The 288,358-nt window shown below is 39.0% G+C and overlaps 7 protein-coding genes across 16 annotated transcripts in view; 2 read left to right on the top strand and 5 right to left on the bottom strand.

Moving 5' to 3' along the window:
* Positions 1–22,595, bottom strand: part of LOC134507557 (cytosolic phospholipase A2 zeta-like) — a 30,672-nt gene extending 8,077 nt beyond the window's left edge. Inside the window, exons 1-16 of the mRNA XM_063318311.1 lie at positions 22,428–22,595; positions 21,043–21,115; positions 18,188–18,324; positions 17,071–17,208; positions 14,462–14,505; positions 13,863–13,905; positions 13,635–13,701; positions 12,428–12,600; positions 11,664–11,777; positions 8,763–8,800; positions 8,190–8,331; positions 7,532–7,668; positions 5,879–6,101; positions 4,665–4,779; positions 4,198–4,335; positions 1,427–1,534 (exon numbers count right to left, since the gene is read on the bottom strand). Of these exons, the coding sequence (XP_063174381.1) occupies positions 1,427–1,534; positions 4,198–4,335; positions 4,665–4,779; positions 5,879–6,101; positions 7,532–7,668; positions 8,190–8,331; positions 8,763–8,800; positions 11,664–11,777; positions 12,428–12,600; positions 13,635–13,701; positions 13,863–13,905; positions 14,462–14,505; positions 17,071–17,208; positions 18,188–18,324; positions 21,043–21,115; positions 22,428–22,595 (1,858 nt within the window). The remainder of the gene's footprint in view (positions 1–1,426; positions 1,535–4,197; positions 4,336–4,664; positions 4,780–5,878; positions 6,102–7,531; positions 7,669–8,189; positions 8,332–8,762; positions 8,801–11,663; positions 11,778–12,427; positions 12,601–13,634; positions 13,702–13,862; positions 13,906–14,461; positions 14,506–17,070; positions 17,209–18,187; positions 18,325–21,042; positions 21,116–22,427) is intronic.
* A 6,751-nt stretch (positions 22,596–29,346) lies between these two features.
* On the bottom strand, positions 29,347–58,258 carry PLA2G4F (phospholipase A2 group IVF). The gene is made up of 20 exons (XM_063289901.1): positions 58,142–58,258; positions 56,030–56,102; positions 55,248–55,384; positions 49,309–49,434; positions 48,683–48,723; positions 47,623–47,665; positions 46,741–46,811; positions 45,032–45,197; positions 44,665–44,778; positions 44,262–44,299; positions 42,620–42,755; positions 42,326–42,462; positions 38,795–39,017; positions 35,612–35,726; positions 35,234–35,371; positions 33,759–33,866; positions 33,041–33,235; positions 32,560–32,726; positions 31,193–31,379; positions 29,347–30,248 (listed from the first exon to the last, which is right to left on the bottom strand). Exons 1-20 carry the CDS (start codon positions 58,250–58,252, stop codon positions 30,022–30,024), a joined length of 2,553 nt encoding a protein of 850 aa, XP_063145971.1. The 5' UTR covers positions 58,253–58,258; the 3' UTR covers positions 29,347–30,021.
* A 14,689-nt stretch (positions 58,259–72,947) lies between these two features.
* VPS39 (VPS39 subunit of HOPS complex) lies at positions 72,948–116,617 on the bottom strand. 2 transcript variants are annotated; one of them, XM_063289899.1, is made up of 25 exons: positions 116,333–116,617; positions 112,777–112,842; positions 111,070–111,134; positions 110,154–110,196; positions 109,558–109,652; positions 108,265–108,363; positions 107,035–107,127; positions 106,482–106,665; positions 104,399–104,519; positions 104,110–104,230; positions 102,635–102,764; positions 100,587–100,729; positions 99,592–99,735; positions 98,660–98,801; positions 97,109–97,195; positions 95,456–95,529; positions 93,968–94,066; positions 93,595–93,712; positions 93,167–93,295; positions 90,998–91,100; positions 90,227–90,272; positions 77,327–77,476; positions 76,631–76,765; positions 76,339–76,430; positions 72,948–74,937 (listed from the first exon to the last, which is right to left on the bottom strand). In XM_063289899.1, the coding sequence occupies exons 1-25, from the start codon at positions 116,403–116,405 to the stop codon at positions 74,862–74,864; spliced, it is 2,628 nt and encodes an 875-aa protein (XP_063145969.1). In that variant the 5' UTR covers positions 116,406–116,617; the 3' UTR covers positions 72,948–74,861. The 2 variants fall into 2 exon arrangements, with proteins under 2 accessions (XP_063145969.1, XP_063145970.1); XM_063289900.1 differs by lacking the exon at positions 107,035–107,127 and having other exon boundaries at positions 116,333–116,565.
* Positions 116,618–119,710: 3,093 nt separating this feature from the next.
* TMEM87A (transmembrane protein 87A) lies at positions 119,711–152,580 on the bottom strand. Of its 4 annotated transcripts, none has more exons than XM_063289897.1 (20): positions 152,368–152,576; positions 149,163–149,223; positions 147,553–147,650; positions 145,276–145,392; positions 143,722–143,769; positions 143,585–143,632; positions 143,097–143,256; positions 141,788–141,849; positions 137,302–137,485; positions 136,683–136,782; positions 135,407–135,500; positions 134,078–134,149; positions 128,601–128,709; positions 128,000–128,058; positions 127,562–127,665; positions 127,274–127,347; positions 126,150–126,208; positions 124,826–124,881; positions 123,662–123,692; positions 119,711–121,831 (listed from the first exon to the last, which is right to left on the bottom strand). In XM_063289897.1, exons 1-20 carry the CDS (start codon positions 152,518–152,520, stop codon positions 121,790–121,792), a joined length of 1,731 nt encoding a protein of 576 aa, XP_063145967.1. In that variant the 5' UTR covers positions 152,521–152,576; the 3' UTR covers positions 119,711–121,789. The 4 variants fall into 4 exon arrangements, with proteins under 4 accessions (XP_063145967.1, XP_063145965.1, XP_063145966.1 ...); XM_063289895.1 differs by having other exon boundaries at positions 126,150–126,211; positions 152,368–152,573; XM_063289896.1 differs by lacking the exon at positions 134,078–134,149 and adding an exon at positions 130,157–130,225 and having other exon boundaries at positions 126,150–126,211; positions 152,368–152,572.
* Positions 152,581–155,182: 2,602 nt separating this feature from the next.
* Positions 155,183–187,308, top strand: GANC (glucosidase alpha, neutral C). 3 transcript variants are annotated; one of them, XM_063289892.1, is made up of 24 exons: positions 155,183–155,238; positions 156,575–156,637; positions 160,167–160,275; positions 163,710–163,837; positions 165,594–165,776; positions 166,012–166,060; positions 166,402–166,468; positions 167,591–167,687; positions 170,111–170,291; positions 170,545–170,689; positions 171,630–171,868; positions 172,287–172,413; positions 172,774–172,853; positions 173,389–173,532; positions 174,688–174,784; positions 176,643–176,744; positions 177,420–177,663; positions 178,940–179,004; positions 179,446–179,522; positions 181,003–181,077; positions 182,416–182,529; positions 182,902–183,014; positions 183,627–183,730; positions 186,937–187,308. In XM_063289892.1, exons 1-24 carry the CDS (start codon positions 155,213–155,215, stop codon positions 187,047–187,049), a joined length of 2,742 nt encoding a protein of 913 aa, XP_063145962.1. In that variant the 5' UTR covers positions 155,183–155,212; the 3' UTR covers positions 187,050–187,308. The 3 variants fall into 3 exon arrangements, 2 of the variants coding, with proteins under 2 accessions (XP_063145962.1, XP_063145964.1); XM_063289894.1 differs by lacking the exons at positions 160,167–160,275; positions 163,710–163,837; XR_010066894.1 differs by lacking the exons at positions 174,688–174,784; positions 177,420–177,663; positions 178,940–179,004; ... (4 more) ...; positions 183,627–183,730; positions 186,937–187,308 and adding an exon at positions 174,842–175,101 and having other exon boundaries at positions 176,643–176,699.
* Positions 187,309–194,070: 6,762 nt separating this feature from the next.
* On the top strand, positions 194,071–229,229 carry CAPN3 (calpain 3). Of its 2 annotated transcripts, XM_063289891.1 has the most exons (23): positions 194,071–194,653; positions 195,606–195,675; positions 195,897–196,015; positions 197,221–197,354; positions 198,302–198,470; positions 202,020–202,151; positions 203,911–203,994; positions 204,355–204,440; positions 208,818–208,895; positions 209,079–209,239; positions 210,850–211,019; positions 212,087–212,098; positions 213,270–213,478; positions 214,185–214,221; positions 214,886–214,999; positions 219,346–219,417; positions 221,101–221,158; positions 222,553–222,617; positions 224,126–224,194; positions 224,678–224,756; positions 224,926–225,042; positions 226,530–226,588; positions 228,791–229,229. In XM_063289891.1, the coding sequence occupies exons 1-23, from the start codon at positions 194,363–194,365 to the stop codon at positions 228,815–228,817; spliced, it is 2,412 nt and encodes an 803-aa protein (XP_063145961.1). In that variant the 5' UTR covers positions 194,071–194,362; the 3' UTR covers positions 228,818–229,229. The 2 variants fall into 2 exon arrangements, with proteins under 2 accessions (XP_063145961.1, XP_063145960.1); XM_063289890.1 differs by lacking the exons at positions 194,071–194,653; positions 195,606–195,675; positions 195,897–196,015; ... (8 more) ...; positions 212,087–212,098; positions 214,886–214,999.
* Positions 229,230–231,128: 1,899 nt separating this feature from the next.
* Positions 231,129–287,981, bottom strand: ZNF106 (zinc finger protein 106). Of its 3 annotated transcripts, none has more exons than XM_063289888.1 (22): positions 287,867–287,981; positions 282,584–282,669; positions 280,107–280,168; positions 275,191–275,385; positions 268,469–270,544; positions 266,257–266,890; positions 265,512–265,581; positions 265,014–265,168; positions 264,860–264,920; positions 261,560–261,922; positions 259,265–260,051; positions 258,804–258,859; positions 257,675–257,820; positions 256,719–256,853; positions 255,388–255,504; positions 254,455–254,646; positions 249,913–249,975; positions 247,075–247,194; positions 246,419–246,490; positions 244,899–244,970; positions 237,717–237,863; positions 231,129–234,183 (listed from the first exon to the last, which is right to left on the bottom strand). In XM_063289888.1, exons 2-22 carry the CDS (start codon positions 282,635–282,637, stop codon positions 234,127–234,129), a joined length of 5,634 nt encoding a protein of 1,877 aa, XP_063145958.1. In that variant the 5' UTR covers positions 282,638–282,669; positions 287,867–287,981; the 3' UTR covers positions 231,129–234,126. The 3 variants fall into 3 exon arrangements, 2 of the variants coding, with proteins under 2 accessions (XP_063145958.1, XP_063145959.1); XM_063289889.1 differs by having other exon boundaries at positions 257,675–257,817; XR_010066893.1 differs by lacking the exons at positions 231,129–234,183; positions 237,717–237,863; positions 244,899–244,970; ... (3 more) ...; positions 254,455–254,646; positions 255,388–255,504 and having other exon boundaries at positions 256,748–256,853; positions 257,675–257,817; positions 258,800–258,859.
* Between the last annotated feature and the right edge of the window lie 377 nt (positions 287,982–288,358).

The raw sequence follows: 288,358 nt of genomic DNA, 5'->3' as shown, positions 1-288,358 counted from the left end.
AAATCTAATTGTAAAAATAAATTGTTCCAAGCAAACAATTAGTTTTCCAAACCAAATAGTTTTCAAAGCTGGCAACAAAGATTCCAGTTGACTTATCTACAACATATCCTTGGCAAACATACAATTGAAATGTGTACTGAATAAACAGTGTGGCCCAGATACTCTAACAGCCTCCAGGGTTCCTGCAATTTTAGCTTCCTTAAGATAGGCAGCACTTGAATGGAAGCCAACAATTTAATTTTGTAAGATATTAAGAAGTTAAATGAAAATCAGTTTTAGTACATATCTGTATTGGGGAATGAAGAATTGGAATATACAGTTTTGGAGAACCAGTGGGTCTTGGTGTTTAAAATGTAAAAATACACTTCTTATATAAAAATTAAATTAATTCATCAGAAAATATTATTTTGTGTTTATTGGAGTCCTCAAAGAATAAAAGGGGATGAACATCAAATTTTTTAATATCTGCAGTATAAGAAATGTGAAGGTTCTTTAACTCATATGATTTTGTCTTGTGCTGTTATACCCTTGCTCTGGTTTCAGATTACTACATATGTTAATTTTGGGAGAAAATATTAGTTAAGGATCTTAATGTGATGTTGAACCTTATTCCTAAAACCTGGAATTTTTTATTTCATGACAAGCTTTGGCTCCGTCAAGCCTGGGATACAGAAAAGAGGATAATTCTACCTAATTGGAAGGAAACATATTCCCCTGACTGAAGGAATGGATCCAGGATATGAATTGGTTGTCTACTTTAGAAAAGCCTCTGTATTCTAAAAATGAGATGAAAAATTATGTTGCTGTAGGATCTATGTTTAATGATAAGCTTAATGATTTAATTAACTTTATATGGCTATTTATAGTTAACATTTCCTTCACTAATCACTATCTTTTTTTGTTGGTGGTGGTGGTGATGTAGACTTTGTTATTATTATTTCATTATTTTATTTCTTTTTAAAATAAAAATTACTAATTCCTTAATTGCTGACTTATAACTGGTGATGCTCTTATCTATCTAGCTCAGTACTCCTTACCCTGGCTGGTAACATCTATCAACACTACAAGCTGAAGTGTTTCACAACACCCATGTCTATTATGTGATCCTTGCAACTGGAGAACAAGTTTGATACCTTTTGCATGCAAAGCACACACCCTCTCTCTGCACTAAGATTCCTGAGGTTATCCTGTAACAGGTAATAGCTGTAAAGAATTTTAAGGAGAAACATTCAAATTTGTCTCTAATGTAACTAATTTAATACAGATAACAAAAATAATACATGTAAACACAGGGGGGTGGAAAGCTTGTAATAGCAAATAATTGCAACAAACAATATCTGTTTGGTCAATAAAAAGAGAGAAATCCTAATTAGGAAAATGCTTCTCACACATTTTTTTTTTAAATGCTGAAAATAATATCCTTTACCTACAATTCTGATGGCCTCTTTCATAGATTCTGTGAATTTCAGATGAGAAATTTCTGCATCTTCCCACATGTCATCTATATTGCCAGCAAAGGCACTGGCCCAAATTCCTGTAATAGAAGTGAAACAAAGTGGTTTTTCAGATCAACTGAAAACAACTGAACATCATTTATGGATCTTTGTTATCACCAATTTGTGCATTTTCCCATCTCTGCTCACTGCCTTCAGTGAAGTCAAAAGGCAGCAAATAGTAATGATATCAAGACTTCTCACGCTAATATAGTAGTTGTAAGGGCACTCTCTTGGTAGGTTCAGAGTTTATAAAAACTTTAAGGAACAGGATGAGGCAAAATGATAAGATTTCCCTTGATTAGTTAATATCTTGCTGTAAGTTTTCACATTGTGGGAATATTTAATATAAGTGGCAGGTTCAAAAACATTAATACAGACTAAGAGGTAAGGCCATGCTACCAATACTCTCAACAAGATAGATCTATTATCAGATAACTGACTTCTGAACTCACAGTTAAAAGCAAAACAAACACTATTATTTGACATAAAGAGATGGATCAAGTATATGTTGACTGCACAAATTCACTGCACTTAATAACTGTGCATTGAATAACACTTTGCATCAGAGCCTTGGCTATAATAAATTTGTGTCGATCATAGACTTTTGACACTTCAGACTGTGGAGTATGGATTGGACACCTCCACTTTGCACCAATTTAAACTCAGCTCCAGACTCTTCTGATCAGACAACACTGTCTTATTTCAAGAGTTGAGTCAACTTTCTTCTGGCTTTGTGCTTGTTTGAAACCAGGGCAAAACCAGATTGCTTGTGGGCAGTCTGTCTTCCCACTTGTGAAAACTCTTGCCTCTTCTTACTTCCCAGGTCAAGCAGGCCATTCCATTTAAAGGCAGTAGCTTGAAAATGGACCTTGAACACCTGCTGGTTCTCTCCTGAAGATAAGGGGGAAACAGACCGAATTTCTGTCAATTTCCCTGCTAACTTTTCTTGGGCATGGGAAGAGATGTAAGGATTTGCAAGCAGTCAGAACAGCCCAGATCATCCTAGCAGTGTTTTAACGTGCAGTTCTTGGGACTCATCTGCACTGTGAAGACTTCTCTCTCCTTCTACCCCAGTCTGGATACTAAAAGCAGCATGCAGCCATGGCTAGAAAAGCAGATGGCTGGAAAATGCTAATATGCATCATTATATCTTTAAATGCTTTTATGTGCTTTAAATGGTTTCATGCTAGTAATGGTAGCAAGGCAGCTTGGATGTTTCATTTTTTTGCAAATCACCATTCCTTTTATAGCCTCCCATGTGGCAATATGAGTCATTTCACTTGTGCCCCTGTTACTTCATGGCTAGAGAATAGCATGGGGCTCTTCAGGGGTCTGCCCTTGAAGACCATATGGAAGCTTCAGCTGGTGCAGCAGGTGACAGTTTGAGTAGTTATGAGTACCTCTATGTTCTCCAACATAATACCACTACTACAGGAACTGCTTTGGCTTAGCTTCCAAAAGCAGTTCAAAGTGCTGGTTATCATGTTTAAAGCCCTAAACATATATATGACTACCTTTAAAGCTACCTTCTTTGCATTGAGTCTGTCTGGTAAGAGTAGGGAAAGGAAGCTTGTTGATAGTTTCTCCTCCTAAGGAATTCCAGTAGACTCCAGAGTTGAGCCTTCTAAATGACAGCCCCTTTTCTGTGGAATATCTTGCCCTTGGATATCCACATCATCTCCTCCCTATGTGGTCTTCATTCTGAAGACCTGTAAAGACATGACTCTTCAGAAAAGTGTTGTGGGACAATGAGGATTAACCTATCCCCCATTGGGTGGTGCAGCTAGTGGGTTGTTGTTGTTATATTGTAATGACTGCTGTTTTTAATCTTGTTATTGCTTGACTTAGGCCTTCAGGAATTAAGCAACAAAGAAGCTGAAATAAATAAATAAGTATGGAGATTGCAATTTATCTTATACTCTTTTTTTCAAGCAATAGTAGAAAGGAGATTTCTACTTCCCCATGACTCCCAGTGGTTCAGAAGGCAGTGTGCTGACTGAACAGTGTTATTTGAACCCACCTGTTGGATATGGTAATCATAACAGGTGCCCTGGGTTTCTAGATCAGCAGTGATGAAGACCATTGCTGGTCAGTTTCATTTAGGAGAAGACTGGGGAATTAAAGGATTATGGAATTCGTGTCCTTTCATACAGGGCTTTATCCAAAAATCATTTCATTTATTCATTCATTTATAAAATTTCTAACCCATTTTTCATTAATAAAAGAACCTCAAAGTGGAGATGTAGCAAACTAAAATAGTTTACAATAAATTTAAACAATTTACAATAAATACAATCCATATAGGGGACGCGGTGGCGCTGCGGGTTAAACCGCTGAGCTGTCGATCGGAAGGTCGGCGGTTCGAAACCGCGCGGCGGGGTGAGCTCCCGTTGCTCGTCCCAGCTTCTGCACACCAAGCAGTTCGAAAACATGCAAATGTGAGTAGATTAATTGGTACCGCTTCGGCGGGAAGGTAACGGCGTTCCGTGAGTCATACTGGCCACATGACCCGGAAGTGTCTATGACAACGCCGGCTCCAAGGCTTTGAAACGGAGATGAGCACCGCCCCCTAGAGTCGGACACGACTGGACTTTACGTCAAGGGAAACCTTTACCTTTACCTTTTACAATCCATATAAACAAGATGTTATGGGGGTAGTAAAAATACCTATCCCATAACCAGGTTATACATCTGATCTTACCTTGGAGGAAACAGATTCTGGGCTCCTCATGTTTCTCAAGCAATAATCCCATGAAAAATTTACTTCCATAGTCTTCCATGCGTATAAAAGCCCCATATTTGTGAATACCAAATTCATATGGTGTAAATTCAACCCATTCTAAGGAAAAGAATGAAAGAACATGCTCCCATTTAAATATATGATTATTTTCTTCCCCAAGTTTGTATATTTCTTTCTTAGATTTATATCCCACTTTTTGTTCAGGAGCTCAAGGTGGTGTACTTGGTACTCCTCATTTTCCCCACAGCAATAACTTAGAGAATATATTTTTGCCTCTGATTTCATTTCCACCTCTGGTTTGTCCAATTGGAGAAAACTGACCTTTTCACCCACCATTGATTATTCATTGTTCACCAGTAAAAGTTCTGATTTCAGCGTACATTTGACTTTAGCTACCTTGCAACCCAACTTCAGTCCTGTCCTCATACCTGTAAATTCGCTGGTTTTAATATTCACCCTCACATTTTGAGCTGCATAAATAGGATAGGGGTTTTGTCCCTTTATGACTGCTTCCTGTTGGTCAGATAGCTTCATTGGGTCCTTCTGGGTATAGTAAAGAAATAAATCACAGTCAGTTGATGTACACTTAAGTTTCCCAAGTGACATTCTTAATGACTTAATACTCTGCTATATCTTCCTCAATCTGGCTCTCTTCTGATAATTATGGAAGTTTCAGTCCAACACATTAGAGCAGTGTTTTTCAACCTTGGCAATTTTAAGATGTGTGGACTTGCTGGCTGGGGAATTCTAAGAGTCAAAGTCCACTCATCTTAAAGTTGCCAAGGTTGAGAAATACTGCATTAGAGGATGCTAAAAATGAATAATAACACCTAGTTAGAAATTAATAAATAAGTACCAATTAAACAAACCCTAGTTACTACTAAGTATTAAGAATCACATTACTACACTAAAAGTTACTCAGTGGCCCTGCCCATTTAAATGACCTATATTAAAGTCTTCTTCATCTTTAATAGCAACTCCCACTAGTGTCTCAGATGTACCATCCCCATAGAAAATGGTAATTGTTAATATTTCATATTTTAGTCACATGGTTTATTGGAAAGCTAATGTGTTCTCAGCTATCATAACTTTCAAATGTCACAGAAATAGTCCATCAATCCCATTAAGGATTAACCACTATAAAATTAAACTTTAAACACTATTAGCAATACACAATGACAAATTTTCCATTTGTCTTTCTCTGCAATTGGGGGCATATTCAAAAATCAAGACATTATAATCCATTATAATTATTCCATTTATAAGAATATTTAATAATTATTTTTTTCTATAGTGTCTTTGAGTCATTGTTGATACCTGCCAACTACCTAGACTAGTCCCTGCACTTTTCTTGGCAAGATTTTCAGAAGTGGTTTGACATTGCCTTCTTCCTAGGGCTGAGAAAGTGTGACTGGCCCAAGGTTACCCAGCTGGCTTTGTGACTAAGGTGGGTCTAGAACTCATGGTTTCCCTTTTTCTGCCCTGCTGCCTTAAGCACTACATCAAACTAGCTCTCTCTTAGTAATAATACATTTTAGTTATTACTGGAGTATTTCACTTGTTTCTAGTCTTAAAACTAGAAACAAGCTACCCCATAATATCATAACTCTTCTTTCACAAATTTTAGGGTGCTCATTTTTACCTTGTTGTTTAGGATGTACTCTATAATAAGGCCCCATAAATCCACGAGAGTGGATTTCCTTCCTGCTTTCTCCAAGGCAATTAACTCCTGAAAATAATATGCCAGTTGTTCAGCAGAAAATGCCCCAACTTTTCCACTTGTCACAATTTTCTGAGCATTGTCAATTGCATTCTGGAGATTTCTTTGGGACCAGTAAGCATCTTTGTAGAGCATAGACATACACCTACCAAAATCATAATTGTGGATTTTAGTAAATAAACATTAAAATAAGAGATGGAATATCTACAACTAACTCCAATACTTAATAGGCACTAAGTGAATTGCCTGAATATCAGGCATAGTTTCTCTTGCACAACATATTCCATTAACACTGGATTAAGGTCACAATACCACATCTCTGATGTTGGTGCTCTACTGCAAAAAATAGAAATGTAGTAGGGAAAGATTTGGGTCAGGATAAATTCTAAACTCATTTAGGCCAGTACAAAAGTAAGGAGTGGAGTTTAAATCTGCTATATCATCTGCTATGATAAAAAATTCTTTTAAATCAAAATGTTCTCACTAAATTCTGGAGAAGATCAAAATAATTCTGTTTCCTCCATATTCTTTATACCTTAACTTCCTTTTTCCAATACTAAGCAAACCATAAGTGAAGCTTATCACATGGTCAAACACTAGTGCTGTATTGTAGAATGCCAAGTACATGCTCCAGTTGGACTATTTATTATGGCTTGACCGACTGTCATATATATTAGTGAACTTATATCCGATGTACCATTGGATGAGTTAAATGACATGCACTGCCCTGTCTGTCATGTACCTCAAAGGCAGAGGCAGATTTAGGCATAAGCTAAGCATGCTGGCTGGGGAATTCTGGGAGTTGAAGTCCATATATCTTAAAGTTGCCAAGGTTGAGAAACACTGCCTTAGGACCTCACAATCTAAAGAGACCTCCCAGAATTTCAGATTTATTTTCCATTTGTAACAGTTTTATTATAATTTTATATATAAAAGTCTTCATAAATTAAGCCCTCCTGCATGGCTCACATGACTCTCATTAACTGATTAAGATAGGATTTGTTCCTGCATGCATTTATACCTTCTGTTTAAAGAGGGCCCTTCCCAACCCTATCATTATTTATTTATTTATTTTCTATCCTGCCTTTTATTATTTTTACAAATAACTCAAGGCGGGGAACATACCTAATACTCCTCCTCTTTTCCCACAACAACAACCCTGTGAGGTGGGTAGGGCTGAGAGAGAGAGAAACTGGCCCAAGGTCACCCAGCCGGCTTTCATGCCTCAGGCGGGACTAGAACTCTCGGTCTCCTGGTTTCTAGCCCAACACCTTAACCACTAGACCAGACTTAAACATCTTGGCAGCATTCTTGCCAAGTTTCAGTTGTTGCGCAGCCTTAGTCTGTTAGGCCTTGCCAAATACAGTCTCTATAGTTTCCGGTAGCTTAGGGCCTCACCATGTCTAACAGGCTAAGTAATAACAGCTACGCTGATTACTAACCAAACAAGAGAAATCAAGGTCATCTTTCCTTATTGTAACCATGATGATATCAATAACAAACTATGACAGCAAATTTTATCTAAACAGACGTTTAACTCAGGTTGGAAGGGACAAAGTTTTTTTGGTTACATACCATGTAGACCCTGAGATGCCACAAAAATATGTGAGGATATCTAAGAGGCCCAGCTGTTGTAGCCCAGACAAGTTGCCATAGCAACTGGTCATTGCTCTCATCCCTCCTCCAGAAGCTAATACAGCCACTATAGGGAGCTAGAGAAACAGAGAGATGATAACTCTTAAGACAGGTAGAACTGATCTTTTTCTTTAGTTGATACATGTATGTATCTTTTCTAATGTTATCTAATGTTACAAAGCAGGAACAATGAAATGAGAACAAGAAGAAAGCATTTGCTCCATGGCATTTTCTCCCCTAAAAATGAATTTCGCATTGTTAAAATATTTGTGAATTTAGCTAGTCTTTCTTAGGCTCAGCTAATTTAACCAACCAAGGAGGGAGTTCAGTTTCTCTGCCTTTATTTGCTGGGGTATTCTGGGAGTTGAAGTCCAGACATCTTAAAGTTGCCAAGTTTGAAAAACACTGCCTGAGGGCATCAACTCCGGCTAATCAAGGAAAAGGATCTGGCTTTTTTTTTCAAAATTGACCATCAGTTCCTCAAGATTAAGCTGTACTCCTAAAGAAGAAAAAAGGAAATATTTGCTGGCCCCAGAACAGAAGCTGCATCTGAGGGAGAAAACTAAACAAGTATATTGATTAAAAAGGAGTTTTGTACCTCATCTTTCCAGGGTGCCACCTTCAGCTTTAGTACCTTCTTTAAAGCACGAGAAATGATGTTTTTTCTCCTTGCCAAAAAGTCTCGCTCTCCCTTAGAAAGTTTAAAGCCAAGACGTACATCCATATCAATGGGGTGGTTCCTAGGAAGGAGAAAGAAAAAGGAAGAACAAAAATATCCAGATTTTACCCTTCCATTTAATTGGCTTCAGTGTATAGAACAATCAACTGCATTTCTTTATTCTTTGTTTTATGTGGCAGAAGCATATTTTTCCTTAAATCCATAACACTGAAAGCCAGTTTTTCCCATTATTTAGACACAATGTAAGTTAAGATAAAGTCTCCTTCAGGTCAAATACTCCTGGTGTCTTCACGGACACATCCCTGTGGCTTTCCTGGAAATATTTTGTCACAGCCGCCTTCTGGGATATTTTTTCAATTTCCCACTCTAGCCCACAGCCCTGGTATCCCTCTCTTCAACATAGACAGACTTTTTAAATTGTACTTGATCTCATGTGTAATAGTGGTGCTGAATCTTGATTTTCACAGATAAATTATTTTCTGGTGTACATACCTTTCTTCAATTTTCACGGTCAGATCCATAGCTTGATCCTGAAAAAGTAGAATCCTGCTAAATTTACTAATACAAAATGCAATGCTTAACTTTATTTTTGTATTAAGAAAACAGTAAGTCTTCTCTCTTGCTCTTTTTCTATCTCTGCCATGATCCAAACCTTCATGGTAATATGTTTGTTAAAACAGGAAGCATTAAGTAAAGACATTTCATTTCTTCATAGGGTATGCCACATAGTTTGCTAAAAGAGTCTCTATTATTTATGAGACTTCTTCATGGGCACCATTTTGACTCTCCAACCTCTCATAAAACAATAATCAGTGAACATCAGTTGTCCTCATTTACCACTGTTCCTGAGCCAAGAGCTGGCCAATACAGTAGAGGAACATAGAATAAGCAGCTAGAAATTGTTCCATCACCATCATCATCCTGAGCTCAGGGTTTAGAGTTTTTGAGTCCTGCTCACTTTAAACCAATAAGTAAAAGGGTGCTACGCCATGATGTCATATCCTCAGCAAAGAAAAAGGAATGCTAAGGAGCCAGGAGGTGATATGAAACAATATATATGAATTGTAGAATAAGGAATTAGAAAACCCAATCTTGGAAAATCAATGGGTTCAAGTTTAAAAAATGCTAAAAATGATTCTTAAGATTAGTCATGAAGATAATTCATCAGAAAATTTTGCTTCGTGTTTACTGGACTACTAGATTTGTGTATGTGTGTCTGCTCACATTGTAAAGAAATTTGAGGGCTCTTTGACTCATGATTTGTTAGTGTTCTTTACTGGCTCCTTTTTAGTCATTATATGTGCTAACACAACTTAGCAGAAAATATGATGCTGAGCTACAGTCCAAAAATGTAAATATGACATTTTATAAATAATCTGCTCTATCAAGCCTGAGGATTAACTAAAAGAACAATTCTACACAAATGGAAAGAAAATAACAGTCTAGATGTCAAAAAGTGAATTAAAGAGATGGCTTCCAAGGGAGATAAGGTGGACTGAAGATGTGTCTGCAAAAGCAGAGCCATTGACCATGGCGAAGAATGAAGAACAGGTGAGTACACCAGCTCTTTGGAACCTCTTCAGACAAGGAGAGGATGGGAGATTGCCCGTATGTGCTCCAGACAGCTGCTTCTTGCAAGGAGACTGCAGACAGTAGTCCCCCACAGATGTGAGCACTGGCAGACAATGGGAATAGCCACCTTGCTTGCAACCACAGTCAGCACCTTTTAAAGGACAATAAGTTCGCTAATCTCGCTTTCTAATCACTTTTAGAAATTGCTTATAAACTACTTTTAAGCTATTAGAGACCTTCAGAATGACAGGTTTGAAAATGCCAGGTGAGTTTTCCTTCAATCCTGAATGAAATAAATTTTTAATCATAAGCTTAAAAATTTAAAGAGTTTGAAATAAACAGCAAAAAGCTAAATAAGATTTTGATCTTAGAAAGTTATAAATGGACTAAGGGTCCAGATAAATTAGAACTATAGAAACTATTTTACAATAAGATTTTGGAATTAATTATAAAGAACAAATCGCTTCTCATGGGAAATAGATGTTTTGGTTTTTGCAAGACATAACAAAGATAAGTAATTTTATGATTTTAAAAACTGGACACTTGAGAGGACTAAAGATTCTGAGCAGAGGAAAAAAACACAACCCTACCTTTTGTGTTAATTAACTGGGACTTATAAAATGATGCAAAACATTTTAACATTGAAAATACTAAAGGAGACTTTTGACGAATGGAGCCAGAAATTAGTAGCCACAATATCAACAGTGTCAGTCATGATGTCTGCCTCTGCAGATAGACTAAGTCCAAAAGGTTTTCCCAGTTATAACATATGGCTGTGAAAGCCAGACCATCAAAAAGGCTGAATGAAGAAAACTGTATGCCTTTGAACTGTGGTGCTGGAGAAAATTGTTGAGAATAACTAGGAATGAAAGAAGAACAAATCATTCAGTACTAGATAAAATAAAACCAGACTTCTCATTGGAATCATGAACAATGAAGCCAAAACTGAAATATATTGGAGACATAATGCAAAGGTAAAGTCACTGGAGAAGACTCTGCTGCTTGGAAAAATTGGAAGTGATTGAAAAAAGCAAACACAAGGCAAGATAGATACTATCACTGATGCCACAAGCATGAGTTTATGCTTAATTTATGCTTAATTATCTCCATGTGTAGACTACAAACTTAAATATCTTGTCACAGCAGCTTCCATACTCCTGGAGAAATATTTTTCCATGCTAGCATTACAAAAGATATTGCAAAGAAAATCACACATCACCATAATAGAGAGCCAGTTTGGTGTAGTAGTTAAAGTGCTAGCCTAGAACCCAGGAGACTGTGAATTCTAGGCCTCCCTTAGGCATGAAAGCCATCTGGGTGACCTTGGGCCAGTCACTCTCTCTCAGCCCAGCCCACTGCACAGGGGTGTTGTGGGGAAAACAGGAGGCAGGAGTATGAGGTTATGTTTGCTGCGTTGAGTTGGCCAAAATATAAAAGGCATGGAACCCTATGCTATTGAGACAGAGAAAAAATTGAAATAGAACAAAAATAGAAGTTAAAGTTTGATATCAATTAATAAAGTAAGAAAAGCAGAAAATTATGCAATAATAAGAGAAAATATATACAGAACTCTTGAATAAAAGTTTGATTGCACAGATTATGAAAATATCAATATAAAATGAATGCGGTGCTAGGTAAAAGAGCCAAAGGTTGTTTACTGGAATCAGAGGAGATATAATGGAGGAATGTCCTCTCTCTGAGATGCTGAGGTCTGGGAACATGAGTAAAGAGTACTTTTGCCAGCAACATTGTACAGTACAGCGTCAGCACCCGCTGAATTGACTTTTCATATCATTTTGACACAAGGACTTAAACACTTACCTTTCCTAGAGGTACAGTCAGTTCAACTTCCTTTCCAAGAGGGAGTTCTGAGATTGGAATAATTCCATTCCCAACCACCGAGGTCTTCACTTGTAAATCCTCACTCCATCCCTCCTAGGAACCAAACAAAGTTGCTGTAAATCAGATTATACAAAGCAAAGCTACATACATGCCTGAGAGAAGTCCATCGAGAAAGAGGAAAATGGGACCACAAACTTTGGTAAAAGGCCAATGTCAGCAGCAAAATGCCTACACTACTCAGGGCTGTAAAGCCCAGGAGAACAGAAGCATTGGGTCTTCTCAGGGGCTAACTGCTACTACTGCCTTTCCTGCCCATCCCAAATTTTACAGGTGCAGTGTTTTTTGTTTTTTGTGTTTTTTTTAATTATTCTGGGTGGATAAATTATTCTCTGGGGTCCACAGAGAAGCAGTAGTAACTAGCACTCAGCAATGGGGCTACACTGCTTAACCACATTATTCTGGGTTCATTTAAAAATATTGTTCAGAACTCAGTGAAATGAAATTGCATGCTTAAAACAGAGTTGATGGATATATTTTAAAAAGTCGCTGCTTCATACATAGCAGAAGAGATACTACTCAGAATTTACTTAGGTTCATCTTATGAACCTGCATCAAATTTGTGTTTAATGTTTACACATAGAACACATATGCACAGCCCTTATATATACCTAACTATCTATTAAAATGGTGACATTTGTTCTGAGTAATAATTGAGGCCCTAGCAAGCAAAGGCACTGTCTTACCTCTAGCATTGCTGTGGTTTGTAACAATTCCAGGTTCAGGTGAGAAGACACTTCTTTGTTCACATGAAAGATAAATGGGATCTTCTCATGGTTCTCTTCTAAATTTATTCCACAGAACATTGTTAACTGATTTTCAAAGGACCCTGGTACTGATAAGTTAATTTGGCAATTGTCTGAAAGTGAAAAGAAACTTTAAAACCAACTGGTGTTTAGGAAGGCCATAAAAAGATGGCTTTTCCACAGAGCCCTGGGGACAGGATGGTTATAAGTCAACCCTCTTGTCTAGTGGGGGGGGGGGGTGTCTGTATGTTATTGTTTTGAGTATTCCTCAGAAGCCAGAGTTATTGTGCTTGTAACTTAATACAAGTTTAATAAATTGTTGTTGTTGTTGTTGTTATGTTGCTTTGATTAATTATAAAGAGGGTCTGTATGGTACTCAGAAATTTTTAGGGATTGGAGAGGCATTTAAGTCCTAGCAAATAAATAAATAAATTTTATGGTGAAGAAATAATTCCTTATTGAAGTAACCCAAACACAAAAATCGAATGATACTAAGCAAAAGAAGGGAATTCAGAAAACTCAGACTATGCCCAAACATGGGTATATCTGAACATCTTTTTCTTTCTTTATTTTGAATCTCTCTCTCCTGAAAAATTCTACTGTATTACCAGAAACAACTCTAAGCAAATTGTACCCTGATACAGTAAGCAAGTACTTTCCCTTTCAAAAAGGTAAGGCAGCAAAGACTTCAGCTGACTGGTATAATATGTTACAAGTCACAACATCAGAAGTCAGAGAACTGGAAAAAAAGAACAGCAGCCATCAAGCACAACTGGTAAAATCTCTTTATAAGAAACAAAGTTCCAAGCTAAAGACATTCTTTGAGAATTTAAGTTAGAATTCTGGGAATTTTAGGCCAGCACATCTAAGGATGCCAGATTGGGAAACATCACTGTAGCAAAAACAACGAAGTAAGGCATCCAGCAAAAATCCCAATGACATAACAGCAAAGAGGCAGATTTTTGCCATCCAGATCTGGGAGCCCTAAAACAAGAACCCTAACCCAATCTAAGCTATGCAGGTTTGATTCCCATTGGCTATGGGGCCTGAGGCAAAGACAGAGCTTAATGGTTAATTCTCTCCAGATAAATAAAAGCTCCAGATAAATAAAATAAAAGTAAAAGGATTGTGGTTACAAAGGACCTACCCTTTATTATCCATGGAGCCATCTTACTTTTATTGATAGTTCCTTTAATACACAGACAAGGTTGTGCCTACAAGGGAAAAAAAACAGCAACATTCCAATGGGGGGTGGAAATGGATATGCAAATTTGTTATTCTTTTTTTTCTAGGATTAAAAAATATTGTTAAGATTTATATATAAATCATCTATTTATTAACAGTCTTAATAACAATTATTGTTCCCTTTACTCACCACAAGAACTCCATTAGTAATGACCTTAGCTGGAGGATGCTTGCTGTGGAAATAAAAGTATTTGCTTATTTTTATGCTTATTGGTTGTTTTATATTATGCTTCTAATACACCCAATAAGCCAGTTTCTTTGAGTGGACTGCAAAGGTATTTACAACATTAAAAGATTTCTAAAAACATTTTCAAATCAAAATAACAGTAAAACAATGAAAATGATAATGTTCAATTGATACATAAATAACCCAGAAAAGCTGTACAATTTGCAATTCCAGTGTAGGAATCAAACTTGAATCCAAAACTATAGAAACAGAGAGAAAAATGGGAAATAGCTGGAAAACCTAAGTATACCAGGCATGTCACCCTCAGGAGGGCATTACATTAGAAAGGTTTTGGACCAGCTTTCAAAATTTGGCTAATATGCCCTACAAAAATAAAGGAGCATTCCTGGAATTCCTGTGATGTCTGTGTCTTGACATGACCTGCCATGAAAAGATGACAAATAGTTGCAATGCCCCAATAATACTTAAAGTTTAAATGAAACATCAATTAAAGAATAAGTCTGCATATTATTACATCATGATGGAGGAAAGGGACACTTTACCTTTTTTCCAATGAAAACTCAACATCCAGTTCTGCTCTTTTCTCCTTGAAGAGTGAGACAAAAGGTAAGTTAAAACAGTGTAAGGTCTAGCCCCAATTTAATTCATTGCTGCACACAGATGCTCACACATACCTCTATTTTCATAAATAATTGTTAATATAGCTCTGTCTATATCAGTATTAACTAAAGCATATAAAATTGTACCAATGTAGCTGTTCACAGCTTAGTTCCTTGTGTTATCATAGACCATATTACTGAATTAACTTCTTGTGACTGATTCAAACCACCCAGTTCATTTTAAAACAAAAAAACAAAAATCACATCATCTCCTACTGAAAATATTGAGCACTTTTCCAGGTACCAGTAAGTAAATAATGTGATCCAACACTTCTGGAGAGCACCAGGTTGAACCTGGTTATATTACAAATTAAACTTGTCTGACTCACAAACAAGAGTTCAACTATTTAGAATGATGTTTCATTATATTGATCCAGGTGTAAAACAGGTTACCATGTTGTGATCTATAAAAATATATTGTAAATCCTGGGAATCTGAAAAATGTAGTGTCACTACCTTCATCTATTTAACTTCTCACTCTCACTCAGAAGGAGGTTCTAACCTCTAACTGACATGCTAAAGGATGCCAATGGACAAATCTTAACTGATTCCAAGAAGATCAAGCAAATATGGAAGGAGTATATGAAAATTCTATACAGGAGAAATGTCAATATCCAAGATTCTTTAGAAGATATCCCCTAGTTACCAGAATCTCTAATATTTTAATATCATTTTAGAACAAGACTCCAGTCATTACCAAGTGGGAAGGCTAAATACCTATATCAAAGAAAGAAGACTTCATAGAGTGCCCAAACTATCTCAAAATATCCTTAATTTCACATGCTAACAAAATAATGCCTAGGATCGTCCAATGCAGATTAAATGAAAAGGAAGATGCCAGATGTTCAAGCTGCTTTTTAAAAAGCCTGAAGAATGAGACATATTAATGCTGATGCAAACCAGATAACTGAAAAAGCCAAAGAATACCCAAAGGAAATCAATTAGTGCTTCATTGATTATAGAAAGTCCTTCGTTGTGTCCACCATGTCAAGTGTGGAATGTCCTCATGAAAATGGGAATCCCAGAACATCACATGGTCCACATGCAAAATATATTCATGGGTCAGGAAGCCACAATCCAGGTAGAACAGCAAAACAGATTGGCTCCAGGTTAGCAAAAGAGTGAGACAAGGCAATATACTTTTCCCTTATTTATTCAAACTATATGCTGAATATATCTTGCGGGAACCTGGATTGGGAGATGAGCATGGTTTTAATCGAAGAGAATATTTGTAGCTCAGGACTGAACTGTGGAGTCCTTGGTGCTCTCTGAGCCTTGTTGTTTTCTTGCAGACACTTCATTGCCAGACTAGGCAGCATCATCAGTGCGAAAAGGGAGTGGGCCTTGCTCTCTGTTTATATACAGTGTATATAACTGTTGTTTACCTCTATGTGCCTGGTGTTAATCTTTGCATATCTGGGTGTTGACTGCTGGTGAGAAGATGTTCTGGGGTTTTAGCTTTTCTGTTGTCTCTTTTGAATGGTATGTAAATGTTGTTTACCTCTATGTGCCTGTTGACAAGTCAGACAAGTCAGCCATCAACAGGCACATAGAGGTAAACAACATTTACATACCATTCAAAAGAGACAACAGAAAAGCTAAAGCCCCAGAACACCTCCTTGCCAGCAATCAACACCCAGATATGCAGAAATTAACACCAGGATTAACACCAGATGAACAATCAAACAGTACACAATATCCTAATCAAGGAACTATTAACCCAGTCAATCAACCAAGCAGCAAACAACAGCCTAATCAAGGAACTACCAAGAAGCCTCTGGAGAAGGCTCTAATGCTGGGAAATGTGGAAAGAAAGAGATGAGGAGGACCAGCAGAAAGGTGGATGTACTTAGTTACAGCAACAATGCATGCACCACTGGAATATCTGAAGGACCAGGTTGGGGACAAATTATCCTAGAGAAAATCTGCCTATGTGATCACTATGAGTTGACACTAACTGGATGCCCAGCATCCATCAAGCAACCTCTCTCCTGATGTCAAATCAGTATTACGGCCAAATTGCCTTCTGTGGCTATAGTACAATTAGAAAGCTAAAGCTTTCTGAGAGTTTGAAACGAACATTGTCCTTTTTCTAAAAACTATCTCTGCCTCAAGAATCAATGTGTAGCAAGTACATACTATGTTTAACTTCTAGCCATTATATAATCCTGCAAATATTTCCAGGTGTCACATTTAAGAAGAAATACCTTCTCCATGCACAGATGTGTCAAGGCACATCTCAAACATTTCTCATAGATGAGAATGGAAAGTTCAAAACCTTTGACCTCAGCACACAAAAGTTTCTACATGATAAATAACTCAGATATTGCCATAGTGGCAATAAACTGGTCATATACTCAGTTTTAGAGCAATTTCCCTTAGATCAATAATTGTAGAACACTAGAATTATATGGATCTAAGTAATATTGAATAATTCTTGCACAGTTCAAACTCCAACATATGCCTTATTTACATTACAAAGCGAGTCTCACCTCAGAATTAAGCACAAATGTATGTGTCAGATTCTGCCCCACGGCAATATTACTTAGGTCAAAAGCAACGGAAGTATCGTAACTGTTCAGACTGCTCAGCAAAATGCCTCTGTTGTAGAATGATAACTCCAGAATATTCTGCAAAGGGCAAATGAGAGCCAATTTTAACAAGTAACAAATATTTTCCCATTTACTTATGCTTAAACTGTTCTCCATTGTACTTCTTTCCTGTCCTTGCTCAATGCTCTGTTAGTGTTATTGTTACCACACTTCAAACACACGCAAGCTATCTTTTTCTACACATCACACTTTTCCACTCTTTTTAAAGCCTTTCTTTCACAATACAGTATCTATTTGCCACTCCAGAAAAGAGTCAATTTGCTTAAAAGTGAAAGAGTGACAAAGCCAAATCATATGCTATGAAATATTTCATGAGTTTAGGCACCTGCTAACAATTATTCATAGCTGTTTCATCATACGTTGAACTTTTTCAGCCCAGCAGTTAGTCCTTTTTTGACACTGATAGACAAAGCTGGTGGTCAATCAGTTCATTAGTCTTTCTGATGCTATATCTTTTTCACTCACACATGCACCTAAATGCACCAAAATTCTTCCCCAACAGAAGGAACAATGACTTTAAGTTCCCCTTGTATTAATAAGTTACCCAAACTTGTCCTTATTGCTGGTGAAAGGAACATGAGCATGGTTACAACATAGCAATCAACTACTAGTGCACATAACTGATAGCCTGATATGGAATTATTCAAAATATACATCCAGCTGGGTTAGTGAACATGGGCAAATTTGATGGCCTGAGCAGTGAAAGGTTGTCATTTCCCTAAATACTGGTGAACAAATCAGTCATTAAAGCAAAGGTGTTTGTGAATTACTACTAATCCAAACATTGTCTAATCTGTCATTATTATATTTTCTGTATTTTAATACAGAATGTTATGCAGAAGTGAAAATCTCAGCAGGTTACATTGTTCACCATAGCTTTGTAGTCCTGTCAAGAATGTGACATACTGTACATGACATAGATGAGTAGACCTTGTGTGACAAAACTTTGCTTCTCTGGGATAATAACAGTGATAGGAATGATAAAGAACAAGCTCACCTTTACAGCACTATGGATTCGATATTGGAAAGTTTCATTCCATTCAGGATCACTGCTGTTATAGATAACTGGAGTTCTTTTTATCAATGGAGATGCCGTTGGAAGTTTCAAGGCCACATAACAATCTGATTTAGACACTAATCATGAAAAAAACAATGCAAGGATAAGAAAAGCCTAGAAAAGCTATTTTTCCTCATATATTCAGTAATAGCATTTTGCAGTCTCTCCCAGCTAAGTAGGTATGAAGAGAGACCAAAGCTGAAATCCTAAACCCAAACAGAAACTACAGTACAATCAGTAGTATTTATTTCTGAGTAAATACTGTTAACACAATGGAGAAACTTCCTACCACCTGTTGAAAATAAGTGATTCTGCTGTTTAAATAAGGGTTGAAATTTTCATGCCATACTTGGTTTGCACAATACTTTGTATGCAGGGGAGGTGTTGGACAGTCTAAATGATGGATTTCCATATGTATTTATTCTATTTTTTCTCACCACTTCCCTTCAGACTTTCTCCTTTCCATGTAATTGATTAAGTGCTTTTTTTAATGTCCAGAGTCCTTTGTTTAGAAGCATGCCATGTGCTTGTACAGATGCCTAATGGACCATTTTTTTCTCCAAGAACTCAACTACTATCCTTTATACTTCTGTATTTCATTGGCAAAAATTGCATTTCCTAAAAATTGGACATACATGTTTTCTAACACTAACTGGGTTTGCTAGGCTGAGACCCTTCTCAGCAGAAGTGTGTACAGAGGCAGATGAAGAGGGGAATAGATTATTTAAGCAGTGCCAAGCTGATGTGATGTAAGCTTCTTTACTTTAGTATGTATGTCATGACATCACAGACATGTATGAAAGGGTGGAGCTCAGATCATGATGGCAGAATGGAATCAGAATGATGAAAGCATCAGATCTTGTGGATGCCTCTGCCCTCTGGTGAACCTAAAGAGGAACAAGGGGAAGCAAAGGACAAGACATCCCGTACATAACAATATCTTATGAATGCCATAACTTGCCTACTTGCAACAGGCATTTGGATGCAAAGATATAAGAGTGGTATTTGAGTGATGATATTATTCTGCATATGATATTATTTTGGCATAGTAGCAGTTTGCTGCAGACACTGCTGCTCTTATTTGTTTTATATGAGTTTTTAAATCATACTAGAACACTATTCAGTTCTGTCTGGAGTGGAATCAGTGGGCTTAAGTATGCAACTCTCTAATGGACCACAGTGACTTAAAAAAAAATAGAATCAGTATGCCTTAATCAAATTGGCTCTCCAAATGTATTCATGTGTATAATTTCCAGAATTCCCAACTAGCAGATGGAATTAGGAGGGTTGTATGTCAAAATATCAGGAAGCTACAAGTTGGGAAAAGTTTTTCTAGTATGGCATATGAATTCTAGTTACATTTTGGAAGGGGGAAAGCAAACATCTAACTCTACAGATCTTTCTCTCTAGGTCCTAATTTAAATATGAATCCATTGCTTGTCAGGGAAATCCCTTTTTTCCTTTTTCCTTCCTACTTGATTAAGAGTAATTTTAAAATAATCAGGTGAAAAAAGCAGACAAAGCTTTTGTTGTTGTTTATTCATTCAGTCGCTTCCGACTCTTCGTGACTTCATGGACCAGCCCACGCCAGAGCTTCCTGTCGGTCGTCAACACCCCCAGCTCCCCCAGGGACGAGTCCGTCACCTCTAGAATATCATCCATCCACCTTGCCCTTGGTCGGCCCCTCTTCCTTTTGCCTTCCACTCTCCCTAGCATCAGCATCTTCTCCAGGGTGTCCTGTCTTCTCATGATGTGGCCAAAGTATTTCAGTTTGGCCTTTAATATCATTCCCTCAAGTGAGCAGTCTGGCTTTATTTCCTGGAGTATGGACTGGTTTGATCTTCTTGCAGTCCAAGGCACTCTCAGAATTTTCCTCCAACGCCACAGTTCCAAAGCATCGATCTTCCTTCTCTCAGCCTTCCTTATGGTCCAGCTCTCGCAGCCATATGTTACTACGGGGAACACCATTGCTTTAACTATGCGGGCCTTTGTTGTCAGTGTGATGTCTCTGCTCTTAACTATTTTATTGAGATTTGTCATTGCTCTTCTCCCAAGGATTAAGCGTCTTCTGATTTCCTGACTGCAGTCAGCATCTGCAGTAATCTTCGCACCTAGAAATACAAAGTCTTTCACTGCTTCTACATTTTCTCCCTCTATTTGCCAGTTATCGATCAAGCTGGTTGCCATAATCTTGGTTTTTTTGAGGTTTAGTTGCAAGCCAGCTTTTGCACTTTCTTCTTTCACCTTCATCATAAGGCTGCTCAGTTCCTCTTCGCTTTCAGCCATCAAAGTGGTATCATCTGCAGACAAAGCTTTAATTTCCATTAATCAAATAATAACTGCATATTGTTGAGATGCTGAAGCAAACAAATGGATCATCACGCAAATCAACTCAGAATTCTCACTTGAGGCACAAATGACCAGGCTCAAATACTACACTTTAGATTATGGCAGATTATGGCAGATGGTGTGAAGACCTAGCTCTCTAGAGAAATCTATAATATTGGGGAAAGTAGAAGGAAAGAGAAGACTAAGATGGCCAGTAGCAAGGTGGATGAATTTAGTTGCAGTGGCGATGGATGCACCATTGCAAGACCTGAAAGACCAGCTGGGGACAGATTGTCCTACAGAAAATCTATCTATGTGGTTGGTAAGGGTTGATACCAACTTGATGATCCATAATTAATTGACATGCTGTGAGGAGCAAGCACATTAATTTCTATATCTTCAACAACAGAATCCATTGGAGTTGGGTGGCCTATAAATTTAAATAAATAAATAAATACATAACTTACATAGATCTAGGCCATGGATGTTTCTGGCTCTGAGGATTTTTACTGTGAGATTATAGTAAGGGTGCACCTCAAACTGAAACAATAAGGAAGATAATTCATTTTAATTTAAGCAAAACAAGAAATATGTTTGAACAAGCCTGGCTCCTTCTAGACTCCTAGAATTCTCAGCCTCTGAGGTCAATATGTACTGTGCTAATTGTGAATTCTGGGAGTTGCATTCCCACAATTTCTAGAAGGCTCCAGGTTGGAGAATGTAAGAGACAACATGTAAACATGAAGACATAAGTATTACTAGCAAATGTATATTTTAATTTAATGGCCAATTTAAATAATTACTGGTTATTGCGTAAAAAAGGTATAGGTAACCTGATATCCTCCAGATAATTCTGACCTGCTCCCACCATCATAGCAATGGCAAAGAACTGTGGGAGTGATAGTTCAAACAATACGGAACACACCTGAGTGCTATCCCTGGGTACTTTAAATTAATAAAATAGCTTCTTTTATAATGTTAAAAATAATGGAATAAACCAATGAAGATCATCAATTTAATTAGGTATGACTATCTCAATATAGTACAGTAGATTTGGTCAGAGAAATTTCAGAGCTTTCTAGGGTTGACAACAATTCAGAAATGGTTTATCATTGTTTTTTCTCACTGTATCCTTGGGATTTTCTATCCAAGCACTAACCAGACCCAGCCATTCTAAGTTTCTTAGATCAGCTAAGATCAGCTGAGTGCTGCCCCCTGCTATAAATAGTGCAGTTAACTGGTAAACAAAAGCAGTTAAGAGTAACCTGGCAGTGGAATCAACAGCTCAGGGAAGTAGTGAGCTCCACTTCATTGGCTGTGTTCAAGAAGAGGCGGATAGCCGTCATGGGAGACTTAATTGGGATTCTTGCACAGAACAAGGAGTTGGATGTGAGGAGCCATATGGCCCCTTTCAACTCTGGATTCTGTAGGTGGATTTAGTTACGTTCTTATTATAATAAGAACAGAAGTTATTTCCTCTAACCCAGGGTTTCTCAACCAGGGTTCCATGGAACCCTAGGGTTCTCCAAGAGGTCACTAGGGGTTCCCTGGGAGATCATGATTTCTTTAAAAATTTATTTCAAATTCGGGCAACTTCACATTAAAGAGGTGTCATTCTTTATTCTTAGTTTAAGAACGCTGTTAATGCATATATACAGGCCTACACATGAAACGAATATAATAATTTTGTAACTTGTGGCCTATATTTGAGCCTGAATGTGCAGGGCTTCCCCAGGAGGCCTGAAAAATATTTCAAGGGTTCCTCCAGGGTCAAAAAGTTGAGAAAGGCTGCTCTAACTCAACACTTGCCTGAGAATTTACTAAGAATATAGCTACATTGATATTCACATACTTCCATGTCCTTTTTCTTGATAACATTAACAGCCAGAAGTGGCAGCATTCGAGTTGATAGTCGGCCAAGCATCGCTGAATGCAGTATCAGAAACCAGGCTGAAGAACATGCTGAGCCTGTATTAAACACAGTGAAAGTGGAAAAGCTTTTGGTGTCACTGAGTAGCATTATGTCCTATCCTATCATTTAAGTTACCTTCTGCAGCTTACTCTTACTTCTGCCTCTCTAAAAATAAAAAATAACAAAAATGGTCTACAGAGAGCTGTAGCGTTTGCTCTAAGACTTCAGTGAAATATGTGTTCTCAACCAGGAAATGCCAGCTGTATCTAGCATTCTTTACTCAGAGACTATCTTTTAATTAGGGCACAATTTACTCCATAGAAGTTATTTTTTATACCAACTTCTTACTAACTTCTTACTAACTAGTAATAACTAGTTAACTTGTAAGAACTTATTGTTAAACTGGTTCTTACTAGCTTTTTTACTAGTTCTTATTAACCAACTAACCAACTTACTTACCAACTAGAAAATAACTTTTATAGAGAAGTTATTTTCTATACTAAGTTTATTTTCTATACCAATAGGTATAGTTAAATGTATAAAAGTTATTCTCTATACCAACAGGAAATAATTTTTGTAATTCCTAGGGAAGGAAAAATTCAATTTGAAACAGTAGCAGCAGACTTAAAGTACAAAGTACATGGCAAAATATGTCACAATGCATGCATATTATTTCTGGTAAGTTCTTCTCCATTCTAAATATACTGCTACAGAGAAATCCTAGAATTATCTATATTTCTGTTACAGATTTTGAGCATCACCTGTCTCAAAACATTCCACCCATCATTTCTTGCTATAATTAATAACTATGGGTGTCAAGAGTGGAGGAAAGCCTATGAATTTCCAGCATGGTATGAATTATGATATTTGAACTATGTGTGCATGTCATGTTGCTATTCATCCTTCAAGAATTAAAAATGGAACTGATTCATAGGTTAGAAAAATACACTTATTTTCAAGAGAGCTTGGGGAGCAGGTCCTGTTTCTCACATGTAAACAAACCACAGTCATTCTACACATGTGCAAGCAATTTAAAGATTTGAAGTTGTTTGATCTACTAGTCCAATTTAAGGGGAATAGGAGGAAACCAGAGAGTAAGACATAATGGCCATGTTCACATGACATTGCTGATTGAGTCATTCCTTTCCCAAGCCAGATGGCCATCCTCCAAATGCTGCTATCATGTGAACCAAGATGACTCAATCAGTAATCCATCAGCCCCCTTTTTCAACCCATTTGGTCATATAGTGGAGGGGAACTGAAATGATCACAGACAGCAGTTGGAGAGTGCCAACATCTGCAAAAAGAGAAGGAATCAGTGGCATTCTGCTCATAAGAGATGTGTCTGTGTGTGATTATTGAACAAATAGTCTGAAATATGTCTAATTAACCAAATCTGTTTACATACCTTTATATTCACCATAAATAAGCTCACTAATAGAAATATATAAATTGCAGGTATATTAAGATCAAACTCTTACTGGCTATGCATTTTGTAACAAAGGTATTTTTTGTATATATAAATGAGATAAATAAGAAGATAAAATTATAGTATGTATTCCTCACCAAATAAATAATCAAAATCGAGCTAAGTTTCAACATACAGTTATATACTGCAAAAGACCAATCCACAGGGCCACATTAATATCTATTTCTGATAGGTTGAACCAGACTTTGATATCCAGATGGACTAGTTTTGTGTGGAATCTTTTAACTATAATTCTGAAATTAAAAAGAGGATTCAGTACAGACTGAATTAAAATTTGAAAACCACTAGTTTGAAATTCTGTCGAACTCTCAGATATTTGAGAGCTGTACCAGCTGGTTTCAAGTATTTTGTTCAAAGAGTCCTCTTCTTTAAGATGAACTAAATCCTACAGTGGCTTGACAACTCACAAATATTTCTAATGGAACCCACTACAGGCAGTGTTTAAAATGAGGAGTCTTACATCTGAATGTACTTCTGCAGTAATGGAAAACAATTCTACTTTTACACTGGGAGGTTCCTAATTCTCTTAGTGCTGTTCCCACTACAGCACTGTAGTGGGATTTGGAGTGACATTGCAGAAGATCATTGTATTTCAAGGAGTGTAGCAACATCTTTTAACTTCTCCTTCATATTAAGAAGATTCTACAAGCTTAGCATTCATTCTGGGCCATGATGATGTTTAACTTGCTTGTTTTTCACACCTTGTAACAGATAAGGTGTGATCTCCCGTGTGGGGGAGATGGGTGGTGATAAAAATTTGATAAATAAATAAAGATAAGGGAGGAATCTTAGCACAGCTATAGTGTATCAGGGAGGACACCAGGTTACTTAAGTTGGCACTTGCTCATCTGTACAGTTGTGGGGGTATGATGGCTCAGCAGTTAAGACGGCAGGTCTGTTGACTAGAAAGTTGCAAGTTTGGCAGTTTGAGACCCTAGCCCCACATGATGGAGTGAGCTCCCGCACTCGCCCCAGCTCTTGCCAACCTAGCAGTTCAAAAGCATGCAAATGCGAGTAGATAAATAGGTACCACTTCGGTGGGATGGTAACAGCGTTCCATGCCTGTCATGCTGGCCACATGACTGCGGAAGTGTCTTTGGACAACGTGGGCTCTTCAGCCATGAGACGGAGATGAGCACCACCCCCTAGTGTCGGACATGACTGTGCAGGGGAACCTTTACCTTTACCTAGCTGTACAGTTACCAGACTCTACATCCCAGGTGCTGTCAGTTTGCAAGACGAACAGGAGTACCATCTAGCTGTTCGTTGTCTGGTGCAAAATAGGAATAAAAACCCTGGTTTTGTTCCTTGAGTGGGGAACTTTGACACATACTCGGTACTGAGTGCTGTGTGAATTGGCCATCTTGTGGTCTCTCTGCTGTTGTTCTACTGGGGCTCCCAACAGCTGAAGGGAGATTTGTTATCATCTTGTTTGGTATGTTATGCTTTTGTGTTTCTGTTTAAACTGCCTGATAAAGTTAACAATAAAGCTTAAAATCTCCTTATATACTGGTGTGTTTATTGTCTCTAGATCCTAAAAGAACCAATTGCCTGGCACTTGGCAATACAGGATTTGCCATGGAGGTTCACAGAAAAGTGGGACACGGGCCTCAGCAAAAATCAAGGGTCCTGGTTATCTGAGGAGAGAAAATACTTTGCACTCACAAAAAAAATGAGTTTAATAAAAACCACTATTTGAAGCATTTATCATAAATAGTTTCCAATCTAGTCATTGTTAATACTCATCTTATTGGGGAAAACCTATCTTAGACCACAAAGCAAAACAACAGACCTCAGGGGAGAAGTGCCTGGGATTGGGCTGGTTCAGAGCTCCTTAACTGAAACTAAGTGACTCTTAGTAGGTGGTTCTAACAGAATGCTACCTTTGCTAGAAATTCTAACTGTCATCATTCAAATGTCTGAGGTGGGGAATTGGCTATGGTCATGGAAAGCTTGAATAATAAATATATCCTGATATTAATCATCTGGGTGGGCTTCAAAGGACCACATACGCAGGGTCAGCCAAACCACTAGATGTAATGAAGTAGCCAACTCATTGGCCAAGCTCCCAATCTCTAGCCTGTAACAGCATCCGTAACAAACTGCAGTGCCACCTAAAGGACTTTATGAGGGATATCATCATCATGCAAATACAATTGTATATTTGTTTCATGATGTCTGATCCAAGCATGTTGGCCATTGCATTTGTGTGATGAAATCATCAAGTACATGTGGTCATTTGCCCCACCTTGCCTGCCCTGTGGATGTCCATGTTACTCTCTTAATTTGCTGCTTCCTAGAGCAACTTGCCATTCCACTGGTAGCACTACATGTGTCACTCTGAGGTGGTCTTCAAAGTGATTCATTATAAAGTGGTTGAGCTGTTTGTATGCTCAGTTAACTCTATGGCCTCTTCGGTAGTTTTTCTTGGGTTGGCCTGTGTATAGAGCAAATGTTGTCCAGTTTTTGATCAGTACCAGTAAATTCCTTAGTCTACATGCTCAACTGAAAAGGCCTTACTACTATGATAGCTTGTTGTTGTTATTATGCCAATTGGACAAATGCAGACCAATCAGGGAGTTTTAAAGCTTGGTCATAGATATAGAACAATTTCTACAATGCAGTAGGAGGGAGAATTTAAATCTTTCTTCCCCAATCATGATCCTAATTAAAAAACAAAAAGACTTTGCAGATTAATGTAATTCCCAGGATACTTTATATTTTGTGTGGAAGTCAGAGAAAAAGAGAGAAAGAGAATATTTTCAAAAACTCAATACACTTTTTCATAAATTTCTATGGGATTCTTCAGTTCTAAAGATACCTTTGAAAAATATGTACTTGTCAGTTAAAGATGGGGATTTCAGTTTCTGAATCTTGAATTATACCATTATGCATACCTTTTGACTAGTACCAAATTTTGGGTATCTTCATATATTACAAATTTTCCTTTCTGGCCTATTCAGAATAATAGTTACATGCAACAACTTTAATTAATTTGGAATTCAAAATATAATTGATTTATTGTATCTCCTGTTACTATTACATAGACTTGAAAACTGTGGTATGTTATTTCTGCATACTTGCATTTTGCTCGTTTTTTCTGCTAAATTGATGCTATAGGATAATCCAGATGTCAAAATCGATTAAAAATGATTTTATGAACTTTTTTTTATGGATGCAGGGATCTTTTCACTAAATCAACTAGTGGATTGTAACAATGATTTTTAAAATCATTTTCTGTATTAGAAAATAAATACCATTTGTCAGTTGCCACCCACTGGCCGTATTTGTTATTACCATATTTATTGACATCTCATTGTGGATCAATGGCATTTTCAGCCTCTGAGAAACCTAATTATTAGAATGGATCCATAAATCCTACAAGACTAAAAAGCCAGTAATCAAATCTTTTTAGTCAAAGGACAGTCATGATAGAATCTAGAAACATAAACCGAGATCAGGTAACAAGCAAAGGATAATGAGGCTTCTGTGGACATTATTCCTGTCCCAAATTAGCTTTCATGTTCCAGCTTTAAGCATCCATCCCAATTTAACTGCAGCTAAGTACAATCCACATCACAGATCTAGACTGGAATTGCGGCATGGATGACTCTGTTTAAAATCTTTCCTTCTGCACTGTAATGGCAATGAAGGAGCCTGACACTGCTCTGTTCCTGGAAGGCAAGTGCAGCGTTATTGGCCTTCTCTGTAAAACTACCTTCCACAGGAAATTGCTTGGCTCCCACTGTCATCCATTACCACTACCATTAAGTAGTCCTCACTTAATAACCATTTGTTTAGTGATGGTTCAGATTTACGATGGTGCTGAAAAACCAACTTATGACCAGTCCTCACACTTATGGCCGTCACAGCATCCCCATGGTCACATGATCACAATTTGGGCACTTGGCAACTGGTTCACATTTATGACCATCACAGCATCCTGTGGTCACGTTATCACCATTTTCAACCTTCCCAGCCAGCCTCCAGCAAGCAAAATCAATGGGGACTTGCCGATTCAGTTAACAACCATGTGGTTCGCTTACCACCTGTGGTAATTCACTTAACAACCACAGCAACAAAGGTCATAAAATCAGGTCTGATTCACTTAATGACCACTTAGCTTAGCAACCAAAATTCTGGTCCTAGTTGTGGTCGTTAAGTGAGGTCTACCTGTAACTGTCAAAGTTATCTTATGATGGGAATGTTTTATGAGGTTAGTGTTTAATACTGTATTTTCCTTTGTAATTTTAGAATGAATGTTTATTGTTAAATGGTTTACGGGGCTTAATTAAATGCCTTAAGGGGCCCCTTAAGACATTATTAGACCTCTTGGTGGCTTTCAATGCCACCCACAATGGTATCCTTCTAGACCACCCGCAAGAGGTGGAGTTTGAGGCACTGCATTGCAGCACTTCCATTCCTTCTTAAGTGGCACTTCTAGTTGATATAGTGACTTCAATCAGAGGTTCATATGTTTATGATAGCCAGGCGTATATATTCACACCAGCGCTGGACTGGGGATGTTGTGGAAGTCCTGGCCCAGTTCCCTGAACTGGGAGAACCTGGATGGGTTGAAACAAGTTCACATTAAATCTCAACAAGACAGACCTATCCTTTGTCAGTAATCAATCTGGCTTGATCCTGGTTCCAGATTGTTTCTGGATGGGGTCCCACGCTCACTGAAGCCCTTATAGCAACAGCATGTGGAAGCTGTGACCAAGGGGCCTTTACCAGCTGATGCAAATAATTACAGGCTTTTTTGGCTGGGGGAATTCTGGGTGTTGAAGTCCCTCCATCTTAAAGTTCCTGAGGTTGAGAAACATTACTCCAGGTCTTTGAGATTTGAATATTCTCTCTTACTTTCACCAAGTCAAACCACTGATCTCAGTAATTACTCTAGAAAGGCAGTTGCTCATGGCCTCAGCTGCCCAACATCTCACAGGGTCTCAGACCAGCTAAATCTGAACAGTAATGTCTGTTTTTGAAAAATGTGAATACAACCATTAAAAGCTACAGCTCGAATAGTTTTCCACAAACATCAAGGACGTTCAGCTTTTTCTGGGGGAAAAAATGTTGATTTGGCCTTTGATTGCTATACTGGGAGCCATACTCCAAAATGTTGTGGGTGGAACCCAGGCAAAAACAAAATCTGATTTATATTTACATTTAATTAAAATTAAATATAATTAGCATAATTGCCCTCCAGATTATTTAACACATTGCCGTCAACAATTTGCAGGACTAAGGCTTTCAATTATGCATCTCTGATGTAAATCCACTGAATGAAAATACAAGTTTACCAAATGTTCACAATTACAGTTGGCACTTATAAAAATAATTTTATTATGTAGAAAAAGTACTCTTGCATTTTTAATAAAATAAACAAAACTTTGTGGAAAACATGAAATATGGCTTCTTATGAAAAGCAAAGTGTCATTTCCTGGAACTTTCAAGAAGAGTGTCAAGATTTCTCTCCCAATTGCTCAAGAATCAAAAATGGCTGAAAATAACAATCTGCTACACGTTACTTTTGATAGTATGAATGTTTCTTCAAAGGTTTCAACCTTCTAAGAGTAGTAGTTGTATTCCATAATCCAACATAAATAGCATCTCCACAAATCATAACCATAATACGTTTGTTCATAGTTACACTGAATTTCTTATTCATGAAAACCGCCTTAATCAAATTTTCTTCGCATTTTGATCATGGGAAGCTCAGGAAACAAGAAAGTGTCAGTTTTCATTATATTTTAACTATCAGTCCAGTAGAAAACAAGGCTTTATAGATCACATGAGAAGAGAAATATTATCTTAATTGAGCTGCTAGGGGAAAAAAACTATGGATAAATAATACTTTAATGTATCCAATAATTAGCTGCAGCTGACATAATAATATGTCTCTGGATTTTCTTCAATATATAAAAGGAACCTTTATTCCAGTGGAATAAATACATGTGCCATATCCATTCACATAAAAGGATACTTTGTAAGTTTATTAGGCCTTCTTAAATCTTCTGTAAAGAACTGCAATTCAACGTGTTTTCAAGGAAGCACTTGGGTCCTGCTTTTTAGCTTTCGTTTGCTTAAACCCAGACTTAATGCTTTCAAAATAGCATCTATGTTATTCAGTACATTATAGCAATTCAATTGTACTAGTCTGTCAAATTCATCAGATGTGTAGGTAAAGTTCAGTGTCCTGTATGGTGAATCTTTTCCTTCAATTTGAAAATCAGCAAAGGACTTTTCCTCTTCCGATTCACGTTCTATTCCTGTAAATAGTGGAGGGAATAACATACAGTCTGTGAGTATTAAATGTTAGTTTTGTTCTGAGAGGTAGATTTCATCAGTGTCTAGACCAGTGTTTCTCAACCTTGGCCACTCGAAGATGTCTGGACTTCTACTCCCAGAATTCCCCACGGCTGGCTGGGGAATTCTGGGAGTTGAAGTCCACACATCTTCAAGTGGCCAAGGTTGAGAAACACTAGTCTAGATCTATGACTCAATGCACAACCATATTTACTCCAAGTGGAGCAAGTGTCATCCTTACTCCAGTTTCCCAAGACAACAACGTGCCTAAATAAAGCACATTATAAGTATCCGTCATTCATAAAACAACACTCTGAAAAATTTCATCATTTCATTCTTTGCATGGAAGCAATTTCCCTGTGTCCCACATTTGGTTCTGCTTTATAAAACAAACCTGTTCATAATGTTAAAAGGTATATGGTATAGATTCTTTATAATGTGCAAATACTAGTGCTTTTAGAACAGCCTTGCATCACCTCAATTCCCCAAATATTGAACTACAATTTTTATTCCCAGTCAGCACAGGGAACATGGGATCATGGGAGCTGTGGTCCAATGTCAGTTTGAACACCAAAGATGGGAAAATGTTGCTTTGGAACATCTCATTAGTTAATTATAACCGCTGAAAAATTAAATCCATAATAAGCATGTGTGGTGGAACTGTTTCTGAGCTTTAAGAGCCTTATTCACATGAGATTTAGGAATCTTCTATTTGGATTTGTGAATTTCCAACTTTGTAAAAGAATGCTGCAATGACACCCAGTTTACCTCCTCATCCAAACAGAAAGCCCTACAACGAATTCATGACAACATCAAAGTCTAAGTAAAATATTCAAGCAATCCAACATTCTGCTAGAATTGATAGCAAGATCCATAAAAAATGGGGAATTAATTAAAGATTTCATACCTGGCTCTTTGTATTTACGAAATGTATCATTCACCAGAGGGAAGTGAAGGACTATGGGAGCCTTTGGGTTCTCAGCATCCATAAACATGTAACATTCCTTAGGACTTTCTTCATCTTCTTTATGAAAAGTTATTGGTGGGAAAGGAATGTCACGTTCTCTGCAGTATCTTTGAGTTAACTTCAAGACCTGTAGTCACACAGTTTTTAAGCAACTATTAGGGTCTTTCCCCATATCTGACCACAATACTAAGCTAATCCCCACAAAAGGAAGTATTGGAACTGAATTTTTAAAAAGGATTTTAATTCACCTATTGATACGATGTGTCTTTTAACAGTCACCTACCTTCCAAAGTGATTTTCACAGTAAAGACTGTTTATAGAGAGGACTCAACCAATATTATTCTCCTGAACTAGATGATAAATTATTCCCTGAATACCTCCAATGAGCCTAAACTAGAAAAGGAGCTGTAAAGCACAAAGGAGCTGTACACAAAGCTCAACAGTTCTGGAGAATAATTCATACTAGAATGAAACAAATCTTAAAAGTTGAATTTACTTTTCAAACTGCAATGTTCTTAATAAGTTTCATTAAACCATATATTCCTACAAAGTATACTGAACTGGCTTTGTATAAGTGAGGTGTTGCAAAGATACTTTATGCCTTTTATTGGAAAGGAAGAATGGCTAACTAAATTGTGGGAGTAGACTTCAATGTCTAGAATAACTCTGTATCTTAAAAGAAAATCTAACACTGAATTTCATTTAATTTGAAAGCCATTTTTAGACAACCATTTAATATATGGATTTGTACCACATCCAAAATTTGGGTTCCTCTTTAGAAAAGTCTTAATATTTCAGTTTTATAGGACTCCTTAAATTAGAAAAGACTTCTAGTAGCATGGACATAATTTATCATCCACTGTTCCTGATATTTGTATTCTGCTTAAAGTTTAGTAGTGATTTTCACGTTTTTAAAACAATATAATATACTCCTCCCCCCCCAATATAATATATTCAGTTACCTGTAACTACTTAATTAAATATTGAAAAATTATAACTTTTATGATACCATACATCCCTTGTTTACTCACCTGATTCTACTCTTTTATCCTATAAAGAGAAGTTTTTCTATTTATATATTTTTCTTTAAATGTTCAATTTTATTTTTTTTAAAGTAAACCACAACTCAAAATGTTTAATAGATGTGCTTACTGACTTTAACCCAATTTGAATATACATATAAAATAAAATTAACATCTTGAAGGATGATGAATCTTGAGATGAACTATCTTGGGATGGATGGACATTGGAAACTTCACACAGGGACTGGAGCAAAGAGCAATTCCCTTTGTACTTATGTATCTTACCTCAAATGGTGCTTCCCAAGAATAATTAAATGATAAAATCACATCAACATCTCTTTCTGGCTGAATTACCAATGGAAAAGGAGAATTGATAGAAAAGCCACCATCTACTAGATAAAGATTCTCTTCCATTGGAGTCAACATGTTAGGAAAAGCATCTATATGAGTTTCTGAAAAAAAGCAACATAATGGAACGTTTTCATACTTCAGTCTTACCAGTAAAATGGAGCAAAAACTACAACCTTCTAGGTAATCTAAAATATTTTAGAACTGAATAAAAGTTATTTCTTTTGGGGGGGAGTAACGGGCTAAATTTTAGATCTATCTCATTAATAAGATGATTTGCCTACTGTGCATGTATTTCATATTTAATTTGAAAACCTTGGATTATTCAGATTTTTCTCTTCCCCCACTCTACACCCCCGCCCCCCAAAACATAATTTTTACACCACAAACCTATGGAGACTTTCTAATCCAAAATTACCTTTTGAGATGACAAACTTCTTGAGACTGATATAATCTCTGTGGAGGTATAAACCTTGCATGAAATTAAACGTTTCACCAGCAGTTACACGAGACTTGAAGAAGTCCTGAAAAATTTGTAGTAAGGGTCCACCTGGTATAACCAGACGAGTCTTCAACCTCATTGGATCACGGAAATGGAATCGTCGACAGTCATCTGCAATCACGGACAATACTAAAAATGGTAAAACTGTACAAGTCTATTCATTGAGTCTACCCTGTGAGATGTTAATAGCTTTGGAGTAATCAGGTATTTCAATTAGTATGAAAACTATTTAAATTTTGTGATCCCTTATAATGATTTTTGTGAGCAAATCATTTTCTGATCTCATCTGGATTTGGAAGCTTAGCAGACCCATCCCAGCTTTGGATGGGATTTCAACACAGAATCCCAGGGCTGAAGGTTCCCTGGGATGTAAAATCCATCCTGGAAGACACTTCCATATCACTGCCAAGAAAACTACGTGGCTGTGTCTATATAGTCACCAGGAGTCAAACTTGACTTGAGGACATTTTTACCTTTTTACATTATTTGTTTTAGGTTTTTAAAATTATTATTTATTCCTTGCCTTTTTACGCTGCAGGGTTGGGGGAGTTATAGTTATGAAAAAGTTCATGTATCTAAAAATAAAATCTAGCATAACAGTATTAATTGGCATGCAAATTAGCTTCTTACTTACCAATTATTTTGACAACATCACCCAATGATTCTAGAAAGCTGAATCCTGAGCCAACTACCTTCAGAAAGACATCATCCAGACTGGCAGCAAAGGCACTGCCCCACATCCCTGTAGAGTACCCAAAACAGGGTTTGAACCTAGGCATGCTGTAAGTGGCACTTAGTAGTAGACCTTTAATTTAATCTATGTATGTCCTCCTGTAGCCTCAAGAATTAGCATGCAAGATTATTTCAAAAGAGCAGAGATAAATTAACACAAAGATTATAACAAATTTGTGTTTTCAGCAAATGGCTTTGAAGATACTGCTAATTTCTGGCATTGGATATAACTAGCTGCTTGATTAATTTAAACGATTATGTAAACTACCATGTTTACACATCAGAAAATAAATGCAGGTTATACTTTATATCTAAAATACGCAGTATTATTTATCAGTTAAGGGATAGCAAAAAGTCTACCAGTAGCTATTATTATGAAAAGTGAAACACTCAAGCTTTAAAAAGTGACATACAGAATTAGATTCAATCTGAGTTTTATCCCTGACAGCTGTAGAATTTTAATACTCTTTCTCAACTTCACTATCCAAATGTTAGAATTATAATTCTCATCATCTTCACATATTGGATTTTGTTTTGTTTAATAAAGGACATTTTTAAAAACAAGTATTACTGAGAAATAATTTGCGTGAGCTTCACTGGTAACTTGAAGTGGGACTTCTACATCAAATAAATCGTTTTTATTCTCAAACACAGTATCTATTTACCATGTACCATTCAGGCCATTAGAATCATGTTGCTGTTGTTGTGTTGTTATAAAACAATGTGAAATGTGAAAAGTGCTGAAAACGATAGGTGGAATGAGGTTCAGCCTTCAGGTTTTAATATCTGGCTAGTTTCCACACATTCTGCTAACCCATGGCTTATTTTAACTATGGTTTAAGATGAAATCAAATAAATTGCATCGTGGCTTAATGCAATGTATGAACCTAGCTCAGGACTAAAAAATATCATTTGGGGGTAAATGAAAAAGGGACACAGAATGTCAATTAGCCAAGGATATGCTATATGTACTGGCAAGTATTTCTAAGGCTAAGCCTTGGAGAAAGCTAATCTTTAAATTATAGAGCTAAAAGTGACACCCCTACCAACTCTGAAAAAGAGTTATGAATTCACCCATCCATAACAAATCAACATACAGTATTCATAGTATCATGTGTGCTGATAAGACTATGTTGTCAGAGGACTCTTTGTTGCAATGCCCATAATAAAATAGATTATACTAGCAAGTAAATCCATATCACCGCCAATATGATCTGCAAAGATATTTCTTCTCAATTTGAAATATCCAATCCTGAAAAAAATCCATTCAATAAAATTCCTCTGTGCCAGAAGTAAAGCTTTAGAAGAGAATCACAAAATAGGCTTTATGAATGTATTTGCCTTTGGATTATCTACAGTAAATTCTGAAATACATACCCTGCAAGTAGCAGATCCGGGGCTCAGGATGCTTCTTAATCAGTCGCCCCATGAAAAACTCACTATCAAAGTCTTCTGTTCGAACAAAAGCACCATATTTGCGGAATCCAACCTCATATGGTGTGAACTCACACCACTCTAAAAAGAAAAACACCATCAGCTTAAATGAAAACATTTAAGCAAAACCACTATGTTCTCATTTAAGCAAAAAGTCTAATTGCGATACATCTTCAGCATTCACATGTTCATTAGAATAAAGACTATACAGTAAGGCCATTATGCAATATTGTGCAACTGCTATGAAACTGCTAATACTAAAGACATCCTAGAAGAATAAAGCAGCCCTAGGCTTTATAAGAATGAAATACCTTATTATACCTGCAAAGTCATCACCACGAACATTGGGTCTCACATTAACAGCTGCATAGATTGGGTAGGGATTCTGCCCATATTTCACAGCTTCCTGCTGGTCAGACAATTTTGACTGGTCTTCCTAAAAAGAAGAATAGAATCACAGGATATTTCACAGGATATATATTGCAGTGAAATCAGACTTCATACCTTATGTATATATACTGTATATTAGAAACCTACATTCTCAACAAGATAACAAGGAATGACCAGTATGTTCCTACTGATTAGATGGCTATAATTTGACAACATTTATCTTGTGTGTTTGTTTGTTTGTTTATGTTATTCATTCTATGTTATGAGCTATTGTAGAGGAACCTGACTAAGCATATAGAATGGTACCCCGAAGGTCCTACTCCCTTGCTCAGAAGCCCTGCTGCCACATATCTGGAAGATATCAGGTGTCCTCTGCCTAACCCCAGAGTGTGAGGGAGAGTTTTCATAACTTATGTTATCTTTCTGTCTATAAAAAGATCAAAAAGCAAAATAATTGTTTTGAGTTTTAGTAGTTATTTAAAAAGTACCAAAAGAACCAAACAGATAGTTAAAAAGAGGAGCAGGAAAAAGAAAAACCAAAAAAAAAAAAAAATAGGGATTTACAAGCAATAGAAGATCAAATAAAAATTTGAAGCAACATTAGATTAGTGCTGCATATTAAAATATCTTGTATCAATTTAAGACTTCAGAACACTATTAAATATACATTCAATAATTTAAAATAGTACCCAGTATAATATGAACCATAAATCAAAATTAAAAATTAACTAAGATTCCTGTCTAGTCTAGAAATTCTATCCTTATTTAATGAATCAAAGAAAAACTAATTTATTAAGGTGCTATGTTAGAAGATACCCAAATTTCAGATGTGTACAAATCTGTAAAACTAGAATACATAAATAGTTTCCAACTTGAATTAAATTCTATAAAACACTTGGTTTTCAAATACAAAGTTATTTTAGACATTGATGGATGCTCCCACAGTTAGTTTGCCCTTCATCTATAGGTGGAATTATACATGCTTTCCAATGAAAGGCATACAGTGTCCTAGCAGTTATTAGCATATACAAAGCCAACTTGGTATATGTGGGACTATAAGGTTTGGTTATTACAGAATTACAGAACCTTTACAAAAATTAAACAGAACCTTCAATCTTTAAAATTTATTTCATTCTATAATAACTCATCTTCCATAATTGTTGGACTTAACAATACAGTACCCAAATGTGAAAAAAATTGTCTTGATTATTGCACTTCCAACAATTTTTTGGAAATGTGCTATTTATTTTGGAAATCAATACTGGAGTATCCCAATAATAAAACATCTTGTACCAGTTTTCTCTAACTGCAATATGTACCCATTTAATCATACATCTTCAACATGTTTGGGTTTTGAGCCATGTTTCACTAACAACTTGTAAATATGTCCCAATTATACATCTCTGCCTGGCAAATTAAGTGATGCTATCAACACCTTATCCTGGTGCCTGGAGGCTGTGAGGGTCTAGATGGGGAACAACAGGCTTCAGCTGAATCCTGGCAAGACTGAGTGGCTTTGGATTTGGGGGACTCCTGGTTCTAGGACTACGCCATCTTTGGTGCTAGATGAGAGGCACTGCCCAGACAGACCCAGTGTGTAATCTGGGGGTCCTCCTGGACTCACGACTCCTGCTCAAAGAGCAGGTGGCAGTCGTGGCTAAGAGGGCCTTTGCACAGCTTTGTGTTGTGTGCCAGTTGCACCTGTTCCTGGATCGGGGGGCTCTGCTCACTGTCACTCATGCCCTAGTCACCTCCCAATTGGACTTCTGTAATGCCCTGTACATGGGGCTGCCTTTCAAAAGTATCTGGAAGCTTCAGCTGGTGAAAATGCAGCGGCACAGGCAGTTATGTGTTCCCCTAGAATGGCACCTGTTACACCTCTGCTCCACAAGCTGCACTGGTTGCCAGTTTGCTTCCAGGTCCAAATCAAGGTGCTAGTTTTGATCTTTAAAGCCCTTCATGGCATGGGGCTGGGTTATCTGAGGGACCACCTCTCCCCGATTATATCTTCCTGTCCCACCAGATCTGGCAGGAGGCATGCTGTGGGTCCCATCTGTCAGGGAACTACACTTGGCGAGTCCCAGGAGGTGGGCCTTCTCTGCCATGGCACCCGCCTTATGGAATCTTCTCAAACTGGAAATGAGGTTAGCTCCATCCCTCTTAACATTCCACAGGTCCCTCAAAACCTGGCTATGCCTTCAGGCCTGGGGGTCCCAGGGGATCAGGGAGGTCTTGCAATGGCTCCCTTACTGCGGCTAACATCATCCTCTCCTGCTTTTGTGTTTTTTATACTGTTTAATAATAAATGTTTTTATTAGTTTTTTAATTAAGCATTGTATGCCACCCAGAGTCACTTTTCTGTGAGATGGGCGGCTGTACAAATGCGATAAACAAATAAATGATGTTCTGAGTTTTATGTTACAGGTTTTTCAGGTGGAAGTATTCCACATTGCTTTTGTAATTTGTTTTGGACTGTCCTGCTTATTTGAAGATATTGAAACAAGCAATGTGACTCTGACCATTCCAAAGAAAAGAATCTTGAAGCATTTTATCTTTCTCTTGTTAATAAGTTCTACCGTCTGTATTAATTATTATTCCTCCACTGGTCAAATATTTTTGTGCATTCACCTTCATGAGAATAAATATCCTTCCCACCCATTTTTAGTTTTCTTCATCTTAAAATGTCTGCCATTATGTTTTTCCAGGTCTGTGAATAATTAGACTTAAATAATTTTTTTGTTGTTGATTATGTTATTGTTAAAATCATAGGGTTGGAAGAAACCGTGGAGTTTTTTTAGTCCAAGACTTCTTTGGGCATGTAGAGACAGAGACAAGTCTTGCCTCAAGGAGAAGGAACACGATCCAAGGCAAAAGCTGTTTTCCTCTTGTTCATGCTTGTCTCCTGCCTCCAGTCGTTTAAATGCTCAACTCAGGATTGGGCTGCTGTTTGAGGTTAGTATTTTTTAAATAAGTAATTAATGGAATCTCTGTTTTAGGATTTCAAGGAGAAAAGATTATTAGTATGGCTCAGGCAGGAATAAATCTGAAGGAATTTAAAACACTAAGTCTTCTAAAAAGGTAAATAATAAAGATTCCAAATTTAGAAAGCCTCACCTTCTGTTGCAGGAAGTACTCAACAATAAGGCCCCACAGATCAGTGAAAGATACTTTCCGTCCAGCATTTTCCATAGTGTTCAGTTCCTGGAAGTAGTACTTCATGTGCTCTGAGGAGAAAGCTGCTACTTTACTGCTGGATATTTTATCCTGGGCATTGCTGATTGGACCCTTGAGGTCTTTCTGTGACCATTCATGGTCTTGATACAACACTGATAAACACCTGCAAAAAATTTGGTGACAAATTCAGTACAACAGCATAGAGCTGTGGCTATTTAATAAATAAAGGTGCTGGAGAGATACAAATACCTTCCCTGAAACCTCCTGAAGAATAATGTCCAAGCAGAGAGACTAGTCCTAAGATTCTCAGAGGAAGTAAAATGAATGCAGACAACTATTTTAACTTTTTGTTAGTATACCTATACTTGATTTGCTTACTTTTGAGCTTCTGAAAAACAACTGTGACTAAATTTTTGCTATTCATTAAGAAGGTTTTTGCCAGGTCTTGTGTACATTTGGTATTAAGGGTTTTTTACTTTGATTCAGGACTTTAGTATTAGATGGGCACACTTTGCAACAGTGCAGGAAAAGGATTTAAGTGTTGGATGAAAACCTGTTCCCCAAATCCAAAACTTCTCATAAGAGAAAAACCCGTATCATATTGTGGCAGTGGGACTCTAAAAAGGGGTATTGTCACAAAAGTTATGTATCTTTGGTTTGGTTTTGAGTTGTTTATACAAGAAGCAGGTTTTCTGAATGATGTCAACAACCATGTTTTCCCATTCAGTAGTAAACTGATAGGGCTACAAGACCAAAGATCAACATGTGAGCCTTATTTTGGACTGGTGCATGGCATGCAGCATTCCAAAGCATGGTGGTCATTAAACAATTTGATGGGTCTTCCCATCAAGCTCTAATGAATTGCTAAGCAGTCACATTCTACAGTTGCATTAAGAAGAATTTAGGCTAGGAAAGGCTAGAATGAGGTTGACAGCATAATTTATTTGTTTATTTATGAGATTTATCGGCTGTCCCAATCTGTTGCAATCTGGGCATGATATATATCAGCACTATATTATCTGCCATACCATTGGCCACCAAAACGAGAAAGTAAAAGTAAAAATGGCAGAATCATTGGAGGATAACCAAATTTTGAAGAATCTCTGTTTCTTCAAAAGATCTCATAAGGTTACAGATAGATAATGCATAGGTTTGATTAGATTGTGTGGATGCTGGGTTTAAATATGTATTCATTCATTCATTTGGCAAATGTGACTTTTGGTTTATTATGTTTGTTTAGCAAATGTGACATTACTGTTTGAAAAAGGTGCTGACTCCTGGGCTAAAAGTACTGAGCCTGTCTGCCTGAAGATAGTATCAGAAAATGACTAAAAAGAATCCAACCAATAAGGAAGATTTCTAGATTATATAGCTTCAAGAAAGCTATTAATAGAACAGGAGAAAGTGCATACTACATAAATACACACACAAAGAAATATAATTTCAAATTCTGTTCTAAGTATATCCAGAATTTGTAAACATTCATCATGTTTACAAAAAAGAAAGAAAAAAGTGGCAGAGAATTCAATTGATAATCCTATTTTAAAATAATTACTGAAAGAGCTCAATTTTACTTTAGGAAATACAGAAATGTTCTGCTTCCAGAGAAGAAATGGCAAACTGCAGATGGATCCACTAAAAAACAGAGCTGATGACCGTGACAGAACAAAGAGCGAGTGAGTAGACTAACTCTTCATAATTCTTCTCCAGAGAAGGAGAGGACCTGAGATCGCCCACAAGTGTTCCATACAGTTGGTCCTCGTGAGGAGACTGCAAGACGTTGGTTTCTGGCAGGTTTAGAGCTCTGAGAAACAAGGGAATAACTATCTTGCTCTGGGTTCACATACTTCCTTTTCTAACCACTTTCAGAAATTGCTTCTTAACTGCTTTTCAGCTATTAGGAACTTTTGGATCAACAACTTTTACAGCACCCAATGGGTTTCCTTCAATCCTTAACGAAAGAAGTTTTAAATACTAATTTAACGACTTAATTTTTTTTTCTGGAATAAACAGCACAAGGGTGATTAAAACTTTGATTTTAGAAAGTTACAGATGGATAAGGGTCCAGATAAATTTGAAATAAGATTTTGGAATTAATTATAAGAATACTTCCCATGGGAAAATACAATTGTTTTGAATGCTTTAAAAAAACATGATAGGATGGGACTTTGAAGGTTGGACAGTAGAGGGAACAAAAGGAATGAAAGATTACAATTAAAGGAGAACACTTAAATTTGACTAATACAAAATGGAGCAAAATATTTTAACATTCTATGTATTGAAGGATATTTTTGAACAATGGACCAGAAGTTAATTTTAAGAGTGTCTGCCTCTATAGATAGACTGGGTTTAAAAGATGTTATGGAAGAGGAACAAGCTTTACTGGACAAGGCTGAGACTGCTCTGAAAGTGGATTTAAAAATGACAAGCCTCAAGAACGGTATGGAAAAAGATGCTACACTGGACATACAAAAGAAACCGGCTGATGTCTTAATAATTAAAAGGGATATACAAATAACAAACCAAGAGAGTGACCTGGATAATCTTCCTATATTGGATTTACAAAAGAGGCTTGTTAAAGCTTTGAAGAATTTTGTGAGAAGGGACAAGGGAAAAATGAAAAGAAATCAAGTTCTAGGACATTATTTGAAGGGACTAAAGACCAAGATTGTTAAAAGTAAAAGGGAGGAATATAAAGTTGGTCTATTTGATCAAGGTTAAAATAGATATGCTGTTATCTCTGGTAACCCTTAATGGACTTTTGCTGATCAGGATTGAAATGATGAGGTTTTTAAAGGATTTGTTTATAGATAAGAGATGGAATATGGGAAGAAGAGATCATTTGTTGTATTTTAAGAGAAGGTGATAAGTTACTAAAATTGTTTATACTTGTGATGAAGGGGGAAGTCATTTCTTTATATATTTCTTTTCTTTTCATTTACTATATTCATATTTTTTCTTTCTTTTCTTTCTTTTCTATTTCTTTTCTGCACCTTCTATTTCCTTTAGTTTGTATTAGTTTTTTATTGTTGTAGTTTGTATTAGTTTTTTATTGTAGTTTTTTTTAATAAAATTACTATTTAAAAAAAGGAGATACTGAAATGTTCTTATTATCAAGTCAAATATTAACTACAGCCATAAGGCCAGCAGTCAAGAAACAATACAACAGGTAAAAATAGAGAAATATAAAACTAAAAGGAAAGAAAATTAATAATTATTCCAAACCCAATGAGAGGCAGACAGTGCATATAGAGGCACAGAACTGTGCAACCCAAAAGGGCATACTATATCTGAACAATGGTCAGACAAGAAAAAGGAACATTATTATTATATGAATCTAAGTTTTTGTGGCTAATTATCTATTTGTTCAAATAGTAGAGTGAAACATGATTTTAGCAAATAGTCCAAAGAGCAAAACAGTATCTTGTTACTTGATTTTCAATGTAAGAAATACCTACCATAGATACATACCATGTAGAGCCAGAAATCCCAGAAAGATACGTAATACAATCCAGAAGATTTAGCTGCTGAAGACCAAGCAAACTTCCATAAAATGATGACAGTGCTCTTATCCCTCCCCCAGATCCTAGGACTGCCACAACAGGCACCTTAAATAAATAAGAATGAGGAGAAAGCTCAAACTGTTATGTAAAAGACACCTCTTATTAATATACTAACTATGACAGATATTTAAAGAATGTTTACAGAACCCTTTATCTAATTATAAATTATACATATTTCACTAAATTCTAATAAGTCACATACCTTATCTTTATTGGGGTCTTCTCTCAATTTGAGTGTGTTCTTTAGTGCCTGAGATACAATTTTCTTCCTTTTTTCCAAAAATTCTCGCTCTTCTTTACAAAGGTCAAAACCAAGACGTACATCAAGATCCTTTGTCCTAGTTTATACAATAGGGTTAAAGCGGGGGGGGGGGGGATGAGCATGTGTGTTTCAAAAGCTTCATACTCCATTCAACACACTGGAGAAAGATCTCTCAATTATTTCTCCATTCAGAAAAGGGGAATAGTTGTAAATAAAGATCCCTGTCCTAAATCCAGCTGATTGACAACATAGAACTGAATCAAGAAATAATCTGATTTATACAATGCAATTTACTATTGTCTCAGACCAATTGCAATTATATAAACATTTTTAGTTTACTAATAAAAAGAATATCAGTAACAACTATTCCAGACAACAGCAACATACCTATCTTTCCAGTATGTTTACAAAATATCACTCTAACTTCAAATACTTGGGACTGAATCATGGACAAAACTAAGAAATAAGATTCCATTTTGGTAAGATTCTTAAGCAGTAAAAACAGATATAAGTGAAAAAGGGGAATAGACTTTGTGGATATATATGTTGCAAACATTTTACAAGTTGGATCTCCAAATTATTAACGGCACCATCATTACCGACTATCCTGCAGAGTTTTCACATTGGGCTGGTACAAGGCCCTCTTTGATTGATTAGAGTGCCATATCAAGAAATCTATGTTCCTCAGTCCTTCAATTGCAGATTGACAACCTCCCCGAGAGTGATCACTGTCCCAACGTACTGTTTTTGAAGCCCTTTGGTGTTCCCTTTTTGGAAATATATCCTATTCCATCTGAAGATACCCCCATGGGTCAAATATGAATGAAATGGACAGCTCACATGAATGATAAATTAACCCAAATGCTCTCTACTGATAAGGCACTCCAACTTTGTACAGCTATTCTTGATGACAGGTCCTCTGACCAAATTTTGCCATCTTATACTCAACTAGTTCAGCTTCTTCAGCCAATTCTCTCCACTCACCCAGCTGGTGTAAACAGGAATCAGCACTCTTTCAATCAACCTTGGTTTGATAGTGAATGTCACGCAGCTAAGAAACAACTGATTTCCTGCTTTAAGGAATATAAAAATCTGTTGCTCCTCAAGAGGAAATATAAACAGCTGCCAAAGGTCTTGTTTAAAAATCCTAAAACTAAATCATGGCCATGTTCAAAAAGGGAAAAATTACCCAAAGTGAAAAGCATATACACAGGACATTAGAATGTGTGTGTGTGTGTGTGTGTGTGTGTGTGTGTGAGAGAGAGAGAGAGAGAGAGAAAGAAAGATGATAATCTATCAGAAGATCTATCTATCTATCTATCTGACAAGCAAAGAAGTGACATTGGGAGATTTTGTTGCAAAAACCTCAGTGTTCAGCTTCAGCCGAAATGCACATACTGTATATAGCACATATAATAATTAATAATAATAGTAATTTATATGCCACCCAACTCCCAGTGACTTTTCTTTGACTTACAACCATAAATCCAAAAAAACAAATAAAAATGAAGTCCCAGAACAATCTCTGAGGAAAGTTTGTAAGCACAAGTCAGCCCCCATCTGCAAAGAAGAATTCACTCACATTTCTTCAGCTTTCACCTTTAGATCCACACTTAGTCCCTAAGATGAAACACAAAAGATTCTGAAAGAGGTTACAAGAAAAAAAAACCTGATTCAGTAATTAATTAAATAATTGATTGATTTTCCAGAAGGCCTTGTAGACCTGGCGCTGGGACTAGAATGTTAGTAGAGCCCAGCATGTGTGTGCTTTATGCTGTTAAAGATAGTTTTAAGGGTCCCTCAACTAAACTTTTCATTGTTTTTTATCTGTTCACTGTGTTTTTACGTTCATTCCTGTTCACCATCCAGAATACATTGGTTAAGATAGGCAGCCATGTAAATTTGTTAAATGAATAAATATATAAATTGCTGACTGGGTGGTGCAATCTATGAAAAATACAATAATAGAAAACAATAAACGTTACCTTTCCAAGTGGTACAGTTATGTCCACTTCCTTTCCCAGAGATAGTGAATGAAATGGAACAGTCCCTGATCCAAGAACAGTACTGTGTTTTTCAAAGTCAGGACTCACTCCATCCTGAAAAAGATACAGCATATTTCATACGGAAAGTATATTTGTAAGCGTCCTAAACAGGGCCGCAACTAGGGGGGGCAAGCGGGGCGTGTGCTCCGGGCGCCATGCTGGGGAGGTGCCAAAATGAGCACTGGGGAGCGCCAAAATGAGCACTGGGGGAGCGCCAAAATGGGCACGGAATCCATGTTTGCCCCAGGTGACAGAGACCCCAGTTGCAGGCCTGATCCTAAACATGGAATGTGTATCCATTTCTCACCTGAAGAACTGTAATAGTTCTTTCCAGCTCCACACTCAGTTCTGAGCACATCTCTTTCCCTATGTGAAAGACAAATGGGATCCCACAGGTCTGATTGGAGTCTGGCTTGCATGGCTTGCTTAACTGCTTCTCATAAGATCCCGGAAGTGAAAGCCTGAATTGACTGCTTTCTAAAATGACAGTAAGAATTTAGAATATATATGATTCAGAAAAAATAAGATAAACCAGTGTTTCTCAGCCTTGGCCACTTGAAGATGTGTGGACTTCAGCTCCCAGAACTTCCCAGCCAGCATGTCTGGCTGGGGAATTCTGGGAGTTGAAGTCCACACATCTTCAAGTGGCCAAGGTTGAGAACACTAGGGTAGACTATAAACAGGAGGGAATCCAAAGAAGGAAGAGCAAAATGCCACACTCTTATATTATAGATCTGATCTTAACCTCATAGAATCATAGATGTAAAGGTGGGAAGGGACCTTGGAGATCACCCTGCCCAGTCCCAACATCAATTACTACAGCATCCCTGACACATGGTCATTCAGTCTCTGTTTAAACATTTCCACTGAAAGAGAATGTGCCATCTCCTGAGGAAGCCTTTCTCAAGTAGAGTTTAATAAGAGGTTGCTAGGGGTTCCAAGAAAGATTGTAATTAGAAAAAAACCCCTCATTTTTTGAACTTCACACACTGTGCAATGCTAGCACTCACAGCACTGGGAATTTTTACACACCACAACTCAGCTGCTGGCCTGCCACTTTGCTGTTCTTGTAAATATAAAACATGGATTGTGTAGGTCAGAAGTGAACTGTATTATGAAGTTTTCATATTTTTTGCGATTTTTATGCAGGAGTTCCATGACACCTGAAAATTATTTCAAGTGTTCCTTCAGGGTAAAAAGATTAAGAAAGGCTTCCTGAAGCATTCTGTTACAATTATACAGAACATTAATTTATAAAATATATAACTGGCATATTATGAATTGAAATGTTCACTGTGTTTGAAATAAACAACATTTAAATTTGATTAAAGCTGGAAGCTAATTCTGCTAACATTACTTTCTAAGAGTGTTATATTCAAGAAAAACGTATTCAAGTATCAAGCTTATACACTTGGAGATTTTCTCTAAAACAGATGGGTTATCATCTATCTTCCATGTTTATACAGCCTTTTGTTAATTCCTAAATGGGGGGGGGAATACATCACCTGGAAAGGGAAGAAGAATCCTAAAGAAAATCACACATTTATTCAAAATAAAATAACAAAATAAGATCATCTCTATCTTATAGTTTGGGGGAGGAGTGACATGATGAAAATTTTACAGAAGCAATTCATCCAGACTCACCCAGTAACCTGATAGCCGTAAAGGGAAGAAGCTCATTAAAACAAACATAACTGATTCAAAACCAAATTTCACATATCCACAAAAATAACTAAGCACAAGTTGCCTTCTCTTTCTCACACATACTTCAAATTTTTATTCACTTACTCCTCTGCTTTCTAGATCAGTCTGAGAAAACTCCATGTAACCTATAAAACTATACCTCATTTGATCTGATTCTACTATTGCTTTTTAGAATCACTTGAATTCAGACTTGAATTTCATTTAACTTAAAGTTTTGCGCCTCTACTAAATCACTGAATCCCAGATACAGGCATAGTAATGATTTTATCTATCATAAAATTATGATGAAAGAGGAAACATAACAAAACACACCTACCTTGTTCTCTCACCTTTGTATTCTGATCTTTGTTAATTGTCCCTTGCAGGTAAAGGCAAGGACAAGCCTATGTGGAAAGAAGTAATCAGAAATAAATATTGGGTTTGGAAATTGTGTCTCCATTTGGTTAAGTTCTAGAACAGTTAATGCAGAATAAAATGGTTTGAATTGTCATGTTTTATAATTCAAAGTAATTGTGTTTTTTCACTGGCTAGCTAATTAATTGTATTTAAAAATCACTGAAAATAATGTTTACTCTTCTCAGGTTTTTTTGCACTTCAAAAAAAAGATAGGTACCAGGCACAGGCAACAATATGTAATAGGAAATTTAATAGGAAAAAGTCTCCTAAAATAACATTCAATTAAGAGAAAGGAATGTTTACCTCTGTGCCTGTATGAAATATAATTCAATTTCTGGGAAAATTCATTTATGGTTTTCATCTTGTGTTCTGTGGAAGCTTGGTTTGTTGAGAAGCTTAATAGGGATGCCATTCTAACTGAACTGACTATTCAAATAAATCATGTCCCAGAATTTGTTATTAGTACACAAGTTTTCTAGAGCTGACAAATCAATGTAGAAAACGTTGCATGAAGGTAGAAAAGACCTAGAGAGGATTTTAGTAATCAATTTACTATTCTGTGATGCTTTATTAATATTACAAGCTTTCCATTGTTGAGCTGACAATAAATATTCTAATTTTACTATGAATTTTATACATTTCAGAGTCCTTGACAAAATATTTTAATATCTCCAGCAGATGAAAAATGACTTGAATTTGAGAAATATTCTCTTGTCAAGACTGCAAACCCTAACTTTACAATTCCACAATAAATGGTAGTTATAAAGCAGGTACTTTTCCAATTCATTAAATACTCACCACAAGGACTCCATTTGTGATAACTTCACCAGGAGCATCAGAACTATAAACATAAAAGTATTGCCATGAACAGCAACAAAAATATTTTACATATATTATTATGTTCCTTTTTGGGCTCTTTAATTTATAACTTAAGGTTGGGGTAGTTGTTTCCCAGGAAAGATAACCCCTTTGAGTCCTAGCCAGCATGGAAAATAGTGAGGGATGACAGACATTGTAGTCCAAAATTCCAAGTTTCTATTCTTGACATCAGAGAAACTCCATTTGCAAAAACTGGCTAAGCAGTCTTTAATGTCCTACAACTGTTTTGCCATTAACAATTTTAAAAACTTGCAGATACTGTATATTGAGGAACTGCGCAAATCAAATCTTAAGACTGTTTTCTATGAAAGGATCTATCATCTACTTACCTCTTCCTCCAGAAAAACTGGAGATACAGTAAGATATGTCAAGTTCTAATAGCAATCCTCAGCCATCTGCAAGCAGTTAAGATACCCCTTACTTTAACCTCAGAAGAAGATGGAACTGTAACATTTTCTCCATTCTTCCCACAGACAAAGGCTTATCTGCACATGCAACACCAAGGTTTTGTTAATAAGCATGTGTGTCCTATTATTTTTCTTTGGCAAACACTGCTTTTTAACTAAGCCTGTACAGATCAGTCAGGATTTGCTTCAGCAAACTGTTTTGACAAAGATCAAAACAAAGCCAATTTGTTTCAACAAAGTACTTTGCTTTGATACCAGGAGCTTCTTCTGCACAGAAGCCATCATTATCCAATGAAGCAACACATCTGTGTCCTTCTGTTTACAAGTGGGGCATCACTTCACAATTTTGTTTCATAAATTTATTTATTACATAATAAATAAATAAATAATTGGTTAATTGGTTAAAAACCTTTTTAGAGAAACCACACAAGACTTGAAAAACCTCAAAATTACTTTAAAAATTAATCTAATCCTATTAATCTTTTAGGTGCAAGGTATAATTTAATTTATTATGGCATTTCCCAGCCCACATTTAGAACTCTAGATTGTATGACTGGATTGTGTGTTCTTACCTTTTCTCCATAAAAAATTCTACATCCAGTTCTTCCTTATCCTGGAGATAAATGAGTATTATATTAATATATTATATGTGAGTATAATAATTATATTAATACATTTCACTTAAGGACTATGACATAATTCAGAACATATTTGTATAGTTTTCAGAGGCTAGTCCAATCCAAAAGATAATATGTTTCAGTAAAAAAAAAAAAAAGCAGAAGTTTCATTTCTCTGCCAAATGTATTATGCAACATCAAATGCAAAATTTAATAAAAGGTGCAAATAAACAAAACAGTAAAATGTAGGTGTCGTTCTCAGTTTCATATTCCTTGAAAATTAAATCAACCCAAGAGCTGCCAACGTGGAGACATTAGGAATAAGCTGTAGGGCTCCACAATTTCCAAATAGTATAAATGAACATCCAGATTTAGGAATCCCATATGGTTCTCCCAGCATCATAACTCATCAAAAATTACAGGATCTTCTTATTCAGTTATAGATTGCTCCCTGCAACAGGAGGAATACAGCTAATGTAACTGATTAAAATATTCATTAGTCACTGCCAACGTAAGTATTCAGAAGCAAAACCAAGTTTAACCTTGATTTTTTTAATGCACCAAGCAGCAAAAAACCTAACCTCTTTTAGCTTGAAAGTGTTTTTCAGCAAATGGCCTTCCTCAATCCCTGTAACATCAAACACGACGGAAGTAAGTTCATCGCTTATAAGAACATCTTCATCAAACAGAGTCAGTTCAAGTGTGTTCTAAAAAAACAGGAGAAAGAGAAAAGCCAAAACAACAGAGAAAGAATGGTGTGCACTAAATATGATGTTCAAGGAAAAAAGTAAAATGTTTTGAGTTTTAAAAAATTCATTGCTAATATACTGAGCTGCCAATTTTACATACTCCATTATAGATTTGGGCTTTTTAATAAAACAGTTTTTCATTAAAAGCCAATATAGTATATATTAATTAAACTTGGAAGAACCAAGTATCTGTTCTTCTAATCAAATATAAGCCCTGAGTAGATAATTTAGATGCCAACCTGTTACATAAGGCACAATATCCACCAAATACAAGCAAGCAAGTTATATGGCTTTCTACAAGAGTGTCTTTCTTACTACTTCTTCTGTTAAAGAAGATGCAGAGTGACTTTTTTTTCTTACCATACATTCTAATATGTGAGAAATTCTGAAGACTTTTCAAGACTTCCCCAAATCATTACTTGATATTTTGATTCTCAGCAGGTGGCTAGTACTGGCCCAGGACATTTTACTACTGCCTAAAGCCCAAATGAATGTTCTGTTCTACAAGAACCAATACTTAAAAAGCTTTGTTGTACAGCAAAAACTCTAGTTTCTGCCCTTCATTTCTCATCCTCTTAGAATGCTGTTGGATCTTTTTGAATGAGTTGAGTCAATTCAGTTCAATTCAGCACTCAAATCAATGAGGCAATTCAACAGTATATAAATACAAAAAATAATTTTGCTATAGGGTAGGCCATTTGTACACATGACTATAAATAAGATAAATTGTTTTTTTTTAATAAATATTTTCCCCTGTTTCTGGTTTTGGTTTTATTTCTGAAATATTATCAAATATATAATTTTAAAAATTATTTGTAATTTTCTGAGGAAATAACTTAATTTAAATTAAATTTCTTTAAAAGCTCACATGTGATTTTTCTGCCTTAAATTCTGGCTAAAATTGTTTTTTACTGAAAATTTCCTTATGTTTCTGATTCTTACAGAACGCTTTTAATTATCAAAAGAATACTATTGAATTGGTTATCAGATTCTGTGGTGTCTAATCACTTTATTTCTCAAAAAGCCATAATAGATTGTAAGCAATGTGTCTGTTGAATTGCTCTCAAGAAAGGCTGGAACATAAACTCCTCCTAACTTGTGTTGGTGACCTAATTAGTAATGCTTCAACTCCAGCTAATTATCTGACAAATATTTTATGCTTGTTTCACAGGAGAACCTTCTCTTTGGCCAGATTAAATGCTTTGCCTTCCACATTAATGGAAGGAAGACTTAATAGCATACCATGGCAAGGAACGTTATGCCTGTCTGGCAGAGGAAACTGAGACAGTGCTACAAGTACTAAGAAATTGTCCAAGCTTTTCAAAGTTGATATTCAGTTTGAGTGGCATTCAAGCCTAGAAAGCAAATTAATTACATGTTCACAAAGGTTCTTGGATTTAATCATGCCTCCCTTAGCCACTAATCCTGGCAAGCTGGATGAAAAAAAATTATATCTTTTTACTTGTCGATTTGTCTCTGATACCTCCAGAAAGGTTCCAAAGTACTGTTCTGTAGTTATTGCAGTTCAGAGTTTTTTTATATAAACTTGATTTTGATCTAAACATTTATGGTTAATTCTAAACCATGTTAAAGATAATTTAATGTATTGCTTGAGAATTGTATCTTTTGTCTCTTACTGTTTCTTTTGAACATTTGCATTATCTGACTGGCAGCTAGTCTTCGACCCTAAGCAAAGTCCTGCTAAAACCTCTTCCCTATGAAAACAAACCAGAACATTCACAAATGACTGCAGTAACACACAAGGGATTAGGTTCCTACTCCATAGCTATGGAATTTGGTAAGTAGGATGGGACAACAATAAGAAAATAATTCAATCACAATTGTAATATAGTACTGCACTTTTGCATTACAGGGCACACTTAGAAGCAGGCAAACTTTCCCATATTAGCTACAAGGCGAGCTGCTCATCTGTAATAGGGCACAGTATCTTTTTTTTGTTTGTTTATTCGTTTAGTCGCTTCCGACTCTTCGTGACTTCATGGACCAGCCCACGCCTGAGCTTCCTGTCGGTCGTCAACATCCCCAGCTCCCCCAGGGACGAATCCGTCACCTCTAGAATATCATCCATCCACCTTGCCCTTGGTCGGCCCTCTTCCTTTTGCCCTCCACTCTCCCTAGCATCAGCATCTTCTCCAGGGTGTCCTGTCTTCTCATTATGTGACCAAAGTATTTCAGTTTTGCCTTTAATATCGTTCCCTCAAGTGAGCAGTCTGGCTTTATTTCCTGGAGGATGGACTGGTTTGATCTTCTTGCAGTCCAAGGCACTCTCAGAATTTTCCTCCAACGCCACAGTTCAAAAGCATCAATCTTCCTTCTCTCAGCCTTCCTTATGGTCCAGCTCTCACAGCCATATGTTACTACGGGGAACACCATTGCTTTAACTATGCGGACCTTTGTTGTCAGTGTGATGTCTCTGCTCTTCACTATTTTATCGAGATTTGTCATTGCTCTTCTCCCAAGGATTAAGCGTCTTCTGATTTCCTGACTGCAGTCAGCATCTGCAGTAATCTTTGCACCTAGAAATACAAAGTCTTTCACTGCTTCTACATTTTCTCCGTTTGCCAGTTATCAATCAAGCTGGTTGCCATAATCTTGGTTTTTTTGAGGTTTAGCTGCAAGCCAGCTTTTGCACTTTCTTCTTTCACCTTCATCATAAGGCTCCTCAGTTCCTCTTCGCTTTCAGCCATCAAAGTGGTATCATCTGCATATCTGAGATTGTTAATGTTTCTTCCAGCGATTTTAACTCCAGCCTTGGATTCCTCAAGCCCAGCATGTCGCATGATGTGTTCTGCGTACAAGTTGAATAGGTAGGGTGAGAGTATACAGCCCTGCCGTACTCCTTTCCCAATCTTAAACCAGTCCGTCGTTCCCTGGTCTGTTCTTACTGTTGCTACTTGGTCGTTATACAGATTCTTCAGGAGGCAGACAAGATGACTTGGTATCCCCATACCACTAAGAACTTGCCACAATTTGTTATGGTCCACACAGTCAAAGGCTTTAGAATAGTCGATAAAACAGAAATAGATGTTTTTCTGAAACTCCCTGGCTTTTTCCATTATCCAGCGGATATTGGCAATTTGGTCCCTAGTTCCTCTGCCTTTTCTAAACCCAGCTTGTACAACTGGCAATTCTTGCTCCATGAATTGAAGTCTACCTTGCAGGATCTTGAGCATTACCTTACTGGCATGTGAAATGAGTGCCACTGTTCGATAGTTTGAACATTCTTGAGTGTTTCCCTTTTTTGGTATGGGGATATAAGTTGATTTTTTCCAGTCTGATGGCCATTCCTGTGTTTTCCAAATTTGCTGGCATATAGCATGCATTACCTTGACAGCATCATCTTGCAAGATTTTGAACAGTTCAGCTGGGATGCCGTCGTCTCCTACTGCCTTATTAGCAATGCTTCTTAAGGCCCATTCAACCTCACTCTTCAGGATGTCTGGCTCTAGCTCACTGACCACACCGTCAAAGCTATCCCCGATATTGTTATCCTTCCTATACAGGTCTTCTGTATATTCTTGCCACCTTTTCTTGATCTCTTCTTCTTCTGTTAGGTCCTTGCCATCTTTGTTTTTGATCATACCCATTTTGGCCTGGAATTTACCTCCAATGTTTCTAATTTTCTGGAAGAGGTCTCTTGTCCTTCCTATTCTATTGTCTTCTTCCACTTCCGCGCATTGCTTGTTTAAAAATAATTCCTTATCTCTTCTGGCTAACCTCTGGAATTTTGCATTTAATTGGGCATATCTCCCCCTATCACTGTTGCCTTTTGCTTTCCTTCTTTCTTGGGCTACTTCTAGTGTCTCAGCAGACAGCCATGTTGCCTTCTTGGTTTTCTCTTTCTTTGGGATGTATTTTGTTGCCGCCTCCTGAACAATGCTGCGAACTTCTGTCCAGAGTTCTTCCGGGACCCTATCTACTAAGTCCAGTCCCTTAAATCTATTCTTCACCTCCACTGCATATTCCTTAGCAATATTAGTGAGCTCATATCTAGCTGATCTGTGGGTCTTCCCTAATCTCTTGAGTCTGATCCTAAATTGTGCAAGAAGAAGTTCGTGATCTGAACTACAGTCAGCTCCAGGCCTTGTTTTTACCGACTGTACAGATGTCCGCCACCTTTGGCTGCAAAGGATGTAATCAATCTGATTTCGGTGTTGTCCATCTGGTGAAGTCCATGTATAAAGCCGTCTCTTAGGTTGTTGGAAGAGAGTGTTTGTTATGCAGAGTGAATTGTCTTGGCAAAATTCTATCAGCCTATGTCCTGCTTCATTTTGTTCTCCCAGGCCATACTTACCTGTAATTCTAGGTGTCATTTGACTGCCCACCTTAGCATTCCAGTCTCCCGTGATGAAAATAACATCTCTTTTAGGCGTGTTGTCCAGTAGGTGCTGCAGATCCTCATAGAACTGCTCTACTTCAGCTTCTTCAGCATTTGTGGTTGGGGCGTATATTTGGATCACTGTGATGTTAGATGGGTTGCCCTGAATTCGAATTGAAATCATTCTGTCGTTTTTTGGGTTGTATCCAAGCACTGCTTTAGCCACTTTACTATTAATTATGAAGGCTACTCCCTTTCTTCTGTGGTTCTCTTGTCCACAGTAGTAGATCTGGTGGTCATTTGATGTGAAGTGGCCCATTCCAGTCCATTGCAGTTCACTGACGCCCAGAATGTCTATCTTTAATCTTGACATCTCACCAATAACCACATCCAATTTGCCCTGGCTCATAGATCTTACATTCCAGGTTCCAATGGTGTGTTGATCCTTAGAACATCGGATTCGCCGTTCACCACCAGCACCGTCGGCCGCTAGCCATCCTTTTGGCTTTGAGCTAGCTGCGTCATCACGTCTGGGGCTAGTTGACCTCATCCTCTGTTCCTCCCCAGTAGCATTTTGACCATCTTCCGACCTGGGGGTCTCATCTTCCGATGGTATACCGACATATCTCTGGTTGTACTGATCCATTTAGTTTTCACGGCAAGAATACTGGGGTGGGTTGCCATTACCTTCCCCAGGGATCGCATTCAGTCTGACCTCTCTGTCATGACCTTCCCGTCTTGGGTGGCCCTTCACGGTTTAGTTCATGGCATCATTGAGGTGCTCAAGCTCCAGCACCACGACAAGGTAACGATCCTTTGCTGAAGACAGTATCTTTAGATGGATGAATTAGGCAAATCATACTTTGGAAAGCTTTTTCTTTTTCCTGGTTTGTAGCAAAAATTAAAGTCTTTGTTAGTTTATTCCATCATGACATGTGAACCTAAATGTGTGTTAAGTAAGATGCAAGTCTTTTGTTAACTCTTTTTCCAAAACACACAATATATAATTTTTCTCCCTTGTTTAACTCTAGATGGTTTTGCACATATGTAAACTTTGGACTTATGTGGAAGATGAAATCACTAGGCAAATAAGAGATGGCAAAACAATGTGTGCAATGTAAGATTAGTTTTGCCTGCTACTCATCTGGGTTAAACAGCTAGTTTGGACCTATCGTACCTGCTGTTTCGTCTTCTTAAAAGAACAGCCCTGACTTATCAAGACTGTCTGACTTAGTTTTAATGGCTCATGACATGTGCCAAGAGTAACTTTGCAGTAGCAAAATGAAGCTGAGAAACAGTGACAAGTGAGCAAAGCCAGAGGAGTGGATTGGTGGCTACTGAATTGTGATTTCCTATCAGGACTTTTTGATTTCCAAAAATATAAGTTTTTTCCTCCTACTTATTGTTCTATTTCAAAAGTGGAATCCTTTACTTTGATTGCATCATGTATCCTGTACTGAAAAGTTTCATTCCATTCCGGATCACTGGAGTTGTCAATAACTCGAGTTCGGTAAATAACAGGTGATGCAGTTGGTAGACGCAATTCCACGTAACAGTCAGCTTTGGATACTAAATGGGAAAGAACAGATATGGACAGGATTGTTAAAATAGGAAAGTCATCCACTTTTACACTTGATCCTTCCTAACTTGTACAGACAATCAAAAGCAGAAAAATAGTTGTGTAAGGAAAACTGTTAACTCTTCAAATCCCATTCTAAATAACCTGTGGATGACCTTAAGCAGGTGGTGATTCAATTCTCATTAATTTCTATATAGTGGTTAAGGCATCGGGCTGGAAACTGGGAGACCGTGAGTTCTAGTCCCATCTGAGGCACGAAGCCAACTGGGTGACCTTGGGCCAGTCACTCTCTCAGCCCTAGGAAGGCAGCAATGGCAAACCACTTCTGAAAAACCTTGCCAAGAAAACTGCAGGGACTGGTCCAGGCAGTCACCAGGAGTCAAAAACTGATTCAAAGGTGCACATACACATGGGCAAACATGGTACACCTGTTGGACCTTCTTAAAAAAGCGTTGCCTTTTCTTGGGGTCAAACAATAGTTATGCAATCCCAGGAAAATACTTATCCCTCACTATTGGCGATGACTGGGACTACTGGTTTAAAGAATCATTCCCCACTGATAACAGTTGGTGTTCTACTAAATGCATTATAAAGGCTGCATCCAAATGAGAAACTAATCATCTCCAGATACTTACATAAATCTGTTCCTTTAATATTCCTGGCTCTGAGGATTTTTACGGTAAGATTGTAGTAAGGGTGCTTCTCACACTGCAAAAATAATTAGTCCAAATATTAACATGTAAGGGCTGTCATTTCTGTTGACCTTAATTATCTTTCAGACCTGCAGCCTCTCAGTAGAAAATAACACACAAACACACACACACACACACGGATATATATGCAATATCAACCCCTATTTTTTCCTAACTTCCAACCATCAGAAATTTAAACACATGCAGAGCAAGAACAGACCAAGTATGTACACATCTTTCAAAGATTTCCAAGATCCACTTATTTATATTCCAAGGCAGGGAAATCTATACTGTACATTGCAACAGTCATGAACAATCCTTGGATTTATTCATGACCATGCATTCATAATTTACTTTCCCGTCACTAATTCTATTTATATTTTACTGTACCTATTTTACTTGTCTCCTTTCAAGAGTTTGCTGCAGCAGGTAGCAGCATCTTGCCAGATTTAAGTAATCCCTCTCCCAAATAAAGATAAGAATACTTGGACCACACTGATATCAGGATGGGAGACCATGAAGCTAGACAGGAAAGTTGAAAAAAAAAATCCCTGAAAAAGACAGTGGCAAACCACTTCTGTATTGTTGTTAAGAAAACTACAAGGATATGTCCATACAGTCACCAAAGTCAACCTTAACCTAAGGTTGTCTTTACCATTTATATACTGTTTAGTCATTATGAAAGTTATGATTAGTCAACCGTTTTACTTAAACAAACCTGAAAGCTCCCAGATACATGGAAATCCTATCGTTTTTGTAAATTAGTACATTTACTTATATTAGTTTATGAACCATAGAAAGGACTGAAAAAAGGTAGGCTTCCCTACCTCCATTTCATGTCTCAATTTCATTCCCTGAGTTGGGAATAGCAAATACACCAGCACCCTATTTTGGTGCCCAGCCAACCACTGGGAAGATGGTGGCGACACTGGCCAAAATGCAATTCCACCATAAATCAGCAATTCCTGGTGGAGTCTGCCTTAACAGATATTGGCTACTAGTAACTTTCATTAAATTTAGCATTAAAAAGGGCATCTGTACCAAAGATTATGAATTATGAAGGATTATGAAGCTGCCCAGTTTATGAAACAAAAACTGTTCGGCACATAAGAAAGTCTTTTTAAAAGTGCACTGGTTGTAAAGTATGAACCAGTGGAGGCTGTATGAAGACTCAAAGTCAGGTTTTGACATGCTGACTGCCAACAGCAGACATCATGCAACTTGTATCAGATGTAATCTTTGTAAATTCTTGCAAATGAAAATCCCAACAGACTAAAGATGGCAATCTCTTACAGGTGAAAAGTCTGTGGCTTTCCCAAACAAACCCTAGTGGAAAGGCAAATTTTCCCACTGAATCAGAAAAAACAGTAATATGCAGAGGCAACACTCCCCCCACCCCACCCTGGAAAATATGTTTCTGAAAGGAAAAAAAAGCAAAGCAGTGGGAGAGCAGGGAAGGTTACAGAAAGAGGGTTCTGCCTGTTGCCTGGCTGGACCATATCCCTATCCTAGTGAATGAGGCAGCTGATACATGTTATATTGACAGTAAATAAAATAACTAACTAACTAACTAACTAACACAATCCCGGTTGACTAGAGGCAAAAGAGGGCCAGGCCCTTCAAGAGCAGGTGCAGTTTCTGGCTTGTCAAGTCAATCCCACAAGTTAAAAGTGAAGGAGCCTCTAGTCACCTAGAAACACGAAAGGCTGCCTTCGCACAACTTGCTCACCCAAGATGGGGAGTGGGATTGACCTAATTCTTTCAATGCGCACCATTAGCTCAACCCCCAGCTAAAATGGTGAGTTCGCGCAAGGCGCGAGGCCAAACGAGAGTGGTTGCTTCTGGTCCAACCTGCCGTATAAAAAAAAGGCTTTGCTTGCCCCTAAACCTATTGCTCAGGCTGCCTCAGTTTTATTCGCTTCCTTCAACTCAAAAGAGCGAAGACTTTCGGCGAAAAAAACGAGGAGGAGGAAGACCGACGCGGCGGCCAACTTCTTACGCCCGTGAGGACTTTTGCTTGGGAAAAGCCGCCTGTTGCAACACAGCCCACCTTACCCGCCAGCGACAGAGGCCAGTTTCTTTCCTTTCCTTCCCTTCGAGGAGGGCTACGGCCACGAGCGGCAACATGCGGGGCGGCAGGCGGCCCAGCAGCGCTCGGCGGAACATGACGGGACTTTGGTTGCCTCCGTCTTGACGCCCTGCGTTTCTCGCTCCCCTTCGCGGCGGCGGCCGGACTCCACGGAGGGGGAGGCGTGGTTTCAAGCAGAGCAGGTGTGGGCCTGCTCTTGCCGGCGCGCTTGGCTTCCGTGGGGAAGCGCGAGTGAGGGACGGAGAAGGGAATGCTGGATCTCCCTTTCACCTTCTTTCCTCTTCGCAAAGCTTGTCCTGCCAGAGTTTGGGCAACTTTAGGGTTTCACCTTTCCTGTAAAACAGCCACCTCCCCGGAAGTTTTGATTCATGAGCGCCATGAGAATAATAATTCAAGATGACAGGAGCGTTGCGATGTTTGTAAGATGTCATCATACACACACACACGTAGACATATAAACATTTATTTATTTATTTAACAACATTTCTAGGCTGCCTGGATCTGGCAGAATACAATGCACCATCAATAAATCACAGCATTAATCTCCATTCCCTAACCCTCATCAAAAAAAGCTAAATAGAATTAATATAACTAAAGGTTATTATTCATTGTTAGGGACCCAAAGACCAACTAAAGAAAATACTATTTTCAGTACCTTCCAGAAGACCAGAAATGAACTGCATAAGTGTATCTGGGGAGAGAGCAACAGTATTTCATAATATGGGAGTGAGCCACCCCAGAGAAGTCCTGCCATCTGGCCCAAATGCTCTTACCTTTCACCGAATGGGACCTGAGGCTGTCAAATAGGACAGACATTACCTTGTCGCTTACCTTGATATTTCAAAAACCACATTGTATAGGCCAGACTGCTCACTTGAGGGAATGGTGTTAAAGGCAAAACTGAAATACTTTGGCCACATAATGAGAAGACAGGACACCCTGGAGAAGATGCTGATACTAGGGAGAGTGGAAGGCAAAAGGAAGAGGGGCCGACCAAGGGCAAGATGGATAGATGATATTCTAGAGGTGACGGACTCGTCCCTGGGGGAGCTGGGGGTGTTGATGACCGACAGGAAGCTCTGGTGTGGGCTGGTCCATGAAGTCATGAAGAGTCGGAAGCAACTGAACGAATAAACAACAACACATTGTATAGGGCATTGCTGGTGATAACTAGCTCTCTGAATTGGGCTGGAAGCCTCCTGGAAACCAGTATGACGACCACAAAATAGGTGTTATTCTGTAGCTGCAGATTTCCCCTGGTCAGAGGTCTGGCTGCTGCACTCAATACCAGTTGATACTTTCAAGTCATCTTCAAAGGCAACCACCCACAGAATGTGTTGCAATAGTCCAGTCATAGTGATCTGAGCTTGAATTACCGTTGCTGATCCTTCCTGATCTACTTATGGTCTAACTCATGTGGCAGCCATAGCTGGACAAAAAAACCTCTGGACACGGCTTCTACCTGCTGTTCAAGCAGAAGTGAGTACAGAAAGACCCCCAAGTTACCTAGCTGTAGTGACTAATAACCTTATCATCGTGTGATAAATTATTGCAGTGCATTCTACATGGGGCTGATCTTAAAGACCTCTCTGAATCTGGGATTGGTTCAAAATACAGCAGTTGCTTGTTGACTTGACACTAGACTCTGTGATTATAGTACATGGCTCTTGCATTGCAGGTCCTGCATTGGCTATCAGTAAGTTTCCAAAAGCAATTAAAAGAGTTAGTTTTTACTTATAAAGTCCACCTCTTCCAACAGGATTTAACTGATCCAAGAAAGTCCTCCCAGGAAAAGCTGCTCATGGTATCCCACTTTCTTGAAGCGGGGAATGGCTAATGACTCGGGTGGCTGATGCCTTTCAGTCATGGCATTTATATTATGAACCCACCTCCTTCTAGATATTAAACTGGTCCCCCTCGGTGATGACCTTCCAGAAGTTTTTAAGGACCAGTCTCCAGTGGGCCTTTAAGGAGTGATTGTTTACCATCCTTACTCAGACCTTATTTAATAAATACTAACCATACTTACTAGTATTATTGGTTGTTCTTATGAGTATTGTGTTGTATGATTTTCGTTTATTGCAGATATTTTCATTGTATTTTTAATATGTCATTATAATCCAATGATGAGTCTTGAAGATTTGGCAGCACAGATTTGAGAACTGAAACAGTGACCCAAGCCTACTCCTTCTGGGGGAGTGTGACCTTTTCTTAAACAATGACCAGATCTGATATTTATGGATGAACAGAACTTGCATCTCACTTAGACTTCCTGTGAACTTGTTCCTTCCCATCCAACCTCTTACCAATTCAGTCCCCAGAGCATCTCCAGTCCAGCATGGTGATATGTAATTGAATATCATCAGACACTGCTGTTACCTCACCCCAAACCAACAGATAAACTTTCTTAATGGTTTCATAAAGATATTAAACAACACAAGGAAAAGATCTGAGCCCTGAAGTATTCTACAGTGTAGCATCCATGGGCTCAATCACTCTTCCCCTATCAGCTAGAATCCCATGCAGATAAGAGCAGAACCTGGACCAGCTGACAACCTCGCTAATGCCTTGGACTCCTGGATTTGCCTGACCATTCTTGTGCCTGCTCCCTGGACTTCGAACTCTTTATTTAGGTAAGTTTGCTGGACTTGTGAGAACTTGGTTGCTTTTACATGCCTGTGTTTACACATAACTTTTTGTTGCTGCTTGCTATAAGTAAAAGTTTGCAACTACTGCTTGTGTATGTGTGTGTGCCTGGTCGGAGACAGGACAGAACCTCAGTGAGATGGAGTGGCTGTGGGTTGGGGGCTCCTGTGTATCCTGGAATTTACCATCTTTGGTTCTGGATGGGGTCGCACTGCTCCAGGCAGACCCAGTGCGGAATCTGGGGGGTCCTCCCAGACTCACAACTCCTATTCCAAGAGCAGGTGGCAGTCGTGGCCAGGGGAGCCTTTGCTCAACTTCCTGTTATGCACCAGTTACACCCAGTCCTGGATCAGGAAATCCTTCAAATGGTCACTCATGCCGTGGTCATCTCCCATATAGACTACTGTAATGCTCTCTACATGGGGCTACCCTTGAAGAATATCCAGAAGCAACAACTTGTCCAGAATGCAGCCACGTGGGCAATTTTAGATGCCCCAAGGGGGACACATGTAACACCATTGCTACACGAGCTGCACTGGCTCCCAGTTTGCTTCCAGGTCCAATTCAAGGTGTTGGTTATCACCTTTAGAGTCCTACATGGCATGGGGCCAGGTTACTTGAGGGACCGTCTCATCCCCATTACATCAACCCGTCCCACCCGATCGTGCAGAGTGGGCATGTTATGGACCCCGTCCATGAGAGACTGTCAATTGGCAGGGTCCAGGAAGAGAGCCTTCTCTGCCATGGCCCCCGCCCTTTGGAACACTCTTCCTCCAGGGGTGAAGTAGGCCCCCACTCTCCTGGCCTTCTGGAAAGTGGTGAAGACCTGGCTCTGCCATCTCTCCTGGGGCAGGAGGAGGGATAATCAATCCTGGGACTGGTTAGAGCCTTGAAGACGCCCCCATGAATTACATGAATTTGATTAAGAACTTTTTAACATTCCCATCTTGGATTTTATATTTGTATTTATGTTGTTATTAAAGAATACTGCTTTTACTGTATTTTAACCTGTATTTATTTTAGTTTTATTGTAAACCACCCAGAGTCACTCAAGTGAGATGGACGGTGACATAATTTGAAATATAAAATATATAAATATAAATTAATGTTTTTCACCGTACTGACCTTGTGTTAGGTCTATATGTAACTTTAAAAAAAGAAAGGTCAGGCTCTGTTTTTAGAGACGGGGGGTACGTGGAAAGAAAGTAAAAGAACAACCAGCCATTACAGTGCTGTCAGGAAATACAAAGTGGACCCAGTCTGTTCATATCTTGTAATGAAATGAACAAGCTGAAACTTCTTTTCACTTGAAAAGTGAGATCTCATTTTATTGATTATTTTGGCACAGGGTCACTCTATTTTGTTTCTGGTGGGGGGGGGGGGTTCCCATGGGAATATGAGAAGCCTCTCAGTTTCTATTTACAACTGTGTTTTAAAAAACCAACTACTAAGTCTGATTCATGTTCCCCAGTCACTTCCCTATGCTTGGGATATGCTGACTAAGAGATGCAATATAACTGCAAGCTGTGTAGCACTTCAAGTTCAGAGAGGTGGAAAAAGTGGAGTACGAGGGGTGCTGGTGTGGCACCTGTTGACAACACCTTAAAGCAGCTGCTGCTTTGTAACCCTGGGAGCAGATGTACTTGGTTTAAGGAGCTTTGACGGGTGCTTTTTTCGTGTCCATGTCGGCTCCGAAGAACATTTTTCCCTTGGAATTTTCAGCACTACACAGCCTTATATGTCTCATTCGCTAACCTATCTTTTCTTGCCCTGATATTCTGGGTCATGAGAAGCATGAATGTAAAAATGGCAACTGAAGACTTCCGGTGGGAATACAGCTGACTGAGCAGCTGTGTCCGCGGGCTCCGTGGACAGAACTGGCATCGTGGCAGTTTTATTTTCAGTCTCAGTCTGGTTTCTCCTGAAGCCCAGGAGCGTTTTTTCCGGAGTAAGGAAAATGCTCGGAATCAACCCATTTGTTCTCTGCACGGCAACTTGCAGCCTGAGAATTGCAAACAGTGTTTGCACCGATTGGGTAAGAGCCACCGGGAGGCTGGGATGTCATCATTTCCAAGCCGTGCTGTAGCCTTAAAGAGACACTGAGTCGAGCCACCCCATTTCTAAATCATCCAATTTATATTTTTTTAAGTTTATGTACCCCCAAAGAGGCTTACTACAGCAACGAGAAGTGATCTCTCTTGGTGCCTATCGTTGTTTCTGGATTAATTTTTAATTTTTTTAAAGTTTTGGCTTTTTTCCCATTTAAATACTAAGGAGTACTGAGAATAAATCATTGCCTCCCTGCTATTATTTTTGTATTGAATTTGAAGGGTTTACTATTGTCGTACAAGTTGAATCTGCTGTTTTGTATTTTCAGCTTGCTTTTCTCACTTTCCCTGAGAACTGCTTGTTAGCATACTTTCCCTTTCGTCAACAACTTTTGGAAATCTTCTATTAACTCATTAACTCCTATTCTCGCTAGGCAAGTATCCAGGGGGCGCCATAATCTACTGCCTGAACCATGGAAGATCCCAAGGAGACTTTCTCAGTGTTTCATTCTGAGCGTAAGCTGATTTTCTCTGATTCCTATCAAGATATTTTGCAAGATATTTGGGATATTGTGGAAAATAACAGCTTTAAAATGTGTCATCTGGCTAAAGATGTGGAAGAAATTGAAGATTTTACCACTGACAGCAAGATTGAAGCCTTTGATGAAATGTCAGGTGAAGATTATATTCTGATGGTGGAGGGGTTAAAGGGACAGTCTGAGTTGCAAATTGCAAATGGCGTTTTTCTGATGGAATGTTATGGGAAAGAAGAGGCTCTATGGACGGTTTTTCGCTGAGTTCCTAGGGGGGGCGCAGTTGGGCTGTTTGATTTCTGTATGAAAAATGCCTTGTGTATATTATGGAGATATATAAATGCTTCGGTATATTTTGAAACAGGGTAAAGAATTAAGAATGTTTATCTGGAATGATTTTAAGGCGTGTATGATTCCATTTTTTTCATGATTTGCATTAAGATTTACTGGATTGCCTTTAAGGTTTGTTTGATTTTTAAGATTTATAAGGTACAATAATAATTGTTTGGTTTTAGGTTTAATAAGGTTAGGATTGTTATAGTATTATTAAGTATAAAAGTAGATAATTTATGTTTTATAGTCTGATTTTTATTATAGTGGACAGAAATATATAGAATAGTGGTAGGAATGAAATAATTAATTTGGGGGGGGAGTTGATTTGGATGTTTATATATTTCTTTTTCTTTCAGTATAAGGGGAAGGAACAATTGTATTTAGTGATTTTTATAATGTGCTAATGGAAGGATTTATAGAAATAATGTGAACTTGGTTTGATATAGAGTAAGGGATTGGTTATGGAAATTGCTGTATATTCTTGGTGTTGAAAGTAGGAAGTCACTTCTTTGTGTAATCTTCAAAATATTTTCTTCTTGCGTTTCACACTTTTTTTTGTTTTCTTTCTTTTTGTAGTTTTTTATCTTTGCTTTAAACTTAATAAAATTCTTATAGAGAGAACTGCAAGCCAAAAAAAAATGTAAAAATGGCAACTGAAGAATGATAATTTCTGGCACAAATGGGCGGGTCAATTCTAGGTGCACCCCAGTTTCCAAAGTAGACACACTGCAGTTGTTATGTGACACTAACATGTACAGTATTAGTGGTTCAGCTGCTCCAGTTTTTTCTCTCCAGCAGAGAAATAGATTAGATGCTTTGAAAGTAGTGCCACAGAATAAATAGCTTCAGAATAAACGATAAAGAATAACTTAATGAATCTGATAAGCAGAAGCCTAAGTTATAAATCTCTAGTCTCACTGTATTCTGAAGAGATGGGTGCATCTTTGCAGTTGATATTCTTGCTGAAACTATTTCACAGTCAAGGCAAACTACTGAGCGGCTATATTCATACCAAAATAACTTAGTGACTTCAGAAGCTACAGGCACCAGTGAAGAGTATCATAACAAAATCTTTTCTTTGACTAGAAGAAATGGTATGCTTATAAATGACTTTTTTTCTCCCAGTCTAACAGCTAGTTGAAAACTGAAATATGTTGTGCATTATATATTTTTATGGTTTACAAAAGCAATGTTAATGTTTTCACATTACACACTATTAGGTTTATACAGTACATCACACAATGCCAAAATGGTTTTGGTTTACTTTTGACTGCCTTGTGTGCACTCAGCCACTGTGGTTTAGATAAGGCTTTATGAGTTATTGTATTATATTAACCCAGCCAATTGTTTTGTTCAGTAAACTAGTTAGCAAATTATGACTTAATGTACTGTGTGAATCCAGGCACTATTGGCTTATCCAGTCTCTAAAATTGATTGCCACCATAGCTTAAATATAAATGTGGGATACAGAGTTCTACAAGTATATAGTGAGTTATAAGCAACATTTCCATTATTTAAATGTAATTCATAATTACTGAGGTAGTAATTGCTCAAGGTAAATGTTAATTTTAAGCACCTAAGCACAAGCCAGTTTGGTCTAGTGGTTAAGGCACCAGGCTAGAAACCAGGAGACTGTGAGTTCTAGTCCTGCCTTGGGCATGAAAGCCGGCTGGGTGGCCTTGGGACAGTCACTCTCTCTCAGCCCAACTCACCTCACAGGGTTGTTGTTGTGGGAAAAATAGGAGGAGGAAGGAGTGCTAGGTATGTTCGCCGCCTTGAGTTATTTATAAAAATAATAAAGGCAGGAAAAAAAATAAATGACGTGAAATGAAATTGACTAACTTGGACAACCTTGTAATCCATTTGTTGTAACTTCAAAGTTTATCCAATGTTTAGCAATGCCATCACTGGACTTCTCCAATGAAGTCAATGCTCCCTAAAAGATGCTGACTCATATATTGCACTGAGATGGTGCAAGAATTATCATGCACTTCTAGCCTTTGTCCCATGAGAAATTCTTGAGTGAGGTAACAGCACTGCCTTTTGCTTTGCTTTACTTTGTGTGTTATTTTTGCATCACCTTTTATAGGTTTTAGTTCTGAAGTTGTATGACTGCCTAAGTGGTACAAATGTTTATACAGATACAGGACATGGTAATGTTATTACTCGATTTAAGTTGGCAGCAGAGCACCAAGGTCAGGTTTCAAAACAAATACAGTACATTGATCAGTTTGATAAGGAAGGTAAAGACTGGCCTCTGTTAATACAAGAACAGTAAAGTTTCTATAGCTTTATTTATCAGGTTCCCTTTGTAAGAAACAAGTATGTTTTGTTTTGTTTTGTTTTGTTTTGTTTTATTATTTTCTATCCCGCCTTTATTATTTTTATAAATAACTCAAGGCGATGAACATACCTAATACTCCTTCCTCCTCCTATTTTCCCCACAACAACAACCCTGTCAGGTGAGTTGGGCTGAGAGAGAGCGACTGGCCCAAGGCCACCCAGCTGGCTTTTCCTATTACAGCAATGGTGTAAAAATGAAAATGAAAATACTTAAGAAAAATTAAAGTAACTTTCAGCAGTCTCTAGATTTTTATATAAAGTCAGATTATTGCTGTTATTTTAAAACATAATCTGCTCCCCACCCTTGTACCGGAACCTTCTGATTAATCTTATTTCTGATGTTTTGGTTTTTGATGACCAAATTTAATCACTAACTTGTTTTATTCTGCATATTACATATTTTACATTTTATGGCTATACTTTATATTGCTGTTGCTAGTTTGGAATTTGTTTAACTACTATTTTGTTTTAAATGCTTTGTAAGCCATCTTGGGGAAAAATCTTAAGGAAAATAATATTTTTGAAGAGAAGAAAATGTGAAGATAAAAAGTGTTCTGGATTCAGAATAAATGAATTTATTTACTACACAATAGTAAATGGTGTCTGAATGCAATATCCTGCCATGGGGTAATTGGGTTTAGTAGCTGGGAATAACCATGATTATGGCAACCAGCTTGATTTTTAACTGGCAAATAGAGGGAGAAAATGTAGAGGCAGTGAAAGACTTTGTATTTCTAGGTGCGAAGATTACTGCAGATGCTGACTTCAGTCAGGAAATCAGAAGACGCTTAATCCTTGGGAGAAGAGCAACGACAAATCTCGATAAAAGAGTCAAGAGCAGAGACATCACGCTGACAACAAAGGTCCACATAGTTAAAGCAATGGTATTCCCAGTAGTAAGATATGGCTGCGAGAGCTGGACCATAAGGAAGGCTGAGAGAAGGAAGATCGATGCTTTGGAACTGTGGTGTTGGAGGAAAATTCTGAGAGTGCCTTGGACTGCAAGAAGATCAAACCAGTCCATCCTCCAGGAAATAAAGCCAGACTGCTCACTTGAGGGAATAATATTAAAGGCAAAACTGAAATACTTTGGCCACATAATGAGAAGACAGGACACCCTGGAGAAGATGCTGATGCTAGGGAGAGTGGAGCGCAAAAGGAAGAGGGGTCAACCAAGGGCAAGATGGATAGATGATATTCTAGAGGTGATGGACTTGACCCTGGGGGAGCTGGGGGTGTTGACGACCGACAGGAAGCTCTGCCGTGGGCTGATCCATGAAGTCACGAAGAGTCAGAAGCGACTGAACGAATAAACAACAACAAGCTGGGAATAGATACGTGTAGTTTAGAGCCTGTTATACAGTGGCACAGTAGCACAGGGGAGAGAATTGCCAGCATTCCAGCAGAGTCATTAAGAATTGTTTAGGCGAAGTTTCGTATCAAGGTCAGGCAGTTGGCATCATCTGGGAACTGCTGTAAGCTTAAAGCAGAGGGAGTGGGGATGCAGTAAAAAAGGAAAAGTACTGAGCCATTTATTTTAGCAGAAGGGGGGTTGGCTGAAAAGGGGGAATGGAATGTCTTAATTGAACTTTTTGCGCAGGAATCTTCATTCAAGGCTTTGACCTGGTACTAGTCACTTATTCTTAATAAAGAACTTCTTACATATCCTACATGGCTTGTTGCAAGAGTTACTGATTTTAAGATTAAAGTACCATGAACCTCACATATGTGTAATTTATTAGAATGTTTCTATTTTTTTATACAGAACATCCACAAGTTGGGTACTGTATTACAATTTGAATTCACAGATATAAAAAGAGCAAATACCAAGTAATATGGGAGATACAACTAATGGCTATAGCACCCCAATATTTCCAAGCATCCTCAAAGTATTTAAATTATTTATTTTAGCAGAATAGGGGCTGGCTATTTTGAGCCAGAAAATCAGGAAAGAATGGGGCAAAATTTTCTGGGGAGAAAGCTATCAGCTTTGGACCTTCCACTGAGAAGACCTAACCAACTAATCACTGAGAATTTGATGGCAACGGATCAGTGAAATCCTCTGGGCAAAATCTTCCTCTCCAATTATTATTTTTTTTTTTTTAATGGAAAAGGTGTTTTATCAGATATCCTAAAATTCAGATCATTTAAGGCTGTGAAGGTTTATACTGGCATTTGGGGTCCAGTCTGCATTTTTATAAGATCAGCGTTACATATTCCAAGCTATCTATGAAGTCATAAACACTTCACAAGCAGTCCCATTAGTGCCAGGGTCATTTTTCTCAGTTCTGACTTGGCATGATTGATCTCAATTTACTGCATAGAACATAATTAATTGGGTTCATGTACTTTAACCTACGGATGCCTATTGGATCTCTTGTGTTTGATAATGGAATATGGCAAATCTGACTTTGGAATAAAGAATTGCTTGACCCATTCCAGACAGCTTTGTTGAGACCTACCACATAGGCAATAGCCTGCTTTTTTCTACTCAAGATAGCTAAAAATAAAAGTAATTATAATCTGATGAAAAGTATCTTGGAGAGCACATTCAAATAAGCATGGGTAATTTACCAGGTTTAAGTGAGTAAAGCTCTCTTAAACATTATCAGGCAAAGCCACTTCTTGCCATTACCATGACCTGAGAATCTAGAGACTGCTAGGGGCAAAGCAGCACCCCCAGGCTATAGACATGCTCCTGCAATCACACCCAGAACAGGCTGAACTCCAATCCTGAAGTCCACTTTCTTACAGCACCTCCATCTTTCTGGATTTAATTCTGATGGCTCACCTTCATTCAGCTCATTATGAGCTGAAACACCAGTGGAGGGAATCGCCTCCTTCCGAGCTGTATGGCTAGGAGTAGTAGATACATGGAGCATCTGAACTCCAGTACATTTGGACTTGAATCCTTGGTGTTTGTATAATATCCAGTTATGAACACCTTTTCTGGAGAAGTTCCTTGGCACTGTTACTGTAACGTTTAGAAAAGACGGATTTTCAAGGACTTGGCTATGATCACTGAAGAAAGTGCATTAAAAAAAGCACAACAACAGAAAAAGAGCTTTGAAAATGACTGTGACTCACAGTGTATAATATTCTGTTTCACAAGAATAATGTAAAACTCTGTGCCCTTTCAAGATTTCCTGGAAAATCAGGGCAGTGAGTTCACTAAAGCAGTCATCACCAATCCCTTCCCTTCCATGAGTCTGTGGTATCTAACATTCATGTGAGATCATTTCCTAAGACCTTGAGTTAATTTTAGATATTAGCTATTTATAAACTGATTAATAAATTGTTGGCCCCAGGAGCCAACATAATAAGTAATATATAAGTAATATTATTATATTTTATAAGTAATAAAGTATATAAGTAATATTATTATATTTTATAAGTAATAAAGTATATAAGTAATAAAGTAAATTATAAGTAATAACATAGATTCTCATCATTACTACAAGTGCACATCATTCCAGGAAGTCAAGACTTTTAAACTTACTTTTGGACAATATTGTTCTTGAAGGAACTTATACAGGGGTGATTTGCTTGGCCTCAATTTAATTTGGATTAAAAACAAAAATTCTCAACGATAAGCTATTTGCCAAGTATCTTTTTAACTCCCTGGCTGTGGTGTTCATAACAGAGACAAATTTCCAGTTAATAAGCAGTTTTTTGTGTGTGTGTCCAATTCTTGGAGACTGCCTGGACAAGTCCCTGCCGTTTTCTTGGCAAGATTTTTCAGAAATGGTTTGCCATTGCCGCCTTCCTAGGGCTGAGAGAGACCAACTGGCCCAAGGTCACCCAGCTGGCTTTGTGCCTAAGGTGGGACTAGAACTCACGGTCTCCCGGTTTCTAGCCTGGTGCCTTATCCACTACACCAAACTGACTCAGTGATAGGCTATCTGCCAAGTATGTTTTTAACTCCCTGGCTGTGGTGTTCACAACAGAGACAAATTTCCAGTTAATGAACAGGTACAAGGCCTATTTTCCTCACTTACTGTGTGCAGTTCTTAATTTAAGTCCTACTGGCAAGGCTTGTTGTATTTAACAGTTTGTGGTTTTGGTAAACCAAAAAGCGATCAGTCTGGATTTAGATAATACAGTAAATCCAGTTTATAATCAAAGACCTCTATGTGGTGGAAAAGGAAGATAGCAACGAGTACACGTTTGTTGGGCATTGTGTAAACTTAGCCTTGATCAATAAATGAGAAGCTTTTTGTACCCTCTTCTTCAAGAACCCTTCCTCTTGCTCTATTCCCTCTTCCTTCTTTTCAGGTCTAAACGTTTTACCCTGCAGCTTCCATTTTTTACCAACATCTGAGCTGCCACTTGTTTTTCTAGTAACCCAGTCCTGCTGTATCTCAAACGTTTCCTTATTCACTCTAGTTGATTAGGCACTTCTTCCCCCTCTCCCATCTTTTCTGTTTTTAAAATGGCAATACAGGTAATTATTATGCTGCATCATGCACTAGATATTCCAAACAACCCCCTTTCCCTCTTCTGTAATGTGTTCTCCATGTGTTTCTGTGTTCCACATGAATAAAATAAACTTGTAAGTCTGTTTAATGTTAATACTTGCCTCGCTCATTCTTTCTCATTGTTTGGGAAGGTGACTTCTTTTCAAGCTACTGATCCATTTATTTACAAGCTGCAGTGTGAATTTGAGCTAGTATTTTCCTAAAGTAGGCGACAAAAGCAGCTATTCCTTGAATTGCATTTGCCTAAAAAAATCAGCTGGTAAAGCAATACCTCTTTGAAAATATCCCTCACCCTGTTTTTGGATTTCAGACTTTACCCATGTTCTCATATGCATTTGTGTGTGTTTATGAATGGAGGAAAGAACAATAAATGTCCTGACTCTAGAATAAGAGATTTCTTCTCTTCATCTTCATTGTAGCAGATTTTCAGTGGACTTGCCATCAGCAGTTTGTACTCCAGGTATTGTGGCATTCTTTCACTCATAGCCTTCGGATAGTTAACATTTTGCATTGATTTCGATTTTGTTTCCTTTTAAGTCCTACATTTCCACACTGACCAATGATGTCTTCCAATTGCCATTTAATAATCTGAATTCTTATTCCATTGCTTAGATCTTATATTGTTTTTCATACACTGCAAAATGGTATTTGAGTGTCATTTTAATGCTTATTGCTAACTTGACACTATGCTGTTTAATGTGCAGTTTTCTCTTAGTGTCTGGTTTCTGGGCTGACCTAGTTTCAAATGGGGTCACTCAATGGTCTTCACACATTCAAGGCCTTAGATTGCCTTGTTTGCTGTTTTTCTCAGGCCATTGTCTGTATACCATACTACTGCATTCAGATAGAGTCCATACACTTTATAGTATCTGCAACACCCTTATGCATTTTGGAAGAGATAAAAAAGGAACAGTATAGCTTCCAAATCAAACCCAAATGTTTGTTTCAGGAATTAGGTAGCAGTTAAAAACTAGCATGCAAAACCATAAGGATTTAAAGACTATTATACTTGCTGAATGAGTTCATACATTGTGTTTTATGCCATGGTTTATTTAACCAAATTTTATCAAATAAATCAAGATTAACTGGGTTGGGCATGATCATAGGATGGAAACAAATTTGTCGCTATGAGTGAACTTTGTCAGGGCCTAGATGGGGAAAGTGCGACCCTCCTGATCCTATTATATCACTTAATTGCATTTGATACCATCAGCCATGGTATCTTTCAGGATTGATTGCAAGAGTTGGGGGTTGGAGTAGTAGTTCTAGCAACTGTAATACATTTTCTCCCTCTCTTCTATATTAAAATAAAACCTAGCTTAAAAATGTAAAGAAAACGTTTCCCTCATGTTTTATTTTCAAAGATCAACAAGATATTTTTTAAAAAATTAATAAAGCCACGCTTAAAAATACAGATGGTACACACTAAATAGCTGCCCTTATCTGGGCTCAGAATCTAAGCAGGGTCAGGCCTGGTTAATAATCGGGAGACCCCCATGGAATATTTACTTGGTTCCTAAACTTTATGCATGTGTGTGTGTCTACATAACAATGTTTAGTTTGCTTTCAATTAATTGTAATCTCAAAGTATACTAGAGCTATAAGTTAAACTGAGAAGGTGAAAACCACCCCAAAAGATGGCAGTGGCAAACCACTTCTGCATTGGTGTTGAGAAAAAAAAAGGCCAGACACATCTATGAGGCCATGAGGAGTTGAGTTCAACTTGGGCAAGACTTTACCTTTTTATCTGTAACAAGTTAAACTGAACTTCATAAGCCTGTACAATTTCAGATTTAAAAAAGGTGGTACAGCCTCTCATTTAGCAACTACCTTGCTTAGCAACCATTCGCAAATATGACGGTAATAAAAAAAATTCATTTTCCAACCAATGCATGTGACCAAATTTCAGGGGCCTGACAACAAAAATCTTCAGTGTGAAACTGATTAAGGCCTGTCAGTTTCAGGCAACCTAGGGTTTTAATCAACTAATTAAGGTCACAGCTAAGCTTGTTAACTTGTGGTTAGCACTTTTTATGGAACGAATGCGCTGTGGAGGAAAGCAGGTCAGGAAGAGATAGCTTGTTTAAGCCACCTCTCCACCCTGTGAGAGAGCAAAAAAAGGGAAAAAAACATGTCAGGCACAGGACAGCAAGAGAACTTTATCTGAATGAGACGCATAACCAGTGATCTTCGCAGTCTCTCTCTCTCTCTCTCACATGTTCACTTAGCGACCATTCACCTAACAACCAAGCTGTTGGAACAGAACGCGGTCGCTAAATGGGGAGAGGCTGTAGACCTGAACCGATGCCTCCTTTTAGAACTGCGCTGTCATCACCATTCATCTCACACTAAAACGTTAAAATGTTGGACAGTACTTATACACACCACTGATTTCAAAGAAGAAATATTTTTATTCAGGGAAAAACAGTTTAGCAATGCCAATTTCTCAAAATGTTATACTTTATTACTTTAAATAAGCCCGCTGTACAATCGGTGAGTCCCAGATTCTTATACAAGATTACCAGCAGGCAATGACAACACGAGCAACATCTCTTCCAAAGATACAGGAAGCTGAACCAAGGCACATAAAAACTTGCTGTGAAGGAAAAGCAACATACCTACCAGAAGCCTCAGTGGCTCGCTTACTTGCTTGGCAGCAAACACATCTTAAAGTGTGTCAGAATGGTCAGCAGAGTTCATAATCTGTTTTGCAGTAACAGTCCATTATCCATTACATATTTCATTTAATCGCCAATGACAGTTATCTGCCCTACTTTATAAAAGTTTCTGAACAAATGCACAAAATCCAATAGCATTGTATTTCTTCCATGTGAAGAAGAGAAGTACTTTGTTCCACCCTCCCCAAGACTACTCAATTTCACAAATGAATTAATCCTAAAACCTGCAGTAATATGCGATTAACTGCACATAATCAGAAAGAGATACACCCTCTGGAATAGATTCAACTGGAAATAGAACAAAGGTTATCAGGAAAACAAATATTACAAAACACCAAGCTGTTTTTGCAGTGTATTATATACTAAACCTATCCTTGTCCAACTCTAACCATAACAACCATATATTATAATTGAAATTCAAACATTATTTAAAAAAAAAAAATCTTAACCAACTTTTCTTGGGCCATCTTTACATTTTAGGCCAGATCAGTAAATGGATCGTATGCCTCAAGCTGCGTTATCAAATTTACAAAATACAATAAAGTAAGATAACAACATTGAACCAAGCTGAGGTAATTCCTCATTCAGCTAATGAATGACTGCTCCTGGGTTTATTTTTATGTTGATACTATGACATCCTACGATGTATTTTGCAAACTAGTTTCTTCCAATATAAAAAAGTAATTTAGGCACATCAAGCAACCAAAGAGCGCCAACCTGAATGGGTATAAGAAACTCAAAATACTGACATTAAATACGTGTCTGATCTACCTGAAGGAGGGAGTGCACAAAAGGCTTAAATATTTCAGTACAATGCTGTCTTTAAACTGAGATCAGATGTTCCAGCAGTATGAAAACATGCCGTCTTTAAAATCTTAAGAGATTACTTTTTTCTCTTTTCTGTAAAAGTGCAAGTGCTAGTTTTCCTTCAAAACTGTTGCCATTTTCATTACACTCATAATGGTAGTGACTAAACACAGTGCAAATAGTAAGCCCATTAGTATTTTCAAAAAATTAAACTAAAAAATACCAATTCTGATCATACTGTATGAGATTAGTTCCTTTGGAACTATTACTGCTGATAACCCCTTCAGATACAAAGTTTTCTTATCAGTACCTAGTTATCTTCACTATTAGAAGGAAAGAAAATCTAAGTACAGCCTTTTTGGTAGTACCTGCCTCCAAATGGCCGATTAAAGAAGATTTCAATACAACACTGATAAAATATAAGATCTTTTCCTCACCTTGGATTTGAATGGTGAATTATACCCAAAATGCAATTTGCTTCTCTAATTTTCAGCATCCGTTTTCCTTCAGTAGGAAATCCTACAGATCTGGAGTATAACAGTAACCCACTAATTTTTAGTTTGCATTCTTCCTCAAGCTAAAGTGCTATGAGGTTAACCTGCTGCTAAGTGTATATAACTATAGTTTAAATCTGGTTGTTTTTACTCAGTCCACGCTGGGCAAATTACAAGTCATCCAGTGAAGCAATGGAGGGCTCAAGCTGTTTGCAAGCAACATGCCTTGGAAGATTCTTTAGAGAAATCAACTGCTTATCAAATGTTCTCTCTCCTTCCATATGAACATCATGACCACCCAGTCCATGTAATGCATGACAATGTTTTCAGGTGTCCATTGAGCCAACATCTTTGGAACAGAAATAATGCACAACAACTGCATTAGGAAACCGGGCAAAGGCACTACAAGCAGAAAAAAAGACAGCATATCAGTTTTTAAAAATTTATGTTAATTATTTCTGGTCCTCCTTAGAGCACTATTTTGTTTTGCTATTTTTAGATGCATAGGAGATACCTCTTACATAAATCAACCCTTTTCCATGGCTAAATCTGCAATAATATATCATTTTGCTGAAGTTCTTAATGCTTTACTCCAATGTCTTTGTCCCTTTGTGTTTATGTAAAGTGCTATGTAAGGGATTTTCTTCTTTTGTTGCAAATAAGAGCTTTATCTAGTAGTTGATAGCACTCAGATTACAGTACTTTAACTACAAAGCTATTTGGAAGATAGCAAAGATCCCATACAGATACTGCCAACATCATGAAACTATACACTTTAAAAAAGGTGGGAAGCTAGAATGTTGTGAAACTGGACTGTACAAGATAAGACAGGATGACAGAAAAGCGATTTCTAACTGGATAATCAGATTAAAAAAACAAACACAAGATGAAAATAGAAGCCTATAAAAGACACAGAAGGAAGGCAAAACCCTACCAAGGAAAAACACCCCCAATAATAAAGAATATTGGTGGTGAAGCTAAAACGTTTTTTTAAAGTAAAAAGTCATACTAAAAGTTATATAACAATGGCCTAAACAGGTCATAGCATCTGGCTGATCCTGTCTGGGCTTCGAAGCTAAACAAAGTTCTGCCTGGCTAGATGGGAGACCACCAGGGAATCCTGCACTGCAGGCTCGACTGGGAAGTTGAAAAAACATCCCAGAAAGCAATGGCAAACCAGTTCCATAGGGTTGCCCCAAAATTCCTATACGAACATATCCAGGGGTTAACAGGAGCTGAGATTGATCTGAAGGAGCCTTTAACTTTCACCATATAATATCAGAACAGAATGTAAAGTTAATTAAACTAGCTGTATTGCTTATTAAGAAACTGACTCATACAGGAACATTTTAACACAGTAATCTACACATATTTCCTAGGAATAAGCACCCATTTATGACTGGGCTGTAAATCTGAACATATTTGAAGCATGTTTCTGATATAAAATAAGAAGTATTAGTGATCTGCAGGCATAAGACCTTAAAGAGAGTCATTTAAATAAATTTTATTTCAAAATTAAAGGGTCAACTTCATTTTAAAAAGAATACAAAATCTAAGGCTATAAAGTTCCTTCACCTGAATCACATCTTCCATATATGAATACATTTAAGAGGCTTATATCCTCTACCGCTTCCAAGTGAGGAAGACTGCTGTTTTGCAAGAACTGTTAAGAAACAACATACAAGGAAGCTGGTCTCACTGCATCCATTTGAGAATTACATTTGAGTAACCAAGGAAGGGACAAACTGCAAAAACAAATTCGGCAGCAATTTCTACTAGTTCCCTAAGAGTGATTTCACCTACCTATTTCCAATCTTCTTTTTACACACACCACAAACTTTTTCTTCTGTGATTATACATTTCACCTGCTGATGTAAAATCCGTTCTTCTTGTACCTTTGGCAACATAAGAAGAGTTTTAGAATAATTCCTTGGAAATCATTCTGAGGGGGAAAAAACAGACATGGTCTTTTAACTAGTATGGGGATTTGGGGATTTCTTTGCCACATCACTGGAATAACACTGATTATACACACCCCGTTCCTGTTTTAATTCTCCATTTGATAATCATAAATGAGAAAAAACACAACACGTACTCTTAGGAATTCAGCGTGGAGAAGCTTTTTAAGTATCTGATTGAATCGTTTCTTTTGGGCATTTTCTTCAAGGACTTTTTCCAAGAATATTCGGATCTCACTAATTTGAGTATTTGCTGGAAGGAGATTTATTGCCTAAAAATACAATAAAGAGATAATGGATAGGAGAAGTCACATCAGTTAAAGTTCTTCCAAAATCAAACATAGGATAGAAATATGCATATAAATAAAAGAGAATATATGTAGCTCAGGGGTGAACTGTGAAGTCCTTGGTGCTCTCTGAGCCTTGTTTTCTTGCAGACGTTTCATTAACCAACTAGGTAACATCATCAGTGCGATTATGAGGTTACTTAGGTAATGAAACATCTGCAAGGAAACAATCGAGCTCAAAGAGCACCAAGGACTCTGCATATAAACAAATATGGTTTCAATTTTCCAACTACATACTTGCATTTTGTTTTACGCTAATACCAAGCACGCTCATGAATACAGGGGAAATATCCAGTCACAAGTTATGTGTCCACAGATCAGAGATAAGAGAGTATCTGCATGTAGCATAATCTTATTCACAAAGAACTCTTTTTGAGGCTGCTTGTAGTTTGAGAACAAGCATTTCAACTAGAACAGCATTCTTTTCATGCAGCACTACAATCTAAAATGCATCCTATCTAAAAAAGCAAAATAAGAAAACCTTACTTTAGTAGTGTCCAATTTGCTGTGATGAAGTTCCAAAACCTGCAACGCAGCTTGAAGATTGGCTTGTGGCTCTAAGAGTTCCATCTTGATTGGTCCCAAGCAATGAACACTAGGTGGTGAAAGATACATCCGAAGCAGAGACAAATATACCTGTTTCACACAGAACAAACCATTGTGTTAAAAAAAACAACCCTCTAAAATAATTTGCTATAAGTATGCCTTTCCACAACAGAGGGGAACTTATTCAAGCTACAATCCTATACACTTGTACAAAAAGTGGGGCTACAGATTATGGGGTGAGAATATGATTTTATGTAGCAGTATGTAAACCATCCTTGTGAACTGCTGGTATATGAATATTGAAAATAAATCTATCCCAACCTGCCAAAATGACAAAAAAAACAAAACAGTTTGACATTTCAACCACCACCCACTCTGGGGGCTGCAAAATGGATGCTAGCTGGCTCTATATACTGTAGCTATAAGCATCCCTAGCTTAAAGTGTGTGAAACCAATGGTTTCATTCAGTAAACTGAGATAAAGCACCCATGCCAGAACAGAACCGAGGAGGAAAATGACATGGCACTGGTCTACAATTCTACGTGGCACTATTTATGAAGTATGTTAATGCAGAACACAGCTGCCAGGAACTTACAGAGATAGCTTGGAATATTTAACACTGATCTGATAAACTGTACTGGTTTCCAGGTTGGACCCTAAATGCCAATGTAAAAAAGCAGCCAACCAAATAATAACAATCCATTATGTTCTTTCTTACATTTAAGCAACTTTTTAATTCAATGCAAAATTATATTCCCTGATTTGCCAAATAATGGAATTAAATTAAACATTCCACTATCTATTTCACTGTTTTTATCTAATTGCTGGATAATGGCTCTTCAAATTTCCAGAATGTGGGTGTAATGGTTGCCTATTCTAAAACACCATCAGACTCATGAGTATGAATTCAGAGATATCTGATTTATTAAAGAATAGTATGCAGGATCACAGAGAAAGCTGAGAATGATGAAAGCGTGCCAAATTCAAACTAAAAACCCTCAGTGCAAATGAAATCCCTCCCCCCATAGAATCTTCCCAAGTTCACAATCCCAGGTGCTCCTAACGGTTTCTGATGGTCTGCGGGAAAAATCCTTGAGCAGATAAAATAACCCAAACACATTCCATTGTACTGATTTCACATACAGAGCTTGGTACAAGGTCTCACAGCAGCTCCCTCCCAAACAGAAACGCGCATCAACACCATGGCATGTGAAAAGTTACGATGTATAAACTACATTGAATCAGTGAACATGATATACTGCCCCCCCAAATGAAAACACATTAAGCAGCAGGTTTCAAAGGATAAGCAAGGTGGAAACGGTTAACTAAATCAGGAGCGTTAACATGGTGGGCAGACACCCATTCAGGATGAAGAAAGTGTTTCCATCAGACCAGATACTGCAGGGTGCCTCGAAGCTTGCGAGAATCAACAATGTCCTTGACTTCAAAGTGTTGTTGGCCATCAATCATAACTGGAGCAGGAGGAGGTTGAGGGTGCCAATGCGGCGAGTGGTGCACAGGCTTAAGCAAGCTACAATGGAAAACAGGGTGCAAGCGCTTCAAATTGTGAGGCAGGTCCAATTTAACAGTAACTGGATTGACAATATGAACAACAGGAAAAGGACCAATGAATTTGGGAGCAGGTTTTTTAGAGGGTTGAGGTGATTTGATAAATTTAGTAGATAGATACACCTGATCCCCAACTTTGAAGTCGTGTTGTAAAGAACGATGCTTATCAGCTTGAGACTTGTAAGCAGCCTGGGCATCAGCCAACGCTTGTTGAATTACTGGCCAGGAATCAGACAGTTTAACAATCCAGTCAGATGCAGAACATGTTTGGGAAGGGGGCTGCGCAGTTCAGGGATGGGAACAAAGTCATGACCAGAAACCATGCGAAAAGGGGGTTGTCCGGTACTTTGATGCACAGCATTGTTATAAGTAACTTCAGCAAAAGGTAACAACTCCACCCAATCGTCCTGATGGTAGTTAATGTATGCTGTAAGGAACTGTTCAAGAATGGCATTTAAAATCTCAGTAGAACTGTCAGTCTGTGGATGGGACGATGTGGACAGTGCCTGTTTAGTGCCAATCAATTTTAAAAATGATTTCCATTGGGAAGTAAACTGTGTGCCGCGGTCAGAAATTAAGTGGGAGGGGCTACCGTGGAGGCAGTAGATGTGGTGGAGAAATAGGCGCACCAATTGTGGGGCTGAAGGGATGGATGCACATGGAATGAAATGAGCTTGCTTAGAGAAAAAATCCTTTACAACCCAAATGACAGTTTTCTTCTGACTGGGAGGTAGGTCCACAATGAAATCCATAGAAATTTCGTCCCAGGGGCGGGATGGGCTGGCCACTGGCTGTAGAAGCCCCTGTGGTTTTCCCCCTTTTCATTTGGACATGGCACAGACAGGACAGGAAGCAACATAGTCTTTTACATCACATCTTAAAGTTGGCCACCAAAATTGACAGCGAACCAAATGCAAGGTTTTGACAAAACCAAAGTGTCCAGCAATTTTATCATCATGGGAATGCTGCAAAACATCAGCTCTTAAAGTTTCAGGCACATAAAGGCGGTGTTCCACCCAAGCAAGACCGTTTTCAAAAGAAATAGTGTCTCTATTAGCTAGCAACCAAGTATCAGATTTCAGTGCCTGGAGAAAGTCCTTCTGTAACTGACAAGGAACTTGCACTTCCCACTTCCCAGACTGTGCTGGGGGCGGGGGTGCCTGCGCACAGGTTTGGCTCCAAGTGACAGCAACCAAGCCCAGTTGTGGTTCAGTGAGAACAGTTCCAACCACATCTGCCACCTGGTCAAGGTCCTGAGGTAAACGTGACAAAGCATCAGCCAGGAAGTTTTTCTTTCCCAGAATGAATTTTAACTGGAAGTTAGAGTGACTGAAAAACTGAGCCCGGCGAACTTGTTTAGGGCTGAGACGTCGTGGGGTGCAGAGGGCTTCCAAATTCCTGTGATCGGTCCAAACCTCGAAAGGGCATTTAGCGCTTTCAAGGAGATGGCGCCAAGTTTCTAAAGCTGCCTTTACAGAAAACGCCTCCTTTTCCCAAACATGCCAATGGCGTTCTGTTTCAGAAAATTTCCTGGATAGATAAGCGCAGGGTTTTAGGCAATTTTCTGAATCCCTTTGTAACAAAATAGCCCCAATAGAGGAGTCAGAAGCCTCAACTTGGACCACAAAGGGGCGTTCTGGATCAGGGTGCTGTAGAATAGGCTCAGCAGTGAAGAGTTTTTAATGTTTCAAATGCTGCCTGGCATTCAGGCGTCCAATTCAGCACTGCCCCAGGATATTTTACTTTGCGTGTCTCCAAGCCCTTGGTACGGAGCAAATCAGTGAGGGGCAGAGCAATCTCAGTGAACCCCTGGATAAATTGCCGATAGAAATTACTGAAATCTAGAAAACTTTGTAATTGCCTCCGGGTGCAGGGACGTTCCCAACTCAGAATCGCCTGAATTTTTGCAGGGTCCATTTCTATACCCCGGTCAGACGCTCTATAGCCCAGATAGTCAAGTTGGGTTTGTGAAACTCACATTTGGAAAGTTTGGCATAGAGTTTGGCATCTCTAAGTTTGCGTAACACCTGTCTGAGGAGGTGTTCGTGTTCCTCCTCGGTTTCAGTGTAAATGAGAACATCATCTAAATAAACCAGGACCCCTTTAAATAAATGATGATGTAATACTTCATTAATCAATTGCATGAATACTCTGGGCACTCCTGCCAACCGAAGCGTGCTGTCATGAGTAAGGATGGCGAGCAGGGGGCTCCTATCCAGGCTGTAAAGCGCATGCGTAGCACTGAGGAATTAGGTAGCCATTCCAAGAGACACAGATCGGACCCGCCTTAACATTTGGGGTTTATATGTCTGGGTTTTTCCCACGCTTCTTCAGTTTGTTAGGATTTTCCTGTTATGTAGCAGCAATAAAACACTAGAGACCTGTTCCTTGTCTCAGCGTGGTTCCTGGCTGTTAGGACACGTGCCATCTGTAACGATTGCCTAAACCCAAATACTCAGTCTCACAAGCTCGGGCTTAAAGATAACTGATTTATTAAAGGAATAGTATGCAAATACAGAGAAAGCTGAGAATGAGCAAAAGCGCGCCAAATACAAACTTAAAAGCCTTGCTTGTGAGCAGGTCCCGCCCCGTCGCCCGTCAGGACGCTCCCCCTCCCAGGTGCTGGAAGCCGTTAGACGCGCCTGGGAAAGTAACCTTGAACAGGAGCGCAAACCCAAACATGCATTCCAAGCCCTCAAAACAAGAGAGGGCGAAAGAATGGAAAAACCCCGGGTGAAAGAACACGGAACAGAAACTGACATGTGAAACGTTACAATGTTAACCATACATTAGAATGAGAACATGACATATTGCCCCCCCAAAAGAAATTAGGGAGCCGGTTTGTGAGGATAGGCAGAGTGAAATTGGGCTACGAGACGAGGAGAATGCACGTCTGGAGCAGCAACCCATTCAGGATGAGGGAAATGTTTCCAGCGGATGAGGTATTGCAGAGTGGAGCGCTGGCGTCTGGAATCGAGGATAGATGCCACCTCGAAGTGTTGCTGGTTGTCAATCATGAGGGGAGGTGGAGGAATGGGTTGCGGATGCCAACGGTCCGACGACAGGCAGGGTTTGAGTAAACTACAATGGAAAACAGGATGCAAACGTTTAAGGTTGTGAGGTAAATCAAGTTTAAACGTAACAGGGTTGAGTTGAGCAACAATTGGAAAAGGACCGACAAATTTAGGACCAAGTTTTTTAGAGGGTTGTGGGGACTTGATAAACTTAGTTGACAAGTAGACTTTATCTCCGACCACAAAAGATGGTTCCGGGGAACGCTTGGCATCCGCATGGCGTTTGTAGGTAGCTTGGGCATGGTGGAGAGCGAGTAGAATATTAGACCATGAGTCTTTGAGAGAGTCTGCCCAGTCAGCGAGGGTGGCTGGGAGCGGTTGAGGATGAGGGAGTTCAGGAATCGGAACGAATTCACGTCCAAAAACTGTTTTAAAGGGAACTTGACCAGTGGTTTGATGAATGGAATTGTTGTAAGCGACCTCAGCAAATGGGAGTAAATCGACCCAGTTGTCTTGCTGGTAGTTAACAAAAGCTCTGAGGTATTGTTCCAATGTAGAATTAACCGCCTCTGTAGATCCGTCCGTTTCCGGATGCCAGGCGGTAGAAAGCGATTGTTTTGTACCCAAAAGTTTCAAAAATGCGCGCCAAAATTGTGACGTAAATTGTGTGCCTCTGTCACTCACCAAACGGGCGGGGATACCGTGGAGGCGGTACACATGGATGAGGAAGAGGCGTGCCAGCTGTTGTGCGGTGGGGATAGAAGCGCATGGGATAAAGTGGGCTTGTTTGGAGAAAAAGTCTTTGACGACCCAAATGACAGTTTTGCGTTGACTAGGGGGTAGATCAACGATAAAATCCATGGAGATATCCTGCCAAGGGACAGATGGAGTGGCCACAGGTTGAAGGAGACCCTGGGGCTTGCCCGGTTTGCGCTTTATCGCCGCACATACAGGGCACGCAGTGACATATTCCTTCAAGTCTTTGAGTAAAGTTGGCCACCAGAATTGGCGGCGAACGAGGTGTAAAGTTTTCACGTAGCCGAAATGCCCAGCTAGCTTGTCATCGTGGCAGCGCTGGAGTATGGTTTTTCGCATTGATTCGGGTACATAGAGACGATCGTTGCGCCAGGCAAGATCATCGGTGAAAGTTAAAATGTGTCGATTGGCTTGCAACCAAGTATCTGTTTGAAGGTGGGAAAGCAACTGTTGTTGCAAATCGGAGGGAATTGACAAGGGAGGCGGGCGGCTGGAAGGCGGAGCGGCTGGAGGCGGAGTTGATTGCGCTCGGGTCTGGCTGCGAGTCACCGCTGCCAAACCTAGTTGTTTGTCGGTCCAGACGGTGCCTTGGACCGTTGGCCCTGGGCCAGCATCTTGGGGTCTGCGCGAGAGGGCATCAGCTAAGAAATTTTTCCTGCCTGGTATAAATTTAAGGGTGAAGTCAAAGCGGTTGAAAAACTCAGCCCAGCGCAGCTGTTTGGGACTGAGTTTTCGACTGGTGCTTAAAGCTTCCAGATTTTTATGGTCAGTCCAGACTTCAAAAGGGTTTGAAGTGCCTTCCAATAGGTGTCGCCACGTCTCTAACGCTGTTTTTACAGCAAAAGCCTCCTTTTCCCAAACATGCCATCTTCTCTCTGTTTCCGTGAATTTGCGAGAGAGGTAGGCACAGGGTTTTAAAGCGCCAGATTGGTCAGCTTGTAATAGAATTGCTCCTATGGAAAAATCAGAAGCATCGACTTGTACCACGAAGGGTTTAGAGGGGTTTGGATGCTGTAAAATCGGTTCTGTGGTAAAGATTTGTTTCAGCGCTTCAAACGCTTGCTGACAGGCGGGAGTCCATTTAAGGAGCGCGCCTGGGTTCTTTGAACGTCGCGTATCCCCCTGTCCTTTAGTTTTTAACAGTTCAGTAAGGGGGAGGGCGATTTCCGCAAAATTTTGGGCGAATGTTCGATAGAAATTAGAGAATCCAAGGAAACTCTGTAATTGTCTCCTGGTACGGGGAGGTTCCCATGCCACGATGGCTTCTACTTTTGCCGGGTCCATTTCAATGCCCTGAGCTGAAATCCGGTACCCTAGGTAATCAATTTGCGACTGATGAAAGGCACATTTTGACAGTTTTGCATACAGCTGTGCTTTTTGCAATTTAGCTAGTACCTGACGCACCAGGTGGATATGTTCTGACATGGTTTCAGTATAAATCAATACATCATCCAAATATACCAGTACCCCTTTAAATAGGTGGTCATGCAAGACCTCATTGATTAGTTGCATAAAAACCCCAGGTGCCCCAGATAACCCGAATGGTAAGACTTTATATTGGAAAGCCCCAAGAGGACAGTTGAACGCTGTCTTCCACTCATCCCCTTCCCTTATGCGAATGCGAAAGTAGGCTTCTCTCAAATCCAGTTTTGAAAAGATTTTGCCTCTGGCCAGATGTGATAACATATCTTTGATCAGGGGCAAAGGATATTTATTTAATATTGAGACCGCATTGAGCCCGCGGAAATCGGTACAAAGCCTTAATGACCCATCCTTTTTTGGCCTGAATAGGACAGGCGCTCCTACCGGGGAATTTGCCGGCTCAATGAAACCTCTAGCTAGATTTTTATCAATGAACTCCCTTAGCGTGGTAAGCTCTTTGGGAGACATGGGGTATATTTTTGGGTGAGGCAATTTTACATTTGGTAAAAACTCAATGGCACAGTCTGTTTTTCGGTGGGGTGGCAAGCGATCTGCTTCCTTTTCCCCAAATACTTCAGCAAAATCTTGGTACTGATTGGGTAGCCCCTCAAGAGGTTGAAGCGTTTGCACAGTGGTATACGCTACCCCACCACCCTCCATGTCCTCCAATAGGTCCTTTTCGGGTACTTTGTAAAATCCATCTGCAAACGTCACAGTTCTATGCAGCCAGTTGATAAAAGGGTTTTGCTTCACAAACCAAGGCATCCCCAAGATTACCAGAGGCCCCCCCACTGGAGCTACCACAAATGGCAGCTTTTCCTGATGGGAGCCCATCTGCAAAGCGACCAGTCCCGTGGAAAGATTGACTGCCTTCCCTCCCGCCATAGTTCCATCCAATTGGGTGAAAATCATGGGTCTTGGCAAAGGGAACGTGGGCAGTTCCAGAGCCGCTACGACATCAGGGTGCATCAGGGAACGGGAGCAACCCGAGTCTAGCATGGCCCACGCTTCCACCGTTTTGGTTTTTGAGCTTAGTTTAACTTTAACAGTCAGTGTGGGGAAGTTTCCACTCACCGAATCATGGTTACGCCCGGTTTCTTCCACCTGCCCTAGGGCGCCCTTCAGGGCAGGTGGTAGGCTTTTCCCGCCGGCTGCTCGAATTGCAACTCTTCCTCCTCTTCACCGAAGGGAAGGTCTGGGGGGTCCAGTTCCGCGAGGGCTGCCTTCAGTTTTCGCGGTGGAGCAGGAGCAGGCGTCTTTACCGTGGGTTTCGTCTGTCGTTCCTCTGGACGGCGTCTTGGGCACGAAGTGGCTCGATGTCCTTCTTTCCCACATCTGAGGCACTGACCTTTGGAGAACCGTTGCTCCCTCTCTTCTTCCCAGGTTTTTGGTTTGGGGCGGCTGGCAAGTCCAGATGTGCGCGCCCCTCTAGCGAGACGTGTTTGTCGAAGCTCCTTGGTATGGGCATAGGTTCGTAGGGCATTTTCTGCGCTTCCCGCCAACTGAATCCACCCATATAGCGTTTTGGGATCGTCTCTGCCTAGCGCCCATCGAAGGATTTCGGGTTCTAGCCCCTGCTTGAACAATTCGATGATTGTTGGCTCAGACCAGTCTTCCACCTTTCCTGCTAAAGCTTTAAACTCCAACGCATATTTAGCAACTGAGAGGGACCCTTGGTAGAGTTTGCGCAGGTCATTTTTGGCCGTTTCTTGAGCTAGGGGGTCTTCGAAATGCTCCTTGAGTGCCCACAAAAATTCATCAAAGTCCTCTAACTCAGTTGCCTCAGCTTGGCATAGTTGCACATACCAATCTGCTGCCCTTCCTCTCAGCTTGTTGGCAATGAAATTGACCTTGCCGTGTTCAGACTGAAAGTTCCGACCCCAATCTTCTATGTAATGCTTAGCATTCGTAACGAAGAAGGAGAGCGTTGCGGGATCCCCATCAAACTTCACTCCAAATGGTGGGAAGGTTCTTGCCGGCTCAGCTGGCTGTGGCGGTGCCGCGAATGACAGCGTACGCCGAGCCCCCACAGTTGGTCGATCCCTAGGAGGTCTTGCCTCTCGCTCTCCCCTTTGATGGGCTGATCGAGTCTTACTTCTCCCCCGGGTCGACAGGGTGCTGTGCCTGGGGTACTGTGCCGGCTCTTCCTCCCAATCCTCCGGGGTGGGCTCTGCCCCTCTGGGCTGATCCTCTCTGGGTAGATCCTTGAGGATCGTCACTATTAAATCCATTTTATCTTCCAATGCCCTCATACGGGCCGGAGTGACCGGCTCCTCCTGGGGTTGGTTGGTTATCACCACCTTCGGTGACAAGGGGACTTCGTGCTCCCAGGCCAATTGGGGAGACCCCCTCCCCGTGGTTCTTTCCATAACAGATCTCTGTTCACTCCTAAGACTCTCCTGTATGGATGTTAGCAGCTCGTCCAATTGGGTATCTCGCAACTCCCGACGTGCTGCTCTTTGCGCTCTCGAGGTTAGCGCTGGCCGGCTTTTGGCCACCTCCCGCTCTTCTTCGCCTCCCTCACTTACGCGAAGTTGAGGTTCTGTCATCGCTGGCGTTCCCTCTTATCCAAGGATTGGATGGGGCCAGCGGAAAATGGAAAAAAAATGAATTCTCAGCTTTATGTAACGATTGCCTAAACCCAAATACTCAGTCTCACAAGCTCGGGCTTAAAGATAACTGATTTATTAAAGGAATAGTATGCAAATACAGAGAAAGCTGAGAATGAGCAAAAGCGCGCCAAATACAAACTTAAAAGCCTTGCTTGTGAGCAGGTCCCGCCCCGTCGCCCGTCAGGACGCTCCCCCTCCCAGGTGCTGGAAGCCGTTAGACGCGCCTGGGAAAGTAACCTTGAACAGGAGCGCAAACCCAAACATGCATTCCAAGCCCTCAAAACAAGAGAGGGCGAAAGAATGGAAAAACCCCGGGTGAAAGAACACGGAACAGAAACTGACATGTGAAACGTTACAATGTTAACCATACATTAGAATGAGAACATGACATGACATCTTTCTTTTCCCGGAACAACTCAGGAGCCCCAACTGGGGAATTAGCAGGTTTCAATAAACCCCCTTGACAGATTTTTGTCAATGAAGTCCTGTAATGCCTCAAGGTCCTTCTGAGTCATCGGATAAGTTTTTGGCTTGGGCAATCGAGCATTGGGGACCAACTCTATTGCACAGTCAGTTTTCTGGTGTGTGTGTGGGGGTAACTGATCTGCTTCCATTTCCCCAAATATGTCTGCAAATTCTTGGTATTGAGCAGGCAAGCCTTCTAAATGTGGCAAGTCAGGGCGCGGCATGGCGATCGCTGCCCTTCCAACCCCCGCACATCCAACTATCTCCTCTGTAGGAGCTTGGTAAAATCCATCTTTAAAAGTCACAGTTCTGTGCTCCCAATTTATATAGGGGCTTCAATAGGTCAGCCATGGGATCCCTAGGATTACCAAGGGATTGCCCACAGGTGCTACAATGAATTTCAAAGTCTCACGGTGGCTGCCCATTTGCATTGCCACAGTTCCAGTGAAATGGGTTGCCGGCCCCCCACCCCACCCCCGCACTGCTGAACCATCCAACTGTGTGAAGATCAAAGGATGCTGGAGGGGGAAACTTGGCAGTTCCAAAGCGGCAACCAGATCAGGGTGAATTAAACACCTGGAACACCCAGAGTCAACTAAAGCCCATACCTCGGTAGATCTCGTGCAGGAACCCAATTTCACTTTTACTGCTAAAGTGGGACAGTCAGCACTCACCATAGGATCTTCATGCCCATCCTCTTCCACCTGCCCGCTGGCGCCCTTCATGCCAGGTGGCTGGCGTTTCCCGCCGGCTCCTTAAAGTCGTCTTCAGTCTCTCCCGAGAAGTAGATTAATTCTTCAGCGTTGGCTGTTCCTTTGGCTGCTGTCATTCACCGCAAAAGGGGGGGGCGATTTGGCCTGCAGCTTCCCTGCTCGATCTCCAGCCTTGGCTTTTGGGCAATCAGCTGCTCAATGGCCCTCCTTTCCGCATCAGAGACACTGACCCCTCGTGTAGTGCCGATCTCTCTCCTCATCCCAGGCTCTATAGCTTGGCCAGGCAGCAGTCGCAGCACTTCGGGGTCCTCTCATGGTGGCGGGTGGTTTTTCAGATTTTCTAGTTTGCATGAAGGTATGCTGAGCGTGCTCAGCCTTCCCTGCCAGACAGATCCAGTCGTACAATGACTCGTGGTCGTCTCTACACAACACCCAACGCAGGACGTCTCGGTTGAGTCCCTCTTTAAAACGCTCTATTAGCGTTGACTCAGACCAGTCAGTGATTTTACCAGCCAGAGCTTTAAACTCTAGGGCGTAATCAGCTACTGACATTTGGCCCTGGGTAAGATCCTTCAGCGCCTTCTTAGCTCTTGCCTTGGCCAGAGGATCTTCAAAATGCAGCTTTAACGCCCAGATGAAATCATCAAAATAATCAAGTGCAGGGGAGTCAGCATCACTTAATTGAACATACCAGTCAGCTGTTCGACCCTTCAACTTGGTGGCAATGGCAGTTATTTTAGACTCTTTGGAAGGGAAGCATGCCCCAAACTCTCTCATATAACTCTTAGCATTAGTTAAAAAGCAAGATAACTTTGTTGGATCCCCATCAAATTTGACAGAAAAGTCTCTCACTCCACCTCTGGTTGGAGTGGAACCAGCAGGCGCTTGAGTGCTTTGGCCCCAGGTTACAGTAGCTTTCCCTTTACAGGGTGGGGATACTGATGGCCGGGCTCTGTGGGGTGGAGATTCGTCCCGGAGCTGTCTCTGGCCCCGTTCCACCGGCGGTCTAGATGGGAGGATGGGGGATGGTTGCGGGAAGCTGGGATCTCCTCCGCGTCTCCCCTGCCCCTCCAGTGACAAAGACAGGTTTTTCAACATGTACTCCATCGATTCTATTTTGGCTTCCACCACTCTTAGTCTCTCAGGGATTCGAGAGTCCCCTCTCCTTCGCGTGCCCGGTTTCCTCTCAGTTGACACCGTAGATTTTGTCTGGGGTTAGTGGGAACCGATACTACCAGGATGTCCCCGATCTCCCTGGTTGGGGTTCCCCCACTTCATCCAAGGTGATCAACTCTGTGAGCAATTCGCTGGGTGCTGGTTGCTTTGGCTCTTCCCCGTTGTCAGATTCCTCTGCATCAGAATTGGAATTCGATTCATCCCTTGACAGGTCTCGGGATTCTAAAGGTTCTGTGGTGAGGTTCAGTTCTCCGCTCTTGACCGTCGACTCTGGCATCAAGCTAGCCGTCTCCTCAAGTCCCCCGGTTGTGGATTTCGACTCAGCCATTTGTTAACTATTTTCTCTCACAAGAAACTGATCTTGGTAGGAGCTAACAGTACAACTTTGGGGATTCTCAGCTTTATGTAATGGTTGCCTATTCTAAAACACCATCAGACTCTTAAGTAGGAATTCAAAAATACCTGATTTATTAAAGAATAGTATGCAGGATTACAGAGAAAGCTGAGAATGATGAAAGCGTGCCAAATTCAAACTAAAAACCCTCAGTGCAAATGAAATCCCTCCCCCCGTAGAATCTTCTCAAGTCCACAATCCCAGGTGCTCCTAACGTTTCTGATGGTCTGCGGGAAAAATCCTTGAGCAGATAAAATAACCTAAACACATTCCATTGTACTGATTTCACATACAGAGCTTGGTACAAGGTCTCACAGCAGCTCCCTCCCAAACAGAAACGCATGTCAGCACCATGGCATGTGAAACGTTACGATGTATAAACTACACTGAATCAGTGAACATGACAGTGGGTTCAGTTTCAATCTGCAAATTTACTATCAAAATCACATGTTGATAGGTCAAATGCTTTACTTCTATCCCAAATAACAGTGAAAAAGTAGTTGGAGCAATTATAATTAGGACAGCAGGAAGGACAAAGGTTTAAACACTGTCATTTTGTACTGATCTTGCTCCCCCCACATCCCCATGCAGGCTATTTATTATTTTTAATAGCACATATCTATTATCTGCATCTAACTATGTCAAGTATACTTTTGCCCAGGTTGTGTTTGGTAAACACAGGGCATTAACTTTAAGATGACGAAAAATAAGTTACTCACATCTTTGTTGCCATCTTTGCTTCGGTCATAGTGTGTATGACAATAACTGAAACAACATCAACAGGAAATTCAGGGTGACTTTGAAGCCCAATATATTAAAAAAAAAAACTACACATTTTGAATTTTAATCAATCAGTTGATAACAAATGCAAAAGATATACAAACATTTCTCATTTGGCAAAAGACCATGAAGACATGTCTGACTATTTTGGAAGAAACAAGAGTAAATGGAGAATAGGCAATTTTATAGAATTAGAGATTTGGTTAGTTCTGCTGAATACGTTTTACAGAAGACTTAGTTATAAGTTCAGCATGATTTCAAATGAAACAAGTTCGAAGTCTCTTAAACATTATATAAATTTCTCACAACCAGCTCTCTTGAAAGACTTCAAAAATCATGGAGGATGATTCCAGATTTTAACTGGAATCTGCCTGTAACACTTTGTTGCAAAGAATCCCCTTCACATCTGCATAACCAAAAATTGATAGTGAACCTATAGAGGTTGGCTACACTTCTTTAAAACTGTATGCAAACTGTAATCTTTCTAGACTGAGTTGGAGTAAACTGCCAAGATTACCAAAACCTTTGTCACTACAGTGGCATTAAAATTGTTATTATACATTGTTGTATTGTTATATGAACTTTAAATTTAGGTTTGCATCAACAACAACGAAGTAGAGAAGCCATGTAGCTGAAAGTCAGATGGTCTAATAACAGTTGTCAATAAACTGATGGTTATCACTTTCAAAGATTACAAAGCAGGTTCATACGTTTCAGCTATCTTGGTATCCTTCAGGATGTGAACATATATAAACAGAGCTTGTTCATGATTCCCCATCCGTCCCAAGAGCAGCGCACGTTCCTCAAGGAGTCCTGTGGGCAGGAGGGGAAAAGTAACACTCACTGGCAATATAGTTTATAAAGCAGTCTATAAGAATGTGTACAGTAGTCACCATGACGTTATTCCAGTTTTTTATTTTTATTTTTTCCCTTAAAAGATTTCAGTTTGTTTTTCAATTGAATTGTACAGCTTGTATGTTATATTAAAGGTGGAAAAAATCCTGAAGTAATTTATCATGGTCTGATTTTTTTACATCTCAAAAACCGGGCATTTTAACAGGTGGGTGTAGACTTTTTATATCCACTATAATAGGACTGTGCAAATCATTCAAAAGACATGCTTTCAAAAGCATCGCTCTTCAAATCTTTAAAACTGCCCTGTCTTCTTCTAGGCTTGCGTAACTACTTCAGGAATTACTACTGACAAAATCAAAATCTTTTATCACAATCATAGATCAGAAAATTATTATTTCTGCAAACATGTCTAGTTACATTACTTTAGTGCATGGAGATAAGCGACAAGTTTATTTATTTATTTAAATCAATTTATATGGCTGTCCATCTCACAAATGCAACTCTGGGTGGTTAACAAGGATATGGGTATGGGTATGGGTGTGTGTGTGTGTGTATCCCCCAAAGGGTCAGACATGACTTGGTGCTTGCACAGGGGACCGTTCACACACACACACACACACACACAGTCCGTCTGTGTGTATTTCAATCGTGTCTGATTCTCGGAGACTGCCTGGACCAGTCCCTGCAGTTTTCTTGGCAACGTTTTTCAGAAGTGGTTTGCCATTGCCTCCTTACTAGGGCTAAGAGTGAGTGACTGGCCCAAGGTCACCCAGCTGGCTTTGTGCCTAAGGCAGGACTAGAACTCAGTCTCCTGGTTTCTAGCCCATTGCCTTAACCACCACAACAAATTTGCACATGCACACGCGCGCGCGCTCTCTCTCTCTATATATATATCATACAAAAAAATTCCCTTCTTACCCTTATGGGTGGTATTTTTATTATTATTTTTACAGCCAAAAGCCCCGACAACAAGTATAATCTAGGCTTGACATTAAATAAAACAATTTAACAGATAAAATATGTGTCGTATGTGTCTTCCTCAACCTCGGGCCCTTTACCAGAGGCCTGGGAGTTTGAGGGTTCTGCGCAATATTGCACTCTTCTGGACGGAGAAGTCTGATTTGCTCCTGGGATCTGTTGGAGCCACTCTCCCAGCTTAGGAGTCACAGCCCCAAGTGCTCCTACCACCACTGGGACCACTTTGGCCTTCACTTTCTACACCCTTTCTAGTTCCTCCTTCAGGCCCTGGTACTTCTCCAGCTTCTCATGCTCCTTCTTCCTGATGTCACTTGGAACTGCTACATCTATCGCCACCACTGTCTTCTGGTCCTTGTTTACTACCACAATATTTGGTTGATTGTCCAGTACCTGCCTGTCCGTCTGGATCTGAAAGTCCTACAGAATCTTAGCCCTGTCATTCTCCACAACCTTCTGTGGAATCTCCCATCTGGACTTGGGAAGGTCTAGCCCATACACTGTGCAGATGGTCCCATATACAATGCCAGCTACTTATGCCATTCAGTGTATGCTGTTCCTGCCTGCATTTTACACCCTGCCACTAGGGGTTGGACTGTCTCTGAGGCCTCTCTGCACAGTCTGCACCTTGGGTCCTGTCAATTCTTTATTCTCTCATGAGACAAGAGAATGAATGAATATACATATACATAATGTAAGTTGCTAACATAGTAGAGGAATGGACTAGATGATCCTTCCAACTCCACAGTTCTATGCTTAACTATTTTAGAAGTTCTTTGCAACACAGAGATTCATTTATTTATTCTACTGCATACCAACCCACAGAACCACTTTCCATATGTGGTTCTTAATCAAAGACTACAGGGGCTTTTGTTGTTGTTGTTGCTCTGCAGACTAAAGAGTATGATTTTTATGGAACAGTTCTTAAATAACAGGCAGATACTGACATAAATGGGAATCCTCTTAGAGAAAGACTAAAAAAATCTGCAATGAATGTTGCTGCCTGTGCCCAGCATGAGGGACAGCAACGCTGCCTGACTACTTCTTACCATCAAAGGGAAAGTCACTGATGAGTTGCTCAGCATTGTAATAACTGGAACTCTCAAGAAAGGAAAGAAGTTTTTTCCTGTATTCTCCAAGCTCCCCCTCTTCCTCTCCAGCTGGTACCGGTGCTTTTTCTGTCAGAAAAGAATTGTATATATGACTAAATGCATTTTATTGTTTCTCTTTATGTTTGGCTATTTATAATATTCTATGGGCAGATCATTGTTGTTTCTTCCCTGACTGGAAATAATTAACAGAAAGTTAATGTTTCTGTACGCCTCTTATAAATGTTCCCTTACTTGTAAAAAGTGAGCAACCCTATAAATGCTACCTATAAACTGCAGAATTGTCCTTGGGACTCCCCTCTGCAGCAATCCCTACTCTACTCTTGCTCCTGGTTTTGCATAATGAAATAGATCATGGGTGAAAATACCTGGAGGGAACGAGCTGAGATATTCCTTCATTAGGCCTTGAACTTTCTCGCAGTAGAGCTGAATCAGGCAATTGTGGAACTCTGAACCAGCCTCTTTCCAGACCTCAATTACATGCTCCTGGAAATATATGTACATATCCCAAATATAAAAGTTAATTGTAAGTATCTCTAGAAGTTCTGTAATATTTTAAAATGTGATCACCAGGAACTCAAAATGACTATGCATCTCCTTATTTAACTGTTACAAGCTGATTTTTTAAAATCACTTCACTTTCATAAATAATTTAGATAGACCAAGAAATATTTTATCTGAGATTTATACATTTTTATTATTTTACCATAAAAAGTAGATTATTTCCATCTGAGTTCTTACCAAGTAAGGAATAGCCAGGTTTTTAAAGTTTTCCAACAAGAAGTTCAGAATCCTTTTTCGTGGGAGGGATTCCACCTCGGGAAGATCTTCTGTAAATATCTACCAAACAAAAGGTTGAATTTCCAAAGTTGATGTTTATTTATTTATTTATCAATCAAATTTTATCACCGCCCATCTCCCCCCAAGGGAGGGACTCTGGGCAGTTTACAATAAAAGCAAAGTATAAAATTCAGTACAATTATAAATACAGAAAATGTAAATATAGACAATAAAAGTATAAGCTGTGATGAAATCCAGATGGCTGAGGATTCTGTATCAGACCATGAATATATTTTGCATATTTACCCTGATTTTACTAAAGACCACTGTATTATAAGGGCAACCGTATTGGAATAGGACTTGGGATGCTAAGGTTAGTCTACACTAGGCCTGAAAATTCACTGGGTTACTCTGGGCTGATCACTATCTTTCATTTCAACCTGCCCCATGGGATTGTTGGGCTGGGCAACAGTAAGAAGGAGGGCATGTTAGGTAACCCACCTTGAGCTCCCAAAGGCAGGGGATAAATGCAACAAATAAATAAAAGAAATATGCAATACTCTCTGATCAAGTTGCTGCAATTAAGTTTTCTTGAACCTTCTTTCTCAAAGACTAATCAATATTTTCCCAATAAATACATCATTCTCTTTGTTTTTTCTGTTAATCCCTGGTTTGCTATTATGGAGCTGATGAACTCTATTTATCTTAGGACCTCAGTTTAGTGCCTGGGGGTAACAATACATCCACCATCACATTTTTTAGCTTGGTCAAGCTCTTTGCCCAAATTGCTTTAGATTATTTTAATAAAAAAAAAGAATGGGAAATTCGCATATTGGAACACAAAGCACTTGCTTCAAGCGTAACCCATTGGCATTCTAAGAGAATGAAACAGTAGTTAGCCAATTCTTTGTTTGCCTCATTAAGATATTCGGTGATAGCCATGCTATAAGACTGCCCATAATATGGTCCCAAAATTCCACATGAACTTACTACTCCAAAAAGTATTGGGACCTTCTTTTTTATATAATTGTTTAGTTTCCTTTTGTTGTCAATAACCTAATCCAAAATTAGTGTAATGTACTGATAAGCAAGATATCTTGTTAAAACCTGAGATTAACTGTGCAAATATTGCGGCTGAGCTCAGACAGCTAGATGCTACATAGTTGAAATTCGCTGCTTACCAAACAGAAGTTTTATTCTTTTTGGACTGATTACAGTATGAGCAGCTTTCTTCAAGAAGCAATTGTTATTTAGAGTAGTCCCCATGTGGAGTATGGAGGCATTATTTATTTATTTATTTATTTTATCGATCAAATTTATATGGCCGCTCATCTCACCGGATGTGACTCTGGATGGTGTACAACGATCAAATAAAACAATGCTTATATAAAAACCATTATATAGATCCCTTCCTCCTCTCTGTTTTTAAATGTATCCAAGTGTACTTACTTTTAATCCATCTTCAGGAAAATCTCTAAGTACCCAAACAGAATAGGAAAATATTAAGTTCAAGTTTTCTGTTCCTACAGTAAAAAAACACATAAGGCAAATTAAAAAACTACAAAAGTATTCACACTGATGGGAGTATGGTGCAGGTGCCTAGACACCTCCTTTTTAAGGAAAAAGTATATATACCACACAGAGAAAACATGGCTTTATCACACACACACACCATCAAGCTCCTGAACTGCAGAGCGTGATCAAGGAAACAAGATTCACAGAGACTTTCTTTTATTAGTTCTAATGCAAAGAATTAGCTGTTAAGAGTACAGAATCTTGAGAATTGAGAAAGAAACTCCCCAACCCTCCTTTATTAGCAAGTTCATTAAGGCAGGGCCTCTTTGAAGCTTTTTTTGCCCAGTATATTTGCATGATGAACTAAGTGTCTATTTATTTGATAAGCCTGTAGATCTCTCACCTACTGACGGACTGTGTCAAGAGATATTCCTTTCTCTCAATGATCTATTACATATATTCACACAGCATGTCTTACACTGGAGAAAATAATACAATTCACTTGCTTGAAAACATATAATTGACTATGTCTTCAAAAGAACAATTCACAGTATCCATTTAAAAATGCATTGTCTGCATCAGCCTCAAACCACTCCTGGAGGATCTTAGGAGGTGTTGCTCTATGTGCTAAGGGCTGCATGGGATCCAACAGTGGTGGTGGTGGTGGTGATTATTATTATTATTGTTATTAATAATATGCCACCCAATTCCAAGCAACTCTGGGCAGTTCGGAAATTGTCTGAAACATTTGAAATTAAAAAATCATCAAGGAACAAAAGGAAAGGTAAAGATGGTAGGATGTCCAAAATGGATGGGAACAAAGGAAAACAACCTACATTGAAAGGAAGCATCAATCATCCATGCCAAAGGCCAGGGCAAAGAGCCACGCCTTCAAGGCCCTTCAAAACATCAGCAGGGTGGGAGTCATTCAGATCTCAGAGGGAACCTCATTCCAGTGGGCAAACACTGCCACAGAAAAGGTGTGCTTTCAGGGCCCTGACAGATGGCATTGCTTAATTGAAGGAACTCAGAGAATGCCAACCCTGCCAGCTCAAGTCAGCCAGGCAAATACTCTGGGAGATAGGTGGTCCCTCAAGTAATTTTTTGAGGGAGGGAAGACAAAAATAGCAGCAGGTGAGGTGATGGTGCCAAGCAGATGGCACCACATCTACTACATGGAAGGGTTTTCTGTTCTCTTGGGATGGAGAACAAACCCTCCCCGCCCCCGAATTTTAGGTCACAGCTTTCGTACTGCTACACATACCATGACTATCAACACAATTTCTGAAGATGCTGTCTAAAAACCCTACCAGATATACCTTTTTTTTTTTTTAAAGGAAAATGTTACTTAAGTTTTTGAGAAAAAGAGTGCTATTCACCGTTTTTCATACAATAATTATTTTCTCAGTCTAATTTCTTATTTTATAAAGAGAACTTGAACATTGTTACTGACTGGAGTGAATCCAGTCATTTTATTTTGTATGCTTGATTGCTTTTGTGATAACTGTTAACCATTTTTCTGGATATATGATATGATACAAGATACCATGACACCAACTACAAAGAAATTAAATCAACTTCACTCACCCAAATGTTGTAAATACTGAACAGTTCTTTCATGGCCCTTCAGAGGAGAATTAGCTTTCTTGGACTGATCCACCAGCACCTGCAAGGCTTCAGCAAAATAGAACTTTACTGCATTACCTTTTAGGTTAAACAATAGGATTATGCAAAACCATTTGGTGGACCACTCTGTGAAGCAGCCTCCCAAGCCTGTTGTTTGAAGCAAGTATGAAGTCCTTCACACAAAGCAGGTGTGAAGTTCTCTTGAAGGCTCAACATGGCTGCTTTAAGGGCCATCCACAATGTCTAAACATACTTGTGCATGCCAGATGTCACTTTCACTCGGGTGACAAACCTGGGAAAACTGTCACATCAAAGAGCAGATTTGGTTTGCTCCACTAATGCTTTTACAAACCCCTAATTACTTTAATAACAACTAATATTCTATAGGCAATACAGAAAGTATTTTCCAGCACTACAGTCCCAATAGTCAGTTTTCTTGTAGATATTCTAAAGGGATCTGCAACATGTTTTGAATCTGAACTGCAAGTATGGAACACGGTGTTTCAATCATTTGAAGTGCTGCAAACTCAACTTCCAAAATGATTGCAATAACCTGTTGCTCACCTGAGCTCAGGCTGTTTTAAACACAGTGTTTCGCATACCCCTAATGTGCAAGCAAACCAATGAAGACAAGTGTGAATAAAAAACTGGGTCACGTTACTATGAATGCACTTTAGATCTTTTTACTGTCCCTGTGCTTGTATCACAGAAACATATACAACTATGTTACATACTCCTTGCATGTTCATCCTTCTCTTAAAATAGGTTCCTTATCCTCATTCCTCTCTCAATTTAAAGGAACAGCTCTAACCTCTTCTACACAGATCCTAGATGCTTGCTATTAACAAAACTAGTCAGTTCTATTTTTCCAAGGGCAAATTAACCTTTCCCAACATATATAACTGAACAGACTATATGTGATCCTCAGATCAATGATCAACAGAGGAATAACTGAACTGCATAAAAATATAAATATTGCTTTAAACTGGGGCCACTGCTCACCAAAAATAATAACTATGCTTTTTTAAAAGAGCAGGGACAGCACTGAAAATTAAATACAGGTTTTATTTTTAACCAGACTTAGGCTTAAACCTGATATATCTATAGGATCTGGGTGATAACTTGCATACTGATTGCAATCACATTGCGTTCTAAGCAATGTGTTGGTGAATTACCAAAAAGCTGAAATAAAACTGGCAAATAAACAAAGCAAATATGGCTTGTCTGGCCAATTCCTGGTTTGTCTCGCTACTCAGGCACTGTAGTTTTTGCTAGTCTTCTTTGTACCTCTCTGAATTCATAAAAATAAACCAGATAGCTATAAACTATGTAGCCCAGTATGAACATCACACTGCAATCAGTATTACCCTCCCCCTGCCAAAAAAAATCTGATTCCACTTTGTAGCTGACTCATCTGCACTCAACTTGCTCACACACTACACTACTCAAAATGAACAGCTTAAAGTGATATGGGAACCCCTATGGTTCCTTCTTCCCTGTCACAGCACTTACCCTTTTCATGGAGACCTTTCTTCTCATACAGTATGATTAATTCACTGTATTTGTGAGCTTTCTTGAGCACATGCTCACTTTCCTCAATATGGCAATGATTGTTCTCCAGTCTCAGTAATGGTGCCACCAGGGCTACATTTGTCTGTAGTAAGAAGCAATTTAATGGAATCAGAAACAACTTCACATAACCAAAGAGGAAATGTGAATCACGGAAATGAAGTAGTTAAGGTATTTTGCAAGTAAGATGGTTGTGCCGTTAATGAGCTGGATGGCAATCTACTCTCTCTTGCTTATAAGCGTTCTGCTTTAGGCAACTTCAGTAACGACATTAAGGTACTATCATAAACCCTGCAATGTCCTTTTGCCCATTAACTTATGAACAGTAAAGGTTGAAAGGCATATATACTTATTTTCACTTAAGATGAAGGCAGATATAAGATAGAGAGATCTTGCAACATGCTCCTCAGCAAAACCTCTTGGCTTCACAACTGAAGCTAATGATATATATATTAATGACCTGAACAACAGTTCAATCACAATTAAATATATTTTCTGATTTTAAACATTATTTTTAAGAGAACTGCCCATTACGTTTCATATGATCCTTCACTTACCTCCGTATTACATTTTAAAATTATTTTTAATTGCAATTCCATCAGGGACTGGGACAAAAAAATTTTTAGTTCAATACTAGACATGGAATCCCATCAGCACTTTATTGCAGACAATGTTCAACCACGTCCCACTGAAGACCAAGTGTTTGTTTGGAATTAACTGAGCAAGAAAGACATTTCTAAAGCAGTCTCCTTCCTCCAAAATATTATTACCTGTCTGTATCTGTAGACCTTTCTAAACCCCAAACAATATTTCACCATAACCTTAAATTTCACTTCTGTTCTGAATTCCCAAGTCAGAAGATGACAAGTACTCACATGGAGGTAGCATTTCAACAGGGTAGTATCAATTATCTGTATCAATTTCTTTTTGGATTTGATGGTAGGAGTTCCCTCCATGAGGGGAGATGTAGTGGACTGATGGTCAGAATCATACAGCTTCTTCACTAACTGACATCTTTTCTGTAAAGATGAAATAAAGTCAAGCTACACCCTGCCCACATTACCCAAGATAAAAACCAATGAAGATTCAATTCTCCTATTTTTCTTGTGCTCTTTAATACTGATTATTCATGTCTTCTCCTTTTTCCAGTGTTTTGTTACACTTGACTCTCCATTCCCTCTATTCTCTCCACCCATGGCCAACATCTTGATTGCATGCTTCCTGGGACAGGGACCCACCTTCTGCACTGTACAGAGCAAGACAGTGAAAGTTGCTTATTCAGAGAAACTGCTATTTCATTTTCTTGGTGTGGTGACTTCTCATATCAAAGCTCTAACATAACCAAGAGATCATATCTTACCCATTCCCAAATCCCTTTTAAATGTTAAATAAAACAAGAACATGACATTCTATACATTTTAAACAATTCTGGAAGTGTCCAACATAAGCAGTCACTGGGAAGACACAATACAGGTGGTCTTTGCTTAACAATCACAACTAAGACCGGAATTTAGATTGCTAAGTAATGTGGTCGTTAAGTGAATCCAGACCCGATTTTACGACCATTTTTGCAGTGGTCATTAAGTGAATCACATGGTCATTAAGCAAACCACATGGTTCCCTATTGATTTTGCTTATTGGAAGCCAGCTGGGAAGATCGAATGGTGATCATGTGACCACAGGATACTGCGATGGTGTGCGACAGCTGCCAAGGGCCCAAATTGCAATCAGGTGACCTCAGGGATGCTACGATGTCTGTAAGTGCAAGGAACGGTCATAAGTCGCTTTTTTCAGCACCGTTGTAACCCTGGACAGTCACTAAACTAATGGTTGTCAAGCGAGGACTACTTGTAATGAGTTAAATGCTTACCTGAGTTAGGTAATCTATAAGTGCTAGGTGTGCTTTCTCCAACTCTGCCGCAGAGAGAACTGGCACTGCATTTGGATATTGGAGCTGTTTCTTGTAATCACTGGGCAGCAGTTCAGGATAGAGACCTATCACATGTGTGGGATCTGGAAAAAAAAAAACGCACAAGTGAGGTAGGTCAAAATATTTTAAACAAAAATGCAAAATATAACCAGATTTCAATTAAATTCACAGCACTTATCTCTTTTATCACAAAGATAGTAAAGAACTAATTTGATTAAGATATAGATAAGCAGCAAAATATTATGGATTGAATGGCACAAATAGATACATAGCTGGCTTGAAAATCATACTCAAATAGTGTCCATTAAATTGGAAAGAAATACCAAGTGAGTTTCATCAAGTTTAATCCTGGGCTTTGTATTCTTCAACACTTTATCAACAATTTGTGTGAGGAGGTTGAGGAAAAGCATATCAAAGTTGCAGATAATGCAAATGTGGGTAGGATAGCTAGTAACAGACACCCTACTAAAAATAATCTTATGGATTAGACAAATGGGTTATAAATAACAGTGACATTTAACAGAAAACAAAGGGTTTTTCACCTAGCAAACAAAAATATGCACGGGTAAGATGGGGGATTCCTGGCTTGGTAGTAATTAAAAAGGCCTCACAATAGTAGTGGATTACAAACTGAATGAGTCAGCAGTACAACGTGGCTGCAAAAAAGGTAACTTTGGATTCCATATTTATATTTATTTATTATTTTAGCATTGTAGGTGTTGACTTGGTGATTTTATGACGTTGTGGTTTTAAGGTGAATTTTATTGTCAACCGCTCAGAGTCCCCCTCTTGTGGGGAGATGGGCAGTGATAGAAATGTGAATAATAAACAAACAAACAAACAAAGAAACTGCAGTTTTAGGCTTCATCAATAGAAGTCTAGTTTTCAAAGCAGGGAAAGCTATAGTTTTAGTAGATTTTGCATTAGTCAAAGCCTTGTTGACTATTGCATCCCAATTTTAGATGAACACTTGAAAAAAACTCAGACAACCTGAACTAGTCAAGAAAAGAATAATGAGGATCAGAAGGTCAAAAGTAAGTCCTTTGAGACTGAAGAAACTGGGAATGTTTAGTCCTGAGAAGAAAAGGCTGAGGGGGACATGGTCACATTTTTCCAGTACCTGAAAGGATATCAAACAGAAGAAAGCCCAAACATGTTCTCTATCGTCCCAGAGGGCAGGACATGGAATAATACATTTAAGTGACAGAAAAACAGATGCCAGTTGAATGTTAAACAACCATTCCAACGACAGCAATAGTTTCACAGTGGAACCAATTGTCCAGAGAAGTAATAGGCTTCCTTCACTAGATATAAATAAGTAGAGGTTGGTTTTCCATTTGTCTCTGATTCTTTTAGTTTCCGGCATGGAATGGGAGATTGGACTCAATGATCCACATGGCCCATTCTAGTTCTATTATTTTCTTTCTTTCCTAAAATAAAATAATTTACACTAATATCTCATGCATAACATTTAAAAGAATTTGTTGCAGTTCAGTACCACTGAAATTCCAAATATATTGTAAGTATGCTCTTTCAATATAGTTCTTTTTAAAGCAATCAGGCTACTGCTGCTGATAAATTTACTTCTTGCCCAATGGCATCTATGACTAGTTTTCACATAAAGTACTCATTTCCATGCTAAAAATGCTTCCATATTTTTGTGGCAGTCTCACAACACTGCAAGACAGATTACTAACACTACAAGTTGTCTACTGGCAGATGAGCAGGAAGAGATGGTATTTTGCTCTGCAGTTCAGCTACACATTCTCAAATCTGAGAATCTGGAAGCTTTTGGAGATTCACAGGGGTGTAAAGCTACAACAGAAATTGTCCTCTCTGGTCTTCTCTGCAATAACTGAAAGAAACATTCCACAGGATGTTCTTACACAAAACCCAAACACCAAAGCTTATAGCTATATACAGATATATTTTAGTGGTGTTTGTTTTCCCATACATAATTTAAAGCCAGCTTGAAAAGGAAAATCTACCTGTCCCAAGTTTAGCAAAGACTTGCATTGATTCATCAAAGCGCTTTTGGCAGAAAAGGTTGAAGGCATAAAGATTCTTAATATGATGGATCTGTTGTTGTTTTTCATTGTCAGAATCGTCTTTCATATCCTAACAAGTTTAAACAGAAGCAGAAAAATACTTTATTCACCATAAACTCCAAAGTGTAGAAGAAAAATAGTAACTCAAAAACGCAAATCTTTAGGAAACAGCATACTGGATCTTAAGGAAATTGATCATCAATAGTGATAAAGTATGTTTGAATATACAAGTGTGAAAAATTGTTCATGCAAGCCAGAAGATGTATTTCTATCTCAGTTACGCTATCCAAGAATAAGAACACAAATAAAGTCTCTTGTGCATGGTGAACTTTATTGTGCGGCTGCAGTCCATGAACACTGAGACGATAATAAATACCTCAATAATATATATATAAAATTTATTCGCTGCCCATCTCACTCAGAGAGCGACTCTAGGCGGAATGGATGAGAAAATTAAATCGCTCACAGTTAGTGTTCTCAGTATACAATCTGCAGTCCCAGGCTGCATATACTGTAACTGCCCTCCACAGCCTTGAGCACAGCCCTCAAAACCCCTCAAAACATGACTGCTGAACTGCAAACTAATCTGACAGGACGAGAAACATATTAAATACACGAGGAGCAATATTATTAATATTATTTAAGTAAAAGTAAGGCTGTTATTTCAAAAAGGTTGTGCACCTTTGGCATAAGGAAGTGCTCACATGATTGATTCTTGCAAACAGAGATAGCAGTATTAATACCGTTTAATGAGTTTTTGTAGCCCTCTTCATAGGTGAGTAGAGTACAGTACACTCAAATTAACAAACTTTTTTAATCCCACTGGAGCTGCTTATTTTGCATTAAGGGGACAAACTAGTCAAATCTTCCTCTGAACTACAGTTTTTTCATTTTAATTTTGTCTCAAATTTGAAGACTATGGTTACGGTCTTCAAAACAAGCCAGAATAGCCTAATATTGTGGCTTGTTCCCAAAATGTAACCACACTTTCCTATGTAATGAAAGACTTACTGGGGTTCATTCATCTCCACCATGTGTATGATCAAAGTTCATTATAATTAACTTGTTAACATAATGAGTGTAAAGAACAATACCATCATAAAAACTAAAACCAAATCTTACAAGTTTAGAGAATAAGCATAAATTCTACAGTTACTTGTTACTTCATTGCTAGATGCCTAATTAACAGATAATTTGGTCTTGAAAGAGCACTTTTACTAGACAGCAGCTTATCAAGGTAATTATTTGTCACAGATACACTCAAGTTTCATCAACATATTAATGTACCGCTTTGGGAGTCCTAGTTAGTTGTTTAAAACACAACTGACTAGGTTCACACATCACACTAAACCAAATACAACTCACACCACAGGAACCCAGCTACAGACTGAAAATAGGTTCAACCTTTCACTTACCGCTAACTGCAAAGCCAATTCAAACTGTTTATCTTGGAGAAGCTGCTGGATCTGGGTTGCGATGGAAACTGGAATGAGGCGCCAAACAAAATGATTGCTGGCCACATATACAATATTAGGACTAAAAAAGGAAAAAAGTTATTTGTCAGCAACGTACTTCCATAAAAGTAAAGGACTCGCTCCCCTTTGCTCAACAACTCTTTAAAACTAATAGTTCAGCAGTATTTATACAGGGTTAGCAACGATAAATGCAAAATAGGGGGAAAGGGGGCAATTAAAACTTTCCTACCCTCCCAGAGTAATGAAGCGTGGCCGCTGCAGTTCAATACTCTGAACCAGGAGACGGGGCTCAAACGTACGAATCTCTACGTATCTTGGCAATACTGCTATCACGTATGGAGGCTGATGTTCTGTTATGGAAACAACACAGTCAGCAATAGGATACAGACCTAAACTCTCATTCAGCTCTCCATTCAGGAACAGCAAATGTTTTACTACTTTCTTTATGCCCTTGGGCTTTCTAGTCATTTCACTTTCTAGCACTGCTGTGGCTAAGAGCATAATATCATCTCACACCACTGTATCTATTGGACTGAAAGGAGACTGCTAATGTTTCTGGGTTTCTGGTATATAGACTACAATATTTATTTAATAGATTTATGCACTGTCTTTCCTCCAAGAGCTCAAGGGAGTAGCCATTCCCCTCATTCCCCCACATTTTCCCACAACAACCCTGTGGAATAGGATGGGTTGAGAGGAGTGAGTGGTCCACAGTCACCCCGTGAGTTCCTGTGGCTGCAGGTAAACTAAAACCTGAGTCTCTCCAGCCCTAGTCCAATTTCTTAACCATCACACCACACTACAAATGACACCACCTTTAATTATTCAGCCTGCACAATCTGATTTATAATCAGTTGTCAAACATCTGATAATATTAGATTACTAACTGGTACCTTTGGCTATACATTCAGAAATCCTGTAGTCAGCTGACTAACAGGATACAGAGAAGCCTTTGGACATGTTAAATTGGAAATTCTTGAAAGATGTTTTGCCTACACATGGACTTTGAGTTTTTATCAACTGGATTAATATGTGGCATTGATACAGCATTCTTTACATTACAGTTACTGTAAATGGAATTTTGTTCATCACCCATTAAGTAGTTCCACGAAACCCATCCTCAACCGTCCATTATGGTCATAACTAGAAATGCACGACGTGACCTTTCTGAGGTAGCTTGGCTCTACTTTGAGACACAGTTCTGTGGAGTTTTCAGCATTAAAGGCCACAAGAAACCTTTAGAAGATGTTGAGACACAGATAAAATCCTACCCTTTATTAGTCACATAACAAACTTACACTCTGGGATAATTCAGATATCCTGATAAACCCTTCTTTTTCTGGAAGCTATGAGTCATTAAAGTCATTAATACTTTAAATCAGCTTATCACAAAACCAGTGTTTAAGCCAACTGACTTATTGCAGGAGGAATCTAAAAAGTTTAAAATATGGAACGGCAGTATATTCAATTAAGTATCTCCTATATTTGTCCTTTGGCCTGGATCCACTGGCTGCAAATAAACCTCCTGAATTACCATTACTAGAATGCATTTTAGTTACATCTAAAACTAAACCACTTTGGGGGGAGATGGGCGGTAATAGGAATTTGAATAATAAATAAATAAATAAATAAATAAATTTTCTATAAAGCGGTAAGTTTGTTACTAACATGTTTTTTGTTATCTTGAAAAACTTTGGAATAAAGAGCTAGTATATCATATATTAATGGATCAATTATAAAGTGTCTTTAAAATATTAAATATATTTCTTTGAATTTAAGAAGAAACTAATTCAACGAACACTTATTTTCCATATTTACCAGATTCCTCAGAAAATGTACAAAAAAGCTGGTATCAATGCTGATGGAACCCTTACCCATGGGTTTCTTTAATATTTCACTTTGGGTTGATATTCACAAAATTGTAACATGGTGTTACAAAGTTCACTGTTGTTTAAGGATAGAAATATATGCGAAAAATTTATCACTATATAAAAAATTATTGATTTACCTTGTGAGCAAAGAAAATAATTATTCAAGAAGGGAAGACAGAGTTACGTTGGACTCACAAACGTGGATTATACATACATACTCACCTTCTATCTATGAATTGACATTTTATCAATGCAGCAGAAAGACTGATAGCTATCATCTTATGTGGTCAAATTTCATTATTCATTTAAAAATGAAGGTGAATTATGTGTGCAATGTATTTTCTCTTTAAAGATAATATTTTTTTCTATTTTCCCCCTTTTTCTTTCTTTTTTGTATATAAAAAGAAAAAAAGAAAGGAAATGAAGACAGTTACTTCTTACCCATGGCTATTGGGATATCTGTCCAGTTGAAGGCACATTTCTGCGTACAGATTCCTTCTTCATTTAACACAACAGTTAGATCATCTTGGCCCACAACAACTTTGCCATCTGCCAATGGGACTACTAGTGGCTCAAGCTGCTTTCCTGTGGGGAAGAGTTCTTTAATCGATCCCTTCCCATCTACCTGTGAATGGGATTAAAAAACCTGGTCACTCCATACAAAAAGCCATACCAAATTACTCATTATTATTAGAAAAAGCTGTTCCTCTCCCCAATATCCCTTTCACTATGCTTACCTCACTAACCCCACAGACCAAAACACAGGCAAATGGTTTAGGGAATCCTGAAACAATGATCAGCTTCTACCATTGATGTCACAGCAAATATATAGTGCAATCAAGTGCCTATTTTCTTGGAAGGCTCACTATATTTAGTGAGATTATTCAATACAGGAACTAGTGAATTCATAATTCATGTTCCAATCATTCATTTCTCCTATATATCCAGAAAAATCAATCTTTTTTTCCATCTCAGTCTAAAATTTCTCTTTTACCTTTATTAGATAATAATCCCTCTTGAAACCAACACAGATCGAATCTTTACACCATGCCATTGATTTGGGTACATCTGGCACACTGAAATCTCCCTGGAGTTCAAGAAGAAAAAATGTCTAATTAGCTACAATTAAGGAAGCTGTATATTTTCTCTTTCTATATATATATATATGGCAAAGCATGTTCTTAAGAGCTATCTCCATTTTCATTCTAAAGAAAAAAATTATAAAATTAAAGACAGCGGAATGAATGGATTTTTATTACAGCCAAAGGCCAGAGATAAAAGGTACCTCTGGAAACAATTAAAAACAAGAAAAAGTAGAGTAATACAGGCAATTGGGGTATTGATATAAAAAGTATGTTAGAACTGTGGGAGACCTTTCAGTAATTGATGCCTGATTTTCATGACTGCTGCAGAGTATTTTGCTGTGGTCTGAGTTATAAATGATTTACAATCTGAAAAAAAGATGGACATGTAAGTATTATCAGATCATCCAGGGACTGACGTAAAAGAGGCAGATTATAGTCATTATGAACATCCCTACAGTAGGTAAAAATAAAATAGCACATATTGGACTTTTTCAACATCCCCAGTTCCAACCAAATACGTTGCTCAAATGAGATTTTAGAATATCTTCCCTATAGTATTGCCCAGATATTAAATATTGCACCTTGCCCAGAAGAAAGCTTTCCTTAGTTTGGGGAATGTCAGTAAGGAGAGGTAATTGGCCACTTACCAATTCCTTTGTCAGCCAAATCCTATTTCTCTGTGACAAACTATTTACTTCTGCCTGAAATCCAATGTCTTTAAATCTCTGGAGAAGTGTGTGTGTGTGACAAGGTCATAGCCCAAGGTTCACAGAAACCATGATGATAACCCACAAGCCATTAGATTTTGTTCTGTGATGTTCCAGCTTAAGGAGTACAAATTAAAGACAGCAGATCATAAGGTCTTGCTCTTTAAAACAGCAACTGACATCAACAATATATATCTCCCTGAGTTTTGTAGAATTCTATCTTTATTTCACTTTCTTTGTTAATTAACGTCATACTTTACCAAGAAAACTCTGAAAGGCTAAGTAACTGTTAAACTGGGCTTAAGAACTAAATCACTCAAATTATTTTTGAAAATGTTTTCTGTATGGAAAGTCAATGACACTTTCAAAGCACTGAACAAAAACCAGTTCCTTAACACGGCAGTGGATCTATTAAGAATGGTAATACTGCACCTGCAGCTCATGGAACTTCCGGTCCTTCCAGTAAAACAGTTGTAGCTTCTTTCTCACTGCCACGCACATTCTCAGGACTTCTTCCCCAGTATCGGAGTGCTGTAAAAACAAAATTCTCTCTAAGCATCAAAGCTGGAAAACACAGTATTAGGCTGTGCTTACACACAATGCTACATCAGCATTTGTTAAACATGGCTTCTTGAGTAAACCTAACTACTGTCCTGCAGTATGCTAAGCAATAAAGCGTGGCTTGCAAAACCACTATGGTTGCATTTCCTCAAGCTGTGCCACAAATAAACAAACATCATTAGTGTGAATGTAAGCCCAATGTATATGCAAACTCACATTTTTTGACTTGTTTCTAGTCTCTTCCCCAGGGAGAACAAGAATGGGCCCTGAGCAGGCTTTCCTGTCATTCTTTCCTTGGTGACTTTCCCCCTCTAAGAATGGACTGAAATAAAACCAACTCCTCAGTAGACCAATAATACCCACCATTAATATCAAATCGCTTACTGAGAAGGACAGAACCACAGGTAGTCCTTGCTTATCATTTGAAATTACGACAGCACTAAAAAAGGACACTTACAACCAGTCCTCAAAGTTGCAGCCACCGCAGGATCCCCACAGTCACATGATAGCAATTTGGGTGCTTGGCAATCGGTGCATATTCATAATGGTCGCAATGTCCCCACAGTCACGTGATCACCATTTACAACCTTCACAGCTGGCTTCCGACAAGTGAAGATAATAGGGAAACCAACAGGAAGTTGCAAGTCATAGTCACGTGGCATTGTGCTTAATGACCCATGGTGATTCATTTAATGACCACAACCAGAACTGACAAACTGACATTGTAAGTCAGGTGCAATCACGTGACTTTTCACTTTATGATCACATCGCTTAGCAAGGGAGTTGCCAGTCCCAATTGGGTTGGCAAGTGAAGACTACCTGTATATTAAACCTCTTCTCTAAAATGTGATTTTCAGAAGTAGTGAATGATCAGCATCTTTTCCCCCCACTCCCTGAGCATTCATCTAGTAACCAATTATTTTCATTTTAATCTAACATACCAAATGTTCAAGAAGGCAAACCTGTGTCCTCTTTTATTTTATTTATTTATTTATTATTAAATTTATATTACCGCCCATCTCCCCCGATGGGAGACTCTGGGTGGTGTACAATAAAAAACAATAATAAAAACATCTAGGCTTCAATCACACTTTAAAAACATAAATAAGATAAAAAAATATATAAATATAAATATAAAATCCAAGAGGATTTTTCATTACATACCTTCAGGTCACAAGTGAAAAGAGTTGCACCTTTTGCCTTAGAAAGGGTTGTGATCTGTTGAAAGGTCAGCAGATCATGAACATAAATGTTGTTTTCTGTTTGGGACAAAATGCACAAATCACTGCTCAAATTAACCTATACACATCACTTAATTCAAATCTCTGCATTTTTCTCGTAATGAAATAAACGAAGCAGAAAACATTATTTTATTTTCAAATGAAATGGGAAATTTACAAACATCTCCCAGGGTTTTGTTGATTCTACAATGGTCCTAAGTCTCAAACACACTGCATACCAATAAGGGATGGACAATGTAAGAACAGTGGATTAAAGCTAAATAATGCTTAAAGAAGATAACAAAATGTAAAGTATTTTTAAAAATTAATGTGCCCTTTAAAAAATTAAAATAGGAGTCAGATCAGAAGTAAAGCAAAACATTGAAATTCAGATCAACAGAACAAATTTATGCACTCCTAACCCAGAAATAAATTCCACTGAGTTCAAGGAGACTTAACACTTAAAGAAATTCCATAGGCTTGCAATGGCTGCCAAACCTTGTTTTAAAACAAAATTAACTTAAAAATTATTTCACTTACCTAATAAACTGACCAAAATTTTGAACTGGGATACAACATGGATCTATTAAAAATAAAAATCTTGTAAATAAGCTTCAGAATAAGTTCATTAAAAGTTCACTTGCCCCAAATGACTATAAAATATAACTGATTTATATGCAGATTCTCATCTCCAGCAAGGTAACCTTTTAGTGATAACTATGGAATACCCGATGAAATAAACTCTAATTTGTAATTTAGGAAGACAATAAAATCCCATCTAGTCTGACTTCTCCCCAAATTATTTCTCATTTAACAGGACTTGTTAGATCCCTTAACAAGCATAACTGTATGATTTAGCACTTATACCAACATATAGAAAAAATATTTAAATTCCATGGTAATACCACAAAATTCCCATGCTCATGCTCCAAAATGATTGGCTGGTGCTTTTTTCCAAACTGTTTATGCTGAAATTTTGTTCTCATTCTGGACATCTTTGCTATTTGTTTTAAATCTCCTGTTTTGTTGGCAACTTGCATATAGCTGCATTCCAATGAAATTTAAAGTGACTATGATGGTCATGTTTTGAAAAGTCAACACACACATTTTAAAAATTAAAAAATGCTAACTCCCGTCTCTTCCTAAATGTATACATTTACTATTCGCCTTTTTTACTTGATAAGTACATGAGAACTTAATAGAAAAGGTCTTCCAAAATATATCCATCAATGTGTTATGGTCTGAAGTAGTTTCTTATTCTGGGGTAGCAATCACAAACACGCTTATCACACTTAATTTCCTTAACAGTACAGTAAATCAATATGAAAATAATTAAAATATTCTAGAAGCCAGGCTTAGTTGTACAGCCATTTCCAATCCCACCAACTTCCTTAAATGAAGCCTAGATTTCATAGAAATTAACAATCTTAGTTGAATCTGAATCTACTACACCTACCTGCTGTATCTTCTTGGAGAAGTTCTTGTTTGATTTTTCTAGTGTGACTTCAAACCTGTTGCAACCTATCAAACGGTAAATGGGTTCATTTACTCAGACATGTTTTAAACTATTTAATCAACCTGCATTTATCAGCTAAGGAAAAATGTCATATAAACTTCTGTACTGAGATTAGAGGAGTTGCACACTTCAAGTCTTCCACTTGAAGACTTGAAAAAAATTGAACTGCACATTACACCATATCCAGTTATCTCAGCAGTAAATCAGTACTGATTATCCCACTATTAGGAAGATTCTACTATTGTCCCTAATCATTTTCATTTCAAGACAATCTATTTGACTGTGGATTAGTCAGTCCCAGAAGTTTAGAAATGGTTTTACAGCCTTTTCCAAACTAATGCCCATCAATTACTTTTTACAGAGATAACATTTATAGTCTGTGTGGTAAGAATGTCACTGTGATGGGGGGGGGAGTCCCCAAATTTGTGAGATTTATAAGGGACAGGACTGACCCAAATCAGCCATGATCATATAATGAAGATCTAACACAACTAGCCCTAATTATCCCTTTGAGCTGTTGATCTAGGGGGAAGAACATCTTTTTGACAAACTAATTCATACATATTTCTATTCTAATTCACATTTTACAGACTAGTTTCAAGACAAAGGAATCAGGTATGAAGCTGACATTGACTTTTTTTTTTTAGCATGTTATGCCTAATTCTAAAATACAGTGAAATCTCACAAATTAACTGAAATGGAAAAGACATCCAAATAGGAAAAGGAACATGCAGCTACTCTTGGATATTTAAAGCACAACTTGTTCCTCACTGATGCCAAATTGAAATGAATAATGGCTCTGAAACTATTTAAATAACAACCTGGTCCATTCCATATGTTAGTTTTTTGGGGACAGCAAGGGCCAAACTAGTTGTGACTATAAATCTGTAGCTGATCGTTTCATATCTATTTTTTGTTCAGGATGTAACAGCTGAGGGTGGCAATTACTTTACCCTAACCATAGTCTGAATCCTAATCATTTTTATTTGCTAAATAGATATTTTAAAGGTACATCTCCCAACTGTGTGATCTTCATTATATCTAGTTTGGTTTTTGGTACTAACTCCACAAATTGAACCCATGCACAATGTGCTTTGTCTTCAACCAAGAAGATACTGAGTAGTACAACAACCCAATCTGAATAATTAAAGTTTGTAATTTAGGTATTTGTTGTGACTAAACTTTCTGAGAAAAATGTTGCATGGAAACATGCTACAAGGAACGTAGGACATCTCAGGTCAGACAATAAAGCTCTTTATCACAGAAGTTTTATACACAGGGATTGGATTATAAATAACACTAAGTTTATTTGTTGAATAAGCCTTAACTGGAAGTGTTCACACATAATACTATGGCACAAACCATAGTTTACAAAGCAAACTGGCTGTGTTCATATAACACACTAAACCTAATACAAAAACCAAAAAAAAAAAAAAAAACCCACATCATAAATTAGCACAAACCCAGCCAGCATGAGGCTAAAACAAGTTTTTGTTTCTTGTAGATATTCTGCCGCAACTATGTAGAAGGCCTATCTTGTATGAACCTGCCCTAAAATGCAGTGAAGTAACAGATGGGTCTCAACTGTCCTCAGTTGTAGCTATTTTGCCAATATGCAGAAGCTTGGCTAAATCATTACAAACTTACCAGTTTCTTTTCGAATTCTGTAAAGGAGAAGATGCCCTTGTTTAGTCCCAACTAGGAGCCACTCTTCTACAAAAGAAAAAATGATTTATTTGCACCAATAATATTCTATTTTTTCTAAGAAATTTACAGTTTTACAAATATTTCAATAAAAATAATTTTCAAGTATACAGCTACTGTCAAATTTACAGGGCAACCCTACCCATATTACCAGGTCCAATTGGGTTTATTCCCAGGAAAATATGTGCAGGACTTTAGCACTAAATATGACATACCTCTCATAAGAAATGTATAGCACTGCTCTATAAATGAACTTTACTGTGGGTTTTTTATAATCAACTATTTCATTTTATTATCATTTTTTTTTACTATTGGAAAACATTTGAGGGTGTTATATAGTACATATTTGTTATGTTGTAATTTTAGGTTTTGTTTACCAAACATACAATAAAAACATGATTACTCTGATCTCACAGAATTTAGGACATGGCAGTTTGAATAATCTTTTCATTTTCAAATTTTCTAAAAAAAATTACATAATTACTCATTACACATGCTAAGAAGCACAATCTTTATTAAAAATCTGCCTTTTATTTTTATATATTTCTTTTCATAATGGTTCAGAATAGCATTAAAAATATGAAAGCAGCAGAGCAAATAAACATAATCGCTGTTTGAACATAAAAGTCCTATAACTCCCAATTATAGGTGAACTATTCCGAACTCTCAGACTTTCATTGTCTGTATGATTTTATTTCAGCATTCCTCTATAAGACACAGAACTAAAAAAAAAAAAATAGAGCTTGGAAAACACCATCCCAGTGTTAAGCTTTCTCAAATATTTAGGTTATGAAGAAAAAACACTGCTCATTTTAACCAACCTGCAACCTCTTAACAAAATTCTGAAAATTCTGAATAAAAGGCAATTTGTAACTTAAACGTAAATAAATGTATGAACTGAGATCATTTTCTAAAATACTGGAAGATAATTTTCTAAAATTCTCAAATTCTTGTTGAGAATTATGCAAAATACATTGCCAAATAGAATAAGCAAATACAATTACATTTAAAGACATGTCATTTGTTTATATTGATTTGATCATAAACACCTTGCTAGAAATTATATCCCAGAAAAATAATCAAAATGTTTCCTGTAAAGGCAACCACAAATTATTAATTTTATAGATCAAGATCTTATACAAATATGAACAAGGTAAGGAAAACATAGAATTCTTTCCAACCTCTTAATGAGAACATCACCTTGAGTTAAGAAAGCAGGAGAGAAGAGGAAAGGAAGCTAAGAATGTGTAGAGCTGCACTCAGGGAATTGTTTTTTGGGATTTTTTTCTTCTCCCCAGCCCCTTGCAGGATCTAGCCCATTTTGCAGCTCAATCTTTCTTTTGTTGGCTTTTTTTCACCACTGGAAAGCACAGGACAAGTTGTATATCCAACTCTAGATCACAATAATCAGGAAGGATGGGGTTGAATAAGTTTGATTACAACTGTATATGCAATAATACATACGTGAAATTGCTACAAACAACAGTAATCAGTCTGTACACTGTTTTCCTACAATTGCTTCCCATATATGTAGGAAACAAAAACTCTACCTCTCCTCAATCATACTTATAAACAGTTTATTTCTGCTTGTCAAAGCCTACTTTGAAATACTAGAACCAAAACAAATATATTCACTGCAATCAACTGTATCAATGCGAAATGGCGATGATCTTTGAGCTCTTTTTTTACTACCACCCTACAAGGTCATTGTATAAAGTCACAAAATGAACACTATTAAATTTATCATGAAATAAAATAATACATCATTCTAACATTTATTTCAGCCTACTGCTCTCATACAAGAAAGACCAATACTACGTGAAAGATCATACATGCAGACCTTTGAAGATGCCTTTAATTTTAAAACTTACTTGTACTTAACATATCTCATAAGAGAACAGGGCTATTTGCAAAGCACAACAAACCAGACCAGTACACTTGTATGCATGGACAAATACACTTGTATGTATCTAATCATTCTACCCTCCAATTATGGGTTTCAGAAACAGTTCTTGACTTATTTTGTAGTAAAGTAAATCCTAAAAAGGAGCTTAGTGTAGTAAATAAATTCTGATAATGGCTGCATTCATACAACTCGGTAAACATCAATGTGTACATACATAAGCCTATTTTACCTGTTATACAGTTAATCCAACCTTTATGGATCAGCATGTCATATAAACTCAAAAACAGCTGCCCTTTTGGGAATCCAGAAACCCAAAATGGCACCTGTTTTGTGTTCACAAGTGGAGCTTGTGACAGGACTAAGAGTCTAGTACAGACATACAGACATGCCCATTACTCAGGCTTTTTAGCTTAGTATATTATGCAAATACAACTCATGTAATTTTTTTATAGATTGAGAGGAAAATGGTAGAAGAGCTGTTCAGTGGTATCCTGCCATGGAGTAACATGGTTTTGAACTTTTCAGCCAGAAAAAGAAAATTTCTACTTAATAAGATTTTGGTTATATTTATGTAATATTCTAACTCTATGTTTAATAAAGAATGTTATAGCCCATGTATCCAAGAGGTAAAACAGATCTGTTTTGTGGTTTATCAAAGATAAATCTCTTATGTTTCAATTCCCACAAATCTGCTGTCATATCTTAAGTACATTCCAATTTACACACAATAAATATTCCCTTGGGAGCTATGCCAATTCTGGTTTTCAAGTACACCTTTAATGTTTCATTTCACAACATGCAAAAACCCTTCACGCTTTTTCCGCAGCACACAAACTAACACAAACATGGAAACAGCCACTCCTACCTCACAACGTTGGAAAAGTGACATACTGGAATGATCAAAAAGGGTTATAACCTTCATCCTCACTAACCCACTTCTGATGCATTCTTCCCAGAGTGGAAGAAACTACCAGCTAGAAGTTGCACATTTCATCAGACTTCATTAAAACCAATGCAGTAAAACCAGAGACCACAGGCACTCAGCATCTATGTTCATTTATTAACTGTGGAAGTCGCTTTTCTCCAGGCGCCCCAGTAAGATAACATGGGGATCTCTCTATCCATTTTACCCCGACGACAGCAACCCTGTGAAACAGGATGGGCTGAGAAACCGAAAAACATCCCAGAGAGCGCCCATCATGGTTCAAGCTGTCTTTGAACCTGGCTCTCCCTTTCTAGACCAACATCGGCCCTGCCTGGGGCAGACACGCAGAGCGCTCCTTCTCATGACTCACGTGACGGTCACGTTTAAAAAGCACAAAACGCTCCTTAACCTTTCCCAGCATTGTGATTAACGTGCGCAGAAAACCGGGAAGATTTCGCCCTTACCGGCACCGACGTTTAATTAGTTCACTCAAGACATGGCGGGGAAAGGGGGGGCAACAGAAAACGGGCCCCAGTGGAGCCGAGGAGGAGGATTCACCAAGGCTTTCCGGAGGGTCGTGAGGGTGCAAGCCTGTATTATGACACATTCCACGGAAACGCCAGAGGGGACTCGCGGGGACAGAATCAGGAAGGGTGCCCTGCACTCACCCCAAGCCGCCAAGCAGTCGATCTGCAGCGGCAGCTTTTCCAAGATCGGCACCGGCTCGAAGGCGTCGTGCATGATGGCGACAGCCTGGCCTCGGCCGCTTCTCTTCGGAAAGGACGCGCAGTAGTCCGCGGGCCACCGAAAAGGGCCCGAGCAACGACGACGACGACGACGCCACCAGCCTCAGCCAGCCGCAACAGCCAAGTCCGGGCCGCTGCAACGTTTCCGGCTTGCTCTTCACTTCCGTAGCCAGGCTCCACCTCCGAGCAAGCCTCGCAGGCCGGTTTCTACCCGGCTTCCTTCTGCGAGGAGGGGAGGTTGGTTGGGCGCCCGAGGGTCGTGCGGTGCTCCCCTTCGCGGACCAAAGCCTGTCGCTCTAGGGTCCAGCCCAGCGCTTACGTTAAGCAGCCACCTTTGAGTATTTCCTGGTGGAGCCCATCTTGGGGACAAAGCAGGCATTGCGGAGAATGAGGGTCGTCGTGGGACTGAGGGAACCTGCAGCAAAAGGCGACCTGCAAGGCTTAACCCGCAAAAGTACATACCGCAGGATGGTGTGTACTCCTGCGCAATCTGAATGGGATTCTGCAATAAACCTTTTCAACATTAAGCTGTTGCTTTTCCTGTATTATCCCTTGTGCGTTTAGTGTAAACTAGATTCCTGTGAGTATATTACAAGAAAATCCACTGTAACTCATCAACGGTGGGTGGATCATACAATAACATATTTCTACATAATGGCTGGCTTCCAAAGCCTTTCCTTTTTTTTCCTTCTCCCGGGTACATACAGTTGCTTCATTCAGCTATAGATGGAATTACACTGGAGGTCTTTTATTTCTTAAATACAGGAATCCTAAGTATTCAACTTCCCTCGCTAAATTCTATCATAGTGTTTGAATTCCTATCTTTAGTAGCACTTTACCATCCTCAGAGTCGGAGGTACATGCTGCAGGGAAACGAATATTTTAAAAAGCAAGTACTGTAATACACTTCTGTAAGCGCTAGCCTTTTCAGTCTGAATTTTAAAAGATAAAGGAAACTTTTTTTTAATGGGCTGATTTTTAAAAGAAGGTTGTGTTTGGATTCCTCTTTAAATTTATGTAATGTAAAGTTGCAAGTTACCAAACTCCCTTGTGTAACAGATAATAGTAACCAACCAGAAGTAAGAAAAAGTTGCAGTGAGGATGGAAGGATTAAGAATGGGAAGGATTAAGGATTCTATAAACTATGTGAATGAGACAACTTAAACAATTAAAGTTTGTGGAAGCAACCAAGGAAGTAATATTTGTATTCCTGGATATTAATGACACTGTATAGAATGTAGAATGTATAGAGGGAGCAATCATTATTTACAGACAATGCATGATCAAAAATTAATCTAAATTAGATGAGTTATGACATTTAACACAACGATGAAGTAGTTAATTTTTTTTAAAAAATATTCAAATTTGTTATGGCCACCCAATTTGGACAGACTCTTGGCAGCATACAAAACAATAAAAAACCCAGTAAAAATTAAAAACTTAAAACCATTAACCCCAGGCCTGGGACAAAAGGCAATATTCAACAATATTAAAAATATTCTTTGTTTAAAAATTATTTAAAACATTAAGTGGTTTAATAACAAGCGAATGAATTATAAGTTACTGTATTTGCCTCATATACCAGGAGTTTTTCCACCAGAACACTAACTTTAAAATAAGAACCATTTTGGATTAGAAGAATATGGGTAACGCAGGCAAATAAGTTTTTACTCACTGATTCTTGGGGGATTGGGGGAAGGCAGAATCATCCTAAATTCAGGGCCATCTTTTTGAGAAAATGTCATGAATGGCTGAGGAAATACTTTCATTAAGGCAGGATTCTGGAAAGTTAAAATATTAAGGTGTTCCATCCAATATTCTCTACTTACTGCTAGTGGTTCTCCAGCTTTTGCAGGAAAGCCTTCCCAGGACTTTTAGGATTCTTCTAAGGAATGCTCCTTAGGATTTTTCAGCTGAAGATGTCAGAAACTTTGGACTAGAAACCTTCCAGTACATATACACCTGTTTCTGAGCTACCAACTGCACCTGGTTTTTGAAGTTTTAATTGAGTATAGCTTAATAGTTTTCTCTATCACATTAGAAATTATAATTGAGGAACAAGTTCAGTGATTTCTAAGGATTGTGTGCAATCTGCCTCTGCTATCTCAAGTTGTACACATGTAGCAGATGCATATCCATGGAGCTCCAGCTACTTCCAATAATACTGTGCCTCGTTAACCATTATCCTGACATAGGTAAGTCCATGTGTGTACAATATATACACCAATATTTCGTATTTCATCCAAACTCTTAATTCTAAAATTATGAATAATGTAAGCATCGTAAGAGGGGGTTCCATTTTAAGGGGTTCGGACACTGAAAGGGTTAACACAGTTTGACCCAGAGTTTCTCTCAGCTACTTTAAGATGTGGACTTCAACTCCCAGAAATCCCCAGCCAGCATACTGGGGTTAAGAAACACTGGTTTGACCTGTCCATCCAGGAGAATAGACTCTGCTTTGTCTCTCCAAGGTTGGCTAAAAGAAAGGGGAAATCCCCAACTGATAACAACACCGCTGGATCTCATGAACAGCAAGCCAGGATTAATGAAGCTACTTGTGGTGTACGGTAGATTGATTTATTTCCTGGATTGAGATCTGCGCTGAGTAATCTTGGTCTGGTGGATGTGCACGTGAGAGAGACAGACCCCACTCCTGGGGTTGAAAGACCACACCATCCCTTAGTTGGCCTCTTCAGATAGCACTTATTCACCCGTTCTTTTAACTTTTACATCTCTGACCTTGTTAAACATAGTAATTTAAATTCTTAATGAACGTGGGGTGCTTATTCTAGTCTTCAGCACACACACCTTCCCAGTATATACCTGGCAGTATAGTTGGTTGTCCTCCACATGTTGTGAAGAGGGTTCAACAGGAAGAAAGGTTTGGAGATCCCTCATGGGAAGCAGTGGCACCCAATTTACCCCATTCCCTGTGCATGCACACCCCATTACAGCAAGTCTGAAGCCGCCTAACAGTTTAAAAGACATGGTACATAGTCCTAAGACATAATAGAGCTTCTTTATCTTTGTCTTAGGGTACATATCAACCTCTAAAGTGACTGCATTCAGGAATAACAGAAAGCTAAAATTATTAAGGGTGAGCAATGTGCATGCTGTCTTCTTGCCCCCAGCCTTTTGACTCATCCAACTAATGACAGATATATTGGAATACAGAAGCTGCCCACTGTATCTGAATCTAGACACATGGTCCATTCCTGCCATTTTACCATCACAAATAAGACATCTCAAATCAGATAACATCAGAAAGATGCGCTTAGCTGATTTCCAGTATTTAAGAGGCAAAAAAACAATTTTATTATACAGAACATAAATCTGCTAATTCAGATTGAATCAAATGAAAAAGTTCCTGTAAGACAGAGGACGCCCTATTTACCAAACCACTTATACACTGTAAGTACAACTAAAACACGTCTGGGAAGCAGAATTAAGCCAGTAGTAAATTCCATGTGAAAACCCAATTCCAGTTTTTCCAGAAGAAATGACTCAAATATCTGTAAGACTTGTGTTTTGGCATTAAACTTAGAAAAACACAATTTAAATTTTAAAAAAAAATCTACCTTCTCTCCCACTCCTCTAGGCAACTGGAAAGAAAGGTCCAACACACATACTTGCATAAGTTATTGCAGAAGAGTATTTGTCATTAGGTTAACCTGAATTTGTTTCTGTTGCAAGACCTGTTTATTCTCCCAGTAACAGGCTCAGTTTTCCTGGTAGTTTCTTTAAAAACAAACAAACAAACAAAAACCCTCTTAAATATTTGAATTATCTAAATATAATTAGACAAGTGTATAGTTAAAAATGTCTCTTGGTGCAGATTATGGTTGGAGGGGAGGTAGGATGTAGAACTGTGGAAGCTATGGAGCTACTGAGACTGTAACAAGATCCTTTTGGCCTTTGGTTAAAGTGACTTGAGGACTGAGCTGCCACTTTATGGTCTGCATTTTTACTGTGCATTGCAGCCAGCTCCAGATCTGAAGGAACAATTGAGAATGATCTCTTCTTCTGTGAGCCTTGGCTATGGTTTTACCTAGAAGCAGTGAACGGATGGCTGTAAGTAGCTATTTTAAATATCTCATTGGGCTTCAGAGGAATGGTACATCAAGAGTTTTAAAAGGCTGATGTATGGGGGGGGGAATATCAGCCCCACTGCACCAGCTGGAGCACTGGGAGCAATCAAGAATGCCATTTAACACAAGGCCTGTTCAAGAATTGCAAAAAGGAATACTTCCAGTTTATGACTACTTTTTACATAGATCATACCCAAGCAAATCTAGTATCTCAAATCTGTCTGGGCTAGGTAAACCTAGCATAAATATTTTCAACATGGAAATAGTCAGGGATAGTTGGTAAGTTCTGTGATGTTCAATGGTGTTTTCATTCAATTACTGTTCCAGTTCAAATAGTTAACAGCTCACGCTCACATCTCATTGCCAGCAATGAGATAGCAACAAACTGGGAATTAAGTAATCACTGCTTGTAAGTACATTAAATGGAAAATATTTTTTTCTACACCGTGGAATGAAAAAAAAGTGCACTTAATTTTGCTAAAATATTAAGCATCATAATTTCTCCCAAATACTTCTTTTGGAGTTTGTGTTTTCCATAGGCAAAAGCTTTCCTTCAAAAACTCTCTTCTTTTTCCTAACCAAACAGCAGAATCTTCAGACAATAGCTACTGAATCTAAGAGAAAAGGCACTGATCCTGATTCACAGATTTCTCGCACATAGCAGGATGTTGCATACTTGTTTCTGTACACAAAGCACTTTCACAGATGGTAAATGATTCTGTCAGCTCTGACAGTGTAAGTCCTCCAAGGGAAGTAGATAGGGATATGAATCAAACCTCCATTTACAGTCCCAGGTCTTGGATACTGGAGTTACTATGTGCAGCATCTTACCAAATACACTGTGCTGGAAATTATCTACAAGCAGAGGTCACTTTTGGCTTCTTTGAAGAAACTTCTGCACGTCAATCACCCTCACCCGTTTGGAGAAACTTCCTATTTTCTCCCACCCCGTTACAGTTAAATCTGGGGATTTAGATCTAGTGTTGAATTAAAAGTTGCTCGGCCAATTGTTAATGAGTTTTAACTTAAATACTTTAAAAGAATTTGCTGCAATAAAAGACATTTCCATGGTTTAAATACCTCACTGGCAGCAAACAGTGCAAATGCAAATCGTTTCATGACTGAGATTCCCTCCATGCTGACCCCACAAAAATTTCCCTCTGACAACAATCTATAGTTCCAAAGTTCCTGGAACATATCAGAGAAAACAGCACTGGAACGTTGCAAGGGAGACAAGGTTTCTTCCTTTCTGGAACACTAAGATAGCTTCTCCTGCAAGTTGTTTCATCTTTCATTCCATTTTGGATCTTTCAAAGTGTGTGATCATTCTCTCCTGCAAGATTAATAAACAGGACCCAATGAAGTATAGCATTTTACTTGTCTGAAAATCTTACATTATCGTAATAAAAGAGTAGTTGTTAAAAAGCAAGCAAACGTTATTAAACTAAATGCTGCTGTTTCTATAGTAAAGTCATCAATTTGCATAAATTCAATTTCAGCATAGTGAAGTCAGCACAATGCAACTGTTATCATACATGGGATATACATTTTGTTTGAATGTGCTCTTCTAGGTGCAAGTTAAGGTTAGCATGTTCTAAACACTGACTTAAAGATAAAGCCCTTCAGGTCTAGAAAACTGCAGATCTAAGCCCAATTGCTTGTTCAAAAGAAATATGACATGAAACAAGTAAAAATCACATTGCAATGAGAGATAAAATTAAAGACTGTAGCATACAATAGCAATACCAACTCTATTGTTATTTGCCTCATATCAGAAACAGATAATGAAAGAAAAAATTGCTTTCTAAGAATGCACAATAAATGCTTTTTTATGGCACCCTTAGACTTAGCTTACTGGAAAATGTGTACATCACAAATCATTTATATGTCATTGTTTGAGATACATTCTTCCATTCCTGCAGTGTCTTCCCATTTTCTACATCTCACACGTTCATTGTCATTATCTTGAAGTATCTCCACAGCACTGCCCCACTATATCTATGCAAATATTGTCATATTCTTATCTATGACCATCCACCATCATATCCTACCTAAGTGGCACTGACTCTCAAAAAATTCAATACATTTTTCTTTTCCATTTGTTGCACCAACTTTCCTCAATCAGCTCCCATAATTCCCAGTTAGTATTTCAATAAATATGGGAATTATGAGTTTTACTACAGTACACATCTAATGGACACCCTTAAAGTTGCATCATAAGTATGGCTCTCCAAATTCTCTTCAAATACCTTCTCAAAAGAAATCCACAAGTCACTTGGCTTAACTGTTTCTTATTCCTCATTCTAAGAAGCAGAGAAATGAGAAATCTAGGTTTGTCTTGGAAGGGAATATGACCCTTTAAAGCTCCAGGGACACTGGTGGCACTGTCTAATAAAAAACAGTAGCAACAGCTTTACATCTTTAAGATTATGGGAAATATGATTTGGATTATCATTTAGAATGCTTATTTCCTGTGTGGTAGCCCCAGCACACTTTCCAAACAGCATGCAAAATTTCTCACAATAAATTCACATTAAAAATAGTCTCAGTACTATACTATATTCTACATCCTATCCATCAAGTACCAGGTTTATTTAGGGCCCTAAATAATGCAAGCAATCTTCCCCTGCCAGCAATTGGCAACTGCCAGGTATCAGCTTCTCCTCATCATAGGTTGGACAATGCATATTTAGATTTCTAAAGGCTGGTATTAGACATTTTGAGTGAAATAACATTCTCAACTTGATGTTCTTCACAGAACGCTAACATGGAGTCTAAACTATATTAGACTTATTCCAGCTTAGATTTAATTTTCTCCCCACCACACACAGAGACAAAATAGCTTAAAATAGTTGTAAAAATAGCTAGTGGGTGGGTTAAAGGGGGAGTTGCAAGGAAGGGTTAACGCATGCCACTCACAGGTTTTCTGCATAAATATCTCAATGCAGATTGTTAAAAAAAATTAGGTATCTCTTAGGAAATCTTTAAAGTATTGAACAGAATTTCCTTTTGATGTTTAGTAGTTCCCTGATGCACTAACTGAAACAGTTAAAGCATTCCCTTTTTTTAAAGAAATTGTTGGAGTCATTTCCTTAATTATTGGCTCATGACTCTTCTGTCATGTCATAGGACCTGAATTGTTGCTTAAGGGTTATTTACTGACCTCATCTGAATCCAGTAGTGCTGGCAGAACCCTGCAATTGAAAAAGAAAGAAAAAACATAGTATAACAAAGAGAGATTCATGCTAGCAGTTACTGCTGTCATGCTAGTATGAAGTATGTATATTCACCGAAATTGTGATTCAGAAGTCAGAGAAAGAAAAAACACAGAATTAGAGAAAACCTTGCATTTTTCCTTCATTAAATACTCAGCAAAAGTAGCAATAGTCCACATCAGCCATGTAGACAAGGACATATTTTTTTCAGGCCTAGGGCTTCACTTGATCACTGGGTGGCACATGGGTGGAACAAAAAAATAGGTGAGCCCAGAAAGAGAATTATATTTGATTTAATTAAAAAAGAAATGAATTAAATGTAATCAGTATGATTGCTCTTTGTGTGTTTATTCGTTTTCCCTTCCTCCACCAATTTGGTGGTTAACACTTGGGGCTATACCCAAAGCTTCGAGGAGTCACATGTGGCCTTTAGACCTCAGGCCAAGTAACTGTGACCTCTTGGACATGGAACATCCTGAAGTCACGTTGCAAAAATGGGGCTGCAAAATGGCCTAATGTTTTCAAAAATAAGGTGAGGATGGGAGCAGGGGGCCTCTGGGAAATAAAAGCGCTTCCATTCCCACCCTGACCACCCAACTACTCAGAAAGATGCTGCCAAGATGGCTGAATTTTGGCAGCATGATTTTGGTCCATTGTAGGCAGGGTTTGGGAGTTTCATGGTCAGAACGATAGGCTCTCTGTTCCCATAGCTACCTTTAACCTGCCTCAAATCTTCAAAATAATGAAAAGGGCTGCATCATTTCATCCCATCTGTTTGGACAACATCACTGTAACACTACAAAACATGAGGCAGAAAGTTGCAGCAGCCAGCCCAGGGGATATTGTCTAGCTCTAACAAAGACCGCTGTGATTCCAAAAAGCCTCCCAAAGTTTGCTTCATCAAGTAAAAACGAGCTTAAACAAGAACAAGGATAAATTTACAGTTCTATATATTAGAAACTGATAACTGGCAGCCTAAAAGGCAGAATCCAGAAGCTACACCCCTTCTGGATATTGCAACTGGCAACATCCCCTTTATTTTCAAAATTACAATTTTAGTGTTTTTCCTTTAAGTGTAATTTTTATGTATAACTCAAACTATAGATACTTACACATCAGTCACAGAAGAAGGAACATTCTCTTCTACCCATTTCAAATCATCTTCTTGCTACAGTTTTTAAAAATCAGGTGATTAGTGGATGATTGTGCACTTAAAAATGATGGTACATTTTTTTGGTGATATTTACATTCATTCTAACAATACAATGCAAAAATGTATCTCCCCCATATATTTTTCCAATAGAATATCTCATTAACTATATCTGACATCTCTTCACCTCTATTTCAAGGAGCCTATAAACATTCTTCTTTATTACGTTATATATAAAATAGCCCATCATTTTAGAAAGATATGCTTAATTGAATTTCCTTTTAAAGCATGTTAAAAAACATATAGCATCCAAAGTGCTTCAATTTACCATTATTCATTAGACAATTTCCATTAAATAACACCTTTAGTCCTAAAATAACTAGTCATATGGACATTACAGCTTATTCATATACAGGTAGTCCTCGTTTAATGTCCACTCATTCAGCGACCATTCACCGTTACAACAGCTCTGAACAAGGAGGACTTACGACAGGTCCTCATAGTTGCAGCCGTCACAGCATCCCTACGGTCATGTGATCACGATCCGGGGGCTTGATGACCAGCTCACAATTACAACTTCGCAGTGTCCCACAGTCACACGATCATCATTTGCAACCTTCATGGCCAGCTTCTGACAAGCAAAGTCAATAGGAAGCCAGCAGGAGGTCACAAATGGCAATCACATGACCACGGAACACTGCAACCATGCAGGATTTGCCTAATGATGGCAGCTGGGACTGCCACAACTGCCGTTAAGTTGGCGTGGTCACATGACATCACACTTTACGACTGTGTTGCTTAGCCACAGAGTTGCTGGTCCGAATTACCATTGTTAAGTGAGGATTACCTGTATAGCATCTAAAGTGCTTTAATTTACCATTATTCATTGAACAATTTCCATTAAATAATACTTTAATTCTAGAATAATTAGTAATTTGGAGATTACAGGTTATGCATATAGTTGTAATCTTTTCATTACACACACTAGGGATGGAAGATATTTTCTAAGAGTTAGCATAGCACATTCTTACCATAGGAGATCTAAAATATGTTTTAATAAAAACCATGAGTCTAAATACAAATTAAAAGGAACTCGTCTTTGCTATTGCATCTCCCTTTTTAGCATATAGCTTAATCCCAATGTTCTTTTAACAACTGACATCACTCATATGATAATTGCTGCAGTTTATTAGAAGTAACATTTCGCTAATGAGCATCTTAACGTATTATTCTTATATCTTCCATTTTTCCAGCATTAGCTAAGAAAATGTTAGCTAAGAACTTACTGCTTTGTTGGTTTTAGGATTTCCATTTGATTCTTGTTTTGAAGTTCTCATTTTCATCCCTTCTGTGTAAAATATTAGGGGAAGAATCTTACTGAAGAATGCAATACTTAGTAATGTTGAGTATATAAAATATAATATATAATACACATTCCTCAATGTCCAATCTATTTCCCACACTCAGAACAGGCTTAAAAACTCAACTGTTTTATGGAAAGGTAGAATGGGCTTCTGTGGAAGCAACTCCTGAGAAAGGTAACACAGGGAAAATTATTCGGTCTTACAGGCCTGGCTTTCAATTCTGCTTATTTTCTGATCTGCTGCTATGATTGCATCTATAATCAGTATGAGATCTTCAAAGTGACAAAAGCTGCCTAAACTGCACAGAAACCACAGGTCTGGCAATGTTCATGGCCCACTGGAACTACTTTAGGAATAGAAGCTCAGCATCTAGGACCTAAGGAGGTGTCCGACTTGCCTATCAGCAGAGGCATTGACATGGAATTAGAGAAACAAAAGCCTGTGTCTGCCAAACATAGACAAACAGTTCTCTGTGGAGACAGGTGAGAAAAAGCGAGGGATCTGTTTTAATCTGTTCCAGTTCCATTCTGTATCCAAGCGGCTCTCCTGAAGATACAAGGATGTATTTCTTGCTTATTGATCAGTACGATAATCTTTAGAAGTTTGTTGTTGCCTGGTTCACATAACATGGTAAATCATAATGTGATATTTTTGATTTTAACTTAATATGTGCAGATGCACCCAATGATGTGCTGTGCAGTTATTAAACCATGTTCAGCATGATGTGTGAATTCCAGTCTATCTTGTTTATTCCGTAGATGTGTGATTCAAATGTAACTATGTTTTCAGCTACTGCTTGAATTCTAGTGTCAATACAAAGGCTGGAGGGACTACTCTGTGAAATAAAATCATGCCTCTTGGGGACAAGAGTGCAGGAAAATTGTTTATAATGTTATTGCTGGCCCTGTGCCACAAAAGACTGCAGTAATGAAATCTAATTAAAACTTAAAGTGGTTTAACGGGATATTAGTGATTATATATAAAGCTAAGATTCCCCTTTTTAGAATAAAAGTTGGATTCATAAAATGGAGATACATTTTTCTTACCAAAGCTCTCTTTCAGCATTGGCTCTTTCTGTTCATCCTCCTCATCTTCTTCAGACAATGGTGAAAAAGCAAACCTTTCAGAAAGCAAAGAAACAAATAATGGTTCCATCAGGTTAAATATAGAACATGTTTACAGTTTCTTTAAACTTGTGATATATTCAAGATTGTTTCTAGTATCTAAAACTGAAAGGGAAAGTACTGGAGAGCAACAATGAGCAGATGCCTTGGACTGATAGCTCTACAGCTCCATCTACCAATATTATAGTATAAATGAAGATACTGTAATACCGCTGGTTGTTGGCAGATGGCCTCCAAAGAATCATGATGACAAAAAGAATCATTGAGAATAACAGCCGCCAGATGGCATCATCAACCCATAGCTCCTGCCAATCCTGTTAACAGATGTAAGATATTAAATGATAAAAAGATCCAAATGCCAACATTTTCAGCAAGGCAAAGCTAAAGTTAAGTTTGACTCCTAATGATTTTCATGGACATGTCCATGTTGTTTCCTTAGCAACAATAAAGAAGTGTTTTTGTTTGCCATTGCATACTCCCAAGATATATTCTTGCCTTCCAAGACCAGCCTATAGCCCTGATATTCACCATCACATCCATCCAAGTCTGACCCAGCTTAGCTTCCAATCTGAAGCAAGGTAATTAAATTCCTAGCTACCTACTTAACTAGCAAAACCAGAGTATAACTAGCAAATGAGACAAACTCACCGACTGACAATCCACCAGTCTGAATTTCAAAGTTGTCCAGATGATAAAAATAACAGATGCTGGAAGTATTTTAAAACATAAGAACACACACATATGATAAAATATTAGCAATTCAGACTAAACTGCAGAACTCCTCAATCAAATATTTTATTCCCTATCATCTATAACCAATTCATATTATTATACTTGTAGTCATCAGCTTGCATTTATTTGAACCCTATTCTTTATTCATTAAAAAATAAAAAATCATGAAGAATGAACAGTTTTACAGAAACAATTTTACCCTTAACTTCCTATTCAGTTCAACAGACCTAAGGCGGTAACAGACATTTACTTCTGCATCCTAGAATTATAAAATAAGAAATAAGAACATTTTGTCCCAAATAGATTGGCAAGTATCAGTAAGCTGTAAGAATGCAATGTTTTAATCTCCTTTCTGGCACAATTTTTATTTCCTTTATCTGCTTCATTTATGCACTATTACTTATGAAATAAATATGGGCGTGCCGCATGACAGATTGAGCATGAAATGCTAAGTACCCCAGGATATCTGGTTCAACAATGTTTATTTTTAGAATTAGGAATAATTTCTGAAATTTACCTGCTATTGCCAAGATGAGTATGTTGGTGAAATGCCAATAAAGGGAGAGCTTCACAACATTCCTCCTAAGTTTCAGCAATTTCATTGTTTGAGTTAAACTGATAAATATGTATAGAAAGTCAAGGAAAGATTCAGCATATATACATTTATGACATAATCATACTTTGGTTTCTCTTCAGATCTCATTTGACATCACCAGACATAATATTACCCAATTAATCCTAGGGTTATAATATATATGATGATGTATATAATAAACAACTCACAGAAATCTGAATGACATTCCACCTATTGTACACCCTGGTTCAGTTATCAGTTACCACCTTAAGTCCCTGACACAGATGTTATTAAAGACATTTAGATCTTGTATTGCTCCAAAGGCTGTTAAAAATAATGAATAATCTGCCTACATGAAATATGCACGAATAGAACAGAGATTAGTCATGTGGCACCCTATTTCCAAACTTTATAGTGCCAGCGTAAAGTATTGTCCTTATGAACATAATTTTCAGCAAGTTTTACAAAGTATGCCAAGGGAAAAATGAAGTTTTCTTAGACAGTTCCATCTCTGGCCTAAATGTCAAGTGCATACAAACTCATAGAAGGATTACTGAAATTAGCACAGCAGTTTCCTTTCCATCAGACACTGTAAATTGCCTTACAATGGATGAGTTCATACATTGTTCTAAGCCATGGTTTGCTAAGCATAATCAGTAGAATTAGATAGATTTGCATAACATACAAGTCCAAAATCAAATAAGTTATACCATTGCTTAGTGCAATGTTGAATCCAATTATTGAGTCAGGCCACGGCCCATATAGCCTAACATTGCTTATGTTGACTAGCAGCAGCTCTCCAGTATTTTAGACAGGAGATTTTCCAATCCAACTTGGAAATCCTGAGGCTGTCTTTCCCAACTGGGTGATGTGGAACTTCAGATTTCAGAATTCCCAACTACAACGGCCACTGAAATCCACACATCTTGTGGGTACCTAAATTAACTTTGGGGCCTTTTGGTAGAAAAACATCCAAAGTATTCTGCTGCTAAACTCTTCTTTGCAGAAATTCAGATTATAGTTATATATCACCTACTAGAACTCAACGGCACTACCGCAACAAGATCACTTCCAAGACTGGTAACTACTGTTGACCTCATGGGATTGTGTTAATCATTCTGAGAAAGATTTAGCTTTCACTAGCCTCTTTAGTCACCAGACTTGCAGTGAAATGCTGGACATTTTTACCCAGAAAAAAGTCCACTGAGCTCAATACAGCTTGTTCTGTACTGCAGCTTTTCCCAACCTGCTGCCTTCCAGATGTATTGGGATTCAACACTTATCTTGCTGAGTGAGGGAAAAGAATGCTGAAATCCAACACATTTGGAAGGCACCAAGTTAAAGGTAGGTAGGAGCAAAATCCTGAAGTATTATATTCGGGAAATAAATCAAATAATAATGAAATCTGACAGAACATCTAAAGTAGAATACCACCCACCATGAAAACCCAGCTTCAAATAAATTAGCACTCCACCAAATAAACCAGTGAGGAAGGATATCCACCAACAGAGGGCAGTATCTAGGAAAGCCAGTGGAATAAAAGCCAAGGAGGCAAGATCATTCTGTGCCTAGAGAGACAAAGAGAAAAAGGCATTGAGATCAAGGCAGACTGGAAGCATGCCTACAAAGGTAAGTTTGAAAAAAGATTGCACCGTAAAGCATAGACCTCTTACCTTACTATCTACTGAACACATTTTTCTTGCTTTATTCCTAAAGAATAGGACCAGTTATTACATTATTCTAATATTAAATGCTAACTATTCTCATTCTCTCTCTCTCTCTCTCTCTCTATATATATATATATACATATGTACAGAAATGTACAGATACATATCTAACACAAATGCATACTTTACATATTTCTATTTTACTGGATTTTATTCTTTCTCTTAAGAAGAGTACCTGTCGGTCCTAGGACTTTGGTTCAGCTACACAAAACCCATAGCTAATGGAACTGCAATCATTAATGCTGGATCAACAGATAGGAGAAAGAATGCTGAGAACCACAAACGTCATTGCTGCAACCTAACCCCCAAGCAGAAGGGAAACACTGCTGGCTCCATTTTCTGCAGACTGGAATGACACTTCACAGCAAGCGCAAACTTTCATTTTCTATCAGTGAAGAGCTGATAGGAAAGGATGTCGTAGAGCAGTATCTCTACAAAGCAACCAGAAGCACATTACAGAACTTTCTATTAAGCTGTGTGGCTAAGGGCCATGTCCAAGGAGGCAAATGTATCTGTTTTATAAGCTTCATAACCATAGAGGAGTTGGCCTCAGCAGTAGCCTTACAAATGTTCAGAAGGAATATCTTAGCTCTAGAGCTAAGGCATTAGCTTTCCATAACAAGATGAAAAATGATACCTGCTGGAATAGATGTTAAACAAGCCTTGTACGCCAAAAATATGCTGCCTAGACACTTCCCTGCTTTGATCCATTGGCTTGCAGGGAACGAACAGGCTATCAGAGTGAGCATCCAGAGTACATTTTAGATACAGCCAAAGCAACCTCTGTACATCTCGCCTGAATGAGATGAAACTGGGCAGGATATTCTCCTGTGATCTGTGAAAGGTTGAATTAACCTTAGGCAAAAAGGAGAAGCCCAGTGTGTTCAGACATGTACACATCTCCATAAACCAACAAAGAATCTACTTCTTTCAGCTGATGTCACATTCCAGAGCTAGGGAGAGGATGCCAGGTGTGATGACCTTGGAAGACATGATGGCAGCAGGAGGTAAGTCCAGAATGTGAGGACCCTGAGGACACCTGGGAAAGGAGTTCTCAGATCTCTGGCCTTCCACCCAATGGGCTTCACTGTTCTGCTACAGATGCTCTCAGCCACCAACAGTAATCTTGGAAAGCCTGCCTACTAAAAAGCCTAATAATGTGGGCATAATACTACATATACTGTACATGTAAAAAGGAATTGGGTATCTAGGCATCACAAGCTAAACCCAGCCCAAGAGGATGATGTAGGAGCAAAAAAAGCAAATGCAGCTGTTGGCTATAGCCACAGAGGTTAGCGTGTCAAGAACAAGAGAACTCATAGTTTCTATTCTGTATTGGTCAGACCACACCTATAATAAAGTGCAATTCTAGGCCCCACATCTTAGGAAGAACACTGACAAAGTGGAGCATGTCCAGAGCACAGAAACCAAGATGATCCGTGTCCTGGAAGAAAAAAAGCAGGAATAGTTGGTGGCTCTGGCTATGTTTAGCCTGGAAAACAGAAGACTGCAGGGAGACATACTAATTGTCTTCCAAGCATCTGAAAGAGTGTCATGTAGAAGATGGGGCAGAATTATTTAGAGTTCTAAAAGATAGGCCAAAAAACAATGAATTACACAGAAGCCAATTTTCACTCAACATCAGAAAAAGAATGGTAAGAGCTGTTTAACAATGAAACAGACTGCTTTGGGAGGCGGTAGACATTCCTCTATTGGAGATGCTGCCACAGTGGATTCCTGCATGGAGTAGGGTGCTGGACTCGATGATCTCCAAAGTCTCTTTCAACCCTACAATTTGATATTCCAAATAAATAAGGCACAAGTGGCTTTATCAAGACAGAAGCTTACTGACATACTTTTGCCCCAAAAATGAGGTGAAATAGATTTTTTTAAAAAACCAGGGATTTTTAACCTATGACTTAGTTCAGTAAACTTTCTGTAAGCAACAGCCTCTGACAAGAATCAACTACCTTTTTCTAGAAGACCCATAGATAGAGATGGTAGGGAAGAGAAGGTAACAGCAAGAAGTAGTAAAAAGACTAGGAGAATGGAGTGGCCTTCTCTGTTTTGGTTCTCCTGCCATCATACATTCCCTGACAGTTCATTGCCAAGTCAACATGACCCTTGTTATAAAAATATCCTTCACTTCCAGTTGTATTGTGATGTCACACTTATGTGTGCTTCAAAAGATTAAATAGGTTATATTTTAGGAAAAATTGACATTTTTGAACGTTTAACCTTTTTCCATGCCTGCTAGTTTCGCACAGCCCTGCCCCACAAAGTGTATTCTCCAAACCACTCACCTCCAGCTTTGGAAGTCAAGAAGAAAAATGCAAGCAGAGTGTAGAGATTTCCTACCCAAATGTTTCCTTGGTGGTAAAAATCAAACTCTACTGCCACTACCCTCTTTGCATATTATTGCAACACAGCTCAGTTACTGTCAAATTTAGCTTGGTCCTAATAATCTGCCGAAAATATTTCTAGATTTTCATTTGGGGCTTTTAGTAAGCCAGATTATTATGTTTAAAACATTTCTACCCAATTTTTCTAAGGTACTAACAGCAACTTGCAATAATCATTCTGTTTTGAACAGAGTTACACATGGGTGATTTCACTGTAACTGGAACTATATGGGGCTTTTTCTTTAGATGCGTTAAATGTTTTATTTTTTGTTCTTACTGAAGCAACATAAGTGTGTTGTTTCCAACTTGCAATATTAAACTGCCAATATCAATTGTATTGCATCCTGCCCTAAACTATTAAGAAATTGGAAGTCAGATATCTGAACTGCTAAAAAATATACTATATAAAATTATCCAAATTTATATTTACATCACTCTGATTTTTTTTTAAAAAACCCTAGCATTTATTGCCATGTTACATGACTTGCTATTTGCCCATGGACCAGAATTTGAACTTGCATCCCATGAATATACCAAAGGCTGTTCTAAAGAATCCCATACTGTTTCAGAGCAGATTTGGAGGGTATGCAGGGAGATGAAGAAGGGGAAAACTTCTTTCACATGAAAATACTGGTTCATCAGCACACACATACTACTGGATCCAAGCCCTTAACTTAAATCACTTACTTCTGTAATAAAGAAATATATAGACTATACACAATTTGCACTTTCTATTAATCTACTATCAAATTTTTTCTATCAACCTACCAACATTGCAAGAAACAGAAACAGATAAGCTGCAATGCCAGAGACATGTGAACAATAACTTAATAATGCTATAGATAGGTGGATAACAACTTATTAGGACTTATTACTGAATAGATGCATAAGACTAATCTGTTTTACAAGGACAGCCTCAATTACAAAGCCTCAATTACATAGACCATACAGCCCACTATAAATTAAGCATTTACAGCAAGCACAGTTGGAGAAAAGCAAAATAGTTCCAGGTTGTATTAAAATAAAAGAAATTTCAGTATACAGTTGAGAATGAGATTTATAATCTGATGATATTCAGATTTGTGAGATTTTATTGCTCATAGTATTAGCAAGTCATAAGGTGGCTTTTCTAAAGGTGAATCCTAAAATACGGAGAGGATAATTTAACAATGTGTTTAATTTTTTTAAAAATACATCTACAGTAGGGTTTTTCCCTGATGTATTAAAAATCCAGGATACATATTGCCATGATATAAATTAGAAACGTAAGACATAATTTCTGAAAGGATATCCAATAAATAATACAGGAATCAATGATAGACAGTCCAAACCTAGCTACAACAGCTGTAGCACCATGGAAAGACTGAAAAGGCATTAGAAAGAGAATTGGTTTTATATTACAAACATGATAAAAAAGAATTTTTAAACACGGATTGGCATAGGAACAAAGAATAAGAGTTCTACTAGATACAAAATAAAACTCAGTAGGACTTAATATACATATTTTACACTGAACAATATGCAGAAATAACAGCCAGGTCAGGGATTGTCACGTGGCCTAGAAAAATTCCTCCGCCAGACACCCAGACTTGGGAACGTTAATGGACCCAGAAAGCAGAGTTGAACTACACAAACAACAATATAGTCCAATTCAAGGGGTTGGTTATCACCTTTAAAGCCCTACATGGGATGGGATTGGCTTACCTGGGGGACCGCCTCTTCCCTGCTGCATCAGCCCGTCCCACCCGATCATGCAGAGAGGGCATGGTGCGGACCCCGTCTGCAGGAGAATTCCTCCTGGCGGGGTCCAGGAGGTGGGCCTTCTCTGCAGTAGCACCTGCCCTCTGGAACATCTTGCCCCCGGAGGTGAGATTAGCCCCATCGCTCCTGGCCTTCCGGAGGAATTGGAAGACCTGGCTCCGTCACCGGGCTTGGGGCAGGGAGGAGAATAGTCATGCTTGGGGTTGGCTAGTGCCCTGAAGTACCCCTCCCATGCAAGGACTGAATGAGAGCATAGCCATCGGGATTTGATTATATTTGGGAGCTCTGTGAAATTGTTTTATACTCTACTTTACATTGGAATTTTATTATATATTTATTGTTTTATATTGTAAACCGCTCAGAGTCCCTCCGGTCGGTCGATAAATAAATAAATAAATGGTCAAGATTAACTTGTCCAACATTTGATAGCCCATGAACCAAAAGGGATACTCTTTTTAAACTCCTCTTAGTTTAAAGTATTATCAGCCTTATTAATGAAAATTTGAAATGGCCACAAAATATTCCTTAATAATACATACAAAATAGAAAGGAGTAAAAACCAGGTTAAAACGATTAAAAACATTCCATTAAAACAGGACTAGTAGGGACTTAATGGTTGAGAAAAGCCAACCAAAAAAGATCCATTTCTGAGAGTCGCCAGAAACTTATCGGTGCTCATGCTGATACTGCAGAGAGGACATTATTCCACAAAAAAGGTGCCACCCTGAAGAACGTAAACCATAAATAGTTATTCAACAAATCTGTTATTTTACATTACACAAAACGTTTTGCAGCAAGCTAAGCCCATCAATTTCATGCATATGAAAGCTATAAAACTCTGAAACAAGGGATTACTAACCCCAGTGACTCTGAGGACACCTTCCACACCAGAAAATAATAAATAAAGGGCTCCAGCTGCAATTACTTTATGAAGAGTGACTCCTAGGCGAGGTCTGTAATGGGAATAAAAGAAATTTAAACAAAAGCGAAAGCATATACTGGTTTTTCAAATGACATTTCATGTTACTTTATTTTATTTTCTATCCTGCCTTTATTATTTTTAAAAATAACTCAAGGCGGCAAACATACCTGATACTCCTTCCTCCTCCAATTTTCCCCACAACAACAACCCTGTGAGGTGGGTTGGGCTGAGAGAGAATGAGCCGGCTTTCGTGCCTAAAGCGGGACTAGAACTCTCAGTCTCCTGGTTTCTAGCCCATTGCCTTAACCACTAGACCAAACTGGCTCTCATCTACGTATCTAATCTATAATGTATCTAATCTATCACTTGCCCATCAAGGAAATGTGAGCCTGTTACAACATTATTTGTAAATCGGTATTATTTTTCTAACTTTGCTGATATTTAGTGAGAAACTTCAAAAGAGGCTCCATTTAATAGAAGTAGACTGGACATTCAACAAATGCGGTCAACTTATCTCAAGCACACTGCCCACACTCAACCTGCCCATTTCTGCATCCTATATTCCTCTCCCCAGAAAAGATAATAGAAAACAGATAAAGATGGGTTCAGAGACTATGTTAAAACGTAGGGATGTGCAAAATCCATCAATCCAGAAATAAAACATTCCAGTACCCTTTGGGCCATGTTGAACCTCCATCCAGACCATGCCATTCCGGGGGTGGTCCAGCAGTTTACAGAAGTAAAATACCTCCAGTTGTTTCCAGAAACTTCTGAATTTGTTTCCATACTTGCCCCCAGAACACCATAGTCCAGGAGAAAACTCAGCACAGTCCAGAGGGAAATAGAGTATTTCAGAATTCTCCAAAATGTTTTGTTCCAAAATCAAATGTTGCATATCCCTCTCAAAAGACATTTTCCCCACCAAAAAGAGCAGGAAAAAAAAAAAAACATAATTTCCTACATGAGAAGAGGCCTGCTGGTCCTCTCAGATCACCCTGCCGGTTACTCCCTCCCTCTCTGCAAGATTTGATGTATGTCTGTATGAGTTCCCTTGAAAAGCTAGCAAGAGAGGATGGCTGATATTTTGTTGTTTAATCGTTGCAAGTAAAGCATTTGGAGAAGCCACTTGAGGGATTCCAAGTGTATCACTTTAGTTTTATTTATTTATTTACTTGAGGGGATTAAAGAATTTTGGGGCACAAGGATTACTCACTTCACTATGCCATATCCCAGACTCACTATGATAACAAGAATTCGGGCAAGGGAACGTTTCAGTGCTGAAAGTAGCTCAGCCAGGATCAGCGCCCCTCGGACTGCAAATAAACATAGAGACAGGACACTTCCTAGGTATATTATTAGCATTTAAAGCTTGCACTGAACTGCAACAGATATCATATATTGATTCTTAATTCAAGAAAAGCTGAACATCAAAGAAAAAATAAATGGGAAAAGACATGCACTTTTGAATAATATTAGAAAGATACAGAAAATATGAGAACTACATTTGTGCAATGACTGAAATTCTTTAAAAATGAAACACTCAACTAAACTAAACGATTCTCATTTTGAATTACGTTTTTAGAGTAATTATCTCACTCGTGTGTTGCACTGAGATTGAGCTGATGAAAAACTAACTTCAGAGATATTTTTAATTGTTTTAATGCATATTCTAACTACTCTGATTGATTAAACATGTTCTATTTGAAGACAGGACCTAGAGAGGATGATGGGAAACGTTTTCTATCACTAATGCAACGCCCCTGTATGAGTGATAGAAAATCATACATATTCTTGCACTTGTACATATATTTAAAGATGCTCTTCACACATACCAGATTTTCCTGTATAGCGAATATTCTGGAATTCTGCGTAGAACACAGCTTTCTCCAACATTCCAAGTAAGATAACTGTACCAATCCAAAACTGTATCCTTAAGAGGTCCCGCCAGTAGCAGGCTGACCATGCAAACCACAGGACACCAAACAACACATATACAATACACATCACCATGAAGAACTATTAGAGAAAGAAAAACGTGGCATTTAGTTTAAAGGATTATTGCAAGCTGCTCTTTTCTAACTGCTTATTTATATGAACAGATTTCTCCTAGATTTCTGTAATTGTGATACTCATGGAATGTTTAAAATATTTATTTAATGTTTGTTTAAATTTGTTACATTCAATAACAGCAAAGTTCATTTATAGGTTTAATAGGTCACAAGATTCAGCAGAATTAGAGCTACTATTCTTACTAAGGTTTTTAAATATATATACAAACACACACTTTCCAGATCTGGTAAAAATGTGATTCATTTCTCGGTGAACTTAATATTCAAATTTTATCAGTAACTTTCCCAAGAAGAGCAATTGACCATACTTTAGTACCTATTTTCAATTGTTAAATTATTTAGGAACTCCCACTGTTGAGCAATTATTAATTTACCTGCCAGAAGTAAAAATATTAAAAGATCCTTATTATATAATTTATCATCAACTCCCTTGAAAATGTGTGATAATCCCAACTCTGAGATTATCTACTGTTTATTTTACTATTTATTTAATTTATTTAATTATAATTCTCAATTCTTCGAACTTTTCTTCCAGAAAGGTGTCATTTTTTCCCATATGTCTACAATATTTGAAAAATGTTGCCTTCTGCTGACTAGTCTTTCAACATTTTGTTGATTAGCATTCACAACTACTCATAACAACAACTTTAAGAGTTTATTTACACAGGAAGTTAAAAAAAAAACTTTCACAGAACACAAATTATCCTCTTCAAAACATTTTATCTAAATTTATCAAAAAGGTAAAGTTAGGGCCAACATTAAGGTTCAGTCATCCTTCACCTGCTGATGCTGCTGATAGGGCTCATTAGTGGTGGGGGCATAATCCATACTACAAAAGATTCCCTCCACCTTCCCTAGCACAGTTCACTTTTTCCCCAGGAAGATCTGTATCACCTCCTTATTTGCCACACCTACATTGCATGGGTCCAGGTTACCTGAGGGACTATCTCACCCCCATTACATCGACCTGTCCCACCCGGTCAGGCAGAGAGGGCACGTGTTAGGACCCCGTCCATGAACAACTGTCGATCGGCGGGCCCAGAAAGAGAGACTTTTCTGCCATGGCCCCCACCCTATGGAACACTCTACCCCCAGAAGTGAGGCAGGCCCCCACTCTCCTGGCCTTCCAGAAAGGGGCGTGAGTAGGGGTAATCAATCCTGGGGGTGGTTAGCATCCTGAAGAGGCTCCCATGAATTAAATGAATTTAAATTAAGAACTTCTTAACATCTGTATCTTAGATTTTATATTTTTATTTAAGAATATTGTTTTTATTTATTTTATAAATTTATTCACCGCCCATCTCTCTCCTATGGGGGGACTCTGGGCGGCTTACAATAAAACTGGATTAAAATTCAAAACCATTACAATACAAAATACAGTAAAAATACAAATATAATAAAATCTACATGGCAAAAAGATCTTAATCAGTCCTTGAGTGTAATAGGCCCCTCAGAACCACTTTACAGCGCTAGCCATCCCCAGGTGTAATTATTCCCCCTCCCATTCCAAGCCTGCCTACAAAACCAGGTCTTTAATCTTTTGCGGAAGTCCAGGAGCGAGGGGGCTTGTCTCACCTCTGGGGGAAGGATGTTCCAAAGGGCGGGAGCTACAGCAGAGAAGGCACGCTTCCGAGACCCTGCTAGATGGAATTCTTTTATAGATGTGGTCCATAACATGCCCTCCCTGCATGACCAGATGGGGCGGGTCAATGTAATAGGGATGAGACAGTCCCTCAGATATCCTGGTCCCATGCCATGTAGGGCTTTAAAACTGATGACCAATACCTTGAATTGGACCCGGAAGCAAACTGGGACCCAGTGGAGCTCACGCAACAAAGGTGCTACGTGTGCAAATCTTGGAACACCCAAGATTGTTCACGCGGCCACATTCTGGACCAGCTGTAGCTTCCGGATATTCTTCAAGGGTAGCCCTATGTAGAGCACATTACAGTAATCTATATGGGAGATGACCAGGGCATGAGTGACCGTTCAGAGGGCCTCTCGGTCCAGGAAAGGGCGTAACTGGCACACAACACGAAGTTGCACAAAGGCCCTCCTGGCCACGACTGTCACCTGCTCTTTGAGCAGGAGTCGTGAGTCCAAGAGGACCCCCAAGTTACGCACCAGGTCTGTCTGGGGCAGTGCAACCACATCCAGCACTAAAGAAGACAAGTTCCTGGCACGTGAGGTGCCATTAATCCACAGCCACTCCATCTTACTAGGGTTCAGTTGAAGCCTGTTGTTCCCCATCCAGGGCCCTACAGCCCCCAGACACTCGGAAAGGGTGGTCACGGCATCACTTACTTCACCCGGGATGGAGATATACAATTGAGTATCATCAGCATACTGATGATACCTCATCCCATGGTGACGGATGATCTCGCCCAGTGGTTTCATGTAGATGTTAAAAAGGAGAGGTGAGAGTACTGATCCCTATGGCACCCCACAAAGGGGCCGTGGGGCCGATCTCTCCTCCCCTATCAACACCGATTGGGACTGGCCCTGGAGGAAGGAGGTGAACCAGCGCAAGACTACGCCACCCACCCCCATCTCCCTGAGCCGCCCCAAAAGGATACCATGGTCGATGGTAATGAAAGCCGCTGAAAGGTCAAGAAGAGCCAGGATGGATGCACTCCCTCCATCCCGCTCCCACCAGAGATGATCCATAAGTGCGACCAATGCCGTTTCCATCCCATAACCGGGCCTGAAACCTGACTGGAAGGGGTCTAGATAATCCGTTTCATCCAGGATCCTCTGGAGCTGCAACGCCACCACTTTCTCAACCACTTTCCCCAAAAAGGGGAGGTGGAAGACTGGGCAAAAGGTGTCCAGTATGCTGGGATCCAGTGATGGTTTCTTGAGGAGGGAACCATCACCAGCGCCTCTTTGAAGGCTACCGGAAATACCCTCTCTCTCAAGGATGCATTTACCATCACCTGGACCCAACCACATGTTTTTATTGTATTTTAATCTTTATTTATTCTAGTTTTATTGTAAACTACCCAGAGTCGCTCTTTGAGTGAGATGGGCAGTGACTAAATTCGAAATATAAATAAATAAATAAAATATAAGAAAAAAAGGAGTAAATCTTCTATTGTGTGGTTATTCACTGACAGCAGAACAAATCAGCATTTAGAGAAGAGGCATTAAAAAGGCAAAAAACTGCATTGGCTGTTATGGGACCCTTTGAGGGCTATGCATCTGGGCCAGCCTGGGGACTAAGACTATGGCAAGACGTGTCCACCTCATGCACTTGTATGCGCTTCTCATTCTCTCTCTCTCTCTCTCTCTATATATATATATATATACACACACATACCTACATACATACATACATGCGCACACTCAAGATTGCTGGGAGAGCAATGATCCCAATGCAGGGAAGATTGCAGACAAGCAGCAGCCTTGCTAAGCATCACTGAAAGGGACGGAGGGGAAAATCAGATGGTTTCTCCAATGCTATTACAGCAGGGTGACTGGAACCTGTTCTCCAGCTAAACTGATGTCCATTTGATGAGGAAAAGATTGATGGGGATCCTGAGCCTCAGTCTAAAGGGTCAAAGAGAAAGTAGCTGGGGCCACATTTTGTTGACCACCCATTTGCTATAAAAAGGATATAGCACAGTAATGTGCTCATTATATAACTTGGAGGAAATGACATTTTACAACAGAAAAAAATAGCTTGGAAATGAAGCAGATTTTCAGGGACAATGTACAAAAAGGAACTACAGTGTGGACCTCTGTAAGAACTTCACTTTTTTTTTGTTTCATTTCGCAAGCTGCTTCTGTTTTTATTCTTTCCAACCCAAAGGAATGTTGGAAAGATATTATATTAACAAGGCTTGGGACTACCTCTGCTGTCTGTCCATCAGCAAGATACTTTCCAAAATCCAAACAGAATTGGACCAAATGTGGTGGGTGGGAAGAAAACAGCAAAACAAGCCAACCCCTCCCCTCATTTCTGTGCTCCACAGTAGCTCATATTGACTAACACTGATACTACATAAACATTAACTAGTAATAGCTATAGGCTCTGATCCCTAGCTTATCCCCTTTCCATCCCTATCCCAATGCTGCATCCTTCACTCTAATCTGTTGAGATGATTGTGGCAGAGGTGGCACCAAGGAGCAAGTCATTCAGATTTTTTTTTTAAAAGGCTTCACTGCCAGTTAAAAAAATCACAGTAACTTTTGCTTGTACTTGAATCCAACTGCACATAATTTACAGCAAATAATTGCATTAACTTACTATCATAACAGGATAATCTGCTAGAGAAAGGTATTCATATGGTCCAATTACTTCCACAGTCACTGTCAGAAAAGAACCATGGAAGAGAACACAAAATTAGGATGATAGAACAGCTCTGCTTGATGGTAACCCCAACACACTGTTTAAATGCAGCACCCAGGTTCCCAAAGCAGCAAATAAATGCCATTGGGAAACACACATTGGCTTCTCCCAACGTCAGCAACTTCAGACTCATGCTGCCTCTGACACTGGTGGCATTATATGGCTATCACGTATACTAGCCACTAACTGCCTTATCTCCAATTAATCTGGCCAATTCATATTTTAAAACCATCTGAATTGGTGATCATCATCATATGTTGTGGTTCCAAGTTCCACAGGCTGAGTAATGTATTTTCATTAGTAAATACTGTACATGGCTTTTGGGGTCTGGAATCTCTCACTATTCAGTTTATTTAGAACTTCCTGAGATGGGGAGGAGGGAAACAAGGGAGGATATTTATGAACAGTACAAGCAATTGCTACAATTACCTCCCTATGACCTTCCCCAATGCTAGAGTACCAGCTAAGAATAATTCATCATATTCACTTTTTCCTCACCATGCATGATAGAATCAAATTTTACCACCACATCTTTTTTTCTGAACTAAAAGCCCCAAGTGTGTAGCTGGCTTGTCATGGGAAAGTTACTCTAGGCCAGTGTTTCTCAACCTTGGCAACTTTAAACTGTGTGGACATGCTAGCTGGGGAATTCTGTGAGTTGAAGTCCACACAGCTTAAAGTTGCCGAGGTTGAGAAACACTGCTCTAGACACTTGGTAATTTTGATTTCCCTTTTCTGCCCTTTTCCTTGCTACTGAATTTCCTTTTAAAACACTGAAGGCATGGTGAACATTCTACTTATTACTGCCAGTCTTAAGACTCAAAAGCTGCAATGGACTGCCAAAGATGTGGGTAGTATAAGGTGCCTTTTCTAAACATTCCATTATAAGCATCAATTTTTTTAAAAAAACCAGAGTCTTCTTTAATTCACTGTTGGGTTAGAAATCTCTCTCTTGCTCAGAAATAAAAGGGAGCCTCACATGGAGAGAACAGGGGAGAAACCATCTGCAGATATTGCTACATATAAATGCCTATAGTCTGGTTTGAAATAAAAGCTCTTGCTTATTTCCCCTTCTACAGCTAATCAGACAAGAGTTAGTATCCCTAACTGTACTAGCAGTGACTCCAAGACACACTCTTAAACATTAGCATGTAACATCTAAGTATTTAAACAAAATTCCAAAATATATGAACTACACATGGCTCACTGGTAAATGGTGCTTTTGGCTCATCAGAAGAAGCCACAACATTTGGCAATTCGTCATTTATTCCTTTAATATTCACTCCATCCTTTGAAGATGAAATATCAACCTTTACAATAAAGATATATGGCCCATCTTGCCATGTTTGCATTACAGCATTCATTGCCTGAAAAAAGCACACAACTAAGTCACCACACAATACAAGATTTCAAGGAATATACATTTCTCCTGTGTCAACAACATTACTTCAGGAAATTAGATGTAATCTGAACCACAAAGCAATATACAGTTTGTGTTATTCTATTATGCGTTCTATAATGTCAACATTAAACATTTTCATACTACTGATTTTAATAAGAAAGTATGAAGCACTGACGTTACGGGATATATCTCCTACTCAATCAATGAATCATGCAGATGGGAGAGTTACTCAACCAAACACAAATATAACTATGTCCACTATCCTGCACATACATCACCTTCCACATACTTACAAAATTCTCTGCTAGTGTAGTAGTGTTTGTTCCATTCTCTTTCCTATCCTATTTAAGGCAAAAGTAGATTTGGTCAAAAGCCCAAAAATATATTTGTAAATTAAAATTTGCATGCATTAATTTTTTTAATAAAATACCTCTTTACTGCCTAAGAGGACTGGATGAACAAATTCATTGTAGAAATTCTAATAAAAGATGAACAATTGTTTTTAGTTATATTGATATGTGTATATACATATATACAGCAAATAGGCAGAACATAACATTACAAAGGACTACAATGACACAATGACAAAGGACTACAAGGAACTGAATTCAGGAAATAAATGTGCTTATGTAGATGTGTGTATTCCAAATCTGATGATACAAAATGAATTGTTCTGAAGTAGCAGTCCTACCACCTAGCATGTACTCACAATCAATCAGGGAATGCACTACTAATAAATTAGGAATAAAAGATGTATCCTGAACCACAGCTTCTACATGAGAATATTTATTCCCTCTATCAACCATTTTTACTTATATGTCATCACATTCAAACTGATTTTTACTCTATAAAAGATTTTCATATTGTAGAACCATGCTTTTTCATCTGAAGTCTCTGGGGTTAATTGGAAATTTAACCATGAATAGCTCAGTTGCTGCAGTCACATTTTGCCTATCTCTCCTGATCCTTCTCTGCAGGGCACAGGCACAGAAGAGTATTGCATGTGTATATAACTGAATGTGCACTGTAGAACAAGGATGACCAACAGACTGGGAACATCCTTCCCAATTTCAAGTATTCATCTTTTGCATATGGCAAGCATTTCTTTAATTTCTTAATTAAAGTAGCCTCCATCCCAGTCTCTGGACAGACCAACAGTACTTATTTCTCAAATCAGGGTCAACTAGAGACATGGAGAAAATGCAGATCTTATAATCAGAAAAAAAGAATTGGGTCCCTGAGCTTCCTAACCTCTAAAATCCTTATAGGCAGAAGAAGTTGGCCACCCCTGACTTGATCAGCTGCAGAACTTTTAGAATCTGCTGTGAAAAGATGGCAGATAACAAGCAAAAACAAACACAACAATCAATGAATGAATCAATGGACATTAATACAATCATAGCCAAAGAAACAGAAACAAGTATGAGATTTTAGGCTGAATCTGAAACAATGCAATGGTGGCAAATGCAACGGAGCTTCACATTTCTGGATTACTGACAATGTGATATTAAATATATTAAATATGTGCTGACACCTTATGGAGGATGGAGTGATTTCAACAGGGGTTGATCATAAATTAGGTTTGGTCAATTCAGGAAAAAATTTGTGACATATTTGCTATATAAATGTTATTTAGTTGATTATTATGGCATGTCTATAGTACTTTTAATAATAATTCTTGGGCTCAGAAGTATTAAAATACAGATCAAACAGATCCAAATAACCTTACAAACATAAACATCAGTTAAACAAACCCTACAAATACACAAGTTTTATTTCACTTGTATCTTTTCACCTCCTGAATAGCCCATATGCTTAAGTATTTCAAGATACCTTCTTGCAAAGAAAGCAGGGCATGGATTTTCAGACAGATAGACAAACCCCAGTGGAAAGAGCTAATACATGTAGCCTTAATTCACCAGACAGATTTTGTTGCATCCCTCAATAAACCCGCCATAGGCTCTGTACTGTCCCCATATCATACCTGTGGTCTGAAGAGCTCACTACAGTTGGGGAAGTAGAGTTCAGACATAGCGTAGTATCCTGACCAACCTGGATGTTGTACTGAAGTGCTCTGAAAATATAGTTTTGCCTGTTCATCCTGTCAAGACACAGGACATGATTTGAACTAGCTGATATATCAAGGGAAACAGAAGTCAGTAAACAGAAAACTGAAAAGAAAGGTAACAGTGTTTCTCACTAAAAATAATGATTCAGAGCATCTCTAACTAAAGAGCGCAAACAGTGCACTGTATGAAAAACTTCTCTTTACAGCCCTGAAAAGACTCAGTGGAGACAATACTAGGAAAGAAGACACAAATAATTTAACGACATATGGCCATTTCCCATACTCCTATCTTGATACTGTTGAGGAGCAGACAAGTAGCACACTAAATCTAAAACCAAAAAGATGCTTTGGAGCAGGCATGGCTGCATACACCAAACATGTTGGCCCCTTCTTACAGTAGCTGTTCAATCCCAGGAAAATATGTGTTTGAGCTAAGGAAGAAGGGCCTCCTTAACTCAGTGTGTGTTAACTAAGGAGCTGCTGACAGGGGTGGCATGAGCTCCCACATCCACTCAGAAGTTCTTTTTGGCTTTGGATGTAAAACGCTGCACATCCCTGTGAAAGAACAAGGTATGCACAAACACAAAAGAGTAAAGTTTATTACCTCTACTTAGAGGAAACTGGAAAGCAAAAAATCCATGTTCTTAAATGCTAACATCTATTGTTATTCTAGGAGCTAATTATATTTTAAGATATTAGTAAACCATAGGCTAAATCAAATCATCACCATTTTCCAAATATATCAGAGCAGTCTTTCCTGATATAGCTCAGGTATGTTGGATTAGAACTCCCAGCAAAAATGGCTGTTGAGGAGAAAACCAAACAAAAATAATGGAGATCCTTTACTATACGTAAAGGGTCAACAACGTTTTCCTGTGGCATGACCTGGAGCACAGTCTGGAAGGCGAAAGTACCTTATAATAGCAACTAGACAACCCATGACCCATTGGGTCATCATTTCAGAGAGATTTCCTGACTGGATTCCTCAATGCCTTCAACAATGGCAGTACTGCCTTTACTGGAAAGGCTCTCAAAAATTCAAGGAGATACTCAGAGATGTATCTACCTTGAAAATAGCCCACGTCATTCATATTGAACTGTATAGCACAGTCAAACATCAGGAAGCGATCATAGGAAATGTTTTATGATAATTTTTATATAATAAAATGTTTTATAAAATTTGCCAAATTTCAATTCCATGGGAATCATTCTTTCCCTCCCTCCCAAACTGCTGATGGCTTCCCTATTGACTTTGCTTGAGGGAAGCTGGCAGGGAGCATCAGAAATCTTCCTCCCTCCCTCTTACATCTTTCCTTGCTTCTTTCCTTCCTTCCTTCCCCCTCCCTCTTCCTTCCTTCTTTCCTTCCTTCCTCCCTCCATCCCTCCCTTCCTTTTCTCCTCCCTTCCTTTCCCTCCTTCCCTTCCTTCCTCTCTCCTTCCCTCCCCCTCCCTCCCTCCCTCCCTCCCTCCATCTTCCTTCCTTCCTCTCTCCTTCCCTTCTTTCCCTCCCTCCCTCCCTCCATCTTCCTTCCTTCCATCCTTCTCACATATAATATAGGCTTGCACCATCTACCCTCCCCTCACAACTCTCAGGAGAGCCCCGGTGAAGTCGCTTCCTCCTCCTGCTCCTCGGCTGACCCATGGAACTGCCTGGAGGAGGTTGAACAAAGGGAGCCACAGACTGAAAACAGCACCCCCGCTCCCTATTCTGGCATGTCTCCAAGGGCCCCCTCTCTTGAGGAAGGAATAGGGCTCATCTGTCGACCACCGGCGCCCCCAACCAGCCCTACCTCGCCAGCAGGCATCCAAGTCGTTCCTTCATCCTTCCCTCAGTGACTACCACAGTTAACAGATTTCAGATTTCTGCCTCGGTTCTGCCAATTGCCGCTTGCCCATTGGGCCTTGCTGCCAGCCGATTAAGCGCAGGGGGCAGAGGGAGGTGGGAAAGAGGTCAGGAATACACCCATGAGAATCATATGACCTGTGCTGACTGCGGCAGCGCAAGTGTTGAAGGGGCCACAATTTCCCCAAACTTAAATGCCATGGGAGACATGGGTCCTGGATTTTGGATGCATTCTGTAAGTTAGCCCATTTGAGGTACCTTGGTTCCAAAATCGTTGCCCTATGACACACCATTTTCACCCAGGTAATGGTTATAGAAATTAGGGTTTTAGTAGTATATAGATTTCTTACCCCAAAATTGAAGACCTCATTGTAGCAATAGGAGTATCTTAAGTACCAGCTTACAGTGTAACTTTGAGAAGGATCACATGCACTTTCATTGCCATTAACTAAACAAGTAAGAAAAATATGTAAGAAATGCAGGAAATATTGTTACCAAACTACAGTGAGTTTTGCAGCACCATAATGATTAAACCAGGTATTAAAGCTAGAGGTATGCAATATTCAGATGTGAAACAGGAAAGGTGCTTTGTATCCAAAATGTGTGAAGCTGTACCAAAGGCTGTACCACCAACAGGTACAAGAATCATGCTTAGCTGAATCCAAAGCACCTTTCTTGCTTCAGATCCAAATATTGCACACCTCTAATTATGATAGAAAATTTCATAGACTACTTCATGTTCCCAATTGCATTCATTTCATAGCAATCAATCAATAATGATTAGTCAAATCCAAAAAGTAATAATAAACCCTAGCTTATTATTATTATTATCATCATTGTTATTAATACATTATTATATTTTAATAGGGAAGTACAGAACAGCCCTTTCAATTTTTTACAGAAATTTAGAGGAAAAAATTTACAAGATGATAGAGGCTATCAAACAATTATAACGGTAAGAAAATATAGCTTACATTTGGAAGTAACCTACTTCTTTATATTAGTTAATTTTTAAAAACTATCTTTATAAAGCTAGTCAATAGTGTTGCAAGTCCAGAAATCCAAAAGTAATTTCCAGTAAATTCTAGTGCTGATACTATCTGAAAAGAAGCCATCACTTCACAATGGCATGTCTAGTCCCCTTCCCCTGTGTTAGTAAACCTCTGCATTCAAGATGACCACACACAAGTTATTTTATAAAGAGCTCTGACACAGAATTTTATACAGTTCTATGAAGATCTAAATCCCATTGAATAAATGGGACTTACTTCCATATATGTGCATAAAGGACTGCAGTTTTAGATTTTTAAGGCAACCTAGAAATAGGAATAAATATGAGAATAGTAGATACCATACTTTGGAACTAGGGCTGCACAAATCTAAACAGTCTTTATATGGTAACAAAGATATGTCTCTTTGTTATTATCCAGCAATCATCTGGAATTTTGCTACCCAATCTGGCAGAACTCTAGTATATGACCCAACATGTATATATGTCTCTCAGCAAATGACAGACAATTAAAAAGCTTGCATACATTCACTAAGTTACACATCATGCTAAACTACCATTTTTAACTAAGCTCACAGGTAACAAGAAGTATGCTACAAAGCATCTTCATCTTCTTTACAAAGCATCTTCTTCATTTTCACCTATGAAAATTCAGCTGCTGGCGAAATGTCAGGATACTGTACCAAATAATTAGACCATGACCTACTGGCACGGAAGCTCATCACCAATAGGATTAAGATGCCTTTGTAAAACTATGTTGATATGACACTGTAGTCTCAACCACTGAGATAAAGCAGACAGGAGAGAGCAAAAATTATAAAAAGATCATTGATGTGCTCTGCAGTTTTATAGGCCTAAGTCATTAAGTCATCCAAAATAAGGCCTGCTCTAACATAGCCATTATAAAAGAATGGGATATTACACTTCAAGGTACAGAATAAACGTACTTACACTTTAGGAAAATTGTAGTGTTCCTAAAGAGAATCTTTCCAAAGTGAAAAAATTTCTTCCCCTATAAGAGAAAGGGAACAAAGGGAAATGCCATCTAGATATGGAGGTTCATCAATATTGGGAATAACTGTACACTCACTACTACTAAATAGATGTGTTTCCCTAAGAATTCAACTAGCTACATAATTTCTAGAAGCATTAATTTTTCCAGTATATGGAAGACTTTAGCATTATCCACAGCTTTTGAAGCCAACCACCACATAAGCTAAAGATCAGCAATGTGGCACCTGTGTGCGACATAGTACACATACCTTTCCAGATGTTGTCTGTACAACTCTAAAATAAACACTCTGCAGGCCAAAGTCTGCAGGAATACCAAATGTCATGAGATCAAGCAACAATGCCAAAATCTTACATTTGGTAATCTTTTGAGATTTTGATTGTTGGAAAAATGTTATTGATCATGAGAAGAAACAGAATTTTGAATTAAAATTGCTGGGAGAAATATCAATAACCTGAGACCTACAGCACTCTGAAGACTTCAAGCATAGAAGATTTAAGGAATCTCTTGTTGAAGGTGAAAGAAGACTTTGCAAAAGCCAGTCTGATAGGCTGAACAAAGGGATAGTGACTGTAGCCAGAAATAGATGTCTGCTTAAGAGAAAGACTATGACACTTCCAGACAAAATGTTAAACTACAAAGGGATGACGCTAACAATAAACATACGTATTATCAAGGTCATGGTTTTTTCAGTTGTAAAACATGTGGCTGGGAAACCTAGACCATCAGAAAGGCTGAACAAAGAAAAAGTGATGCCTTTGAATTGTTCTGTTGGAGTGAATTGCTGAGAATACCTTGGATCACAAGAAGAACAATACTATAAATGAAGTAAAGCCAAGCTGCTCACTGGAAGCACTACTATGAAACTAAAGCTTAAATATTCCAGACACATAATCTGAAGGCAGAGGTCATTAGCAAAAAATCCAATGCTTGGAAAAAATGAAGCTAATTGAAAAAGAGGCTGACAGAAAACATGATGGCTGGATACTGTCACTGATGACACAAACATGAACTGCAAGAACTTGAAAAGTAGTTACTGACAGACAATCCTGTTGAAATGACAACCATCAGGTCACAAAGAATCAGAAGTGACTGAATGGCTGTACAGCAACCAAGGATCACTGGCAGTACCTCTGCAGGCCACCAATGGTTCAACCACCACAGGTTGGGAACCGCTGGCCTAAAATACATCTGTACAAAGATATACTCTTCCCTTATCGTTATCACACTGACATGAAAGGTAAACATTAATGTTCCTATATTATCTGCTGGTATAAACCTGTCATTGGTTGCTGCAGCCAAAAACTAAGAAACATGCCTGTATGAAATATCCTTAAATATGGAAAGTGCTTTATTCAGTGAAAAGGGGGCAGAGTTCAATTAAACATATATCTGGTTTTAAATCTCATCTTAATCAAGAATTTATGGGTAGCTTAGGCAAACCTATCACTCACTGACAGGATTTTTCATATTATTATTATTATTTTATTATTTATTACATTTATATTACATATGAAATCTTGGTGTAAGTGAATCACAGAAATGAAGCGCATGAAGTTGTCTCATTATTACACATATTGAGGCTATAATTCTATTAATACTTACTTAGAAGCAAGTCCCACTGAATATTGAATAATTCAGTTGAACTCTGATATCGAATTAGGATTCTTTCGTATTATGATAACTTCAAGAAAAATACAATGTATATCTGACCTCTGGGGGGAAGGGGAGGTAGATTCAACATATTAAAAATGGCACCTGATTAAAACTGAAAATTTGCTTCAGCTAAACTTAAGTGCATTTTATGCATGATGTGCTAAGTACTTTGAATAACAGGGTACTTCCAAACATGGTTTTTCTGCACTACCCATCTCATTTGTGAAATTTTACAGAAGGTCCAGACAGTACAGTCTCCCACATGTAGCCTTCCAGGTATTAAATTTTCTGTAGGGTTTTTTTTTTCTCCACACAATCAACTAAAGAGAAAAATGTGGAAGAACTTCTCCATTTTGCTTTTAATTAAATTTCCATTTGAAAGCACCCTGATATTCAAGTTCAGATCCTTACTCTGACACTTATTTCTGCTATCTTGGGCCAATTAGTCACTCTGAGCCTAACATACCTCACAAAGGTTGTAGCAAGGAAGGAGAAAATCCAAATATACCACTCTGAATTCTGTGAAGGATAGGATATAAAGAAATTCAAAACAGATGGGCCTCAGACAGCCTGTCATAACCTTTTTATTAATATTTCTCCATACATGCATTCTGAAATCCAGGTGTTTCTATATTTTGTTATCAGCTGCAAGTAATAATTACTTTCAAGATCTACCACATTCTGAAATCCGGGTTTTTCTGTATTTTGTTATCATCTACCAGTAATAATTACTTTCAAAATCTACCTCTTACACAATTCTTGTGTAAGAAATTAAGACTGGGGAAGCTCCCAGATTATCATAGCAGTCACTCCCATGAATAAGACAGAAGCAGGTGATGAGATCTTTCTGAAAATGTCATCAGCATCAACTCATATCACTGCTAGGTGAATCCTTTCAGCAGTAAAATACAAAACAGATTTTTTCTTAATAAATTTTCTGAACAATTTTTTGACTGCCTCGCTTCTGGCCTTTTAAAGGAATTGGACTACAGTAGTGATGGGCAACCTTTCAACCTCAGGATATTTTTCCTCTTTAACCAAATCTCCTATCCCACATGTGTATGGAAGAGTGCTGAGATAAAAATAATGTATGGAGGCTCAGGGCCTGCTTCCCCGGTTATTATTTCACTCGCACATTGCAGGACTTTGAAAAATGGGTAGTCCCCGGGGAACCAGTTAATCTCAGTTATCAAAAACCAAGATATAGGCAAAACCTTGTCCAGATGTGTCAAACCGGACACCAAAACAAATGGCACGCTCCCCAAACTGCCTCATCCCAGGGAGCAGCCTCCCTGGAGCGACGGGAGGCAGGAAAGATGGAAACGCTCCAGGTGGTGGGGCCTCCAACCGACCCCCTACCTTTGCGGCAACCCTGTCCCGGGCGGTGGCGCCCAGCCCCCTAAGATCCAGGCCACCCTCCCTCCTCTTCGCCCTGCCCACTCAACGGAACGGGACGGCGCAGCGGGGTAGGCTGCCCTGCGAGCTCACCATGGGCACCGACAGTTCCCACTTGGAGAGCTGGCTGGCTCCAGCCGGGCTCGGCAGCCCCGCGAAGAGGAGCTGGAGGACCAGCAAGGTCGGTCCTAACGAGAGGCGCCCCAGCGGCTCCGGCATCCTCCCCGACGCGCCTGGCACCGCCATCGCTCCTCCGCGAAATCGACAAGGAAAGAACGCGCCCCGGAGCGCTCGCCGCCCCTTCCGCTCCACGGCCAAGCCTCCGGGCCGAGGGCGGGTGATGGGGCACGGCCGGATTGGCTCCAGCGCCCAGGCGAAGTGGGCGGGGAGCGCAGGTCTTCCGCGTCGCCGGGGCTTCTGCGTCGCCCGCGAGAGTGGCGGGAGCGGGCGAGGTGGTTCTCGTTTCCGTGTAGCTGTGTCCGGAGCAAGTTCTGCGGAGGGCGAGCGCGGACTTACTGTATTCTGGTTCTTTATGGGACTTGCTCGCAGCTGGGAAATGCTGCCTTTGCGTCCTTGCTATTTATTTATTTGTTTGTTCGATAAAAAAGCAGAATCTTTGGATGTACGTCATTTAAGAGTACATTCAGGTCTTATAAATACTTCGTTTTCATGAGAACCATTTGGCGTGTTAGCTTCATCTGTACCGTGTTAGAGACAAACGGAATAAAACCCATGTTTATGTTCAATTACTCTGAGGACCCTCCCAACCAATTTTTGTTTTCCAAAAGCTAGGCAGAGTTGGACCTGGTTAGTATTTGGATGGGAGAACACTACAAAATATCAGGATGAAGATGAAACAATATCCCAGAAGAAGGGAATGTCTACCACTGAGGTATTGTTAGGAAAATTACTTGGATATATCCATGTAGTCATGAGTCAGGTTGGACCCAAAGGAGATTTATTTACAATAGGCTGTTTTAGAACAGAGCTTTGATCTGGAGCCAGAATTAAGTTTAATACAGTGCCAAGTAGCAGCCTGTCTATTCACTCTTATTAAATACCCACTCTGTGCTAATTGTGTAGAGAAATTTTGAACATTTCCAAATTGAGGCCTTCATCTGACAACTCAAACCGAGCACTGAGGCTTTAAGAGGCTGACTTGCTGCAGTGACTAATCCATAATCAGGTTTGGAGGTAATGTGGGCATATCCTGGGGTAATGGAACAATTTGTAATTGCTTGTTTGTGAGTTGAGGAACCAGTTTGGGACAGTGGAGGCACTTGTAGAAAACAGTCTGGGTTTTTCTTCTGTGGGGATAATAAAGTTATTCAAGACTAGGAAAAGAGGTAATTGAGTCAAACAGTTTAAGAACCACTGGTTTAGTGCACTTAGCTTGAATCGGGTTTCAGGCTGGGATTCAGTATGGAGACAGCCTTGATCGTGCTTGTTGATGCCTGGTGGAGCTGGGATCAAAGTGGTGCATCCATCCTTGATCTCTCAGAGGCTTTTGATGCTGTTGACTATGGTATCCCTCCGGACTGGCTCTGGGGGTTGGGAATTGTGGGCACTGTTTTATAGTGGTTCTCATCCTTCCTTTGGGGCCAGTTCCAGCTGATATTGGCAGGGGGAGAGTTCACTCCCTAGTACCATCCTTTGTGGAGTGCCACAGGGCTCAACGCTCTCTCCCCTCCTGCTTAACATCTGCACGAAATCACTGGGTGAATTCATCTACTAGTCCAATTGTATTTTTGAACCCCAGGCTAGAAAGTGAGGCTGTTGAGATCCTCTCCCTGTGCCTGGAGAGTGTGCGGGCCTGGATGGGGACAAACTGACTCTGGTTCAATCCTACCAAGTCTGAAAACACAACATGACCCTCTGCATGTTTATTTGGTGAATGAGTGAGTTACAACTACTCAGTCTAAAGGTATTTAAGGATTAATTAAGGAGCCAGTTTTGTCTAGTGGTTAAGGCAACGGGCTAGAAACCAGGAGACTGTGAGTTCTAGTCCCGCCTGAGGCATGAAAGCCGGCTGGGTAACCTTGGGCCAGTCGCTCTCCTTCAGCCCAACCCACCTGACAGGGTTGTTGGTGTGGGGAAAATAGGAGGAGGAAGGAGTATTAGGTATGTTTGCCACCTTGAGTTATTTATAAAAATAATAAAGGTGGGATAGAAAATAAAATAAATAAATTGTAGCCAAATATTAACAAATCCAAGTATTGTCTGTACAACAAACTATCCATTTTACTGACTTGTATAAATTCTGACACAGCTGGGTATTTAATCCTATTCAATATTTTTATGGTAGGTTTAAAGAGAATACTAGCCCTCAGTTTCAAACCATCATACCTTACCTAGAACATAATGAATGCTTTTGCATTTAGGTAGCACAGTGAAAATTGTCTTTCTAAAATGTTGATAGCAGTTGGTCTCTTAAAAGTGCCAAAAGGGGCAAAGAGAAATTACTTGGAAATTTGTCAGAAGCGGGAGGGGGAGCCACAATAGAATTACACAAGGTGGTAAAAAAGATGAATAAAAACTAAGAGATCTCCTTAATATTAATCTTTGAACAAATTAATATTAAGGAGATCTCTTAGTTTTTATTCATCTTTTTTGAACTAGGAATTGGCCTCATTTCACAAGCAAAACTTACATTACCCCTGTATAATTTTATTAAACCGATTTAAGAACAAAACAGTAATAGGAAGTAATACTTCTTCAGTTCTATCCTGAATGCAGCTCTCTGAGCACTACAGAAATACTAACATCAAAGCATATGCATACTTTAATCGTTTCCATGCTATTGGCCAAGTGGGTTGGACTATCAGAAAAAAACTCCATTTCCCAGCATGCAACAAGAGATGTGAAGTGGAAACTTATTGGCTAGAGAATTTCCTTTTCATTTCCTAACCAATTGTTCAAAAATAGCTCGATCGGGATTATGGAATCAAGCAGTCAAGAAATCAGGTAAATACATATGATTTTGCAGTAATTGGTTTGCAAATCTTACTTAAGCACAATGCATGATTCTAAAAAAAACCCAAATAATTTTTTTGGTTCTAAAATGCTATTTTTGAATTCATGCAGAAATTAACACTGCACACCTACGGAGATGGGAATCAAAATAGAGAAGGAACACCATAAGTTTGCAGCATTTACCGTAATATGATACGTAATCAATAGTATAATTATAGTGGCAACTACAAAGTGCAGGAGTTCCAAAAATACGAAGTCAGTCATATGACACTTGGAAAGGCAGCTTAATCTAGAAAGTGAATGTAAACCTCATGATTATTTTACCTGTTTTCAATAAGAGACTTGTGGCACCTTGATTAATGTTGTCCTATGAATACGAACATTTCTGGGAGGGGCTGTATGCAGTTATTTGATATCAAGGGTTGTCTCCTGAATGTACAGATGTATGATTTGAAGTAGTCCAAAGCTGTTTTGGGGTGCAGAAGTTTATTCATATTTACCTATTTTGAGCAAGCTTGGCTCATTGAACTCTTAAGTAGCAATACTAGAATGTTTTCTGTATGTGCATAATGGTGCAGCAATTTAGATTTGACTGGAGTAGGATTAGTGCTTCTTGCACTAAGCAAACATACATTTTACTGCCCTGTAACAGTTTTATTATATTAAACTACCTCTTATTTGACTGTTTATACTGTTTGACCTGATTGTGAAGATACCTGGTATTTATTTATTTATCTATCATATTTATTTGGCCACTATCCCACAGAACGTGACTCTGGGCAGCTTACAATAAAAAACCAAAAAATGACGATATTAAAAACATACAACCATTAACAAACATTATGAAATGGCTTGGTTCTTTGCTTAATTTTAGAAGGAGCATTATACCAACCTTAGACATACATTCACTTTACTGGTTGAGCTTTCTTTTGAAGTTTTGCATACCTGGGAATTGGAATAAGTAACCAATATCTGCTTAAGGAAGACAATCTTTTTGAAAATTTAAAAAGGAAACCATAAGGATGTCTTCAATTAATTGACTTCAGTTTTCCTCAGTCAACTGGAAATAAAGATTGTCACTTATTCTGGAATAATACTGATAAATCAAAAGTGATTCATTCTTTTAAATATTATATATATTGTAGAATCCATTTCTAGTGTACCTGCTTCGTGTGACCAGGAGTTTGCAATTAATATAGGCTATTCTTTCAGAACCCTTCCATTATATGCATCGGAATTAGCTTGTTCCAGTGTCTATAGTTCAGGAGGAAATCATCTTTGTTTCTTCACTATACTTTTTAGAAATTTTATATTTTCTTGTATTTAGTGTCCAAGATGAAGCTGTGGAAAAAAGCCAATTTAAGACATGCAAGCAAATTGCCTTTTACAGGTAAAGTTTATGAATATTTTGTTATTTGCCATACCATGCAAATACTGTATTCACATAACATCATAACATACGGCACAACTTATGTTAAGAGATATTACAACAATACATCTTATAAACTTAATGCTAAGTTTGCATTAAGAGGAATTTTATAAGGGCTCCTAGATGTGTGCTACAAAAAATCTATATGACCTCTAGATGGCAGTAAAGAGATACAAAAGAACTTTAACTCTTGCTGCCCTCAGTGGTAGTCCAGTTTTTTTCAGCCAGGATCTGCTAGCAATAATTTTAAATTTGTTTCATTAATGTATTTAGTCCCTTTATGTATTTCTTCAAATGCCAAAGCATCTCAAGATGGTTTGCAATAAAAACAGCTGTGAAACACACAATTCTGAAAACAATATAAAATAACAATATAAAAGCATTTTTTCAATCAAACATATTAGTTAAAAAAGTGGGGGGAGAGGAAAAAAAGTCTTCCAGTATTCACACTGGAAAAGCTTTGGTGAACAGGTAAGTCTTCAAGAAGCATCTGAGAAATATTATGGTGGGTGTCTCCCAAATTACATGGGGAAGAGCATCCCCATGAAGACCATGGGCTTCACCATAGAGAAGGAGCCACCTGATGGCATTCAGTAGCTCTTAGTGCAAATAGCATATTCCATCCATTTCCTCCCACCCACCCATTTAGTTGTACGAATAGCCTGCTGAATCAGGTCAGGGCCCACTAATTGTAGAAAGTCATGGAAATGGCCTCAAGGAAAATATTCAGAAAATTAAAAGGGCAGAAGCGTTCCTAAGCATTCCATTCCTGGGAAAGGGAGATAGTATTAAGTATTCAGGCTGACTCCTCCCTGACTCATTGGAATATACAAGGGAGGAAAGAAGAAATGCTGTCAGGCTTGCAAAACTCTGTTACTACAGCCTACCTGAACATAGCGTAGTTCTAGCCTTCCTGTGGAGTTGGTTTCCTGATCTGGTCTACCTCATAGGGTTGACATTATTCCAGCAGTTTGTTTCTCACAGTGGTCAACCAGCTGCCTTTTGACTGCTCCTAAGCAGGAGATGCAGACATGCCTCTTCCCATCTTGGTTCCCTCACAACTGGTACTGCAAGGGGTAGAAATACCAGTTGCAAGATACTGGTAGACCTATCTAATTCCACAAATAAATGATATCCTGTGGAAAGAAATGCTTCCTTTTGACCTTTTTAAATCTTCCAATCATTTTCATTGGATGGTCCCTCTTCCTAGGATTTTGAGAAAGGACAAAACACTCCTGTCCCCTTTCACCATGCAGTGAATGATTTTATAAACCCCAGTCATGTTCCTCAGTTGCTTTCTTTCCAGCCAGAGTGCCAGATATCATAACTTTTTCTCGGAGGGATGATGTTCGAGCATTCTGATCATTTTGGTTGCCCTCTCTTGCACTTTATCTAGCACTGCTTTATCATTTGTCAAATAACCAGAACCGTGCCCTGTACTCCAGATTTATTTATTTAGTTAGTTAGTTTAGATGACCACCCATCTCAAATACATGACTCTGGGCGTTGCACTTAACAACCATGCTGCTTAGCGATGGAGTTGCCGGTCCCTATTGTGGTCAGTAAGTGAGGACTATCTCTATACATTGCCTTTCCTCAGGAGTTCAATGCTGTATATATAGCACTCCGTCCATTTTTTCCCTACAACAGTAAACCTATGAGGTAGCCTGAACTGAGAAAGAATGAGTGGCCCAAAGTTACCCATTGGGTTTTTGTGGCTGAAGGTAGACTTAAACCTGGTCTCCCTGATCCTAGTCCAACCCCTCAATCCTTCTCCCAATGACTACAGCATGGATTTTGCCTTTTTCTCACCAAAACAACATCTTTATTCTGCTAACATACAAAGTTGCCTATGTGACAAATACATGGTAGCAAAATATGAGACTAGAAAAAAGAGTCTCAACACCATTCAGCAGAAAGAAGCCTCATCTTTTGTTAGTTGTTTTTAGCAAAATATCTCAATGCAGCCTCTGACTAAAGGAAGATATTTCTAAATATCATGCCACCTAATTGCTGCTGCAGTCCTGACTACATTAACACTAGCTTCTCTCCCAAGATGCCGTACTTCACAATTTTCCAACAATAACTACTGTAAATTAAGGCCAGAACTGCTATCGAGTTCCTGACTAGAGCCACACAGTACTGACTGGATACCAATGAGATGGCTCTGTTGATTGATGCTGGCCTTGTGATGCTGGTTGGGGAGAAGGAGGACAGTTTTGCTGGATTTAAGCTCTACAAATTAATCTAGTTAAAGCTCCTCTCTTGAAAACGGGGGGTGGGGTAGTGGAGCGTGGCATTTGCTCTGGAGTTGACGTAACTGGCAGAATCAGATCAGGACTACCTGGAGAGTGAAACAGTTTTTTAGCTAGGGCAGGGGTTTTCAAACTTTTTCAGGTCGTGGAACTTGTTAGTTAAAAATATCCCCAAACCTCTGATCTAGAGGCTTTAGTGATAGAAAACTGGTTTCATTCAAGTTTTTTTCCCTCTTAGTCTCTTGGGCAACCCTGTCACATTCTCATGTAACACTAGGGTTCTGCAGAAGACAATCTGAAAAACCCTGATCTATGGGATCCAGTGTTAGCACCACACTGTTTTATGGAACAACTTGTGTTGTTTTCTGGTCTTGGGAAGAAGAATGCCAATAGTAGTATTCCATCCTCTCAGTTAGCAGAAGCCATCAGGGAGGCACCAATCAACTGTCCTCACCCCATCCAGATCTCAGGGCCTTTCTGGAAGGACCTAAGCTGTGTTTTCTTCAGAAAGGCAGTACTGAAACTGAATTAAAATACAGTCACAGGGGAAAGCTAATCTTACACACACACACACACACACACACAGCCTTCAAGTCTGTTTTGATGCCTGGTGATTGCCTGGACAAGTCCCTGCAGTTTTCTTGGCAAAATTTTCAGAGGTGGTTTGCCATTGCCTTCTTCCTAGGGCTGAGGGAAAGTGACTGGTCCAAGGTCACCCAGCTGGCTTCATGCCTAAGGCAGGACTAGAACGGGTAATCTCCCGGTTTCTAGCCTGATGCCTTAATCACTACACCAAACTGGTTTTCATGTATCTTTATACACACATATGTACAAACATACAGGGCGTACCAAAAGCCAGGCCCCATAGACAATTTATTATATATATTACATCAAATGATCAAATCGGTTGCCATTTTCTTCTAAACACTTCCATACTTGTTTGACGCATGAACTTTGAACATTCCTAAGTAGTAGAGTAACATTTTTTCTGAAAAAAATTAATTAATAAAACATATTGTGATTGGTCTACGGGGCCTGACTTTTGGTATACTCTGTATATATAAAAATGGAAAGCAGGTAATTTATTCCATAAGTCTCTTGTTAATATCAATTTGAAATTATATAATTTAAATCCATTCGTCAATGGGATTTAGTCGACCGTTTTGAGTATGATCACATTCTCATCTACTATACAGAAAATATAAATGTTTATGTTCTTTTTTTATGTATATCAGGCGTCAGAAAAATTTATGTCCTGGGAAGTCCCCATACCAGGCCTTACTGCAAACTGTGGAACTATCCAACAGCAATGTCAAATTCCAAATTATCAGTGAAGAGAACAAGGTAGGAATACCTCTCAGTGTAATTGATCAAGAACATGGATGCCCAGTTTGCATATAAAATTAGTCTATCATTTTAATCTGATGGATGTTAGATAGTATTTTACATTATTGGGAAGTATTTAAATAATTTTCAATAGTATTTATTTAGCTTTGAGAACTTTGCATGAAAAGGGCACAGTGGTATTATGTAATATGTCAAAAGTTTCTCCTTCCATGGATAATTAACTTTATTCTACATTATTTTATTCATAAACTAATTTATTTTCTGTCCTTCAAATGTTTCTGCCATGAAGCTAGGTAAAAATAGAGGTAGTCCTCACTTAACATCCATTCGTTCAGTGACCGTTCAAAGTTACAGCTGTGTTGAATGAAGGGACTTACAACCAGTCCTCAAAGTTCTGGCCATTGCAGTGCCCCCACAGTCACGTGAACAAAATTTGGGCCCACTCGGACCCATCTGCATTTACAACTGCCTTTTGGCCACTTGCCTACCTGCTGCAGCCACTGATTGGCACTGTCCCCCACCACCACGCCCACTGCATCGCGCACCACTACTGTACCGGCTGATGCCTTCTTTCACACTGCCTTCTTTCACATCGGTGCAGCCAGGGCTTCTCTTGCACCCCACCCAGGGCCTCCATTCACTCATCTGCCCAGGGCTTTCTTTTGCGAAAGAAGCTTGGTGCATGAAAGAAGGCCCCATCTGTGATGGCACAAAAGATGGACCCTTCTAGCCAGGTCCTTCTTACATGCTATGCAGCCAGGGCCTTTCATGTGCCAGGCTTCTTTTGTGAAGGGCATGAATGGAGGCCCTTGCTGATGTACAAATGAAGGCCCTGGGTGGGGCACAAACGGAGGCCCCAGCTGGCATGCAAAAGAAGGCCCTGGCCAGTACAGTAGTGGCATGTGGTATGACAGGTGCGGCAGTGGGCAGGGCTGGGTGGCAAGGGCAGCTGGTGGCAGCAGGTAGGCAGACATCCAAAAAAGCAGAGATGGGGGGGAGATAGGCAGGTGGGGCAAGTTCAAGAGGAAGCAGTCCCTTACCTAATTGAGACTTGGGGCTGGGAGGGACCAAGCTGGGAGTATGTTGGATTGGGGTGGGTCCTCTCCTAACAACCAGTGGGATTCAGTTAACAAAGGCAATGGGGACTGCCAGATTGCCATCGCTAAGCGATGCAGTCACGTGACATTGCACTTTACAGCCACATCACTTAGTGACAGAAAGTCTGGTCACAATTACCATTGTTAACTGAGGACTACCTGTATATAATAAACAATAAAATTATTATTAAAATATTTTAAATCATTTTATTTTTTTAAAACAATAATTAAAAGCCTAAAAAAGGAAAGCTGCAAATGAATGTAAAGACACAGCACTTTAAGGACCTACCCTTAATATGTCTGTTTTCTGCAATCACTTACCAACAGTGGTGTTGAAAAATATGTTAATTATGTATCAAGATTATGTTTTTCAAGTGGCTCAGAAATCAGGTGCTCAACTCTCTTATAGATTTCTGAACAGGGTGTGTGGTCAGAGATAAATTCCTAGGCATAGGATCCTTCTATGAATCCATATGCTCTTCCTTCCCCCTCCCTCCGATACATTAATCCTCTCCTTTTGTAGATAAACATAACGCAACATTGTTTTTGCACTATTCAATTCAATTTATTTTATTGTTTTGACATTGGTCGTAACAAGTATGATTTTGCATTAATATTTAGCAGAAATCAGTTAGACTGCAACCCCAGTTAGTTGATTTGCAAACTATGGTTTGATATAAACAATGCACTGATTCAATGATGATTCAAACATTGTGCTAAGCCATACATGTGTGAATTGTAAACCGTGGTTTTTGACTTAGCATGATGAAACCAACCTTAGTGGCTTGTCATGATACATGAACCAGACTTCTACAGTTTATTCAACAAACCATGGTTTTGAAACTCATGCATAAACCACGCACAAAAGTTGGATCCATGCTCATGTTAAGCCAGAAAATGATTTGTTTGTTTTTGGGCTTCGAAAGTTGTGGAAACCTATCCACTGCACCTGTAAACCATAGTTTATGGGCTAGTATGTTGTGAAAAACCAACTACTAATTTGTTCAATAAATTATGATTAAGTATAGCATACAAACCCGATCGATATTTAGCTCTGAAAGTAGAAAAGGGCAGGGAATTCATGAGATGTTCCTGACTTAAGTCTACTAAAACCATGAATGGTGACTTCAGCTGATCCTCCTTTGCCCTGTTTAATTGCAGGAGAATCTTGCCATGGGTTACTGTGGGAAACTAGAGTCATGAATGTGAGATGGGCAGCTATATAAATCAAATAAAAAAAAAATAAAGTATACTTCGTAATTTGTAGTACACTAGAAATTCAAGCTATCCAATGCAATTCAGTACATATCCATTTGGTTATTCAGTCAACTGAATTCAGTCACACTCCTGGATGAATATGTGGACGATCATAACATTAATTACCTGGAGTGATAAACTATATAGCTATTACCATTTAATTTAGGGTGGTCAGAATGGGAAAGTTTTCAATGTGAACTTCCTTGCTGAAAGCAGCTTAGAAAGCCATTAGCTCTTTCATTATTACTAACTGGTTTCTAATCTGTTTTGCTAGCAAGTGTTCCAAATACTCAAAAATAAGAGATTAAATCAAAAATAGGATCAATTAGAATTTCCTACCAGCAGAGCTCCCACTGGATTCTGTGGGTTTGTTTCTTTCATTCCATCTTTTTCTTTTTTGTCATCCTTTAACATCTTTAGTCTTCATTTTTGTCTATTGTATTTTTTCTCATTTTTTGTAGAGTTTTATCTCACCTTTCTTTCATATACAACACAAGGCGGCAAACATACCTAATACCCCTTCCTCCTCCTCTTTTCCCCACAACAACCACCCTGTGAGGTGAGTTGGGCTGAGAGAGTGACTGGCCCAAAGTCAGCCAGCCGGCTTTCATGCCTCAGGCGGGACTGGAACTCTCCGTCTCCTGGATTCTAGGCCAACACCTTAACTGCTACACCAATCTGGCTCCCCAGTTTTTAATGTTTTTATTTGTAACTGCCCAGAGTTATTGGAAGTTGGGCAGGATGATGATGATGATGATGGGCACAATTTTTCTGAGTTCTTCCTCCCTTTGTAGTCCTTGGTAAAGCTGTTTTCAGGAGCATTTCAGAATTCTCAGGGAAACGATCCATCAAAAAAGATTTCATTTCTAGGTTTGTTCATTCATTCATTCGTTCCTTCATTCAATTCATACTCAGCACATGACTCTTCACACTCTTTTCAGTGGAGAACCTCTGATGAAACCCTTGCTTTACCTTGAGTAAGAAGGAGCTTTTTCTTTTGTGGAAGAGTGGTGTGTTTTGTCTACTATAGTGTATTAGATTCTCGTAAGAGTTTTCCTATGTTTGTTCAATTACTAGGTGCCTCTTTCAGTAGAAATTTATGAAATAGAGGGCAATATTTTCAGGCTTAAAATAAATGAGATGAATCCTCTCAAGCCAAGATATGAAGTCCCTGATGTTCTCATAAAAGAACCAGCTAGCTTGAGGTAAGTTATGGAAAGTGATACCTTAGATCAGGTACAGATGGGGGACAAGTCCTCTTTTTGCTACTAAGGGCATTTGTATGAGTTGTTCTCAAACAGTTCTCCAGTTTGGAAAAGAAACATTGGGAGAGCATTTTTGAAGCAACATTGTGTCAGATACTTTACTACGTATGGATGGGTTCCTATTGGGTCTTTATCATTCAAATGAACATCATTGTTTATCACTGAACAGTTCACATAACTAGGGTTTTTATAGCATACATCTTATGTACTTTGCTCTCATTACAGGAAGAATAATTCTCCCAGAATAAAATAACATACGAAGCACTACTTTGAGATTCTTTTCACATTAGCATTTTAGTCTTTTTTTTCCTATTTAGCACCACCACCATTTAAACTGCTTTAAATAAAATGAAATTAGCTTCCTGTGATCATAAAATGAGATTAATAAAAATTGTTTTGTAGATATTTGGACATCTCGGAGAATGCATAATAAAGATTGGATACAGTTACTGTGCTCAGGTGTTAGAATACTACCTTTGGATTTGTTCTAGTATTGCCACATTTTGGGCTGAAATAAATGTGGTTATTAATAAAACTTTACATCAGACACTATGTATTGAAGATGTATATTCATTTTGGCTATATCCCTAACACCTGAGTCTTCCAAAAAATCAAGATTGGGAATTTTTCAAGCATGGGGGCTGAGTAAAAGAATTATTATGGGACAGTGAAAGGAGAAACTGATACCTTCTTTACAGCTGTGGATGTTGATAAGTACTGGTAGTAAATATTTGAATTCCTTTTATTTTTAGAAAGGTGTGGGGCAAAGCAACTCAATCTCCTCGTTCTGTTTATAAAGTACTTTTCCAAGTTGTTTTTCTCTTTTTCCCTTTCTTTTAAAATAATAGCATGATTATTAATTTTCAGATAACATTTCAGATTCTATTATATATCCATTTTGCCTTCTATTAATTAGTTTGCCTTCTATTAAATAAAATTAAGCAAAAAACATTTACTGAGGATCTAGAACAGCCTTATTGTTTACATAATGGATACTGTAGTTCAAGACATCTGAAGGGTATCAGGTTCATAGCCAAGCAGAATCTGGCATACTTTATTTGATTACATGTTATCTTTTTTATGGAATATGGCAAAAATGATCTTATCCACCAGTAGTGAGGAACTTTTGTCCTGTCCTTGTGCTATCACCTTTTAAATTTTTATTTGCTTTAACATACAAAGAGAGAAAAAATACAGAAAGAAGAAAGAACCAACAGAAAACAAACCAAAAAAACCCACATTATCAACCATACAGAAAACAGTCCAGTTATTAAACATAGCATTAAACCTTGGCCATGCAGAATAATCTTGGTCAGTCTTCCCATTAGTCTGATAAACAGTTCATGAGCAGGTTTTCTGTCATCACAAAATAATTTTCTTTGTTACACTCCATGCTTAATGTTTCTTACGCTATAATTGGTAGCTCTTCTTTTATAGTTTTAGCAATTCCCAGTTGCAGTATGCTTATCTCTTTTTTGAAAAGAAAATGGCAAAAATATCTAGATACATAAGTCCAGAGATGCATATACGGGTTTGTTGCAAAAATGTATGTTGACAAAAAGGGTTAACTTGATGCATATAACTGATTGATATTAGTGGAATTGATCAGTTGCCAGATTTGCTATTATTTATAATTTGAAAAAATGCTTTCCAAGTTTTTCTCTGTGCCTGTCTTTTTCTTTTTTCCATTTCCCAGACTGAAGATATCAGAGAAAGATGCAGACAAAGTTGTGCTGGCAGGTGCTGAGCAAGACCAGCAGATCCACATAATGGCAAAACCTTTTCAGATACAGCTTATTTCTAAGGATGAAATTTTACTGAGCATGAATTCTAATGGCCTGTTGTATTTGGAACACCTACAATCACCACTCCAAAGCAGGTGTGATGTTGCTTTAATATACAAAAGAAGAGAAAAAAAGAAGAAGAAAAGAAACAAATGGAAAAAAGACAAAAATGTATCATTAAACATATAGAAAACAATACCAGTATCTGTACTGATCCTTAAGTACAGATAAATTATTGTAGGTCGGGATAATTTACATTCTTATTTAAGAATAAATTCTTCTGAGAATGTCTGCTTGTAATTATACACTGAATACATTTGATTTTTAAAGGAAACCTACTTCACAAGAAAAGGAAAGTGGATTGGCTGACTCTTCTAAGGTAATTTAGTCTAGATTTATGAATTCTTGTCTGGTCAGTTTGTTCAAGAGACAAATCAGTCCTGTGGTAAGAACAGTAAGTTTTGATTGTAGAAAATGCTTTAAACAATAATTATATTAAGATTCTGGAGGGAATTGGTACATTATTTGGCTACAATGGAAATAAGCCAGTTGCTGACTTAACAAAGGTGTGGTCTGAATTGTACAGTGATCGCACTGTAGAACATTGCTTGGAATTAGTTGTAACCCACAGCAAGATTGCAAATTGATTATATTGTCAGACAACACTAAGTTCTGTTGGCTAGCCCATGATAGATTTACATCTCTTTCCTCTTATCTAAGGAAAATGAAGAAGATTTAGGGCTCTGGGAAGAAAAAGTTGGCAGCTTTTTAGACATCAAAGCTAATGGTAAGTGGCTCAGAGACCAGCATTCTTTTCAGACAGCGGGCGCTATAGTGCAATTTTATATGATGTCATGATATTCCTTTTTTTTAAAAAAAATGATTGAAATCCATGAGAGCTCATGTGAAAACTCAGGTACCATGCAAGATTTGGCGCGCTCTCAGGATTGGAGCATTTCCATTTTTGTAAAAGTAATTTAAAAATATTGGAGATCATTGCTTGCCACCTAGAGATATAGAGGATAGCATACCATGTTGCCAACATTTTGCTGTTGTCTAATAATTGAAAACTTTGTCCTTTCTCTTAGTTATGCTGTTAATGTACATTTAATTGCCAAGGTTTTTTTCCCCTTAAATTTTATTTATTTATTTATTTATTTATGCTCAATTTATATAGCCATGCATTTCACATACATGACTCTGTGTGGTTTACAGAGTTAAAAACACAAAATAAAAACTATTAAAACCATAAAGAAACATAACCCGCGGGAGAGCACAATCAATCTCAATAACAGTACAGCCATTTAGCAGGCTCCACACCACCACTACCAGATCCCTAAGCCAGATGACAAAGCCTGATACACACACACACACACACACCTGTGCACACACATGCATAAACACACATACACCCCAGTAATGGTGTTCTTGTTAGGTTTTTTCCTAGCTGCTCATGGCTTGGCTCACTCATAGGAATCAACTATTGCCATAGTTCTATTGCTTCTTTTCTACTGCGGTTTAGATGGCTTACATTTAATTTTTGGCTGGGGGGTACACAATCTGTCTTTGCAGATTTGGACTAGGCTGCTTGAATCCTTAAAATGGGGTTCCTTCCTTAGTCTTCATTTTGTTTCCTCACAATGAGCCATCAACACAATATTTTTCTATATCAGTGTTTCTCAACCTTGGCAACTTTCAGATGTGTGGACTTCAACTCCCAGAATTCCCCAGCTGGCTAGGGAATTCTGGGAGTTGAAGTCCACACTTCTGAAAGTTGCCAAGGTTGAGAAACACTGCTCTATGTAGTGGGCTGCGAAGAGCCTCAGTGGAGGTTAGTAATCGAATTGGCTACTGTTTCATGCTGCCCTGTATTTTCACTACCTCACAGCACTACTCTGTCTTAATACAGGTCCCAGCAGTGTGGGTTTAGATGTTTCTTTGCATGGATTTGAACATGTCTATGGAATACCTCAGCACGCAGAGACCCTCCTCTTAAAAAACACCAGGTAAGGAAATAGGCATCAAAAGAGAGCAAGGTTTCTGAATGTCCCAGTAATCAAGACTTTCAGTCCAAGATCTGGAGTCTTACTTCAGATTATGTGGAATTTACTTCCTCCATTTGCACAGGCTTTCAGCCACCAGTAGTCACAGCTATACCAAATTCTACTGTGTTCCACATTCGCTGCCAGGAGGAAGTACTGAGAATGCTCAGCTGCCTCTCTCCTAACATCTAGAATATCAGACAGCTTCCCTAGACAGTGTTGTTAATCTGTTAATCTGGTCCTTTCCTGAAAGCCAGCATGGTACAATGGTAGAGGTGTTGGATTAGGACAGGGGAGACCAAGACTCATCGTAGCTGTGGAAGCTCACTGGGTGCCTTTGAAGGTCACTTTCTGCCTAATCTCTCTCTCAGGTTTGTTGTTTAGGCGTGAGGGTGCAATAGGAGAAGGGAGTGCTGTATACACCACCTTAAGCTAACAATAAATAAATGTTTCCAATCAGCTCCACCTTCCCTGGATTATAAGCCCCTTCCTCATTTACTGGAGCTGTTTAGACCCAGGCAGCCTAATCCCCCAGGTGTTCCCATGCCCATGGCTTCTGTTTTTCCTGCATCTTGCTCATCCTCTCCTGTTTTCTTCAACATAAAGCCTCAGGCAAGTCAAATACTGAAGGTGACTTTTGCTTTCTTTGCACTTACAATGTTTTCCCAAGAGTTACACCCTGGGTAAATACTTTCTTTCAAATATCCCATGCAAGAAAAACAGGATTGAGAGCAGGCTTATCCAGCGCCATTTCCCCTTGAGCTTGTTATGTCCTTCCTTTTAGCCTTTCACTGGAGGGTTCAGTGCTCAGCAAAATGTATAATATGCAAATACTTTTATAAAACCTACGAAGGCCTAGACACGTATAAGTTTCTACAAGAGAGAAAAAAGGGGCTGTGTACAATTCCAAGATTGCTACCCTAAGGATGTTTGCTAGGAAGCAAGTCTCATTGCACAAAATGGCATTTATTTCTGAATAAACACAATTATAATTGGATTGTCATTGTTAAATCAGAACAGCTATGATCTCCCTGATAGCCAGGACTACATCCAGCCAACTATGATCTGATACCAGTTCTGAATGTTGCAGAATAGCACAGAGTGTAAAAAGTATTCACCCATGCAGTGACATGAGTAACAGTTCATTGAACAAAGTAATACGCTATTTATAGTATATACCACCCTTTGCCATCTTGCTGACCTCCAAATACATAGGATATCAACTTGTATAATCCCTAGCTGATATTATTTAATATAATTTGTGCCACTTCCGTACAAAAGCATCTCAGAGTAATTTACAAAACACAAAGTACACAACAGCAATATGTTAAAAGGAAGAGGTTATCCTCATTATCCACAGTCTCGTTATCCACAGTTTTGCTTATCTGCTGTTGATAAATAAAGAGCAGACCTCAGTATACACATTCAGGTTTGGGGCTTGTTTTTTTGTTTGTTTGTTTGTTTTTTGACACTTTTAAGTATTCACAAAATGGCAGATTGGCTATAATAAACAAAAAAATAAAGTGCATGTATTAAGGGTTAGGGTTGTCTGCACAATGTACCAGTATTTGTTCCTCCATCTTTATTGCAAAAGATCTCACCGTCACAAAGCTCCATGTGGCTTCCTCACAGCAACCAGCATTACTCTTTTTTGGGAAAAATTCACTCAGCTGGTGATGAAAGAGGTCATTCCTCAGGGTTCGCTCATGGTCTTGGTGGAGGGTCCTTTTGATTGCACTACTGGATGCTAGTTTTGCTCACAAACTTCTTCAGCGATTGGAGCCATGAGCAATCTGCAGGGAGCAATACCCTCGGTAATAGGATTTCAAGAGCCCTCCACCAAGATCATGAAAGATCCAAGTAGGGTGGAGAAGCCAGCATGAGTCACACAGCCTTCATCAACTGAATGAGTTGCTCCAAAGAACAAGAGTGCCCACTGCTGGAAGTAGCCTCACAATCAGGCTGAAACCTTGTGATTTGCTGTGGGCGGGCGAGGAGAGGGAGGAGCAAATACAGGCACTTTACATAACAGTGGTCTCAGCAGGTAAGACTGAGGAGCTAAAGACTGAAAGACAGGGCTTTCAACAGACATATAGAAAGTTAGGATATAAATCCAAATGGATGGGAAGATGGATGGATGGATGGATGAACACAGCCAGACATCTTACTTGGCAATCTAGCTGCCACATTCTGCACTAATCGTTATGCTAATTGAACTGCAACAAAACTGGAACATATCAGGACAAAGAAAACTGGTATAAACTATTACTGTGCACAACTTATTCCATAGTACCACAAGGCAGTTGCTGCATTATAATGCCCTGTTCTCACACTGGAGGAAGTAAAATAATATCTCTACAAGGAATGCATCTATCTTTGTGTTCCAGTGATGATGATGTCTACCGGCTTTATAATCTGGATGTCTTTGGATATACCATCCACAGCAAAATGGGCATTTATGGTTCAGTGCCCTTACTCTTAGCACATAAGCCTGATCAGACGATTGGAGTATTCTGGCTAAATTCCTCAGAAACATTGGTGGAGATTTCTACAAAAGCTGCAGTGAAGGTGAGATGGAATATATCCTACATGGAAGTATAGCTGCATTGTGTTATTAATTAATAACATTCTAAATTATCTTCCCCCAATCTGAAAGTCTCCTGTTGTGTTGGACTACAGCAGCCATCACCTCGAGCCATCATGGTCACTGGAAGTTATAATTAATGGTGGAAAATCTTTTTGCTGCACATTTTTCACTGAAACAGCTAATTTAACACTGTTATCTTTCTAAGTATCGTATATGTGTATATTTGTTTTAAAGGCTTTACCTTCCAGAACTCCAGACAAGCAGAGGGTAGTGCCTCAAACCGACATGCGCTGGATGTCAGAAAGTGGAATAATTGACGTTTTCATCCTAAAGGGGCCCTGCCCTTTTGATATTTTTAAGCAGTATGCACAGCTAACAGGTTAGCTTATGAAGAAATTTCATATATAGTCTCTCTCCAATCACATTAAAAGGGGAGTTGATAATAAAAATGATGGCTTATTTTATTTTTACAAAAATTACAAAGTTCAGGCACTGCATCTATCATACACACACACACACACACACACACTAGATGCACTGCCTGAACTTTGTTTTATCTGTCTGTCTGCCTGTCTATCTTAGATACAATGCCCTTGTTAATTCAGAGTCATAAAAATATTTTAATTAGTAGATAGCAAACTGATTAATTAATTTCTTTATCTGCATATAGAGTATCCTATCCTTTATCTCATAGGGCATATTGTTACCCAATATGACTACTACTTAACTTTTCTTTCAATTCCTTCTTTCATTACATTTATATCTCAACTTTTTTTTCTTGTGGTGGTCTGAAACTGTTAAAATGCATCTGCAGGACAATGGGGTGAAGCGATATCATGCATGTCATAATGTCATCAAAAAATGATGCAAATTATGCCATTTGCATTAGTCATCAGTGATGGAAGTTACATCATTTGTATGATGATGATCATGGTGTCATTGTGGTTTCTATCACACAGCTATGTTAAGAGGACTCATACAGTTTCCCATTTAAGCTAACTCGCAAACTTAGTTTGCAGAGTTGCTATCTAGCCTCTGTTTTAAGCCATAGTTCCAGGAGCCTTGAAGAATTATATGTGCAGTTATTTAAATGGAAATGAACTGATTTTCTTTTCATTAAGACTCAGACTGAACGCTTCTCTTGTAGTGTTCTAGTAATTAATCTACCAAACTATATACTATGGCATGGAAACCTGTCCTGATGATTTACACTAAGTGGAAGAATAAGATTAAAAACAAAATACTAATCACTTAATGTGATCTCAGTTATATTCTGAATGGCAGTATAATTTCTTTCTTTTTCTTCCTTTTTTTGGTAGGCACACAGGCTTTGCCTCCACTCTTCTCTCTTGGGTACCATCAGTGCCGCTGGAATTATGAAGATGAAGAAGATGTAGAAAAGGTGGATGCAGGTTTTGATACCTTTGACATCCCCTATGATGTTATATGGCTAGACATTGAGCACACTGATGGCAAGCGGTACTTCACATGGGATAAGAAGAGATTCTCCAATCCTGAAAAGATGCAGAAGCACATACTTATGAAGAAAAAACGCAAGGTGCATAATGCAGTAAAAGTAGGGGGGAAAGTGATGTAGAAGTCTATATTGCCCATGTGGCTTTTGTATCCATTAGTGCCTACTGAAAGCTTCCATTTCCTTGCAAATTTTAAAATAAATTCTGTTCCTTGGAAGTAAATAAACCTATGGAAGAAAACAATAACATTAGCAAATTCCCTTTAATAGTCTAAAGCATTTTCTGTTTCTTCCCAGCTAACTTGGGAAGACTATTGACTTGTTACATATGCTTTTCCATCTGCTTTAATTTGCTGAAAGCCAGTCTAATTGGGAATTCTTGCAGTTGTGAACCCAAAGCATCTAGAAGAGAATATCAGCTTATGGAAGTCTAGTCTAAACATTCCTGAAGCATCTTATTCAGTCAACAGTAAGGCTATGTTATTATTTCTCATGTTGGCAGCTGGTTGTCATTGTGGACCCCCATATTAAGATTGATCCTCTTTACACTGTATACTCACAAGCAAAAGAGAGAGGATTCTTTGTAAAAGATCGTAATGGTGAAGATTTTGAGGGCATCTGCTGGCCAGGTAATTAATTCTCTTTGTTTTTAAAAATCATTTTGAAGAAGCACATAGAAGTAGATAAAATGGATTTTCTTGTAATTGTAACTGACATTTGAAATAAATTAATAGTCTAAGTTCCTTATCTTCAGAACTTACAGGTTTCTCTCTATCTCTGCCTCTCTCTCTAATTATTCATATCTTACATTTGTCAACACCAGAAATGACAACGATAGCATAAGTTGCCATGATATTTGCCTCAAGTATCATTACATTGGCTTAAATATTAATAGTTTCTATCATTGTATTTGGATATCACAACAAAGAAGAGGCCAGTTTTGCTTTTTTTTCCCCCCTGCAAATATAATACAATCCTAACATCTGCAGGTCTCTCATCTTACCTGGATTTCATCAATCCTGAAGTCCGACAATGGTATGCAGATCAATTTGACTTCAAAACATACAAGGTTTGTGTTCTGTAATGATATGGTCAGGGTCCATAAAACATTACTATTTATTAATATGATTTCTATACAACCTCAGTTGTATAACTTTGGAAATATGGAAAGGGGACATAAAATCTAAATAGCTTTGGCAAGTATAAATAGAATCCATCCAGAATATAAAATGACAGACTAAAGCAGAACACCTTCTGAACAGTCCCCTCTGCATAAGAAAACTAGGGACCTCTTAGCTCATGCAAGTTCCATTGGAGATAAAGTTGGAAATAAGAGGACTGTGCCATCTTAAACACTTGATCTGGTTTAACATCTGTATGAATTGAGATGCTATGTGAGATGTCCCCATTCTGAATAACGTCCAGGAAGGAAACTTTCATATCTGGTGAACATTCTCTGCTCACTCTGATCCCAGGCAAGGAGCCAAGGAAAGGGGAAAGAGCACATCTTTCAAAGCAGTGTGAACAAAATAACTTAGTACAGGTATTTAGCCAAGTCTTGAACTGAACAAACGTATTAAAGAACCTTAAATGTTCGCTTATAGGGTTCTTCTGAAATCGTTTTTATCTGGAATGATATGAACGAGCCTTCAGTCTTCAGAGGGATAGAACAAACCATGTCAAAAGATGCTATTCATTATGGCAAATGGGAACATCGAGATGTTCATAATCTCTATGGCTTTTACCAGGTAGGACATTTGCAGTTGAAACATTTGAACACTAATAGTTCTAATTATTGCATTGGCTGTGACTATTGATCTTGCACTCTGATTAGAGCTGCCTTGACTGAAGTGGTTTATAATTTCATTAATAAATAAAACAATGCTGTTATAATCACATTAATAATTTATTTTAAAATCTTTGTAGCTATTAACGTTATTTAAAATGAACTTCAGCAAGGTATTTGGCCAGTGTCATATTTTGTTCCAAAACATTACACATAAAGTTCATTATCTCAGAATCAAGAGCCAGTTTGGTGTGGTGGTTAAGGCACTAGGCTAGAAACCAGGAGACTGGGAGTTCTAGTCCTGCCTTAGGCACAAAGCCAGCTGGGTGACCTGGGCCAGTCACTCTCCCTCAGCCCTTGGAAGGAGACAATAGCAAATCAGTTCTGAAAAACCTTGCCAAAAAACCCACAGGGACTTGTCCAGGCAGTCTCTGAGAATCGGACATGATTGAATGGATTAAAAAAAATATCTCAGAATCAGATAATTTCCCCAACTCCCATGGTATTTTGAAATTCTATGCCTTGAATAACATTTCTATGATGAAGGGCTCTGGTTTTTACAAACCAATTTTGTAAAGAGATTACTTTGTATTATGCCATTCTTTGCTTTCCTTCTGTTCCCAGGGCCGCAACTGGGGGGGGGGGGGGCAAGTGGGGCATGTGCCCCGGGAGCCACGCTGGGGGAGCGCCAAAATGGGCACGGAATCCATGTTTTCCCCAGGTGACACAGACCCTAGTTGCAGGCCTGTCTGTTCCTGTCTAAGCTGTGTCACTCTGTGTTTCCTATTTCAACATGTTCTGCTGTATTTTATCATTCCTGGCCTTCACCTTTGTATAATTCTAATTCCATTGCAACATTTGCTAAAATGCTTTGCTTGCAACTACTGTGGTACATAGTGATTCAGGTGCTGGACAAGAAATCAGGAGACTGTGAGTTCTAGGCTTCCCTTAAGCATGAAAGCTAGCTGGGTAGCTTTGGGCCAGTCACTCTCCCTCAGCCCAACCCACCTCACAAGGTTGTTGTTGTGAGGAAAATATACTACCTTGAATCGTTCAGAATAAAGATGGGATATCTATATCAGTATAACAACAATAATAGTAATAATAACTTTTTCAGCAAATGGCAACTGCAGAAGGGCTGGTGAAACGAAGTGGAGGGCTGGAAAGGCCCTTTGTTCTCACCCGCTCTTTCTTTGCTGGATCGCAGAAGTATGGTAAGTGAGGAGAAAACTGATTTTGTCTTGTATCACTCTTTTAAAAACCAGCTGCAGAAAAGACAAAGGCACACTTTGCCCATGCTCACTGCCATTCAGATTCCTATATAGCCATGAAGCCAGTGGTTCCTCAACCATAGTTGGTTATTTACTCAGTGTTACTGTGTCAGGTGATCAGATGATATGACAGAAAATATAGAAATAGGAGGACCTCCATACTGCTGGGCTTCCTTAAAGAAAAAAGAAGCTGAAAGAAACATCTCTGAAACCAAAGGCAACTACTACGCCTTTCCACGTTTCTGCTCTGCAAACCTTTTGTAAGATTGTTTACTTCCTGAGGCAGAGATAGAAAAGGATATTCCTTAATTATTTGGGAATAAAACGTCTCAGAAACTTAGGAGATGGGATTTAGCCCAGCTTTAATTCAGAAAGCCTACCAGACACCAGATGCAACCTGCTTAAAGGACGTATTTAGCCTGGGCTTTGGGATTTAACTATTTCTAGGCTACTCCATGGTTTGAACAATTGTGTGCTTGAAAGTAAAAGAGATGCGAGTGCGTGTTTTTTCTGTGCACATATTCCCTTTAATTTTGCTGGAATCCACAGCTAAATCAGGTAGCCTCTGAGCTGTCGATCGGAAGGTCGGCGGTTCGAAACCGCGCGGCGGGGTGAGCTCCCGTTGCTCATCCCAGCTCCTGCTCACCTAGCAGTTCGAAAACATGCAAATGTGAGTAGATCAATAGGTACCGCTTTGGCGGGAAGGTAACGGCGTTCCGAGTCGTCATGCTGGCCACATGACCCGGAAGTGTCTATGACAACGCCGGCTCCAAGGCTTAGAAACGGAGATGAGCACCGCCCCCTAGAGTCGGATTCGACTGGACTTTACGTCAAGGGAAACCTTTACCTTTACCTAGGCTGTTAAACTGAAATATGGATTTATTTCATCTTCTTACTTGGTATTCTGTTCGCTTATTTCTGAAGGGTGTTAGTGAGCTTCATTTTATAAAATCACTTTTTTTAAAAATGCAGTGGTAAACAAATCGTATTCTGTCTGTCCCCAGAGTCAAGACAGTCATGCTATCTGAGATGTCGCATGAAATGAATTTGAGATGTGAAGACATGCAAAGCATCTGATAAATTGACGTATGGAGAGTATATCAGATGCTTTGCTGTTGTACTTTAGCCTCTTTTCACATGGCAAATGAAGTACTTTTTAAAAAAATGTTACCTATTTTGGACTTAAAGAAGAGGAGGTTAATAATGGCAGTAACAAAACAATAATGGGCAGTAAGTTCCAAGCTTTCCGGATGGCCAGATTTTTAAGACAGTGAAAGACTGAATTGTAATTCACTTAGTTATAGAGGCATCCACAGGACCTTATGCAATGCAAGCTCCGCCATTTCATCTGCATCTGTGTCGTGTCACACATACAAAAGGGGTGGAGTTTGTGTTGTATCAACATGACATCGCTTTTGTCATTAGACACACGAACACACACAGATGCCTCTGCTTAATTATATTCCAAAATATAGTTACTATCTTAAAGACATATGTGAACTCATAGCACATTACATGAAATATGTGTTAAGGATCAAACTATAAAGAACTGTAGGGTACAGCTTCTTTTTAAATCAGGAACAGTGTTGTAAGTAACTTATGCTTTTGTAATTGTGTAGGAACTGATGTTCAATGTTCAGTGAGTGATTAACATTTTATCAGTGTGAGGCCAGCAACATATATCTGTAGTGACATAAAGTATGATATCAAAACAGATATATATGGAAGTAAAGTCCATTCATTTCAATTGGACTTATAACTAAGTACGGATGGGATTAAGGTTTTGCCGTGTGATCTCCAGGTGCAGTATGGACTGGAGACAATAAAGCAGATTGGAGTTACTTGAAAATCTCCATTCCAATGTTGCTGACGATCAGCATTGCGGGAATTTCTTTCTGTGGAGGTAAGATATATATTTCTTTATAATTTCCATTTAACTAGGCAAATAGCCTCCTTTCCTCTTGCAGAAGGTATACTATGCTCCAGTGAAATTAAAATGAAATGAAATGAAATGTAGTAAGAGAAGCTTCTGAAGTCTTAAAAGAGACTGTGCAGTGCACAGTCAAGAATAATTCACCATCATAATACAAAACCATTTTTAACAGGTTGCAGTGCTTAGGTAAGAAAGGATTACAACAGCAGCACCAGGTGGGCCTTTATAGGGAAGCTATTCATATCATGAGCTGTAACTGTTCTTAAACAGGGATCCATCCCTTGGGAACCTAAGAACCATGTTACACAAATCGGTCCACTGACTCGTTTACCTGAATTTTGTTCCCCCTGACTGCCAGCAGCCCTGAAAAGGCATAACCTAGCCTTTTCTGCACTTATTAGAGGCTGAATCAAGGACCATTAGCCTTCAAAACATGCATCTCAGCCAACATCCTACAGTGTGATTTCAGATTAAGGGGTTCAGATAAGTATGTATACTTATCTCAACTTCTCTAAATTGTTTTTCTAAAAACTACTTGGCTTGGTCTTAGGACATAGCATGTTATTCTATTAATGTGAACAATGCAAGAAGTTTGAATTTCTCACCAATTTCTGACAAAGCAAGCAATCTTTTTCTGACATCCAGCGGATGTAGGTGGATTTATTGGAAATCCAGAACCAGAACTACTGGTTCGATGGTATCAGGCTGGGGCTTTCCAGCCTTTCTTCAGAGGCCATGCCAATATGGGTACCAAGCGTCGTGAACCCTGGCTATTTGGGGACAAGAACACAAAGATCATCAGGGAAGCTATTAAGGAGCGCTACTCCCTACTTCCTTACCTTTATACGCTGTTCTACCAGGCACACAGCGTGGCTGAACCAGTTATGCGGTAAGCTGGTCATTAAAAATACTGATTTCTGCTTCCTGTTAAAATATTGATTTTTAACAGATACAAAGTTTATGGTTAGACAGCACATAGAAATGTTAATGAAATGTGTATTGAAATGCAGGGCTAGCACAGATGCTAGTTCACTATTTTAGCTGGGATCTCTTAGGACACCAGCTGGGTTTGGATATGAACTTCAGGAGCTGGTGGAACGCAGACCAGTGCAAGGGTTACCTGAAAACTCTTGATGTTCTCTGAGATTAAATGAGGGATGGAATACAGTTCCTAAGTCCTAATCAGACTTGCCAGATCCTGTTGTTATTGCCAATCTCAATAAAAGTAGTTTTAGTCTTCCTGTGGAGTTGATTTCTTGGTCTGGTCTACCTAGGGGGGCTGATATCAGTCTTGCAAGTCTGATTATGTTGTACCTCTTCCTCCTACTTATAGTTCAGTGAATTAGGAAGGTGTCTGTCTGAATGTATACACTTCCGAATGTATTCTGGATATTCTGGACTTAAAAAATGTTACCCTTATTGCCTTGGCAACAGAGCTTGCATATATCCATCAGGGTCATCTTCCTTACTCTCTATACATACAGCTTCCCAGAGTTTTGTTGCAGGAAGTGGTACTGAATGCTCTTGGGACCATTGTAAATTAGCTTTGTGGGGACTGATGGCTTTCCTTCGTCTTTGACTGGCATACCAGGGACCACATTCCAAAAAACTGGTTGAGCCAGGAAAAGTCATGGGAAAGGATAGGACCAAAGCTAAATTTGATTTGTTTAAATATTTAAATAAAGTTCATGAAATACCATTTATGGTTATTTCTTATGCACTTAATGAGTTTCCCCTTATATCCCATTTGTATTATAATTATATAATTATAGTTATTAGAGCTCGTGTGGTGTAGTGGTGATTAAGGTATTGGACCAGGAGCGAGGAGACCCAGTTTCTAGTCCACCCTCAACCACGGAAGCTCACTGGATGACTTTGGGCCATCATACTCTCTCAACCCAATCTATTCAAAGGGTTGTTGTTCATATGCTCTCATTGTTGGTCAGTGCATCTTTTAAACTGAAAACACACATGTTCCATTTCCAATGAGAGTGGAACTATATATACACACCAAGATATTTTAAATAGTTAAAATAGCAACTTTAATGCCCACAACCTAAGCATGAGTTAGGAGACCATAAATAGATGTAGTATAGGAGAGAAAAATGGAAAATTATGCTCCTTAGTGTTTGATATGAACAGTAACATACCTTTGCTTTTCATAGGCCTCTCTGGGTGGAATTTCCAAAGGAATTAGAAACTTTTGGCATTGAAGATGAGTACATGCTTGGTAAATTTAAATTATCCCGAATGACCACTATTTATTCTGAAGTTGCAGCATTGTGCACCCCATCTATTTTTTCTAATTTGTTTATTTATTATTCCAATTTATATAGCCAATTCTATAACAATTGGAGGAGATGTATATCATTGTATTGATTAAGGCTCCTCTGTGAGGCTCTGAGTTGGCTGAGGTATTGCTCTTTCAGCACACTCCGTATTCTATATTACCGATGTCAGGTTGTTCTTTTTTTCTGATTTTTATAACCAGTCTCCTTGGGTGGCAGAGTTAATTAATTAGCACAAGACGTTCAGTGATGGACATGGTGCCTGAACATAAAAGACTTTCCTGGAGACTTAGATCACACTTAAAAACAACTATTTAAAAATCTGCTAATTATAGGAGAAGATATGTGAAACGGACAGATTTTCTGATTTTTTTTTAATTTAGGAGGTGCTTTGCTGGTGCATCCAGTCACTGCTCCAAAAATCAGTACAGTCAATGTCTTTCTGCCAGGCCCACAAGAGGTAAGAGAAATGGAGTTAATTAATTTCCTTCTTTCTCTCTCTCTCTCTCTGTCTCTCTCACATACACACACAAACAGACATCACATGCAGACACACATCTTATACACAAACACACACACACCAAACATATATACATAATTTTTCCATTAGAATCTGGACCAAACTTGGTCAGCTAGGCATTTCTATAAAGATATAGCTAAATTATCAGTGCACAAATAGTAGCTTGCACTATTGTACCAATAATCTCATGCAAATGTTTGTTTTTCTGTCAAGAAACCTATGCAATGTTTGGCCATATTTTTTTTAAAAAATCAAGGGTAAAAAATAGAGTCATATGAACTAATGTTCCTTCAATAGTATCTTAGATTATCTATTTCTAGATAACATATTAACTAAATTATTTATGGACCCATATGGCTTCTAGAATATTCTGCGAGATAGAGATGCAGAATTGTGACTCCTCAGACAAGGCTTTGCTTGATATTTGAATAAGATATTAACTATAGCAATCAATATAATGCCTTATGCCCACCATCACGATTGACTTGGAAATGCTTTTGACAACACCAGTTTGTTTCTAGGCCCAATTCAAGATGAGGCTTTGACTCTTTGAAGCCCTTTATAGCTTGAACCTGCTTGTTCCATGAAACAAAAGTGACAACAACAAAGAAGTTCGGAGTTTTTTTCATGGTTTCTTCTCAGAATAGGCAATTTTTTGCACTCCAGACATTGCTGGATTACAACCCCCAACATCTCTGGGAGCTGAACCACACAGAAGCAACAATATGTCTTCCTCCTGTCTCTGATGGATAGAAAATATACTAATATGAAAACTGCTTTCTGCACAGCCTACCTTTATCATATCTTGGCAACAAAACTAGTACCCTCGTTTCCCTAGCAGAAAGGAATGCAGGTTATTCTTAAGGCAGGGATTTGCTCTTCCTCTTCAAACAGCAACTCTGTCCATGCCGAGTCCCCTACTCCAGGGTTCCTCAACCTTGGCAACTCTAAGCTGTGAGGACTTCAGCTCCCAGAATTCCCCAGCCAGCTTTGCTTGGAATTCTGGGAGTTGAAATCTGCACAGCTTAGAGATGCCAAGGTTGAGGAACTGTGCCCTACTCTACTCACCCACTCTGAACCAGGAGAGTCTGCTGCTACTTCAGGGAGGGGTTGAGGAGACTAATGTTACCGCTTTCTGGATTCCCATTTCTGGCCAATTGATTAAATTGCTGAATGGAAGCTTTGAATTATACATCAGTTTTTGAGAAAAATGTAAAGGGGTAGATTCATTGATTATAGCTATCTTAGTGATAACTTACTACTCTCAACTTCCTGCCACTTTACATGTTGTTTGCTACATCTATGTTTGTCAGGATTTATGAATTATTTATTGATTTGATTTTCTGTAAGGATGTATATGGGATCTCTATATCTAAAATCTAATTCCTGCGCATTTGTTTTCCTTTTTATTATTGGGCAGATTTGGTACGACTTTCGAAAATTTAGATGTCTGGAAAGTCATGGCATATTGAAGATCCCAGTAACACTGAACAATGTATGTGTTTGCTTTAACAATTTTTTTAAAGCTTTATCTCCATTTTAATTTAATTAAAACTGGAGTTCTGTTAAGAGAAGAGGATAACTCTAGTTTAGTGAATTCTGTTGACTTAAATCTAGAATTTGTAACTACCAAAACTGTTACTTCTTAATAACATCTTACACTATATCTTATTTCTTAGTAAGTTAAAGATGATGTATACATACAGGATTTTGTGTTCCACAAGTCGAATGTACATGCAGCAGAAGCAAAATATGGAACTAAGATTGTGTTGTTTCAAATATTTATAAACAAGCACTAAAAATATTGACATTGGTAATATTTTAAACCACAGAGTGGAGGTATGGTTTATTTACCAATATATATAAATTATTGAAAGTTATTTGCTGAAATATTAATTTTTTCAAAATCATTTTAATTATGGAACATTGAATAAATAATATATAAGTAAATACAAACAGACTTCTCTGAAGAGAGAGAAATTTGTCAAAATCAGTTGGGCTGTCACTAGATATTTTTCTACCTGTTTCATGATACATGACCCCATTTTTTCTTGCTAATACTATATCTGTATGGTCAGGCCTGATTAAGTACTCAAGAAAAATAGGGCTTAATGTTTTGAATCAAATAGTAAATGCTAAGCAGGAGCTAGCTACAAGAATGTATTTCATTATCTGCTTCCTTTATTCAAAAGTAGTTTATTGTACTTATTTACTGGCTGGATTCACACAATATTTTAAGCCCGGAAGTAGTTTCTATGGCTTGGGTTTTGTGTATTTTATGAACTGAAACATTGTGATTTATGAACCACGATTTATGGCTTACAGTGTTGTGAGAACTCTTCTAATTATGGTTAATTTAATAAGCTATGTGTAAACAAACCTTGGTTAGTGCAATGTGCAAATCCAGCCACTGTCATGTTCACTGTTCAATGTGCACTGTACATCATAACATTTCACATGCCATGGTGCTGACGCACGTTTCTGTTGGGAGGGTGCTGCTGGGAAGCCTTGTGCCAAGCTCTGTATCTAGGTTCATTTCAATGGAATGTGTTTGGGTTATGTGCTCTGCTCAAGGACTTTTCCTGCGGACCATCAGAAGCCATTAGGAGCACCTGGGATTGTGAGCCTGGGAAGATTCTACGGGGGAGGGATCTCGTTTGTACCTAGGGTTTTTTAGTTTGCATTTGGCGTGCTTTTCCCATTCTCAGCTTTCTTTGTGATCCTGCATACTATTCTTTAATAAATCAGATATCTTTGTGATCCTGCTTATGAGTCTGATGGTGTTTTAGAATAGGCAATCCTTACAGCCACTTATTTATTTTCCTATTTGCAGATTCCTGTAATTCAACGTGGTGGGACTATTATACCTCTCAAGATTTCTGTAGGAAAATCCACAGAATGGATGGTAGATGTTCCTTATGAACTGCGTGCTGCCCTAGATTACAAGGTCCTTTGAAACTATTTTTTGTACACACATTTTATTTATTTTGATTAATTTTATATATATATATATATATATATATATATATATATATAGTTATTTAAAATTAATAAGTATCATTTTTCAATACTGGTCTGCTCTCATCCTCCATTTTAATGTAAATATGAGTTTGGTTGTCATTTCTGTAACTAGCAAGGACGTGCTTTCCATCTAAGAATATAGGAAAGTAAAGCAAGTCAGATTTTGCTGTGGGAAACCATGCGAGTTCCCTGTATTGTGTCTGTGTGTTTGTGTGTCTTGCCCAGATATACAACTGGGCAAACAACCAAACGATGGCAAATTTGATCATAAAATGGTTGTGTTTTGCCTGATGTATAGGGATGTGCAACTGGTGAACTATACTTGGATGATGGCCACTCATTTCATTATCTCCATGAGAAACAGTTCCTGCTCAGAAAGTTCAGCTTCTGTGAGAATGTCCTCTCCTCCAGGTAAAGTATACTCCAAATACAGAAGGAAGAATCAGAAAGTACTGATCACCATAGACTTTTATTTTTGCATTGGTTATCATTTTCATGCTTCAACTTGTAAAGCCAACAAACCGATTACTGCAACTTTCAGCTCCTTGTCCCAAAAATGTGTGCCGCTGTCTTTGTCCAACAGGTAACTAAATGTATTTATTTGTTTGGAACCGATTGGCAGTCTAAGACTCTGAGTCATAAACATATGGTTCACCTCTGTTCACATGACATATGTGACCAAGTTAGGATGAGACACTGTCACATCATTAATTTTCCCCCTTTCATTAATAAAAAAAAGTTTCGAAATTCATTGACTGTGGGCTGGTCAGGGTTGGTGTCACTGCAGCTGGAGCTGGGGAAGTTCCTCCACCCTTCACGGAACCAGGAGAGAATGGAATTAAAAATAGAGGTAGAGATGGAGTGCCTAAAGAAGCCTTCTTTTTACAAGGCCACTCTAATATTTTAGCTAATTAGCAAATATTGTCTACTTTTTCTGCCAGTGTTTAGAAGGGAAGGTGTTCCCTAAAGCAGATTGCCAGAAGAAGTAATCATTTTAATAATTAAAACACTTTGTTTTCTCAGAAGTGCTGGTGAAGAAGGGCTATTTCAGACAAAATGTATAGTTCAACAGATACTGATTTTGGGAATAAAAAAGCAGCCCTCTGTTGTGACAACAACCATGTTTGGTAAGAGACAGAAATAGTCTAATCTCCAGTTTACTGATTTGTTTGTTTGCTTTAGGGCATTTGAAGCATTGCTTTTCTGTCATTAGCAGAAACAAGACTTATTTACTTAAATTGTTTTATATGGTCACCCATCTTACAAATATGACCTGAGTTGCAGACAAAGATTAAAAAATACAATACAGAAACAATACAAAAAATAAATTTCACACCCACCTAAAACACAAAGTGGCTGCCAATGATACCATTCACTAATACTGTGGGCTCACAGACACTAGACCTTAAAAGACTTTCTAAGAGGTGAGCAGAGTTGGGGCCAACCAAATCTTGGGCAGTATGATGTTCCAGAGGGCAGCTACTTCCTGGGTCCCACCGAATGACAATCCCTGAATTAAATGGAACTCCTACACAGAATAATGCACATTTGCTTTCCCATATCAAAATTCTTCTATAATGTCTAGTAAGTTCCATTCAACAAGGTTGTTTCCTAAAGACAAGATGACAACATTTAATTGATAGGTGATAACCAACACCTTGAATTGTGCCCAGAAGTTAACTGGTAGCTAATACAGCTTACATAGCAGCAATAACATATTAGTATAACAAGAAGTGCCATTACTGATCACGCTGCTACATTTTGAGCCAGCTGCAGATTCCGGATGGCCTTCAAGGGCAGCTACATGTAGACCAAATTGAAATACAGTAGTTCAGTTGCGAGGTGACCAGGACCTGAGTGACTATCTGAAGGGCCTTTTGGTTGATCAAAGGGTGCAACGGGCACACAAGATGAACCTGTGCAAAGGCCTTCCTGGGTGCAGCTGCCACCTGCTCATTGATCAGCAGCGGCAAGTCCAGGAGGACCCCAAGTTGTGCACCAGTCTCAAATGGGGAAGTGCAACCCCACTCAAGACCAATGGTGAAAATGTCCCCAATCCAGGACACCCAAATCCAGCCCCAGCCTGTTTTCTTGCTTTCTGCTCATCTGGGTTAAGAATTATTGCTTTATAGTCTCTCATTTAGTCTCTCTCAATTTCTCAAATGGCAGCAGTTTAGACAGAAACAAAAAGGACTGGAAAGTTTAAACCTTAATTTCCTTTAATAGTGTGGAAACACCCTTAAAATGCTTTCCAAACATAGATGTACATTCAAAACAAAATAACAAAAAACACCTTAAATTTACATCATCATCATCATCATTATTATTTTTAGAAAATATTATTATATTTTCTATCCTGTCTTTATTACTTTTATAAATAACTCAAGGCAGCGAACATACCTAATATTTCTTCCTCCTCCTATTTTCCCCACAACAACAACCCTGTGAGGTGAGTTGGGCTAAGAGAGAGGGACTGGCCCAAGGCCACCCAGCCGGCTTTCATGCCTCAGGCGGGACTAGAACTCACAGACTCCTGGTTTCTAGCCCGTTGATGTATACACCACCCATCTCACTATAAAAGTGACTCTGGGTCACAAATATGACCTCCAATTCTAGTTGTTCCCTTGTTTTAAGTTTAGGTATCCCTTCTTCAAAATTCAGGAAATCTTCATATCTCAGCCAACTTGGTTTGCCTGCCATCTCTCTTCTAAAAAAAGCTTCCTGAGGGGACAGGCACATAGATACATTAGGAGACAATATTGGTTTATATTTATTCCAAACTCTCAATATGGCACGCCTAACAAAATAATTTTTAAAATCTTTATTAACCTTAGGTTTATCATACCACAAGTAGGCGTGCCACCCAAATTGGAGATCATGTCCTTCTAATTCCAATGATTTCTTTTCCTTCAAAGTCACCCAGTCCTTCATCCATAGCAAACAGCAGGCAACAAAATACAATTTCAAATCAGGCAAACCTAGACCTCATTCTTTGGCATCTTGTAACAATTTATGGGATCTGGATCTGTTGTTCAGCTTATGTCACAGATAATTCTGGCATGGAATACTTCCACCTGTTCAGTCTCTGTAAGCCAGTCCACAAGATATAGCTGGTTGGCAGTTTTCTGTGTTTCGTGTTTTAGGAAACAATATCCCTGGATGGATTTTTTTTTTTTTTGGAGAGGCGGGGGGATGACATATATACTGTGTGTAAACTGAATTCTGTCAACTGGCAATCCAAAGATTGAGCTCTATGAGGCATGTTTAACATACATTTTAAAACAGTTGTGTGTTCCAGTGATGACATATGTAGTGTGTAAACTGAATTGTGTCAACCATTAGTCCAAAAATTGAGCTTCAGAAAGTGGTGTAGCTCTATGAGGCATATTTAAGATACATTTTAAAATAGATGTGTGTTCCAATGAAGAAAAAATTGTGGCTTTTAAAAAGCATTTAAAGGAGAATCATAATCCTAAAAGAACAAGTAATAACTGCTGAACCAAGACGAGTCAGGATGGTATGTTAAGACTTAAGCTTTTTGCATACACAACCACAACCTCACTGCAAAACATAAAAGAAAAGTTGCCTTATACGAAGCTGTACATCTTACCCTTCTAATTCAGGCAGATGATTTTTAAAAGATGACTGAGAAGAGTTTCTGAGAATAAAGCCCAAGTACAGCTTCTCTCTCTACCTAACAATATTTTATTGTCTATTTATATGTATATTCATTGTATTTATATGGACATTTAATTTTAAATTTTTTTTTGTTGTAAACTGCCCAGAATCCCTCCTTGTGCGGGGAGATGGGTGGTGATAAAAATTTGATAAATAAATAAAAAATAAATAAACTTCCTCTAGTACAAAGCCAGGGCGAAGCATCAGGTACCTCAATCACAGAGGAAATACTATTTGCTGTTGAGACCCAGGATGATGTGTTTCACCAGCATTTTGCATTGCTCCAGTGGCCTAGTCTGGCATTTCCTGTAACTCTGAGGAAGCAGCAGAAGAGGTTGTTGGAACAGCTCAAAAGCTTTGCTTCACTCCTTATAAGTAGAGGGCTGAGTTGCTTTGAAGAGCAGTTTGGAAGGAGTGCTTGGATACTAGTAGTTCCTGAATTTCCGTATCTCACCATCGTATCTCAGAAGCCTACAAGGGCATTGTCCTAAAGTAGAAAACAGAAGCTAGTCCTAACAACTGCTCACTCTAGAAGCATTTGCTTCAGAACAGAAGACTGGACTAGGATTTTGTTTTGAACAGACATATGACAATATTAATATACATGGTTTACTTTAAATAAATGTTGACGTGTATTTCTTTACTTGCAATTCAGATGGAAAAGAAGACAAGGCAGTGGCTTTCACATATGATACCAAAAACTCTATGCTGACCCTTCAAAAACTTTCCTTAAACATCAGTAATAACTGGGAACTTCGTATCAAATGAAAGCACAGCTTCAGAGATGCAGATGAACAACTGAAAAATAATAGTTTGGACAACTGTGCATGCTGTTTTGAAATGGACTTTTTGAAGTAGACAGAACCTCAGATGTGACACACTAGACTACTAATGCTTGTATAATTGATTCAAATTCAGAATATTAATGAATGACAACTTTCTGATATTATTTGCAAAAATTGTTCCTGGGGAAAACTGGTCACTTCCAGGATTTTACAATTGGGGATTAAATGTTGTTTCTCATATATCCATGCAATGGTTCTCCTGCTTTTATAACACTTTTGGGGTAAGTTATCTGCCTACTTTTTAATTGGTGTTCTGGTCTGTTTCTTGATAGATTCTATTTACCAATACAGAAGACATTAATTCTGCCAAGAGGTTCTTAGATAGAAGAAACAATAATGAGAATAATATTTATAACAGATGTACAACTCCATAGAGAGATTCTGCTGCATAAAGCATGAATGCGTTTTCTATATGGGGTAAATGAAGTCTTGGGTTAATGTAGTCTAGTGTTCTTTCAGCTGGTGCCTATAGCTGGTGACTATAGAATCCCCATAAAAATTGTGAGGACCAATGTTCCATTATATACAAAAAGAAACTAGAGTAATGATGTGATGAATTTTAAGAGAATGGCAGAACAATATCTCAGAAAAGAAATCACACAATGAATTCAGGCTTTGTTTTATTCAGTAATTAATATTGTATATGGGAATAATTTACCAGAAATAACATTTTCTGTTTGCAGAAGACAGAAGCGTTATGGCCATTTCAGCATTAAAAAGCCCATATATTTCAGAAGTGTCCAGAACATTCAGAGCCTCAAAGATCACAACAAATGTTTCTTCTTTCAGAACATATCTGCTTACTGAATGCCTAATGAAAGAGTCTCAGGACATATAATCAGCAGTCTGACTGTAAAGATCAGATACCCTTTTCACTCCTTTAAAAAAAAAAAAAATCTTCCCATTGGGTGGTGGTGTGTCCTACATAGCACAAGTATAGCTATTAGAATCATGTTAAAATAGTGCAGCATTTTTGCAAAATCTACTCTGCATCATAAAACATATACTGTATAGGTTGAAGCCTTTTCTTTTGTATGTTAAGGTTTTTTTAATATGATACAGAATACAGACTATACTTTGTTTTTTCACACACTATTTTACTGTACAAAAAATAAACTATCTAATCTATTTCTATTCTTATTTAATCGATAATTTTTTCTATCCTTACATCCTATTTCTATGTTCTTACTACTATGCGTATAATCTTTTGTTTTTTATCTTAATTATTTCTTAGCTCTTCGTTTTCTAAATCTTCCCCTTTTCCCCAGGCCTTCAGCTCTTGCAGCCGATCTCAGTCCATTTGAATGTGAAAACCCCTTTTCACGCCTTTATAGACTTGCGAGTGGGCTTTGTCTCCCCCCACCCCCCAATCAGAGTCCTCTGTTCCTGGAGCAGTTCGCAGAGGGCCGCACCTGGGCTGCTACACACGGCCGGCATGGGTCAGTTTGCAGGCTTTGAGACACTAGTCGGGCGCTCTTCCTACCCCACCTCAGCTCTGCCTCTCAGCGGTCTTGCAGCTCCAAGAACTGATGTTTTTTCCTCTGGTTGCCTGCAGACTCCTGCTGAGATGCTTCCCTTTCTTTCTTGACAGCCCACCCTCACTTTCAGTTCTCTTTTTATAGACCAAACTCTCCAATTAAGGAGTGGGTGGGGCTGTTTTAACCCTCCATCCCAGGGAGCACAAAACACTGGATCCCAGCAGGGAAAAATTGCTTGCTCATCCCAGGTGGTAAGTTCACTCTGCCACAGTATGATTTTAATTTGAGAAATAGGAGGGAAGGGTAGCTGTTTCTTCATTTGTTCACGTTTATTTAAAGCCTTGTAAGATCATAGTGTAGCAGCCTCGTGTGGCGCAGAGTGGTAGGCGGCACTATTGCAACCAAAACTCTCCCCACGACCTGAGTTCGATCCCAGCGGAAGCTGGATTCTCGGGTAGCTGGCTCAGGTCGACTCAGCCTTCCATCCTTCCGAGGTCAGTAAAATGAGCACCCAGCTTGCTGGGGAAGGTAGCGACTGGGGAAGGCGATAGCAAGCCACCCCACTATAGTCTGCCAAGAAAATGTCGCAAAAGCAGCATCTCCCCAAAGGGTTGGACATGACTCGGTGCTTGCACAGGGGACCTTTCACTTCACAAGATCGTAGTATGTATGCCTAGGCAAGACTTTTTTCTGCCTAGAAACACAGCTTCTAGATTCCATTCACAGCAACCACATCCTAAGTATAGAAAGGAAATAACTAGCTTCTTCCACATGCAGAAATACGCACAGCCAACATTGTCACTGGATGCTTTCATAGAATTTAGGCCAATCAGCAGATGAGGCCTGTTTTTCTATAGAGGGAGTGTCTGGCAGACCTTGTTGGTCCACAGAAATTGCTAGCACTGCACTTTAAGCTGCTAAATATAAATTGATCTATGCTAGGCTGCTTTACATGGAATCTTAAAGAACTCTCCCATTTCATTCCATTGAACTATTTTGGGAACTGGTTTGAGGGCACATAATACCACCACTTTTGGGAAGCTAATCAGTTTTTGGTGTCATCTGTGCTTGGATGGAAGATTGCATAAGAGCCTCATGTATTCTGCCTTGATTCCATGGGGAAGAATAGGCAAGATATAAAAACTTCTTTTGCATTTTTGCAGACGTGTCATACAGCCTGCGGTCTGCATATGATCTGGCATCTGATTGGCCTATAAAACAGTTGTGGTTCCAAGTATATGTTTAATAATGTCTGCTGAAAACTGATGCTAACGTTGCATCTTTACTGAGTTTGGTGATACTTACCTTCTCTGCTGTCATAAATCAAATGTCTGAACAGAGTGATCAGATGAAATTGTTTTGTTGTTTAGCCTAAAACACATTCAAAACTGGCAGAGCTAGCACTGTGTTACTCAGTATGCCATTGCGCCATTTTTGACACACATCCACCAAGCAGCTGTTTTTTTCTCAAAACCTAGCAACATTGGGCTGAGGAGCTTCAGCATCAGTCTGAGGATTGTGCATCTGTCCCTTTCTTCCAGGAAGATAACATAATTATCTTTCAGGATTTCAGAGGCCAACAATCCTTCCAAGAGGGCAAATTTAAATCAAACGTTTACTTTGTTATCATGCACCTTTGCATACACTAAGAGATCTTGAATATTAATACAGGTAGTTCTCATTTACCAACTGCTGTGGATAATGACCATTCACAAATACGATAGTAATAAATGGTAATAATTCCTTTTCAGACCAATGCCTGTGTTTAGGACAACAAAACCTTTCAGTGTGAAACTGATTAAGGTCTGCTCAGTTTCAGGCAGCCTGGCAAGATGAGGGAAGGGTTCTAATCAACTAATTAAGGTCACAGAGCTGATCTTGTTAATTTGGGATTAGCACTTTATAGGGAGGTGCTGTGCTGGGGAGAAAAGCAGCTCGGGAAGAGAGAACTTGTTTAAGCAATCTCTCCACCCTGTGGGGGGACAAAAAAAAGGGGGAAAAATGGGTCAAGCACAGGACACTGTATGAGAGAACTTTATCTGAATGAGAACAGCAACCAGCAATCTTCCCAGCATGTCTCGCTTGCTCTCACTCACATGATTCACTTAGTGACCATGTTGTTTAGTGACCATTTACTACACAAGGACTACCTGTACTGCTCTATATGTAACCAGAAGTATATTCTTACAACTCGGTATATCCTGTAGTGTTTAGTGTAGCTGGGTTTGTGTATGTGTGTAAATTAAGTAAAATCGCTTTTCTACATTGAAGTCATTGTAAGGCTGCCTTTCTAAGACATCTTTTGCTCCAAGATCTTGGTTGTTTTGAAGGGGTATCCTAATGGTTGGGCCATTTCTTTTTAATCTCAATAACTAAGAACAAGGTAATTTCTTAAGGTATTATGGATGGTGGCTTTCATACTTCAATGAGTTAACATCTTTAGGTTTTCTGCATGTATTTAATCACAGTACTCTTATTAATTATGCTAACCTCAATACCCAAAATGTCAGTTTTTGAAAAAACAATATTAACTGAAGAAACAGAATAACATAAAATATTTTCACAGCATATGGAGAGTTTCATAAATTATGGACTTCATCAATTTCAAAATCTTACTTATAAAGCTTTATAATCTAAACCAGGGTTTCTCAACCAGGGTTCTATGGAACCCTCGGGTTCCACAAGAGGTCACTAGGGGTTCCCTGGGAGATCACAATTTATTTTAAAAATTATTTCAAATTCAAGCAACTTCACATTAAAGAGGTTTCATTCTTTATTTTTGTTTAAGAACACTGTTAATGCATATATACAGGCCTACACATGAAATGAATACAATAATTTTGTAACTTCTGGCCTATATTTGAGCTTGATTGTGCAGGGATTCCCTGAGGCCTGAAAAATATTTCAAGGGTTCCTCCAGGGCCAAAAGGTTGAGAAAGGCTGATTAAACTGTTATCTGCAAACTTTAGAATTTTTTTATAAATAGCACATATGTTTCCATGTAATGTAACAAGACTTCTTTGCCACAAAAATTCACTGTGTTGTTGTTGTTAGTTGTTGTTGAGTCATTTATGACTCATGGTGACCCTATGTATAACAGAGCAAAATGCTGTTCGGTCTTGTGCCATTACCATAATGTATTTTGAATAATCTCATGTAGATTATTAATAAAGTTTCCAGACTAGATAAATACTCATTGCTCTGCCAAATGTTAACGATATCATCTAAATAGCAATTGTATAACTTAATTCTTGAGGTAAATAATGGTTTCAAGATATGTTTTTGTACAAATTGGAACAAATTTGTAGCCAATAAAACTGAACTTTAAATTTTTAAAAAAGCCTTTGTAGTGTGATCCTTGGTAAAGAATAAGGGGGAGGGATGGTATTATAAATTCTAGAATTTAAGTCCCTATTCATAATTTCTAAAGCTCCAGTATGATTTACTCCCTAGTAGATGTAAGTATGGGTTTAGTTCTGGTCTAAAAGCCAATTCATACCCAACTGGTATCATATCAGGTTCATGAGGGCATGCCAGAGTATTTAACACCACCCGCCCCAAAATGTTGACAGGGATTTCACAGTACTTACCATGTTTAAAAATAGCTGCTATGATTATTCTGCCATAGAATGTTTAATTAATGCGAGGTTGGGAAATAAGAGTGCAAAATGACTGACAGCCATCCATTTATGCCACTGCCAGAATTACTTGAGTTTTTTCTAGAATAAATCAGGGAAGGAAAGTATCCAAAGTCTTCCACAAGCTGCAGAAATCTATCACTGGTGCTGTTCTAACAGTGCAGTAATCTGAATCATTTGTGCCCTCCCATACCAATGAGCTTAAATTGCTTCTAGTATTTCCTGCTGCAAGAGAGCCAAAATGTAATGTATGTGGGACTTGCAATAACTAAATTAGTTGCTACCCAAGAGGAAAACAGAATGTGGATGTAAAAAATGTTGGTTGGGAAAGCATTTGCAATCAAACAGTGATATTACAGACACTGAATACAGCAACCTACCCCCTCAGATCCTGCTATGCTGCCTCACTGTGGTGGGGCCATGTTCCTGAGAGGAATGAGTGAAGAATATTCCAAGAGAATATACTCCCAGCAGGATCATCCAAGGTGCGGAAGTCATCCCAGTTGCCCAGAAAAACCAAACATCCTAGCCAACAGATTGGAAGAGGTCAGTCTACATACCAATAAAAAGAAAGGAGAATTAACAGAGCATGCAAACTATTGTACAGTATCCTTAATTTCAAAATAATGCTTAGCATCCTTGCCATATTATACTTCCGCATATTGTCTAAGCCAGTGTTTCCCAACCTTGGCCACTTTAAGATGTGTGGACTTCAACTCCCACAATTCTCCAGCTGGCTGGGGAATTCTGGGGGTTGAAGTCCACACATCTTAAAGTGGCCAAGGTTGGGAAACACTGGTGTAAGCCATACAATGCATCTGAAAGCTGTTGGAAAGCATTGACCGGTCAAATATATACGTACCAACAGGCCAGGACTGGGAACAGGTGCAAGGGCCTTGCAGTACATTGCCCATTGCAAGACAAGAGTGAGAGATGTTCCTCCTTCTGCTGAGTAGATTCTGTCTCTGAAATCCTGAAGGAATAGAGCCAATCAAACAAAACATTAATAATGGGGGAAGAAATGGCATTTGCCAGCGTGGAAGCAAGCCCAAATTAAGAAATATGTTCCAATAATGAGTGACAGCTAACAGAGGCTAAAAACAATGAGGACAATCTTCCTCTAAGCCCAAACCAAGCCACACTGTGTTGCACTGCAGCCTTAGGGATACAGTATTCAACTTGTGAATATTTGAGAGCGAGGGATGGAGAATCATTGTTCTGGGGGAGTCCTGTGGTTTCTTGGAAGTTAATCCTCCGCACCAAAAATGCTTTATAATATTCTGGACATGAAGTTCTGGATGAAATGAGAACAGATTAGATTCACACCCCTTATGGATTTTTGCTGAAAAAAGAAAAAATGAGCTCGGATTTATGGGTTTGATGATTAGAAAGGGCAGACTATGGAAAGAAGGAAATCATGTTATAACCTTAGAGAGAGAGCATAAAATATAAATATACTTGTAACTGCTGTTAAGAAGATTGGGAGCTGCTTCTTTATAACTTTTTCTTTTCTTTTCTTTCTGGAATGGTTGGTTTTGCTTTAGCACACCTCTACTGTTGGATACATGATTGTAAAATGAATTGTTTCAGAATAATGTTGTAGCACCCTGTGCATTTTTGCATATGGAGCTGCGTATTTTTAAATGCAGGTTAAAAAGTTACATAAGGCTCCCTTGCAGTTGCACTGGCACTTGCGTTTGCACTCTCAGTCCTTCTGAAAGAACCACCTCTGAGAAGGAAACTTTCCTCATTCCCTCCTCCATACCAATATGCTTCCTAAGGGTTTATTTTTAGTTGCTAGAGCTGCAACCTTTACAGAGCATGCCACAGCCACCCTCACATGCAAATCCGGAGGTGGAAGTTACTCTAAAATTTGCTTCCCACTAAAATGAGGATTTTGACGTGAAAGGACAGAATAACCTCAAGATGACATCTATGCAACTTGGTGGCATGGCTCTTCCTAAATTTGTCTGAAGTCTTGCAGAAAAGGAAGAAAGAAAACTCTGTCCGCAGAAGAGATTGTGCAACGTCGTTGCTTCTTTTTTTCACTTCCTTCCAGGTCCTAGTCTCTTTTTCAATTGTTATAATTCAATTGGTAGATTTGCTTCAATTTGATCTAGATGCTGTCCACTGTCAGCAGCACTGTTGTTCAAGAGACTGGGTCTGAACCAATTCCCTGTCAGCATGTTAGCACAACTTCTGAAACAGGTGCTGGAACAGGAGGGATCTATTCTGCTATCCTCAGCCGCAACCAGCCCCTTATTGAAGTCAAGGAGAAGACCTTTCATGAGCTTCATAAGAAGTGCCTTGAGAAAAAGATTCTTTATAAGGATCCAGATTTTCCAGCTAACGACACCTCCCTTTTCTTCAGTCAAAGGCTTCCAGTCAAATTTGAGTGGAAAAGACCATCAGTGAGTAGGCTTCTTGTCTGATATTAATATTTGCAAGTAATCTATTTAATTCTATTTCAAACGGAAAAGCAGAAGTACACAATATTTTTTCTCTGAATGAAACCTTTGACAGATCTTGGAATTGTATGCTGGGATGTTATAGCCAATAAACTGGGCATGGAGAAGGCAGTAAAGAAGTTGGGGTCAGAAAAAAAATAATTAACAGTTGAATTTCATTAATATGACTACTTAACACATACTCCATCATTTCCCACTTCTGTCACTTTAAAAATTACTTTTTGGTAGCAACTTTTTAGTTGCATACAAGGTTTTGGGGGACCATGTGCAGCCCTGTATGATATAACTCTGTGAGAAAGCATATATAATTTTAAAAGAATATCTGGAAAGCAAGCATTTGAGGTAGCGTATTTGCTTGTTCCCTCAAATATAGAAACATGCTGTTGTGAGGCAAGGCCTGCCCCTTTTCTATGTGTCTTGTGTCATCTGTCAGATGTAAAAAAGGAGTGGAGCTTGCAGCATGACGGCGTGATGCAGCAAGATCCAGTAGACACCCATGCATGGGCTAGAGTCACCAGGCAGATATTTCCCCAGAAGACATACTCTACTACATGGACAGATTTATAGTAACCAAAGTACTCTACGGTAAAAAAAACTTGATGTTCCTATACAGAAGCCTCCTATCAAGAAAACTTTGGATGTATTTTCAGTCCTGTTGTGAACTGATTTTACAACTGAATGCTATGTTTTGGAGTTATCAGTTAGATAACTTCAAGGTTATTGCTCATCTAACCCTTTCAGATGTACTGTATGAACTGAATCCCATCTGAGGCACTTTTTTGATCACAAAGCATCAAAAAGTTTGCATGAGTGGCAGGCAATAATTTTTTTTGCAATCCTTAATAACCAAAGTGGAAGTGTATATTTTTTTCTTAACAATGTATTTTTTATCTAGGAAATCTGTGAGAATCCACGCTTTATCCTTGGTGGAGCCAATAGGTCTGACATTTGTCAAGGGGAACTAGGTATGAAATCCTTTCTTCGCAGCTGTTTGGAATTTGTAATATTTTATTTATCCAAATAATTTATCAGATACCACTTTCTAATTAATGTACTGTATGTAGTGAAAAGTTGTTGTTCTGAAGGACAAAAATATGATTATCTCTGAAAAGTCTAATTATTCAGTTGCTTGCATTCTTTCTCATTGTGACACTGAATTTGTCCAACCCTATGTGCCTTCTTTCAGGGGATTGTTGGTTTCTGGCTGCCATTGCTTGTCTGACCCTGAATGAAAAATTGCTGTTCCGGGTCATTCCCGAGGGTCAGACCTTCATTAAAGATTATGCTGGGATTTTTCACTTCCAGGTATATGTTGTTAAACAGACCGAAGATAATGTTCCTTTCCGCATTTCCACTCTATTCCACTAATTACTAGACAATAACTAAGAAGTACATTCAGAGGGGAAAAGCCTATTTAATCACTATTTTGCTAGTGTCAGAATAATACAGTATATACTTTCACTGTGCTCTTGGAAGTATGGAAAACCCCCTACATGAGGGCATGACATAAATAGTAACTTCTGTACCTCTCTGCACTGAGAGCTTAAAGGAAGTGGACTGTGTATACCATTCTGAAAGATTTTGTATATCTCTTCCAGCAACCCTAAGCACCAGGACCTGGATAGTTCCTAAAGTTAATGCACTGTAAATCTATATACTACTAAAACTCTCGTTCTATTTATCTGTTTGTCTGTTTGTACCCTCAGGTTAGCCCAAACAGTGCATTATACCACAACAGTTTTTGAATCAAGGTATCTATAATCCGCTAAATTAAAGAATGCATAAAAAATCCAGGACCAATTACTTCTGTGGAATTGAAATTTCCATGATATTCAAACCAGTTTTATTCACAAGGTTGTGGCCATTGCAACATCCCCACAGTCACATGATCATCATTTCTGACACTCCCTACCAGCTTCCCACAAGCAAAGTCAATGAGGAAGCTGGCAGGAAGTCGGAAGTTGCTCCCACTCCCACTGCTTTTTTGCCCACCCATGGTCATTCTGTTTATCTGTTTAGGTAAGTAAATATTGACTTGTTGAAGTTTGTTTGCCACTACAATTATTTTTCTATTTCTGATATATACGCTTCTAAGATGATCATGGAACTGTCCAGCATTGGGGTAAAAAAAATATGGCTAGCCTAAAATTTAATGTTTATTCTGGTCACATCAGACTGCATTACCTTTCTGTCAAAGGATGATCCAACAGATCACAGGGTTGTCTAGTAGCCATCTAAAGTGCAAACGTACAAGAGTTCAATTTCTGATAGAGAGTTTGAACCATATAGAATAACTTACATCTGATGAGTTCCAAATAGGACAAAACTGGTCATGTAGTACCTCCTGGTGGTGATTGTATTTGGCTACTATGAATTAATTATGAAACAATATAATCTAGTTGCTTTCATAGTGTATAAACCAGCTTTTGATCATAAGTGACACCTAACTTTTTCTTTTTTTCTTTTCCCTATCTTGATGGATTCTAATTTTTTTTTTTCAAATCTTCCAGTTCTGGCGCTATGGAAGATGGGTGGAAGTTATCATTGATGACCGTTTACCAACATATGGCAAACGTCTGGTCTTCACTAAATCCTCCCAACAGAATGAATTCTGGAGTGCGTTACTGGAAAAAGCTTATGCAAAGTAAAGAGATTTTGTCCATTCCGTGCTCTATCTATGACATACTGTTTATTGTTCATGTTGAGATTGAAGTATGTAGATATAAAACAGTGGCAGTTTTCACAAATAGCCATGGAAACATAGTGATGACAACAAAGATAATTCTATTTTTTCCTGGGATTCATCAGTCCCATTGTTTGTGCAAGTACTGTATTTCCTTACACTTTGTAGTTTTGCACAACAAAGCAAAATGGGAGCTCTCCTTCTTAGCCAAATTGCATACTGTTTCCATCAGATGAAATAGTCTGAATCACGGCTTCTAAACAGTGGCTGGAGTCAGAGATTGATGATGATGATTATGTGCCATCAAGTCATGGTTGATTTGTAGCAACCACATAGACAGACTTTCTCCATGATGATCTGTCCCTCACCTGGTCCTTCCAATGGTGCATTCATTGCTACTGTAAGTGAGTCTATCCACCATGCTGCTGGTCATCCTCTTCTTCCCTTTCCTTCCATCTTTTCCAGCATTAGAGCCTTCTCCAGAGAGTGAGGTCTTTGCATAATGTGTCTAATAATAAGTAATTATGGCTTATAAACTGCAATAGCTGACTTCACAGAACACATTAGGTCAAATCCAAATAATGTTAATTATGGTTAAGGCTAATAAGTGAAGCCAGCTCTGAGGGAAGCTGGCTCTTCTTGTAGCATGAGCTTTTGCCATCTGGAGATAAAGCTGATCTACATACAAATGTACTTTTTTATTCTTATTTAAATTTATTCATTGGAGTAATTTTATATTTGTATATTTTATTTATTGTATGATCGTTGTTTTTATTAATTATTGTAAACTGCCTAGAGTCCCCTGATCAGAGGAGATGGGCGGGGACAAATTGAATGAATGAATAAATAAATAAATGGATGGGCACTAATAATGGGAATTATTTAACTTTTTCCTTGTTCCTTTTAAGGCTTCATGGGTCCTATGAAGCATTGAAAGGAGGCAACACAACAGAGGCCATGGAGGATTTCACAGGAGGAGTGACAGAATTTTATGAGATCAAGGATGCTCCTAAAGATACATACAAAATCATGAAGCACGCCATTGAGAGAGGGTCACTTATGGCTTGCTCCATTGAGGTACATTCTGGATAATATGTTTGTAATTAGTCTTGGTTCATCTTGTGTCAAAATACAGGACAACAAGATCTAGATGATAGCTTGGCATGGAATGAGTCTTGGGAGTGTTACACAGCAACTGTCCTGTAGGGACCAGTATGCAAATGAAATCTTTGGACTGAAGAGTATTGAAAATCTATGGATCCCAGAGCAAATATGGATCTCAAAAATTGTGACCTCACATGCCTCAGGAAAAGAGATTGGAGTGTACTGAGGAACAATACAATGAAAGCACGGCACTGGGGGGCTTCCGATGGGTACATGGTGGACTGAGCAGCTGTGCCCGCAGGCTTAGGGGGCAGAGCTGATACTGTGGCAGTTTTTTTCGGGCTCAGGCAGGTTTTCTTGAAGTGCAGGAACATTCTCCAGATAAAGGAGAACACCTGGAATCATCTCATCTGTCCTCCGGATGGCTGCTTGCAGCCAGAAGATCACAAACAGCATTTCGCATTCAACTGGTAAGAGCTATAGCTGGGAGGTGGGGTCGTCATCATTTTCCTAGCTCTGCTGTAGCCTTAAAGGGACACTAAGACTGGCCACCCCATTTCTAAATCACTAAATTTATGGGTTTTTTTAAGTATGCGTACCCTAAGAGAAGCTTTCTACAGCAAGGAGAAGCTAGCTCTCTTGGTGCTTATCATTATTTTTGGGGTTACTTTTTAAAAAATTCTTCTTTCAGTTTTGGATTTCATTTTCCTTCCAAATATAAAGGAGGATTGAGAGTAAACAATTGTCTTCCTGTTACTATTTTTGTACTAAATTTGAAGATATTAGCATTTTCCTACACATTGAATCGGCTGATTTGAACCTTCAGCTTTCTGTTTCTATTTTCCCTTGGGAACTTCCTGCCTATCTCACTCTCGCTTGTGTAAATACATTCCGGAACTTTTCCATATCTTCGACTTTCACTGGTTAAACTCCTAGGGGGCATTATAATCTACTGTGTGAGACATGGAAGATTTTAAACAGATTTTTTCTGACTTCCACCAAGATTTTAAACAGATTTCTTCTGACTTCTACCAGGCTTTTATGCAAGATATTCAGGACATCCTGGAAAATATGAGGTCTAAAACGTGCCATCAGGTTGGGGATGTGGTGGATCAAATTGAGGAATTCAACAGTGATAGAAATGTTTCTTCCAAGAGTGAGATTGGGATTTCTATTGAGATGCTGGATGAAGATCAGATAGTGGAGTTGGAGAAATTTAAGGGAGAGAGAGATCTGCCAGCATTAAGTGAAACTGACTTTCTGGAATGCCATGAAAAAGAAGGAGTCATTATGTGTGGGAGGTTTTTTGAGGAGAAGCTGAAATTTTTGAGGGGGGCAATTGGGCTGTTAGATTTTTTTCAAGAAAAAGGCTCTGTGCACATTGTGGGGATATGTAAATGCTCTAGTTTATTTTGAAGTGGGATAAGGGTTAAAGAATCTTTATCTGGATTGCTTTAAGGGTTCAACTGATGTTATTTGCTTTTAAGGATCTGGATGGTTTTAAGGATTTGATTTAAGGCTACTGTTTTGAATTGTTTTGGGGGGGATTATTAAGTTTAAGATAATTAAAATATTAAGTATAATGGCAGACAATTTATGTGCTTTTTAGTTTGACTTTTATTATAGTAGATAGAAATGTATAGAATAGTAGTAGGAAGGGAATAATTAAATAAGTGTTATCTTTTGGGGGGAAGTTGTTTAGGAGGTCTATATGAATTTTTTTTCTTTATTTTAATATAACGGGGGAGTAACTGTACTTAGTGATTTTTATAACTTGCTAAAGTGGAATGATTTATAGAAATAATGTGGTTTTGGTTTAATTTAGAGTAAGAGATTGATTATGGAAATGTTTGCGTATCCTTGCTGTTAAAAGTCAGAAGTCACATCTTTCTGTAATTGTGGGGAAAAAAATTCTCTTGTGTTTTCACAACTTTTTAGTTCTTTTTTATTTTTTGTAGTTTTTTGTTTTTCGGTAGCTTTTATCTTTGTCTTGAAACTTAATAAAATTCTTTTTAAAAAGGAAGAAAGCATGGCATTGGGAAATAGAAGCGAAAGGGGAAAGAGTTATTATTGTGGAAATATCATTCAATGATAAAACAGCATTTAAATAAATCCCTGGGGGATAGTAATGGAACAACAGGTACGCTGCAGCTTTCAGGGAAGAGAACCAATCCCGTGTATCCTCTGTGCAAATTCTTCTCTTTGCTTGGAAAGAGAAAATTTTGGATAAACAAGGGGAGTGGAATTACTGGCACACTCTCCTTAACTAGTTGATAGATAGGTGGGCAAGGGGTGGGGAAAGAAAGGACAACAGAGGAAAAGGAAAAACAAAAAGAGCTGAAAAGCCAACCTGTACATAAAAATAGATAGTAGTGCTTTTTGGCCAAGGTTGGCTTTGCTCTACCTCTCCTCTCTCTGGCTCTGGATCCAGGACATCAAGTGAAGCTGGCTGGCTCTTCCAGGCTGTGAAACCCAACTCAGCAGGGCTTCTTTAGGGACTCAGGAAGCCATGCTTCTGAGATCTAAGGTGGCAAGATACTAGAGGCAGCCTCCTTGGGCCTATAACTGCAGGTTTAATTCAATGGAAGAACGTATTTCACAGTCATCCTGCTGGTTTCAAGTACAGTCTTTCAGGAAGACCTGGCTTCAGATAGCTCAAAGAGGCTTTTCTTTGGGATATGTCAAGACAGGCAACTGGGCAAGGGGGCACAGAGCTGGCTGCCCAACTCTACAGTTCTTCTGTAACTGGCCAAGAAGTCAGGGCTTTTATACTGAGTCTGTCCCATGTGGGTTATTCAGAGAAACTCCTCAGTCATCTCCTTGCCCAATGACAAGTTCACAACAGGCTTCCACTTCTACTCATCTTAACAGTCAGCAGTCTTGTGTTGAAAAGATTTTCCTCCTCTTGCTTTCAAGAGGATCGGCTCTGATGAGATTTAAACAAAATATCTACGCATGTGTTTGCTCCATCTCTCCACAATAGAAGTTTGTTCCCTTTAGGCAGCACTGGCATTGAAGCCAAGCAAAAGGTCACATCTGCAAGTGTGGGGGGAGAGAGGGAAGGAGAAATTCTCATCAGCATTCCCTGTTACCACCCTATGCCTCCTTCAAGACTTGCCATAGAATGAAGGCTTTTCCCCCTGTATAAGCCTAAAATGGAGCAGAACTAGGATTTCAGAGGTGAGAGTCTCTGGGGGCCAGAGAAGAGATTTCTGATTAAATTGGAGGCTTCATTACAGGTGTAAACAAACATCTACAGTATGTCTTGGATTACTATTCTGATGGGATCTTAGATGTTAGATGGATTTCAGATACGTGACTGTGCCTTATTTGATCTTATAGTATCATTGCATTTATTTAAATAAAAAATTAAACTCTAAAGAGATTTTATGTTGCTAGGCATCACTGATAAAGGCACACATTATTCAATTATAATATTATTCAATTATTATTATTTTGCTGTGTCACTGCCTTATTTTTCATAATATCTTCCTAATTTTCCTTTCCATTTTTCTTTTCTAGGACAGTTCAGGATTAATTTATGGAAGTGCTCCTACAACTGATATTGGAGATTTCGTTACCCAAATGTTGCAGAAGGTGGATTCTGTATTTTTGAATGAGTCAGTTGAAGAAACACAGGACAGGGCAATTCGGGTCTGTATTACTCAAAGGTGTAACCAGTAAGAACCATCTATTCATTATGCCATCTTCTGCCAAGTACATGTCCTGAAAGGTTTGCATTGGGTTCAGGTTGTAGCAGTGGAATTTTAGAATATGATGATGAATGAAGTTGCAATTATTCACCTAATATTAATTAGCAAGCAAGCATTTGGTTTTTAAGTGTACCAATTTTTTGCCAATTTTTTCCAATGAAACTAGAGTATACAGAGCATTATCAAGTACTCAAGCACTAGTTATAAGCCAGGAATGTGAATTCAAGAATAATAAACAATGCTTAAAACAAGCTGGGGTCTGAAAATCAGTTTAGGTCATGACTACAAATTAGGCTTACTCCCAGAAATAGACTATGGTTTCAAGAAAAGAGTCAGTGTAGTATGACAGTTAATATTTGGGGCTTGGACCAGTGAGAGATAGCTTGACGTCCTCATTCAACTACTGTAAAGTGTTCACTGTATGATCCTGTATGTTCACTGTGTTCACTGTATGATCCTGAGCCAAACACTTGGTCAGTTCATCCTATATTACAGGACTGTTTGTATGGAGAGAATATGAGGGAATGTACGCATGCATGCTATCTATGCTACCTTGAGCTCTCCAGAAGAAAAAAGTTGAAACATGAATGCTTTAATAAATAAACACATTTCTGCGAGGAAAATATGCATATTAGACATGGCATATTTTGAACATTTAATTGTTCAGAAAGATGGGTGTCCTGGCTAAACAGGCAGAATAACATTGGTATATTTTTTTCTACTATTTTGCCCAAGCATTTCTCTTGCAGAATCATTTAAGAAACATTGTTTTCCCTTAATGATGGTTAGGCTGTCCTTTCTGCTCATTTAGATTATTTTTACTGTTAGGCTAAATAAATCTGGTATACACACACACACACACACACACACTCCTGTTAAAATCATCAACATAAAATTAATTAAAACATACCAAAGGTAGCCCATTGTTCATAGCTAGTGCCAATGCCCATTTAAAAATTATGGATGTCAGAATCTTCCAGAATGCCAGATGATATGGGGCCAAACACACCTCAAGAGGCGTCATACTCCATGATATGAGGACAACCACAGGGGAAACCTGTGTTCTGCTCCATGCCTTCCTATCTCTCATGGGGGCAGAACCCTTAGCTGGCTTTCTCTAGTTGTCCAGGTAACCCAGCACTGCACCACAGAATGTGCCCTATGAAGATAGGCTGAAGGAATGTGGGATGCTCCATTTGGAGAAAAGAAGACAGTGGGTAGACTTGACAACCATCTTCAGGTACATATAGGGAAGCTATAGGAAAGGTGATCAAGAACAATTTTCTGTGACCACAGAAACTAGGATCAGAAATGAAAAGTATAAATTGCAGCTATTTAGATTTTTTTTAAAATGTGAGGAAAAGCTCTGTGATGGCAAGATCTGTCCAACAGTAGAACAGTCTACATATGGAGGTTGTGGGTTTTCCATCACAGGAGGTTTTTAAGAAGAGGCTGGATAGCCACTCACATGAATAGTTTCATTTTTTCTTACACATAGCAGAGCATTGGACATGATGATGCTTGTGGTCATTTCCACCTCGGTAGTTCTATGATTCTATGATATATAGCTTTATACATGATAACCAGCTCTTCGCATTGGGCCCAGAAATAGGTGGTACAAGAAGTAAACTGTTGGCCTTTTATAACTTCTTTAGAGGTCACCATTGTGGTTTCCAACAAGCTTTCTCTGCCTTTTACAGACCATTGTTCCACTGTTGTTTGAAAGGCGCATGACTAATGGACTGGTCGTAGGCCATGCCTATTCAGTCACAGGAGTGGAAGAAGTAAGTATGGAATCCTGGTTCTTAATCAACAAGCTTGACGTTCATTAACAAATTCTTGCCTTTCTATACAAGACTTTGTACCAAGCAACTTCATTATAAAAAAATAAAGAATAGATGTTTATGAGTATTAGTGAAACATAAATAACGTTGGAAATACTAAGGAGATTTCACTAATTGTCCACATCCAGTTTGGCTGTGATATCTGTCACCTCACTGATTCCCAGGTTGGTTTGGCTGATTTGGCTGACCAACCAGGTGTTTCCTCTTGCACACCATAAGCCAAAATCTGAAAAGAGGTATGTGCCATGCAATTGCAGCATGTCTCTAATTAATGTGTTTCTTCCCCATCCTATCACCAAGACAACATTTAAAGGGCAGAAGATAAAACTGGTGCGGCTCAGAAATCCCTGGGGACAAGTAGAATGGAATGGAGCTTGGAGTGATCGGTGAGTGAAGGGCAATCTTCTTGGAAGCCATTGATGTACACTGAGTAAGATAACTTAATTCCACTAAAAAAAAGTTCATATTCTTCAGTTTGCTGAGAAAAGTGAGCATCTTGCTTCTGGTCTGATGTGAAGGTCAGAAATTAAATGCTTTTCTTTTCTTCATCTTATTTTTTTTTTAAAGGCTGTTCTTTAACAACGCTTGACAATTACTTTAAATTGGAAGAGTTTTAAATATGATAAGGATGTCAGGATCAAGTATATGCATATTGCATATTCTTCATTCAGTGATTCAATAGCACCTTTTAAAATAAACCAGAATAGTATGTGGTGTGTTTATGTACACACACATACCTTTTCTGTATTTTTCTTATCTGAGAGACCACAGTTTCTCATGTAGGTTCCATGGGAAGCATAATTTCTTGAGTAATCAACTAATGAGCTTCGTGTAGTGCAAATCTAAAAGGAAACTTCACGAACAGAAATTCACTCCTAAGCGTATGGGTTGAAGATTGGAGTCATGTAGATTTAACAATGAAAGATGAAACAAGTTTGCATGGTTCCAATATTTATTTGTTCATTTGTTTGTTTCTACATCGTTACCTTGTTGTGGTGCTGGAGCTTGAGCACCTCAATGATGCCATGAGCTAAACCATGAAGGGCCACCCAAGACGGGAAGGTCATGACAGAGAGGTCAGACTAAATGCGATCCCTGGGGAAGGTAATGGCAACCCACCCCAGTATTCTTGCCGTGAAAACTAAATGGATCAGTACAACCAAAGCTATGTTGGTATACCATCGGAAGATGAGACCCCCAGGTCGGAAGATGGTCAAAATGCTACTGGGGAGGAACAGAGGATGAGTTCAACTAGCCCCAGACGTGATGACACAGCTAGCTCAAAGCCGAAAGGACGGCTAGCGGCCGATGGTGCTGCTGGTGAACGGCGAATCCGATGTTCTAAGGATCAACAAACCATTGGAACCTGGAATGTAAGATCTATGAGCCAGGGCAAATTGGATGTGGTTATTGGTGAGATGTCAAGATTAAAGATAGACATTCTGGGCATCAGTGAACTGAAATGACTAGAATGGGCCACTTCACATCAGATGACCACCAGATCTACTACTGTGGACAAGAGGACCACAAAAGAAATGGAGTAGCCTTCATAATTAATAGTAAAGTGGCTAAAGCAGTGCTTGGATACAATCCAAAAAACGATAGAATGATCTCAATTTGAATTCAGGGCAAGCCATCTAACATCACAGTGATCCAAATATACGCCCCAACCACAGATGCTGAAGAAGCTGAAGTAGAGCAGTTCTATGGATCTGCAGCACCTACTGGACAACACGCCTTATTTTCATCACAGGAGACTGGAATGCTAAGGTGGGCAGTCAAACGACACCTGGAATTACAGGTAAGCATGGCCTGGGAGAACAAACGAAGCAGGACATAGGCTGATAGAATTTTGCCAAGACAACTCACTCTGCATAACAAACACTCTCTTCCAAAAACCTAAGAGTTTATACATGGACTTCCCCAGATGGACAACACCGAAATCAGATTGATTACATTCTTTGCAGCCAAAGGTGGCGGACATCTATACAGTCGGTAAAAACAAGACCTGGAGCTGACTGTAGTTCAGATCACGAACTTCTTCTTGCACAATTTAAGATCAGACTAAAGAGATTAGGGAAGACCCACAGATCAGCTAGATATGAGCTCACTAATATTCCTAAGGAATATGCAGTGGAGGTGAAGAATAGATTTAAGGGACTGGACTTAGTAGATAGGGTCCCGGAAGAACTATGGACAGAAGTGCGCAACGTTGTTCAGGAGGCGGCAACAAAATACATCCCAAAGAAAGAGAAAACCAAGAAGGCAAAATGGCTGTCTGCTGAGACACTAGAAGTAGCCCAAGAAAGAAGGAAAGCAAAAGGCAACAGTGATAGGGTGAGATATGCCCAATTAAATGCAAAATTCCAGAGGTTAGCCAGAAGAGATAAGGAATTATCTTTAAACAAGCAATGCATGGAAGTGGAAGAAGACAATAGAATAGGAAGGACAAGAGACCTCTTCCAGAAAATTAGAAACATCGGAGGTAAATTGCAGGCAAAAATGGGTATGATCAAAAACAAAGATGGCAAGGACCTAACAGAAGATAAAGAGATCAAGAAAAGGTGGCAAGAATATACAGAAGACCTGTACAGGAAGGATAACAATATCGGGGATAGCTTTGACGGTGTGGTCAGTGAGCTAGAGCCAGACATCCTGAAGAGTGAGGTTGAATGGGCCTTAAGAAGCATTGCTAATAACAAGGCAGCAGGAGATGTCGGCATCCCAGCTGAACTGTTCAAAATCTTGCAAGATGATGCTGTCAAGGTAATGCATGCTATATGCCAGCAAATTTGGAAAACACAAGAATGGCCATCAGACTGGAAAAAATCAACTTATATCCCCATACCAAAAAAGGGAAACACTAAAGAATGTTCAAACTATCAAACAGTGGCACTCATTTCACATGCCAGTAAGGTAATGCTCAAGATCCTGCAAGGTAGACTTCAGCAATTCATGGAGCAAGAATTGCCAGATGTACAAGCTGGGTTTAGAAAAGGCAGAGGAACTAGGGACCAAATTGCCAATATCCACTGGATCATGGAAAAAGTCAGGGAGTTTCAGAAAAACATCTATTTCTGTTTTATTGACTATTCTAAAGCCTTTGACTGTGTGGACCATAACAAATTGTGGCAAGTTCTTAGTGGTATGGGGATACCAAGTCATCTTGTCTGCCTCCTGAAGAATCTGTATAATGACCAAGTAGCAACAGTAAGAACAGACCATGGAACGACGGATTGGTTTAAGATTGGGAAAGGAGTACGGCAGGGGTGTATACTCTCACCCTACCTATTCAACTTGTATGCAGAACACATCATGCGACATGCTGGGCTTGAGGAATCCAAGGCTGGAGTTAAAATCACTGGAAGAAACATTAACAATCTCAGATATGCAGATGATACCACTTTGATGGCTGAAAGCGAAGAGGAACTGAGGAGCCTTATGATGAAGGTGAAAGAAGAAAGTGCAAAGCTGGCTTGCAGCTAAACCTCAAAAAAACCAAGATTATTGCAACCAGCTTGATTGATAACTGGCAAATAGAGGGAGAAAATGTAGAAGCAGTGAAAGATTTTGTATTTCTAGGTGCGAAGATTACTGCAGATGCTGACTGCAGTCAGGAAATCAGAAGACGCTTAATCCTTGGGAGAAGAGCAATGACAAATCTCGATAAAATAGTTAAGAGCAGAGACATCACACTGACAACAAAGGTCCGCATAGTTAAAGCAATGGTATTCCCCGTAGTAACATATGGCTGCGAGAGCCGGACCATAAGGAAGGCTGAGAGAAGGAAGATCGATGCTTTGGAACTGTGGTGTTGGAGGAAAATTCTGAGAGTGCCTTGGACTGCAAGAAGATCCAACCAGTCCATCCTCCAGGAAATAAAGCCAGACTGCTCACTTGAGGGAATGATATTAAAGGCAAAACTGAAATACTTTGGCCACATAATGAGAAGACAGGACACCCTGGAGAAGATGCTGATGCTAGGGAGAGTGGAAGGCAAAAGGAAGAGTGGCCGACCAAGGGCAAGATGGATAGATGATATTCTAGAGGTGACGGACTCGTCCCTGGGGGAGCTGGGGGTGTTGACTGACAGGAAGCTCTGGCGTGGGCTGGTCCATGAAGTCACGAAGAGTCGGAAGCGACTAAACGAATAAACAACAACAACATAGATACATATATACAATTAATAGCCAGCCTGACTCCCAGCAATTCTGAGTAGCTTAACGCTTAAAAAAGAAAAACACAGAAAAATCACAAGTGGCCTGAAGACGAACATGCAAGACAACCCCCCCCCCCAAATTTCTTCCAACTACAGAATTCCAAAGTTCCCATCAAGGAAACTAACAGTTAAAAATAGCGACATAGTCCAACCCCAAATAAGGACCTTTCAATTACTTTAAATAAGTTTAAACATATTTTCAATTGACATGGATGGGGACTTGGATCCCCATTTGTCCAAAGAGAAAAGTCCCAGAGAAGCTGAAAGAATTGAGACTGCTTCTCCATTATGTTGAAGAGGATCATAATTTGTAATATGTTCTGCCAGTGGTACATAATTTATAAAACGGTAGATAATAAACAACAATTTGAATACTCAGATGGTGAAGTAAAAAAGAAGCCATTTAACTAAATTCAGTATTTACTAAATTAATAAAATACAAACTTGGTTCATAGATTATGAACTAAAAAACCTGTTGCTACTTTATGATTGAAGAAGTAACCCCATTTTTATCAGCTGAAAAAGGTTCTTTCTTTTCCTGCAGCTCAGATGAATGGAATGTTATTGACAACGCCGAGAAGGTCCGCTTGCAACATAAAATTGCAGAGGATGGCGAGTTCTGGTAAATACTCAACTTTCTTTGCCTGCTTAAAAAAGATGCATTTCCTTCTGAGGACTGCTTACATCTTCGCTTTTAACCTTGGGTACACAATCTCCTACACTAGATTATACTGCAGCAATCATATAACGCCCCCCATGCTTTTGACATTTCCTGATCTCTGTGTCCTTGTTTCCCGCTCTGTAGGATATCATTCCAAGATTTCCTGAGGTATTTCACAAAGCTGGAGATTTGTAATCTCACACCAGATACCCTTGAGGCTGATAAGCTTCACACATGGACAGTTTCCGTCACGGAAGGACAGTGGGTGCGAGGCAGCACTGCAGGTGGCTGCCGTAACTATCCGGGTAAATGAAGTGTTAGGATACATTGCTTAATTCAACTGCTTGAGAATATAAGCAGGTTTTCCCCCAAATAATTATTTCTACACAAGTCTTTTTGGAAAGCTGAATAGTGGTAAGTCATTGTAGAAGAGATTTTTCACCATCTCTCAAACACAGAAGGGAATGCGTAATGGGCGGTGAGAATAACCTTGGGAGACAGGAGGAAGAGCCACAGCCTAGACAGCCCTGGTCTGATAAGAGAAATCTGAGAGTCTAAAGGAGGGATGTGGGTGGAGAAAGCCTCTCAGAAGAGACTCTCCCCAGTTCTCCGGAAAGTAAAGGCAGCGGAAGGGGGAAACACTTTTAGACTTGCAAGATTCTGTAACTTTAACTTTGCAATCAAGGTAATATTAGTACTCATGGTTTTGGTTTCCTGTCTGGACTACCTCAAAGGATGACAGAATGCCTCATCTAAGATGGTTCCTTCCTCTTTTTTTTTTTAGATTTTTTTATCCTGCCTTTATTATTTTTATAAAAAACTCAAGGCGGGAACATACCTGATACTCCTTCTTCCTCCTATTTTCCCCACAATAACAACCCTGTGAGGTGAGTTGGGCTGAGAGAGTGACTGGCCCAAAGGATTCCTTTTCAGATGCTTCTGCTATGGCAGATGTATAGCACAGTCTTTTGAACAGTGGGTAGGAAGTCCTGCTGTATTCATGGGAGCCTATTCCCAGGGGTACAAGTACAATCCAGTGTTTCTCAGCCTCAGCAACTTTATGATGGGTGGACTTCATCTGCCAGAATTCCCCAGCCAGCATGCTTCTTAAAGTTACTGAGGGTGAGAAATACTGGCATAATCCATTAACAGATGAAAGTGGCAAAATTGTTACTATATTATATTGTAAACTGCCCAGAGTCCCTCTCTTGGGAGAGATGAGCAGTAATTAAATTTGAATAATAAATAAATAAATAAATAAATAAATAAATAAAATATTTCTTTGATTGGTGACAGTGCTATAATGTAACCAGACCTCATGCAGAAGAGCCTCCTTAGGCTTAATAATGAGGGGGAAGGTTAATCCGTTTATTTGTGTTAGGGAAAATCTAGAAGAAGAAATGGGAAAACATACAAATACAGCCGGACAGTGCTTTGGATTCAATTGAAGAAGACCATCCTTCACCTAGGCATTTTCTAGAGCAGTTATCTAGGTCAAGCTCTGGGCAAACATTGGTGATTCTTCCTTCTAAGGATTCTATATATTCTAAATTTGCTCCTGTTAAATATGTTAATGGAAGATAAGTATTTTCAACTTATTAGATTGTTTAAAATAATCAGATAAATAAAACTGCTCTTTGAAATGGTTTTGTTTTAAAAAGTTTTTGTTCTAAAACTAACAGCAGTAGTACCAAGATTGATAGCAATTAAGAACAGCTTATAGTAAAACAGCTTATAGATTTCCTTAGATAAATGTCTTGACTAATCTTCTTGAACCTAGTACCGTTCAGGCCTTCTTCTTAAAGTGTATCTAGTGGAACTGAGGGATGTACCTCCATAAGGTTATGGAAACTGTCAAAACATTTTTTAGGAAGCTAAAATTTAATTTAAACCGGGGGGGGGGGGCGGTTTGCAGATACTTTTTGGACCAATCCACAATATCGCTTGAAACTCCTGGAAGAAGATGATGATCCAGAAGATGCTGAGGTTGTATGCAGTTTCCTGGTGGCCCTGATGCAGAAAAACAGGAGAAAAGAGCGCAAACTAGGAGCCAATCTCCTCACAATTGGTTTTGCCATCTACGAGGTATGTTAGTCACTAGGCTATTGATTAATCCCATCCTGCCGCCTCACTTACAATTATGCTGGTCAGATTCCAGCCCACTTACTGTATATATAGGCCATCTAATTGTACTTGGCAAGAAAATATAAAACGCAAATATTAAAGTTGATTTTAAATACCAGACTCCATAAATTAAGTATGACCATCACTACGCTCTGCTTAAATTAGAAATGTCCTGCCTGAAACTTAAAAGAAATCAAACTGTGCCCTTGTTTCATTAATGAATTAAAACATGGATACAAGAGGATACAATGGTAGCAATAAAATAACATTTCCCATTTGATGGTTTACTGATTGAGTTGTTGCTTCTAATTTCAGTCAAATCCAGTTAGCAATTATTCTTAACCAAGGAGTACAGGTAAAGGTATTATTGAGGAATAAAGGAAATATGGATGTTATTATTGATAATTGATTGACAGAGAATATATACTGCATTCTGATATTTCTGTTTTTAATTTATGGCTTTTTAGAAATGATCTGCTATTTTAAAACCTGTTCGGATCTATTCACTAGAACCATGTAAGAGTATCAACAATCACAAAAAATTATCTCTCAGCCTTTGCTCCTTTAACACATTAAACTATAAATGAAAAAGTCTTCATGGATTATCCATTTTGATAGCACAATTTTGTCTGTGCTTTCAGTAGTCTTAACATCTATTTTGCTAAAGGCAAAAAATACCCCAAATCTCCCCAAGTTAAAAAAAAAAAGACCAAGATTCCAACCCCAGTCTCTCCAGTGATGTTCATCATTATGCCTTCTGTGATTCTCACTCAAAGAGTACTCAAAAGTAATGGAGAAAAAATGCAGCTTCCGACTATATAAAGATTATCCATTCCTGGCTTAAGGTTTCTTAATGGGTTGATGGAACATACAGTCTTTTAACCACTTCTGTATGTAACCACAGTTTTGATAAGTGTTGGAAAGTATCTAAACTGAACATATGTTTGCCAAAACTTGAACACAGATTTTGAATCACAAGGTATCTTCCATTCCTTTCTAATGGTATTTCTACCTTGCTTTCTTTTCAGGTGCCGAAAGAGGTAAGATCAGACTGTGAAAGACCTGTTAATTGCTTGGCATAAAGTTCTGAATACAACTCCCTTTGTACTTCATTATTCAGAAATTTCCAGGTTAGGTTTCTTAGTGACCATTAGGTAAAAATCCACTCTGTCTTAAAAGTATGCATTTTCCTGGATGTAGTATCCCAAATTATGCTTTCAGGTACATACTCAAACAGTTCACATCCCATAGCCCATTTGAAGAGTGTATTAATAGAAATAGAATTTACACATGGCACATTATATACAGTATACAAAATACAATAATGTTGATCATTTTAATATATGACTTTTACATCAGTTAAAGTGCTAGAGGCCTATGCAGTCTACCACAGAATTTCCACATTAATTAAAATGAACTTCCTTACAATTTATGACTATATTTTAGATAATTTATCCTACAACCATCTCACTGATAATATAAATATTGTTAAGTGACGGCAAATCAAAGAAGATTTGGATTGGTATCTTAGGGTAATTTTCCTACCCAATGGAAAGCCCTAAGTCACATCAGGCTCAGTTAGCTATCAGGGAATTCCAGGACTCCAAGGACTCCAAAAAGGGTCTCAACTAATGATGTCTGTCCTGTTGCCAATAAAATTGTATGTCTATGAGGTCAATAAAATTTGAGCTTGATCCAAATAAGACTTTCCTTAGCACTAGGCTGTGGAAAGTTACCTAAATTTTTATATTCTTGTCAAAAGTTTTATTCATTGTGCCCCTGCTATAATTGAATGACATTGTGACTAAGTCCCAATAAAACAAAGAAGTTTGGAGTAACTAGATATGACTGTAAGAGATCTCAAATAATTTTTCCTTAAACTGGAAAATATCCCATACATTGAGCAGTTCACTGTTTTGTGGAGCAAAATGCTAGATAGATACCAGAGACAGACAGACAGAGAGACAAGCGCCACAGGTATGGGGAAAGAAACAGTGGTTATAGTGTCTGTTGCAGTATCACTTCCCCAAAAGCAGACCCACAAGCCCATTTCAAGAAAAGCAAGAAAGACACAGGAAGATGGTAATTGTGGCTCTTCCATGTCACATACCACATTTTAGTTTCAATTTATTTTAAAACTGTCAATATGATGATGTCCTCTGTCCTGCATGTGCAGGGCATATGTATATTTTACTCTGTTCATGTTTACAGATGCAGGGTGACAAGAAACACTTACAGAAGGATTTTTTCCTTTACAATGCCTCCAAAGTAAAGTGCAAGTCTTACATAAACATGCGAGAAGTCGCAGAACGATTCCGTCTACCTCCAAATGAGTATGTCATCATCCCATCCACCTATGAACCCCACCAAGAAGGAGAATTTATCCTAAGAGTTTTCTCAGAAAAGATAAGTCTTTCAGAGTAAGTAAAAGATCCCTATTCTGGATTCCAACACACCCACCCACCTACCCACATACATATTGCTCCATATTTCAGTACCTTTTATGCCAGTCCTGTCCAAGATTAAGCTAGAATGCAGGAGTCAGCAAGACAGCACCCTTGGGCACACTTATTTCCATGACACCAGTAGATGGTGATCATGGACCTTCAAAAAGAAAATAAATTTTCAAACATTCCAATATCTTAAAACGTTAAAAATTCCATAGCATAGAAAAATCTTGCAAGAACTGTCTTCTCACATGAAATTTTGAGGGCATTTAGTTTCTGGTAGAACCGAGATGGGGTGGTGTGGCCATCCTGGTTCTACCTGAAGATTTAGCTGCCTACAGGACCATTGATCATGGTATACTTTTGCACCGGCTACAGGATTTCAAAATGGGAGGCACAGAGTTGTGGTGCTTCTCCTCCTCTCTCTGTGGCCAGCTCTAGACTGTGTTGACAGGTGAGGAGAAACTAAGCCCAAAGCCCCTTATTTGTGGGTCCCTCAGAGTTTGATGGTCTCAGCTCCTGTTTAACATTTACATGAAGCCACTGGGCTACACATGTTGTGGTGACAGTCTCTAAAGATACAAATAGAGTCTGCTTAATTTTGTGTTTTCCAAGCCAAGTAGAGAACAGGACACTTTAATATTTATTTCTTTTTTCCATTTCTTCAACTTTCTTACAGGGAAGTTGAAAGCAAGATTGAAGCAGGAAATATCTCTGTGAGTACATTCTGTATGGTCTCTTATCTTTGAATTGTTTGTTCTTTTCTTTAAGAGGCTCCAGAAAAGTGGTATGTTTGTTGTTCTCTCAGCCTTTATTACAAGTTCATAGCTTTCACAGCTACAGTTTGGAATAATATTTATTTGTTTATTTGGTTCATTTATATATACTGCAAGCTCCCAAGATACAGGCCAGGCTGCAGCAGTTAACTGTTGCTGCCATTTGTGCTCAGGAATAGTTGTAATAAAGAATCATATAAATGTTCTAACTGCTTTAAAACTGACAGTGCAGCATTTATAGTTCATTTTCATCAAACATTAACTAAATGCATGGCCAGGGACATCCATGGGAGGGATTAAAAAAAACTCAGTATGGCAGCTGGGATGCACATAAACAAGTCTTTGATTGTGTGATCTCAACCACGATCTGGACTTTTTTGACCCCTCCCCCAGACACCCCTGTGCATTGCATAGAATTTAGAGTGATGAAAACCTGACTCTTGATCTCTCTTCACTCTCAGCACATGACACTGTTTATTTACTGGTTGAGTACATGACAGTGGGTGTGTGAGTGCAAGAGAGAGAGCGATATCTTTTGTGAATATGCCATCCTCTATCACAAACTGATTAACTCCTGCTTCTCTGCTTCTACTCCTCCTGGTAGCCAATCGTCTTTGTCTCAGACAGAGCAAACAAGAACAAAGATCTGAAAGATGGCGAGAAGCTTAGAAAGGACAAGGAAAAAACAAGTCCAGATAAGCGAAAGAAAAACACTGAGGTTTTATATCTATCAGCATGAGGAAATTGCATGCGCTCTAACCAACCAGCATGTTGAAGTGGTGTCAGCCTTGCGAGGTAGACCAGACAGGAAGCATGCCCGGATGAACTAACCCTGTGTCCTTTTAAAGGCACCAACTGTCATGAGTAAGGATGGCGAGCAGGGGGCTCCCATCCAGACTGTTAAGCGCATGCGTAGCACTGAGGAATTAGGTAGCCATTCAAAGAGACACAGATCAGGAACGCCTTAACCTTTGGGGTTTATATGGCTGGGTTTTTCCCATGCTTCTTCAGTTTGTTAGGATTCCTGTTATGTACAAGCAATAAAACATTAGAGACCAGTTCCTTGTCTCAGCGTGTTTCCTGGCAGTTAGGACATCAACCATGGTTTGAGCAAGATGGCTATTCTCTTGTCTCCCAGAGCTTTAAACCCACTAGAGACTGCTGTCTTGCAATCTTCTCATGAGGAGCCACTGTCTGGAGCACTTGTGGGTGATTTTAAGTCCTCTCCTTGTTCAGAGAGGAATTACGAAGAGCCAGTCTACTCGCCGGCAATTTTCCACCATGCTTTTTGCAGAGCCATCTTCAGTTCACTGTTTTCTTCCCCAGAAGTCCATCTGTGGCATATTTCTTGACTGCTGCTTCCTCTACTATTGACATTTGATCCTAAAAGGTAGAAGCTATCAACCACCAATATTTTCATTGTCATTACTAAGGCTGGTTGCTGTACCTGTTGTCAGTATTTTGCCTTTCTTTATATTTAATTTTACTCCCATTTTTTTACTGTGCTCCTTGACTTTTATTACTAGAGCTTGCAGATCAGTGGTATTTTCAGCTATCAGGATAGTGTCATCAGGAAAGCACAGATTATTAAAGCTTCTTCCTCCGGTTTTAAAACCACACTCATCTTCTTCCAGGCCAGTTTCCCTCAGTATATATTCCATATATAGGTTGAATAAGTAAGGGGAGAGTACACAGCCTTGTCTCACTCCTTTGCCAACCTAGAGCCAGTCCATTTCTCCATGTTCTGTCTGTACCGTGGCTTCCTGACCTGTATATAGGTTTCACACTGAAGGCAATACAATATTCTGGGATTCCCATATTTCTTAGCACATTTCACAGCTTGGCACAATCAACAAAACTAAAAGCCCTTCTATAATCAATGAAGCACATATTGGCTTATTTTTTGTATACTTTGGCTTTCTTGGTTATCTAGCCTGCATCAGCAATGATGTTTTGTGTTCACTGACCTTTTTTAAAACCAGCTTGAACATCTGGCATCTTCCTTTCCGTGTAGGGCCCTAATCTGCATTAGATGATCCTAAGCATTGTTTTGCTAGTGTGTGAAATTAAGGATATTGTATAGTTTGCAGACTATGTTAAGTCTCCTTTCTTTGGTATTGGTATGTAGACTGACTTCTTCCATTCTGTTGGCCACTGTGTTCTCCTGATTTGCTGGCATAGCTTGTCTTAAGTTATTTCCTTATAAAGTATATTTATGTATACAAATGTCTTTTGGGGGCAGAATATGATTATTGAATGTGAATATTTAAAACTTTTCTATTTGTCCTCAAAATTAGACATTATCTAAGTATCAGTTCTCTCAAATTTATATATGAGTATATAAACATATAAAGACAACAGGAAGTTTAAAGTGTATTTAATTATTAATGGCTCTCAAAATCGATATTATTATTATGTGTTTCATAAAAATAAATAACCAAGGAACTGGAAGTAGAAACTATGCCTTTTCTACCAGGAATTTTTTTAACCTTCATATTTTTTTTAAAAAATTATAAAAATAATTTACAACCCAGAATTAAAATTGAAATAAAAAGTACAATACATACCAAGGGCAATGATAAAACCATTATTATTAGATAAATGAAATTATGTTGAATTGTGCTTTGATTGATAGGCTCTACATCTCATGCATTTAAACTGTTTATCAAGTGCATGGAGTGATTTAACATATAGAGTCTTGAAAATGTTTGTTTTTTTCTATAAGAAGAGGATAATTTATTCATTTCTTGTTTCAAGTTATCCTTGCCTGTTTGGCTTTTGCACTGCTTTACAACTCTGAGATTTTTAAAGTCATTATATGTGAATTGTCAGGGAGCTACTAACTAGCCAGGCAGTGGTGTTTGCAGCAGGGTGGTAAAAAAAAAAGTCAAGCAGTAGCCACAGCTGTGTAATCAAAGCCCTACCCCTTTTCTATGTATGTTGACTTTGCATGCATATACAAAAGGTTAGGCTTTGATTACACAGTTGTGGCTGCCATCCTGACGTGTTTGACCCCCCTACAGATGCTGATGCAGCTCTGCATGCTTTTTCTTTTTTTTCTTGAAATTATGAGAAGAGCAGTGTCAATCCATCTTTACAACAATTCTGGTTTCTATGAGGCATTGTGTTATATACTGTAAAATGTTGAGTATTTTCCACTTCAGGAAACAGATCCTGTTGATTTATTAGATTAAGTGCTGGATTATAACTTAGTAGCAAGTGTTCTGCAGAACACAATATATTGTTATTATTTGAGGGACCGTTCCCATTAAGGTAAATATCAATTACCATGTGGAAAAGAAAATGTGGATTTTCACAGATGAGAGTGGTCTCAGTTCCATGTTTGTGTGTTTGCTTCAGTTCCACCAAGTCCTTAATACTAAGTCAGAGTGCACTGGATGGTAAGCTTAGAAAGTGCCATACAGGCAGTCCTTGTTTAGCAACCTCCTTGGACAGCAAACATTCACTATGATGGTGACAAAAAAGTAATTTTGCGACCAATGCCTGCATTTACAACCTTCTCAGAGTCTCTCTCTCAGTCACGTGTCATTACGGTCAGTACAGTATTGCGGTGTCCTGTGCCTGACCGTTTTTGCCCCCGTTTTTTGCCCCCTCGCAGAGCAGAGACATTGTTTTAACAAGCTGTCTGTTCCTGAGCTGCATTTCTCCGCAGCACTTCCCTAAAAAGTGCTAAGCGCAAGTTAACAAGTGACCTTAATCAGTTGATCAGAACCTTGGGATGGCTTGTCTCTGTTGCTTGAAATTGACAAGACCCTAATCAGTTTCCCACTGAAGGCTTTTGTTTGCCTCTTAAGCCGCTCAAGGTTCACTGCCCCCAATTCACTAGGAAACTGGTGCTAGCGCATTCCTTTCAATGTGTATTGCCCACTGTGGACCTGCTTACTCTCTCGTAATCCCTTCCTCACCAGTGAATGTAAATACAAACATTAATTCTCTTCTTGCTCAGTATCCCACTGCCGGGGCGAGCATTCCAAAGGGCAGGGGAGTGGGGGAAAAGAGCTATAAGATTTGCCCTTTTACCCAGCTTCCTTGTGAATTAAGTTCCAAAAAGTTTGCCCACCATTGGGCTCACCTAGCTGTTTGGGGTCATATCCTTCTTGTTGGATGTCCTGGCAAATCCAGCATGCCTCATTAACATGTGCATTAGCATGTAAATTGAGTTTGTCCCAGGATGCAATTGTCCCAGGATGCAACTCTCTGTGCTACTGAGGAAGCTGTTTGTTGTCACTCCCACTTCCTATCTCTCTCTTCCTCCTTCACCATTGGAGAAGAAGCATATTTTGCTTCTGTCTTCTTCTTGGGCCTAAAGCCATGTGCCTAGCCCTTTCTTCCATGCAGCTCTTAGCAGCTATAGGGCTAAGAGATCACTAAGTACAGGGAAAGAACAGAAGAAACAAAGAGCATCATTTTTCCACTGAAGATAAATGTAACTGGACCAAGAATAAAATGAGTAAGATATTTGTTTACTTACTTTTGAACCTACTCTAAATGTGTTATGCTTGAGAGGGCTGAGTGTGTAAGATCAATAACCTGTTTTTTTCTGACATGCTTATTGAAGCTATTTGAGATAATTTTCTTTTTCTGGGCATAGCTTCTCTGCTGTGTTAAACTCTGCTCCAATTCTGTGGTCCTAGCTGTCCGCTAATGGCTTCACTTCTGATGCTGTAAAGGAAAGGAAAGTTAAAGTAAAATCTAAGGACAGTCGCAGTCACATAATTTTTCACTTAGCAACCACTTCCCTTAACAATTGAGTTGCCAGTCCCATTGCGGTCACTAAACGAGGACTATCTGTATTGTTCCTGTATTTTGTACAAAAAGAAGCATCTGCGAATAATTTAGAATAATTAGTAATTTAGCTCCAGAAGAAGCAACCCAGAAATGAGATGGAAGATCTCTCCCTTGAAAGGGATCTAGACTGAAATAATTTCAACACTGAATTGCAATGAAGTGTCCCATAAAGATCAAAACAGCGCTTCTACTTTCTAAAAGCTCACAGATTAGTGTTTCCTTTCACTTCATCTTTTTCATTGCATGTCTTTGCAGCCGGCAGAAAGGGATACAGACAGTGAAGAAGATAAGCAGTTCAGAAATATTTTTCGACAAATCGCTGGGGATGTAAGTACGTAGCTGTTTCTTAAAGCAGACCAGCATTGGCAGCATCCAAGTAAACACCTTATGCAATGCCTTTAGCCAAGTAAAGCTAAGCACAAAATATGTCAAAGGGTTTTCAGTTCTGTAATCTATAAGTAAAAATAGGCCTAAGTGAGAGGGCCCTGCCCATGTCCATACCTGCACATGGAACAGGACAAGTTGTCTTTTGTTCGCTTGGATGAGAGGGATGGGCAAAAGTTTCCAGTATGTAGAAAAAACAAGTAAGATTCAGAGAAAATTTATCTGTGTAATGGAAACTCTTTTAGGGCTGAAGGAAAATATATTGCTAGGTCATTGTAGTAAAAGGCTCCAGGCTCCTGCAAGTGAGGCAAGATTAGGGATTGTGCATTGAGCTGTTGATGATCAAAATCGAACTCTAACCTGAGTTACTCTTGTTGCCACCAGGCATTCCTGGTGAGCTTGCAGTCTTGGAATTGCTGACCAGTATTTTTTTTTTTTTTTTAAAAGATGGCAGAGCAGCTTTCAAAAATAATTCTGGGAGAATTCTCCCAGATGCTTATGAATATCCAGTTGAGAAAGAATTGTAGGTAAGAATGAAAATGGCTTCAGTTGGGGGTGGATGAAGCCAAGAACTTAAAGTCAAACGTAATCTGTTCAAAACTCCAAGGACCAAGGGGGAAAAAAACAAATTAGGAAAACCTTACAGAACATGGTTACTGGAATTCTTTCCAATCCTTTAAAAACATCCCTGCTCTAGGTCGCATGTGTGGGAAGGAAGAGGGAAAGGTCACCAGCATTCCAATGTGCTGCCCAGCAGCCACTCTGTTATGGGGGACTCTTTTTCTGGAATCTTTTACTCTGACAGGATCCAGCCCATTTCCCAACTCCATTTTTCTTTTGTGGGCTTCACTCTAGTTCTGTTCTGGTTTTGGAGAATTTTCCTGCTGACAGAGCAACCAAGTCCAGAGCCCCTTTCAATAATTTATTTTCAACATTCCATTCATGATGTTGAAGAGCATATTGCTAACAACAGTAAAGCCAGTAACAAATAATACTTCACAATGTTAGAAGGAAAACAAGTCAAGGAGATGCTTGGATAGCTGAATGACATGGAAAGGAAATGATATGGATTGCTAGGAAGAATTCTTTGCTTCTCTTTGCATTGCAGAAGATGCAAGGAAGGCAGCTATCCGTTCCTGAATGGATATTCTCAGAGAGAGAGCTGAAACAGTAATAAGATAAGAGGGCACTCTGGCTGTGAGATCTGTCACCCTGTTGATCACCTGGGTTCATATGGCTGATCTGGCTGGCTAAGTGGGTGTCCCCTTCCTTCCTCACCATTCCATAGGCCTCCCTCCCAAAGCTGGGCACTTGGCGGAAGAGATCTATCCCAGAGAGAAGGAACATATCAATCTTCAGTCAAGGATGATAATAAAAGAAAACTTCTTAGAGCTTGTTGCCTGGGTCTAAACTAACTGCCAAGTTTAGAAGGTATCCACCAGAGACCACCAAAAAAAAATTGCTCACCCCAAATACACTCCCTGTCATGTATAATATCTGTCTTAAAACACCTAAAAAAACATCTTGGCCCAGACAGCCTGACCCATCTAAGCGTAACGTGCTCATTCTTGCAATTTCACCTCATTTCCATGGCTATTTCTACTACTACTTTTTTATCACTTACAGGACATGGAGATCAGTGCTGATGAACTAAGGAACGTCCTCAACAATGTTCTGAAAAAACGTAAGTACTACTTCTCTCTTTTCTGTCTCTACAACCTCTGAGAATATAAAGATGCAGAGACTGGATTTTTGTATAAGCCTCATCTTACACCTATGATTAGTTGTGAGGGTATTATGGTGATAAAACCCAAAAGGCTACATCTGGATTTTTCACATTACCAAAATGATTGTTCAGGGTGTGAGACACAAAAGTAGCCACATTCATTAAGAAACCATCTGCAAATCCATTGTATTGCTGTCATACAAGCATATCCTACTGGCAGGTTCAAGACTGGTTATTTCCAAAGATGGGTATTCATAAGCATACATACATTCTTTTGTTGCCATTCAAGAAACAGTTCACATTAACAGGATTCCACATATGCATCTTGCTATGTCATGCACTGCCTACCGCAGAGTAAAACACAGACGCTGATTCCTAGGAGAGCAGGTTCTGGTTTATTTCATACGTAGTGTCAGTTGCGAAAAAAGCTGAAAGTGAGAGGAGCGCGCCGGTGCGGGGTTTAAATACCCCGCGCCGGTCAGCGCCCCCTCACCCTGGGTTACGTCATCCCCCCTTTGTCCTGCATGCTGTCTTGCCGGTAGGTGAAGGGTTGCGAGGCCCCAGCTGGTGCCCCGGGATCGCCCATCATCGGTTTCCTCATTCAGCCGGTGATTGCTGTCAGCTGGGCGATCTCCGTTGCGCTTGTGCTAACAGCTTGGGTGTGCCTCGCGATCCGCTTAGCCTTTGTCTTTTCTTCTTTCTCCTTTGTGAGCTGATGGCTGCTTCCTCCGGCTAGAGTCTGTGGCTGTTGTTGTGCGTGCTATGCTTATCTTGAGCCCCTTCCTCTGCTTCCTCGTTATTGTCATGTGTGCCGTTGTGCTGATGTCTTCAGCTCAACGGCACTCATGACATGCTATGATAAATTACTATTGTGATGCCAACTGGGCAAAGCAAATAACAAAACAATAAGCACTATTTCCTGGCTTAATACAATGATGGGATCCAACTAAGCCATAATGTAGTTTGCTTAGTTTTGGTTTAAGTATGTTGTGTGGTTTTTAAACTGCAGTTTAGCAAGATTTATGAACTAGCCAGTGTGACTCATTTAATAAACCACAGTTAAAACAATGTATTAGGACAAGATACAAATCTAGCCAACATGTAACTCAGATGAAAAATTGCTGCTTTATCTGTTCATTGCAAGGGATTTAAATGCCCATGCTAACAACTTTTCTTCTACCTTATTTTGGAGATGAAAAGATGTGAAGCAGCAACCACTCCATATTAAGCAATACTGATGGTGGGGTTTAGAAGACTGATAAAGTCTCTTAATGCTGTTTCAGAATTTCATAACCGGTTTACGTTTTGAATGGTCAATGCAATATTTAAGATTATATCTCACTGTATTTTAGATAAAGACTTGAAGACAGAAGGTTTTGCCCTAGAATCCTGCCGCAGCATGATTGCCTTAATGGATGTATCCTTTTCAATGAATATAAAATTACAAGACAAAATAACAATAATTCTTTGCTCTAAGAAGCTGTTATCCCACTCTTCTTAAGATCTCTTCCCCATTCTAAAGTTTAGCATTAGTTCTTTGCAAAACCACAACAGTGGACCCCAACTGTCGTTATAACATTGCAATGTGGGAAAACACGGTTTAGCAGGATGGCATACTCAGTCATAAAATAACTACATGTGCAGTTTAACACATTCCAGATTAAGCATTTATTTGTTAGAGAAGTACTAGCATTAGCAGTTAAGAATGTTGAAGCCTATTTAGGAGAGATAAGTATATAGCTTACAAATAAATAAAAGTAGTTGGTGGACTTCTGGTGAGATGACGGAAACTGCGTGAAGCTGTATGTTTGTGAGCACCATCTGATAATTTTAAATTTTATATCATAAACATTGGGGTTGGAGGTTTTTAATTGAAGTACTCAGCATTAGTATTAGCTGTGGTTTGACTGTGGTAAGTTAAGTTATTATAGAAGTGTGGTGTGCGATAACAAAGAATAAAAGTAGTTAAATTTGAAGATTCACAAAATAGTGAATCTGCAGAAAACAGCAAGATGAGCTTTCTTTGCAAGATGGAAAATTAATAGACTCCAAACAAACACAACTGTTTAGAATATCTTATAGAACAATTCACAGTGCTGAATTTGCCCATCACAAACAATGAGAGAATATCAGAACACTTTAATATTATTTGTGTAACAGGGTGATACCTCTGGAACACAGGTGCTCTCTAGAAGATAAAATGCTTCCTGAAACTAATAGGAAATATATTTATGTTTATTGCACAAAAAGAAATTATATACGTTGTGGTAGGATCAAGACAATACAATATCAGTGAGATAAAATTAGATTTGAGACTCTTTAGTCTTGAAATACGTAGTGCCATCTTAGTACAGGGCCAAGTAGTACAATGAGTTTTATTTCTGATAACTACATTTTTTAAATCACTTCATAACTGTTTTAGAGTACTAAATTATTTTGTTGCATTCTTACACAATCAATCTGTAAGGTAGAGCACAGCTTCTATTTCATGGATAAAGGATGATCTAAAGCAAGGTTATACAACTAGAGGCCCTTGGATGAATTTGGCCCCACAAAACCATGAGCGAGCCATGAAATTGTTAACAAATGGTTAAATTGTAATGCAATGGAAGCGTGGGATCATGACATACGTGGGAACTAATCATAATACTGTTAATTCACTTAATTTGATTTTTACTTAATGTAGATTTTAATTGCTTTGTTCTAGCCTTGCCCAGTTGTTAGAGCATAGCTTCCTGCATGCCATTTCATTATGGCTCTCAGCCCCCCAAATTTGGTGTATTGCTGGTCTAAAAAGTCTCTTCTCTAATATCCCACTATCTAAGCAATTAAGAAGTTTTATCTCAGATGTTCCATTTCTGGATATTTTTTAAAAAGTCTCAATTTGAAAATCTCTGGAAAGTTTGAACTGAACTGATATCACAGACAGACGGTTCAGGGAAAATAAATCTTGATGAATTTCACCACCTTTGGACTAAGATTAAAAGCTGGCAGGTATTCTTGTCTTGTGAATTAATGTACAGGCAACAGAACAGGGGTGCAAAAACAGAAGAGCTGGTCATTCACCAATAGGTCACCACCTTCAGCAGGGTCTGGAGCTCTGCTCACATATTATTTTAAAGGAGATAAAAGAAATTATACGGCACTTCCCTTCCAAGTCCCAAGATAAATGTATTATGTATGACAGCTTTGTTGTCTAGCTCCCATAGCTGGAAAGATTAGAGGGGTTACAAATATCATAAATATACAACTAATAAGGCTAGACAGAAAGGGAAAGGGTGTTGGGTGGGGGAACCTGTTTAACCCTGTTTTATTGTAAAGAAGCCCAGAGTCCCCCCAGGTGGGAGAGATGGGTGGTGATAAAGTTTGATAAATAAATAAATTAAATAAATAAATAAATACAGTGTACTTTTTATGCTGGAAAATTTCCTGCAAACATCAAACTCTTTGGGATAATTTCATTGTTTGCTTTTCCAGAAAATTTTCAAGCAATATGACACTGACCATTCAGGAACCATTAACAGCTATGAGATGCGTAATGCAGTTAAAGATGCAGGTTTGTATAGTGCTTGTTGCTTTCTTGGACAGAATTTGGGGCAGGGTCTTCTCTTGTTTTATCTATCTGGGTCTTTGTGTAGATAACAAATAGCTTTTCACGGAAGAGTGATCAAGAAGAAAAGAAGACCTCTTCCCACCAGGGCCTTCTAATGGCTTTCTCTCCTCAGGGTTTCAACTGAATAACCAGTTATATGATATCATTACAATGCGCTATGCTGACAGGAACATGAATATTGAATTCGACAGTTTTATCTGTTGCTTTGTGCGACTAGAGGGAATGTTCCGTGAGTATATTTCTTTAAAATATCTCTATCTCCCAGTTCCATTCCAAGATCCCAGTTGTTAGATATGAAAATCACAAAAACTGGACCAGAGATTTCTGAAAAGGAACTTACTTTATTTGAAGCGGTTTGCAAAGCGCGGTGGGCACCTTGACCAGGCTACGCAGAGTCCGATCAAAAGGAAAGATGCCACACACAAAATTACAAATACACACTTTCTTATACCTTTCCCTGTCCAGCCTCCCCCCTCTCCTTTCTGGCCTGTTTACCCATTGGCTGGGCACTCAGATGCACAATCTTCCGACCGCCTCATTCCCTGGACCCCTCTATCTTATTTTGCTTATGCTTGTAAAAGCCTATTTTGAAGCCTTTGAAACATTCCAAGGTTTTCACACATTGAAATCCTCATAGGACAATATCTCATATGGTTACATTTACTCTATCTTCTTGCTTAGCACACCCTGGAGGAGCCTTTGTTGGTATGTCTCCTCTGTTGGTCAGTGTTAGGCTAATTAGTTAGAGACCAATTGCTTCCCTTTGTTTCTTTTGAAAGAGTTCTTACTTGTAAGCCTGCCAGTTTTCACCTCATTAGCCCAAAGCTTTTACACATTTAAACCTTTACCTGTGTTAACTGTCTCTTTCTGTCTGCATGTTAGTTTAATTATTTATCATTGTGTTACTCACTAGCTTAAACTTTGCTATTAACTAATATTAGTATTTATACCTTAAAATCTCCCCCAACCAAGATCTATATGATTTTGCCTTATAATATCAATAATAATTGGTATTATTATTATTTTTACAAATTGTATTATTTCATATACCACACAGTGAAGCTGTTTTGTGAATAGCATCTGGCACCAGGACCCAGAGTCTTCCAGCTGGGCCTCAGCCACTCTTCTCAAACCTTTCTTTGCTTGTACTTTAGGCCTTGCAGATAGTGCTTCCTTGTCATAAGTAGCATAGGAAAGGGTGCCTAGGAGTGAGCAATGCATCTATTTTGGCAGAAGTGTAAATATTCTTGTCTTAAAGCAAATAAGTCTCTTTAGCTACCTTAGCTCTTGCAGCATGAGTATTATCTGCTAATATTTGCAGAAACAGACGGTACTTCATTAGCCAGTTATTGTTCGTTTCATGGAAGGCTGATTCTGGGAAGGTTGTGGTCAAACTGAAACATTCTAACCCCTTATGGCCTACTTAAACTGAGTCCATTTTATCCACATGAGAAATCTACTTGTCTAAACTGGTTTCTCTCTCAATTCTCAAGCTTAGAATTGCTTACTGCCCATGGTTGATGGTTATGTAATTCTATCACATAAGTTTATGTATTTCTGACTGAATGGTATAAAGTGGCTAGGATTTCCTATTAATATCTAAATCACAAAGTTAAAAACACTGGGAATAAATAGTGGTTCCAAAGTGTTGCACTTAACTGTTCCAATTTCTTGACTTCATATAGAGTGACCTTCCTTATGTTTCTCTTGTGTTAGGTGCATTCCATGCCTTTGATAAAGATGGAGATGGCATTATTAAACTGAACGTCTTAGAGGTAACTATTGATGTATTTACTAGGGTTTTTTTAAACTCTGACAATCAAGCCACTCTGCAGTTTCCAAAGAACATCCATAATACAATAATTAAAAAAAATAACATATTTAAATTGTCTTACAACTGGAAAACAAACAATTCTACAGCCCTATCTTAGAAAAACAAACTTTCTGAAGAGACCCATCTTAACTTTCTTTCCAAAGGCCAACACAACTGTTTCATAATAAAGAGACCATAACAGAGAAGCATTTTGTCCCAGCCTCAGCCCCTCTAAACTACAGGTAGTGGGGAACTGCTTACAGTTTTTCTCAAGTTGCTCACATTCAATGGATCAATTATGGTTGAAAGAGCTAGGCCTGCTGGTTCATGGGTGCCAAGCCATGTAGGACTTTATAGGTTAAAACCAGCACTTAAATTGCACCCAGAAACCTATTGGCAGCCAATACACGGCTCATAACACAGATGAAAAACATTCGTGGTGTCTAGTCCTAGTTAGCATGCAAGTCACTGCATTCTTATTCATTGCAGGTTCTGAGTTGCCTTTAAAGACAGCCCCATGTAAAGCACAATGCAGTAGTCCAACTGGGTGGGAATGAGAGACTGAGTTACTATTGCTAGGTCCTCAAGTAGGGCCCCAAGTGATACATCAGCCATAGCTAGGCAAAGGTCCTGGTCCTGGTCTCCAGTTACCCTTCTAACAGTAACTATGAATCCAGGAGAACCTGAGGACACAGACTTGCTCTCTTAGGGGAAGTACCATCCCTTCAAGAGACAATACTAAACCTTGATGCACAAACAACAGCTCTCGTGTCATACTCAAGAGAATAGCAAGCTTCATGACTGGGTCAGATTTCGGGCTGTTTCCCATTTTGAATGTGTTCCTGAAGTAATGTCTTTAGAATATTTGTATTCTAAGGAAACCACAGAAGTGCTTGCTTTCCCCAACAGCTTATTCATATTATTGCTGTGGGCAATGAGTAATCATGGGCATACATACCATCTAGGGTGAGATATGCCGCCACTTAGCTTGTCTAATATAGGTAACTCTATTTCCTTGCATCTTCAGTTTGGGAAAGTTCAAGAAAGCCTTCACAATGTTTTATTTACAATACAAAGGTTTGCTGTTATTGATAGAGCTTTTCTCACAGAAGGAATCCATTATTTAGAGAAAAGTCTGATTGGACAATGGATTTTCCCATTCCTCTTGACTCCTTGCACTTCTACAAATCTTTTCAAGGAGTAGGAATTGCAAAGAAGTAGAAATCACTCAGTGAAGAGCTGCATAGATTTGGCCAAGTGTCCTTGCCTGTTATTTGTGAACTCTTATCATAGTAGAAAAGCCTTTATTGAAATTGTAGATTCATACTTATTGTTTCTTCATAAAGAAACACATTTTTTAAAGTTGTTTAGTTTAACATTGCCACTGTAAAGTGCATGAAAGGCAAAACAGTCAAATCATGCAGATTTGAGTGCAAGGTTCAAGACTATCTATTTTAAAAAGTAGATGTATTAGGTTTATTCTATAGTGGAGGAACATTATCGGTAATACTAGCTAAAAATGCTTTGGATGAATCAAAGGGAAAAGGTAAGTAGAAAATTAGTAGAGAAGACAATACTGTATTTAATATAGAAGTTTAAGTATTCATGACTTACCCACATTTACTTGCAAGCTAGTCTTTGAGTGAGTACTCCTGAACTTAGTGGGACTTACTCAGCATACCTAGGATTACACTGTAAATGTGTCTGAAATAATTTCAAAGACTATTCTACTGACAACTTAAATTAGCTTTAATAGTGTGCACTATAATTTATATACCTACTGTATTTTCAGGATGTCAAAAAATAAATGTATTGGGCCTTCAATGTTTATAGCAGTTCTAATCCAACTTTGTGGTAAGGAGTACAAACCTGAAGAATGGATACATTTTTGATTTAGCTAGTAAAAGCAAGTATGGCCTTGCAAATGCAGTGTCATTGCAAGGTTTAATACACCTGGAAATCCCCATTTGGACATCAGTTTCTCTGAGTGTTGGAATGGGAGTCAACAAACAATTTTATCGTCTGGTGCTGAAAATGTTTATTTTGTATTTTAAGTCAACTTCTTTACTGGATTTAGGGGATTTGCACAGATCACCATACTGTAGTTTTGTTCTACACGGTAAAGGAATCCTATCATCTTTTAATACTTGTTTTCTACTTCCAGTGGCTACAGCTCACCATGTACGCCTGAATACCACTTACGTTCACCTTTTGATTATTGACTTAATCAGCCAACATGCAGTTACAAAATACTGATCTCTGATGCATCTCCCTCTTAAAAAGTACATGGAAAGGGGAATACAATGCAGCAGATTTATGTCCAAGCAAAAATAACATCCATCTCCATCTATGAATCAATTGTCATTAAGTTCTGCTTAACTGCTTATCTTATCAACAGCAGCAGCAAGGCATCTTGTGCACAAGCGGTATCTGCTCTCCTGATGGAATCCATTCTAGGATGCGTGAGCTTCTTTGCAAATCAAAACGATTATTCTTACTTTGAAAAACAGCAGGTCTTGCCATGTGAATTATTTAGGGGCCAACTTGCCAAAATGTAGCTCATCTGATTTAAGTAATTCAACTTATTTGAAGCTAATATGCCTCAGATATTTAACTATCTGAATTGTTTTCATATGATTTTCTTATAAGTTACATCAGTTGTTATTCCTGCAGCCAAAACTTCCTACAATTATGCCCAGCAACAGAATATATCAATATACACAAATTAAATACTAAACAGGTTGTATCAAATGACTATATAGACGGGTAAGTATTGTGGCTGAACCAATTAATTTTGCTCTTAGGCCACAGGAAATTTTGGCTAAATTATAACTTTTTTCTGGCTGCAACAAACTGACAGATTCACTACATCTTGGTTCTTACCATAAAACTTTCATAGAAAGTTGTATTGACATATAAGCAAATTAGGACTACTTCATATAAGACATTTCACACATAGGAATAACCGTGATCTAGTGCTGTGACTACATTTGTTTGGAAACTGTACTCCCCCCCCCCCATTTTAGAAAACACCATACAAGCAGTGGTTCCACTGTTGTGAAAAATATGGCACGTTGCTTAATAAATACATGAAAGCTCTTTAACTGGTTGTGCTATGTTGAAATTATGAAACATGATTAAAAAAACTCGGAAAAAATGCTACTTGTTGATGCCCATTTTTCTTTTTAAATGTTTGTATGAATTTGTAGGGGAGATTGCCATCCAATAAATATTTCTGCTTATGTTTGGAGTTTGTGATTTTTGGAAGTTGACCTTTGAGGTATATGGAATAGCTAGGTAAAAAATAGCGAGACAGAATTCATACTAAAGAAATATTCTTTTCAGTTCTGTGCATGTGGGACTGGATTCAAACATACCTTAATTTATAATGTTTGTTTGGGTTAGGCATGGCATGCTGTGTGAACCCAGTCAACTGAGGCTTAAACAAACCAGTTTAAAAAAATGACTTGCTATAATGTGGTAATCCAGTCAGCGTCTGTGTGCCTAACATTCAAAACCCTTTTGAAATTAAGGGATAAATAAAAAATTGCTCTGCCTGTTGCCTTTTTCAATATTAAGAACTGTGCCCAAAATAATTATGCTGTTTTAAAGGTAATAAAAGGACAAAATGTCTTATTCCTACTTCCTTGGAAAAAAAGGTCCTTTTTGCTATACTTTAATTTAGAGGCCATACAGAGATGCTTGACCTTCAGTAAGTCATTTAGGGAAGTATGTAGTTTACTACATTCATAATCCAAGAGTTACAATACTATTCTGTTAGAAAAATGGGGTGTCTCGAACACTGTAGATCTTCTATGTGTACTTTGGAAACCCCACGTTAGAACTAACAAGAACTTAATAAAGGTTAGATAGTTTACAAAATGAGACACAGCCCACATAAATTTCAGAAAGATCTCTTATCTGATTGGATGCTGAACAATCATTTCCCTATTTTTTCCCTCAAAAGTAAATAAAGTATTTAAATTGTTCGGTGAATTTCAAAAAAAACAGAGTACACCGCGTTTCTCTTGGCATAAAGTACATTTATTTTGTTTTCCTTTTGTTGTTTATTTTATTTAGTTCACAGCTTTGTAGTAAAAAGGAATGACTAAATCATTCTTTACGTATGAGCCACATACTTTCATTCGTGAAAAGCCCACCACTCATTTCAGTGAAACAAAACAAACTGAGAAAAAATGTTAGTTAAATAGTTGCAGCATAGTAATCACGCTACTTTCTCACCTGATATTTTTGCAGTCACAAGAATCTGTGCCTGCCTTAAAGGATGCATTGTTTTAAGCCTTCTAGCTGTATTAACGTCACAGGACTATATGTAGTACCTGTTTATATGTTCTGTGGAAACCATCCCTCACAACTACAAATTATCTAGGAAACTCAGTGTTTACAGCAAGTTAGCTACTGGCTGCCTGAATACTAATTTTTAATGTAGCTATCTGAATATATCTGCATCGTGAAACATACATCCCCAACTTGTATTTAAAAAAAAGAAGATAAAATGGTCATCAGACGTTTAGGATGCAGTCCAGACTCTTTCAGATGGGTGCTTTGCTGCTTTACTTCAACTACGATGTTGTAGCTTTTATGTCTCAATTCAGTGTAGCCCAGGTAGGGTCTCAAGGGGGAAACAGAAGCTGGGATAGTTGCAGGCATTCTGCTATTTAGTGGGACAAAAGATGCAAACAGCCAAATACCTGAATTCTGTGACAGTTGATAACACACAAAATTCCCCCACAGCAGAGCTACTAATGTAAACAAACATACTCACTAAAAAAAATAAATGGCACTTAAAAAACTCACACCTCTTATACTGAGGAAGTATGTTAGCATGCAGTCCAAATACATTGCATATAAAACCTGCAACAGCTGACTCAGACATCGGCCAGCACACAAAACTAAACACACTTCCCACACATTTCAATAATGCACTCTGCAATTCACTCTGGCAACTTCATTTCTATCTCCTTTCTTTCAAAATAAAAATCTTCTAAAGTCAACGTATTTGTGGAAATAAGACAAAAACCTGGAACCTTCCAGAACCTGACGTTCTTCAAAGTACATAACCTTGATGCATCTGCCTTCCCATTCTGTTAATAATTAGCAAATTACATTTTGCCCTTTCTGCATCAAGCACGCTTACATTTCCTGCTAAAGAGGTATAAGTACAGAGAGCAGAACTTCAAATCAAACAAACATTCCTGAACCGCAAGAGAAGAACATTCTACATTCCCAATGAAGGAACTGTGGAACTTCAGTGCAACACAATGAAAGAAGTTTAACTTTCTAATTATCATGTGGATGTAACCTTATTTGCAACTGTTCTTCTCATAAATAAAGGAAAACATAGAGAACCAACTAACAGTAAAACTTGGCCATGCTTTTATTGCTGAACAAGTTTTAATAAAAATTGTGAAAGCATCTCAGAATTGGACTTCACACTCATCTTAAATGCACACATACACACCTATTAAACAGTGAAAAACACATGTAGTCCAAGTTATATATCACTTGCAACTACTGATGTGAAAATAACATTTATATTATTGCATATCAAGTCGTCATCCTCTTCCAGTTAAAATACTGGAGAAGGAACTTGAAGAGGATGCAAATTAAAATTCATTCATTCACATGACTAGTAACACCCTTCATATATTTTTCCTCACAAAAATGCTTCCTACTTCTGCAGTTTAATTTCAACCTCATTCAACTAAGAATGATCTATATTTTAAAATACCACTTGATGTTCTACTGTCTACAGAATGAAGTTCTGGCAGCCTTTTGAGTAAGAGTTTGAGGGTTTCCTTCAGCCTTTTATTTCAGCTGCCAACAATGTCATGACAAGAAAAGACACCATTGCCCAGAAACCACACACAGGCTGCAGAATAAGATGCTCCAACAACTAGTGAATTGTTCATTATTTCTGAACATGGCAGAAGATCAACAGGGAGGTCCTGAATCGAAACATAACCATCTCCAAACTATCTGAGTTGTCAAGATAATCATGTAGAGCACCTTCCAACTGGTTTGTTCTTCCAGCTGCTGAGGTCACTAAGTTATGCATGAATTACCTTTTATTTTTAAAGGTTGATTACAATGCCATTTGCTCTTTTAATATGTACACATTGTCTGATGTAATTAAGCTCACAGTCAGATACCGCTAGACTAATAATGAGGTTTCTAGCTTTTCTGTGGAATAAAACCAGAACTGATGTCACAAACACTAGCTGAAATCTAAATAAGAAACCACTTTCTGAATACTGCAAATTGCAGCACCAAAACTTTCCCAGGCAGCACTGACCATATACACATCTCTTTATACAAACACATATGCTTTTTTTCCTTGCAATTCTTGCATTTCTCACGCTGCTTGGTTTTGCTCCTCTAAACGACAGCACAAAATACATACAAAACTCTCAGCTTCTACTTGGGATTAAATCTCTCCAGTTTGCACCTAATCACCTTTTAACTTGCAATTGTAGAAACTGAAGGTATTCAGTCAGTTACAGTGAGACAAGATGGTTATCAAAAAGCCGACTGCAAAAAACAGGATTCCCACAGGCTTAGCTGGATGAAGCAAATAAAGATGTAGTAAAGTTCAGTTACTTCAAATGCCACAATAGTCATAATTTGAAACTCCAAATTAGGAACACAGTCTCAATATTGTGGCAAGAGATCACTGGGTATAAACCCAACAGAAAACATTTAATATACTTATCTTTACTGGTGTTTGTAGTATGGTGCCTAGTGCTCTAAGACAACTAGGAAATTACAGTAAGTGTGTTGAGGAAACAGGTATTTTGCTGTCTTAATAGTATGTTATCTGCCACCCTAAGTTTCTTTGGAGCCAAAGCATACCAAAAAAATCAAGTACAATGGTGATGAACTGTGCAGATTTCACATTTTGAACTGAAGCCACTAAATATGTTAACTCAAAAAGCAAGCCATTCGTTTACTCCAACAGCACCCATTAAAATATCTCAAAGACTGCAGTAAGAAAAAAATAAGGAACTCAACGATCAGGTGGTATTTCTAGCCTGGGTTCAATTTCTTTTGATTAACATTAAAATAGTTCAAAGTCAAAAATGTAAATTATCAGGAGATCCTGCATATAACATGAAGAAAGATGGATAAACATACCACTGTATATGTAGGGCCCCAAAGTAAGCATTAAACATTCCTCTGAATACCAAGTAATAGATAAGTGCAATATACTTCTTGCACAATGCAAATAAGAGGAAGGGTGGGTTTTTTTCTAACGAAGTGAACAGTACAAACATTTATTTGGCATGACTCTGTCATTCCTTTCTCTACAGAGCTGCGAATAAGATGCTGTCTCTGTAGCAAAAAAAGAAAAAGAAAAGGCTTGTGTTCTTTTTGCACTCCAAATATGAATAGGAGGAAAAAGAAAAGAATGAAGTGGACAAGGCATGTAAAATTTCTTGTGTATAAAAAATACTTCCCAATATGGGAGGCTGAAAAATGTCATGAGTCAATCTTGCTATCGTCCTCTGCGTGCTTCTCAATATGTCCCACCGCATCCTAGAGGGAAAAAGAAAACAGGGTTTATTTCAATTTGCTCAGATTTTTGTACTTCTACAGCCTATAAAAATTTAAGCACATCAATGATACGTTCCATGCTAGTGCAGGATTGATGTACATCCTAGGTTTGGGGCAGCACTAGCCAGAGTTCAATACAAAGCACAAGTGGGGTACCTTCGTTGAACTCAGCACCACACAAGGGCGTTTTCCTGCTTGAGACAGAACAGCGAACGATGTTCTTCAAAGTGTTTTCTGACCTAGGGATCTTACTTTGTTGTCTGGGATAGTGACAAAAGTACTTCCCCGAGAGATTAACACCAGAAGGAATTTGTCATGTTCAACCCCAGGGCAGCAGCTTCACTTAGTCTGAATAAATCAGGGATCTTATTCCTCTTTCCATCTAAACTCAATATTCTATCACAACAATGGTAAATTCATTTTCTCACTTTTTTTTTAATGTGGGCTTAACCAAATCCCCACCACCCCCATGAAAAGATAGTGAAGTGGGGGCAGAGATGTGGCACAAGGAGTTTGATTTCCTTGACAAAATCAGGGAAACAGAGATATATGCCTCTTTTCAGTAACAGCAACAACTTTCTTTCCATATAATGCTGCTGTGGTGATGACAGAAGACCAAGAAATGCAAATTCTGCTTATAACGAATTGTCTATCTGTACTTGGTTATGATTTCTAGCTAATTTGACACCAGCCACAAAGCCTACTGGCAGCATTTAATCATACTGTCAGACCCTAACTTAGCCTTCTGCACAAATGAATCTAAAGGAAGGATGATGTTGTTTTTGCAAATTCTCTCCTTCTACACAGCTTACTCATTGTTTTTAAGGAATCATCAATTCCCCAGAGCAGAGCACATTTTTGGAGAGCTCAAGATGGTGCAAATTCACTTCCTTTCTTCTGCTGATAAGACAAACTCAGGACCCAGCTCTATTATACAGAGATTGCATACATACCAACAACGTAAATTTGTTAACTTTTTTTTTAAAAAATGTAATATGACAGGCAAAACTAAAAAGGGGGAACCCATATAGTTGTAGAAATACAGTTAGAACCAGAAATATTGGAACAAGTATAACTGTTTTGGCATTTGGCCTCTGTGCACCACCACACTGAAGTTGAAAGGAAACACCCAGATGGGAGCGAAGTCAGGACTGTCATTCTGTCATTCAAGGGGCTTGACAAAAGTGGGGCAATAACCATTCAGGAAGTACCGCCAGTAGCATACACACACACCCATCATTGGTGGCTCATAAGTAATGGAACAAACCAACATCATTACAAACATGAGGATTGTCTTTAACACCTGGAAGAAAATCCTTTGCAGTCAGTGACTGCCTGAAGTCTGGAACCCACGGACATGACCAAATGCTGAGTTTCTTCCCTCGAGATGCTTTGCCAGGCCTTTACAGCAGCTGCCTTCAGCTGCTGCTTGTTTGTGGGTCTTTCTGCCTTAAGGTTTGTCTTCAGTAAGTGAAAAGCATGCTCTATTGGGCTGAGATCACGTGACTGACTTGGCCATTGAAGAACATCCCACTTCTTTGCCTTGAGAAGCTCTTGGGTAGCTTTTGCTGTATGTTTTGGGTCATTATCCATCTGCAATATGAAGCGGCGTCCTATCAGTTTGGCAGCATGTGGCTGAATCTGAGCAGAAAGTATAGCCCTATATCCTTCAGAATTCATCCTGCTGCTTTTATCAGCAGTCAGGTCATCAAGAAACACCAGTGACCTGGTTCCATTGGCATCCATAACACTGCCTCCACCATGTTTGACAGATGATGTGGTATGCTTTGGATCATGAGCTGTTCCTTTCCTTCTCCATACTTTTCTCTTCCTATCATTCTGGTGCAAGTTAATCTTGGTTTCATCAGACCAAAAAATCTTATTCCAGAACTGGGCAGGCTTTTTGAGGCAAAGCCTAATCTGGCCTTTCCATTCCTGAGAATAACCAGTGGTTTGCACTTTGTTGTGAAGCCTCTGCATTTACATTCATAAAGCCGTCTCTTGACGGTAGATGTTGACAATGACATGCCTACCTCAAGAGTGTTCTTGACCCAGCTAGACGTTGTGAAAGGGTTCCTCTTCACCATGAGCAGAATTCTGTGGCCATCCAGTTTAGTTGTCTTCCATGGTCTTCCAGGCCTTTTGCTGTTGCTGAGCTTGCCAGTTAATTCCTTCTTCTTCAGGATGTTCCAAACTGTTGTATTGGCCACTCCCAATGTTTTTGCTATCCCTCTGATGGGTTTATTTTGTTTTCTCAGCCCAATGATGGCCTCCTTCACTCACATGGACACCTCTTTGGACCTCATGTTGAGAGTTCCAGTGAACAGCTACCAAATGCAAATGTAACACTCAGAACCACCTCCAGGCCTTTTATCTGCTTGATTGGTCATGGGGTATGCTGGAATCAGTCCACACTTGGCCATGCAGTTGCTTGTCAGCCATTCGTTCCATTACTTATGAGCCACCAACGATGGGGGTGTGTATATGCCACGGGCTGTACTTCCTGAATGGTTAGTGCCCTACCTTTTGTCAAACCCTTTGAATGACAGCTGAAAGTCCTGACTTCGCTCCCATCTGGGTGTGTTTCCTTTCACCTTTAGTGTGGTGGTGCACAGAGGCCAAATGCCAAAACAGTTATCCTTGTTCCAATATTTCTGGTCCTGACTGTATATGAGCACCTAAGAGCTCTGTGCAATACAGAAATTTGACATTTTAAATGCATTTTATGGTTTTATTGCTATTGTAAGCTGCCAAGAGACATCTTGAAATGTGGCAGTGTAGAAATAGCTGCAATAAGTTAAATCTCTGAGAGGACATTTTAGGAAAGAGATACAAGTTTCTTATTAAACTGCTTATAGCTTTGAGTTCTAATCAGCAACTCAGAAGACCTCCCCATGCTTCTAGTTCTATTTCTGACCAGCTTTGGCTTCACTTTTATTGCTCCTTGGGAAATATTCTAAGATATGTTCACTAGCCATTTAATACAGTAACTTACGTATATGACCATTAGGAAAGCAACATTTGTGATAGAAAAACATCTTATAAGGCAATCTAGTGAAGGCCTGAGAAGGGTAATTCATGGTGGAAAGAATGGGCAAATCCGAAGTGCTGCTGGGCTCATAATGAAAGAGCAGAACAATTGGGGAGTGGGGGGTTGGAGGGAAAATAAGTATGTCAACTGCTAGTTTACTTTTTAGCACTTCTATGCAGAGAATGGGAGAATTGTAGTTCAAGGGTATCAAAGCTGCCCTTATTTTGATCTCTTTTCCAGTTATAACCAACAAAGAACCAACAGAGTAACAAGGAGTTTCTGTCCCTACATCAGGGATAGATTTCCCTCTTACCTTATGACACTGTGGCAACAGGACTGACAATTTAATTGCACATTATGCCTTTTTTTCTTAACTGGCCTATTAAAAGTTTTTGCAGATGGTTCTATCTTCGCAAGCTGTAAAAACTACACTCCCAATACTTCCTTCACCTTTCACTTTTTATCCAGTTTCTTTGCTACATACCTGTTTGGAACTTTTCCGGGAGGTGAAGAAAGCATCACAATTCTTCCAGCGACACTTCAGAGTTTGAAAATTCGGGTTTGTGTGGTCATTTAACAAATGCTGTTTCAAGTGGTCCACAACGCCAAATATAAGTGAACATCCATGCCACTGGTAAAGAGAGTAAAGAAAAATATTAGAAAGAGGGATAAACAGTAACAGAAGACGGGCAGAAGGCTAGTGGAGACATTAAGTATGGAACCATTTTCCCACAATCCATAAATAGGAGGGGAAAACAGATGGAGGAGGAAAAATAAGAAGAGGAAATACTGAGCCCGATGAACCATGGCTAGCTTGACTTGGTAAAGGCTAGCTCTAAATCCATAAAATGGTACATTTATTAATTCATTCATTCATTTTTGTCCATAGCACTCCCTCCGGCACTTTTTCCCAACAACATCAACTCTGAAATAAGTTGGGCTGAGAGAAAGTGACTGGCCCCAAATCATAAAGAGAGCTCCCAGGGTCTCCTTGGCCTTACAACACCTTAACCGCTATACCACGTGGCTCTGCAAAACAAAGATTTTCAATCCTCCACTGACCCTGGGAATAGGAATAGGACAGAAGTAACCAAAACTGTAAGACTGCTTCAATCCACACCTAGGCTGAACTCAACAGGAAAAAGAATGGAATCAAATGACAAGCTTGAAGTTTTTTGGTTGCTCTGAAAGATACATTGAGATTTCTTGCCTTGAGTTTCCTGAAAAGAAACTTGGAAGAGAGCAGTGGTGTCCAGCTTGTTTCATCACTCTAAGACACTATGGGCAAGGGTCTGCTTTGCCCCCTTCACCCAAACAGAAGAAGCACTTCCTGCAGTTGTCAGAGGTGAGCACGGTCTGCTCCAGAAATTCAACACTGTATGAAGGAGCCATGACGTTCCTTCATGCTGAAGATGGGAGAGAACTGAGTGATCAAGTGCTTGTCCTCTCAAAGCACCCACATTAACATAAGGATTTCTTATGTGGGTGCTTTGAGAGGACAAGCACTTGACAAGCACTGGGACAGACATGAGTTCCTGCTACTCCTTTTTCAACTTTCCATACCACACGGGGTTTATATCCCTGGAGAATCCCTTGATTACTTAAGGTATCAGAAGCCCTACATTTGCCCAGGGGATTCTGCCAGGAAGAGTAGGGTTTACCTCTCACTGCCATCATGGCGCCTCCACAACACAAACAGTTCCATTATTATTGTTATTGTTATTAATCATATTTTTATCACCACCCATCTCCCCCACATGGGGGACCCTGGGCGGTTCACTGTAAAAACAATTTAAAATTCAATAAATTTATAAATAATACTAATATTTCAATAAATATAAAATACAATATAAAATACAATAAAATCCAAATAAGGGCAGATCAATTCAGCCCATAAGGGATAAGGCTGGTCCCTGCAGGGCTAGGGAACTAACCAGCCCCAGGAATGGCTCTTCCTCTCCCCACTCCAAGCATGGTGACAAAACCAGGTTTTCAGCTGTTTTCTGAAGTCCAGAAGAGAGGGGGCTAACCGTATTTCCGGGGGAAGTATGTTCTAAAGGGCGGGAGCTACTGCAGAGAAGGCTCGCCTCCTGCAGCCCGCCAGATGGAATTCTCTTGCAGACGGGGTCCATAGCATGCCCTCTCTGCATGACCGGGTGGGACGGGTTGATGTGACAGGGGTGAGACGGTCCCTTAGGTAACCTGGACCCATGCTATGTAGGGCTTTAAAGGTGATAACCAACACCTTGAATTGGACCCAGAAACAAACTGACACCCAATGCAGCTCATGGAGCAGCAGTTATATGTGCAGATCTTGAAGCACCTAAAATCATCCGCGCAGCTGCATTTTGGACCAGCTGTAGCTTCCGGATACTCTTCAAGGGTAGCCCCATATAGAGTGCATTACGGTAGTCTATATGGGAGATGATCAGGGCATGAGTGACCGTTCGAAGGGCCTCTTGGTCCAGGAAGGGGAGTAACTGGCGCACAACACGAAGTTGCGCAAAGGGCCTTCTGGCCATGACTGCCACTTGCTCTTCAAGCAGGAGTCGTGAGTCCACGAGGACCCCCAAGTTACGCACCGGGTCTGGGGCAGTGCAACCCCATCCAGAACTAAAGATGGCAAATTCCTGGGAACCGAGGGGCCATTAACCCACAGCCACTCCGTCTTACCAGGGTTCAGCTGAAGCCTGTTGTTCCCCATCCAGACCCCAACAGCCCCCAGGCACCTGGAAAGGGCAGCAAAAGCATCACTTACTTCCCCCGGGATGGAGATGTATAGCTGAGTATCATCAGCATATTGATGATACCTCATCCTGTGGAGACGGATGATCTCACCCAGTGGTTTCATGTAGATATTAAAAAGGAGAGGAGAGAGTACTGAACCCTGCAGCACCCCACAAAGGAGGGGCCGTGAGCCTGATCTCTCCTCCCCTATTAACACCGACTGGGATCGGCCCTGGATGAAGGAGGTGAACCAGCACAAAACTACGCCACCCACCCCCAACTCCCTGAGCTGGCCCAAAAGGATACCATGGTCGATGGTATCAAAAGCCGCTGAGAGGTCAAGGAGAGCCAGGATGGGTGCACTACCCCCATCCCGCTCCCGCCAGAGATCATCCATAAGTGCAACCAATGCTGTTTCTGTTCCATATCCGGGCCTGAAACCTGACTGAAAGGGATCCAGATAATCCACTTCATCCAAGATCCTCTGGAGTTGCAATGCCACCACCTTCTCAATCACCTTCCCCATAAAGGGGAGGTGGGAGACTGGACGAAAATTATCCAGTACAGTAGGGTCCATTGATGGTTTCTTGAGGAGGGGGCGCACCAGTGCCTCCTTAAAGGCTGCTGGAAACTCCCCCTCCCGCAAGGATGTATTTACCATCAACTGGGCCCAACCACACATCACCTCCCGGGCTGCCTTTACTAGCCAGGAGGGACATGGATCTAATTGACAGGTGGTGGCATTTACAGTCTGGAGGATCTTGTCAGCTTCCTCAGGCCCAACAGGATCAAACTGTTCCCAGATAACTGGGTAAGTACATTCCTCAGGCATCTCCTGAGACACTGTCTCATGCTTGGAGTCCAGCTTAGCACGAATCTGAGCGATTTTATCCTGCAAATGCTCCGAAAACTCCTCAGCACGGCCCTGTAGATGATTTTCCGGACCCCCTTTCCCCAACAGGGATCGGGTGATCCTAAACAGGGCTGCTGGGCAGCATTCTGTGGATGCAATAAGAGTGGAGAAGTACTGACGTTTCACCACTCTTACCACCACAAGGTAGGCCTTAATTGCAGCTCTAGCTTGTGTCCGGTCGGGTTCAGTCTTCATCTTTCTCCAGTGGCGCTCTAGGCGTCTCTTAATCCTCTTCAGAACTCTCAGCTCCTCTGTGAACCATGGGGAGTATCGGGTCCGATGGGATAAGAGAGGCCGCACAGGCATGATCCTGTCAAAGGCTCCAGCTGCCTCCCTATTCCAGGCTGCAGCTAGGGCCTCTGCTTGACTGTGCAGCAAGTCCTTGGGTATAACCCCCAGCTCCCTCTGAAACCCCATTGGGTCCATTAGTCACCGGGGGAGGACCAATCGAACAGGTCCTGCCTCCCTGAGGAGAGGAGTGGCATAGGAGAAACTCAGGGCCACCAGGGCATGGTCTGACCATGACAGTGGGGACAGCTGTAACTCTCCCCTCAGATCACATTGCCACTGCTCCGACAAGAAAACTAAGTCTGGTGTGAGGCCACTGTCTCGAGTTGGGTCCTGAATAATCTAAGTCAGGCCTATGGCTGCCATGGTGGCCATGAACTCCCGAGCTACCTCTGAGGCATGCCCCAGGGATGGCAGATTGAAGTCCCCCAGTACCATAAGCCTGAGGAACTCCACCGCCAACCTCGAGATGGCCTCCAGGAGTTCAGGGAGGGAGGTTGCCACACAGCAGGGAGGCTGGTACAGCAGCAACACTCCCAGCTGTTCTCGGGAGCCCAACTTGAAGAACAGGGTCTCACAACCAGCTACTTGTGAAGCCGGGCCCCTGAAGGCCACTAGAGACTCTCTGATGACAACTGCCACCTCTCCTCCCCGGCCCCAGCGTCTCGGCTGGTGCCACACCTGAAACCCAACCGGGCACATCTCTGACAAAGCTACTCCTCCTTCAGGGCCCAGCCAGGTTTTGGTAATACATGCCAGGTCTGCCCCCTCTTCCATGATCAAGTCACAGATGAGGGGGGCCTTGTTGTTGACTGACCTGGCGTTAAGCAGCAGCAGCCAGAGGCCAGGGCCCCCATGAGACTGCTGTCCAGGGCCTAGGTTTAAGCCTGGAGGGTCGGAACACGCCACAAGTAATAAACACCTGGGGTGTCTTCCTCTATGACGACTCACCCTGCAGCTTCTGTCATAACATCCCCTACCCGTCACCACCTCAACACAGAATGTCCCGCCCTACATCCCCCAGAATATTCCAGTCCAGTTGCCTCCATTCCTGGACTTCTAGAATTCCTGGTTTGAAGTAAGGATCCCTCCATCATCTCATACAGCCATGCACACATACTAACAACCACAGGGGGATGGGGAGCCCCCAGCGCACCAGCTCTCGCTCTCAGCACTGATAGGCCCCACCATCACCCATATACTCACTCGCTATGCCCCCCAAGCCTCTCTCACTGGACACCAGGGGACATCACAGCCACTACCCCACACCCCCTGTCTCTCACTCAGGGGGTGAGTGCTCTAACACACCACATTCACACCCAGACTCTTCCCTCATCTCTCACATGTAGGGAAGAAGCCCCCATTCACATTGGAGGGACCTTATTAACCCTTGTAACCAGATATTGTGAGAATTAAGAAGATTAGGAGGGGATAGCCAAGCCTTAATTTGGGTCTCACAACATCCGGCTACTTCAAAGATTTTACAGTCCCAGGGTCAAGAGGCTCTAGGAGTCCCCCCTCAACCCAACCTTGCTGGTATAAAACGTTGTTGGTATACAAGTCCCAAGATCTCAAAGGTCCCTCTGTAGAAGTCAGCTGTCCTAGGCAACACCCAGGTCGAGGTAGGTTGGTCGATCTGCCACCAAGGGCTGATCCACTGCTCCACCCCTCGCCACACTGGGGACCCATCCCCCTGCAAGGCCCATCTGCCGTACTGGGGTTCACGCAGGGCTCGCTCGTGCTGGGGTTGGTCTTCCGCCTGGACTTCACCAGGAGTTGCCCCCGTGCTGCACCAGGCCCGCCTGCCGCACTGGAGTTCATGCGGGACTCATTTGTGCTGGGGCTGGTCTTCCACCCAGGCTTCACCGGGATTTGCCCCTGCAGCGCGCTGGGCCCGTCTGCCGCACTGGGGTGCTGCACTAAAGTTAGCGCAGGGTCCGTCTGCTGCATCGGGGTTTGCCTCCGCGTCGCTCCAGTCCACCGTCCCACCCCAGCGCCTCCCCACAAAGGAGGAGAGAACTCCGGCAAGGAGGAGGTCTCAGCACAAAAGTGCTGTTGGAGTTAGCAGCCATTGTTGTAGCCACCGAGACTCAACCAGGGCTCCCATTCCCTTCTGCTTACTGCCATTCACTGCTGCTCTGCCCGGGGGTTTTCCCCAGTCTCACCACCCACATGTCAGGTATGGGGGGCAAGCTCTTACAGTCTCCCCCCCAATACAGCCACTTGTGAGGCCAGAGTTAGGGGTAGAGATCTGGGAAACCTCAGGAGTCTCCCACTTTAGAGCAGCGTCTGGCGTCCGGTCGCCATCTTGAATTATACAGTACAGTAACTATACTGTATAGCTAATTCTGGGAAGGCTTCTGGACTCTTTCACCTTTTAATCATCTTATAGATGCTTGATTTTTAACTGAAAGACTGGCATTGTTGTACAACAGTCTTTTCACACCATAAAGAGATATAAACTGTCAACTATTATGGTTACTTGAGTTAACATCTGAGGTTTACCTGATATAATTAAACAATGGTGAAAGATGGAATATTAATACTAAACATCTATTACACATTACAACAGACTGGGAACTATCTGAATAGCTGAGGTTTAAACTTGCTGCTACCTAGCAAAACAGAGAACATTTCAGCACTGATTTCTCTCTCCAGGCCTGACAACAATTTCATTAATTCATATATAAATATTTACAATTTTGTCTATAAAACCCCAAATTTTAGCCTAAACAAAACAAAATCCAGGTAAGACCAGTGATTTTAGTTAATTCTCCTTAAAGCTGATAAACCACTAATGAGGGAGGGAGGGAGGGAGGGTCACCACTGAGAGAAAGAACGAGTCACCATTGAGAGAGAGAGAGAGCATTATCTGAAAAGTATGCTCTCCTTGCCCTTGCAGTGGAGATGATGAGCCAGCAAGAAGAGTCCTGTCTTCAACAGCTTTCCTGTGCTGCAGATGGAAGACATCTAGGGATGGGCATATAAACCCCCAGCATCTTTCTGAGCCCCCCTAAAGAATACTTGGAGTGGGTGGGGTCAACATTTTCAGCCTAGTTGTTTATGTTTTATATTGGGGGAGCAGAGTGGGGTGCTAATAATGGGCAAAAAGGCTTAAGGTAGCCATTTCCTTCTCAAAAAACCAAACATGCCCCAACATTTACCTTTTAAAAATCTCATCAACCTAACATCCCCCAAAAAAGTATGTCACCACCCACTCTGATGACATCAGGACATCACTAGCCAAGCCCCATCAACTCTGTGAAGACCAAAAGCACAGCTCATGGCCACAAGAAAGTTGACCACTTCACTCTGACTTTTTAGGGGTTTAAAGGCTACTTGAGATTTATCTGTCACCTGGAATGGACTAAACTGATGACTTTCCATTCATAGGTAAAGAATTTGATTCAAGTAGGTGTTTGGCTTAGACAGTTGATTTATAATGTCCGATACCTTATGCCTAGCCTGAGTTTTAATGAACAAACGGATTGATTAATTAATTATTCAAATTTGTTATAGCCGCCCAAATTAATTTTAGCTATGTTTCAATTGGCTGCCATTTTTATACATTCCTACTTGGCTTCTTTTGACATTTTTATCCTATATACAATATGTTACATTTTTTTGTGGATTCTACTATAATTATCTTGAGATATTTTCCAAAGAGGCAGGTTTCAAGTATTAGACAGAGCTGCATGAACTTCAGAGTTTAAAGAGCAGAACTGCTTTGTTCTTTACCCAACAACGATAATTCTGCATCAGGTTAAGCCGCACCGCTTGGATAGTACCATCATAACAACCAGTGTAGATCTGAAAGAGGAAAAACAAGAATTCAAGAGTTAAAAGAATAAAAGGACATGAATATTCCACATGCAGCAGTCACTGGTGCTATATTTTAGAATTCTATGATCAGAATATTTATTTTCTGTATAGCAGCTTATATATTTTACGGATGAGAAAACTAAATGTTGAAATTGATTCTATAAGGTCCTTTATCACTCAGTTAATAATGGTTGGATAAGGGAAGCAGTTCAATCACTAAAGTTGTATATGGAACATGTGAAAAACCCTTTAGTATGAACTTTTTTGAAAAAAATTCTGAGATGAACATAAAATCTCAAATATGAGTTTGAACTGTAAAATCGAACTATTTTGTAAAAGAAATCAGTACTAATGTTTAGAAAATATACATTAATATGCAACCAATGCATTCAGGATCAATTGAATGAAGTCCCTCAGTTACAGCTAAGGGAGTTATTAAATTAAATTCTGCAAGTAAACAAGGGGTTTACCAGCTCAAGTAGCACCAAGTGCTTAGATGGTGCTAGTCTGGTCTCGGGAAATAATTTTTGCATGCAGTCAAGGTGGTAATAAATTATAGTGATGCCATCCAGGCTATGGAGGCATTCTGTGGTAGCTGCCATTAAAAAAAGTAATGAGTAAGAAAGCAGAAACACACTTGGGGATACTACAGTGATAAAAAAAGATATGCCCAGCTCCTTTCCCTAGTTACTTAAGCTGTTGGTTAAACTAGAGTTGCTGGGCTTTTCAGATCTCCGCTGGTTTAGTCATCTCAAGTGTTAAAAGTTTGTTGAAAAGTTATTTGATGGTTTTCACAGATTGAAGAGAGTTGGACAAAATTGTATTTTACCATTGTTCAGTTAAGAGTTTGTTTTTGACAAACAATCCAACTTTGGGATAGTTTTTAATAATAGGAGTACTGAAAAAGGAGTACCAAAATTGTATAAATAATACTAAATACCTGCCAGATGTTTTGGATTCCCACAGTCCCTTACCCCTGGCCATACTGGCAATGGCAGATGAGACTCTAGAGTCCAATACAACCACAGGGCATCAGGTTGCCTTCCTCTGGTCTGGGAATTTACTTATGTCCTTTGTTAGAGCCTGGCTAGAATCCAGACTCCTCCTCCTTACACACATGGAGAAGTGGTGATGTCAGATGACTAGTCTGATGGTCCTAAATATAATATACAAATGTCTGCTTATCTTCCCCCAGGTGACAGGTACTCCTCATGGGGTGCTGTAGTGGGTTTGAGGACATTTTGCTCTTTGGACACAGTTTCTAACAAATCCATAGTTGTTTCATGCTCCTATTTCCCCCACCACAAAGAACCAAGCATGAAGTTACTTGCAAATCTCTATCTACAAAGCAAGCAAGAAGAATAATCTAGCTCTGGGTAGCCATAATCATAAGAGGAAAATCCCTAACGTTATGGAAAGGGGGGAAAAACTATTACCATGCTCTTATGAATGGCCATGCACATAATCATATCCGAATGTCCTCCATAGACTTGCAAACGATCATGAGACTTGATGGAAAAAGAGGGGAAAAAACAAAGAAAACTTGTCAGACATGTGATAAGCTGATAAGCATATGCCTAAAGATTAAATTGCAGTTAAGCTGCACATAGACAATGTAAAAAAAACCCAACAACCTGCTTCTTTGTGCCACAATTCTAGTTCACTCATTTTAAATATTTCTTTCCAGCCACAGAAGGCAGCAGTGGACTCTTTCAGAAGATAAGTTATCAAACAGGGAAAGGCATTTATTTACCTAGCTAAACTCAGATGCCTTCAGAATGTATGGTAGGCAATGTACATAACCTAGGACTTCACCACAACCCTGTTATCTCATGGCAGTTAAATTCAGCTGACAGAACAAACCACCCAGCAGCTGTTCTTCCTAGAGAAAATTAGACACTGAAGTCTGTGCAACTCCTACAGGACTTCCTTAAAACCCAATTCAGACTCAGAAGGGTTGCTTCAAATTAGACCTCCTGAAGTATTTGAAGATGGATGCATCACTTGGGATCAAAGAGAAACAAAGGATGACATTTTACAAAGACAATTATTACGTTTCACTTCAAACAAAATAAACTAGATTTTTTTTTACCTGCAATTCATATACTCGAACACATTTGTCCAAACAGGCTGTTACCATCACTTTTCCCAGGATGTTCACAACAGTTACTGAATGGTTATGCCCCTTGTATATCCGTACTAGTTCCCCAGTCTGCAACAAGATCATCAGGATAAATAGGTATGCATGGAGCAAGCAAATTGATTGTTTCTACTAAGAACAAAATCTTAAACTGGAGATTTTTCTTTTTTAGTTTATACCAGTGTTTCTCAACCTTGGCAACCTGAAGATGTGTGGACTTCAGCACCCAGAATTCCCCAGCCAGCATGCTGGCTGGGAAATTCTAGGAGTTGAAGTCCACACATCTTCAGGTTGCCAAGGTTGAGAAACACTGGCTTACACTGTTACTAAAGTGAGAATTGTAAGAAAGATTCCCATGCTGGCTGGGAAATTCTAGGAGTTGAAGTCCACGCATCTTCAGGTTGCCAAGGTTGAGAAACACTGGCTTACACTGTTACTAAAGTGAGAATTGTAAGAAAGATTGTTAACTGTCTAACATGAAGAACACTTTCATACAACCACTGGGGATCAATCTTTATGTATATCTAATGGAAGCTTATCCTTGGCGTCTTTCATTCATAGAAAGAAAAACAGATGCATCTCAGAATTTGTATTTACTTATTTCTTTATAATTTTACATGATCTGGTGTTATATCTGAGTCTTAGTGATTTTTTATTTACAAGAGAAACAAATTTAACATCAAAACACTAAAAACAATTTAACCAGCAATTAAAAACCACAAAACTGATTCCAATTAACAAATGTCTCTGTGACAGGTGTCCATGATCTTAACTGAGGCACCCCTAATATTTATTTATTTATTTATTTATTTATACATCAAATTTATTCCCTGCCAATCTCACTAAGGAGAAAGACTCTGGGCGGGTGACATAAAACAGAAGGAAAACATTAATTAAAATGCAATAAAACAAAGAAACAGTAAAAACAGCACAATAAAAACAATCGTCTTAATAAATAATGAATTCCAAAAAGATGGCTAGTAAAAAGTGCCTGGACAGAGGTTAGAATCCAAGGTGGGCAAGGATGCAGGTGGTAAATGATGGAATGTATTGCTCAAAGCTACCTGTCCACATCCTCAGATATGACAAACTGAAGTTAACCTGATCGAACTGTATAAGAAGACATGCCCACAAGTGACTCTGCCTTAATGACAACATCCACACTGGCCCATGAGAGATTTTACCCACAAAAAACTCACTGACAGTGTTACAAGAAGCCTCTGAAGTTCTGAGGTGGAGGGATGAATCATCCCCCTCACAGTGTGAAGCCGCTCACAGACTGAGAGCTGGCAGATGTGCAGAATGAACTGAGTCTCTGCAGTACGGATCTCCACAGCATAAGCCTTCAAATGGGCCTGATCAGGTTCAGGTCAGGCCTTCTCCATTGGCACTCCAGCCATCTCCAATCACCTACCTTACTGTTTTGCTCCAGCAGTTCATCCATGCACTATCAGGCCACCTTTGAAACAGGTTGTAGAGGGCACTTAGGAGCAACTGTCAACCACTCTAGCAAGATCCCCACTCCAGGTGCTAGCCAGGGCACTGACAGACCCAGTCCCAAATGCTTCCAAAGCCCCTGGAATCAGTAACTCTTTCAGGGGCACCGACCCTCACAAGAGATAAGCAATGCTCTATACCAAACCCTCCCAGGAAGGACCCTCAACTGGTTCTCTGCTTCAACTGCAGTCCAAGCGATGGAGGAATTAGTAGATGTAAACTGCCAGAAAGATTGTTTTATTCTGCTGATAACTAGCCACAGAAAGTTCATTATTCAGGTTAGGGCATCAGCCAAGCAGATGAGAAAATATTTACTAAGATACTTTCTCACATTGCTTTGTACATACAGGTAGCCCTTGTTTAACAACCGCTTGTTCAGTGACCATTCAAAGTTATGACAGTGCTGAACGAATGGTACTTATGACCAGTCCTCAAAGTTCTGGCTGTCCCAGCACCCCCATGGTCACATGACTGACTCAGAATGGTTGCAGCATCCCGCGGTCACATGATGTCCTAACAAATGACACATGATCACCATTTGCAACCTTCCCTACTGGCTTCCCACAAGCAAAGTCAATGGGGAAGCTGGCTGGGAAGGTCGCAAGTCACTTGTACCCTCCCCCGGCCCTGCCTTGCCTGCTCAGGCCACACCTCGCCAGTCACCCATGCACCCTCCCCCACCCAGCAGCAGCCACTTACCTGCCTGCCAGCTTGCTTGTGAGCCGCCTGGGACTTGCTTAACAACCTGCAATCCTCACTTAACTATGTCAACAGAGAGTGCCAGGATTGTTGTCGCTAAGCAATGCAGTCACGTGACATCGTACTTTACAACCGCATTGCTTAGCAATGGAAATTCCAGTCCCAATTATCATCGTTATCTGAGGACTACCTGTACTACATACATACATCCACTATATGACATAATAGCTATCAGATGTGTTTCTTTTTAAAATTCTGTATCAAGCCATTGTTTCCACATATCTAGATGAAACAGGGCTAGTGGTACATTTTTTAACTGGCACAGTGCTCTACTCAAATAAAAAATATAGCGCATGAAGCTTTCCTAAGGCAGCTAATTGTTCTACAGCTCAGAACATCTATGGTCAAGATTCTGGTTTCAGTATTAGGTGAGTTTTTTTATATTAACACTTGTTTAAAATTGAATTAAATTAAATTAAATTAGTGTAAATTATTAACACTAGTTTAAAGGTCAGTTATTTTGTAAGAAGTAAAAACAGTCTGAAGCACTTCTTATTTCACAGATTAAAATGAAGTGACATTTGAACAACTTACATGTATGTTGTGGGCATGGACAGACTGGTCACTGGAACCACTGAAGACCAGATCATTCACAACCTTGGAAGACAGAGCCAACAGCAGGATTACACACAATATTTAACCAAAAAATACTTCATTCCTTACCATCTCTCTCTTTTAATTGTCACAATATAATTGCAATCAATTAATCATCTCTAGAGAATGAATTACAAACCAGTCTGAGCACCAGCTGGAACAGAACTGAATTGGACTTAATCCCAACTACCCACAGACCTAGTCATTACCCCACACTAAGTTCAGTTGCACTTCAAAATTACTACTACCTATTACAGGAAAGGTTTTTTACATCTCCAACTGGTTGATCTGCAAAGCATCAAGCAAGGCCTCCTTCCCAAAGTCCCATGTCCTCTCCCAGCTGGAATACTGGCAAGCAGCTTTCTGCTCTAGTTATCTTCTCCTCCTCCAAAGAGCAACGGCAAAGTTAGTGAAACATATGTCTGCAGGCATTCTATCTGAAGCATCTACAAGCAAAAGTCTAGAGTGCACCCTCCTACGGGTTGGTATTTACAGCCTCTCCTGTTGAAAATGCCTTTGAAATACCATCTCATTGGGAAGAACTGCTTCAGAGTGGATTTCACTGGGGGAGAGAGGTCTAACGTGAACACATCCCCAGTGCCTTCATTTGACCTGCAGGAGGGGACTTTGGCACAGTTCTGGACTTTTGGCCAAATTCTGTTCCCTACCCTTGATATATAATATAAAATCATTTGGCTGTTAAAGATAAGAGTGCGATAGCATCTTGACACTTGGATCAAGTCATTATTATTATTTATAACAGTTCTTTTTATCTGTATTGCACAATACAAAGACAACAGAGGACACAAAAGGAGGCAGTAGTCAAAACTGAGGTTTGTACAAAAAAGGCAGAAATGAAGAACCATAATTTTGCAATGTTGTATTCAAGAGCTACACACATGCAATTGAATATAGAAGACTGAATAACAGATTAAAATAAAGTTCAGGTCAAGGTATCTGATTAAAAATTTGGAATTTGAAAAAAGAAAATATACATTGGTATAAGGAATAAATGGCCTAGTAATAGTGCATGTAAAAATAATCTCAGATGTTTAATTAGACAACTTTACCAGCTATAAAAATTGCAGTTACAAAGTTAAGACTCCTGGTGATTTCAAGGATACATTTTTATGGAACAATACGGAAGTAGTTTGCTACTGCCTTTTTCCAGAATGTTTTTCAATTTCAACTCTAATGTACAGCCCAGAGAGTTCCTGGTTGTTTCATATCCGAGTACTAACCAGGTCAGATCCTGGTTAATTTATTCAAGACCAACTAGGTGCTGCCATCTGAACAGGGCAATACAATTTTAGGCTTTATTCATAAAAATATAATTTCCAAATCACAGAAGTAATAGTTCCATTCCAGTCTACACTGATCAAACCCCACCTTGAGTATTGTGCCCAATTCTGCGCAATATACTAAGATACAAAGAAAAAATAAGGAGGATGGTAAGAGACTGAAAACTAAGTCTTATGAAGAAAAACTGGGTGACCAAATTACCTAGGAAGATTATGAGCTCCCTTTACTGGATATGTTCAAGCAGAGGCTAAATGGTTATCTCTTGGGGTGGGGGGGAATTTAAGGTTAGAGAAGAGGGTTGGACTCATTGATCTAAATTGCTTCTTCCATTTCTACAATTCTGTTAACTTTTCAGTGAATAGGACATACAATATGAGGAAGACTCTGAAATAAATATGAGAAGTTTGCAATTGGCTAATTAAGATGGTAACGGCATAACCAAGGGAAAAGTATTAAATTGGCAACTGAAGAAGCTACCTTAGAGATGAAGCATTGGTGTAATCAGTAGAAGTAATATTGAAAGCAATGGGATTTGTGGAAATCACCCTGGATTATTGTGTTGCAAAAAAAAAACCCACAGATGGATGAGAACAGATCCTTGAAGGATCAAAACAGAGAAAGAAGAAATCACTGGAAATCTGTTTTTCTCTGGAAAAGCTCAATTAATAAAAATATTTAGGGAAAGATAAAAATATATGTAGACGACTCTAGACATGGACATCACCAGATGATCAATACTGAAATCAGATTATGTACTTTGCAGACAAAGATGGAGAAGCTCTATACACTCAGTAAAAACAAGACCTGGAGCTGACTGTGGCTCAGATCATGAGCTTCTTGTTGCAAAATTTAGACTTAAATTGAAGAACGCAGGGAAAACCACTAGACCATTCAGGTATAACCTAAATCATATCCCTTATGAATATACAGTGGAGGTGATGAATAGATTTAAGGGACTAGATCTGGTAGACAGAGTGCCTGAAGAACTATGGACGGAGATTTGTAACATTGTACAGGAGGCAGCAACTAAAACCATCCCAAAGAAAAAGAAATGCAAGAAAGCAAAGTGGCTGTCTGATGAGGCTTTACAAATAGCTGAGGAAAGAAGGAAAGTGAAAAGCAAGGGAGAAAGGGAAAGATATAACCAACTGAATGCAGCTTTCCAGAGAATAGCAAGGAGAGATAAGAAGGCCTTCTTAGATGAACAATGCAAAGAAATCAAGGAAAACAATAGAATGGGGAAGACTAGAGATCTCTTCAAGAAAACTGGAGATACCAAGGGAACGTTTGGTGCATATATGGGCATGATAAAGGACAAAAAAGGCAGGGACCTAACAGAAGCAGATTAAGAAGAGGTGGCAAGAATATACAGAAGAACTATACAAGAAAGATCTTAATGTCCCTGATAACCACAATGGTGTGGTCACTGACCTTGAGCTGGACATCCTAGAGAGTGAAGTCAAGTGGGCCTTAGGAAGCATTACTAACAACAAAGCTAGCAGAGATGACAGTATTCCAGCTGAGCTGTTTAAAATCCTAAAAGATGATGCTGTTAAAGTGCTGCACTCAATATGCCAACAAATTTGGAAAACTCAGCAGTGGCCACAGGATTGGAAAAGGTCAGTTTACATTCCAATTCCAAAGAAGGGCAATGCCAAAGAATGTTCAAACTACCACACAATTGCATTCATTTCACATGCTAGCAAGGTTATGCTCAAAATCCTACAAGCTAGGCTTCAGCAATATATGAACCGAGAACTACCAGAAGTACAAGCTGGGTTTCGCAGAGGTAGAGGAACTAGAGATCAAATTGCCAACATTTGCTGGATCATGGAGAAAGTAAGAGAGTTCCAGAAAAACATCTACTTCTGCTTCATTGACTACGCTAAAGTCTTTGATTGTGTGGATCACATCAAACTGTGGCAAATTCTTAAAGAGACGGGAGTACCAGACCACCTTACCTGTCTCCTGAGAAACCTGTATGCGGGTCAAGAAGCAACAGTCAGAACCGAGCATGGAACAACCGATTGGTTCAAAATTGGGAAAGGAGTATGACAAGGCTGTATTTTGTCACTCTGCTTATTTAACTTATATGCAGAGTACATCATGAGAAATGCTGGGCTGGATGAATCACAAGCCAGAATTAAGATCGCTGGGAGAAATATCAACAACCTCAGATATGTGGACGATACCACCCTAATGGCAGAAAGTGAGGAGGAACTAAAGAGCCTCTTGATGAGGGTGAAAGAGGAGAGTGCAAAAACCGGCTTGAAACTCAACATTAAAAAAACTAAGATCATGGCATCTGGTCCCACCACTTCCTGGCAAATAGAAGGGGAAGAAATGGAAGCGGTGACAGATTTTATTTTCTTGGGCTCCAAGATCACCACAGATGGTGACTACAGCCATGAAATTAAAAGACGCTTGCTTCTTGGGAGGAAAGCTATGGCAAACCTAGACAGCATATTAAAAAGCAGAGACATCACCTTGCCGACAACGTTCTGTATAATCAAAGCTATGGTTTTCCCAGTAGTAATGTATGACTGTGAGAGTTGGACCTGAGTGCCGAAGAATTGATGCTTTCGAACTGTGGTGCTGGAGAAGAACCTTAAGAGTCCCTTGGACTGCAAGGAGGTCAAATCAGTCAATCCTACAGGAAATCAACCCTGACTGTTCACTGGAAGGACAGATACTGGAGCTGAAGCTCAAATACTTTGGCCACCTAATGCGAAGAGAGGACTCACTGGAAAAGACCCTGATGCAGATGGAGAAGGGGACAGCAGAGGATGAGATGGACATGAATTTGAGTAAACTCCGGGAGACAGTGGAGGACAGGAAGGCCTGGCATGCTATGGTCCATGGGGTCACAAAGAGTCAGACACAACTTAACAACTGAACAACAACAAAAAATATACTTATATTATAGAAGGTCCCAGGTTCAATTCTCCAGATTTTTTATGTGGGTTAACAAAGGCCCATCTGAAGCCTTTGAAACAATATTGAGGAGGGTGAACCAAAACTCTGATTATGCATAAAGCAGCTTCCTATCATCCTAATCCTACTACGAATTGACAAAATAACGTCAACAGAAAAGGATAGATGGAGTTTCATTTACAAGTTCTGAATTGTTTCAAGAAATGACTATATTTCAATAAAAAGTCTTTCTTTGAAGTAACTTGCCTTCATACACAGTACTGTTTTGCTATGACCTTCAAGGGTTCGGAGCAGCAGCCCATTTCGAGCATCTCGCACACTAATTGTGCAATCGTAGGATCCCACAATCAGTAGTCGCCGTGCCCCTTCCTGGGCTGTAGCAAGGCAGCTAATTGCCCTAGGACCATGACACTCAAAAATATCAAGTTGTCGGTTGTTCTAGGGAAAAAGAAAATAGAACCCACTCACAAGTTATGAACACAATCTTTCCTTCCAGATCCAACAGCTTTAAATCCCTCCTTCTAACTATTTGAATGCCTTCCCACAAATTCCAGATCCCCATATAATTGGACTTCAAAAAACATTTTTTTTTACCTAAGAAACAGTGTTGTTTACAGTGCTTTTTATGGAATGCATTCGTTTAATATATACTTTTTTTTTAATGCATTCAATTGTGTCTGATTCTCAGAGACTGCCTGGATAAGTCCCTGCAGTTTTCTTGGCAAGGTTCTTCAGAAGTGGTTTGCCATTGCCTCTTTCCATGGGCTGAGAGAGAGTGACTGGCCCAAGGTCACCCAGCTGGCTTCATGCACAAGGCAGGACTAGAACTCACAGTCCCCCGGTTTCTAGCCTGGTGCTTTAACCACTACACCAAACTGGCTCTCATATATATACTCTGCTCCATATCAAATATTTACACTATTTAAATTTTGAAAAGAAAAATAATTCAAAGAAACAGAAAACTGTGCATAGACTCCTTTCACAGTAACTACTTCCCCAGACAACTCTTAGTCTTATGCCTGATTGTGCCTATGCACCAACTAACCACTGACTGTGCCCAGGTAGATCTTCCCCTTGTTTCTTTAACAATAGAAGATGGAAGCAAGGTGAACTTCAAACACTATTTATCCTTTTCAGTTATCACACAGTAAAGCAACACCTACATCTCTCATAACTGACCTTTATATTGAAAGTGACCACATTTCCATTTGCAAGGCCGGCATAAAGGATCCTCCATCTACTGTGCAGGCAAAGCACACGGTCATCCAGTTTAAATTGATCAATAAGTTCTCTTGTCTATTAAGGAAAAAGCTAAATTTACTAAACTCATAATTTTGTACAGGCTGGCAGCCTTAAGCAGCAGCTTGAAAACTAGCTTTGAAAGCATATTGTTTAGGAAACTCTCTTCTACTTTGGGAAACCTAGACTGCTACATAAATGCAATGAAACTTTCCTTTTACCATTATAGTGCAGCAACAAACTATTACTCTAAGTATAAGTCTGCCATTGAAAACCACTGGAAGAATGAAAAACTGAATTCTAAATATATATTTAACTCTGTGCATCTTTAAAGTCTTCTGAATGGTCTTGTGCTCTTAGTAGATGAATACATACACATGTAGAAGTAATGCATGCACAGTATTGCCTTGACTTCTGTAAATAAATCGCTCTTAAGAATTGTATTAATCTGAGACTAAAGAATGCATACAAGCAATCTATTTACTACTCAAACTCTGATGTCTGTTTAACACTTACAACCTTTAACTGGGTGAAACAGAGCATCCGAGGCCAACAATTTTTGAACCAAGGTAGCTCAAATGGGCTAACTTACAGAATGCATCCTAAAATCCGGGACCCATGACTCCAGTGGAATAGAAATTTGGCAACTTTCATAAAACATTTTATGACATAAAAATATCATAAAACATTTAATGACATAATACAAAATGTCATAAAACATTTCCTGTGGTCAACTCCTGATGTTTGATTCTGCTATACAGTTCAATATGGGCTACTTTCAAGGCAGATACATCTCTGAATGTCTCCCTGAATTTTTAAGAACTTTCCCAGTACATCAGAAGCTCTGCCATTATTGAAGGCATTAAGGAATCTGGCAAGGAAATACCTCTGAAATGATGACCCAACGAATCACAGGTTGTCTAGTAAAACAGTAAAAGTAAGTTGGCTTAACCAATTGTTTAAGTTGTTATCCAAGCATTATCACTTTGTAGGTATACTGCATCAGTAAAAATGTTTTTATTTCTGGAAGCCACCATCACATTTTTAGATGCTCAGAGTATGCTCTAGATACACAAGAGCTGAAAAAATATCAGATTCTGAAATATCTGGGATGCTCTACCTGTGCCAATCCATCTTAATGCTATACATTCATGATCTATTGGCACAGGGGAAATATGAACGCATTTATAATTCAAAATAAGTCATATTACAAAAGGAAATGTATTTTCCTTCTGGTTAATTAGTTATATCAACATTATCCCTACACTTACCTTGATGTTATAGCAATTTATATTGTGATCACTGGAGCCAGAATAGAGTGCTGCATTTTTCCCTGTTGTCTGAGTTACCAGGAGGCAGTTGACTTTTGAAATGTGTCCTTCAAAGACACCCACACATTTCCTGGTCTATGAAAAGAAGAGTGAAACATTGTAAGATTCTACTTAAATTGGGATGGGCAACTTTTAAGAGGTAGAGACCACCCTTTTTGAGAGAAGTCAAGGATCATGCATGGGATCATGTTGCAAAATGGGAGGGGTTCAGGGTGGGGTTTTTTGTTTGTTTCTGGTTTTATTAAGATTATTTTGGGGCATGCACCTGAGCTTCTGTGTATTTCCCACTTCCACACTGGGAAGCCATGTCACCAGTTCTTGGCAATTATACTCAGAGGCAGCTCCAAGGGACCCAAGCAATTTAAGGTGCCCATGCAACTATACAGCCCTAAGATACCTGCTTAATTTAAGTATTCTCTCATAGCAAGCTCCACCATTCCTATCATCAAAAATTTATTTCAAGAGTTGCAAATTTACATGAACTTAAGCTCCACAAGCAAACTCCTAACACTTTTTCATGAAACAGCACGTATAATTTCTGCATAAACCAAGAACAAGAAGTCACATCTTTTATTATTTTGAATTATTGTGTATTTGCATCACTGGTTTCTTATCCTAAGGGAGAAGTTAAGCATGATATGGGATTCACTAGATTTGATTAAAAGCTCCCAAGTATTCTTTGCTAAAACAGAGTTCTAATAACATTTTAAAGTTTCCTTTGTCTCTCGCCCACAAAACTGAATAGCACAAAGCTGTTAAAAGTTGCAGACTAAGAAACTTTGAGGGCCTTACTTTTCTACCTTTGCTAATTCTTCAATCATTTTAATAGCCCTAAGACTTTCTTTGAGGCAAAGAGGTCACAATCCAACTGCAACTTCTTTAGCAGGTCTACTTACCACTAGGTTATATGCACGGACAGTTCTGTCTGCTGAGCAGGTGTACAACAAATTCCCAAAAATCTGAATGGCGCTTACTGAAGCTGAATGCCCCTCAAATACCCCTTCTGTGGGATCCTCATCTTCACCTGGCTCTGAAGACACTTCTGGCAAATACAAATCAAAGCTTGCAATTAAACATCCTGCTCATATGACTGCACCTGCCCCTCTATCATGTTGGGTGTAGCTAATGACTCCCCTTTGCCTTCCCATGCAACCATTTCTTCTTCCTTGCACGCATCACCCACTGTAGCCAAGTGCTGTCCACACCCACCCTCCAGCCTGCCCAAAGGCTACTAGACCTCCATGCTGCTTCCAGGTCTGTCCTCCAGTCTCCCCATTTTGAGCAAACAATCAAATGTGTTTTGACCCTGTTAATTGAAGAAGTTGAGTAAAGGAACCAAACTGCAACTTTACCAAGAAAAAGCTACAGTATGAAATGAGCTACCAACATTTATAGACATAGTCTGTAACCACACAGGGCTCGCAGTCACAACAGGAGCATGGTAAGAACATTAAGTACGAGGGAAGAAGGGATGGAAGTTTATTGCATCACCAAAAGAAGAAAATTAACATTCTCCAGATACATTCAAATATATGCTACAAATAAGTGTAGCACCAAAATGGTTAGCTGTGAACAATAGTTTTATTGCCATCTAATCAAGATGATGATTACCTTAAAGCTCATCAAAAGTTTTCTGAAGAGCATCTCAAATTAGCAGTTGGTTTCAAATGATCAAAGTCACTGAGTCAAAATTTATCTCAAAGTAACTTTTGAGTTCCTTCTTCATACAGAGTAGATGCAAAGCAATACATTAAGAAATAATAAATAATTTACTGGCTAGAAGAAAGATAATCTAACTTTCATCAGACAGATCAAAAAGGAAGCAAGAGATATAAGAAATCTCAAGTTACAGTTTCAGAAAAAATAAATCAGCATGGATATTTTGGAAATCTCAGAATCTTTTTAACTGTATTATTAAAGCAGTTTGAAGCAAACTGAATTCCAAGAAACTGCAGTTTCCTCTATCCTCCAAAATATCTTATACTTATTTTGCTATTAAGAAAACAAATATGTAAACAGACATACCTGATGAGTTTTTTGATCCTCTTAACGACGATACAGATGTTTGAGTCTCAGCCACACTATGGAAGGAAGAGAATGCCACTGGTAACTTAAGAAATTCATACAAAAGCATACAATTACAAAACACAATACTACATTAGGATCTTCTTGGAAAAATATTTCTAAGAAGAAGGAACAAGCCTTTCTCAGAAACTACAAAGAAATTTTTCTCAACTATCATCAAACTTTATATGAAATAGGATTTTTGTTTGTCATAAATGATTTGCTGAATATGGTTCAGTAGGTCAAATTTAAATATCATTGTTTTCTAAATCATTTCTCAGCTAAAGGATTCCTGAGTCTACAAATATTAGGAACACCAATTACATTGCCACAAGGAGTCCATAAACTTTAATATCATAACCAGGTTAAAAGCCACCATAACACAGATATGCAACTGGTGTACATATACTTTGCCAACTCACCTTCTACCAATACCATCTTTATAGTTTACTCCAATCTCACTAGTAGAGCTCACTTCATCGTAGCCAGACTGAGATGGCACTCTCAAAAGCTTCTCTGTGGAGCTCAAGGTGTCTCTCTTAGAAGGGCTGTCTGGTTTCTCACTTTCCGATTCTGATGAGTTGATGGCCACCACTTCAAGAGGAGATTTAGGGACTTCCACAAATTCCAGAGATGTGTCACTCTCGTTCTCCTTCTTCCTCTTTCTTTCCTGAGCAGCCTCATCATCTTCTTGCTTTGGAGGGGTGGATGTAGTCACTTTTTCCCCCTTGGGTATCTTGAGAGCCTTTACTTTCCTAAACGGTTTTGAGTCACTCACATCCTGTTCTGTATCACTATTCTCAGGGACACGGGCTGCTCGGAGTGCTTTCTTTTTCCTCAACTTTTTCTTCTTCTTGCTTGTTTTGAATTCCATGGAGACCAGAGTAGAGATGCCCACCTGCTCAGGCCGTTCGGTCACCTGCTTGTTATCTTTATCTGAAGCAAGTGCAGAAGGGAAGGACTGATTTTCAAAGCAGCTAATGCATGGTTCGGAGATGGTATTGCCTGCTGGAATTGTCTTGTCTCTGGTTTTCATTGAAAACGTTGATCCTGAATAAGTAGGGGAAGAATGGCCAGATATCATGGTCCCCCTTGTATCTGGAACAGGTTTATGAATATCTTGATTTGGTTCCTGGAAATCAATAAGTCCTGATAACGACATACTAGCAGAGATAACTGGGTATGGCGAAGACTGTTGACTTGTATTCCCTGAAGTAAGAAGATGGAATATTTATTTATTTATATATATATATAATTTATCCCCGCCCATCTCCTCCCGTCGGGGGACTCTGGGCGGTTTACAACAATCAATTAAAAACCATAACCATAAATACACAAAATAAAATACAGTAATAAATAATATAAATAGAGGTAAAAATAAAGAATCCAAGTGGTGAAGAATCTAAAACAGTCCAAGTGTGGGAGGAGTGGTCTATAGCAACCATCCCCATGTAGATCTATTCCCCTCTCCACCCCAAGCAAGGTGGCAGAACCAGGTCTTCAGACTACGCAGAAAGGCCAGGAGCGATGGGGCCAATCTCACCTCTAGGGGCAGCATGTTCCACAGGGCGGGAGCTACTGCGGAGAAGGCCCGCTTCCTGGACCCCACCAGATGGAATTCTCTTACAGACGGGGTCTGCAGCATGCCCTCTCTGCACGATCGGGTGGGACGGGTTGATGTAATGGGGAAGAGACGGTCCCTCAGGTAACCTGGCCCCATGCCATGTAGGACTTTAAAGGTAATAACCAACACCTTGAATTGGACCCGGAAGCAAACTGGTACCCAATGCAGCTTGCGCAGCAGTGGTGTTACATGTGCCCTTCTAGAGGCACCAAAAACAGCTCGCGCAGCTGCATTCTGGACAATATTCCTTTTCACCTAACTGAACAATTAACTGTTATACAACTTGAACTTTATTACATGTGACTTTTAGTGGCAAAATACAGAAATCAGATCAAACACTTAATTGGGATGGAGAGATTTCATACTCTGGGCCTAATATTCAGCTGGCTCCAACTCCTGTAAATAGGATCCAGCCAAGTTGTTTTTTCCTAATATGATTCTGCATCTACATAATGTTGAAACCTTCTGGAGGCTTGTTCTCAAGTTACATGTGGTAAATCTCTTGAAACACTTAGCTAAAATTGGGCCAGAAGTGAGCAAGAATTAGGTCTGATAAACCACAAGCTTAGCACAATATTGAAAGGTATCCAGGCTGCTTGTGAAATTCTCAGGAAGAAGACATATAAATGCAATACCAACCTATGAGTGAATGGGGCTCTGACACATTTATTTAAATGAAGTATTCAAATAAATAGTATCCCTGAGAAAAAATACCTTCAATTAAATAATTGGGTATTGTTCCCTCATTCATCTACATGCTGACTCATTAGTGAAAAGTCACAGACTGGTTACAGACTCCCCGTTGGGGGAGATGGGTGGTGATATAAATTTAAATAATAAATAAATAAAATAAATAATAAAGTGACACCATTATTGTCATTAACTTGCTTCTTTACCACTTCTGAATTTATGCTGAACTCACTAAAGAGGGACTTGCTCACTTTAGCCCAGCAATAGAGCAGGATTAATATAGCTCAGTTTTCATCCAAAATAAGGCTCTGCAATCACAATTACACACAAACAGAGAGAGAGACAGAGACAGAGAGACAGAGAGAGATCAGCTTATCTTCTAATATACAGTAAACCAACATACTATCCTGCAAATGAAGCTCTGCTTGAGGGGAACATGGAGAACTCTGCTCAGGGACATTCATGCACTCTTCTCTGAGCTCTGGAGATACAGGTTCTTGTTTGATTTGTATGGATGAATCAGGGACCGTGATGGGTGCAATGTCACTAGTAGTTTGGAATGTAAGTTCAGCCCTTTCTTGGACAGGGGCTGCAAAAGGAGAAGGAGGTATCTGTGCAGAGATAGGTGGAGCAGTTTCCAGAAGAGGAACAAGACCTGCACTAGCAGTAGGATCCTGTGTTGAATGGAGCTTGCTAGGCCTTTTTTCACTTGAGTTGCTCTGATGAGGCTGCTGCAATTGCAATTGCTCAGAAGGCTCATAAGTTTCTGAGAAGGAAGCAACATATTCCACATTACAGATCTACTTTTTTTTTAACAAAGAATATTTATGTGGCACAAGTTCTGCCTTGATGTTTTCCAGACTTAGCACTGAATACACATTGACTTGCCCAGGAAGTACACTCCCCATCTGCTTCCTTTCATCTTCTAATTCACATAAATGCTGACAGTGCTGTGGAGATCAGTGGAGTATCCATTTCTTCTATGTGGCCTTCTTCTTTTAAATACCTATAGAATTTAAAGCATCCACCTGCCCCAGGTTGTAAACAAAGGTAGAATGTGGCCCCCCAACATGGTGCCCATCAACACTAAATATACTCAGAGATACCCTCCTTGGCGTAATTTCTCGTTCAACATTTTTTTCCAATTTTTTGAAATAACAAAAAACAAATGATATGCTGAAAAGCAAAGCATCAGGCTCAAATGTAATATTTATTTGCAAAGTTGCTTCTGGATCCTGTATAGTCCCCAAAGACATTCTTAAAGAATAAAAATGATAGAGGGCTGGAGCCAGTGCTTATTAATGCGGATTTTCAGCCAGAAAGGGTTGGCTGAAAATACCCATTAATAAAGTAACTCAGAGAACAGGTAGTGCGCACAGTGACTGTCAGTGCAAGAGCATACAGGAGCAGAGCAATAGAGGTTTATATAATGTTCAATGAAAGCAAATGTTTATTTGTTTAAAATATTAATAGGCTTTGTTTATAATCAGAAAATGCAACTAGATTACTTACGGGATGGACTCTTACTAAACTATGAGGCATCTCAGTGAATATCACTAATCAGAACAGTACAGAATAAAACTAGATATGTGTGAAGTCCCTGGTAGATTTTCAGGTGATCTCCAAAAATGCAATGAAAAGAAGCAAAAATCCTAAAGAATTTGGAAAGCCCTTGGACCTTCCACTGTGTGCTAATGAAGCAGCTTGGCTTCCCATTTCAATTTCAGACTATACACCTGAAAGGCAGATGAACAGTCCTCAGTATAATGCACTCTGAGAATCACATTACTGAATGAATTCCATAAGCCTATCCTGTTCCCTGATATTGAATAGCTTTCTCAGTAAAACCTGGCTGCTAATTTTATTACATATATCAAGCATGTTATCTGCCCCTAAAAAAGTTGGGGGTAAGCTGAAATAGTAGAGAACATCCTAGGAGGCCAGAGGTGATCAAGTGAGAAACCTCAGCTGATTGCTTTCTAGTAAATGGATGTTTTGTGACAAGTCATGCCCACTAAGGCAGGCACTTTGTAACAAAGTTCTTGGATGCTTTCAGCATTCCACATGTCCCAAAAGGTAGAAGTCCCTGACCTAGAATGTTTAGCTAATCTCTTTTCCTTGATTTTAACTACTATGTTGAGAGATTTGCTATGACAGAATTCAAGAACTTTTGCTATGAATAATTCAAAGTAACTAAATCACAAAAGAAAATTGTTTTAAAATGGCTACGAACTGTTCAGCCAACAAGATCAGAGACAGAAAACAAGTATAGAATCCCCCCCACCAAATATGTATGTTTAAAGAATTCTAAATATATTCTTATTCTAAACAGTTCTTAAATTAGTTTTTCTTTGTTTGTTGATTCTCTGGACCTCAATTTAGCAGACTTTCGATCCAATCCATTCAAATACTTTGAATTTCACCTTTAAAATTTCACCTGTTTCCAAAGCAGTCCAAAGAATTTACACCATTTATGTCAGTTTATGTCATCTGCATAATTACATAAATGCAAATGAAGTAAATGACCACAAATGATATGAAAATACTAATTATGTAATTTTGCAACTGACATATATTTGGATTTAATAAACATTAGGATTTTAAAAAGATCCCTTCCTCCTTAAGAGTTCATTAACCTGATGATAAAATAATTATTTTATCCAGTAATATAATTTTGGATGTTATGTATGTATTTTGATTACAGATCCATTATAACAGGAAAGCTTAGAAACTAAGTATATAATAAGGATTCAGAATATTGAACAATATAATGCTGCATGATGGGCTCTTCAGGTCAGATGGCATTCAACATGCTACTGAGGAAGAGTTGAAGATTTTCAAGCACAACATCAAGAATAGCTTTGAAGTCCTGAAGCTCACTGATAGAGAACCATAGGAACTATGGAATTAAATCAAATACACTGTTAAAGATGAATGTGAAAAGAGATTGCCAAAGACCAAGAAAGCAAGCTGGATACCAGAACAAATGGTGGAAATTTTTAAGAAGAGAAACTAAAGCCAAGAAAGATGAAAGTAACAGGAATGAACTCAGTGTAGCATTTAAAAGAGTTGTTAGAAGAGACAAAAAGCAACATTACAACATCTGTAAAGACATTAAAGATGGAAATAGACACAGAAAAACAAGAAACATTTTTCAAAAAATCTCTGAGCTCAAAAGGATGTTCCAAACTTGAATTGGCATGCTGAGAGCTGGTATGCTAATACCAATTATGCTGATTTGAATAAGATAAAAATGGAAGGAATGAAATTCTGTACAGTAGAGATGTCAACAGCCAAGATACCTTAGAAGATGTTCCCTATTGACAAAACCCCCTAGTATTAAAAGACAAAGTTACATCAGCACTATACCCACTAACAAGTCAGAAGGCTACCAGAATTGATGGAATATCTTCAGAAATATGGCAAGCCAAAGAAGAAGAGTCAGGAAGGAAGATGCCAGATGTTCAAGCTGGCTTTAGAAAACTGGATAATGGAGAAAACCAAAAAATCCTCCAAATAAGTAAATATATATTTCACTGACTACAGAAAGGCTTTCAATTCTGGTGACCCTATGAAGCTGTGGAATGTACTTAGGAAAATGGGAATCTCAGAACATCTCACTGTCTTGTGTTCTATACACCAGAGTGAAAGTCAAGATCCAGATGGAACAGGGCTAAACATGACTCCAAGTCAGCAACGTTACCTTGTAACCCCTGCAGGACCTGAATCCTCTGGGTCCTCAAAGATCCCATTTCTACTGATATCTAGAAAACAAGAAAGATTAAATAAGAACCAGCAAATAACATCCTTCTGAAATTGTGGGAATCAGAGCAAATGGATTCCAATTAATGAAATACCTGCTGTTTCAGTACAAGTAATCGTTGGACTTCAACATAAGCTGCTTGTAGAGCAGCTCGAGCCTGCAGGAGACTTTCATCTACGCACTGTAATGATTTGCTTAATTCTTCCTCTCTCAGGGAAATAACCAACAACTGATCCACCTGAGAACGCTCTGCAAGAGAAAATGTTGTAAAACATGATGCAGACACATGTCATTTGGGGGACATTTAGAAAATGATTGTGTATGTCAGCTGTTTGAGCCCCATCTAAGCTATGTACAGGTCATATTGTGTTTGATAGGTCTGACACTGTAATGGTTAACTTTACCTTGTCAGTCTTGGGAAGACCTTGTCCCTATGCATTCTGTGGCACAAGTATGTGTTTTATCTTACTGAAATCATGAAGGGCCATGTAGATAACTAAACCTGTGTCTCCACAGGAAATACAATTATTATACATATCTCCTAAAATGTAAATTGAAGGCAATGAGATGTTAACTAATTGCAATCACCCACCTTTTCTTCCTTTGATCTTCCTTCGTTTAGTCTTTCTTTCTAAACTTGGGATTTCAGGAGAGGATCCCTCCTGGAAATTAAAAGATTAGCATTTCTAGTCAGCTAAGCCATTGTACTTTAAGGCTTTATACATAATGTTCAGAATTAGTAGCCATTCTTTTCTATTAGAATCATTTGAAGTGAAATAATTAAACTATTGAACTATTCATTAAATTTAATTATCGAGGCATACTTTTTTTTTTTGTGATCCACAGGCAATCCACATCTACGAAACAGATATAGCCAGGACTCTGCACTGATTTTTCATTACTGATATCCTAGCAAGAACTTAAGAAAGACAAGTACTAGTTTGAATGGAATAAAGGCCATATGAGAAAGGCCAATACAACATTTTTATGACCTAAATCAGCACACACACAGCAAAACGCTAAATACCCAGTATACCCCAGCTTCTGCAATCTGGATTGCAACTCCTATGGTCTCTCATTCAACATGGCATTTGGCTGTGCTGACTGGGGAATTAGGGAAGGCAAAACTGAATACCTCTATGAGGTTGGGAAAGGCTGTTTTAGGTCCAAGAAACTATCATGATTAGTCTCTTTAAATAAACATGCTGAGGTGAGATACTATATTAAGTGGAGTTCTTTAATCAAAGTACCATTATGCTTACGGATGCTTTTCATATGCTGGCTCATGAATCTAATGGCTGCAAAAAGTCATTTCTAGTAATATGCAGGGTACTTACTCCTGTTGCTCTTCTTTTTTTCCCCATCCCCTGGCTATCATTCTGCTCATTGCTTGATGTATAGCTGCTGTCAGTAGCTGCATCCAGAGCGCTGATGTCTGCAAGACCTGAAACCATGGTGTACCGTTCTTCTGAACTCTCCAATATGTCTTTGTTTTCAGATGGATGAATGCTATAGCCAGGGCTTCTCTGACCTTCTCTTGTACTAAAGATTGCGAGCTGATTAACATTTGGGGGAGTCTGGCAGCTGAGTTTCCTTCTACTTGAAATTAAATCCATCCTGTCCGACATGAATGGTGAGGAAGGAAGAGAGGATGACTCCTGTTTCACAGTAACGACAGTATCTTCTAATATCTGAATTCCAGATGTTATATCTTCAGGGTTGGCAACTGAACCAGATTTGTTTGGCTCGTCTTCTTTACTTGCGCCTTGATTATCAAAGAAACTGTAAACGCAGGCTGTCTTATCGACAGCCACACTACTTTCAGAGAGGCTACGTTTCCTAACTGTTCCTGGGGAACCTACAGATATCGCTTCCCACTGGAATCCTTCAAGATTGGCGAGGTCAGCTTCTTCATCCAACTCAAGGCCTTCTTGTTCATTCTGGATGAGCGGGACCATCTCAATGCCAAACCTTAAAACATAATCATGTAACACTTATTAGTGAAGCCTCTTTTTAAAAAAGACACAACCACTTCTATCAGTTAGCTAACCTTGACTGGGATCAAAAGCTAAGCAGGGTGAAGTCTGCTTAATAATTGGATGGGAGACCACAAGGGAAATTCCTGGTTGTAGGCTAGATTGTAAAGTTAGAAAGGCATTCTAGAAGAAGCCAATGGCAAACTACTTCCTACTGCTGCTCAGAAAGCTACATGGATATGTTCATGAAGTTACAAGGAGTACAGCTGGATTTGAGGGCATCTTTAATTTAAATTTAATCTATGAATACTTCAGCAACATTAAAGGATTTCCCAAACTGTGGAGCTCAATTATTTTATCTTTTACCCACAATTACCTGACTCACCATAAAGCCAAGTCAATATTTTAAGCCACTGTTCAATGAACAAAACATATTGACCAGATTTAAATACTGTGGAGTCCCTAGTGCTCTCTGAGCTTGGTTGTTTGCTTGCAGACATTTCATTACCCGACTAGGTAACATCATCAGGATTCACATACATCATCGGAAGCCATAACATGGAATAGTACAACTTCCATTTGCTCAAGAGCTTTCTATGGCTCACTGAAGGCTTCCATCCAAAAGTGGGTGCTAGGGCCCATTTTGTAAGAGATTTTTTAAAGGGGAAAAGCAAACAAGCCACATAATGATCTAGGGTTATATGTGAACCAAACCAATGTTACTGAAGATTCACCAGTTAGAGTTTCTCCTCATGAAGTTAAATTTTATGAGGGATGCTTGCATATAAATTAGTCTAAACACTGTACTGTGTCTATCTATTGATGGATTAACAGTTTTTTCAATACAAGAGTAAAATAGCAGCTTAACTTTTGCTGAAATGGGTGGGAAGGCACAGATTGAAAACTTCTAACAATTTTACATAATTATAACACAATATAAGCAGAAGGATATACAGTATTGTAATTTTAAATGCTAAAAACCTATTCAAAAATAGTCAGTCTTGCTCAATAGGTTGACTATACTGCAGCTCTTGCTGCAGATTTAAATTCAAGGTTATCTCTTGCAACAAGAGTGGTGCTCTTAACCTTCACTTAAATTGGTGAGAGGCAGAATAACATCAGTGTCATTGTGAAAAATATCAAGTATAGCTATCTATGATTAAAATGAGTACATTTCTTATTCTTAGACCCCCAATCTAGTTAGATAATACTGTTTCTTTAAATCTTCCCTAGATTTTAGGAAATAAATCCTAAGGTTATTTTTATAAGTTCATAGTTGATTTGATTTTAAGTGCCTATACTATACGATAGTGACTTTTTACTCTTTTTCCTGTGCTATTGATTAAGTTTACTTCACTGTTTATGTTATTTTTATAATATTTTTAATAACTCTGCAATCTGTCAAGAGACATTTGGCTACTGGATGAATTAGGCAACAAATATATAAATAAATACATTTATTCAATAAGTTTTTAGTTTGCCCTGGAGTTTTGTGCTGAAAGACAATGCATATGTGTATTTAATGCAGACATGCTATAAAGCAAGATTGTTCAACTCTGGTAAGATTACAAACCTTGGTAAACCTTTGCCTTGTTCTTGTTTTTTCTTTGTCACTTGCTGAATGACCTGCTCCCACTTTACATTCCTACGAGACACACTACTGATAATCTGCCGCAAAGTAGGTTTCAGACCAGATTCTTTTTCTGTCTCGTTCTTCCGGTGACCACTCACATTTCGAATGCGCCTTGCGTTGTTGAGATTTGGCTCAGGCAAATGAGAGCTAGTTTTATTTTTCAAGCTGGTGCGCCATGTCAGGTCTCTTTGGAGAGAAGCTGGGAACCCAAGTTTACTCAATTCAGGAAGAAGAGGGCCTGTAGACTGCCCTGTAGTACCTTTCGGCAGCTCATGATTTAAATTATCTCCATCGTCTTCTTGTTCGGGAGCATCACTTGATTTTGTAACGTGTTCATCACCATCTTCTTCCAAAGTTGTTTTCAAATCAGTATCTAACTCACAGGGACAGTTTGACAAAGAGTCTAGGGTCTCCATTTGGAATTCAGTGTATTTTTTATTAGGACTATTCAATTCTTCTAAGTTTTTACTATTTTTAGCTACAATACGATCAATACAAGATGAGTAAGAATTTGAGTAAGTATTTTTGCTTCCTGTTTTATTATCATAGTTCTTGTTCTCTAATCCTTCAGTCTGGACGTCGTATACCCTCAAAGCATGTGAAGAACCTTCAGTTCTCCATTCTTCATTCCCATCAGTTTGAGTATCTCCATTAGAGCTTGAATTAGACTTTTGAACAGAATGGCTACACTGGAGTTCTTCTTTGGCCTTTTGTAATGCTTTGTTTAGGCTTTCATTGCTGCTAAATAGAGATGTGTTCCCTTTTAAACTGTTATAATTACATGCATTACTGGTCAGCTTGGACCTATTGGAGGAATTGTTAGCCTCTGTATTCAGCTGACTCTGGCATTCCTCAGAAGATGAGGATAGTAAGACATGGGCATGTTTCAAGAGATTCTTTGACTTTCTTCTTTGAGAGGAAGACTTAATATCTGGAATAGCCAGAAGTGGGGACTTCAAGGATGGCATCTTGCTACTTTTGCTTTCAGCTTGACCTGATTCGTTCTCACTTGTGCAGGCTGCTGGCCCTGTGCATGGTGCAACTTTAGTGGATGCCACACTGTTATTTGAGGATACCGAACAAGCTTCTTCCCATTTTTTCACTTTGGGGTTGTTGGTTTTAGGACCTGCTGATTCTGAAGACAGCTGAGACAATACTTTCTCTGATGTTTTAGCTACATTTTCTTCAAACAGTGGCTGCTGCTCTACAGTTTTCTGGGAAGGATAAGGAGCCCATCGGTTAGTCTTTTCTCGAGAAGGGCTACTGCACTTTCTACTGGCTTTGGAGTTCTGCTCAGAAAAACTAAAATTTAGTAACTGATCTGAAGGTAGCTGATCACTTGTAAAATCTACTAAGCAGTCAGGATTGTCATTTTCATTATCAAAACCTGTATGATTTGCCACACCCTCCTGCCATTGCCATATATAATGTTCATTATTGTATTTATCCTGTATACTTTTTATTTTTAACCAGCAAGCATCCATGTTGTCTATCTGAGAACTATTGTTTACAACTCTATTTCTTCCAATGTTCCATCCATTTCCATTTTGTTGACCAGGTTTCCAGTGCCCCCCTGCATTTTTCGATTGCCACTTGGAAAATATATTATTTGCTTCAGAATTCCAACTGGAACTTCTTCCCCTACCACAATGATGCCAACCTGATGTGCCACCTCTAGCATTCTGATGCCAAACACCTCCAATGTTTCCATAGTTATGGAATCGATTTGGAGGTCCTCTGGAGCCATTCTGATGCCACCCAAGTCGTCCTCTTTGGCTGCTGAGATGTCCGTTTGAGTTATTAGAGTTCCTTGCAGAGTGGATGAATTTTCCTTGCTTGGGATTTAAGAAACTATCCTTTTCCCAGTTCCAGTCCCTCTGTGGTGGTCCATGATGCCACCTTGATGATGTATCATAAGCATCTCGGTTTTGATAAGAGAGTCTGTCATCAAGTCGCCTTTGCAATCTCCTGTCATCATTTTCTGCTTCACGGTTTACATGACAAAATTCACTTGCCCTACAAAGACACAAACATTTACATCTAGTGAACAAAGACACAAATATTTATATCTAATGATTTAGTGATCAAATTTGTAACAACAAAAACTTGTAAAAACTGTAAGATCCTGTCTTAAATCACTTTAAAGAATCCAGTTGTATATTCTTCGTTAGTTTCTTTGCTCACTAATGTCAAGCAACAGTTTCTTCTAAGTCTAAGGAAGTCCAGAGTGGTCTAAGAAAGACCACAGTTCATATGAAAGTCAGCTTGAATTTACCTTTCACTTTCAAGTGGGAAAAAATCTGCCAGAACTTGAAGCGGCACTTTGTACATAAATCACTCTTGACTGCTATTATTTTTTTACCCCAGCATATCAAATAAATCTTTGCTGCATAATTATTACATTCCATTGTTGACTGAAATTAAGATTACCTGTCATCAGTGACATGACAATGATGAAAGAACTCATCATGCATTATGGAAATATTTCCTTACTGAGAAAATCAGGAAAATAGCACAGAAAGAGAGATGTTGTGGATCTTTAAGAGAGATACTGCCTCTACCTCCCACTTCCAACACATTGGTTAAGTAAAAGATTCTGGAAGCATACAATGTCCTCTAAATAATTATTTAATGAACTACAGAATAGCCCTCAGATCTGAATTAACTCCAAATGAAGCCAAATCAGTTCTAACCAAGAACTGCATTGCACAGTAATTGTTTTCCCTAGTTTCCAATAAGAAAACAATTAGTTGCATAGACCACATACAATGTGGGAATGTGCTAACTGGTTGTCCACTGGACAGGGCTTCCTCCAGAAAGCAAACACTCAGTAGTTTATTTATCTATTTATCAAACTTTATCATCGCCCATCTCCCTCCCAAGGAGTTTATCATACAACTGTCAAAAGGGGAATGTTCCCTTTCCAGTGGCAGTATAGTACCTCCCTGAAAAAGGAAGTCAAATGCCAGAAAAACATTATACTGTTAAAAAAATAAGAAATCAACATGATTATCTCCCTCATTCCCTATAACCTACTGGAGGTGTAAGAGTAAGAAAACTTCAACTATGGCATCTGACAACCCCTGTTCAGGGGAATGCTGAAGGTTTTAAGTTCTGTATCCTTTTTCAACTTTGGGAAGACTCCCTAGGAGTTCCATAAATAGAAGTCAATTAGCTGTGGCTCACTGAGATTTCAGGATCAGCTTCCTGTGGGGAATGGCAGACTGAGCAGTACTGCTTTTTTAAGCAGCGCCGATGGTGCAGCATTTCTGGGCGCAGGCTGGGTCCCCGCAGCCTGAAGAATTCTCCGGGTAAGGAGAATCCAGGAAATCATCCCTTTTGTTCTCCGGACAGCATTTTCTTGCAGGGGTGTGTGTGTGTGTGTGTGTGTCACAGAACAGAGTCTCTGCAATCAATCCGTGACTGAGAATGCTGGGAGGTGTGGATGTCATCAAATTCGGGGCTGCACTGAAGGCACAAAATGGAGACTAAATCTTGGCACCCCATTTCTAAAACACCAAGGGTTTTTTTGTTGTTGTTGATTTGTTACCGAAGAGAGGCCTTTCACAACAAAGAAATGCGAAGCTCTTGGTGATTTTCATTATTTTTGGAATTTATTAATTTGGAAAGTTGGCTTTTTTAATATTTAAATTCTAATATTGGGATTTGAAGATTTTTGCTGTTTTGTTGCCATTTTCTTAATGTTTTGAGGATTATAAAAGATTTATCTACTTTGTTGAATCTGCAGAGTTGAATTTTGAGCTATCTGCCTCTGCTTTCCTTTAAGAACGGCTTTCGTTTACATCTTTTTTCTCCTGATAGCACACTGTGGAGAGACATGGAAGAAATGAAAGCGATCTTTAAAGAACTCTATCTTGACATCACCCAAGCCCTGGATCGTCTCCTAGAACCTGTGGGGTCTAAAGCCTACCAACAACTTGAAAAAGAAGACAAGAGTGAAAACTACTTTGAGAGTAGTGCTCTTCCTTTAAAGAAGAAAATGAGGATTAACGTTTCCAAGTCAAAAGTGAAGGGAGAAAAATTGGACTGTGAAGAGTTAGCTTTGATTCCGAAGAAAGAAGAGTTTCAGGCGCAAAGGGAGAGATACGGTTGGCTGTATTCCTGGAAAATCAAGATCAAGAATCAAGGCTGGCTGCTGAATTTGAGACTTGTAAGGGGAAAGCTCTGTGTATAATACTGAGATATGTAAATGCCTTAGCCTATTTTGAAGTCGGATAATTGTTTAAATGTATTTATCAGGATGGACGTTTTTGTTTTGGGGATAATGATTTTACCCTGGGTAAAAGGACATTAAACAAATGTGGATAATTTATTTTTTGTTATTTTTGCAGGCAGAGAGGAGTAAAATTTTAGTGAAGTAGGACAATATTTGAGAATTTGCTTATTAGGCAAATAATTATGTTAGAAAAGGTTTATTCTTTTTTTAAGAAGAGGTAGTTTGTTTTAGAGGCGAATGTCATAGAGATGGGAATGCTTTATAGAAGTAATGTTTAACTTAGTTTAAATTAGAGTAAGAAGTTGATAATAAGTTATATATATCTTTGTTGTAGAAAGTCAGAAGCCACCATGTAATAGTCTTTTCTGTATTTTCACACTTTTTTAGTTTTCCTTTTTCTTGTAGTATTCGTTGTTTCATTCTTTTTAGTTTTTATGTATTTTATGTATATGTTAAAAAAACAATAAGGCTTTATTTTTAAAAAAAAGAGATTTCAAGGAGATCACTAGATCAACGGTTAGAAAAATTGTAGCCCAGTAATATAAGGTTAGGTTAATTCCTTTCTCATTTCCTGTGTTTAATTCTACCAGGAGAATTCTGGCACCTTTTCTTGAATCCACAGAAAAAAGAAAAACATGTTCTTCCAGCCAGTTTTATTGTTCTGAATACCAAAATAAAACAATGTAACAGATACAAAAAAGTCCACCAATGTTATTCAAGAAACAGACAATCACAATAGGCAGGAACCAAAATCCTCCTGACCCAATGCCTGGGGGAAAAGCAGGCAGGGTCAGGATCATCCCTAACCCTGGGGACAAGCACAGCAACAAAAAAGGCACACTGCCTGGGTCGCAAGATGGCATTATTTAAAAGATGGGACCCTGTCAGCTCTTATCTGTCAGCCCAGGCCCTTTGTCAGGAGGATTTGGATTCCCACCTGTCTGCTCTCTGTCAGTTGAATAGACGTGGCAGATTTTTTAAAGTATCAGTTTTATTACATTTTATACTTTATTTATGGTTGATATTTGCTATTCACTGTTTTATCTATATGCTGCCCTCAGCTGTTTTGAGAGGGTGGCTATATAAATTATGTAAGTAAGTAAGTAAGTAAGTAAGTAAATGCATAATATTGATTGGGATAGCTCTTGTATAACTTAATAATAGATCTGTTGTGTAAATGGAAGGCACCTGTGCCGAAATTCACTTTGTGGGGTACATTATTGATTTTTTCACTTCCATATATAGTCTCCTTCTCCCTCCAACCCCAGGGAAGGAGGGAGGGAGGCATAACACTTTGAAGCAGGGGAGAGTGGAGAGAATTGGTGACCACACAAACAAAATTCTTTCTACCATACAGAAGACTATAGATCTGCAACTAAACCAAAGAAAATACATAGTCTTTAAATTGCATATTACTAAATGTAATGAAATGAAAGCCATGAATCTTCATGTGCAAATTGTCTGAAAGGATGTTTTGTTTATGGCACTGTCAAGAGTAAAGTGCTGAGGCTGTCACACTGTCCTGAAGTTTTGGCACAGCAATTCTGAGAGCCTTCCCAGGCTTCGCTTAAATGCCAATCACAGTGGAATTCAGTGCCTGTACTTTCATGTTCATACAATCTGGGAAAGCCTGCAAAGCAGCTGCACCAGACCTTGGGGGAATACGTAACTGCCTCAATCTTTTGCAAAGCAGTGCTTTACTCATTGGGTTGCCACCACTGAAACTTCACTCTGAATGAGTTGCACAGTTCTCCTATTCCAAAGGTTGAAATATGGTGCCTACTTTTACAGGAAATCCAAAAGAACAGAATGCTAGAGTGAAAGAGATTCGTTAGAAATGCATTTGCATCTTGAGACACATAGATGGTAACGAATTTAACAGAATTCTTTAAAAAATCTATAAACTGTAGTTCTAGGTTTTACATATACATAAAAACTAAGGGTGAACATCTCTTTCCACATATAAACCAGAAGCATAGCATACTTTCAAATTATTTTGTATAATATAATAAAATACGTTATAAATGTGGCAGAATTAGTTACTGTGACCTGGACAAAAGTTTGTAAAGTGCAATAGGCATGTAATCCATGATTGGAGAGTATATTTATAGAAGAATCTTAATACCTATATTAGGTATGTTTAAATATAAGTGGCAAAAATAAACCCCCAGCTATTTCATGTAGAGCCACATCAATAGTAGTTGGGTTCAGTTGTTAATTCAGAAAGCAATATTCGAAAACCAAACACTTATAAAATCATAAGCTAAAAATAGCAAGTTGGTCAGTTGTTGGAACTCTCTCAGTTACATGCAACTGGAGACTGCACAGAAGGCATCCCTCCGCTTTCAAAAGCATTTCCTTATGTTCAAAGAACCATAAAGAACTCTATACGGCGCATATTAATGAAATGTGGGAAAAAACTCACCGGTTTTGCTCGTTTCTTTGCTGGATTAACTGGATAAGTTCCTTGTCAAAGTATTCCCCATCAGCCTCTTCTTTTTCTTCCTCAGCATCATGGACTTCAACGTTGTCTTTGTGCAACTGGCTGGAGATGTGCTTGGCATATGCTGACAAGCCCACCACTGTCACCCTACACACCTGGCACTCATGATTGCTGTCCCTGGGGAAAGAAGGAGAAGGGGGGCACTCAATTCTTCCCACAGGCATGGCAAACAATGCTGATCTTAATTCGGTTTCCTCTGAATGAATATGCCTCAGTCAACGAGACACAAGAACTAGTGATTTAACTTGAAGTTAAAAATAAAAGCTATTGATTTCTAAGCTTTTTCTTTTGAATTCACGTGGCTGTTTCTTGGTGAATTTCAGATTTTTTTTCCAACAATCAAGAGGTAACAAACTTGATAATAGGCAATGGGTCATCTGGGATTCTTCTTGGATTGCTGTACTCAAAATCTTGTGAAAGGAAACATCGTGGAGTAGGAGATGGCCGAGTAGGGGGCTTGCAGAGCTAGCTAAAGCTGCTCTAAAGCACCTCCATGGTGCCAGCTGCACTGGGGAAACCAGTGTCAGAATCTAGAATTAAGCTCTGTCTCAGCTTTCCTCAGCAGAGGAGGCGGGGGAGAAAACGTCTGCAGCCAATCTTAACACAGTGAAACCTAATTCGGGACAACTGGCACAGTGGCCTGGAATTCAAAGACTGAAGGGAGTCTCCAATTCACTGTACTTTATTTGGTTCAGAAGATGCAAGTTGTCCATTCTCTACTTTGCAAGGGTTATGCTAAAAACACAAAATTATTTCAGCTGGAGGGAACAGACAGCTGCCAGACAAGCGGCCAAGAAATAAAAATCCTACCTATTTAGTTTCCAGAGTTGGAAACTTACAGGGCAAGAAGCAACCTAGGAAGTCTAGGGTGCTAATGTAATGCTTTGAAGAGGGGGCATTCTTCATTGCCAAAATAGGGCCAGAAGCCCCCATAACTTATTAAGATTAAAATAAACTTTTTCTTTAACTTTTATTTTTTCAGTAATTTTCCAAAACTTCATGAGATTTTATGATCTCATATGAGAATGCCAAAATCTTGCAGGATGTCAGTATTCTTCTGCAAAAGTTAGATGGGCAAAATCTGAAAAGCTTTCAGGGAATTTGGCAAGTGCACCCAAGCCATCACAGAAACTCATGAAATGACAGCAAAGGTCTGAAAACGTTCAAAGACAGCGGCTGGTAATCTCCTCGCAAAAATAACAACAACAACAACAACAAAAGAAGCTGAATAGTAAAATTAGTGCATTTTGTGATTATGGTCTGCAGTATTTCTACCAAAAAAATAAAGACATAATTGAAACTGTTAGTCCACAATTCCATATATTCATATAGGATATACTGTATAGCAGGCAAAAGGGGAATACAACCTTCAGAGAGAAACTGATGGCTTACTGCAAAGTGAATTGGAGCTCTGTGATCTCCTTTCTATTTCCAAATGGAAAGGGGTAAAAATGAAATTGAGTTCAGAACTCCAAATTTAAAATTACAAGGTTAAATAAACTTTTTTGAAGAGAAGAAAAAAAAAATCAGAGACCAATACTATCCCAAACAGAGATTACATTCTTACACATTCTACAATTAAGTATTGGGAACCCTTGTGCTAAGCTTTTAAAAATGTTTTCTTGATCTATTTTAAAGGGACAACAAGCATAGTTTGGATAATGTGTTTTACTTTAAAGCTTCATGCCACCATTAATTTATCGTGTGGGCATAGCACAGCTGCAAAACCATCTGGCCAGATCATTCTTTAGTGATGTGATTGAAGCCCCCATTTCCTGGGCTACAATCATCTTTGCTATTCTATGAAGAATTTCCCTTAAAGGAAATACAGGCTTAAGAATCTTCTTCCACCTCTGCAATTTGAAAAGTGTGAAAGACAAACTGATGGGGGAAAAACCTTCACCCACTCACAGGACATGAGACTACATGCTTCACTAAGGAATTGGCTGATTGTTAAATAAAGCACAGTCTTCTTTTTTTTAAAAAGGCTTTATAATGGAGTTCTGTACATTCTGCTAATTCCTATATAAGTAAACACTGAGTTTTCTTAAGTTCATCTCAGTCTTGCAAGCCCATGGGGTTGGAAATCTGCACTGCAGTTCCCCACAATCAGCAAATCAATTTTGGGGGGAAAAGAAAGAGGATCTCAACAGCAGGATGTGATATGACATGGAGATCTGCATGGTCCCCTCTTTTAAACAATGCCAGAAGATGTGTCTGTTGTCACAGTACTTGCCCTATGGAACAGCCTCCCCCGAGAATCAGAGGGCCTTGACCTGCCTGGCCTTCCGGAAGGCTGTGAACATCTGGTTCTTTCCCAAGGCATGCCCCCTTTTTTTTCTCTGCTTGGATTATTTTAATTTTGTCTAGTTAAGGGGTTCTTTTATACTGTTCTTTTTTTTAAAAAATGGGTTGTTCACTGCCCAGAGTTATGTACTGTTTTTAAGATGAGTGGCCATATAAATTGTCTAAATAAATTCATAGCAAAAAAAGAAAAAAGTTTCTTTAGACATATCCATGCACTGAATGTACCTAGAATAACAATCTTGATCTCAACCAAAATGATAGAATTAACTCAGAAAGGTTACTGAATTCAAATGTGTATTTGAGAGATATTTAAATTCACAATGTTTCAATTATTTTTAAGCAAAACAGGCACTAAGTGAAATAATATTATATATTTTGTGGTCTAGAAACCTACCAACACAAATCTTCCCCAGTTTCACATTTAATATACAGCTGCAAGCACTGTATGAACTGTTTCAAGGAAACTGATACTGGAAAAGGTGAATTTTTGCTAGCATTATCAATTGATTGGCAGGTTACACATTTAAGAATCTTCTCTGCAGAGATGTTAGTATTGTTAAATATCACAGATATCCAAAGAACTTAATGAGGACTGAGTTGCTTCTGGATTTAGATGAAGAGGCCTCCTTACACCCTAAGAAGCAGACACATCCCAATGTATCACACAGACTGATATAAATGGATCACATTCATACCTGCCCAAATCTGAACATTACAGGGGTAGAGCAATCACAGAAGATGGGAAAACCAAATACAAAGCTAAATTAAGAGCTTTCCTGATGTTCCTGTTTATATTATACACGTAGCCCATAAAACTGGTCTATCCATGTGGTTGGTAAGAGTTGATGCTACCTTGATGGCACATAATCAATTTAAAACTGGTAATTATAAGAACCAGTTGTTTAAAATTATTATTCTAAAAATTAGCTGGAATTGCAAGCTCAAGTTACACAGCTAAAGTTAATGTTGGTGACACTCTGCTATCAAAGCCCTCACCCTTCAGCTGTTCAGCAACGCAACAGATGGATCCTTATTGCCAAGAACAAAGTCAATCTGTTGTAAGATTCAGTTTCAGGAGTGAACAAAAATGACTTCTCTGGATTCAAGGAGAGGTGACTGTTAGATGACTACCTTAAAAAACAATCATTTATTTATTCATTTATTTATTTATTTATTTATAACTCTAAAGCTGCCTTTCCCAATTAGGTATCCTCCCTAAATATTGGGTATGACTCCCTGAATTCACACCAGAATGCCTATATCCGGAAGGCACCAGTTGTTGAATATACTTTAAAAAGGTATAGTGGAAGGCTGAGTTTCCATACTGAACTGACTTACAGTTTTGTTAACTGTATTTGGTTGAATTAGCCACAACTGTTTGGGTTCATGTTGCATTAAGCCAATATACTTTTGCCTGCAACCAACGTAGCGGAGTTCATACTGTTTCCTAAGCTAGATAGAGTACACAGTATGGCTTTATGCAGTGTTTCTCAACCTTGAAAACTTTATGTGTGGACTTCAACTCCCCAAATTCCCCAGCCAGCATGCTGGGGATAAAGCCATAAGGTGTACTCTATCTAGCCTAGGATACAGTATGAACTCCACTATGTTGGTTGTATGCTGGCAACCAAGCATGCTGGCTGGGGAATTCGGGGAGTTGAAGTCCACACATCTTAAAGTTTCTAATGTTGAGAAACACTGGCTCAGCGCAATGAGCGACTACAGACTCACTTTTTTTATTTTCCTGTTTCCAACTTTAAGTACTCCAGATGTGTTGGATTACAGTTCTCAGAACTCCTAGACACAGCAATTGTCATGAGTAAGGATGGCGAGCAGGGGGCTCTCACCCAGACTGTCAAGCGCATGCGTAGCACTGAGGAACTGTTCAGCCATTCAAAGAGACACAGATCGGGACCGCCTTAACCTTTGGGGTTTATATGGCTGGGTTTTCCCATGCTTCCTCAGTTTGTTAGGATTCTTGTTAAGTACTACTAATAAATATTAGAGACCAAGTCCTCGCCTCAGTGTGTTTCCTGGTAATCAGGACAGCAATTTTAGAAGTTGAATTTTAATACACTTGGAGGACACCAAGTAGAAGGCCATTTGACAATAAGAAATTAACCGTGGCATTAAAAACAGAATCTCAGAAATTGAAGGAGGAACTTCCATCCCTCTTTTATTCATGAGTTAATTAAGGTAGAATCTCTTTGAATTTGAATCTCTTCTTCCGGGGGTTTTTGCAGCCCAGACTGAGTTGCTGATAAGCTACTAACAAATTTCTGTCCCTTCTATTGGTTGTTTATGTCTAGAATTCCTCCTATTTCTTTCTCAGTCTCCTCACAACTTCTCACAATCTCCTGGCCATTTCAGTCACAGTTAATTGCTGGAACTTTAAACATTATGACGTATTTAAAAATTTAAACACATTTTAATTGCACCAGTATTATAATAGAAAGATTTTATTTCATACGATAAGAGTTGTTTTGTACTTGATTAAAGTGAACATGAAATGGCCATTGTCGTAGTCATACCTCCCCTTGAGATTTTCAAGTTCCCGGTGATGAAGCATACTTCTCATGTGCTCATCCATCTCCTAAAAACAGCGAAAGAAAGAAACCATAAATAGGAAGGAAGCTATTTATTTGTACATAAACAAATCTCACCAATATATCCTTTTCTTCCTCTGCCAGAAATGTCATCCAATAGACATTTTTCATCCTTTTATGGATTATCTATTTTGCCACTGTAGTTCGAGTGTCACACATATTTATAGAAAAACTGATATTCAAGGCAGCAGAAACAGTTTCTTTTAAATATATGGGCTAAAAAAAGGAGGTCTGGTTTTCTGCTGTTTATTAGTACATTATGTATGCATTATATCATACAATAAATGAGCCACCTAAACTACATTTTTAAGTAACTACCCAATGGTGTCTTTCCACTTACAGAAAGAATTTGCAAATAGATTCTTTCTTTTCCCTCCATGTCTCTGTGCACCTCCAAAATCTACTATAGAGGGCTAGTGCACAGGAGTGTGGAAAGAAAGATTAAAAGAGAGGCCCTGCTCACTTTCTCAGGTCAGCGTAAAAAAATCCCCATATGAAAAAATGTGTACTTTTAATCATATGTTTATGTTTATAACTGTAAACTACTTAGAGATGTATGGAATATGGCAGAACAGACATACTGTTATAACAAAAGTAATCTAGTATTTGAAACCATGCCAGATTAAGAGACATTTTAAATTATTCTAGGATAGCAAACTCACTATCGGAGCAAGCCTTACCCAGTTGACATGATACCATATAAGCACAAGGAGGAAGCATCAACAGGCTTGGAGAGGTAGAATGATTCCTCAAGATTTGTAGCTTCTAAAGTAGAGGTATTTTATGGGCAAATCATAAAAGGCCCATAACTACTTGAGTTAGCACATTTGGTCCACCTGTAGATTCCAAGTGGTCTTCAAGGGCAGCCCCATGTGGAGTGCAGTGAAATAGCCCAAACAAGAGGAGTCTAAGGCATGACTGACTAAGTCAAGGGCCTCCCACTTCAGGAATAGTCATAATTGGACACCAGATGTCGTGCAAAGGCCCCCCTTGCCATAGCTGCCAACCTGCTCTTTGAATAGCAGCTGTGAGTGAAGAAGGATCCCCAAGTTACAAATCAGTTTGGCTAATAATTTTGAATAAATAAAGGGAGAGCATAAACCCATCCAAAACTAAGGATCCAGATGGCTTCCTAACTCAAAGCCATTCTAGCTTGCTGGGATTGATCCTAAGCTTGTCCTTCCCATCCAGACTCTAACAGCCTCTGTGCATCAGGACAGTACTGCATTGCCTGGATGACCTGGAGTCAAAATGTAAAGCTGGGTATCATCACTTCATGTTGAGTGATGCCCTCCCCCAACAGTTTCATGAAGCTGTGAGACAGGAGCAGAGAAGATACCATGCTGTGAGGCATCCACACTCAAGAGGCCTCAGGCTTGACCTCTCCTCCACCCACCACTGCCCCCTCCACCCACCACTGCCCATTCAGGAAGGAGAACCCCACAATACAGTGCCCCCCATTCCCAACCCTTGAAGGCAGGCCAGAAAGATGCCCCCCAGGAGTGCCCCCCAGGAGCCATCCAATCAGAGAAGATACAATGGTGAATAGTTCAGAACCTCAATACTAGCATTCCCTATTGGAGCTGCTGCTAATACGTTTTCTTCTGCATTTACATTACGTAATGTTAGTCCTATAGAACCATCTCCTAAGTGATTTGCTCAGATAATGAAATCAGTAAAAGAATTTTTGTCTGTGTTTTGCTGTCATCTGAATTATGCCTAGTAGGAACACACAAACTCTGAACAGCATGTAGGACATGAAACACATGGCGCTGGGAGACATTTGTTTTCCTCTTTGCTATATCCTGTTTTGTTCCAGCAAGGCACTAGTTCTATTTCATTTTGAGTTTTCTAGAGTAGAGATGCATAACTGGATGCTCCAGAAATATAGACAACCGTTGAAAGCTTCTGAGAACCACTCAAGAAGTTGCCACAAAACTCTATTTTTTTACTGTGACAAAACGTGAATTTATTATTATACAGGGAGTGATTAAATCAACTGTATTTAATTAATAGAAGCCTCTTCCTACTTTTGGAGGGTAGCTGCAAGCATGTTATTCAAACATCAAGTGTGGCCCTGGGCTGGAAAAAAAAAAATAAAAGCCTCTATGTTATTGTACAACACATCACGCGACATGCTGGGCTTGAGGAATCCAAGGCTGGAGTTAAAATTGCGGGAAGAAACATTAACAATCTCAGATATGCAGATGATACCACTTTGATGGCTGAAAGTGTTATTGTATGGCTGCACTGATTATTTCTGTTTATTGTTGTGAACTTAGAAAAGTAATTATTACGATCAATAAAAGGTACCTTGAATACTCTGGAAAAGTAGGCTTTACATTTTCTAACCAATATATAAAATGAAGATTTCTTGGAATGGTGTTGAAATTTTAGTTTACCTTTTTTGAGCTGTATACAATGTGGCACAATATACATTTTCGTTCTCGGACCATAGTGAATTCTTCAGAAAGATCTTATCCTGTCCCTACAAGGAGAAAACAGAATATTCATTAACTCTTTGCCAGCTTTATAAGTTTTCAAAATGTCACTTATAATGAAGGCAGAACTATTCAACTCAATAACCATTTTATTTCCATTTTCTTATTCACATCTTTACGTCTAGAGAAAGACATAAATACCACCTTGACTGAGATATGTTTTTCACAGCAGCCTTGTTTGTTAACTCTCCATCAGTCTTGAAGTCAGGATTCAGAGCCTCATAGATTTGATTAGAAGAACAATAATGTGCCCTACATGGGGCTGCCCTTGAAGAGTATCTAGAAGCTTCAGTTAGTTCAAAATGCAGCAGCCCACACAGTTTTGCACAAATTTAGGGATAATAAGGTCAGTAGAGTAGGCTTAGCTTATTCCATCAGTTGGCAGGCTAATTAGAAGTGACTCTTACCAAGCAGATCTAAACTTACACCTGCTTTGGCTAATTAGAAATCCAAGTGTATCTAACTATGACTGACTGCAAGAAGAGCTTAAGGACTCCATTAGCTGCCCAGTCAACTTCAGCCACATACAGGAGAGGGCTAAAAATACTACCCAGATTCAACTGCTATTGGCTGTCACTATGAAAAAGCAAGGGCATTTTTTTCCTCTGCAAAGAGACTGCTCAGACTGCACTCTAAAATTAAGGTTCCTAAGCTCTCTTGCTAGTCTACACTCCACTAGAGAAAAATAAATTGTGGCTCCATAATGTGTAACATAAAAACACAACCATGTCATCAGAGGCATCTTAAGGAAGGAAGGGAAGAAATATTAATTATTTTATTAATTAGTAATTATTAATAATATAAAATAATTAATAATTAATAATGATAAATATTATTAAATATTACTAAAGGATGGCAGCCAGGGAAGCAAAATAAAAAACTTGTTGTACACTGATGGCATGTGCTTCATGGATAATTTTGCTCTATTTGTGATACCCTATGAGTCCATCGGACACCCTTCCAAATTATTTTATAGTTGCACTACTTATATCACAAAGACCCAGGGATATGGATCACAATGGACCCCAAGCCAACAGGGCTACAGGAACAGCAGCAGGAGGGCAAAAAACAGCTGAAAAGAGGAAGGTATCAAAAGAAGGAAAAATGGCAGATAGATGCCATTTCCTAGGAGTGATAGGGAAAAAAATCCTGAGCCTGCAGTCAGCAACTGAATTAAGCAAATTATTATTATTATTATTATTATTATTATTATTATTATTATTATTTATTAAACTTGTATGCAGCCCAAATCTCAACAAATCTGGGATGATCTAGAATCACTCCCTGTATAGCTCCTATATTCTATAAAACATTTAACTGCTGATATTTATATATTTCTCTGGCGTGGGCTGGTCCATGAAGTCATGACCAGTCAGAAGCAACTGAACAAATAAACAACAACAATTTATATATTTCACAGGTGTCTTATTTTGGTGGGGCACTATGGTGTTTTGGGACACATTTTGCAGCCTAACTTGAAACAGAGGCCACCCCCAACTCACTCTGCATAACAAACACTCTCTTCCAACAACCTAAGAGATGGCTTTATACATGGACTTCACCAGATGGACAACATCGAAATCAGATTGACTACATCCTTTGCAGCCAAAGGTGGCAGACATCTATACAGTCGGTAAAAACAAGACCTGGAGCTGACTGTAGTTCAGATCACGAACTTCTTCTTGCACAATTTAGGATCAGACTAAAGAGATTAGGGAAGACCCACAGATCAGCTAGATATGAGCTCACTAATATTCCTAAGGAATATGCAGTGGAGGTGAAGAATAGATTTAAGGGACTGGACTTAGTAGATAGGGGCCCGGAAGAACTATGGACAGAAGTTCGCAACATTGTTCAGGAGGCGGCAACAAAATACATCCCAAAGAAAGAGAAAACCAAGAAGGCAAAATGGCTGTCTGCTGAGACACTAGAAGTAGCCCAAGAAAGAAGGAAAGCAAAAGGCAACAGTGATAGGGGGAGATATGCCCAATTAAATGCAAAATTCCAGAGGTTAGCCAGAAGAGATAAGGAATTATTTTTAAACAAGCAATGCGCAGAAGTGGAAGAAGACAATGGAATAGGAAGGACAAGAGACCTCTTCCAGAAAATTAGAAACATCGGAGGTAAATTCCAGGCAAAAATGGGTATGATCAAAAACAAAGATGGCAAGGACCTAACAGAAGAAGAAGAGATCAAGAAAAGGTGGCAAGAATATACGGAAGACCTGTATAGGAAGGATAACAATATCGGGGATAGCTTTGACGGTGTGGTCAGTGAGCTAGAGCCAGACATCCTGAAGAGTGAGGTTGAATGGGCCTTAAGAAGCATTGCTAATAACAAGGCAGCAGGAGACGACGGCATCCCAGCTGAACTGTTCAAAATCTTGCAAGATGATGCTGTCAAGGTAATGCATGCTATATGCCAGCAAATTTGGAAAACACAAGAATGGCCATCAGACTGGAAAAAATCAACTTATATCCCCATACCAAAAAAAGGAAACACTAAAGAATGTTCAAACTATTGAACAGTGGCACTCATTTCACATGCCAGTAAGGTAATGCTCAAGATCCTGCAAGGTAGACTTCAGCAATTCATGGAGCGAGAATTGCCAGATGTACAAGCTGGGTTTAGAAAAGGCAGAGGAACTAGAGACCAATTTGCCAATATCCGCTGGATAATGGAAAAAGCCAGGGAGTTTCAGAAAAGCATCTATTTCTGTTTTATCGACTATTCTAAAGCCTTTGACTGCGTGAACCATAACAAATTGTGGCAAGTTCGTAGCAGTATGGGGATACCAAGACACCTTGTCTGCCTCCTGAGGAATCTGTATAACGACCAAGTAGCAACAGTAAGAACAGACCACGGAACAACAGACTAGTTTAAGATTGGAAAAGGAGTACGGCAGGGTTGTATACTCTCACCCTACCTATTCAACTTGTACACAGAACACCTCATGCGACATGCTGGGCTTGAGGAATACAAGGCTGGAGTTAAAATCGCTGGAGGAAACATTAACAATCTCAGATATGCAGATGATACCACTTTGATGGCTGAAAGCGAAGAGGAGCTGAGGAGCCTTATGATGAAGGTGAAAGAAGAAAGTGCAAAAGCTGGCCTGCAGCTAAACCTCACAAAAACCAAGATTATGGCAACCAGCTTGATTGATAACTGGCAAATAGAGGGAGACAACGTAGAGGCAGTGAAAGACTTTGTACTTCTAGGTGCAAAGATTACTGACTTCAGTCAGGAAATCAGAAGACGTTTAATCCTTGGAAGAGCAATGACAAATCTCAATAAAATAGTTAAGAGCAGAGACATCACACTGACAGCAAAGGTCCGCATAGTTAAGCAATGGTATTCCCAGTAGTAACATATGGCTGCAAGAGCTGGACCATAAGGAAGGCTGAGAGAAAGAAGATAGATGCTTTTGAACTGTGGCGTTGGAGGAAAATTCTGAGAGTGCCTTGGACTGCAAGAAGATCAAACCGGTCCATACTACAGGAAATAAAGCCTGACTGCTCACTTGAGGGAATGATATTAAAGGCAAAACTGAAATACTTTGGCCACATAATGAGAAGACAGGACACCCTGGAGAAGATGCTGATGCTAGGGAGAGTGGAAAGCAAAAGGAAGAGGGGCTGACCAAGGGCAAGATGGATAGATGATATTCTAGAGGTGATGGACTCGACCCTGGGGGAGCTGGGGGTGTTGACGACCGACAGGAAGCTCTGGTGTGGGCTGGTCCATGAAGTCACGAAGATTCGGAAGCAACTGAACGAATAAACAACAGCAGCAGCATGCAATGGTGGCATATGTACCCATTCACTTTTTGCCTTAGCACACCTTGCAACACTGGCCATAATAATAACAGAATTTAGGCAATCTTTCCTTTATGTATTTAACATTCTGGGTTTTGTAAACAGTAATGCACACTCATAGTAACAGCTAAGATTGAATAATCACACATAAATTGCTATTCAGACCCACTCAAGTAATGTTCTGTAAAGAAAAGAGAGTAATCAAAAGATCCTAAAGTGTGCACACTCTTCAGAAGGGTTATCCAATACTTTTCAAAGAAGTATGAACTGTAAATACATATATAAAATAAGAAGGATCTTATTTAAAAATATGGCTACATTTAAATATACAAGCAACTTTTTAATGATGTTGGAATTTATGATAACACAGTAGTTCAGTGTTATATCATATTTTGTGATATGAAACAAGAAGTAGAAATAAGTTATATTGAAAACTATTATTCCAGATTGCACTTCCTCACATTTGATAACACAATTCGTTTTACCCATAGATACCTTGTCCTGTACTGACTCAACCTAATTTTATGAGTTTGCAATTACACTGAATCATTAACTAACCTCACAGGCTGAATTCACAGAACACATAAAATTAAAAATGATGTTGGTTAATTTGTAGCTCAGTATATCAAGTGAACATACTCCATATGGAACTCTAAAAAAGTTTCCAAATTGTATTCAGCTATTATACCAGTCCTCTGGAGTGCGATCCAGCAAAATTAACCACCATCCCCATATTTATGCTGCTGTGTGAACTGAGAATACAAGGAATGTCTTTAAGTATTTACTGCCTTCCCTTTTGTTCCAGTTAAAAACTGTTTCCTTAGTGATACTAATCCTTTGGATTCTTAGACACCTGAATTGACTCCAGTGTACTTTGCTAAGAACTACTGAAACAGGATGCATACAGAACCATTTACCACAGCACCGTTTTATTAAATTGCAATCCAAATATAAACATTTATCGTGCTTTTCTTTCTTGGATGCTCCCATCTATGCATGCAGCACAGAAGTTATGAAAGCTATAGCGGAAGAAAACCGACTTTTGCAACATTTCCGAAGTTTATATATGGCTACTGATACTGTTTTCCGATAATGTTATGATATAAACACGAAGAATATCAACTTCTTACACAAACGGGGATTCATTGTGCTACAGTATCAGGTACTCGGCTGCTTTTCAAACTTCTGAAGTTGGTTCCTTATCGACCGATCCTCAAAGATTATTTACTTTCCAGCCTACTCCAAGGGAAGCTTCACCCCCACACAATTGCTATGAATCAACAACCCTCCAGTCCGGTACTTAAGCTCAGCTTCCATCTCACACGCTGAAAGGTGGGGCAGTATCAGCCCACCTCGTGGTACTCACAGATCGTATCCACCTCATCCAGCCGCGAAGCAGGAACCCATCACCCAGCAAGATGGGCTACCGAGACTCCGCCCATCTCCGGAGCCGCCTCCTCCGGAGACCTGCAAGCTCGACCCAAAAGAGAACCGCGCCACAGGACGGGAAGCGTTCATGTTCTCAACCAATCAGAGAACCAAATCCTCTTTTCGTATGCATTCTGGGAATAGTAGTTTGCAATTCAGAGAAGCAGGTTTGGCAATACCATAAAAACAGGAAATGAGCCCTACTCAATGAACCAAAGAAACAAAGCGTGAGGCATTTTGGTAACTGTAGTTTTTTTTGGGTGGGGGGTATTTTTGGCAGCAGTATTGGGCTTACACGTCGAGCAATTAATCAATTCCGTTCCGACTGCTTCTGAATGAAATTTGCCTGGAGGATATAATCTCCTTTGCTCCTTGCAAGAGAAAGATATTATTTCCAAATGAAAGGCATTGCTTTAAACCAGTGCTTCCC

The sequence above is a fragment of the Candoia aspera genome, chromosome 1 (assembly GCF_035149785.1).
Source record: "Candoia aspera isolate rCanAsp1 chromosome 1, rCanAsp1.hap2, whole genome shotgun sequence".
NCBI lineage: Eukaryota > Metazoa > Chordata > Lepidosauria > Squamata > Boidae > Candoia > Candoia aspera.
The sequence above is the reverse complement of the archived record's forward strand: the minus strand, read 5'-3'. Positions and strand labels throughout refer to the sequence as shown.

Bases quoted from the DNA above. Each gene is read 5' to 3' on its own strand.
- PLA2G4F (XM_063289901.1), bottom strand. From the start codon at position 58,252: ATGTTCCGCCGAGCGCTGCTGGGCCGCCTGCCGCCCCGCATGTTGCCG. The intron at 56,103-58,141 runs GTAAGGTGGGCT...TTATTTTTGCAG, and splicing joins CTGGCCTCTGTCGCTGGCGG to TGTGAGAAGCACCCTTACTA. The intron at 42,756-44,261 runs GTGAGTGAATTC...TGTATAAACTAG, and splicing joins AAGGTGAAAGCTGAAGAAAT to GACAAAGGATCTTGATGTAC.
- GANC (XM_063289892.1), top strand. From the start codon at position 155,213: ATGGAATCAAGCAGTCAAGAAATCAG. The intron at 176,745-177,419 runs GTAAGATATATA...TCTGACATCCAG, and splicing joins GGGAATTTCTTTCTGTGGAG to CGGATGTAGGTGGATTTATT. The intron at 179,523-181,002 runs GTAAGAGAAATG...ATTATTGGGCAG, and splicing joins TTCTGCCAGGCCCACAAGAG to ATTTGGTACGACTTTCGAAA.
- CAPN3 (XM_063289891.1), top strand. From the start codon at position 194,363: ATGCTGTCCACTGTCAGCAGCACTGTTGTTCAAGAGACTGGGTCTGAA. The intron at 202,152-203,910 runs GTCTGTATTACT...TGCCTTTTACAG, and splicing joins CACAGGACAGGGCAATTCGG to ACCATTGTTCCACTGTTGTT. The intron at 224,195-224,677 runs GTATTCTTGTCT...TTGCTTTTCCAG, and splicing joins CTAAGATTAAAAGCTGGCAG to AAAATTTTCAAGCAATATGA.
- TMEM87A (XM_063289895.1), bottom strand. From the start codon at position 152,520: ATGGCGGTGCCAGGCGCGTCGGGGAGGATGCCGGAGCCGCTGGGGCGC. The intron at 143,257-143,584 runs GTAAGTATGTGG...TGCTTTTTTCAG, and splicing joins CTACACTAGCAGAGAATTTT to GCAATGAATGCTGTAATGCA. The intron at 123,693-124,825 runs GTAAGTATCTAT...TTTCAATTGCAG, and splicing joins CCTTCTTCTGTGACTGATGT to GGTTCTGCCAGCACTACTGG.
- ZNF106 (XM_063289888.1), bottom strand. From the start codon at position 282,637: ATGGTCCGAGAACGAAAATGTATATTGTGCCACATTGTATACAGCTCA. The intron at 255,505-256,718 runs GTAAGTGTAGGG...TTTCCTTAATAG, and splicing joins TAAATTGCTATAACATCAAG to ACAAGAGAACTTATTGATCA. The intron at 244,971-246,418 runs GTAATAGTTTTT...TTCCTCTTTCAG, and splicing joins TGGCCATTCATAAGAGCATG to ATCTACACTGGTTGTTATGA.
- VPS39 (XM_063289899.1), bottom strand. From the start codon at position 116,405: ATGCACGACGCCTTCGAGCCGGTGCCGATCTTGGAAAAGCTGCCGCTG. The intron at 106,666-107,034 runs GTAAAAGAGAAA...TCCCATTCACAG, and splicing joins GGGATTATTATCTAATAAAG to GTAGATGGGAAGGGATCGAT. The intron at 104,520-106,481 runs GTAAGAAGTAAC...TTTCCATAACAG, and splicing joins AGATATCCCAATAGCCATGG to AACATCAGCCTCCATACGTG.